The following is a 274845-nucleotide window of genomic DNA, read 5'->3' as shown; positions in this document are numbered from 1 at the left end:
CCCAAAATGGTCAAAAACGTCATAGTATAGTATGTCGTCCCAAAATGGTCAAAACGTCATAGTATAGTATATCGTCCCAAAATGGTCAAAAACGTCATAGTATAGTATGTCGTCCCAAAATGGTCAAAACGTCATAGTATAGTATGTCGTCCCAAAATGGTCAAAAACACCATAGTATAGTATGTCGTCCAAAAATTGTCAAAATTGGTCAAGAATGTCATAGTATAGTATGTCGTCCAAAAATGCTAATAATTGGTCAAAAACGTCATAGTATAGTATGTCGTCCAAAAATGGTCAAAATTGGTCAAGAATGTCATAGTATAGTATGTCGCCAAAAATGTTCAAAAAAAGTCATAGTATAGTATGTCGTCCAAAAATGGTCAAAAAAAGTCATAGTATAGTATGTCGTCCAAAAATGGTCAAAAAAAGTCATAGTATAGTATGTCATCCAAAAATGGTCATAATTGGTCAAAGTCGTCATAGTATAGTATGTCGTCCCAAAATGGTCAAAAACGTCATAGTATAGTATGTCGTCCCAAAATGGTCAAAACTTCATAGTATAGTATGTCGTCCCAAAATGGTCAAAAACGTCATAGCATAGTATGTCGTCCCAAAATGGTCAAAACGTCATAGTATAGTATGTCGTCCCAAAATGGTCAAAAACGTCATAGTATAGTATGTCGTCCCAAAATGATCAAAAACGACATAGTATAGTATGTCGTCCAAAAATGGTCAAAAACGTCATAGTATAGTATGTCGTCCCAAAATGGTCAATAACGTCATAATATAGTATGTCGTCCCAAAATGGTCAAAACGTCATAGTATAGTATGTCGTCCGGAAAATGATCAAAAACGTCATAGTATAGTATGTCATCCCAAAATGGTCAAAACGTCATAGTATAGTTTGTCGTCCAAAATGGTCAAAAACGTCATAGTATAGTATGTCGTCCCAAAATGGTCAAAACGTCATAGTATAGTATGTCGTCCCAAAATGGTCAAAAATGTCATAGTATAGTTTGTCGTCCCAAAATGATCAAAACGTCATAGTATAGTATGTCGTCCCAAAATGGTCAAAAACGTCATAGTATAGTATGTCGTCCCAAAATGGTCAAAAACGTCATAGTATAGTTTGTCGTCCCAAAATGATCAAAACGTCATAGTATAGTATGTCGTCCCAAAATGGTCAAAAACGTCATAGTATAGTATGTCGTCCCAAAATGGTCAAAACGTCATAGTATAGTATGTCGTCCCAAAATGGTCAAAAACGTCATAGTATAGTATGTCCTCCCAAAATGATCAAAAACGACATAGTATAGTATGTCGTCCAAAAATGGTCAAAATTGGTCAAGAATGTCATAGTATAGTATGTTGTCCCAAAATGGTCAAAACGTAATAGTATAGTATGTCGTCCCAAAATGGTCAAAAACGTCATAGTATAGTATGTCGTCCCAAAATGGTCAAAAACGTCATAGTATAGTATGTCGTCCCAAAATGGTCAAAAACGTCATAGTATAGTTTGTCGTCCCAAAATGATCAAAACGTAATAGTATAGTATGTCGTCCCAAAATGGTCAAAAATGTCATAGTATAGTTTGTCGTCCCAAAATGATCAAAACGTCATAGTATAGTATGTCGTCCCAAAATGGTCAAAAACGTCATAGTATAGTATGTCGTCCCAAAATGGTCAAAAACGTCATAGTATAGTTTGTCGTCCCAAAATGATCAAAACGTCATAGTATAGTATGTCGTCCCAAAATGGTCAAAAACGTCATAGTATAGTATGTCGTCCCAAAATGGTCAAAACGTCATAGTATAGTATGTCGTCCCAAAATGGTCAAAAACGTCATAGTATAGTATGTCCTCCCAAAATGATCAAAAACGACATAGTATAGTATGTCGTCCAAAAATGGTCAAAATTGGTCAAGAATGTCATAGTATAGTATGTTGTCCCAAAATGGTCAAAACGTAATAGTATAGTATGTCGTCCCAAAATGGTCAAAAACGTCATAGTATAGTATGTCGTCCCAAAATGGTCAAAAACGTCATAGTATAGTATGTCGTCCCAAAATGGTCAAAAACGTCATAGTATAGTTTGTCGTCCCAAAATGATCAAAACGTCATAGTATAGTATGTCGTCCCAAAATGGTCAAAAACGTCATAGTATAGTATGTCGTCCCAAAATGGTCAAAACGTCATAGTATAGTATGTTGTCCCAAAATGGTCAAAAACATCATAGTATAGTATGTCCTCCCAAAATGATCAAAAACGACATAGTATAGTATGTCGTCCAAAAATGGTCAAAATTGGTCAAGAATGTCATAGTATAGTATGTTGTCCCAAAATGGTCAAAACGTCCTAGTATAGTATGTCGTCCCAAAATGGTCAAAAACGTCATAGTATAGTATGTCGTCCCAAAATTGTCAAAACGTCATAGTATAGTATGTCGTCCCAAAATGGTCAAAAACGTCATAGTATAGTATGTCGTCCCAAAATGATCAAAAACGACATAGTATAGTATGTCGTCCAAAAATGGTCAAAAAAGTCATAGTATAGTATGTCGTCCCAAAATGGTCAAAACGTCATAGTATAGTATGTCGTCCCAAAATGGTCAAAAACGTCATAGTATAGTATGTCGTCCCAAAATGGTCAAAACGTCATAGTATAGTATGTCGTCCCAAAATGGTCAAAAACGTCATAGTATAGTATGTCGTCCCAAAATGGTCAAAACGTCATAGTATAGTATGTCGTCCCAAAATGGTCAAAAACGTCATAGTATAGTATGTCCTCCCAAAATGATCAAAAACGACATAGTATAGTATGTCGTCCAAAAATGGTCAAAATTGGTCAAGAATGTCATAGTATAGTATGTTGTCCCAAAATGGTCAAAACGTAATAGTATAGTATGTCGTCCCAAAATGGTCAAAAACGTCATAGTATAGTATGTCGTCCCAAAATGATCAAAACGTCATAGTATAGTATGTCGTCCCAAAATGGTCAAAAACGTCATAGTATAGTATGTCGTCCCAAAATGGTCAAAAACGTCATAGTATAGTATGTCGTCCCAAAATGGTCAAAAACGTCATAGTATAGTTTGTCGTCCCAAAATGATCAAAACGTCATAGTATAGTATGTCGTCCCAAAATGGTCAAAAACGTCATAGTATAGTATGTCGTCCCAAAATGGTCAAAACGTCATAGTATAGTATGTTGTCCCAAAATGGTCAAAAACATCATAGTATAGTATGTCCTCCCAAAATGATCAAAAACGACATAGTATAGTATGTCGTCCAAAAATGGTCAAAATTGGTCAAGAATGTCATAGTATAGTATGTTGTCCCAAAATGGTCAAAACGTCCTAGTATAGTATGTCGTCCCAAAATGGTCAAAAACGTCATAGTATAGTATGTCGTCCCAAAATTGTCAAAACGTCATAGTACAGTATGTCGTCCCAAAATGGTCAAAAACGTCATAGTATAGTATGTCGTCCCAAAATGATCAAAAACGACATAGTATAGTATGTCGTCCAAAAATGGTCAAAAAAGTCATAGTATAGTATGTCGTCCCAAAATGGTCAAAACGTCATAGTATAGTATGTCGTCCCAAAATGGTCAAAAACGTCATAGTATAGTATGTCGTCCCAAAATGGTCAAAACGTCATAGTATAGTATGTCGTCCCAAAATGGTCAAAAACGTCATAGTATAGTATGTCGTCCCAAAATGGTCAAAACGTCATAGTATAGTATGTCGTCCCAAAATGGTCAAAAACGTCATAGTATAGTATGTCCTCCCAAAATGATCAAAAACGACATAGTATAGTATGTCGTCCAAAAATGGTCAAAATTGGTCAAGAATGTCATAGTATAGTATGTCGTCCAAAAATGCAAATAATTAGTCAAAAACGTCATAGTATAGTATGTCGTCCAAAAATGGTCAAAACTGGTCAAGAATGTCATAGTATAGTATGTCGTCCAAAAATGCTAATAATTAGTCAAAAACGTCATAGTATAGTATGTCGTCCAAAAATGATCAAAAACGACATAGTATAGTATGTCGTCCAAAAATGGTCAAAAACGTCATCGTATAGTATGTCGTCCCAAAATGGTCAAAAACGTCATAGTATAGTATGTCGTCCAAAAAAGGTCAAAATTGGTCAAGAATGTCATAGTATAGTATGTCGCCAAAAATGGTCAAAAAAAGTCATAGTATAGTATGTCGTCCAAAAATGGTCAAAAAAAGTCATAGTATAGTATGTCGTCCAAAAATGGTCAAAAAAAGTCATAGTATAGTATGTCATCCAAAAATGGTCATAATTGGTCAAAATCGTCATAGTATAGTATGTCGTCCCAAAATGGTCAAAAACTACATAGTATAGTATGTCCTCCAAAAATGGTCAAAAACGTCATAGTATAGTATGTCGTCCCAAAATGGTCAAAACGTCATAGTATAGTATGTCGTCCCAAAATGGTCAAAAACGTCATAGTATAGTATGTCGTCCCAAGTTGGTCAAAACGTCGTCCCAAAATGGTCAAAAACGTCATAGTATAGTACGTCGTCCCAAAATGGTCAAAAACGTCATAGTATAGTACGTCGTCCCAAAATGGTCAAAAACGTCATAGTATAGTATGTCGTCCCAAAATGGTCAAAACATCATAGTATAGTATGTCGTCCCAAAATGGTCAAAACGTCATAGTATAGTATGTCGTCCCAAAATGGTCAAAAACGTCATAGTATAGTATGTCGTCCCAAAATGGTCAAAATTGGTCAAGAGTGTCATAGTATAGTATGTCACCAAAATGGTCAAAAACGACATAGTATAGTATTTCGTCCAAAAATGGTCAAAAAACATCATAGTATAGTATGTCGTCCAAAAATGGTCAAAAACGGCATAGTATAGTATGTCGTCCAAAAATGGTCAAAATTGGTCAAGAATGTCATAGTATAGTATGTCATCCAAAAATGGTCATAATTGGTCAAAATCGTCATAGTATAGTATGTAGTCCCAAAATGGTCAAAAAAACATAGTATAGTATGTCGTCCAAAAATGGTAAAAATTGGTCAAGAATGTCATAGTATAGTATGTCATCCAAAAATGGTCAAAATCGTCATAGTATAGTATGTCGTCCCAAAACGGTCAAAAACGACATAGTATAGTATGCCATCCAAACATGGTCAAAAACGACATAGTCCAGTATGTCTTCCAAAAATTGTCAAAAACGACATAGCATAGTATGTCGTCCAAAAATTGTCAAAAACGACATAGTATAGTATGTCCTCAAAAAATGGTCAAAATTGGTCAAGAATGTCATAGTATAGTATGTCGTCCAAAAATGGTCAAAAACGTCATTGTATAGTATGTCGTCCAAAAATGGTAAAAAACGACATAGTATAGTATGCCATCCAAAAATGGTCAAAAACGTCATAGTATAGTATGTCATCCAAAAATGGTCAAAAACGTCATAGTATAGTATGTCATCCAAAATATTTCATAATTGGTCAAAAACGTCATAGTATAGTATGTCGTCCGAAAATGGTCAAAAACGACATACATATGTGTGTTATAGCTTAGCATAGCAGCGGAGAAAACTTAACAAAAGCCCACAGCTAAGCCGAATTGCAAGTTCAACGATTTGTGGCTCCAATTTTCCTTCATGTCTTTTGTACTTTTTTGCCAGTGTAGATTTGAAATGGGTCTTAAATTGTTTTCATTATGGTCTTTAAAAAGTCTTAAAAAGTCTTAATTGGTCAAGAATGTCATAGTATAGTATGTCATCCAAAAATGGTCATAATTGGTCAAAATCGTCATAGTATAGTATGTCGTCCCAAAATGGTCAAAATGTCATAGTATAGTATGTCGTCCCAAAATGGTCAAAAACTACATAGTATAGTTTGTCTTCCCAAAATGGTCAAAAACAACATAGTATAATATGTCGTCCCAAAATGGTCAAAAACAACATTGTATAGTATGTCGCTAAAAATTTTAAAAAACGTCATAGTATAGTATGCCATCCAAAAATGGTCAAAAACGACATAGTCCAGTATGCTGTCCAAAAATGGTCAAAAACGACATAGCATAGTATGTCGTCCAAAATTGGTCAAAATAGATCAAGAATGTCATAGTATAGTATGTCGCCAAAAATGGTCAAAAACGTCATAGTATAGTATGTCGTCCAAAAATGGTCAAAAACTACCTAGTATAGTATGTCGTCCAAAAATCATCAAAAACGACATAGTATAGTATGTCGTCCAAAAATGGTCATAATTGGTCAAAATCGTCATAGTATAGCATGTCGTCCCAAAATGGTCAAAAACGACATAGCATAGTATGTCGTCCAAAAATGGTCAAAAACGACATAGCATAGTATGTCGTCCAAAAATGGTCAAAAACGACATAACATAGTATGTCGTCCAAAATTGGTCAAAATTGGTCAAGAATGTCATAGTATAGTATGTCGCCAAAAATGGTCAAAAACGTCATAGTATAGTATGTCGTCCAAAAATGGTCAAAATTGGTCAAGAATGTCATAGTATAGTATGTCGCCAAAAATGGTCAAAAACGTCATAGTATAGTATGTCGTCCAAAAATGGTCAAAAACTACCTAGTATAGTATGTCGTCCAAAAATCGTCAAAAACGACATAGTATAGTATGTCGTCCAAAAATGGTCATAATTGGTTAAATTGTCATAGTATAGTATGTCGTCCCAAAATGGTCAAAATTGGTCAAAAATGTCATAGTATAGTATGTTGTCCAAAAATGGTCAAAAACGTCATAGTATAGTATGCCATCCAAAAATTGTCAAAAACGACATAGTATAGTATGTCGTCTTAAAATGGTCAAAATTGGTCAAGAGTGTCATGGTATAGTATGTCTTCCAAAAATGGTCAAAAACGTCCTAGTATAGTATGTCGTCCAAAAATGGTTATAATTGGTCAAAAACGTCATAGTATAGTATGTCATCCAAAAATGGTAAAAAAAGACATAGTATAGTATGTCGTCAAAAATTATCATAATTGGTCAAAAATGTCATAGTATAGATAAGATAAGATAAGAAGTCCTTTATTCGTCCCGCAGTGGGGAAATTTACAGTGTTACAGCAGCAAGACAGTAAGGATAAGGATAATAAATAATAAACATGCATTACCAAAAAGAAATAGAATCTATAAAGTACAATATATAAAGATATTAACACTGACTATAAAAATAGGTTTAAAAATAGAATGTACATTACAACCGGTCTGCAGAATATACACAGTATGCACATGGTATTTATAGTGTACGGAAACAAGGCTGAGCTATTAAATAAGGATAATAAATAAGGATAAGGATATTGCACTGATGAGAAAACTACAGTATAAAAAATTTGACAGTATGAAAAATGACAATATATTGCACTTCAAAAAAAGTTTACATTATGAAAAAATATATACAGTATATTACACCAATGAGAATTAACAGTATATTGCACATGGAGAGAGGTGTGTGTGTGTGTGTGTGTGTGTGTGTGTGTGTGTGTGTGTGTGTGTGTGTGTGTGTGTGTGTGTGTGTGTGTGTGTGTGTGTGTGTGTGTGTGTGTGTGTGTGTGGGGTCTACTTAGAGCAGTACTTGTTGTACAGTCTAACAGCTGCAGGGAGGAACGACCTGCGATAACGCTCCTTCAGACATTTTGGATGTTTTAGTCTGTGACTGAAGGAGCTGCCCAGTGCTGCGATGGTGTTCTGCAGGGGGTGGGAGAGGTTGTCCATCAGAGATGATAGCTTGGTAGCCATTCTCCTCTCTCCCACCACCTCCACTGGTTCCAGGGGACATCCAAGGACAGAGCTGGCTTTCTTAATCAGCCTGTCCAGCCTCTTCCTGTCTGCAGCTGTGATGCCACTGCCCAGTGGCATCACAGTATGTCATCCAAAATGGTTCATAATTGGTCAAACTCGTCATAGTATAGTATGCCATCCAAAAATTGTCAAAAATGACATAGTATAGTATGTCGTCCAAAAATGGTCAAAAACGTCATAGTATAGTATGTCATCCAAAATAGTTCATAATTGGTCAAAAACGTCATAGTATAGTATGCCATCCAAAAATTGTCAAAAACGACATAGTATAGTATGTCGTCTTAAAATGGTCAAAATTGGTCAAGAGTGTCATAGTATAGTATGTCTTCCAAAAATGATCAAAAACGTCCTAGTATAGTATGTTGTCCAAAAATGGTTATAATTGGTCAAAAACGTCATAGTATAGTATGTCATCCAAAAATGGTAAAAAAAGACATAGTATAGTATGTCGTCAAAAATTATCATAATTGGTCAAAAATGTCATAGTATAGTATGTCATCCAAAATGGTTCATAATTGGTCAAACTCGTCATAGTATAGTATGCCATCCAAAAATTGTCAAAAATGACATAGTATAGTATGTCGTCCAAAAATGGTCAAAAACGTCATAGTATAGTATGTCATCCAAAATAGTTCATAATTGGTCAAAAACGTCATAGTATAGTATGCCATCCAAAAATTGTCAAAAACGACATAGTATAGTATGTCGTCTTAAAATGGTCAAAATTGGTCAAGAATGTCATAGTATAGTATGTCGTCCAAAAATGGTCAAAAACGTCATTGTATAGTATGTCGTCCAAAAATGGTAAAAAACGACATAGTATAGTATGCCATCCAAAAATGGTCAAAAACGTCATAGTATAGTATGTCATCCAAAAATGGTCAAAAACGTCATAGTATAGTATGTCGTCCAAAAATGGTCAAAAACGTCATAGTATAGTATGTCATCCAAAATAGTTCATAATTGGTCAAAAACGTCATAGTATAGTATGTCGTCTAAAAATGGTCAAAAACGTCATTGTATAGTATGTCGTCCAAAAATGGTAAAAAACGACATAGTATAGTATGCCATCCAAAAATGGTCAAAAACGTCATAGTATAGTATGTCGTCCAAAAATGGTCAAAAACGTCATAGTATAGTATGTCATCCAAAATAGTTCATAATTGGTCAAAATCGTCATAGTATAGTATGTCGTCCCAAAATGGTCAAAAACGTCATAGTATAGTATGTCTTCCCAAAATGGTCAAAAACGACATAGTATAGTATGTCGTCCCAAAATGGTCAAAATTGGTCAAAAATGTCATAGTATAGTATGTTGTCTAAAAATGGTCAAGAATGTCATAGTATAGTATGCCATCCAAAAATTGTCATAATTGGTCAAATCGTGATATTATAGTATGTTGTCCCAAAATCGTCAAAATCGTCATAGTATATTATGTCGTCCCAAAATGGTCAAAAACGACATAGTATAGTATGCCATCCAAAAATGGTCAAAAACGACATAGTCCAGTATGTCGTCCAAAAATTGTCAAAAACGACATAGCATAGTATGTCGTCCAAAAATTGTCAAAAACGACATAGCATAGTATGTCGTCCAAAATTGGTCAAAATTGGTCAAGAATGTCATAGTATAGTATGTCATCCATAAATGGTCATAATTGGTCAAAATCGTCATAGTATAGTATGTCGTCCCAAAATGGTCAAAATGTCATAGTATAGTATGTCGTCCCAAAATGGTCAAAAACGACATAGTATAGTATGTCACTAAAAATGGTCAAAAACGTCATAGTATAGTATGTCGTCCAAAAATGGTCAAAAACGAAATAGTCCAGTATGCCGTCCAAAAATGGTCAAAAACGACATAGCATAGTATGTCGTCCAAAATTGGTCAAAATTGGTCAAGAATGTCATCGTATAGTGTCTCGCCAAAAATGGTCAAAAACGACATAGCATAGTATGTCGTCCAAAAATGGTCAAAAACGACATAGCATAGTATGTCGTCCAAAATTGGTCAAAATTGGTCAAGGATGTCATAGTATAGTATGTCGCTAAAAATGGTCAAAAACGTCATAGTATAGTATGTCGCCCAAAAATGGTCAAAATTGGTCAAGAATGTCATAGTATAGTATGTCGCCAAAAATGGTCAAAAACGTCATAGTATAGTATGTCGTCCAAAAATGGTCAAAAACTACCTAGTATAGTATGTCGTCCAAAAATCGTCAAAAACGACATAGTATAGTATGTCGTCCAAAAATGGTCATAATTGGTCAAAATCGTCATAGTATAGTATGTCGTCCCAAAATGGTCAAAATTGGTCAAAAATGTCATAGTATAGTATGTTGTCCAAAAATGGTCAAAAACGTCATAGTATAGTATGCCATCCAAAAATTGTCAAAAACGACATAGTATAGTATGTCGTCTTAAAATGGTCAAAATTGGTCAAGAGTGTCATAGTATAGTATGTCTTCCAAAAATGGTCAAAAACGTCATAGTATAGTATGTCATCCAAAAATGGTAAAAAAAGACATAGTATAGTATGTCGTCAAAAATTATCATAATTGGTCAAAAATGTCATAGTATAGTATGTCATCCAAAATGGTTCATAATTGGTCAAACTCGTCATAGTATAGTATGCCATCCAAAAATTGTCAAAAATGACATAGTATAGTATGTCGTCCAAAAATGGTCAAAAACGTCATAGTATAGTATGTCATCCAAAATAGTTCATAATTGGTCAAAAACGTCATAGTATAGTATGCCATCCAAAAATTGTCAAAAACGACATAGTATAGTATGTCGTCTTAAAATGGTCAAAATTGGTCAAGAATGTCATAGTATAGTATGTCGTCAAAAAATGGTCAAAAACGTCATTGTATAGTATGTCGTCCAAAAATGGTAAAAAACGACATAGTATAGTATGCCATCCAAAAATGGTCAAAAACGTCATAGTATAGTATGTCGTCCCAAAACGGTCAAAAACGACATAGTATAGTATGCCATCCAAACATGGTCAAAAACGACATAGTCCAGTATGTCTTCCAAAAATTGTCAAAAACGACATAGTATAGTATGTCGTCCAAAAATTGTCAAAAACGACATAGTATAGTATGTCGTCAAAAAATGGTCAAAAACGTCATAGTATAGTATGTCGTCCCAAAATGGTCAAAACGTCATAGTATAGTATGTCGTCCCAAAATGGTCAAAACGTCATAGTATAGTATGTCGTCCCAAAATGATCAAAAACGACATAGTATAGTATGTCGTCCAAAAATGGTCAAAAACGTCATAGTATAGTATGTCCTCCAAAAATGGTCAAAAACGTCATAGTATAGTATGTCGTCCCAAAATGGTCAAAACGTCATAGTATAGTATGTCGTCCCAAAATGGTCAAAAACGTCATAGTATAGTATGTCGTCCCAAAATGGTCAAAACGTCATAGTATAGTATGTCGTCCCAAAATGGTCAAAAACGTCATAGTATAGTATGTCGTCCCAAAATGGTCAAAACGTCATAGTATAGCATGTCGTCCCAAAATGGTCAAGAATGTCATAGTATAGTATGTCGTCCAAAAATAGTCAAAAACGTCATAGTATAGTATGTCGTCCGGAAAATTGTCAAAAACGTCATAGTATAGTATGTCCTCCAAAAATGGTCAAAAACGTCATAGTATAGTATGTCGTCCCAAAATGGTCAAAACGTCATAGTATAGTATGTCGTCCCAAAATGGTCAAAAACGTCATAGTATAGTATGTCGTCCCAAAATGGTCAAAACGTCATAGTATAGTATGTCGTCCCAAAATGGTCAAAAACGTCATAGTATAGTATGTCGTCCCAAAATGGTAAAAACGTCATAGTATAGTATGTCGTCCCAAAATGGTCAAAACGTCATAGTATAGTATGTCGTCCGGAAAATTGTCAAAAACGTCATAGTATAGTATGTCCTCCAAAAATGGTCAAAAACGTCATAGTATAGTATGTCGTCCCAAAATGGTCAAAACGTCATAGTATAGTATGTCGTCCCAAAATGGTCAAAAACGTCATAGTATAGTATGTCGTCCCAAAATGGTCAAAACGTCATAGTATAGCATGTCGTCCCAAAATGGTCAAGAATGTCATAGTATAGTATGTCGTCCAAAAATGGTCAAAAACGTCATAGTATAGTATGTCGTCCCAAAATGATCAAAAACGACATAGTATAGTATGTCGTCCAAAAATGGTAAAAAACGTCATAGTATAGTATGTCGTCCCAAAATGGTCAAAATGTCATAGTATAGTATGTAGTCCCAAAATGGTCAAAAACGTCATAGTATAGTATGTCGTCCCAAAATGGTCAAAACGTCATAGTATAGTATGTCGTCCCAAAATGGTCAAAAACGTCATAGTACAGTATGTCGTCCAAAAATGGCCAAAATTGGTCAAGAATGTCATAGTATAGTATGTCGTCCAAAAATGCTAATAATTAGTCAGAAACGTCATAGTAAAGTATGTCGTCCCAAAATGGTCAAAAACGTCATAGTATAGTATGTCGTCCCAAAATGGTAAAAACGTCATAGTGTAGTATGTCTTCCCCAAAATGGTCAAAAACGTCATAGTATAGTATGTCGTCCCAAAATGGTCAAAACGTCATAGTATAGTATGTCGTCCCAAAATGGTCAAAAACGTCATAGTATAGTATGTCGTCCCAAAATGGTCAAAACGTCATAGTATAGTATGTCGTCCCAAAATGATCAAAAACGACATAGTATAGTATGTCGTCCAAAAATGGTCAAAAACGTCATAGTATAGTATGTCGTCCCAAAATGGTCAAAACGTCATAGTATAGTATGTCGTCCCAAAATGATCAAAAACGACATAGTATAGTATGTCGTCCAAAAATGGTCAAAAACGTCATAGTATAGTATGTCGTCCCAAAATGGTAAAAACGTCATAGTATAGTATGTCGTCCCAAAATGGTCAAAACGTCATAGTATAGTATGTCGTCCGGAAAATTGTCAAAAACGTCATAGTATAGTATGTCCTCCAAAAATGGTCAAAAACGTCATAGTATAGTATGTCGTCCCAAAATGGTCAAAACGTCATAGTATAGTATGTCGTCCCAAAATGGTCAAAAACGTCATAGTATAGTATGTCGTCCAAAAATGGTCAAAAACGTCATAGTATAGTATATCGTCCCAAAATGGTCAAAATGTCATAGTATAGTATGTCCTCCAAAAATGGTCATAATTGGTCAAAATCGTCATAGTATAGTATGTCGTCCCAAAATGGTAAAAACGTCATAGTATAGTATGTCGTCCCAAAATGGTCAAAAACGTCATAGTATAGTATGTTGTCCCAAAATGGTCAAAAACGTCATAGTATAGTATATCGTCCCAAAATGGTCAAAACGTCATAGTATAGTGTGTCCTCCAAAAATGGTCATAATTGGTCAAAATCGTCATAGTATAGTATGTCGTCCCAAAATGGTCAAAAACGACATAGTATAGTATGTCATCCAAAAATGGTCAAAAACGTCATAGCATAGTATGTCGTCCCAAAATGGTCAAAAACGTCATAGTATAGTATGTCGTCCCAAAATGGTCAAAACGTCATAGTATAGTATGTCGTCCCAAAATGGTCAAAAACGTCATAGCATAGTATGTTGTCCCAAAATGGTCAAAACGTCATAGTATAGTATGTCGTCCCAAAATGGTCAAAAACGTCATAGTATAGTATGTCGTCCCAAAATGGTCAAAACGTCATAGTATAGTATGTCGTCCGGAAAATTGTCAAAAACATCATAGTATAGTATGTCCTCCAAAAATGGTCAAAAACGTCATAGTATAGTATGTTGTCCCAAAATGGTCAAAACGTCATAGTATAGTATGTCGTCCCAAAATGGTCAAAAACGTCATAGTATAGTATGTCGTCCCAAAATGGTCAAAACGTCATAGTATAGCATGTCGTCCCAAAATGGTCAAGAATGTCATAGTATAGTATGTCGTCCAAAAATAGTCAAAAACGTCATAGTATAGTATGTCGTCCCAAAATGATCAAAAACGACATAGTATAGTATGTCGTCCAAAAATGGTAAAAAACGTCATAGTATAGTATGTCGTCCCATAATAGTCAAAATGTCATAGTATAGTATGTCGTCCCAAAATGGTCAAAAACGTCATAGTATAGTATGTCGTCCCAAAATGGTCAAAACGTCATAGTATAGTATGTCGTCCCAAAATGGTCAAAAACGTCATAGTACAGTATGTCGTCCAAAAATGGTCAAAATTGGTCAAGAATGTCATAGTATAGTATGTCGTCCAAAAATGCTAATAATTAGTCAGAAACGTCATAGTAAAGTATGTCGTCCCAAAATGGTCAAAAACGTCATAGTATAGTATGTCGTCCCAAAAATGGTAAAAACGTCATAGTATAGTATGTGGTCCCAAAATGATCAAAAACGACATAGTATAGTATGTCGTCCAAAAATGGTAAAAAACGTCATAGTATAGTTTGTCGCCCAAAATGGTAAAAATGCATAGTATAGTATGTCGTCCCAAAATGGTCAAAAACATCATAGTATAGTATATCGTCCCAAAATGGTCAAAACGTCATAGTATAGTATGTCCTCCAAAAATGGTCATAATTGGTCAAAATCGTCATAGTATAGTATGTCGTCCCAAAATGGTAAAAACGTCATAGTATAGTATGTTGTCCCAAAATGGTCAAAAACGTCATAGTATAGTATATCGTCCCAAAATGGTCAAAACGTCATAGTCTAGTGTGTCCTCCAAAAATGGTCATAATTGGTCAAAATCGTCATAGTATAGTATGTCGTCCCAAAATGGTCAAAAACGTCATAGTATAGTATGTCATCCAAAAATGGTCAAAAACGTCATAGCATAGTATGTCGTCCCAAAATGGTCAAAAACGTCATAGTATAGTATGTCGTCCCAAAATGGTCAAAAACGTCATAGTATAGAATGTCGTCCCAAAATGGTCAAAACGTCATAGTATAGTATGTCGTCCCAAAATGGTCAAAAACGTCATAGCATAGTATGTTGTCCCAAAATGGTCAAAACGTCATAGTATAGTATGTCGTCCCAAAATGATCAAAAACGACATAGTATAGTATGTCGTCCAAAAATGGTCAAAAACGTCATAGTATAGTATGTCGTCCCAAAATGGTCAAAACGTCATAGTATAGTATGTCGTCCCAAAATGGTCAAAAACGTCATAGTATAGTATGTCGTCCCAAAATGGTCAAAACGTCATAGTATAGTATGTCGTCCCAAAATGGTCAAAAACGTCATAGTATAGTATGTCGTCCCAAAATGGTCAAAACGTCATAGTATAGCATGTCGTCCCAAAATGGTCAAGAATGTCATAGTATAGTATGTCGTCCGGAAAATTGTCAAAAACGTCATAGTATAGTATGTCCTCCAAAAATGGTCAAAAACGTCATAGTATAGTATGTCGTCCCAAAATGGTCAAAACGTCATAGTATAGTATGTCGTCCCAAAATGGTCAAAAACGTCATAGTATAGTATGTCGTCCAAAAATGGTCAAAAACGTCATAGTATAGTATATCGTCCCAAAATGGTCAAAATGTCATAGTATAGTATGTCCTCCAAAAATGGTCATAATTGGTCAAAATCGTCATAGTATAGTATGTCGTCCCAAAATGGTAAAAACGTCATAGTATAGTATGTCGTCCCAAAATGGTCAAAAACGTCATAGTATAGTATGTTGTCCCAAAATGGTCAAAAACGTCATAGTATAGTATATCGTCCCAAAATGGTCAAAACGTCATAGTATAGTGTGTCCTCCAAAAATGGTCATAATTGGTCAAAATCGTCATAGTATAGTATGTCGTCCCAAAATGGTCAAAAACGACATAGTATAGTATGTCATCCAAAAATGGTCAAAAACGTCATAGCATAGTATGTCGTCCCAAAATGGTCAAAAACGTCATAGTATAGTATGTCGTCCCAAAATGGTCAAAAACGTCATAGTATAGTATGTCGTCCCAAAATGGTCAAAACGTCATAGTATAGTATGTCGTCCCAAAATGGTCAAAAACGTCATAGCATAGTATGTTGTCCCAAAATGGTCAAAACGTCATAGTATAGTATGTCGTCCCAAAATGGTCAAAAACGTCATAGTATAGTATGTCGTCCCAAAATGGTCAAAACGTCATAGTATAGTATGTCGTCCGGAAAATTGTCAAAAACATCATAGTATAGTATGTCCTCCAAAAATGGTCAAAAACGTCATAGTATAGTATGTTGTCCCAAAATGGTCAAAACGTCATAGTATAGTATGTCGTCCCAAAATGGTCAAAAACGTCATAGTATAGTATGTCGTCCCAAAATGGTCAAAACGTCATAGTATAGCATGTCGTCCCAAAATGGTCAAGAATGTCATAGTATAGTATGTCGTCCAAAAATAGTCAAAAACGTCATAGTATAGTATGTCGTCCCAAAATGATCAAAAACGACATAGTATAGTATGTCGTCCAAAAATGGTAAAAAACGTCATAGTATAGTATGTCGTCCCATAATAGTCAAAATGTCATAGTATAGTATGTCGTCCCAAAATGGTCAAAAACGTCATAGTATAGTATGTCGTCCCAAAATGGTCAAAACGTCATAGTATAGTATGTCGTCCCAAAATGGTCAAAAACGTCATAGTACAGTATGTCGTCCAAAAATGGTCAAAATTGGTCAAGAATGTCATAGTATAGTATGTCGTCCAAAAATGCTAATAATTAGTCAGAAACGTCATAGTAAAGTATGTCGTCCCAAAATGGTCAAAAACGTCATAGTATAGTATGTCGTCCCAAAAATGGTAAAAACGTCATAGTATAGTATGTGGTCCCAAAATGATCAAAAACGACATAGTATAGTATGTCGTCCAAAAATGGTAAAAAACGTCATAGTATAGTTTGTCGCCCAAAATGGTAAAAATGCATAGTATAGTATGTCGTCCCAAAATGGTCAAAAACATCATAGTATAGTATATCGTCCCAAAATGGTCAAAACGTCATAGTATAGTATGTCCTCCAAAAATGGTCATAATTGGTCAAAATCGTCATAGTATAGTATGTCGTCCCAAAATGGTAAAAACGTCATAGTATAGTATGTTGTCCCAAAATGGTCAAAAACGTCATAGTATAGTATATCGTCCCAAAATGGTCAAAACGTCATAGTCTAGTGTGTCCTCCAAAAATGGTCATAATTGGTCAAAATCGTCATAGTATAGTATGTCGTCCCAAAATGGTCAAAAACGACATAGTATAGTATGTCATCCAAAAATGGTCAAAAACGTCATAGCATAGTATGTCGTCCCAAAATGGTCAAAAACGTCATAGTATAGTATGTCGTCCCAAAATGGTCAAAAACGTCATAGTATAGAATGTCGTCCCAAAATGGTCAAAACGTCATAGTATAGTATGTCGTCCCAAAATGGTCAAAAACGTCATAGCATAGTATGTTGTCCCAAAATGGTCAAAACGTCATAGTATAGTATGTCGTCCCAAAATGATCAAAAACGACATAGTATAGTATGTCGTCCAAAAATGGTCAAAAACGTCATAGTATAGTATGTCGTCCCAAAATGGTCAAAACGTCATAGTATAGTATGTCGTCCCAAAATGGTCAAAAACGTCATAGTATAGTATGTCGTCCCAAAATGGTCAAAACGTCATAGTATAGTATGTCGTCCCAAAATGGTCAAAAACGTCATAGTATAGTATGTCGTCCCAAAATGGTCAAAACGTCATAGTATAGCATGTCGTCCCAAAATGGTCAAGAATGTCATAGTATAGTATGTCGTCCAAAAATGGTCAAAAACGTCATAGTATAGTATGTCGTCCCAAAATGATCAAAAACGACATAGTATAGTATGTCGTCCAAAAATGGTAAAAAACGTCATAGTATAGTATGTCGTCCCAAAATGGTCAAAATGTCATAGTATAGTATGTAGTCCCAAAATGGTCAAAAACGTCATAGTATAGTATGTCGTCCCAAAATGGTCAAAACGTCATAGTATAGTATGTCGTCCCAAAATGGTCAAAAACGTCATAGTACAGTATGTCGTCCAAAAATGGTCAAAATTGGTCAAGAATGTCATAGTATAGTATGTCGTCCAAAAATGCTAATAATTAGTCAGAAACGTCATAGTAAAGTATGTCGTCCCAAAATGGTCAAAAACGTCATAGTATAGTATGTCGTCCCAAAATGGTAAAAACGTCATAGTGTAGTATGTCTTCCCCAAAATGGTCAAAAACGTCATAGTATAGTATGTCGTCCCAAAATGGTCAAAACGTCATAGTATAGTATGTCGTCCCAAAATGGTCAAAAACGTCATAGTATAGTATGTCGTCCCAAAATGGTCAAAACGTCATAGTATAGTATGTCGTCCCAAAATGATCAAAAACGACATAGTATAGTATGTCGTCCAAAAATGGTCAAAAACGTCATAGTATAGTATGTCGTCCCAAAATGGTCAAAACGTCATAGTATAGTATGTCGTCCCAAAATGATCAAAAACGACATAGTATAGTATGTCGTCCAAAAATGGTCAAAAACGTCATAGTATAGTATGTCGTCCCAAAATGGTAAAAACGTCATAGTATAGTATGTCGTCCCAAAATGGTCAAAACGTCATAGTATAGTATGTCGTCCGGAAAATTGTCAAAAACGTCATAGTATAGTATGTCCTCCAAAAATGGTCAAAAACGTCATAGTATAGTATGTCGTCCCAAAATGGTCAAAACGTCATAGTATAGTATGTCGTCCCAAAATGGTCAAAAACGTCATAGTATAGTATGTCGTCCAAAAATGGTCAAAAACGTCATAGTATAGTATATCGTCCCAAAATGGTCAAAATGTCATAGTATAGTATGTCCTCCAAAAATGGTCATAATTGGTCAAAATCGTCATAGTATAGTATGTCGTCCCAAAATGGTAAAAACATCATAGTATAGTATGTCGTCCCAAAATGGTCAAAAACGTCATAGTATAGTATGTTGTCCCAAAATGGTCAAAAACGTCATAGTATAGTATATCGTCCCAAAATGGTCAAAACGTCATAGTATAGTGTGTCCTCCAAAAATGGTCATAATTGGTCAAAATCGTCATAGTATAGTATGTCGTCCCAAAATGGTCAAAAACGACATAGTATAGTATGTCATCCAAAAATGGTCAAAAACGTCATAGCATAGTATGTCGTCCCAAAATGGTCAAAAACGTCATAGTATAGTATGTCGTCCCAAAATGGTCAAAAACGTCATAGTATAGTATGTCGTCCCAAAATGGTCAAAACGTCATAGTATAGTATGTCGTCCCAAAATGGTCAAAAACGTCATAGCATAGTATGTTGTCCCAAAATGGTCAAAACGTCATAGTATAGTATGTCGTCCCAAAATGGTCAAAAACGTCATAGTATAGTATGTCGTCCCAAAATGGTCAAAACGTCATAGTATAGTATGTCGTCCGGAAAATTGTCAAAAACATCATAGTATAGTATGTCCTCCAAAAATGGTCAAAAACGTCATAGTATAGTATGTTGTCCCAAAATGGTCAAAACGTCATAGTATAGTATGTCGTCCCAAAATGGTCAAAAACGTCATAGTATAGTATGTCGTCCCAAAATGGTCAAAACGTCATAGTATAGCATGTCGTCCCAAAATGGTCAAGAATGTCATAGTATAGTATGTCGTCCAAAAATAGTCAAAAACGTCATAGTATAGTATGTCGTCCCAAAATGATCAAAAACGACATAGTATAGTATGTCGTCCAAAAATGGTAAAAAACGTCATAGTATAGTATGTCGTCCCATAATAGTCAAAATGTCATAGTATAGTATGTCGTCCCAAAATGGTCAAAAACGTCATAGTATAGTATGTCGTCCCAAAATGGTCAAAACGTCATAGTATAGTATGTCGTCCCAAAATGGTCAAAAACGTCATAGTACAGTATGTCGTCCAAAAATGGTCAAAATTGGTCAAGAATGTCATAGTATAGTATGTCGTCCAAAAATGCTAATAATTAGTCAGAAACGTCATAGTAAAGTATGTCGTCCCAAAATGGTCAAAAACGTCATAGTATAGTATGTCGTCCCAAAAATGGTAAAAACGTCATAGTATAGTATGTGGTCCCAAAATGATCAAAAACGACATAGTATAGTATGTCGTCCAAAAATGGTAAAAAATGTCATAGTATAGTTTGTCATCCCAAAATGGTAAAAATGCATAGTATAGTATGTCGTCCCAAAATGGTCAAAAACATCATAGTATAGTATATCGTCCCAAAATGGTCAAAACGTCATAGTATAGTATGTCCTCCAAAAATGGTCATAATTGGTCAAAATCGTCATAGTATAGTATGTCGTCCCAAAATGGTAAAAACGTCATAGTATAGTATGTTGTCCCAAAATGGTCAAAAACGTCATAGTATAGTATATCGTCCCAAAATGGTCAAAACGTCATAGTCTAGTGTGTCCTCCAAAAATGGTCATAATTGGTCAAAATCGTCATAGTATAGTATGTCGTCCCAAAATGGTCAAAAACGACATAGTATAGTATGTCATCCAAAAATGGTCAAAAACGTCATAGCATAGTATGTCGTCCCAAAATGGTCAAAAACGTCATAGTATAGTATGTCGTCCCAAAATGGTCAAAACGTCATAGTATAGAATGTCGTCCCAAAATGGTCAAAACGTCATAGTATAGTATGTCGTCCCAAAATGGTCAAAAACGTCATAGCATAGTATGTTGTCCCAAAATGGTCAAAACGTCATAGTATAGTATGTCGTCCCAAAATGATCAAAAACGACATAGTATAGTATGTCGTCCAAAAATGGTCAAAAACGTCATAGTATAGTATGTCGTCCCAAAATGGTCAAAACGTCATAGTATAGTATGTCGTCCCAAAATGGTCAAAAACGTCATAGTATAGTATGTCGTCCCAAAATGGTCAAAACGTCATAGTATAGTATGTCGTCCCAAAATGGTCAAAAACGTCATAGTATAGTATGTCGTCCCAAAATGGTCAAAACGTCATAGTATAGTATGTCGTCCCAAAATGGTCAAAAACGTCATAGTATAGTATGTCCTCCCAAAATGATCAAAAACGACATAGTATAGTATGTCGTCCAAAAATGGTCAAAACTGGTCAAGAATGTCATAGTATAGTATGTCGTCCAAAAATGCTAATAATTAGTCAAAAACGTCATAGTATAGTATGTCGTCCAAAAATGGTCAAAACTGGTCAAGAATGTCATAGTATATAGTATGTCGTCCCAAAATGGTCAAAAACGTCATAGTATAGTATGTCGTCCCAAAATGGTCAAAACGTCATAGTATAGTATGTCGTCCCAAAATGGTCAAAAAAACGTCATAGTATAGTATGTCGTACCAAAATGGTCAAAATGTCATAGTATAGTATGTCGTCCCAAAATGGTCAAAAACCACATAGTATAGTATGTCGTCCAAAAATGGTCAAAATCGTCATAGTATAGTATGTCGTCCCAAAATGGTCAAAAACGTCATAGTATAGTATGTCGTCCCAAAATGGTCAAAAACGTCATAGTATAGTATGTCGTCCCAAAATGGTCAAAACGTCATAGTATAGTATGTCGTCCCAAAATGGTCAAAACGTCATAGTATAGTATGTCGTCCCAAAATGGTCAAAAACGTCATAGTATAGTATGTCGTCCCAAAATGATCAAAAACGACATAGTATAGTATGTCTTCCAAAAATGGTCAAAATTGGTCAAGAATGTCATAGCATAGTATGTCGTCCAAAAATGCTAATAATTAGTCAAAAACGTCATAGTATAGTATGTCGTCCCAAAATGGTCAAAAACGTCATAGTATAGTATGTCGTCCCAAAATGGTCAAAACGTCATAGTATAGTATGTCGTCCCAAAATGGTCAAAAACGTCATAGTATAGTATGTCGTCCCAAAATGGTCAAAACGTCATAGTATAGTATGTCGTCCCAAAATGGTCAAAAACACCATAGTATAGTATGTCGTCCAAAAATTGTCAAAATTGGTCAAGAATGTCATAGTATAGTATGTCGTCCAAAAATGCTAATAATTGGTCAAAAACGTCATAGTATAGTATGTCGTCCAAAAATGGTCAAAAAAAGTCATAGTATAGTATGTCGTCCAAAAATGGTCAAAAAAAGTCATAGTATAGTATGTCATCCAAAAATGGTCATAATTGGTCAAAGTCGTCATAGTATAGTATGTCGTCCCAAAATGGTCAAAAACGTCATAGTATAGTATGTCGTCCCAAAATGGTCAAAACTTCATAGTATAGTATGTCGTCCCAAAATGGTCAAAAACGTCATAGCATAGTATGTCGTCCCAAAATGGTCAAAACGTCATAGTATAGTATGTCGTCCCAAAATGGTCAAAAACGTCATAGTATAGTATGTCGTCCCAAAATGATCAAAAACGACATAGTATAGTATGTCGTCCAAAAATGGTCAAAAACGTCATAGTATAGTATGTCGTCCCAAAATGGTCAATAACGTCATAATATAGTATGTCATCCCAAAATGGTCAAAACGTCATAGTATAGTTTGTCGTCCAAAATGGTCAAAAACGTCATAGTATAGTATGTCGTCCCAAAATGGTCAAAACGTCATAGTATAGTATGTCGTCCCAAAATGGTCAAAAACGTCATAGTATAGTATGTCGTCCCAAAATGGTCAAAACGTCATAGTATAGTATGTCGTCCCAAAATGGTCAAAAACGTCATAGTATAGTATGTCATCCATAAATGGTCATAATTGGTCAAAATCGTCATAGTATAGTATGTCGTCCCAAAATGGTCAAAATGTCATAGTATAGTATGTCGTCCCAAAATGGTCAAAAACGACATAGTATAGTATGTCACTAAAAATGGTCAAAAACGTCATAGTATAGTATGTCGTCCAAAAATGGTCAAAAACGAAATAGTCCAGTATGCCGTCCAAAAATGGTCAAAAACGACATAGCATAGTATGTCGTCCAAAATTGGTCAAAATTGGTCAAGAATGTCATCGTATAGTGTCTCGCCAAAAATGGTCAAAAACGACATAGCATAGTATGTCGTCCAAAAATGGTCAAAAACGACATAGCATAGTATGTCGTCCAAAATTGGTCAAAATTGGTCAAGGATGTCATAGTATAGTATGTCGCTAAAAATGGTCAAAAACGTCATAGTATAGTATGTCGCCCAAAAATGGTCAAAATTGGTCAAGAATGTCATAGTATAGTATGTCGCCAAAAATGGTCAAAAACGTCATAGTATAGTATGTCGTCCAAAAATGGTCAAAAACTACCTAGTATAGTATGTCGTCCAAAAATCGTCAAAAACGACATAGTATAGTATGTCGTCCAAAAATGGTCATAATTGGTCAAAATCGTCATAGTATAGTATGTCGTCCCAAAATGGTCAAAATTGGTCAAAAATGTCATAGTATAGTATGTTGTCCAAAAATGGTCAAAAACGTCATAGTATAGTATGCCATCCAAAAATTGTCAAAAACGACATAGTATAGTATGTCGTCTTAAAATGGTCAAAATTGGTCAAGAGTGTCATAGTATAGTATGTCTTCCAAAAATGGTCAAAAACGTCATAGTATAGTATGTCATCCAAAAATGGTAAAAAAAGACATAGTATAGTATGTCGTCAAAAATTATCATAATTGGTCAAAAATGTCATAGTATAGTATGTCATCCAAAATGGTTCATAATTGGTCAAACTCGTCATAGTATAGTATGCCATCCAAAAATTGTCAAAAATGACATAGTATAGTATGTCGTCCAAAAATGGTCAAAAACGTCATAGTATAGTATGTCATCCAAAATAGTTCATAATTGGTCAAAAACGTCATAGTATAGTATGCCATCCAAAAATTGTCAAAAACGACATAGTATAGTATGTCGTCTTAAAATGGTCAAAATTGGTCAAGAATGTCATAGTATAGTATGTCGTCAAAAAATGGTCAAAAACGTCATTGTATAGTATGTCGTCCAAAAATGGTAAAAAACGACATAGTATAGTATGCCATCCAAAAATGGTCAAAAACGTCATAGTATAGTATGTCGTCCCAAAACGGTCAAAAACGACATAGTATAGTATGCCATCCAAACATGGTCAAAAACGACATAGTCCAGTATGTCTTCCAAAAATTGTCAAAAACGACATAGTATAGTATGTCGTCCAAAAATTGTCAAAAACGACATAGTATAGTATGTCGTCAAAAAATGGTCAAAAACGTCATAGTATAGTATGTCGTCCCAAAATGGTCAAAACGTCATAGTATAGTATGTCGTCCCAAAATGGTCAAAACGTCATAGTATAGTATGTCGTCCCAAAATGATCAAAAACGACATAGTATAGTATGTCGTCCAAAAATGGTCAAAAACGTCATAGTATAGTATGTCCTCCAAAAATGGTCAAAAACGTCATAGTATAGTATGTCGTCCCAAAATGGTCAAAACGTCATAGTATAGTATGTCGTCCCAAAATGGTCAAAAACGTCATAGTATAGTATGTCGTCCCAAAATGGTCAAAACGTCATAGTATAGTATGTCGTCCCAAAATGGTCAAAAACGTCATAGTATAGTATGTCGTCCCAAAATGGTCAAAACGTCATAGTATAGCATGTCGTCCCAAAATGGTCAAGAATGTCATAGTATAGTATGTCGTCCAAAAATAGTCAAAAACGTCATAGTATAGTATGTCGTCCGGAAAATTGTCAAAAACGTCATAGTATAGTATGTCCTCCAAAAATGGTCAAAAACGTCATAGTATAGTATGTCGTCCCAAAATGGTCAAAACGTCATAGTATAGTATGTCGTCCCAAAATGGTCAAAAACGTCATAGTATAGTATGTCGTCCCAAAATGGTCAAAACGTCATAGTATAGTATGTCGTCCCAAAATGGTCAAAAACGTCATAGTATAGTATGTCGTCCCAAAATGGTAAAAACGTCATAGTATAGTATGTCGTCCCAAAATGGTCAAAACGTCATAGTATAGTATGTCGTCCGGAAAATTGTCAAAAACGTCATAGTATAGTATGTCCTCCAAAAATGGTCAAAAACGTCATAGTATAGTATGTCGTCCCAAAATGGTCAAAACGTCATAGTATAGTATGTCGTCCCAAAATGGTCAAAAACGTCATAGTATAGTATGTCGTCCCAAAATGGTCAAAACGTCATAGTATAGCATGTCGTCCCAAAATGGTCAAGAATGTCATAGTATAGTATGTCGTCCAAAAATGGTCAAAAACGTCATAGTATAGTATGTCGTCCCAAAATGATCAAAAACGACATAGTATAGTATGTCGTCCAAAAATGGTAAAAAACGTCATAGTATAGTATGTCGTCCCAAAATGGTCAAAATGTCATAGTATAGTATGTAGTCCCAAAATGGTCAAAAACGTCATAGTATAGTATGTCGTCCCAAAATGGTCAAAACGTCATAGTATAGTATGTCGTCCCAAAATGGTCAAAAACGTCATAGTACAGTATGTCGTCCAAAAATGGCCAAAATTGGTCAAGAATGTCATAGTATAGTATGTCGTCCAAAAATGCTAATAATTAGTCAGAAACGTCATAGTAAAGTATGTCGTCCCAAAATGGTCAAAAACGTCATAGTATAGTATGTCGTCCCAAAATGGTAAAAACGTCATAGTGTAGTATGTCTTCCCCAAAATGGTCAAAAACGTCATAGTATAGTATGTCGTCCCAAAATGGTCAAAACGTCATAGTATAGTATGTCGTCCCAAAATGGTCAAAAACGTCATAGTATAGTATGTCGTCCCAAAATGGTCAAAACGTCATAGTATAGTATGTCGTCCCAAAATGATCAAAAACGACATAGTATAGTATGTCGTCCAAAAATGGTCAAAAACGTCATAGTATAGTATGTCGTCCCAAAATGGTCAAAACGTCATAGTATAGTATGTCGTCCCAAAATGATCAAAAACGACATAGTATAGTATGTCGTCCAAAAATGGTCAAAAACGTCATAGTATAGTATGTCGTCCCAAAATGGTAAAAACGTCATAGTATAGTATGTCGTCCCAAAATGGTCAAAACGTCATAGTATAGTATGTCGTCCGGAAAATTGTCAAAAACGTCATAGTATAGTATGTCCTCCAAAAATGGTCAAAAACGTCATAGTATAGTATGTCGTCCCAAAATGGTCAAAACGTCATAGTATAGTATGTCGTCCCAAAATGGTCAAAAACGTCATAGTATAGTATGTCGTCCAAAAATGGTCAAAAACGTCATAGTATAGTATATCGTCCCAAAATGGTCAAAATGTCATAGTATAGTATGTCCTCCAAAAATGGTCATAATTGGTCAAAATCGTCATAGTATAGTATGTCGTCCCAAAATGGTAAAAACGTCATAGTATAGTATGTCGTCCCAAAATGGTCAAAAACGTCATAGTATAGTATGTTGTCCCAAAATGGTCAAAAACGTCATAGTATAGTATATCGTCCCAAAATGGTCAAAACGTCATAGTATAGTGTGTCCTCCAAAAATGGTCATAATTGGTCAAAATCGTCATAGTATAGTATGTCGTCCCAAAATGGTCAAAAACGACATAGTATAGTATGTCATCCAAAAATGGTCAAAAACGTCATAGCATAGTATGTCGTCCCAAAATGGTCAAAAACGTCATAGTATAGTATGTCGTCCCAAAATGGTCAAAACGTCATAGTATAGTATGTCGTCCCAAAATGGTCAAAAACGTCATAGCATAGTATGTTGTCCCAAAATGGTCAAAACGTCATAGTATAGTATGTCGTCCCAAAATGGTCAAAAACGTCATAGTATAGTATGTCGTCCCAAAATGGTCAAAACGTCATAGTATAGTATGTCGTCCGGAAAATTGTCAAAAACATCATAGTATAGTATGTCCTCCAAAAATGGTCAAAAACGTCATAGTATAGTATGTTGTCCCAAAATGGTCAAAACGTCATAGTATAGTATGTCGTCCCAAAATGGTCAAAAACGTCATAGTATAGTATGTCGTCCCAAAATGGTCAAAACGTCATAGTATAGCATGTCGTCCCAAAATGGTCAAGAATGTCATAGTATAGTATGTCGTCCAAAAATAGTCAAAAACGTCATAGTATAGTATGTCGTCCCAAAATGATCAAAAACGACATAGTATAGTATGTCGTCCAAAAATGGTAAAAAACGTCATAGTATAGTATGTCGTCCCATAATAGTCAAAATGTCATAGTATAGTATGTCGTCCCAAAATGGTCAAAAACGTCATAGTATAGTATGTCGTCCCAAAATGGTCAAAACGTCATAGTATAGTATGTCGTCCCAAAATGGTCAAAAACGTCATAGTACAGTATGTCGTCCAAAAATGGTCAAAATTGGTCAAGAATGTCATAGTATAGTATGTCGTCCAAAAATGCTAATAATTAGTCAGAAACGTCATAGTAAAGTATGTCGTCCCAAAATGGTCAAAAACGTCATAGTATAGTATGTCGTCCCAAAAATGGTAAAAACGTCATAGTATAGTATGTGGTCCCAAAATGATCAAAAACGACATAGTATAGTATGTCGTCCAAAAATGGTAAAAAACGTCATAGTATAGTTTGTCGCCCAAAATGGTAAAAATGCATAGTATAGTATGTCGTCCCAAAATGGTCAAAAACATCATAGTATAGTATATCGTCCCAAAATGGTCAAAACGTCATAGTATAGTATGTCCTCCAAAAATGGTCATAATTGGTCAAAATCGTCATAGTATAGTATGTCGTCCCAAAATGGTAAAAACGTCATAGTATAGTATGTTGTCCCAAAATGGTCAAAAACGTCATAGTATAGTATATCGTCCCAAAATGGTCAAAACGTCATAGTCTAGTGTGTCCTCCAAAAATGGTCATAATTGGTCAAAATCGTCATAGTATAGTATGTCGTCCCAAAATGGTCAAAAACGTCATAGTATAGTATGTCATCCAAAAATGGTCAAAAACGTCATAGCATAGTATGTCGTCCCAAAATGGTCAAAAACGTCATAGTATAGTATGTCGTCCCAAAATGGTCAAAAACGTCATAGTATAGAATGTCGTCCCAAAATGGTCAAAACGTCATAGTATAGTATGTCGTCCCAAAATGGTCAAAAACGTCATAGCATAGTATGTTGTCCCAAAATGGTCAAAACGTCATAGTATAGTATGTCGTCCCAAAATGATCAAAAACGACATAGTATAGTATGTCGTCCAAAAATGGTCAAAAACGTCATAGTATAGTATGTCGTCCCAAAATGGTCAAAACGTCATAGTATAGTATGTCGTCCCAAAATGGTCAAAAACGTCATAGTATAGTATGTCGTCCCAAAATGGTCAAAACGTCATAGTATAGTATGTCGTCCCAAAATGGTCAAAAACGTCATAGTATAGTATGTCGTCCCAAAATGGTCAAAACGTCATAGTATAGCATGTCGTCCCAAAATGGTCAAGAATGTCATAGTATAGTATGTCGTCCGGAAAATTGTCAAAAACGTCATAGTATAGTATGTCCTCCAAAAATGGTCAAAAACGTCATAGTATAGTATGTCGTCCCAAAATGGTCAAAACGTCATAGTATAGTATGTCGTCCCAAAATGGTCAAAAACGTCATAGTATAGTATGTCGTCCAAAAATGGTCAAAAACGTCATAGTATAGTATATCGTCCCAAAATGGTCAAAATGTCATAGTATAGTATGTCCTCCAAAAATGGTCATAATTGGTCAAAATCGTCATAGTATAGTATGTCGTCCCAAAATGGTAAAAACGTCATAGTATAGTATGTCGTCCCAAAATGGTCAAAAACGTCATAGTATAGTATGTTGTCCCAAAATGGTCAAAAACGTCATAGTATAGTATATCGTCCCAAAATGGTCAAAACGTCATAGTATAGTGTGTCCTCCAAAAATGGTCATAATTGGTCAAAATCGTCATAGTATAGTATGTCGTCCCAAAATGGTCAAAAACGACATAGTATAGTATGTCATCCAAAAATGGTCAAAAACGTCATAGCATAGTATGTCGTCCCAAAATGGTCAAAAACGTCATAGTATAGTATGTCGTCCCAAAATGGTCAAAAACGTCATAGTATAGTATGTCGTCCCAAAATGGTCAAAACGTCATAGTATAGTATGTCGTCCCAAAATGGTCAAAAACGTCATAGCATAGTATGTTGTCCCAAAATGGTCAAAACGTCATAGTATAGTATGTCGTCCCAAAATGGTCAAAAACGTCATAGTATAGTATGTCGTCCCAAAATGGTCAAAACGTCATAGTATAGTATGTCGTCCGGAAAATTGTCAAAAACATCATAGTATAGTATGTCCTCCAAAAATGGTCAAAAACGTCATAGTATAGTATGTTGTCCCAAAATGGTCAAAACGTCATAGTATAGTATGTCGTCCCAAAATGGTCAAAAACGTCATAGTATAGTATGTCGTCCCAAAATGGTCAAAACGTCATAGTATAGCATGTCGTCCCAAAATGGTCAAGAATGTCATAGTATAGTATGTCGTCCAAAAATAGTCAAAAACGTCATAGTATAGTATGTCGTCCCAAAATGATCAAAAACGACATAGTATAGTATGTCGTCCAAAAATGGTAAAAAACGTCATAGTATAGTATGTCGTCCCATAATAGTCAAAATGTCATAGTATAGTATGTCGTCCCAAAATGGTCAAAAACGTCATAGTATAGTATGTCGTCCCAAAATGGTCAAAACGTCATAGTATAGTATGTCGTCCCAAAATGGTCAAAAACGTCATAGTACAGTATGTCGTCCAAAAATGGTCAAAATTGGTCAAGAATGTCATAGTATAGTATGTCGTCCAAAAATGCTAATAATTAGTCAGAAACGTCATAGTAAAGTATGTCGTCCCAAAATGGTCAAAAACGTCATAGTATAGTATGTCGTCCCAAAAATGGTAAAAACGTCATAGTATAGTATGTGGTCCCAAAATGATCAAAAACGACATAGTATAGTATGTCGTCCAAAAATGGTAAAAAACGTCATAGTATAGTTTGTCGCCCAAAATGGTAAAAATGCATAGTATAGTATGTCGTCCCAAAATGGTCAAAAACATCATAGTATAGTATATCGTCCCAAAATGGTCAAAACGTCATAGTATAGTATGTCCTCCAAAAATGGTCATAATTGGTCAAAATCGTCATAGTATAGTATGTCGTCCCAAAATGGTAAAAACGTCATAGTATAGTATGTTGTCCCAAAATGGTCAAAAACGTCATAGTATAGTATATCGTCCCAAAATGGTCAAAACGTCATAGTCTAGTGTGTCCTCCAAAAATGGTCATAATTGGTCAAAATCGTCATAGTATAGTATGTCGTCCCAAAATGGTCAAAAACGACATAGTATAGTATGTCATCCAAAAATGGTCAAAAACGTCATAGCATAGTATGTCGTCCCAAAATGGTCAAAAACGTCATAGTATAGTATGTCGTCCCAAAATGGTCAAAAACGTCATAGTATAGAATGTCGTCCCAAAATGGTCAAAACGTCATAGTATAGTATGTCGTCCCAAAATGGTCAAAAACGTCATAGCATAGTATGTTGTCCCAAAATGGTCAAAACGTCATAGTATAGTATGTCGTCCCAAAATGATCAAAAACGACATAGTATAGTATGTCGTCCAAAAATGGTCAAAAACGTCATAGTATAGTATGTCGTCCCAAAATGGTCAAAACGTCATAGTATAGTATGTCGTCCCAAAATGGTCAAAAACGTCATAGTATAGTATGTCGTCCCAAAATGGTCAAAACGTCATAGTATAGTATGTCGTCCCAAAATGGTCAAAAACGTCATAGTATAGTATGTCGTCCCAAAATGGTCAAAACGTCATAGTATAGCATGTCGTCCCAAAATGGTCAAGAATGTCATAGTATAGTATGTCGTCCAAAAATGGTCAAAAACGTCATAGTATAGTATGTCGTCCCAAAATGATCAAAAACGACATAGTATAGTATGTCGTCCAAAAATGGTAAAAAACGTCATAGTATAGTATGTCGTCCCAAAATGGTCAAAATGTCATAGTATAGTATGTAGTCCCAAAATGGTCAAAAACGTCATAGTATAGTATGTCGTCCCAAAATGGTCAAAACGTCATAGTATAGTATGTCGTCCCAAAATGGTCAAAAACGTCATAGTACAGTATGTCGTCCAAAAATGGTCAAAATTGGTCAAGAATGTCATAGTATAGTATGTCGTCCAAAAATGCTAATAATTAGTCAGAAACGTCATAGTAAAGTATGTCGTCCCAAAATGGTCAAAAACGTCATAGTATAGTATGTCGTCCCAAAATGGTAAAAACGTCATAGTGTAGTATGTCTTCCCCAAAATGGTCAAAAACGTCATAGTATAGTATGTCGTCCCAAAATGGTCAAAACGTCATAGTATAGTATGTCGTCCCAAAATGGTCAAAAACGTCATAGTATAGTATGTCGTCCCAAAATGGTCAAAACGTCATAGTATAGTATGTCGTCCCAAAATGATCAAAAACGACATAGTATAGTATGTCGTCCAAAAATGGTCAAAAACGTCATAGTATAGTATGTCGTCCCAAAATGGTCAAAACGTCATAGTATAGTATGTCGTCCCAAAATGATCAAAAACGACATAGTATAGTATGTCGTCCAAAAATGGTCAAAAACGTCATAGTATAGTATGTCGTCCCAAAATGGTAAAAACGTCATAGTATAGTATGTCGTCCCAAAATGGTCAAAACGTCATAGTATAGTATGTCGTCCGGAAAATTGTCAAAAACGTCATAGTATAGTATGTCCTCCAAAAATGGTCAAAAACGTCATAGTATAGTATGTCGTCCCAAAATGGTCAAAACGTCATAGTATAGTATGTCGTCCCAAAATGGTCAAAAACGTCATAGTATAGTATGTCGTCCAAAAATGGTCAAAAACGTCATAGTATAGTATATCGTCCCAAAATGGTCAAAATGTCATAGTATAGTATGTCCTCCAAAAATGGTCATAATTGGTCAAAATCGTCATAGTATAGTATGTCGTCCCAAAATGGTAAAAACATCATAGTATAGTATGTCGTCCCAAAATGGTCAAAAACGTCATAGTATAGTATGTTGTCCCAAAATGGTCAAAAACGTCATAGTATAGTATATCGTCCCAAAATGGTCAAAACGTCATAGTATAGTGTGTCCTCCAAAAATGGTCATAATTGGTCAAAATCGTCATAGTATAGTATGTCGTCCCAAAATGGTCAAAAACGACATAGTATAGTATGTCATCCAAAAATGGTCAAAAACGTCATAGCATAGTATGTCGTCCCAAAATGGTCAAAAACGTCATAGTATAGTATGTCGTCCCAAAATGGTCAAAAACGTCATAGTATAGTATGTCGTCCCAAAATGGTCAAAACGTCATAGTATAGTATGTCGTCCCAAAATGGTCAAAAACGTCATAGCATAGTATGTTGTCCCAAAATGGTCAAAACGTCATAGTATAGTATGTCGTCCCAAAATGGTCAAAAACGTCATAGTATAGTATGTCGTCCCAAAATGGTCAAAACGTCATAGTATAGTATGTCGTCCGGAAAATTGTCAAAAACATCATAGTATAGTATGTCCTCCAAAAATGGTCAAAAACGTCATAGTATAGTATGTTGTCCCAAAATGGTCAAAACGTCATAGTATAGTATGTCGTCCCAAAATGGTCAAAAACGTCATAGTATAGTATGTCGTCCCAAAATGGTCAAAACGTCATAGTATAGCATGTCGTCCCAAAATGGTCAAGAATGTCATAGTATAGTATGTCGTCCAAAAATAGTCAAAAACGTCATAGTATAGTATGTCGTCCCAAAATGATCAAAAACGACATAGTATAGTATGTCGTCCAAAAATGGTAAAAAACGTCATAGTATAGTATGTCGTCCCATAATAGTCAAAATGTCATAGTATAGTATGTCGTCCCAAAATGGTCAAAAACGTCATAGTATAGTATGTCGTCCCAAAATGGTCAAAACGTCATAGTATAGTATGTCGTCCCAAAATGGTCAAAAACGTCATAGTACAGTATGTCGTCCAAAAATGGTCAAAATTGGTCAAGAATGTCATAGTATAGTATGTCGTCCAAAAATGCTAATAATTAGTCAGAAACGTCATAGTAAAGTATGTCGTCCCAAAATGGTCAAAAACGTCATAGTATAGTATGTCGTCCCAAAAATGGTAAAAACGTCATAGTATAGTATGTGGTCCCAAAATGATCAAAAACGACATAGTATAGTATGTCGTCCAAAAATGGTAAAAAATGTCATAGTATAGTTTGTCATCCCAAAATGGTAAAAATGCATAGTATAGTATGTCGTCCCAAAATGGTCAAAAACATCATAGTATAGTATATCGTCCCAAAATGGTCAAAACGTCATAGTATAGTATGTCCTCCAAAAATGGTCATAATTGGTCAAAATCGTCATAGTATAGTATGTCGTCCCAAAATGGTAAAAACGTCATAGTATAGTATGTTGTCCCAAAATGGTCAAAAACGTCATAGTATAGTATATCGTCCCAAAATGGTCAAAACGTCATAGTCTAGTGTGTCCTCCAAAAATGGTCATAATTGGTCAAAATCGTCATAGTATAGTATGTCGTCCCAAAATGGTCAAAAACGACATAGTATAGTATGTCATCCAAAAATGGTCAAAAACGTCATAGCATAGTATGTCGTCCCAAAATGGTCAAAAACGTCATAGTATAGTATGTCGTCCCAAAATGGTCAAAACGTCATAGTATAGAATGTCGTCCCAAAATGGTCAAAACGTCATAGTATAGTATGTCGTCCCAAAATGGTCAAAAACGTCATAGCATAGTATGTTGTCCCAAAATGGTCAAAACGTCATAGTATAGTATGTCGTCCCAAAATGATCAAAAACGACATAGTATAGTATGTCGTCCAAAAATGGTCAAAAACGTCATAGTATAGTATGTCGTCCCAAAATGGTCAAAACGTCATAGTATAGTATGTCGTCCCAAAATGGTCAAAAACGTCATAGTATAGTATGTCGTCCCAAAATGGTCAAAACGTCATAGTATAGTATGTCGTCCCAAAATGGTCAAAAACGTCATAGTATAGTATGTCGTCCCAAAATGGTCAAAACGTCATAGTATAGTATGTCGTCCCAAAATGGTCAAAAACGTCATAGTATAGTATGTCCTCCCAAAATGATCAAAAACGACATAGTATAGTATGTCGTCCAAAAATGGTCAAAACTGGTCAAGAATGTCATAGTATAGTATGTCGTCCAAAAATGCTAATAATTAGTCAAAAACGTCATAGTATAGTATGTCGTCCAAAAATGGTCAAAACTGGTCAAGAATGTCATAGTATATAGTATGTCGTCCCAAAATGGTCAAAAACGTCATAGTATAGTATGTCGTCCCAAAATGGTCAAAACGTCATAGTATAGTATGTCGTCCCAAAATGGTCAAAAAAACGTCATAGTATAGTATGTCGTACCAAAATGGTCAAAATGTCATAGTATAGTATGTCGTCCCAAAATGGTCAAAAACCACATAGTATAGTATGTCGTCCAAAAATGGTCAAAATCGTCATAGTATAGTATGTCGTCCCAAAATGGTCAAAAACGTCATAGTATAGTATGTCGTCCCAAAATGGTCAAAAACGTCATAGTATAGTATGTCGTCCCAAAATGGTCAAAACGTCATAGTATAGTATGTCGTCCCAAAATGGTCAAAACGTCATAGTATAGTATGTCGTCCCAAAATGGTCAAAAACGTCATAGTATAGTATGTCGTCCCAAAATGATCAAAAACGACATAGTATAGTATGTCTTCCAAAAATGGTCAAAATTGGTCAAGAATGTCATAGCATAGTATGTCGTCCAAAAATGCTAATAATTAGTCAAAAACGTCATAGTATAGTATGTCGTCCCAAAATGGTCAAAAACGTCATAGTATAGTATGTCGTCCCAAAATGGTCAAAACGTCATAGTATAGTATGTCGTCCCAAAATGGTCAAAAACGTCATAGTATAGTATGTCGTCCCAAAATGGTCAAAACGTCATAGTATAGTATGTCGTCCCAAAATGGTCAAAAACACCATAGTATAGTATGTCGTCCAAAAATTGTCAAAATTGGTCAAGAATGTCATAGTATAGTATGTCGTCCAAAAATGCTAATAATTGGTCAAAAACGTCATAGTATAGTATGTCGTCCAAAAATGGTCAAAAAAAGTCATAGTATAGTATGTCGTCCAAAAATGGTCAAAAAAAGTCATAGTATAGTATGTCATCCAAAAATGGTCATAATTGGTCAAAGTCGTCATAGTATAGTATGTCGTCCCAAAATGGTCAAAAACGTCATAGTATAGTATGTCGTCCCAAAATGGTCAAAACTTCATAGTATAGTATGTCGTCCCAAAATGGTCAAAAACGTCATAGCATAGTATGTCGTCCCAAAATGGTCAAAACGTCATAGTATAGTATGTCGTCCCAAAATGGTCAAAAACGTCATAGTATAGTATGTCGTCCCAAAATGATCAAAAACGACATAGTATAGTATGTCGTCCAAAAATGGTCAAAAACGTCATAGTATAGTATGTCGTCCCAAAATGGTCAATAACGTCATAATATAGTATGTCATCCCAAAATGGTCAAAACGTCATAGTATAGTTTGTCGTCCAAAATGGTCAAAAACGTCATAGTATAGTATGTCGTCCCAAAATGGTCAAAACGTCATAGTATAGTATGTCGTCCCAAAATGGTCAAAAACGTCATAGTATAGTATGTCGTCCCAAAATGGTCAAAACGTCATAGTATAGTATGTCGTCCCAAAATGGTCAAAAACGTCATAGTATAGTATGTCATCCCAAAATGGTCAAAACGTCATAGTATAGTTTGTCGTCCAAAATGGTCAAAAACGTCATAGTATAGTATGTCGTCCCAAAATGGTCAAAACGTCATAGTATAGTATGTCGTCCCAAAATGGTCAAAAATGTCATAGTATAGTTTGTCGTCCCAAAATGATCAAAAACGTCATAGTATAGTATGTCATCCCAAAATGGTCAAAACGTCATAGTATAGTTTGTCGTCCAAAATGGTCAAAAACGTCATAGTGTAGTATGTCGTCCCAAAATGGTCAATAACGTCATAATATAGTATGTCGTCCCAAAATGGTCAAAACGTCATAGTATAGTATGTCGTCCGGAAAATGATCAAAAACGTCATAGTATAGTATGTCATCCCAAAATGGTCAAAACGTCATAGTATAGTTTGTCGTCCAAAATGGTCAAAAACGTCATAGTATAGTATGTCGTCCAAAATGGTCAAAATCGTCATAGTATAGTATGTCGTCCCAAAATGGTCAAAAACGTCATAGTATAGTATGTCGTCCCAAAATGGTCAAAAACGTCATAGTATAGTATGTCGTCCCAAAATGGTCAAAACGTCATAGTATAGTATGTCGTCCCAAAATGGTCAAAAACGTCATAGTATAGTATGTCGTCCCAAAATGGTCAAAAACGTCATAGTATAGTATGTCGTCCCAAAATGGTCAAAACGTCATAGTATAGTATGTCGTCCCAAAATGGTCAAAAACGTCATAGTATAGTATGTCGTCCCAAAATGATCAAAAACGACATAGTATAGTATGTCTTCCAAAAATGGTCAAAATTGGTCAAGAATGTCATAGCATAGTATGTCGTCCAAAAATGCTAATAATTAGTCAAAAACGTCATAGTATAGTATGTCGTCCCAAAATGGTCAAAAACGTCATAGTATAGTATGTCGTCCCAAAATGGTCAAAACGTCATAGTATAGTATATCGTCCCAAAATGGTCAAAAACGTCATAGTATAGTATGTCGTCCCAAAATGGTCAAAACGTCATAGTATAGTATGTCGTCCCAAAATGGTCAAAAACACCATAGTATAGTATGTCGTCCAAAAATTGTCAAAATTGGTCAAGAATGTCATAGTATAGTATGTCGTCCAAAAATGCTAATAATTGGTCAAAAACGTCATAGTATAGTATGTCGTCCAAAAATGGTCAAAATTGGTCAAGAATGTCATAGTATAGTATGTCGCCAAAAATGTTCAAAAAAAGTCATAGTATAGTATGTCGTCCAAAAATGGTCAAAAAAAGTCATAGTATAGTATGTCGTCCAAAAATGGTCAAAAAAAGTCATAGTATAGTATGTCATCCAAAAATGGTCATAATTGGTCAAAGTCGTCATAGTATAGTATGTCGTCCCAAAATGGTCAAAAACGTCATAGTATAGTATGTCGTCCCAAAATGGTCAAAACTTCATAGTATAGTATGTCGTCCCAAAATGGTCAAAAACGTCATAGCATAGTATGTCGTCCCAAAATGGTCAAAACGTCATAGTATAGTATGTCGTCCCAAAATGGTCAAAAACGTCATAGTATAGTATGTCGTCCCAAAATGATCAAAAACGACATAGTATAGTATGTCGTCCAAAAATGGTCAAAAACGTCATAGTATAGTATGTCGTCCCAAAATGGTCAATAACGTCATAATATAGTATGTCGTCCCAAAATGGTCAAAACGTCATAGTATAGTATGTCGTCCGGAAAATGATCAAAAACGTCATAGTATAGTATGTCATCCCAAAATGGTCAAAACGTCATAGTATAGTTTGTCGTCCAAAATGGTCAAAAACGTCATAGTATAGTATGTCGTCCCAAAATGGTCAAAACGTCATAGTATAGTATGTCGTCCCAAAATGGTCAAAAATGTCATAGTATAGTTTGTCGTCCCAAAATGATCAAAACGTCATAGTATAGTATGTCGTCCCAAAATGGTCAAAAACGTCATAGTATAGTATGTCGTCCCAAAATGGTCAAAAACGTCATAGTATAGTTTGTCGTCCCAAAATGATCAAAACGTCATAGTATAGTATGTCGTCCCAAAATGGTCAAAAACGTCATAGTATAGTATGTCGTCCCAAAATGGTCAAAACGTCATAGTATAGTATGTCGTCCCAAAATGGTCAAAAACGTCATAGTATAGTATGTCCTCCCAAAATGATCAAAAACGACATAGTATAGTATGTCGTCCAAAAATGGTCAAAATTGGTCAAGAATGTCATAGTATAGTATGTTGTCCCAAAATGGTCAAAACGTAATAGTATAGTATGTCGTCCCAAAATGGTCAAAAACGTCATAGTATAGTATGTCGTCCCAAAATGGTCAAAAACGTCATAGTATAGTATGTCGTCCCAAAATGGTCAAAAACGTCATAGTATAGTTTGTCGTCCCAAAATGATCAAAACGTAATAGTATAGTATGTCGTCCCAAAATGGTCAAAAATGTCATAGTATAGTTTGTCGTCCCAAAATGATCAAAACGTCATAGTATAGTATGTCGTCCCAAAATGGTCAAAAACGTCATAGTATAGTATGTCGTCCCAAAATGGTCAAAAACGTCATAGTATAGTTTGTCGTCCCAAAATGATCAAAACGTCATAGTATAGTATGTCGTCCCAAAATGGTCAAAAACGTCATAGTATAGTATGTCGTCCCAAAATGGTCAAAACGTCATAGTATAGTATGTCGTCCCAAAATGGTCAAAAACGTCATAGTATAGTATGTCCTCCCAAAATGATCAAAAACGACATAGTATAGTATGTCGTCCAAAAATGGTCAAAATTGGTCAAGAATGTCATAGTATAGTATGTCGTCCCAAAATGGTCAAAACGTAATAGTATAGTATGTCGTCCCAAAATGGTCAAAAACGTCATAGTATAGTATGTCGTCCCAAAATGGTCAAAAACGTCATAGTATAGTATGTCGTCCCAAAATGGTCAAAAACGTCATAGTATAGTTTGTCGTCCCAAAATGATCAAAACGTCATAGTATAGTATGTCGTCCCAAAATGGTCAAAAACGTCATAGTATAGTATGTCGTCCCAAAATGGTCAAAACGTCATAGTATAGTATGTTGTCCCAAAATGGTCAAAAACATCATAGTATAGTATGTCCTCCCAAAATGATCAAAAACGACATAGTATAGTATGTCGTCCAAAAATGGTCAAAATTGGTCAAGAATGTCATAGTATAGTATGTTGTCCCAAAATGGTCAAAACGTCCTAGTATAGTATGTCGTCCCAAAATGGTCAAAAACGTCATAGTATAGTATGTCGTCCCAAAATTGTCAAAACGTCATAGTATAGTATGTCGTCCCAAAATGGTCAAAAATGTCATAGTATAGTATGTCGTCCCAAAATGATCAAAAACAACATAGTATAGTATGTCGTCCAAAAATGGTCAAAAAAGTCATAGTATAGTATGTCGTCCCAAAATGGTCAAAACGTCATAGTATAGTATGTCGTCCCAAAATGGTCAAAAACGTCATAGTATAGTATGTCGTCCCAAAATGGTCAAAACGTCATAGTATAGTATGTCGTCCCAAAATGGTCAAAAACGTCATAGTATAGTATGTCTTCCCAAAATGGTCAAAATGTCATAGTATAGTATGTCGTCCGGAAAATTGTCAAAAACGTCATAGTATAGTATGTCCTCCAAAAATGGTCAAAAACGTCATAGTATAGTATGTCGTCCCAAAATGGTCAAAACGTCATAGTATAGTATGTCGTCCCAAAATGGTCAAAAACGTCATAGTATAGTATGTCGTCCCAAAATGGTCAAAACGTCATAGTATAGTATGTCGTCCCAAAATGGTCAAGAATGTCATAGTATAGTATGTCGTCCAAAAATGGTCAAAAACGTCATAGTATAGTATGTCGTCCCAAAATGATCAAAAACGACATAGTATAGTATGTCGTCCAAAAATGGTAAAAAACGTCATAGTATAGTATGTCGTCCCAAAATGGTCAAAATGTCATAGTATAGTATGTAGTCCCAAAATGGTCAAAAACGTCATAGTATAGTATGTCGTCCCAAAATGGTCAAAACGTCATAGTATAGTATGTCGTCCCAAAATGGTCAAAAACGTCATAGTATAGTATGTCCTCCCAAAATGATCAAAAACGACATAGTATAGTATGTCATCCAAAAATGGTCAAAATTGGTCAAGAATGTCATAGTATAGTATGTTGTCCCAAAATGGTCAAAACGTAATAGTATAGTATGTCGTCCCAAAATGGTCAAAAACGTCATAGTATAGTATGTCGTCCCAAAATGATCAAAACGTCATAGTATAGTATGTCGTCCCAAAATGGTCAAAAACGTCATAGTATAGTATGTCGTCCCAAAATGGTCAAAAACGTCATAGTATAGTATGTCGTCCCAAAATGGTCAAAAACGTCATAGTATAGTTTGTCGTCCCAAAATGATCAAAACGTCATAGTATAGTATGTCGTCCCAAAATGGTCAAAAACGTCATAGTATAGTATGTCGTCCCAAAATGGTCAAAACGTCATAGTATAGTATGTTGTCCCAAAATGGTCAAAAACATCATAGTATAGTATGTCCTCCCAAAATGATCAAAAACGACATAGTATAGTATGTCGTCCAAAAATGGTCAAAATTGGTCAAGAATGTCATAGTATAGTATGTTGTCCCAAAATGGTCAAAACGTCCTAGTATAGTATGTCGTCCCAAAATGGTCAAAAACGTCATAGTATAGTATGTCGTCCCAAAATTGTCAAAACGTCATAGTATAGTATGTCGTCCCAAAATGGTCAAAAACGTCATAGTATAGTATGTCGTCCCAAAATGATCAAAAACGACATAGTATAGTATGTCGTCCAAAAATGGTCAAAAAAGTCATAGTATAGTATGTCGTCCAAAAATGGTCAAAACGTCATAGTATAGTATGTCGTCCCAAAATGGTCAAAAACGTCATAGTATAGTATGTCGTCCCAAAATGGTCAAAACGTCATAGTATAGTATGTCGTCCCAAAATGGTCAAAAACGTCATAGTATAGTATGTCGTCCCAAAATGGTCAAAACGTCATAGTATAGTATGTCGTCCCAAAATGGTCAAAAACGTCATAGTATAGTATGTCCTCCCAAAATGATCAAAAACGACATAGTATAGTATGTCGTCCAAAAATGGTCAAAATTGGTCAAGAATGTCATAGTATAGTATGTCGTCCAAAAATGCAAATAATTAGTCAAAAACGTCATAGTATAGTATGTCGTCCAAAAATGGTCAAAACTGGTCAAGAATGTCATAGTATAGTATGTCGTCCAAAAATGCTAATAATTAGTCAAAAACGTCATAGTATAGTATGTCGTCCAAAAATGATCAAAAACGACATAGTATAGTATGTCGTCCAAAAATGGTCAAAAACGTCATAGTATAGTATGTCGTCCCAAAATGGTAAAAACGTCATAGTATAGTATGTCGTCCCAAAATGGTCAAAACGTCATAGTATAGTATGTCGTCCCAAAATGATCAAAAACGACATAGTATAGTATGTCGTCCAAAAATGGTCAAAAACGTCATAGTATAGTATGTCGTCCCAAAATGGTCAAAACGTCATAGTATAGTATGTCGTCCCAAAATGGTCAAAAACGTCATAGTATAGTATGTCGTCCCAAAATGGTCAAAAACGTCATCGTATAGTATGTCGTCCCAAAATGGTCAAAAACGTCATAGTATAGTATGTCGTCCAAAAAAGGTCAAAATTGGTCAAGAATGTCATAGTATAGTATGTCGCCAAAAATGGTCAAAAAAAGTCATAGTATAGTATGTCGTCCAAAAATGGTCAAAAAAAGTCATAGTATAGTATGTCGTCCAAAAATGGTCAAAAAAAGTCATAGTATAGTATGTCATCCAAAAATGGTCATAATTGGTCAAAATCGTCATAGTATAGTATGTCGTCCCAAAATGGTCAAAAACTACATAGTATAGTATGTCCTCCAAAAATGGTCAAAAACGTCATAGTATAGTATGTCGTCCCAAAATGGTCAAAACGTCATAGTATAGTATGTCGTCCCAAAATGGTCAAAAACGTCATAGTATAGTATGTCGTCCCAAGTTGGTCAAAACGTCGTCCCAAAATGGTCAAAAACGTCATAGTATAGTACGTCGTCCCAAAATGGTCAAAAACGTCATAGTATAGTACGTCGTCCCAAAATGGTCAAAAACGTCATAGTATAGTATGTCGTCCCAAAATGGTCAAAACATCATAGTATAGTATGTCGTCCCAAAATGGTCAAAACGTCATAGTATAGTATGTCGTCCCAAAATGGTCAAAAACGTCATAGTATAGTATGTCGTCCCAAAATGGTCAAAATTGGTCAAGAGTGTCATAGTATAGTATGTCACCAAAATGGTCAAAAACGACATAGTATAGTATTTCGTCCAAAAATGGTCAAAAAACATCATAGTATAGTATGTCGTCCAAAAATGGTCAAAAACGGCATAGTATAGTATGTCGTCCAAAAATGGTCAAAATTGGTCAAGAATGTCATAGTATAGTATGTCATCCAAAAATGGTCATAATTGGTCAAAATCGTCATAGTATAGTATGTAGTCCCAAAATGGTCAAAAAAACATAGTATAGTATGTCGTCCAAAAATGGTAAAAATTGGTCAAGAATGTCATAGTATAGTATGTCATCCAAAAATGGTCAAAATCGTCATAGTATAGTATGTCGTCCCAAAACGGTCAAAAACGACATAGTATAGTATGCCATCCAAACATGGTCAAAAACGACATAGTCCAGTATGTCTTCCAAAAATTGTCAAAAACGACATAGCATAGTATGTCGTCCAAAAATTGTCAAAAACGACATAGTATAGTATGTCCTCAAAAAATGGTCAAAATTGGTCAAGAATGTCATAGTATAGTATGTCGTCCAAAAATGGTCAAAAACGTCATTGTATAGTATGTCGTCCAAAAATGGTAAAAAACGACATAGTATAGTATGCCATCCAAAAATGGTCAAAAACGTCATAGTATAGTATGTCATCCAAAAATGGTCAAAAACGTCATAGTATAGTATGTCATCCAAAATATTTCATAATTGGTCAAAAACGTCATAGTATAGTATGTCGTCCGAAAATGGTCAAAAACGACATACATATGTGTGTTATAGCTTAGCATAGCAGCGGAGAAAACTTAACAAAAGCCCACAGCTAAGCCGAATTGCAAGTTCAACGATTTGTGGCTCCAATTTTCCTTCATGTCTTTTGTACTTTTTTGCCAGTGTAGATTTGAAATGGGTCTTAAATTGTTTTCATTATGGTCTTTAAAAAGTCTTAAAAAGTCTTAATTGGTCAAGAATGTCATAGTATAGTATGTCATCCAAAAATGGTCATAATTGGTCAAAATCGTCATAGTATAGTATGTCGTCCCAAAATGGTCAAAATGTCATAGTATAGTATGTCGTCCCAAAATGGTCAAAAACTACATAGTATAGTTTGTCTTCCCAAAATGGTCAAAAACAACATAGTATAATATGTCGTCCCAAAATGGTCAAAAACAACATTGTATAGTATGTCGCTAAAAATTTTAAAAAACGTCATAGTATAGTATGCCATCCAAAAATGGTCAAAAACGACATAGTCCAGTATGCCGTCCAAAAATGGTCAAAAACGACATAGCATAGTATGTCGTCCAAAATTGGTCAAAATAGGTCAAGAATGTCATAGTATAGTATGTCGCCAAAAATGGTCAAAAACGTCATAGTATAGTATGTCGTCCAAAAATGGTCAAAAACGTCATAGTATAGTATGCCATCCAAAAATTGTCAAAAACGACATAGTATAGTATGTCGTCCAAAAATGGTCATAATTGGTCAAAATCGTCATAGTATAGCATGTCGTCCCAAAATGGTCAAAAACGACATAGCATAGTATGTCGTCCAAAAATGGTCAAAAACGACATAGCATAGTATGTCGTCCAAAAATGGTCAAAAACGACATAGCATAGTATGTCGTCCAAAATTGGTCAAAATTGGTCAAGAATGTCATAGTATAGTATGTCGCCAAAAATGGTCAAAAACGTCATAGTATAGTATGTCGTCCAAAAATGGTCAAAATTGGTCAAGAATGTCATAGTATAGTATGTCGCCAAAAATGGTCAAAAACGTCATAGTATAGTATGTCGTCCAAAAATGGTCAAAAACTACCTAGTATAGTATGTCGTCCAAAAATCGTCAAAAACGACATAGTATAGTATGTCGTCCAAAAATGGTCATAATTGGTTAAATTGTCATAGTATAGTATGTCGTCCCAAAATGGTCAAAATTGGTCAAAAATGTCATAGTATAGTATGTTGTCCAAAAATGGTCAAAAACGTCATAGTATAGTATGCCATCCAAAAATTGTCAAAAACGACATAGTATAGTATGTCGTCTTAAAATGGTCAAAATTGGTCAAGAGTGTCATGGTATAGTATGTCTTCCAAAAATGGTCAAAAACGTCCTAGTATAGTATGTCGTCCAAAAATGGTTATAATTGGTCAAAAACGTCATAGTATAGTATGTCATCCAAAAATGGTAAAAAAAGACATAGTATAGTATGTCGTCAAAAATTATCATAATTGGTCAAAAATGTCATAGTATAGTATGTCATCCAAAATGGTTCATAATTGGTCAAACTCGTCATAGTATAGTATGCCATCCAAAAATTGTCAAAAATGACAGTATAGTATGTCGTCCAAAAATGGTCAAAAACGTCATAGTATAGTATGTCATCCAAAATAGTTCATAATTGGTCAAAAACGTCATAGTATAGTATGCCATCCAAAAATTGTCAAAAACGACATAGTATAGTATGTCGTCTTAAAATGGTCAAAATTGGTCAAGAGTGTCATAGTATAGTATGTCTTCCAAAAATGGTCAAAAACGTCCTAGTATAGTATGTCGTCCAAAAATGGTTATAATTGGTCAAAAACGTCATAGTATAGTATGTCATCCAAAAATGGTAAAAAAAGACATAGTATAGTATGTCGTCAAAAATTATCATAATTGGTCAAAAATGTCATAGTATAGTATGTCATCCAAAATGGTTCATAATTGGTCAAACTCGTCATAGTATAGTATGTCGTCCAAAAATTGTCAAAAATGACATAGTATAGTATGTCGTCCAAAAATGGTCAAAAACGTCATAGTATAGTATGTCATCCAAAATAGTTCATAATTGGTCAAAAACGTCATAGTATAGTATGCCATCCAAAAATTGTCAAAAACGACATAGTATAGTATGTCGTCTTAAAATGGTCAAAATTGGTCAAGAATGTCATAGTATAGTATGTCGTCCAAAAATGGTCAAAAACGTCATTGTATAGTATGTCGTCCAAAAATGGTAAAAAACGACATAGTATAGTATGCCATCCAAAAATGGTCAAAAACGTCATAGTATAGTATGTCATCCAAAAATGGTCAAAAACGTCATAGTATACTATGTCGTCCAAAAATGGTCAAAAACGTCATAGTATAGTATGTCATCCAAAATAGTTCATAATTGGTCAAAAACGTCATAGTAAAGTATGTCGTCTAAAAATGGTCAAAAACGTCATTGTATAGTATGTCGTCCAAAAATGGTAAAAAACGACATAGTATAGTATGCCATCCAAAAATGGTCAAAAACGTCATAGTATAGTATGTCGTCCAAAAATGGTCAAAAACGTCATAGTATAGTATGTCATCCAAAATAGTTCATAATTGGTCAAAATCGTCATAGTATAGTATGTCGTCCCAAAATGGTCAAAAACGTCATAGTATAGTATGTCTTCCCAAAATGGTCAAAAACGACATAGTATAGTATGTCGTCCCAAAATGGTCAAAATTGGTCAAAAATGTCATAGTATAGTATGTTGTCTAAAAATGGTCAAGAATGTCATAGTATAGTATGCCATCCAAAAATTGTCATAATTGGTCAAATCGTGATATTATAGTATGTTGTCCCAAAATCGTCAAAATCGTCATAGTATATTATGTCGTCCCAAAATGGTCAAAAACGACATAGTATAGTATGCCATCCAAAAATGGTCAAAAACGACATAGTCCAGTATGTCGTCCAAAAATTGTCAAAAACGACATAGCATAGTATGTCGTCCAAAAATTGTCAAAAACGACATAGCATAGTATGTCGTCCAAAATTGGTCAAAATTGGTCAAGAATGTCATAGTATAGTATGTCATCCATAAATGGTCATAATTGGTCAAAATCGTCATAGTATAGTATGTCGTCCCAAAATGGTCAAAATGTCATAGTATAGTATGTCGTCCCAAAATGGTCAAAAACGACATAGTATAGTATGTCACTAAAAATGGTCAAAAACGTCATAGTATAGTATGTCGTCCAAAAATGGTCAAAAACGAAATAGTCCAGTATGCCGTCCAAAAATGGTCAAAAACGACATAGCATAGTATGTCGTCCAAAATTGGTCAAAATTGGTCAAGAATGTCATCGTATAGTGTCTCGCCAAAAATGGTCAAAAACGACATAGCATAGTATGTCGTCCAAAAATGGTCAAAAACGACATAGCATAGTATGTCGTTCAAAATTGGTCAAGGATGTCATAGTATAGTATGTCGCCAAAAATGGTCAAAAACGTCATAGTATAGTATGTCGCCCAAAAATGGTCAAAATTGGTCAAGAATGTCATAGTATAGTATGTCGCCAAAAATGGTCAAAAACGTCATAGTATAGTATGTCGTCCAAAAATGGTCAAAAACTACCTAGTATAGTATGTCGTCCAAAAATCGTCAAAAACGACATAGTATAGTATGTCGTCCAAAAATGGTCATAATTGGTCAAAATCGTCATAGTATAGTATGTCGTCCCAAAATGGTCAAAATTGGTCAAAAATGTCATAGTATAGTATGTTGTCCAAAAATGGTCAAAAACGTCATAGTATAGTATGCCATCCAAAAATTGTCAAAAACGACATAGTATAGTATGTCGTCTTAAAATGGTCAAAATTGGTCAAGAGTGTCATAGTATAGTATGTCTTCCAAAAATGGTCAAAAACGTCATAGTATAGTATGTCATCCAAAAATGGTAAAAAAAGACATAGTATAGTATGTCGTCAAAAATTATCATAATTGGTCAAAAATGTCATAGTATAGTATGTCATCCAAAATGGTTCATAATTGGTCAAACTCGTCATAGTATAGTATGCCATCCAAAAATTGTCAAAAATGACATAGTATAGTATGTCGTCCAAAAATGGTCAAAAACGTCATAGTATAGTATGTCATCCAAAATAGTTCATAATTGGTCAAAAACGTCATAGTATAGTATGCCATCCAAAAATTGTCAAAAACGACATAGTATAGTATGTCGTCTTAAAATGGTCAAAATTGGTCAAGAATGTCATAGTATAGTATGTCGTCAAAAAATGGTCAAAAACGTCATTGTATAGTATGTCGTCCAAAAATGGTAAAAAACGACATAGTATAGTATGCCATCCAAAAATGGTCAAAAACGTCATAGTATAGTATGTCGTCCCAAAACGGTCAAAAACGACATAGTATAGTATGCCATCCAAACATGGTCAAAAACGACATAGTCCAGTATGTCTTCCAAAAATTGTCAAAAACGACATAGCATAGTATGTCGTCCAAAAATTGTCAAAAACGACATAGTATAGTATGTCGTCAAAAAATGGTCAAAATTGGTCAAGAATGTCATAGTATAGTATGTCGTCCAAAAATGGTCAAAAACGTCATTGTATAGTATGTCGTCCAAAAATGGTAAAAAACGTCATAGTATAGTATGTCATCCAAAATAGTTCATAATTGGTCAAAAACGTCATAGTATAGTATGTCGTCCAAAAATGGTCAAAAACGACATACATATGTGTGTTATAGCTTAGCATAGCAGCGGAGAAAACTTAACAAAAGCCCACAGCTAAGCCGAATTGCAAGTTCAACGATTTGTGGCTCCAATTTTCCTTCATGTCTTTTGTACTTTTTTGCCAGTGTAGATTTGAAATGGGTCTTAAATTGTTTTCATTACGGTCTTTAAAAAGTCTTAAAAAGTCTTAAATTTGACTTGTTGAAACCTGCAGAGACTCTGTAATACCAACGGTGACCTATGGTATCCTAAGAACATGGTGAGGTCTTCATCTTAAACTGTTGACTTCAGTTGATCATCATGTTAACTGAAATCTGTAAACCACCCACTCTCCCACACCAGAGACACTGTTGATCCACATGAACCTCAGCGATTCAGAGTCACTGATGCTGTCCTTCTCAGAGCAGCCGGAGATCACTTCCTGTGACAAACAAACACTTTTCAAACCACTTCACACGTTAGTGTCATCTTTGTGACCTCATCAAGATCTGCACCAAACCACAACTTCCTGTCAGAGGGTTTCATATGGAGACATGACTCGGCACAAACCACCATCTAATTCACTCGCACAGATCTTGACTCAATATCAACTAATTTTTAATCCCTCTTTTCTGTCACATCAGTTTGAATCTTTACAAACACGGTCTTATCTTCTACGAATAACCTGAATCTTTTTACTGAACAGAACGCAAAGGGGCTACAATAATAAATTCATCAATGAATCACTTTGAGTACTTTTTTCCTAACATTTCAATCTAGTTCTCTGTGTTTTCACATCAATTTACCGTATAAAGAACAGTTCCTTTTTGTGAGAACAAACCATCAAAAACATTTTTTTTTTGTAAAAATACATTGACGTACCAGTTTCTGTTGAAGCTCAGCGTCCGCCTGCCGCAGCAGGAGGCAGAGCTTGTTGCCAATGACATGGACTTTCTCTTTAGCATCCATGCTGTCGCCACCCGTGACCTCCAGGAGGCGCTGTGACGAGATCTCCTGCAGCAACGACACCTAACGATGCCGACTTCACAGGTCACCCTGCAGCGTCAAACATAAGTGATTAATTTCACGTCACATGTACTAATTCTAGCGAAACAGTGAAATTCCAACATATACTCTTAGATAATCTGCTGACTCACCATTAGTGAGTCTCTGTGACTCAGCAAAACAGAGCGTGAGGCTGCATCGCTGACATTGACAACGTGGATCTTCCGCAGCAGCAGAGAGTAAAGACTCCCATGAAACTCCTGACCAAACAACAACAGGGTCAAAGGTCAGAGGTCACACTCACACTGACAGGCGAGACTCCTCCCCCTATTATTCTGGCTAACGTGACAACCTTCCATCCAACCACAATGTTTACGGGTGTTTCTCCAATTTGTCATTAACAATAACTACAATTTTTTTCTTTTTTCATAAAACAAACAAAAAAATAACACAACCTCAATCTTTAACCAACTGACTTTCCAGCTGCAAATATTAATTTCTAGTCAAGGGAATTCTGAGAATTTTCAACCTGGACTCATTGGTTAATCCAAATTGGTTCCTGTTGGGCAACCTGACGTTCTTCTTTATGTCCACTAAAAGTGCTCTTTTTCATCAAGAAATGATGACATTACTGAAGCAGACTCTCACCCAGAATGACATTGCAGGAAGATGAAGCGACCGTAATTATGGCTAAATATGTAGCTGCTATGTAGCAACAATGACTGACGGTACAGATGACAGCCATCCAAGTTTAGTGTGACCACTTCTAAACGTTGTTACTCATTCATTTGCACACAGGCTGAAAAATCCCCACTGACATCTAGAAAATGTGCTAGAAGACAAATGTACATGAATTAATAAGCACATTTTAACATAGCTACAACAGCAGTAGAAAGGTACACAGATGTAAACAAATGTGCGTCATTAGACCTACAATGTGGTACAATCAAATCTTCATTATTTCTCAAAACAAGGAACTAATTAACTAATTGTTGTGCTTGAATCACTCACAGAAACTCTACTGTGTACTAAGCCAACACACAACAGTGTTTGCTGACTCTAATGACATTAAACTATATTGCAGTTTTACCTAAACGAATGCAAGGAACATAACAACCAACAGCCTCAGCCTGAATAGTGCAGGTGTAAGGCTGGAGTACACATTTTCTCTGCAGGACAATCAAAACAATTACTTTATATAAAGTTACTTTAAACCTGCAATGTTTTGGCAGGTTTTTTTTTTGTACAATTTCAATATGCAATACTTTTGTACTGTGAGGACTCAAAGTGAAATCATTCCAATTAAAGTCTCTAATCGGCTTTAGCAAATGGGGTGATATTGTACATTAGGGAACTTGGTATATTAAACAACTGTATTTTAGATATATAATAATTACATTTTTGGCTCTTTTACTTGCCAGCTGTCATAAAAAGCTCCAACCACTACTGTGGACATGTTCACCTTCATCTGGACACACGGCTGCCATGTGGTCTGCCTTCAACCTATAGAGCAGCATCTGCAATAGTCCTTTCTCCTAGAGGACAAAGACACACACAAACACTGCCAAAATATTTCATTAGAACACAATCAACCACTTGAAATGAATAAATTGGCTTTTCAGATGACAGCTGCTGATTCTTTTTTTTTTTTAAGTGAAAGTGGGCCAAATAATACAGAAAAAGTACATTAAGTTATATTTCAAAAGTACCTTATAGCCATACATATAGTAAATCAAAATACAGTGATTTAGAGTGTTCTGTCTTTTTTTTTTTGCTTTTTCAAAGTATAATTGAAACAGGTTAGTTTAACACATTGGGATGGAGTGGATGAATTAGCGGCCCTCTTTACCTGACTTGTAAATGGTCCCAGTAATGGCCAAGTGTCATGGATATTTAACAGGTCCGTTCACGAGTGCATTCTCTCTGAGTGAGGTCCTTCCGTTAAGCACAGCCTGAAATCATATGTAAGAGGTTATGAAGGATTACACATGCTGCATCTCTCTATTCGAGAGGACAAGTGGTGATCAGCAGATATGCACACATATTACTGAGTCACATGCAAAGATGAAAATGGTGAAAGTAGCATTTTTAACCAGCTTGAAATGAATGAAATGTTGAAGCTCAAAGGAAACAAAACCCCTTTTTTAATGCACCGCATGCAGACATTCTCTGATTTCCTCTCTGCCACTGACACTTCTGTTGCTCTTTTGCATCATATTTCCATTTTGAAAGACACGAGTGAATCCTGCTCAGTGTAGGACCTTGTTCTGCTGTCTTGCGGTTTCTTGCAGGCCACGGTCAAACATGTTCGGTGATTGGATTAACGTTCTTACATCACCAATTGTCGCCGCTTGGCTTCTGGCTTCCATCAAAGAAGACGCCACCTATCTTTCCCCAAGAACAGCTCTGTGTTTTTCCTCCCGATGAAGAATAACCTTGGCACCTCCGTTCTATAATGAGGCAGTGAAGAAAAGGGGTGCAGATTAGAATAACAGCCTTAACTAATCCATAACAGACCAATGAGGTTCCATGTTTGGGGAAAACCGTGTCATTTCTCATTTTGCAGTGCCACGGCAAGACATCTCCTCTCTGTAAACCCCCCCACATACGAGACGAGCCCCGAGAATAGCTGCCGAGGCAAGCCGCCGGCACGAGGATGGAAATCAACAAACACAGCTTCTTCACTTCTCTCCTTTTTTTTCCCTCAGCTCCCACCAACAGTCTGAGGAGAACAGACAGGAAATCTATGTCTCTGTCTGTTGACTTTGGGAATCAAAGATGAATTTGAGGTCTGAGGAAACTACTGAGGACTCCAGCCCCATCTCAGGGACTGAGGACGTTCTGTCAGTGATTGTTATCGACAAGTTTTGTTCTTTGGTCATCGCCATTTTAGACTTGGTTTGCTGTTGGCTCCTTCTGGTCAAAAGACTTCACAACATTAGGTTGGAGGCAATGAGAAAGAAGCTATAATATTAATAATCATTAAAACACTATTTGCTTAAAGGTCACATAGAGTGGTCCTGTTGCACATATATGTGAGTTATGGAGGTCTACTAACATATATTAAGTTGTTTTTATGGTCAAAATCCTCCTAGTTGATGTAAATGAGCCGATTGAAATCTGTCCTTTTCGAAGCGCTTGTCAGTCGAGCTATTTTTAGCCATAAATCTCGCCCGAGAAGACAGAGTGTGTTGTGATTGGCCAGCCAGCGTAGAGCCTTCCCACCTGTGTTGTGATTGGCCAGGTATCTGGAAGTGACGTAATCTATCACGTCAGCTCTCAGAAGCGCAGCTCCCTCTCTGGAACGGTGGATGCACTGCTACTCATTATCAAAACATTGTTTTAACAGTGTTTAAAAATAGCTTCGTCACGACTCCCCGCCGCAGTCCCTTTATGACTTTAAACCGGAGTCAGACCCAGAGTCAGAAGACACTGTTGCTCGTGAAACACCTCCACAACGGACGTTATTCTTCTTCTGCGGTTCAATGTATGCAACCGGATGTGCCCGGACTACCGCCCGGAGCAGGACGATCGGTTGTTCAGGAGAACCGCTGCTTACGTAACGTTAACGGGATTTTCAGTGATCTCGTTGAGCCCCGAGATTACAATAAAACACAACGTTCTCAGCAATGGCTGAACTGTTTGTTTTGAACCGTCAGGCTTCATAAACAAGGTAATGACGCAGATACACACCAAAAAAAACAGCGATAATAGGAACTTCCGGTCTAGTTCCGCACTGCAGTCTAGATTTTTCTGGTCAACTGTTGCCCTCTCTTCATTCTCACAGACAAACACGTTGGTTTCTGTTCCCTGTGTTCCTGATTCCAGCAGCTTCATTAACTTACTCATCCCCAAAGTCTGCGCTGCTTTTGGGCGTTCATCATTTCAGCAACTCGCGACTATCGCACCTGCTTTTAACCGCTTTTATTCAACACGTAACTGTTACGAATGGTTTAATATCGTCTGTCGTTGATGTTTTTCTTCAATCTTGTTGTTTATGTGCCCCCTTGTTGTGCTGCCGCTTGCCCAGGTCAGAATTGTAAATGACAATTGGTTCTCGACTGACTTACCTGGTTAAATAAAGGTAAGATAAATCAAATGAATGTTTCTAAAACAGTAGATATCCCACTAATCTAATCTGCAGCGATGAAGTGGTAAACAATGTTTAACAAACAAAACATTATGCCTCCACCAAAGACACAAGGTTAACAAAAATGTAATTCCTAAGCAGTCAGTTCAATAATCAGGTTAACATAAGTAGTAAAATGAAAATATATGTTATTGCTATCACAGTTATAATATTATTGTTATCAAAACAGAAAAGGACCCAAAGTAGATCCCTGATGAAGTGCTTTGTGTGGGAGCAATTAAGTCTGACTCTGACATTTATATTCCAACATGTACTGATATTTATAGAGCAAAAGTGGACATAAATGATAATATAGCATTGATAATTGTGAAACAAAGACACTACAGGTGTCTGAAAATCAATATACAATCTGAAATGATTATGGGATTTTCTAGCGCGAACGTAGCCGAGGTGTTTATGATGATGTCATGTTAACATGTTTGCTCGGCTAAAGCCACGAGGTGTCGTTCGCCTGCGTCCGTTCTGCTGTGATAAAGACCTGATTCAAAGTTGACCACACTCTGCCCAGAATAGCGTCTCGTCCCTCATTTCCTCGCCAGCGGAGTGGAGATGAGATCTCTTCACAATATTTACCCAGAGAATAATGATGTTTGATCTGACTCACTTCGGGGTGTGTCACTGTGAGGACTATTTCGCCCACTCCTGCCAATGAGAGAGAAAACAGACGGAAGCTATGTCCACAGAAAAAAAAAAAGGAGCCTCAGATCATTGTTTATGGATGATACGAGGCTGGAGTATTTCTGTGCTTGGCCTTCACAATGAACAACTGCTGTGTGGCTCTGTTGCGTTTCACTTTGATGCTGCTTTGTGCTTAATTCATGCTAAATTGATGGGAAGAATAGTTCCCTTGTAAACATAAACATCTATTTTCATGTACCTTTGTAACTGTTTTGTGTCCTTATTGTCACTTTGTGGTCATGTCACATATCTTGCTGTCACTTTTAAACATTTGTATATAAACCAATTATTATAAGAACCACTACTGATCATGTACAAACATTGCTCTTAGAGGAAAAGATAAGGCAAAAAAAAAAGAGGGGGGGGGGTTGTGTTGAGACTAATTACAGATTCAAACACAGCACTTGATTGGAATTTATTACGTCTTCACACTGTTTTATCCTAAAGTAGGGCTTCAGAAATCCTCCAGGGCTGAGGGGTTGTATTCACAAACTATGAGTTTCTGACGTAGCTCCGCTCAAATGCTCCTGACATCACAGCAACAAAAACACAGTGTAATATTTACCTCATTACACTCTGCACTCTCTCTGAGGAGCAGCCATTTGCATGGCCATCTTTATATTGACAAAGATTTGCGCACATTTTAATCACGCCACATACAAAGTCGTTTGTGACCGCTCCGCCGCCGAGCGTTAGTCATGCGTCATTCAGCAGTGCACGTTAAAAAAGAATGCACTTTGTTCTGAGCGGCGATTGCAAATCACAGACATCGGAGAGGCAGGGGAAGAATGGATGACTGTGGTGGCAGTTTGAGTCGAACCAAAACGCATTTACATATATAAGGCGCGCAGCAGTGTGTGGAGCGGGGATCTGTTTGAATAGCACGCTTCAGCCCCGACTTCCTTCGGTGTAAGGAGTAGCAGGGGCCTTTGCCGCTGTGACTGCAGTACCGTAAATTTTAAGTTGTTTACGGATGCTGCCATCTTGCTACGCTCCGGGAGGGAAACTTGGAGCGGGGCCATTTACTGGCAGCTTGATGAGAGTGCAGTGAGGCGAGTTAATTAATACAACATCCCTGGGCCCACAGGCTAGGCTGCAAAGCTAAACCCAGGAGGGAGGAAGAGAAGATGAACATGGAGAGAGGGGACAGAGGGAATTACGGCACAGAGTGGATAAAATTGGCTACAGTATCTGCTAGCAAAACACAATGGGAGCACCTCCATCAAATCTTAAATTGATCAGCAGACTACTTCCTGGCAGCTGGGAATGACATCACTCAACAATCCAATCTCTTTGTTTTGAAGCCTGCAGATTTGTGACTTGACCAACGCCATGCTGAGGTTTTACAAATGGAAATTCACCTGCAACAGGCATCTGTTGGTCAAAACCAGCTGTCAATCACACTGACACATACTGTTTATAAGTATATCGTCTAATTACCTCTAAATGGAAACACATCAAGGAAGAGCTGAAACTAGAGAATGAGGCCATTAAGGCCTCAGAAAAATGTTTACCGTTAACCAGCGGTGTCGCCCCATGGTGGCTATTCAATCTATTCTTACTTCCAGGTTGGCCTCATCTGGCAAAGTGGCAGACTGTGTCCATATGGTTTATGTTAACTAAACTAAACTTTGAGATTTTGCCCTACATTAAATATGCACCTAGAGTGGGCATTATAGTTTTCTCTGGCTGGAGTGACTGGATACCAACAGTGAAGGTGGAGTGAGAAGGAACACTAGAGCAGACCTGGGCTCCTGTGGGAGAGGAAAAAACTACCTATACCAATATGAAGTAGAGACAAACTGATCCACTGGCCTCTGTAAGCTCCCAAACAAAGCAGAACCAGAGCAGCTTTGGTTTTCCTTCCCCTGCAACTGATTTTTGGTAAACTGTATGCTAAGATATTTACACCCGTAGCACCGCAGTTGCTGCTTCTCCTTTACTGCGGCCTCACTGAGAAAATTCTGTTGGGCTCCATCAAACAAGAGAAAAACTTGCCTGGAGATAGGAGTCCATAGGGAAGACCTCACCACCTCCTCTCACTCTTTCTCTCTCCTTCTGTATCCATTTATTGTAGTTGGCAAAAAAAAAGCTACTTTTAGGACCAAGGTTGTCCAACAACACTTTTTTTGTTTTGTTTCCCAGTTGAGTAGCAGACTATGAGGACAAAAGCTAACAATCTGCACACTCAGCTTTCCAAGACTATTCTTTATTGTAAATGCATGTAGAGTAGAGGATATGTTAAATAATAGCACAGGCTGACCCCTGCTCTACTCAAAATAGTCCTATCTTATTTTTGAAAGAATAAGCTCACTCATTCATTGACTTTATCACGTTTGCAAATCAGCCAAAGGACGGCAGCAAAATACAGTAAATAGCACGTCTGCCTGTAGACAAAAAAGAGATAGGGGCTATAAATACCCTGAATAAATCCTCCTAATCAGGAAGTGAAAGAAGCACGACTTGTGTTGATATAGGAAGCTGGTGGCTGAATCCCATTTTAAATGCTTTCGCCAGCTTTTTCTTTTGGTTAGTGTTTAGAATTCACTTGATAATTACCATATTAAAATGCATGTAGGAGTCTGTGCAGTTGTGGTGGGAAAAGATAAGACTGCGAGGGAAGGGAGGAGAAAAAAAAAAAAAAAGTCCACCGGAGGCCTATCAGTCAGTTCTGAATTGCTTTATAATTACCGAGATGCACAGACATAATTTCCTACTAAAAATAATGCAAAGTTTCATTTCCCTCCCCTGCTTTAATACTGTTGTGTGGGGGGAAAAAAATCTCTCTCTCCTTCTCCCGAATGCATTCACTTAACCTCTTCCTGTATTAGTCAGTGTGGTGCCATGTTTAAGCACAGTGTAGCCTAGTTTCTGCACAGCATGAATGCTGCAGCCTCCCAGTTTTGGGAGAAGAATCCAAATTCTGACACATTTGGGTTGGATTCATGAATATGACATACCGTCTCGCGAAAGGTTCTTTTAACTTGTCGCAGTTTTATTTGCATAGATTTCTCGTAAGTTTCAATCTTTGGTGTGAAACGACGCAATTTAGAAACAAAGTTTTCCATACTGAGAACTTGGATCCTTCCGTATTTATTTGGCCTTAATTAGACTGAACCTGGTGACATTTTAATCGGGTTTATGATGAAGGTTTGGCTGTTAAACTGTAAGTGATTTCTCTTTTCTTTTTTAGCCCCAGGGATAGATAGTAGTTCTGAGAATATGAACGTGGAACATTATTTGGTAACCCTTAATGGAGATAAATATGAAACAAAGACTGATATTTTCCCCCCAAGCAATTATTGTTGGGGTTAAAGGGTTGTTTCCAATGGGATAACACCTATTTCTCACATGACAATTAACATTACCTTAAAAAAATAGCAGTTGACCATGGAAAAAAACAACAACTTTCTAATTTATAATGTTTTTCCAATGCAGAAAAGAAACCTGGTGATTTCATAAGGAGACTACAGACTTGACACTGAAATGCTGAGTTACATGGACACGGCTCAAGGGCTTAATAAAGACTTTATGATGATGCATTTTGGGAAATAAAGAGTCTAAAAGACTTGCAGCTATGATATTGAAATTCTTTGATCATACAAGTGGTTGTCAGTGCTGAAATATCAATGACAGATTGTGATAATTCTTCATTTTCAGCGTTTGAGTGATTGTGGTTTTGGTGGTAAGTGCTAATTAGCAACAGCTAAGTGACTTCTGAAACTAGGTTTGCACTGATTGACCAGTTCCTTCAGGAAAACACAATTTATCTTACACAACAACACAGTCTAGGAAAGGACAGGACGAAAAAGAAAGAAGTGGAAAGGAAAGGTTTCAGGAGGGGGTGTGAGACGGCCAGCAGGTTCTCCTATGATGAAATATTGATGCTGCAGACTTTGATTCTGCAATGGGTACTTTTGATCCAGATCTGTCGCGGCAGATCCCCCCCCCCCCCCTTCACAGCTATTCTTCCCCAGGTGTATCTCTGGTCTTCTCACTTTGGAAAAATGCCATCCACCCTCCACCACCTTTGATCAAATGTGTAGACTTTCAACAAGAACTTATAGAGATCAATGACGCGTGTATACAGGCAGACGGATGCCGTAGATCTATAACTCAGTATGTTTCAGTGGGTGCTGAATGACTGCCAGTGACGGGGCTTTGCAGCTAGTCTGTTGTTGTCTTTTATTTATCACGACTGCCGCTGCTGTAATTGATGACTGAATCAACACAGCCTGGAGAAGTACCCGCTGACTTCTTTCCCCCTTTTTTTTTATTTGAGCTGAGCAATCGTGTCTCTTTCCCCCCCCCTCACAGCACTGATGTGAAATTTAAATCCAATTCTTCCAAAAGCCAGAAAAAGCAGGCTCTCCATTATTTAAAGAGACAGATTTCATTCATGAAATCTCAGGGCATTGTTCAAGCTACAAATCCGGAGACTCCTCTCGTCAGTGTGTTCACATCTATTGTTCAGCTCTCGGCAGATTTGTAGATCACCCAAATACATCCCTACGTGTTTTGTGCCTCTTTTATTCACTTAAAAAGCATCAAGTGCTCTGTTTGTGTAGAAGTAGTAGAGTATGTGCAGTGCTATGTCCCTGTACAATGGAGCCAAGAGCCGTCTGTCTGGCTAGTCATCCGTCAGCATCCTCAAATCCCCTATCACTATGTCTCACCTTCTAATGAAAAGCTAGCAGGTAGTGAGCTGCAGCCCTTAAAATGGATGACTCTCCTGCACGGTGTAAGCTGTTGTGCACCCTTACCCTCTCCATCACTCTTCTTTGTCTTCTCTCGTTCCTAACGCTCCCTGCAGCATACCAGCACTCCATTTTTTTTTTTTTTACTTTATTTGTCTGAGGGTCCAAATTGTTTGATCTAAATGTGATACTTGCTGCACAATGAGAAAATATTAGCGGCAACAAAAGCTGGAAAGGATGATCCACAGTCTCCGTTTGCCTAGTTTCAAAATGAAATTTCGAGCGTTGTTTTGAAAACTAAACTGTCTCTTTATTGTTTGCCTTATTGCTTAGAAGAATCCAGTTTTTTCCTCTCCCCTCTCCACTAACCTGTATTATGTAATGCAAACAAATAATGGCCGAGTCTATATAATCTATATCTTTGAGATGCAAAGCAGCAATGCAAACACTCATTAATAATTGCCATAATTGTATAAGTATGTGGAAACTGCTACACAAAATGGAGCAATGACTATTATCAAGTTGATAACCAATAATTACTTACAAACTCTGTGCTCATTAAGCAGCTCCTGTGGAGAAACTGAGCCCAATATAGCCCTCCAGAATCCCCTCCCCTCGCCCACCAGGATCCTGCTGCTCTCCGTCTCCCCCTCGTTATATCCCAGCAACTCTCCTCTTTCTTCATCCAGATTCTGCTTTTCATTCCATCTGTTATCCACTCTGTTCCGTTTCAATCACTTTCAATCACCTCACACAGGCTCTCCCACTTCTTTGTCCCCCCCTCTCTCTTTTCCCGGGCCTTCCATCCTCTTATCTATGAGTAGTGATCACCATAATCTTTCTCCCCTCTACACATTTTCCTGCTAAATCCCAACATCCTGTTTATTTATGTACAGGGCATTCTGCTCTTGTGCCCCCCCCCTCCCCCCTTCCCTCCTCTCTGGTCTTTCTCTCTGTGAAAGATTAACCATCCCCTCTGCATCTCGTCTCATCTATCATCCTAATGGTGGCTACAAGAGGGGAAAAACAACAATTTGCAGAGGGAGAAACAGCCACAGAAGAGCAAGGAAAGTGTTCGGATTGCCACCGTCAATCAAGTTTTCGGGTCTGTCACTGGTTGCATTTGCGCGCGTGGCGCATGTGTCACAGGACCGGAGCTCATCTACACAGCTGAAATTGTCATTCACATATACAAACTATCCACTTACAAGCACCTTCAGAATACTTTATACTCACCACATAGGCGCCCATTTTCTCAGCGTGGACTGATGGATGATGGATGAAAGTCTGAAAAAAAAAAAACGGATGTGGAAATGAATTAATAAATAAATAATCTGTTGCCTCAAACATGCAGAAAAATCACAAATAACGTTTCCGTGCTCAAACACACCTGATTCAAATGTTCAGCTTGTCAGTAAGCTCTGCTGAAGCCTGATAAAGAGACATTTATTTGAATCACGTGTGTTGGAGCCTCTTGTAGCCTTAGGTTAACGTAGGTTGTCGGCTTTTGGCACCACTTCATGGGATGATTTAATGTGGTGTTTAAACAAAACTCAACAGCGTCAGCAATATTATAACATAATTATGAAGGTTTCTGTCGCATAATTAGCTCCCGGTTTGTGATGTAATTTGTAGTTCTCTCAACTTTCTATCAACAGAAAGGTACTATGACCTCATATCTTGGCTAAAGTTGTAAATTGGAGCAGGAAAGGCAGCCACTTTGATTGCGTCTTTTTTGTCTTTGAACTTGCTAAATCCCTGTAGCAAACACTGCGACAAAAGGTACGACATTATTAGGTTTTATGCAAATTCGCAGCATTACCCAACACTGTTGATTTGCATCATATCCCTGCTGGTTAATTTCAGTTTGTAAGCAGTGTTCCCTTTTTTTTTTTTGTCACTGCACTTTGTTTGATACATGCTGTCATAACAGGAATTGTTCCCCTTGACATTTGAAACCATTTAAAGTAATCCACCTGCCCCTTGAACACAGATAATTTGGCCTATTTAGAGCTACAAGCCGACATTAAACCCGAAAATGACTTTCTGAGTGTTAGTATAATAGTATAATTGTCTATAATTGGATAATCCCTGTATATTACATTTTATATTTGGTGCGATTTAAAAGTGACCTTTTATACACTTGCTTCCCAGGCCTCGATCCTCGTCACAACCAGCCTCCTGCTCTGTAAGTGTGAGAAGGCGACTGCAGGAGGCCACTGGTAACCACATGCTATCACAGATCGGTCGTCCAGCCTCCAACCGCGACACGCTTACGCTCATCCGCTCCACAGGGGAAGTGTTGAGCCTCGCTTGCCGACGTGAGAGCACAAACAGAAACATTCACCCTCTACTTGGATAGGCAGTGCTGCTTCTACCAAGCCTGCCTCCCTCTCCCAGTTTCACTTTCCTCTCCCTTTCTCTCTGCTCCTCCCCTTGCTGTTCTCTACTCACTGACTTTGTCTCTCTCCTCCTCTCAAAGCGAGAGTTTTCCCTCAAGCGTCGGCCTGGTCTCTGTCATTTTTTTTGTCGCTGTTTATTCCTCTATTTTGCGTATCATTCTCTTCCTCCCCCTTCTCTTTCCCGTCCTGTCAATATTAGTCTTTGTTCATCTGAATCTCTAATCCTCTCACTCCTCTCTATTCGTATGATGTCTGCATGACGTCCTACTGAGAAAAGTGATACTACCTCGTCTCTGCAGTGCATCGAGTAGTGTCTTTACATGCTGTACATTTTTAGGTAATAGAATATGCTGTTATTACACTATTTACACAAAAATATGTTATGATAAAGAGATTCCTTTTCATTATCATCTGTTTTTGTTTGCTGTGTGTGTTTCTCATCTAACTCAAAGCTCTGAAAACCAAGGATATTCTCACTTTGCAGCACAGAGCAACTAGTTGGTAAACATAGCAAATAATCTAATCGAGTTAAAGAGTCAGTTATTTGGAGTTGATTTAGACTTAAACTCACCAGGTAACCAAAAACTATTGACTGAAAGTGAAACAAGTCTTTACTTTCCACACACCCCCACCCCACTCAAGGAAAAATTTTCATTTTTATGTTCTTAACCATAAGATAACTAATAAAGCAAATGGGTTCAAAGAAATACATAATGAACAACAAGGTTTGTAGATCTGAAACTGTGCAGTACTGTGCAAAAGTCTTCGGCAACCTGTTAGATTTGATGTTTTAGCAATGCTGTAATGACCATACAGTATAATTGTTCCCCCATCACTTATCTGAACACATCCAGAAAACACAGGAAACGTATGCAGTTTTAAAATGGCTAAAATAGCTATAGAAAATGCTATTGTTAAACTCCAACAATAGCACGATCCCGACTTTCTTGAAACTAAACTGTTATTGGTCCTATTATTTCATGTTGAGAAATATCTGATTTGAAAAAGGTCTATTACAGGTTTATTCAAGACACGATTGAGAATTTCATACACATGTATGAGTTAAACACAATGACAGCTTGCTAATACATATTAAAGTCACATCATTCCAATCTAAACGCCAAAGATCACAGAAACAACAAAACTGGTGGCGCCCTGAGACCTTTTGCACACTACTGTACAGTAACCATCGCCTTAAAAACCTAATACCACAGAAATAAGATCAAATAAAAATGCGTACTCAGCCGACTGTGAAACATTAGTATTGCGACTAAATGGAGTGGAGTGAGTGTTGAAGTGAGGGAGATGGATGCGACTGTCGCACGCAGACTCAGCACAAGTACCCCCCCCCCCCCCCTCAGGCCTGAGGGCATAACTGGCCTCCCTTTAAAGATGGAAGCTTAAAAACAATCTCCAAAAGAGTGAAAGCGGCAGTGGGATATGGTGGGCGTCAGTCAGCCAGTCAGTCAGTTAGTTGTCGAGGGCCTGGCTTTCTTCCACTTCGTGGAACAGGTGGCCTGAACTAGTTTCTACAAAGCTGAGTCGGAGATTTAATGCAATATAAAGCCTGTGGGCCCTTTTAGCAATTTGGAGTCAACACACAAATACGCCCACGCTCAACGTGAAAAAGACTTTCCTTCCGCTACCCCTTCATGTGCAAATGTGCTGAATGGAGGTGTGTAAGTATGTGCTAGTTTACGTCTGTGTGAGCTCAGCATGTGCTCAGCTTCCCCCACTGAACCCTTACCACAAGTCCCGCCTTCCCATTTTGGATCGGTAGCACAATATAGGTGGTCAGCCAGTTCAAAAACTCACCGTAGAGGCTGGAAATAACCGTCTATCTCTATTTATAAAGTGGAGCCTGCCAATGCTGAAGCACACAAGTAACTCAACACATTATGATCGATAAGTGAAGTCAGAGTTGTCAATATTGTACAGACGGTTGAATATCCTCCGTTGTGGGCACACGTTTCATCCAAGGGAAAGTTATTCATGAATCTCCATAACATGGCCACCATATAGCAATGATGCAATACTAATAGTTTTTTCTGCAATATTGGAAGAAGCGCTGCTTTTCACAGTGTCTGTGTGATTGGCAACATTTCCAGCTGCTGCTGCTGCTGCTACTGATTTAAGAGCAGGGCAAGCTTAGTGTTTTTTTATGCTGACATCAGCTTTGGCATCTGTTGCATATTCAAAATGCTGAATGAGGGAGAGATTAAAATACACAGCTAAAAAGTGTTGCTTCCTTGGGATGTTGGTGAATCAGAAAGGATTACATCCTTGGAAAAACTCTTTTTGTCTTGCCATTTTGGCTGATCGATTGGAGCGCGTCTTCTCAGTAGCTACATAAACAGGATCATTAGCCTGTGAGTTGTCAGATTGTGCTGTATAAACACATCTTTAAAACACGAGCAAAAAAATAAATAAAAAAGAACAGCACCAAGCATAGACTGTGCTGTTTGTGTTTAGTTTTAGCAGAAATGACTTTTGTCTGAATTGGTTGACACCTTCAGCAAAACACCATTATTTAGAAAAGCGAAGGTGAGAGTAAATAGTTTTGCCATGAAATAGAGTGTGTGTGTTTGGGAGCTGAAGCCAGATAAATAAAAAGCTGCAGTCCCTGGGCTACACAGCCTCAGGCTATTGCATTGCTAGCAGGCAAACAGACACACAGCTGCCCCGGCAGGGTAGGAATATATCAAGCAGCCTATTGGATACCTGACAACTGATTTAGCTCCTGCTTAATGAGCAGAGGGCTGTGCTGCAGAAAAACCCACTCTCTTACATTACATAACGACATCACGCATAACATGCACAGTGAGAGAAGCAGACTGTTTTTTTTTTTTGCGGGGGGGAATCGTGTGAAATCAAGAGATGTCACATTCAGTCAGCAGTGCATCACTAATAAGAACTGAAAGCATGAAAATACTTGGAAACTGTTGTGATTATATATTCATGTATCTGTAGGGTATGTTTAGGCATCATATGCATGTACAGACACATGAATACAAACATCAACACTATACTATACCCATATTCCTATGGCCCATGATACCTTGCGTGAATTATGGGCGTGACTTCAGGCGTGTCCTATAGCTGAAGCAGAAATGGTGCTTTAAATAGTAAAAAGTTAACACTGTCAGAGTCTTTCACCATGTATAAATACTACATTATTACAGTGCTATGTAACAGTGTCTGTATTTTCCCAAATAATAATACAATACAGAGGTGCATCGATAAACAGCAATATGGTCAGTTCCCGTCACTTCCTGTGTGCAGCATGAAAATGCCGTCGGGCGAAACAAGCTCTAAGTGGACGACAACAATTTTGAAGCATTTGCAGAAATGTCATTTTTATTTCTTTGACTATCTACATACAGTGGTATTGTCGTTAGGCCGTAAAGCTGCGGTAGGCAGGATGGGTAGAAAAATAATACATTTTTTGGGACTGCAGTTCTCTGTCATGAGCACGGACATACATGAAATACTGTATGACCCGAGGGAATCTCTCACCTCTGAAAAGCTCTGCTGATAGTGATGTCTTTTTATTGCATCTATTGTCAAACTCTTCTTTTTAGGCAGCTTTGCAGTGGAGGCAGATGTGAGCAACTTTTCCACTGAAGGGCAGTGTACAGACAGCTTCTTGGTAGAATAACTGAGCTGTGATTGGTCAATGTCTTCCAATGTTTCCCAAAGGCTTGGAACAGAGGATAGATGAGCTGCAAACGATTGTTTCAGATCCATCTATTTACATTATGCTGAAAGGTTAATACGGAATTATTGCTCAATAACACTAAAAACATGTTGCCTACCCCAGCTTTGAGGGCTGCAGGGAAAACGGTACGTAAAGGACAATGCTGAGCTTAATTTAATTTTTTTAACCTATATTTAAAAACAGATAAAAAAAACAAAAAAAAAACAAAACCAACAATGTATCTGTTTGTTTCTGTGACTGTGTAACATTCTTACTCGGTCTGTAGCACTGTGTAGTCCCAGGCCCACTGGTTCCAGCTCACGACGTAAACCTTTCAGGTCACAAATATGACATGTTACATTTTAAAATGGGGCCAAAAACAGCTGGATATTGTGGTTTTTGGCAAATGCTACTATTACTATTATCAGCTGTGGCTTTGTAATCATTTAATGTTGGTATTTACAGCTGCAGGGAGGGCACCACAGAAAACACAGCCCTGATGTTCATCATAATGAAAGAACAAGTAACTTAGTACAAGTATGGTTGTCATGTGTATTTACATAATAGATGATCAAATCATTGTTGGTTTTAGTTTTTCTTTCTTCATTGATTTATTGGCAATAGAAAAATACTGAATATCAACAGACTAGAGTAGCCGCTATAATAAAGTACAAGTCTGCAGTTCTTCCATTTGTGCTTATAAAAAACAGCAACTTGACACAGCAGTCACTTAAAGTGATAATGGCAGATTACAATGCAACCGATCCTTTACAGTTGGATTCTTTTTATTCAATAAATACGTCATAATTGTATCGTAATATTGCTGAGAATAAAACCCTTACTAACTCATGCAGCCTTTCAATACTAAGACATAGTAGAAATAAAGCTGCATTGTAACAATGAAAACTAAAGTGGAAGAACAGAGTTACTAAAAATCACATTCTGACCTTAGCAAGACTTTGTTGGAAGTATATGTTCTGGTAACAGATGTCAGAGCGGACCCTCAGGACCCTAGCCTGTCATCGCAGGGTAGACATTTGGGGAAGGGTTGGGGGCAGCTAGGTTAATCTAGGCTACGCCAGTTGAGGGAGGGGTCACAGTTCACTGTGTATGCCCCGTTGCTTTAGCACTGGCTGACAGGCCACAGGAGTCTGAAAGTCCATGATGTACTGGCATTTGCTGGGCTCCTTCACCGATTGCAAGGCTGTCTCTGTTCCGCATGTCAGTGTGACCTAGAAACGCACAAAGAGAGAAAAGTTGAGGTGGTGTGGGGAGAAGAGTGTTGTTAGGCTGTGTAAAGAGCCAAGGCAGAGCGGGGGGTTGATGGAAGACACTATCCTACCTCTTAAGACAGTATGTTTAGATTACTTATATAATAAAAAAAACTCACAGCACGCGACACACTATCAACTAACCACTAGTAAAACCTAAACTCACCAAATACTAATGAGCTGAAAGGGGAAAGATATCACCACTTAGCATAGCCGACGCAGACACACTTCATTCATTCGGGGTGCTGGTGTCGTGTCATCATCTCAGATGTAACTACTGTATCTGTTCCTCAAGTTGCCCAGTTATTCTCATGTCCTGCTCTCTAAAATAAGCCATCCGTTTGTGTATAAACTCTGGAGAAAGTTTGCAACGATGAAGTCTGCTAACTAGTCCGCTAGCTTAAATGCTAACACGTCTGCTCACAGCAGATCACTGAGATCAGCGGCGGCATGGCCAGAAGCCTCTGTCTTCGGTAAGAAGTACAGCCACAATTTAGTTCACCTGCGTATTTTCCTTTTCCATCTTCATTTAACGGTGAACACGCACAGCTTCTCGAAGCACAGGAGCAGTGAGGAACCTCGGCAGGTGCAGCTGCATATTCAGTAGCCATGTGTTTTCTCTGTGACCAGCAGCCGATTGGTCACCACACCCTAACTAGGAATCGATTAGCAGTGATCAAACAACCCCAGTTCAAATACAAAGTTTATGGTTTTAAGACCCACAATACTGTGTGATTTGAAGTGGCTTCTTCGAAACTTCAGCCTGCACGATTTAAAAAAAAAAAAAAATGAAAATCCCTGATTTTGAAAAAAAAAAAAAAAAAAAAAAAAAAGTTGGCAGCATTATGTACAGACTCAGTCTTTACACAGTGGAGTGGTCATTGCACACATATTCCGGTCTCTCCTCAAATAAATCACACAATACAGTTTCATTACTACCTTTTCTGCAATGAGAGCACAAGAACCAAAGTGTGGCTGTAACTGTGGGACATTATGGGACATCACTGTTGTTGACAACACGTGTGAACAGAACAGGGCAGAGGAGGATGTGATTACCACGCTCATGTCATTTAATCTGTAACTTTGACACCCTCTGTAAGAGACTGGAGAGGGAAAAACAACTTATTTTACTTCCAGGGGGTTTCCATAGCAACCCCTCACATCATACTGCACCCAGTACAGACAATCCCTCTGGCGAACAAAAGCACCTAGTTAGGGAGAGCGATGGAAACTTGACAGGTATTACTGTGCTGAGTCTGGTACAAGTGGTGATTTGGTTTTACTTTGATTAAAAATGGAGGCATGTCACATGATGAAACAAAGCATTCACTCATTTGTATGTTTATAATAATTGTTGATTCAACTTTGACTTAAAAATGATTTTGGTTAGGTCAAACCAAGTTAATGAAAGACACGACAGAGTTGCATCATGGGAAAGGTAGGATAAAGGTGTTAAGCACCAGATCTATAGTTAAAAAAAAAGGATTTCCTTTTTTAAATGTGTATGTCCAATTAACTCGTGGCATAACTCTGTCTTAGAATAAATAAGCACAAATAATGATTCTACTTACTTCTCCTTCTACGTACTCATCCGCCACAGCTACAGCTAAACTCACTGCTCACATGTAACAGCAACAGTCCAGCAGTTCGAATTCAATTAATAAATGAAACAGTTGAGTTCACTCTTCCCCCGTGGACTTGAGATACACTGCACACTGCTTGAATTTGGATTACCTTGATATCCACCAGTGAAACAATACATCACTGGTGCCACTAGTCAAGTATAAAGAGAGAAGTGTGTTTTAGAGCAGAAAGAGAGAGCACTACCCAAAGACGAGGTTCAGCATTTCAAATATAATGAGCGTTGACTTCTGACGAGACTTCATTTATGCCGACTGCACATGGTTAGAAGGTCGCATCAAAGGAATTCAGTTTAGTCTTTTCAGAGGGGGGCCTCTGGTTGGTATGAATACATTCGCCAACGACATTCACTGGACTCTGATATGAAGAGAGAGGGCCAGGCAAAGAAAATGAGATGATTAAATGCACTCCATTTTTTAACTGAGCAAATTCTAACATGAAAATTATAAATGACAGACACAGACACGGCTGAGGGAGGTGGCCAATCCTGAAGAAACAGAGCGAATGAGAGGGGGAAAGCTGCAGGAGAACGCAGCATTAACCATAAAGAACAAGAATAAGTTCTCATTTTGCTGTAAACTGGTTTCACTGGAAATCGTTCTGTTGAATAAGTTGTGCATTTGTAAACAGTTGACTGTGTTTTGTAGATAATCCAGAATATCTAGGAAACTGTTTCTGGAAAAACAAGGTGCTGTATTTTTTTACTGACAGTGAGCACCTCATATTAAACTGTAAACTATATCATTTTGGCAGCACAAACTCTCAGAGGGAATCGCTCAAAAGCTGCTCCTAGCACACCAAACTACCATAAATGATTATTTGTTACCTCAGATGAAACAGTATTTTATCAGTGAAGAGAATTAAATTATTTTTCATATAACTCAATTGATACAAACCTCATATATGACTGTTAGAAAAGTTACAAAGTCAGAATATTGTCCATTTCAGTAACACTGTCGGTTCAACAACAGCTTTTAGCTCAGAATAAAACCACAAATGAAGCTCGACACTTCAAAGAATTCTCACAATGGCTTGACAGTAGCTTTACATTTTGACATATTATAAGTGGCTGGAATTAATTATGTGTGAAACTCTTCTGTTAAATGATGATATGGAAATTATGCTAAAATTATATTATACATTTATCACAAAAACAGCAGTAGCCATCATTTAAATACAAGCTTTCAAGTTTAAAACCAGACCTGCAAGGCTATAGTGAAGTAGAAATAAAGAGAACATGTCAAAATGACAAACAATTATTATAAAAACATTTTGTTTTCAGACAATGTATGTCTTTATTTACTTTAATTGAACAGATTTTGACAGTGAAATTGAATTGCCTGTGACTGACTAGTGAATAAAAACTGGTTCAGGGACGTGAGAGGAGAGAAACGCAGCAAGATGACAACATAAATATAGAAGGCAATACGCTTAATACAGCATTTGTCATCACAGTAGGAAAACAATGAAAAAAGGAGCAGAACAAACAAAGGGAGGCATCTTTCGAAAAATATGATATTAAACAAGAAAAACTCTGCAGTTAAGAAGCGAATGACAAAAGATTGCGTTTGGCCTGTAATTTGGCTTGGGTATTTGATGGTTCCTTATTTATTTCTTTTCTAGAGTTTTAAAACAAGGATTGGGATGCAAAAGCCACAACACGAATACATGGCTTTTGCAGCTTTACTATTAGGAAGCAGAGGAACGGGCTGAATGGAAGACCAAGAAGCAGTGCTTGATGGGGGGGCAGCGGCACTGTCCGATACGCAGTACCGACACTTCTTAAGTTTACCGATTTGAGTATCGGCACTTCTCGCGAGATGACACTGCGGTAATTTGGATTTCTGTTGTCAAATCAGCCGCTCCTATATGTGAAGAGCGCTGATGTTCCTCCTCTATGCTACATTTATTGAAATGGTTCAAACCAAACAGTTCAATATTTTCTAAATTAAGTCTTATCAACACCAAACACATCGTACTGAAAAGAATACAGTCGCTCACCTTGTTTTTGTATTGTTCGTCTTGCACATTTTCTTTGCATATATACTTGGATTTCCTTTGCTTATTTCTATCTTTCTTCTCTGTCTAATTTGTTGTGATGTTTGCCTGCTGTAACAATGCACGTTTCCCCATATGGGGGAAGAATAAAGGAATATCTTGTCTTATTTTATGGTATTGAAAATAATTGACATTTTTACGAGTTAGTTTATGCTTTCAGTTTTATTGGACTTAACGCACAAGTAGTATGAAGTACCACAACTTGTATTAGTGGTTTATGGTTTCAATTTTATTGGACAAACTTTATATACTTCATGCATGAGTAGTATAAAGTACTTTTACTGTGTACATTAAGTGCCAGTACTCAGAATATTAAATTAAGAAGTGCCGGTACTGCGTAGTGGACAGTACCGGCATGTTCTGTGTGAGCGTGTTAATATATGTTTATATGCACGCACGCACACACGCACGCACACACGCGCGCACACGCGCACGCACACACGCACGCACACACGCACGCACACACGCACACACACACACGCACACACACACACAGTACTTACTGTGGCACTGCGTGATCCTCCTTGCCAGCAGGGTTCTCCATTTTCATAAACCATCTGACTGTACTGGCTCTTTGGTGCTCCTGCCCACATCCCCCACATCCTAAAAATGTAAGAAAAACAAATAATAAACAAAATATATAATACTATTTTTCTTGTAAATGACAAATTGCTTGCGTTATGTCTTTTTGTAAGGCCAAATAAAAATGTGTAATTTTCTTTTATAAACAATTGGGACAATTTGAGCAAAGAAACACCACTGGGCAGGTTTTTTTTGTTTTTTTTTATGAGAAGCACTCTCTTCCAGGAAAAACTAAAAAGTTGGCAAGATGGCCAGTTTGGCACTTCTCTCTTTTGGTTCGTGGCCTTCTTCTCTTCAACAATGGAGGGGAAATATTAATTACAGTTTTGTCAGAGTTAAAGCAGCAACACACAAGGGAACAGGAAGAGAAAAAAACAATGCCAGTGAAGAAGCCCATCTTCTGCCCAGTGCAAGCTCATTACGTTCTCACAGAATATTTCAAAGGGAATAAGGACAATCAAAGCAGTGCCAGTGGAAACTGTCCAGCACAGCACTGACAGATGTCATTTGATTAGACTTTCAGCAGCTTAATGTCCTCTGATCTTTTGTTGACCTTGAGCAGCCTCTTTGAGGTGGTGTACATAGTAAGGCTGCTAGGATCTTTGTAAAACATTGTAATCCTGTTGGAGAGGTGAATAACTTAGTGAAACATGTTTTTTCACCCTTAACTGGTTTGTCATGGCAATTAAATCCATCTTTTTATTTTAGAAACATGCAAAGTAAATAGAAAAACAACCCTGACAACATTTCATGGCCCTTTTCTTTTTATGAATGGCTTATCAATTATATGCTTATCATTCTAAATCAAGATCAACTAAAGGCTATGAATAAAACTTAACTTTTAATATGCCTAAGTGCTTTTCCTATCCACTGCACAAGCACAACACTTGATCAATGTCCTTGAACATCGACATTTCCAAAAAGGTTTAAAGTGGTAAGATCTCGTCTTGCCTCTGAGTACTACATAGTGTTAGTTACATAGTGTTGTCAAAGGACAACATATTAAAAAGTAGCCTTTCTGGCTGACCTACATGTTGTCAGAGACAACAATAAAGACAAACAAAATACATTCATTGTTGCATTAGTTAATTTGCCTGACTCTAGCATCGATTTAGATTGGTTGGTTATGGTCAACGGTATTTTGATTGTGGTGGTCAATTCACAACGTCCAGTTTTAGGATTAAAATAAATAAATAAATAAGGAAGCGTTTTGACACTGTAGGAAAGATCTATGCTCTTGTGTTTTCTCTACTTACATCTTTACGAGTCATGTTGAAGTTCAATTCTTGTGATAAGGTTTGTGCATTATCATGTTGCTTAACAACAAACCAGTTAGGCCATATTAATGAAGCACTCTAACAATAGATAAAATAGAAATAGAAAAAAACAACAACATTCTACTCGGTTGTGTTCTGGTAATATCAATAACAATGTACCTTGTTTGAAGGCATTTTTTTCCCCCTCATTTGACCTTCAATAGGGAAAACATGGAGATCTCATGGATTTTAAAAGCACTTTTATTGACACAGTCACAGGTCCCCCAGTGTGTTTTTTTCTGCTGTTCATGATGTGCACAGCTTATTTAAGATACCTAAATGGGTCACTCAGAGGTGAATTGCTCACACAAGTGGAAGCCGGCTGGGCCTGAGCGTCTCGCCTTTTCCCCCTTCCAGCTTGTTTGATTGGGTTTTAGCACTCTGTTAGCACCAGGAGGCCCTCAAATGGATTGCTGTCAGGGCCAGCAGAGATGGTAAGCAGAGACGTGACAGTGCTTTGGCTCTTGCTTCTACTTGACCAGCAAACCCTTGCACATCACCTCCTACGTTGCAAACCCCATCCCCAGACACACCTCATTCCCACACCTCACCTTCGTTCACTTGATTCTTTAATCTCTATTCACACTCCGTCAGCCCTCCTGAGCCCCAGGGGGCAGCGTCGGCCCTGTCAATTAGGCTCGAGTTATCACCGAGATGTGGCCAAGACACTCGAGTCATTTGGACACACAGGAATCACAAGATGGAATCTTGTATTGACAGATCATTCCATGCCATAATACTTTCTTGCACTATTGCACTTGCAGGTATTGGCTTATTACCAGAATAGATAGGTATTTACACCTACACAATGGACATTATTACTTAATTTTACAGCATTAACATGACTATATGGTATTCTGACTCTGTGACAGACGATATAGCACATCTCGAATGTGCAAAAATAGGCCCCCTGACACAATGACAACTTCATTTTCTCATCCAATTTATCATTGTTTGGTTTTAAGCTGCAGCCATGATACACATGATGCTCACTTGCAGCAGCAGGGCCAGTCTCCTTAAATTATCTGGGTTACTGTATATATTTTCTTCATGTTGACTGAACTGCAACACCTGCTTTCTGCAGCCAAGCTGGAAACATAGCTCGCTTGCCCAGCTCACACCCAACATTACTATTCAGTACACTGATTTCCAAGGGTAGAGGAAGGAAAGCAGACACATCTTAAATTCAGTGAAACACAAGAATGAAAGTGATTAAAATATGTAAAAAGATTATCATGGGCAGGGCAGAGTAAATCCCTTCTTAGCTTTTGTGGAAATACATTTCTGACCACATGGAGACAGATCAGAAACAGATTTCCTTTTAATTATTTATGGCGGGAGATATTAAACATGTGCTACTTTAAGACTTATAATGTTAAGAATTGTATTTACATATATCTGAGCTATGACTCATTCTTTGTCTGGCCTCCGATAATGCCATGAAATGCACTTTGCAGCGCAGATAAACCTGTAACAGCAGCATATCTTACCAGCTAAACCCATTATCCGTGCATTTACTTTGCATTGTGAATGAGATGGTGGACCTAGGCGATCTAAGCCTCTGACTGCGCACATTAAGGAGTCAATTCCATTTAATTTCTTGTCTGAACTTACAAAGGTGTGATACAGATGGAAGTGTGATTTAATTACATCAAGTAGCAACAACAATACCATTAAAATGCAGTTTTAGCTGCTTGAGACCTTTGGTGTTCTGCGAGTCTAAAGAGCAGGTAAAATGGTTCTGAAATATGGTCTCAGAATATTGTCTTTTTTTTTTTTTACCTAATCCTCATTAGGAATAATTAGTGTTAAAAAAGCTGATTAACTTCCTTTTCTTCGTGTGATAATGGCTTTAGCCGATATAAGCTCCTCTTATTTCTTTAAAAGGATGTGGTCGCCACTCGGCAGTGATTCTGTTTTAAACTTCACAGCAGCGCTAATCCTTATGCCTTGAGTGATAAATCCAGAAGATCCGCCCCTAATCTTGCTCAACACTGAGTGGAGAATTATCCCCTCTGATATAGTCACAAATCAACCTTTCATAAGTAATTATCATTTAGACAACTCGACTCTGGTGTTAAAACACGCTGCATGCACTGAGTGGGGGGAGCGATCTGGGCCAAGAAATGTGAATTTGTGTGATGCATGTCTCTGTGATTGTGAGTATGTTTTGAGACCCTGGGCCTTCACTGGAGACAAATTGGATGAACAAAACCACAGGCAGAAAAGAACACAGTAGTTACCCTGTGTCGTCTCTGTGTCTATAGCTTTCTCTAGCAAAGAAAACTGCCTTCAGCACTTTCTTTGTGACAATAGAAATGGCCAAAAAATTTACTCTATGTATAGGACTTATCTTATAACAAGTAAAGAAGCTCTAAAATATAATTACTTTATAAATTATGGACAATTATTTATGTCTTTTAAATCAAATTTGATATAACATAACATAAGCAAGTGGATAAATTAAAAAAAAAAGGTGCACTAGTAGTGAAATGATGAAAAATGATACATAGCCCTAAAGGCAAAAGGGGTGTAAGAAAATATTTATTATGCACTAAAATGTCACAATATTTCATGGTGTGATACTTAATTGTTTGAAAGCACTGTGTATCCATGTCAATATTCTTGTCAACAGTTTTCTGACAGTGGTTTTGTGTTGTACTAAAGGCTCCAAGCTCTAGTTGACAGCAGGATTTTTGGCCAATTCGCTCTCCCACTCCACTTCCACTTCCTGCTTTTAAGATAAAATGCTATTTTATTATGGGAGTTTTTCTTGAAACTGAATATTTTTGGGGGGTGAAATATTTTGTAGAATCCCAAAATATCGTATCGCAATATGTATCATATTGCCAAATGCTTGTCAATACACAGCCTTAACAGGCAGATCCTCTCACTCCCTTGTTAATAAAGAGAATTAAGCAAAGCCACTCATACACACACCAATTTGCAGCATCTGTCAAAGATCGGATAAGCCAGCACATGATTAGATTACATGTAAATACTTCTCTACCCATCAGCCTCTGAATCCTAACCTTGTGCATTACTAATGACATACAGTACCTGTGTTAAGATGGTGTAACGTCTGTACTTATTACTGTCACCTTCCCACCGTAGAATCCACTCATTAGCTGCCACTGCAATGAATTATAGCTCACAGCCAGGCTTTTTCACTGCTTTAACAAGGGGTCTGGAGCAGCAAGTTAGTCCCCTCACTATGCTGTTAACGTGCTAATCATTTACACCATGAGGCACGGCGCTGCACTGGCAGGTAGAGAGAGAGGGAGAGAGAGCAATTTGGAAGACCCTGCTTAATTTGGATTCTGTGAAGCAGCGCTACACACACACACACGCACACACACACACACACAGGCAGACACAGAAAAAGAGGCCCCATTCTTATAGCCAAGAAGGAGCAAGCATTGCTAACCTCTGCCACTCAAGTAAGGTCACCAATCAGAGAACGGCATTCTGAGATGAGCCCAGGCACTGTCATTACCGTGCCAGCCACTGGTGCTCCTACCACCCATTGTGCCCAGCGCCTTAATAAATAATTCATACGTGTTGGAACATGTGAAGGGCACACGCTCAGCCAGGACTTTGCTTTCACAGGCTGATATACAAAAAAAAAATATTTTATACTGTTTTATTCATTTCATGTATTTCTAGGGGTTGCCAGATAGTTGTGGAAAAAGGTTAAAAATCTTATTTATATGTATGTTTAAAGTAGGAAAGGTTTTTGCATTAAACTGCGTGTACCAGTGATGAAATCTGTTTTACGGCGAAGGTCGAATGTGTTCATGAACAAAATAAACAAAAAATTATAATTTTGCCATGACCATACAAAGCTTGCTGTCAGGCAAGATGGAGAGATGGCTTTTCAAAAAAGGAAGAAAAAAAAAGACGGAAAGAACAAAAGAAAAACAGTCTTCCAGCTCAAGAACAACAAGAATCAGATTGGCTGTCTCAAGATGTCTCTCCTCCTGATAATCCAACAGCAACAACATAATCTGGGAAACAAATGGCACCAGTACCAGCAGAGCCCAGAGCTCACACTGCACAGCACAAATGTCAAGCCGACTTTCTGCAATATGGATTTACATGCCTCGGGGAAGACTGGAACATGTGCACGACAAGTGTGACTCGGTTGAGCATCACAGACTTTAGCAGATACATAATATCAATAAATCTTTTGCATGTCAACTGCTGAAATGACAGTAAAATTCTGGCTTTTGTTTTGTAGGCCAGTTTTCTTGAATGCAGCACATGAACCCGAATTATTACTCCAACACTTTTGAGTATAACCTACATGGTGCTGCATTAACACTGAGACGATTTTTATGTGCGGTTATGGAAAAAAATTCAGGGTGCATATTTTATCAACAACTCCTGACACATATGAATCAAGGCTGATGTCAAACCCAAATCAGTATTCTGTTAACAGCTCACTTGTGCCTCATTAACGAGTGGGCTAGATGTTGCCATGGTTACCCAACAGAAAGGCCATCGGGGGTTCACAGTGTCAACTCCTCCCACCCTCCACTGCCGACTATTTTAACCCTCTCCTCAGACACACAAGATTGTCACAAAGTGTGGCAACATAAATATACATAAATAGACATGGCGTGTTCTATATTAGTGTGTTACATGACTTCCTGACTGACTGGACTGGTAAACCATGGTCTGCTCTCCTTGAGTGTTGGGCATTAAGCGTCTGCAATGTTCCCAGGTAAAGAGGGCCCCCTCTTTTTGCTAATGACACTCCAGCGAATGACCTTGACAGCTTGAAAATGAGCCCATTAAGTAGAACACTTAAATGTATAATTATGCACTTGTTCTGGTGGAACTGGTGTTACTTTGTGGGTTAAATTATTACGGCTCAGATAAGGTGGAAAAGCATAATAATAATAAAATAGATACATTTAAAAAACGGCTATCAAAACAATTAAGGGCCTCAACCGGCTTTGATATGAACAGATGAAAGGAAGCATCACTCAAAACTCATTCAGCAAAGCAGTGGAGAGTAAAGCAACAAGCAGCCATTAGTCTTTTTACTGAAAAATAATGTGTGTGCTTGTTATCATTGTGACAGTTTAATGAAAAATGTAATCAGGAGAGCAAGATAATCTAGATTATGTATGAAGAACTGGAGCACTGTGTTTAACTTTTATGGGCTGCTTGTACAATGAAAATGCACATAAATAATAAAACCTATAACATCTATAGAAAAGAAAAAGACGGTTCCGTCATGAATACATAGCAAGTATAGTACTGGATGGAGACATCACACATTCACTGCAATTCTTCATTATTTATTCGAATACCCAGTAGCTGCAACTTAGGCAGCCAATACTCACACAAAACAAGATATGTAATGTGTAACACACAGAAAAAACTATTTGTTACAAACTACTCAAACAAAGGTGTGTTTTTTTTTTTTTAATTTGCTTCTAAATCTAATCTAAATGACATGGAATGGGGCGGTGGATGTTGAAACATTACAGAACTAGTGTAGTTAGTTTAGTTTATAGTTATATGCATTAAAAGTAGTGCTGGGCCATAAACGCCGGTAACGCCATTAATGTTAGCATGACACGTGTCCATGACGACTGACTGGAAAAAGGCACGTGACATATTAACCTGACTCCCGATTGTGAAAATGAGTCTCTAAAGTAACCCAAATGTTCGTGCCGTGTCACCCGAGTCCAGGCACTGTTTACCAGTTAGCTCCGTCACCTGCGTTAGCTCCTTTAGCGCACCTACAGTGGAACTGGAGCGGTCTGTTTATTAAACGAAAAGAGCAGCGCTACAAATAACCAGCGCACTGGGTCAACGCGTGCCTTTTTCCGGTCAGTTGTCATGGAAACGTGCCATGTGTAAATGCCGTTAACGGCACAACCGGCCCAACACTAATTAAAAGTACAGCGTACAGTCCCTCTAATCACAAAAAGAACATAAATAGTCAATAAAGTAAAAATTAAATAAATAATCGATAAATAAATCCAAAGGAAATAGCAGTAGCTGTTTTTCAAATAACCTGTCAAACACTATGACATCGACTTTAGTAAGACAAGAGCATAGAGCACGTAACTTATCAAACCTTGAAGCAGGAGTACAGCAGTACAGGACCACATCGGGTGCAATGTCCATTTCTTAAGGTGTCTAATAAAGTGGATGTTAAAACTGCCTGGAAAATTTACTTAGCAGATTTTAGCCGGCGACTGCCCACCCCTAAGTCAGGCTATTCTGTCAAGAGGTGTTGAACTGTGTTATTTCCTGATTCAATCTCGGGTCGATTTTCAGTTTCTTTGTGCTCATTTGTAACCTGCTCGAGTCGGAGCAGTTTCACAGTAATAATCTTACAGCTCCCTTGTGATCGCTGTGCAATAAAATGGCCACCAATCGAGATAATTACCTACAGTAATTTTCTCCTGTTTATACATGCGCAGCCAGAGCAAAAAAACTGCAAGTGAGCAGTAATTAATCTTCGACGGAAAAAGGACATGATATATTTTCCATCAAACCATCACTCCTATTTATACCTTTAAAGATTTAAGTTAGCTTAATGACAAATTGACCGTTACTGATCATGTATACATATTTTTTATTTTACTATGTCTACAGAGCAGAGTCTGCATGCTTGCTAATTAATTTGCACAGCTGGATCAGTTGAGCTGAGGCCACTGAAAGGAGTTTGACAGCCTGGAGGCACCCACAGCTTTGCACCTCTTTCTCTCAGTAACTGAGGATTTTCTGTTACAGTACTGAGAAAAAGTCTTAGACCACCATTAGATTTGTGGTTATAGCAACGCTATAATGACCATAGTATAATTCTATTTCTTCATCACCTTACTGGAACACATCCAGACAATATGGAGAAAAAAACATCTTCTACAGGTGAAAGTGTCAAAACCTGTGTTTCTCCAACTATTTCATGTGGAGAAACATCTCCTGAAAGGTTAAACTCATGTACAGCTTGCATATAAGACCAGCTTTCAATCACATCATTCCAATCCAAATGCCAAAAATCATAGAATTTGACAGACATTAAAAACAAACAAAGCTGCTGGAGCCCTATGACTTGTTCACAGTACTGTACATTCTGGGGATCTTTTATTTAGAGCAATACGAAAACTGCATAGTGCAAAAAACAATATAGGGTCACAAGCCTGGCAGCCTGTGGGAGAAAGTGTTATCCTACATGTGTAGAAGGCTAAAAAAAAACAGTCAGATCTGTAAAAAGCATACGTATGTCTACAGTAAAAACGCTGCAAACAGCCAACCTATTTGTATTTTTCACGGTGGCCAGAACATCCCACTCTCTCTGGGGTTGCTCTTTACTGTCATTTTTTTTCCAACTGCCTGGCTCCATCGCAGTGGGCATATGCAGTCATTCACTGAGGTTTCAATGTTGCTAGGCTACCTTGCTTCTCCACTGTTTGCCGTTTGAAAATCTACTGTTCAATAAAGCAGTTCTAGGGAGACCTGTGGGTTTGAATACTGAGTAATGTGAACCTGCAGGAGTAACTGACAATACTAATTAGCTTTTTGTTTCTTTTAAGTTTCACAATACCCTTTTCTCTTTTTTCTCCCCCCTCCACTAAGTTTGTGCCTTCCTCTACAACCAATGTATTTCCGTCTATCAGAGGATCCATAAATTGAAAAATCAATAACCTACATTTTTTTCCTCTTCTTTTTTAAAGTGTACAGTCTGAGTCATAACCAGAGTGATGACAATCTTTCCTTTGTAGACCTTCCACCTGTTTTTTTAACAGTCTGTATATTTGTGTCTGCCCAGCAGTGTTGAGTTATTATTATTTCTGTTTTGTCTATCTCATTTCCAGCCTTGGATGCTTGGGCGTATTTCAAGTTTGGGCCGTCAAACACAGTGTGTTTCCAAGGTTGAAGGGTGACCACGCAAGCTGCCTACCGGGCTGTGTGCAATTTCAGCACTGCCTTTTACTCTCTCCTTGTGCGCCCTCGATGATGATGAGTGCAGAGCAGTTTGACCTCAGCACAATAGAAGGCCGAGCTCCTTGAACTTTGCAGGAAGACACGCGTCGACCCCCGTGACCCCAGCTGCGTTGCCACCTGATTTCCCAGGAGTCCCTAAACAAAACACATTGGATGACCCTTCAACTGATCCCTTCCTCCTCCACAGCTACATTTGTATCACTCCCACTCTCCTTTGTCTGGAGGAAGATGCATCATAGTAAAATAGTTGTCAGTGTTTTCAAATTTTGGTTTTGTCCAATCACATTTCTACAAACATGCTCCCGATTTTTCTCTTTGTCTACCTAATCTCGGCACCTTTTTTGTCCTAAATGACAAATGAAGTGTAAAATAAACATTTGTTCATATTTCAGTGACATATTTGAATGATTCTGAGTCCAAACCTCTCTGTGTCTCTTATATCTCTACAGCTGGAACCATTTCCATGTATTTATCCTAAACGAACTCTGAAAGCCACATGAATATTTCAAATGCACTCCTGCTCATGATGAAAGGTTATTATGGCCAAGCTCTGTTGTGAAAGCTTTTTTTTGTATGTTTTTTTTTTTGCAGTAAATGTTTTGTATAATAAGCTAATTACTTAATGCTGACAATGTACATCCTGGAGACTTTTAAAAACTTAAATGGATCACAGTGATAGTGAGCTGTGCTGCTGCATGTATTTAAGCTCATTTGAGAGAAATTAAAATGAGATGTTACTGTATATTTGGTGCTGGCTGCTCCAGGCACTCTCTGTTATATATTTGATTGTCCCCTTCAATGACAATCTGTTCACTTTGTTTTTAGTCAGATGCAGACTTTCCGTTTCTGCCCAGGAGAGACTGAAAGTACATTTTGCTTTGTTGTGTGCACCGTCATCATTTTTGCAGTGGTGATATAATGTCACTGCATTCACTTATTTTCCTGTGGTTTACCATTATGGTGTTACTGCTTCAGCAATAACAACATTCAAGTTTAATGTTGCTTTAGATTAAGGCTTACATTTTCTCTGCCTGGACAAAACACCCAACTCTTTCAATCAGCTGTAACCTGCATGAGATAAAATTAATACCACACATGAATGGTTGTAAAGAGCTGCATCAATCTGACTGCTTTAAAGGTCCAGTGTGTAAAATGTAGTTGAAATTGTGTTCACTTGGCAGAAATTGTGGCAAAAATAATGATATAATAAATCCAGATAAGTATACAATCATCTGATTGTATGGATTGTTTTTTTTTTTTCCATTAACCCAGAATGAGCAGTTCAGCTCTACAGGGGCAGCCATTTTGGACATTATGTTTTACAGTAGCCTACAATGGGCATACTCAATGTTTTGAGTTTTTTACGCAAACTGAAGGCTACATAGGTTTGTGCCTATGCGTACCCGTGTACTGTGTGTGCGTCTGTTTTCAAAGTTTACTGTTACTTTAGAGACTCGTTTTAACACATTTTAAACATGACGTCACACCTTATGACGTACATAATACTTCTGTATATGTATTTTACATCACTATCGTTATTATTAGCATAATTGGTATTACCATGTATTGCCTTCATAATGCTACACCAATCTTTACAATAATGCTGTATTTGTCTGCCACATTTTGTGGGCACTTATGCCTCACTGAGGTTCCACTAAATGCAACCTCGTCCAATCTTTGTGATAATGACTTGTGAGAATTTGAAGGGTGCTGCACTTTGGGAAAGTCCTTAGGCAGTGACTGATGAGGTAATATTCTTGGCCATCCTTCCTTGGCTTCATGAACACCCTGTAGGTACTAAGAACAGGGCATAGGCGTTGTTTGGTGTACAGATAAACTGTTTGTCAAGAATGAGTACAGGGTGAAAATTAGACTAAAGGAGTCTTTATATAAAGACTCAATGCACACAGTGTTGTTGAGTCACTGTATTTCATTAGTCATATCTTCACGTCAACAAACGGCAACATACAAAGAGGCTAAAGCTGGAACCTTGACTGCTAATGCATTAGATATATTATAGTACCATGTAATCAGTAGTTGGGAATAAACACACTCCGCAAACAGCAAGTACTGCAAACTTTAAAACACCATTCTTTACTACCACTATACATATGTATATATATGTATATGTATATATTATATGTACACACACAAACACACTTTGGCTGTGATAGTTGTAGAGAAACACATCAATACAACCAAGGCTGGTGGGAAATAAATGTGACATGCTGGTGACAAAGGGTGATCAATGTTCTGTTTAGTATATACTCTGCTCTGTGTGTGTGTTCTTCAGTCAATAGTTTCATATTATGTAAGCTCAGTTAATCACGAGGCGGTAGAGCTGCACTGACCGTATATGCTCCTGCACATTACTGATTGTGTACGTGTGCATTTGTTTGTCTTTTCGGATGGAGTGAATTTTTGTAAACACCATGTTTACTGTCCCGTCATTGTAGGCAGCATGCCTGGTGTGGGCGGGGGCGTGGACATTATGAAGATGGACGACGCTGTCACAGAGGGATGGGGTTTGTCGCAATGCAAGCATTTTCTTCTACTCTGTTATCATTATCGTTGCTGATGTTATTGTTACAATGGCCATTTCGAAAAGCGGTTGAGCTGCTGAGTCTGAAAGGCAGAAAAGCGAAATGGAAAACGGAGACATTGGAATTCGAGAGGTGAATAGGAGTTGTATAATATCTACATTTACAGATAATTGGGAGCATGCAGCATGACTGCTGTGCCTTATGAAATCTTTATGGCACTGTGTGTGGCCACAATATAAGAGCAAGCAGCTACAAAAGAATGTTCCCAGGTTGATTTATTGTTCCTTAAGAACATTTGTATAGTTAATGGTCTAATGCCAACTACGCTGCAAAACCAAGCATGAAGGAAGGTTGGGGCTCAAGGAACAATTGTAACTTTTATGAGCCTTGACGCACTTCACAAACTGAGTGCTGGCCATGAGCCATTATCAGAATCCAGCCGCAACACCATCAATTTAATGCGGAAACGGAACATAACTAATACAAATTGGTCGAAATGATGCAGGCAAGCATTAGCGGTGTCAGTGGCACAGTAGTCACAGCTGCAGCTTCACTTTCATTGGCAGGCCACACATGTTAATGTTGTTTCTCCCTCTCTTCCCCCTTTTTTTGCTCCCTTACGTGTTGGTTGTCCTTTAGGATGCTGGAGCAGGAGTGATAAATGCTGCCGTTTAAATCAAAGCACCCTCCTCTCCCCCCTCACCCCCTCTGGGGAGAAGGAGGATGCCTCCATGCAGATTGATATCAGAGGCCCAGCCATATCCTGCAAGCTCTGACTGATGGTCTGTCTGGATAAAAAATGAACTTTATTCCCAGTGTGCAAGCTATGATTCATGTATCTCCCCTACCCCTCCTTCCCCAAAACCATTTCACGTATACACTCTGGAAACAGTATATAGTACATCATGTAGTGGTGCACCGCCTGGCTACACCCAGAAAATACCAATCAGGTGTTTGTGCTAGGAAAAGATAAAACAAGTGTCAAACCAGCATTTCTCTAAAGTCAATTTGCTGTGGAAAATCAAACATCAAAAACTTCTAATCTTTCTGAGGGATACAGGAGGAGAAGATGATTTCTCTTATTAACATCAGTCATTTTATGTGCACATATTTGAAATCTTTCCCTTGGGTGTTATTTGGCAGCGATTTTGTTCCAAACAGAATTACTACACCATATGAGTCGGAGGCATGTTTTGACCACTGGTTGCATTTGGTCCCTTTGCCCTTCCATACATCCATGAGTGACAGGCAGGCAGAAGCTCTGGGGTCACATGACTCACAGTTAGCATTCTGTTCTTCCTTGTTATTGCTCTAAAAGACATGGTGAAGCATCGCACTTTCCGCTCTAAAAGTGAGTGGGTAGCGTGGGAGGTGGCGGTGCAAAAAAGACAACAGCCCTGTTCAAGAGATCCAATTAATTTGCCATCTAAAAAGCAAAACTATATGTCCAGAGATGGATAATTCCTATTAATTTATAGTTGTTGTCTTACTTCAACCACCAGATGATAAGTCAAGCCAAAAGGCATCGCATCGCAGGAGTCAAAATGTTTTGACACTGCTGAAAATTTCCCGTGGTCATTTAGGCCTTTATATTGTCTCTTCACAAAACAAGTCATTAGCTTATGTGCCTGCACCAAAAAGAACTGCAATCCAGTCCTCCTCTTTGGGAGGAGCTGCCACGAATCATAAAAGCTTTTTTTTCCCTAAAGGGTGTCAATGTCGATGGAATAGCGTTTGCATAATTGCACCCTATAAAAGTGTCGGGTGGCTGACGGTTAAGGCTAATGAGAGAGTGGAACAGGACAGTGAGGCGACATCCCACAATTATCACCTCAAATCTAAAATTCAAAGTGAAGAAGTACAAAACAGAGAAAACAGTGTGATATATAGATTGCTTTCCCTATAGCTGTATGACAGAAGTGTTTATGAAGATGAGAGAGTGGAAAAAGTTGGCGTAATATGTGATTATAGAAGTAAAGATGAGAACATTTTTTGTTTTGTAATTCAGTCAAGTCCATAAAAAACAAGATGACCTATTTGACCAAGAAAGTTACTGTTACAGTTCAGGTAGTGTTTTTGTTGCTTGTCAGTGTATGGACACAACAAATAATAAAAAAAAGCTTGTGAGATCTGAAGATGCATTTCTACAGACAATCAATGGCATCTCTGATAGTACCCAGGTGTTTCGATTCACACCAATGTCCATCAGTCAACACACTCAATCCCAAGAGGATGAAGAAAAAGAAAGCCAGAGCCTAAAGCCCAATTTATACTCCTGCGTAAAGTGCTCTGCGTAGCTACGCAGAGTCCTCTGCGTCGACGCAGAACCTGTCGAAGAGCCTCTGCGTCGTCTCCGGGTGCACGGAATATTTTTTAAGTGTCCGTCACTCCGTCAAGGGACTACGGAGACGGCAAGAGCTGCGATTGGTCCTCAGGACAGGCCGAGCTAAGCTGCTCTGTGCCGGCTCTCAGTGCGCTCCGGGCGTCCTGACAGAGGCGGAGCTGATCCCCGCCGATAACGCCGCTGCCGAACTATAAATACGTCATATCTATACACACACAGCACATGTTTAGACTCTAAATGGCCAATTTCTCGCCTCAAATTATCTTAAAACTGCGTTCCGTGACACAGAAAAGTGAGAAACGGCCACTTTTTCAACAACAACAGGCTTTCTCTCTCTTTCTTTCTCGGACGCCATTGCTCACTGTAGCCAGAAGCACAACAACCTTGCGCAGCGACCCCTACTGATCGGGCGGGAAATTGCAGCGAGTGTCCGTCACCACGACGCAGAAGTATAAATGCTCGAGGCGTCTCCGTGGTGACGCAGACGGATAACGCATACGCAGTCGGAGAAGTATAATGTGGCCTTAATCCTTGAGATGAAACTGAAACCATTTGATTCTGAGGAAATACAACAGCTGCAGTATATGAAACTTGCCCCGTTTGTCATTGATCAAAAGGTATTAAAACTATAATAGACATCTGTTAGCGATTGATCGAAGGTCATATGAAGCCGAACAGATAATGAATAACAATAATAATAAAAAAAAATCAATAGTGCAAATATTGGGTTTAGGATAACTTAAGCACCATAACATTGATTAAAAGAGCTTTCATAGGAGAGCAGTGGTGCTATTTGCTTCAGGTCAGTTCATGAAACTGAGAATTAAAATGTGTCTGTGCTACAAATAAGAATTGAAGATAACCTTTTCTGGCTTTATTGGATGATAGAAGACCAAGGACACCACCATGCATTTCGGATTACATAAAGGTGCCTTCAGAGGAAAAAAGAAGTCCAGCAATTTGCAGCTTTATAAATAAAGATGTGAATATGTTCTGCAACAGATGAAAGATCACACTAAACAGTGGTGAAAAGCACTTTGTGTAAAGCGTCCATCAAAAGTTATGTTGTCTACATCTTGTCCTGGATTATGTTTTTTTTTGTGCATTTCCATTGTACCTCACCTGCACTAACTGGTCACTGTGTGAGGCTTTATCTGTGGAGACAAAGGAGGAGGTGATTGAGGTACTTACCCTAATGAGACCTGTGTTCCTGCAGTGTTCTCTTGCGTGACTTGATTGAAGGGGCACAGGGTATAAGTGTACCTGCGGACGGGAAAAGCAGTTGTACGTCAGCAGTGGAAAAAGCAAACAAACAGTGAAGTGTGTTTTCTTGCCATTTTGCTTACGGTTAAAAAACACAAGCTGAACATTTGTGTATTTATTCTTTGGTAAAGCTGTTCTATGCAACATTTGAACATAAAAACAGAACAAATGTTTTGCAGAATTACAATGTCCCTCCGCTCTATGGGGTGCTTTAGCTGAATTCTGTTTGTTGTTTTGTACTTTTAATCCTCACTTCAACTTTATATTAAATCTCACTGCTCATATCAGGATCATTTACGATGAAAGAATCAAGACTGAAGAAGCCATCCCGCCTGCTCAGTAGCAGTTAGCAAGGTTATTAAAAGCTGTGGAAAGCAAATGCAGAGATTCTCCTCTTCACACATTACATATGTTAGAAAATAGTGGTAAAGGACATGTGGAATTTAATATTTAAAGACCAAAAACAGCTTCTGTTCTCAAACACTTTAACAATATAATTAATCTCAGCAGCAGGAGTAAAAGATCGTGGAGAGGTGATTGGCTCAAACATCTAGGGCTGGTTTGTCTTCTTCAGCAGAATCACCACCAACATTTCAGAGCACCTGAAAACCGGTGGACACTGGACACAGCAAATATGAGTCAATATTGGATTTAGATTTTGTAGGTGAACAGAGACATGTCTCCTTATGAATGGTAATGTTTCTCTGGATGTATTGGATGTATAAAGAATCAACAAATAGGTGGTGTGTTTTCGACTCCTCACAAAAAACACCAACATTCAAAAGCTGCACTTTAACTCAGGCCAATGAAAAACAGATAATTACATTAAATCGAGTAAAACTGGGAATAAAGACAGGTTTTTTTTAATTATGAGCAGAAATACTAAGCAGTGCGACTCTACGCTTAGTGGTTACCCATCGAATGGGAAGACTGACAAGGATCCACCCACAGATCCTCAACCAGGGCAAAGTGGAGGATGGGGAGTTAACAATTAGCATAGACCATCACTTATGCACTTGCCAGGGATAGTACTGAAGAAGAGGCACGATCACTAGCACCAGTAACAAACTGATCAAAGACCTTTGTGCTGAACCCGACAGGTGGAAAGGCAGTCAGGCTTTTTTCCTTGACATTGGAACCATTACACTGACTGCAATAAAAGAGCAGAGAATGCCCAGACAACCAAAACGAGAGAGGGAGAGAGAAAAGAGATAGAGAGAGTGAGAAAGTGCAGGGTGGAGCAAAACAAAAGGCTGTAGTGTAAGTCAGAGGAGGGATTAAAAAATGTATGAAAGAAACACAACATGAAAGAAAATGAACAGAAAAGAGGGTTATTGGGAAAGAACTAAGTGTCTGGCTGCTCAGTTCGTTTGCTCATGCCCTCGTTTGTGAATTGTACTAAATGCCTCTCATCTTAAATACTTTCATTTAGCCATTTATCCATCTGTATGTATGATTCAATGAATGCACCTTCCCTCTTCTGCCAGATACAAGGGCAAGAAGAAAAAAAAGAAAAAAGACATTACTTCTATTGTGACTGCAAAGTAAGCAGCAGCTCACATGACAAGGACTATTGGCATTTTTGGCATGACACACATTATGACTTCTACATGGAGAAAGTATAACTGATGAATGTGTATGGGTGTAAATTGTGCGTCTGCTGAAATCTGCTTAACAGAAAATTCAGCCACAAGTCATTCAATAATTTGTCAAAAAAATGTCTGCTGTGACAGAAGGCCATTTTTTTTGATTGTTTGTTGGATTCATTAAGTCTTAAACTAAAGATATTGAAGATAATATAATCACTGTTGGTGAGTGGCTCCACCACTCTAATCAAGACCAACATATCTCAGTGTTCATAGTGGATAGATTACAATAGGTTTTGGTGCAGGCAGTGATGCTCCCTTTGGAATAAACTGTAAATACATTAAAGATCCCATGACCTTTCATGTATCACCATTAGCACAGCAACACTGTGTCCACGTACAGCCTGACAGGGCCGCATGGCTGAAGTGCTAATCTAATTTATCTATTCAGGATAAAAGCAGACCTTAAGGGTTGGTCGATGCTCTCTTCACAGCTAGCCTTGACATTATTAAAGAGCTTCAACACCTGCAGTCAGCACCAGCACCATGACAATTTAGCAAGACACCCACACCTCAAGGACATGCAAGAACTTACAACTGCTGTATTGTCATTCTTTTTTGTGTCCAGATAACTATCTCGATACAAAAATCCCTAACCGCCAACATAATGTGATATTAACTTCACAGAACTCTTTAATACACTGAACAAAAATATAAATGCAACACTTGTTTTTGCTCCCATTTTTTCATGAGCTGAACTCAAAGATCTAAAACATATTCTATATACATGAAGAAATCTAATCCGTGTTAGTGAGCACATGGCATATCAAGATGCTGATTAGACAGCGTGAATATTGCACAGGAGCGCCACAGGCTGGCCACAATGAAAGACTTAGACTAATTTATTTAACAATGTTTGAGCGAAATGGTGATTTTTGTGTATATAGAAAATCCATCCATCCATCATCTACCGCTTTATCCTCCACCGGAGGGCCGCGAGGGGTGCTGTGCCTGTCTCAGCTGACATTGGGCAAGAGGCAGGTTACACCCTGCACAGTTCACCAGTCCATCGCAAGGCCAAATAGAGACAAACAACCATTCACCCACACTCTCACACCTACGGTCAATTTAGAGTGACTAATTCACCTAATCCCCATATGGCATGTTTTTGGACTGTGGGAGGAAGCCGGAGAAAACCCACGCACAACATGCAGAACATGCAAACTTGCAGAAAGGCCATTGTTCCGAAGTTGTTCAAACTGGGTCTCGAACCCAGGAACCCGGGTGTATAGAAAATGTTTTAGATATTTGAGTTCAGATCATGAAAAATGGGAACAAAAACAAAAGTGTTTATATTGTTGTTCAGTGTAAATGACAAATAAAATATATAAACTACAATTCCCTCTGGACACTCTGAACAGAATGGAGGCACAAAAACTGAGCAGAGGAAGGGGAGAGGAAAAAAGGCTTACACCCGTATGTCTGCCCTCTTACCCTCGGGGCAAAGACATCCATCCCTGCCCACTTTTGCTGACACTCCAGCGCTACATATACTGTATACACACAGAATTCAAGGCTATTTGTGTGCAGGGGAACTGCGGTCTGACCTTGGATTCTCACCTCCATGTGATAGCTTGTGAAAAAACAAAAGCAAAGAAGGCAACAACAAACAAAATGTTGCTGGTGGGAAAAAAAAGTTATGAGCAATATGGAGCTCAACATGTGAACGGAGGTGCAGGTTTATTAGCTGCCTGTCTTGGAGACAGACAATTAAGATTATCCCCCCCGCTTTACAGAAACGTAATGTAGCAGAAAGGTCAAACCCGTACATTTAGACCAGGTGTGCTTCTCAGCGGGAGCAAATGAGCACAGTGTGACATTAAAGAGGAAGTATGAGATGGACAGTTGGTGACAAAGATGTGGATGACAGTTGCAGTGACTGGAACATAAGGTACAGCCACGAAAAAAAAAAGAAAAAAAACAGAGTCAGAGGAAAGGGGGATGAAGGAAGAGTAATGCTGTGCATACGAATCATCAAGTGAACAGCGCACAACTGTCATGTGTGGAAACAAAGGATAAGATGGGGTCACTGATTAAACTTTTGGCAATAATTAGAAGGGTACATGGTGAGCGGACGTTCAACAATTTCCCATTTGGTTCCCATTTCTCAACTCTACTCTGCTCCTCTTCCTGTCTTCCACTTTCCATCTGTCACCATCTGACATGCAGCTCTGACATCAGCCATAATAGGGTGGTACCACCGTGTCAGTTTTTGGCAGGTGTTCTCAAGCTGGAAGGTACACACTTAAGAGAATAAATATCTTAGATGCATCCACTTAGACCCTCAGGCACTGTTTTACGCTTCACTGGATCTGGACTGCAGGCTCACTTACTTACTTAACTTGAACTTGTAACTGCTGATGTCTGGAGCAAAACCTGTCAGTTACTTTATCGAATTCTATTGAATTCAAAGATATGATATGCAATGAGCATTTCCGCATTAACTGTTCAATGTAAATGAGTGTCTGTGTCATTCAAACCATTGTCAAATGAGTTCACACAATGCTGATTAAGACGATCAGCTCCACACAACTCTTTCCATGTGCCTCAGTATAGCAGTGTTTTGTGATGCATTCCACAGCACAACTGACAGAGGGAAGCATAATTGCTTACAACAAGTCCCATGATCCCACGCTGCTTCCCGACGTCATCAAATTACATTTTCAGTTATTGTTTTGATTGAGACAAATCCCAGTGGCAGAAATTAAAAGCATTTCAAGCAAATAAGTAAAATACGACATCATTAAGTGGTGATGGAAACGACTGGGTCCGTCTGCGGCACCATCCAAAGAATGGAATACAGAAATGCACAACTAATTAGGTGAAAGAACATTTAGGTGACTATTAATGCATTTGCAAACCAAATTTAATTTTACAACAAAATTAATATGTATACCATACATTACAAGTTTCATTTTATGTTTAATACATAAAGGACAATTCTATATCTTGATGACATTGTCATATTCCCAATCAGTTATTACAGACACGGGGTGATTGACAACTCTATAAAAAGATAACATATACAACCATGAAGTAGAACTCTCCTTTAGAGATTTGTAGCTTATTACAGTTCTGATACGATCAATTAGTGTTCACCCTGGTTATGTGAGGAGGAAAATGTATTGAGTCAAGAGAAAGAAAGAGATAACAATTATGTTCTTTTCCCACTAGATTGTTATGTGATGGCGGGGGTGGAGTTCACTGTGGGTGACACTGCAAACTCCAGCATTGTCAACACGAGCTAATTGGTTTACAGGTAATACTAGGTTCACTCTTCTGACAGGTCAGCGGTCAAAGGTGGCTCAGAAATAAACAGTGACGCAGTTTAACCGTTTCGTCGCGAAACTTAAAAGAAAAGCAAACCGAGGGTCGCACGTCTATCAGCAGAATGTGTTTCAACAAAAACAAATGAGATTCTAGGAGTCTAATCTTGCGATTTTTTTATTTTATTTTAATCACCCATTAATTCAACTTAAGGTAAGTCCAACCTGTCATACTGAGATACGAGTTGTGTTGTAAACAATACATTGTTTTAATGAAAATCTAATTGCTTTAGCACCTTTTCGTGCGATGCACAAGATGTTTACACCTGAATGCCAATTCACAGTCGCATTCATAGTAAAGCAGGAAATTTTATCAGCAGAGGCGAAATGTGCAAATATATCATTTTAATTGAGAATAAATTAAATTCAGGCAGGTACTGATCACTAGGGGTTAGGATTATATTTCTGGCTCCTTTGTCTCTTCTCTGCTGGGAATCAACTAGTAAACAGAAAAAGCAATGCACTTTAACATATTAATGTCAATAAATCCTCTTAAAAGTCCAGTGTGGGACATTTAGGGGGATTACTTTCATCAAATTGAATAAACTACCCATATGTATGTTTGTACAAATGTATAATGGATGTTTGTGTATGATGGAAATTGCCTGAATGCATGTCGATGCCAGAGTTTACTGAAAGAAAGAAGAACTCCTCCCCCATAAACCCCCATAAAATGACTCACGGAAGTGAATCAGTCCAGTCCAGGGGCCTCATGTATAAACCGTGCGTATGCACAAAAAGATGGCGTACGCTTGCTTTCACGCACACGATGGCATTTATAAAAATGTACTTGGCGTGGAACCTAGCGGACCGCAGCGCAAACTCTCGAGCTGCCTGACTCTTGTCAGCTGGAGACGCTGCAATATTAAGCTCTGAAACTTGTCACAGTGTTTCAAAATAAGTGTCTACAGTGACAAACATGAATTATTCTGTGACAAACAACAATGATACACCACGTACGTTTGTACATGTGTGGATAAGATCAGAGGACACTGAAGACAAAACTGATCCCACGCGCAAATACACATACTTCAAACGTGTGCGCGCGCGCGCGTGTGTGTGTGGTGTGTGAGTGAGTGAGTCACACTTTTCTTTAAGTCTTACTTACTTACTGAAATTGATTTAACGCAAATTAATCTTTTCTTTATGTAAATAGACACAGCTGCTGACGTGAACGCATGAACACACGTCAGTCTACAATGTTTTAAACGCTCCAAAATAAAGTTACACACTAAGTTGTTGTAAGAGTAAGTTATTCCACCACCACTGTGCCTTTCATCAGAAGAGACAGCTGATGCAGGGACATCCGGACACACTGAGACACCTGCACACCTGAGACATCGGCACACTGGCATCCTCTTCCTCCCTGTTCCTCCCTCCCCAGCGTCCAAAACACAATCAGTGACAGTAATGAATCATTATACAGTAAGTCAATGAGCTCTATCTGCTTATTCTGTGCGTAATGCATGTGTATGTAACTGGATGATGACGCGTGACACTGACACATTTATAGATTGTTGAAATGATCTGTAAATTCAGCTCACATGGATAAGTCATGTCTTAACAAACATGTTACATCAGAAAAACAACACCCACAGGATCAACTATCAATGTACAGCCAGTTTTTTTTAAAACATTAATATTAGAACAGCCGCGGTGACCCTCACATTTAGTTCCTTCGTGTTTATGTATAATTCCAAATAAACAAACAAAAAATATTAATATATATATATTTTTTTTTTTCTACATCATAAATTGATGTGTTGATCGCACACTTTCCATCTTATTATTTTATTTCCCTCCTTCTTTGCTGCCGCATTTGTCATTGTTCTTCAGGAAGGAGGCGTCAGAGAGGGCGTTTTAGAGTCCTTTGTATATTAATGTGTGGGTGGAACGAGGGCGTGGTGTGTTACTCATTCACCTCTGCTCAGTTTCACGTTTGATGGGATGTATAAATAGAAGGTGCGCAGGACTCGACGTCGCACGGTTTTATAAATCTGAGAATTTCTTTGCATACGTACTTTTCAAATTTTGTGAGTACGCCCTCTTTCAGTGTGAAAGCTGCGCACTCTTTTATACATGAGGCCCCAGGTCTTTTGTTTCCATGCCACAACTATAAGATAACTGGCAGTGTCTCGAATTAAAGACACCAAACTGTCACCATGTTTATCTTTTCTTCTCTGCTAATCTATGTGTAAGGAAGATCTGCAGGAACTATTCTGAAGATCACCCATACTGCACAATGGATGTGTTAACTGTCAGTTCAAAAGAATAATTCTAATCCTCATTCAGACTGCAGAAAACTGAATATATCCAGGTCGAGTATAGCGAGGTGCAGGAGAGGACTTGCAGCACAGGAACCAGAGGCAGCACAAAATCATTAAATAACGTGTTTTAGTGTTGTTGGTGTAGTAAAAAGCTGAATCAGACATTGAGAGGGAGATTTGTTTGTGTTGGCATGGGGTGGAGGAGAAGTAACTGGAATTTATTCATTGTCAACACACAATAGCCCTGAAGTAGCTGGAAGCTTTTAATCAAATTATTGACTGTTAAGACAGAATCACACATTTTGTTAAGTCTGATATGTGCCCCCCCCCCCCCCCCCCCCAAAAAAAAACATGAATCATCTGGTCTTGTTCTAAAGACAGCAGGGTTTTCTAGCACCAGTATGTTTTTAAATCAGCAGATCCAGTGTGAACCTTTACATAGGGGTTGGTTACAGCTGGCCATGATACAACAGTGCACGGTTCTGTGTCTCATGCTGTGTTTAATCAAGGTAAGTACAGAAACAAACAGAAAACAAAAAGACCTATTTGGGATCACAGCCCCTCTAGAGAAAGCTGCATTGCACACAGTCACAGTGTACTTTCTTTTAACACAGCGGATAAGAATAAAATTGGCACCTGGAAAAGGACATTCCCTGGACGAAACTCGAATAAATGCTGATGAAGCAATTTTTTTCCCTGTGTTTCAGGCTAACAAAAATGCAGAGCTTGTAATGTTACAACACACTGTGCTTTATTGCACTTGTTTATGGCTTTTTTTTGCTATCGTTTTACCCGTTTAATGTTAGCCTGCAATGATGATTTCTTTTTAAAGTGTCAATATTACACCTGATGAACCAAAAGAGCATTTAAGTTTGTTTCCAATGTGGTTTTTTCAAGAGTGCGTCAGTAATACCGCAGTAAAGGCAGGTGGGTGTGAGGCACTTTTATTCATGACTTTGTGGTGAAAATATTCTGCAGTGTCGACGATAAAAGGAATAAAAGTACAATCGTGATGAGACTTTTGCTTTTTAGTGCTCATAAAAGCTGAATTGCCAACTCATCAGGCCACAAGTGCAGCTATGGAATCAAATTTTAAAAGTAAAACTAAGGAATGAAAACTCTTTAAAATTCTATCACGATGATTGTGAGGTTTGATCAATGCAATTCCTTTCAATTTTGCTGTTTAACTTTTAGCTGGCAGCCCACAGACCCAGGTCTCCAGTAAAGAAGACACACACAGAGTGGGCAGTTTTTCAGTTTACCTTCATTTTCCACATGGTAAACCACAAATTCAACTCTGAATAAAATGCTGCAGTGTGGTTTTACCATGAGTCTGATTGAAGTCTACTTTTGTGACTGCTCTTCATATGTTGGCCTTAAAATTCTCAATGCAAAGCTGAGAAGTCATATTTCTTTTCATTTTTCATCTCATCCATTTTTCTTCAGTGAAACAACAGGGAAAAAAAGCGGTAAAAAATAAAACACAAAAGCTTCTCTCACCCAAAAGATTCCTCCATTTATATGTAAAAATAGGAAACAAAACAAGGCAAATTCAAAGATGATTTAGTTTTTGAGTTTGCCATCGCTAAGGGCAAAAAACCTCTAGCAGATTTAAACATGCATTCTCCCTGCCATTCTCTCTTATATTATTATTGCTCCTATTCTCATCTTAAAGGTGATTGTTGAAAAATATGTAGAAGACATGATGGGAATCAGGTAAGAGCTGCTCTGTTTTAATCTTTAAACTTTCTGAACAATGTATTGAACTACACCGTAACAGCACTTCAAAGTTCGTTATGAGTTTAGAATCTGATGCCACAAAACAAGATTATGAGATGAGTTTTGATGCTTAAACTAAATCATACTAAGTCGTATTCTGACTTTACAATAACTGCAATAACTGCACATGCAATAAACCTTTCAGACTAATTTCACTGTGAATAATTTGAGTTTTTGAGGTTTTATTCTCTGATGCACATAAAAAGATGTTTGCCATAAAGCAATAAACAATAATACATAACAGACTATAAAAGTTGCTATGTAGGTGTAGAGCAAACTGGCTGAAAATCATTTTTTACACTTTTTCCAAGTCAAAGGTGTAAAAGAAAAATGGCTCCCAACACTAAAAAATGTGTTAGGGATTCTACTGCAAATCGGCATACAGAGGTGATAATTACAGTTCCTACATTACCCGACAAAAAAAAAAGGAGCGAACCAGCAATCAGACGTCAGTGTGAAACATCTGTTCCCAAGTTACTCCAGCTCACTGTAAAAGTAAACAAAAAGTGTATTGCACAGTAAGGACAACGTTTGAATGGCATACTAAAAAAAAAATCAATGAAGGCAAAAATAAGAATATTTTTATTTTCCCTGTTACTGAGAAATACTTATTCAGATTTTTCAAAAAATAATTTAGAATTTGCATTCTTTGTTGTCAAGATATTTGATAATATAATATATTGAAAAATGAGCTATCTCTAAGGGCCAAACTGAAATGAGTGTAGGATAGCATAGCAGAAGGAAGAAGCTTTTTTCCGTTTACTCGGTTTGTGTTGGGCCGACTTATTGCTGGGGTCACATATGCTAAATATGAAGTCCAAAAAATTGGATTGGTATCTCATTAGTAAGTGTGCATATCATCACAGATAAACATATGTGTAAAGCAAATTAGGTATTTTTTTTCCCTGAAGCTTCAATACATGTGCTTGTGATGAGATGACACCACTATGAATTCTATTTTCATCCCCCATATATGTATTAGGACAGGGATGTTCAAAGTCCAGCCCGGTGAGATGTTGTATGGCCTGCAGCTTCAGTCTTATAATTAATTATTTATGACCAGAAAGGGTCTTCGGCCTTGGTCACATTAGCTCACCTGGTTAGGAGTTGAACCTTGAAACCAGAGTCCTTGGTCTGAAACCCATCTCATATTATGTTTTATGATGTGAAAGAAAGGCAACTTATTTTTTTCATTTTTTCACTCTTGCACAAAAATCAAACAGGTGGAATTTCTAGTTCCTTCAGCTAACGTTTCTGATGACATTTAAAACTGACTGCATAACACAGTTTTCTCATGATGTATTATCTCATAGCTGCAGGTTTCCAAAAGTAAGAGAAAGCACTGCTATCTTTTGCATGCAGGTGGACTGCTATTGTGCCATTTGCTCACTTGAAATGCACAGTAACACCACACATGGTAATAATGGTAATAATAGGACATTATTACCATCCACAGCTCATTACATATTTTATTTGGTTAAAAGCCTAAGTATGATCATGTTTCGTCCATGCACATGCCTCGGTCAAACTGACCCAGGAACAAAAAACATTAATAGGCTCCAGAGTCAGCTGATGGTTTGCTTCCTTAAGAGGAAATGAAGCCTAATTGCGGCTCATGATTTGCTGGCTAGTTTTGGTGTTATGAAACATGTTGTATAACTTTGCAACGGCAAGAAAAATAACATGCATCTAGGAAGTTGGCACTGAATCACCTCATTTGAACTTTGACACAGGAGAAGTTGGTGTGCTACGACAAGCTGGAATAAACAAGACCTGCTCTTTAGACTGTTTCGGCACAAATAACACACAGATCCACAGCTCGCTGCCAGTTTCTCCTGCTATGAAGTTGGCTGGACGACAAAAACCGATAAGCTGTGGTGAATTTATGACCCCTATCACTGACACTCACTGTCAGTCCACCGGTCTTCTGGACCGACAGAAAATCCTGCTACGTCATATGGACTCCCCTGCTGTGGACTGGGCAGAAAATCTAGGAGTTTTTACAGGAAGGAAGCAGCATCCTGACAAAGTCAAAAATAAAATCAGGAGGGCAATGACTTTTCATAAGATAACTGAATACATGGAAATAATACTGTATATATCAGGCTTTACAAATATGTACTGGATTATAAAATGGTAAAGATGCATAGGACGTGTAAAAATACACAGTAGGGGCTTAGAATCCAAATATTGCTGAAGAAAACAAGCATTACAATATTATGTGGTAGTGTATCTGGTTTCAAAATGTAGCATTATGGAATTGCCCAGAAATCAACTAAATCTCCATATTGTACATAGAGAAGTTGCTTCTCTTTGGACAATTATTTTTGTCTTGTTTACAATCATGAACTTGCTAAAACACTGTTGTCTGTAGTTTAAAAGACACAAAATGGTACACTACTTCCTTAAAACAGTTCATTTTACAATGATGTTAAATTCTACATATGTATATATATATACATATGTGTGAAATGCAGTATTATCTGTGTAGTCAGAGCCTGATATAGCGTCTTCATCTGTGCCATCGATCTCGATTGTTGTCATGTTTATTTTAAAGTCTCGCTGCCATAAATATTCGCTGGCACATCCTATTCCCTGAGCAAAAACAAATGCTCTTCCCCAGCAAATACTCTATTTATTCCTGAATATGAATTTTATTGTACAGTACCCATTTAAAGATTAAAAAGCATGCAAGCTGTACATTATCATGTCTTCATTGTTCATCACTAAGCTTGGGACAAAAGGGCTATTAATGGGGAAGAGAAGTCGGAAAGTATTTGGAAATTGACTTTTCAGTACATTTGCTGTTAATCAGACTAAATATTAACTGTTTTGTGTATTAACACTCTCCGATTTTCCTTGACAACATGTTTTAAAGCAGATTAATGTTATCTTCCTGCCCCACTGTTATTGACAAATGACCAAACATGACCTTTTGAAGTTAATTAACTGCATGAGCAACTCATTAAGAGTAATGTTAAATTCCATGCTTTAATTTAACAGTGTCTTTGCCACATCCATCATAATTTGAACGCTACTGGCTGTGACAAAGCGCTCCGAGGCAAGGACCTGCATAAACAACACTTGTTTAGCAACATTCCAATTATGATTAACAGATCTTGTGCCATTTTGTCCCTTTGATAAACCACGGCAAACAAGGTTTCCTTTTCAATTGTGTGTATTTGTCTGTTATTAGCTATATGTTTACATCAATTTCCAATGGATTAACATTGAAAGCAAATTTCTTCTTTTAAAATCAGTTTCTCATTTCCTGGAAACACTGACACTGGCAGATGCTCTTACTTGGTTTATTATGAGCACAAGGTTCACTGAAAATGTTTCCATTTCTGACTAAACTTGCCATCCACAGGCAGCAATAAACTCCCCGTCTACAGACTCCAATCGTCCTGTCAACGCCTATTTGCAACTAGATATTATTCATGGCACAGCCGGAATCGACCACATATATGGCTCTTCATTTCCATGTTACTCTCACGGCAGTCAGCAGACACATCTAGGACTCCACGCCACCCGCCTACCCGTGGTTTATATCCAATTTGAAACAGGTCCCTCTAGGCTATCCTGATTGAGTCTTTCTTCCCTAGAAGAACCCGGTGCTCTGTTAAGGCCATGCGATGTTCTACTGACAGTTGGAAGTGTCACTTGTGCTGCGTAATCCGTCTCTCTTCTCTGTCAAAGCTGAACCACAGTGGCGGGCATGACTCACTGAAGTGCTGTACTTTCTAATGACAGAAGAGCAGAGGCTGAGTCAATCTGACCTGACAGTCTTGCATAAATCACGGCCCTTTCGATTTAAGTTGCTTTGAGGTCTGTCAACAAATCCACAGGAGAAATATTAGACTCTCCTGTAGGTAAGGACCCCGCCTCTGAGAACTCATTATAGGGTGTCTTCCTTCATGCTGTGCCAGGCTCTGTTGACTGAATTGCCAAGCTTATTTCTGATTCACTGGCAGAGGCCTGCGTTTTTAAATTCCCGACTCGTGATAAAAGCCCAGCAGCACCCTAAAGACCATTTCGGGGGAAATAGAAGGATATTAGATGGCTGCATTTTTTGGAAGCACAATTGCTACATTTAATGTTAAAAAAAAGGTTAAAAAAGTACCACTTAAGTGCCACTTAATGATAATGCACCAAATACAACCCTCTACTGAGCTTGTATTCATGTTTTTGTATGGTCTGTAGAGAAACTGAACCTGAAATCAATGTGGAGTCTTGACTCTAGATGTAAGGTAGAATACAGACATATACATAGGGCCCTATGAAATCCGTTTTATTTTTTTCCAAATTCCGTTTTATTTTTTCCCAAATTCCGTTTTTTCCGTTTTAATTTTTTAGAATTCCATTTTTTCCGTTTTATTTATTTTTTATTCTGTTTCTTTTTACCTTTTATACTTACTTTACCACCATAGAATGTGTGCTTTTTGTGTCAATGCAACTTTCTTCTTGAATCCACTGACTTCTCAATTGTTCAATTGTTTTGACTTAAGTTAAATCCTAATTAAGTAAATGCCAGTGAATCTTAAAACAAGCCATGCAATGCTGGTCACATTTAAAAGAAAAATAATAATAATAAACATAAATTAAAGCTGCGAGCAGCGATGGGCGGGTCCTCGTTTCCGCCGGCGCCACCGCCAGGCCAAAAGCCACCAGCAGGCCGGGTAAGTCCTGGACTCTGCACTCTGTGTTTTTCGAGTCAATCGGTCAATATATGGGCGAGTTACAGGGCACTTCCGGTTTCGGGTGACCTACTTCCTGTGTGCTCCCCCTCCCCCTCCTCCTTCTCTTACACACGCACACACACACCTGTCGTTAACTGTCGAAAACCCAGAAGAAACAGGGAAACTAGCACCTTTTAAACTTGTCATAATTCATGAACGGTAGATGATAGAGCTAAAATTTTCGGTTCGTGAGCGTCACAAGACGTTCAGCTGCGCCCACGTTGAATTTCGTGAGAAACGGGTGTGAATTGAGCGATTAATGACAGTTTTAAAATCTTTGTCGTCGTGAATTTTCCAAACTCCAAATCACAGTTTTTAACATGGGCGTGGATGAGAGCGCTGACCAGAACTCTCTGGGCAATTAGGTGATTTGAAGAAAAACCGCAAGTCGTATGCAAATAAAAACAACACACAGGGTTAGCCAACAACCATAGCAACGTTTTGATGTAAAAAATGTTTGTTTAAATTGGAAATTGTGGGCAGGAGAGAAGTTTGTTTGGATATTTGACTTAATATTTTTCTTAGAGTGAGAGAAGACCACGCCCACACAATTTCAGAGCTCTGAAAATGGGCAAAACGTAAATTGCGATTGTGGAAAATCCGTGATATGTATGGAAACGTCGACTTAGGTGAGAAAAGTCCCAAGTGTTGTGACCCGTTTAAAGTTTCAATGACGTTTCTAGGTCAAAGTATGACGACACTGCGAGGCTCCAAAGAGGGCTTGGTTTGTCTCATTTTCCCATTCGTGTGTATGTGAATCTGAAAAGGCAAAATTTTTGTTGTTTTTTGCGATTTGTGTCGCCATGGTAACTCGAAGCTCTTAGAAAAGTCATAGCCAGCATTTCACGAAGAAACCGCACGTTCTGATATAAGATATGTGAGGGTTTTCTCAAAACTGTAGGAGGAGATACATTTCAAAGTTTTGCGCGGGAGAAGAACGCATCCAAGATGGCCGACATCGCTTTTGCGAGAAATTTGCGTTCGTGGACATGTTCGGGGACGTTGTCTCGTGTCACCTGTGAAGTTTCATGCCGATCGGTCAATGTATGGCAAAGTAATAGCGCGTTTCGTGTTTGGTGGCGAGCCCTCGAAATTCGCCAAAGTTCCGATGGCTGCCGTTTGCGCGCCCTTTCAAATGTGGGAAATATTCTCCAAAGGTTTGATCATGGAAGGGTCTAGTACAGTTTGACGCGTTTTTCATCTTCCTAGGATAAACGGCCTCAGAGCGGCAAGCTCAGATACAAAACGTGCGAAAAGCCCAGGAAAACGCCAAATCCAAGATGGCGGACTTCCTGTTGAGTTGAGGTCATGGTGTCAAGAGGAATTTTTGTTCGCCTCGGGCCGGGCAATATATCCAACAATTTTCAAGTACTTTGGCGCAACTAAACTTTTTCCAGCTCCATAGGGCCCTGACCTGTGGAGGCGCTACTGAGCCATTTTGCATCGGTTTGTCACAAGTCCATTATTTTATCAAATTTTTCGCCAGTTCTGATGTGCGTGCAAATTTTCGTTCGTTTTGAAGCACGTTTAGGGGGTCAAATTCCAGTTTCCCTGGAGAGAAAAATAATAATAATTAAAGCTGCGAGCAGCGATGGGCGGGTCCTCGTTTTCGCCGGCGCCACCGCCAGGCCAAAAGCCACCAGCAGGCCGGGTAAGTCCTGGACTCTGCACTCTGTGTTTTTCGAGTCAATCGGTCAATATATGGGCGAGTTACAGGGCACTTCCTGTTTCGGGTGACCTACTTCCTGTGTGCTCCCCCTCCCCCCTCCCTCTCCTCCTTCTCTTACACACGCACACACACACCTGTCGTTAACTGTCGAAAACCCAGAAGAAACAGGGAAACTAGCACCTTTTAAACTTGTCATAATTCATGAACGGTAGATGATAGAGCAAAAATGTTCGGTTCGTGAGCGTCACAAGACGTTCAGCTGCGCCCACGTTGAATTTCGTGAGAAACGGGTGTGAATTGAGCGATTAATGACAGTTTTAAAATCTTTGTCGTCGTGAATTTTCCAAACTCCAAATCACAGTTTTTAACATGGGCGTGGATGAGAGCGCTGACTGGAACTCTCTGCGCAATTAGGTGATTTGAAGAAAAACCGCAAGTCGTATGCAAATAAAAACAACACACAGGGTTAGCCAACAACCATAGCAACGTTTTGATGTAAAAAATGTTTGTTTAAGTTGGAAATTGTGGGCAGGAGAGAAGTTTGTTTGGATATTTTACTTAATACTTTTCTTAGAGTGAGAGAAGACCACGCCCACACAATTTCAGAGCTCAGAAAATGGGCAAAACGTAAACTGCGATTGTGGAAAAATCGTGATATGTATGGAAACGTGGACTTAGGTGATAAAAGTCCCAAGTCTTGTGACCCGTTTAAAGTTTCAATGACGTTTCTACGTCAAAGTATGACGACACTGCGAGGCTCCAAAGAGGGCTTGGTTTGTCTCATTTTCCCATTTGTGTGTATGTGAAAATGAAAAGACAAAATTTTTGTTGTTTTTTGCGATTTGTGTCGCCATGGTAACTCGAAACTCTTAGAAAAGTCATAGCCGGCATTTCACGAAGAAACCGCACGTTCTGATATAAGATATGTCAGGGTTTTCTCAAAACTGTAGGAGGAGATACATTTCAAAGTTTTGCGTGGGAGAAGAACGCATCCAAAATGGCCGACATGGCTTTTGAGAGAAATTTGCGTTCGTGGACATGTTCGGAGACGTTGTCCCGTGTCACCTGTGAAGTTTCATGCCGATCGGTCAATGTATGGCAAAGTTATAGCGCGTTTCGTGTTTCCCGGCGAGCCCTCGAAATTCGCCAAAGTTCCGATGGCTGCCGTTTGCGCGCCCTTTCAAATCTGGGAAATATTCTCCAAAGGTTTGATCGTGGAAGGGTCTAGTACAGTTTGACGCGTTTTTCATCTTCCTAGGATAAACGGCCTCAGAGCGGCAAGCTCAGATACGAAACTTGCGAAAAGCCCAGGAAAACGCCAAATCCAAGATGGCGGACTTCCTGTTGAGTTGAGGTCATGGTGACAAGAGGAATTTTTGTTCGTCTCGGGCCGGGCAATATACCCACCGATTTTCAAGTACTTCGGCGCAACTAAACATTTTCCAGCTCCATAGGGACCTGACCTGTGGGGGCGCTACTGAGCCATTTTGCTTAGGTTTTTCACAAGTCCATTATTTTATTGAATTTTTCGGCAGTTCTGATGTGTGTGGCAATTTTCGTCCGAATTCACGCACGTTTAGGGGGTCAAATTCAAGATTTACCAGGGCTAAAAATAATAATAATTAAAGCTGCGAGCAGCGATGGGCGGGTCCTCGTTTCCGCCGGCACCACCGCCAGGCCAAAAGCCACCAGCAGGCCGGGTAAGTCCTGCACTCTGGACTCTGTGTTTTTCGAGTCAATCGGTCAATATATGGGCGAGTTACAGGGCACTTCCGGTTTCGGGTGACCTACTTCCTGTGTGCTCCCCCTCCCCCCTCCTCCTTCTCTTACACACGCACACACACACCTGTCGTTAACTGTCGAAAACCCAGAAGAAACAGGGAAACTAGCACCTTTTAAACTTGTCATAATTCATGAACGGTAGATGATAGAGCAAACATTTTTGGTTCGTGAGCGTCACAAGACGTTCAGCTGCGCCCACTTTGAATTTCGTGAGAAACGGGTGTGAATTGAGCGATTAATGACAGTTTTAAAATCTTTGTCGTCGTGAAATTTCCAAACTCCAAATCACAGTTTTTAACATGGGCGTGGATGAGAGCGCTGACCGGAACTCTCTGCGCAATTAGGTGATTTGAAGAAAAACCGCAAGTCGTATGCAAAAAAAAACAACACACAGGGTTAGCCAACAACCATAGCAACGTTTTGATGTAAAAAATGTTTGTTTAAGTTGGAAATTGTGGGCAGGAGAGAAGTTTGTTTGTATATTTTACTTAATACTTTTCTTAAGGTGAGAGAAGACCACGCCCACACAATTTCAGAGCTCAGAAAATGGGCAAAACGTAAACTGCGATTGTGGAAAAATCGTGATATGTATGGAAACGTCGACTTAGGTGATAAAAGTCCCAAGTCTTGTGACCCGTTTAAAGTTTCAATGACGTTGCTACGTGAAAGTATGACGACACTGCGAGGCTCCAAAGAGGGCTTGGTTTGTCTCATTTTCCCATTCGTGTGTATGTGAAACTGAAAAGGCAAATTTTTTGTTGTTTTTTGCGATTTGTGTCGCCATGGTAACTCGAAACTCTTAGAAAAGTCATAGCCAGCATTTCACGAAGAAACCGCACGTTCTGATATAAGATATGTGAGGGTTTTCTCAAAACTGTAGGAGGAGATACATTTCAAAGTTTTGCGCGGGAGAAGAACGCATCCAAGATGGCCGACATAGCTTTTGCGAAAAATTCGCGTTCGTGGACATGTTGGGGGACGTTGTCCCGTGTCACCTGTGAAGTTCCATGCCGATCGGGCAATGTATGGCAAAGTTATAGCGCGTTTCGTGTTTGGCGGCGAGCCCTCGAAATTCGCCAAAGTTCTGATGGCTGCCGTTTGCGCGCCCTTTCAATTATGGGAAATATTCTCCAAAGGTTTGATCGTGGAAGGGTCTAGTACAGTTTGACGCGTTTTTCATCTTCCTAGGATAAACGGCCTCAGAGTGGCAAGCTCAGATACGAAACTTGCGAAAAGCCCGGGAAAACGCCAAATCCAAGATGGCGGACTTCCTGTTGAGTTGAGGTCATGGTGTCAAGAGGAATTTTTGTTCGTCTCGGGCCGGGCAATATATCCACCAATTTTCAAGTACTTTGGCGCAACTTAACTTTTTCCAGCTCCATAGGGACCTGACCTGTGGGGGCGCTACTGAGCCATTATGCATTGGTTTGTCACAAGTCCATTATTTTATCAAATTTTTTGCGAGTTCTGATGTGCGTGCAAATTTTCGTTCGTTTTGAAGCACGTTTAGGGGGTCAAATTTGAGTTCTTTGACGGAGAATAAGAATAATAATAATAATCTGTAGAATTTCAATTTAAATCTATGCTCTTCATCATCACTATGCTCCTCTTCATCACTATGCTCCTCTTCATCACTGGGCTCCTCATCACTGTTGTGTACGCGGTCTTGTGTACGCGTTTGTACAATTACAATAGGTTCCTCGTCACGAGTGTAACGAGGACCCTAATAATAATAATCTTTACAATTTCAATTTAAACTTATGCTCTTCATCATCACTGGGCTCTTCTTCACTGTTGTGTACGAGGTCCCTACCCTCATCACTGTTGTGTACGTGTTCTTGTGTGCGCGTTTGTACAATTACAATAGGTTCCTCGTCACTGTAGTGTAACGAGGACCCTAATAAATAAGTGGTAGTGCCCCCTCATCTGGTGCAGACGGATTTCTGCGCACCGCCCCTGCGCTGTACTGTTCTCCCTCTCCTGCGCCGTGCGCTTCTCCGTATCCGACTGGATCGTTTCTCAACACGCAATATTACCTCTACAACGCTGTAATTAAGGGAATAACAGATGCATCAGATGAGCTGATGTCTTTAGTTAACTGTTCAAAGAGAGAGAATGTTCTCTGCTGTTAAGTGAAAGTCGCGGGGAGTTCATAAGTTTCACTTTTGCGCAGATACTTTCCAGCATTTAACAGGCGATGTTCCACAGTTTACTCGCCGTGGTTCGGCCGCCGAATTATCGGTGCATTCCTAAATACAACATCTTTATTGACAATAACAATATAACCGTAATAATGGCGTATTTGATGGTGTGACTTGGGTTTCAATCGGCACCTGGACAAGGAGACGCTCGCCGGTTACATGCGAGCGCAGCGCACTTGTTCCGCGGTTTAGAAAAAAAAAGTGTATATAAAGTAAATAAACAAGCAACACGCACTGGGGGAGACCCTGACCGGGTGAGTGTTTGTGGGGAGATACACGGGTGGTGCCACGAATGAGCGTTCCCCGGAACATTTCTCCAGACAAACGTTCTTTCTCCTCACGATGACAGCATTTCAGTCACATTATGTCAATTTCCGCGATATTCCGCGTTTAACATTAGATTCCGTTTTTATTGGCCAATTCCGCGATTCCGTCCGCGATTCCGTTAACACGGAAATCATAGGGCCCTATATACAGGACAGAATGAATGTGTTTTTAAATAAAAAATGTAGTAATATGTACATAGCCTTGTCCTATTACATAACTACTGTGTAAAGTAATTACACATTTCCCTGGACAAACAAGAAAAGACTTCAAGCTTCAAATCTCAGAAGGGATTCATATCGTCATGAGGCAAGGAAGTAACTCTAAAAGACACAGTGAAGAGGATCCTCCTCAAAGACAAAAAGAAAAATCTCAGCTGACACTTCTGGCTAGAAATGAATAAGTTTGGCCTGCAGTATATAAGAGTAAACAGGACAAACACAATGTTCCTGTGCAGCTCCTGAAAAGCAATCAGCTATTTCTATTTCCTTGCACCATTAAGGTCGTCTAATATACCATGCTGCTCTACACTTGTCAGTCTCACCAAATGATCCTCAACTGATTTAATGTGGAATCTTTTTTTTTTCCTGCCAGGCCCCACACCAGCACCAGCTGAATTTCATTCATTTGAATAATGCACAGCTATTAGTTATATTGAGGATAGGTGAGCGTTTCAGCTCGGGAAACTTCTATGGCTCCAGGCATTTCTTTCCGATATTGGCTGACAGAATATAGAGGGAGCAATTTAATCAAACATGAGAGATCTTAGCAGGGTAGGGTAGATGTAAGATGGTTTCAACTGATGAAGAAGCCGGAGAGAAAGGCATGTGCTTCTTTTCCATTACTGCTGAGGAACTGTAAGCTCTGCTGGTTTGCTACTTGAGGGCATGGAAGGGAGTGCTACGGAAAACCGCTGGTTTATGTGTCTGTCAGTGTCATGTCTTCTCAGGATCATGGTTCAAGGCGAACACGAAAATAAAAAGGGGGAAGGGGGAACTGGTACATTACTGAGAGGGTGCTGGTAGGTCAAAGGACCTTCAACTGGGCTGACATTAGAGGATATTGTATTCTTCACTGATTTGAAGGATGAAAAATAACATGAAGTGTGTGATGCCAAGAGGCCAAGAATGAAAAGCTAACAGAGCACAGTTTGGTTTTCAGTGCAAAAGGCTGAGGGAGTGAGAGCGAGGGAAATAGAATAACTTGACACAGTATTCAAGAACAGGATTAACAAACAATTTTATATATACTATTACAGTCTGCACTACATACTATACTATACTATAATTTATGGTGCCTCACGGAACCCCCTACAGGATCTTTATGTGGACACTGGAGACGCATGTTGTTGTTATTATGACATGTGCTGCTGATCTCCTGGCAAGGTCACCCTTGGAAAAGAGAATTTGATCTCAATGTTTTTTTGTTTGTTTTGTTTCTTAACCTGGTTAAATGAAGGTTAAAAACGTTAATACCAGGTGTAAATTCAGGTGGTGAAGAGCTATCTGATCACAGAAAACGCATTATAATGCCAGATTTAAAGGGGGACATAGAGGCAACAGCAGAGTAGTGAGAAGAATTAATCTTTCAGAATCTAACGGTTCAAGTCTCTGATTCAAAATCAATACATGATTCAGTATACTGAGCTGCTAATTTGAGGGTCTACTCTGCTGAGAAGTTTTTCATCAAATCAGAGTAAGTATTTGCAAGATTAGATGGCTTTTATATTTGGAAAAAGGCAATGTAAACACAGGCAAATCCAGAAAAAAATGATTGATAATTTAAGCTAAACTTGAAAAAGTAACCTGGATATAACCAGAAAAAGTTATGTGAGGGTATGACATACTATGTTGTAATGGCCCAGGTGACAGGTCTTTTGAAATTAAACTGGGTAGTGTCGATTTTTGGACATTTAAATTGATTTACAATTGGGATAAGAATCAGAATTTTTACAAGAATCTATATATTCTACACTTCCACTATCCACTTGTGTCTTTAGAACAGTAACATCAACAGAGACGTCCTTCATTACACAGTAAAAAGACAGATTTTTCCCCAGTTTTAATTGCAAGAGCTGCAGATCTCCCATTCAATTCTGCCTCCTAAATGACAAACTATGCAAATAAATCACACTGGTGTGTAAGGGCATGGGAAAACCACAGATTCCAGATTCAAAAATGTATTTGCAGTGCAGATCTCAGATAATATTCTTTCAAAACTGCAACCACCCACGGGCTTCAAAAGCTCCAGCTGGCAACCAATCCTAAAGAGAACAGATTCTACCCCAGCAGGGGCCATAGGGATGCAATGAGAGAGAGCAAAAGAAGCTCATTCTCTTGATTAAATTTAGTTGATTTAGCTGCTTGGCTTCTCCAGGGTGACTTGCAGCTCACAAATGATCAACTTTAAATGGTGGCTCTTTACTGAGGTGGTTCACATTTAATGCAGATAACAGTCGTTTTAGTACAGTGGCTCAAAATAAGATGGATTCCAGGCTCTAGTTAACATATTGATTTTCTGATCTCTAAAACTGTTTTATTTTTCTATCCAGTAACTTTTATGGCTACCTGCAGAGCAAGGGTAGCGGGCATGTAATTGCCTTCTGCGATTTCCATTATTGAAAGAACACAGGACTACAAAAAGCTTCAACATTGCACCGTTAAAAAACAAAACAAAAAACAACATGAAAATGTATTTTTCCATCTGTGTGTGTTTTTCGTTTTGATCAAATGCCACAGCATGTTTCAGAGCTATCTCCATATTAATGCAAACTTTCAACCATAAAAATCAAAAGTTAGTACTTACTCATATACTTTCAGCTTGTAACACTGGCTGTTCAAAAACAGAAACTCCCAGTCTGTTCCGTAGTCTATGGCCAGCTTGTTCTGCAGATCACTGGGGAAACAGTTATCAATACATTAGATATGGAAATGAAGATTTTTGTTTTGTTTTTCTGATTAATGACACCACACAAGATTTTAGATGTTGTTGGGAAACCTGACCCTGCCTGATGTACTATACTTGTGTTATTAAATGTGTTATTTGAGCCCTACAATATATCTATGTAATTTCCTTAACACAAAATCAGCAGAACAATAACACAAGTGCACTTTTTTTTGTGAATGAGAATTGTTTTTGAATGTGCTGGATCTGGAACAGTTATTGTGAGTCACTGACAAGCAGCTCGAACAACCCCTGGATGACTCCTAAACTGTGCTGACGATGTAGCTTTATTTTCCTTAATACATTCAGGGATCCGACTTTTTGGGTGTAGTGTTGATGAGGTGGCCCTTTAAAGCTCATTTCTATTCAGTGTCTCCAATTATCTGGGCTGGTGACGGCTGCTTTTCTTCACTAATCACAAATAAGGAAACGGAGCCCCGTCTCTGACGGTGCATGAGGCCTTATTTCCATATTCATAACACCAAACTGCTAATGGGGTTAACAAATGTTTAGGAAGGGTGATTGTATCGCTTGAGGTTGATAAGGTAGGGCAGCGTGGGAGGAGGATTCGGGGTCAGAAATTAAATGCAGGTTGCCTAACTGTGTGCAAATGGTTCTCAGATAGAGCAGGGATCATGACATTTGCAGAGAACGTCATTTTTTTTCCCCTCTGCAGCACAAAATATATATAAATAAAAAGGAATGGACTTCAATTTCTTGTTGAATTTATAAGATATGAAAACATAATTCCACATGCACACTACTATCTACATACTGATGAAGGACGTAGCCTGAAGAGAGCAAGAGGGAAGACAACACATAACATATCTTGTCCTCCAACTCATATGAGTAAAAGTGAGTAATTTGACCAGGAGCTATCTAGGAAAGGTGGACAAAGAAGAAATAGAGCAACTGAAGTCATGCCAGATCATTTTCCCTCTTTTCTCCCTCATGCTGACATTTGTTGAGGGAAAATCGTGACCTTTTGGTAACTGCCATCTCTATGGTCGCCTCTCCTCTCTCCCTACTGTAATGAACAGTTTGCAGGCCTGAGGGCCACAGTAGCTACTTATCAGCTATTGCTGGCTGGCTCAGAGCGCTGTGAATTTGAGAAGGACAGAAGACATGTATCAGGGATTTACAGCCAAACCTGCTCAGACCTTTTCCACCCTTTTAGCTGCTGTAAGCATGTTGGAGTGTGACAGCAATGTTGGGGCCTGGTCATACTCGTACATATACCGCATTCTGCAGCAGCAGAGAGCTGCTTCGCATTTCCACATGTGCACACATGCCCACGGTAAGGGTGCACGGCAGTGACAAAGTGTTCCACACATCAGTACTCAATCTTCCTTTTCCTAGTTGCGATTTCTCAGCATACATTTGAGTTTCCTTCTTATTAGAGTTGTACAAGCAAGTTACCGTCTTTTTCATTGTCTCTTTTGACCACAAGAATGTGCATCAAACTGGAGGTTTTGCGCAGATTTGTCGATTTCGTGTCTAATCCTGAAATGGGCGGCTAAACAATAGATTCAACATACAGGCCATCGTAGACCTCTGCACACACAAGGACGCAAAGTATGACCCTGCTCACACAATATCAAAACGCAACATACAGTATAACCAATTAAAAAGTATTATATTTTCTGGACGCATACACAAACATGTAGCTCCATTGTTTGACCATTTTTCCATACAAACTAATTTATGCTTGCTGAACTAATTCATGCCATATCTGTGTTCATAAGTTTAACGTGTGTGAATGGTTCACAGGCAGACGAGCAAGTCGCATCTTGTTCAAGAAAAGTTAACAGTCTTAACCACCAGAGCACAGAAGGCAATCAATTGCATTTGTTTTCCTCAGTTAAAATTAGCCTTATGTACCACAGTGTGAATTCATTACTGTGCAGCTTTCCTCTCGACATTAGCACAGACGGATGGAGTCTATTTTAAGGCCTGATTACATACCATGCCATCCTGCTTACAACAACGCGAGTAAGAAACACAGTCACCAAAAAGTAAAACATTGAGGTTTTATCCACAGTTATAGCTAACCTGTGCTTCTATATCTATTTCTCTGTTATCGTCCCCTTACCTTATTTCCATGTTGACTGTATCGTAGGCTTCTTCTACTTTCTTCAGATTGGTAGCCTCCCACTTTGCAGCTAGACAAAACAAAAGGTCAGACAAATTAACAATACAGCATTGCAGCATCTCAGAATCTGCGTGTTGCCAAACAGTGGGCTCTTAAAATAGGCATTTATGTGTAATGTGTGCGAGAGGAGTTTGCATGTAAACAGAAAATTGGTAACATTCAAAACGAACCCACAGCCTTTTTCATCTCTTAATACTGATAATTGCTTTAACCGATACAGGGAGGGGAAAGACTTCAGAGGGAGCACAGATGACCACAGTGATGATTTGTCATAGACGTGTGTTCATGATGTCATTTCTTCTTAAGTGGAAACCTTTAAATTTCTTTTGGGTAAAAAGAACTATGACAAAAAGGAAAGTTTCATTATTGATTATGATGTATGTATATTTTGTTCCCTAGTGACTCAAAAATGTATTAGGATGAAATAATAATAAAAAAGGTGAGCGGTATCTTAAATTGTAAAAAGGTACAGTTCACTAAAAACATTATTGACTAATGGTAATGTTAACTGCTGGAACGTGCGCCTTAGTGTTGTGAAGAAAATTATGCCAGGAGTGGCATCGCTGCCAAAAATGAAACAGATGAAGGACAAATTAGCGTGCACATTAGGATCTTGTGTTTCTAATCATGTTGATCGGACTGAAAACTGATTAAATCCTACAAGCATTGCAGAGTCATTTGACACAAGAGTGAATTACGACCAAATGCATCCCAAATGGTCAAAAATCCAAATTAAACCTGGCTTAGAGAGTTTTTTGACCTGTGGGAATGGGGTGCCATTATCAGTTGTGGTCATATTTTAAAAAAAAAAAAGTGGCTGAAACCACAGTAGAATTAAACCTGAAAAAAGGAATCAGAGACATGGAGGCAGAGGTGGGTAGTAACGCGCTACATTTACTTGTTACAAATACTAAAGTAACTTTTTGGATAAATTGTAATTTTAGGAGCAGTTTTAAAACTGCCACGCTGCTGCAACATACCTTTACTTGAGTATATCTTTGAAGAAAGAACGGTACTTTTACACCAATAAAAACATAACGTTGACGATGGCCGACAAAATCTTGCCAATCAAATGCAGCCAGTTGATTCACACTGTTAGCCACCCAGTTGTTAGCCACCCAGTTGTTAGCCACCCAGTTGTTAGCCGCCCAGCTGTTCCACGCATTGAGCGTGACAACGGTTTTCAGTCTTTTGTCACGCACACTCGCCACACATAGTATTTTTCACGCTGAAAAAAAATTATAATATACATTTATTCGGCGCCCCGCTATCGCTATGGAACCGTGAGGAAACTGTTCTCATACACACGTGCTTGCCTTGTTTACAACTGAGCAGTGCTCACTTTAGTGGATACTCCACCTTGTGACCAAAAGGTGAAACGACACCTCTCTGTATGTGCTGCATCACAGAAACTGGTGCACAGATACATACTATTTTGTGAGCTACACTGCTACAAAGAACAATACAATACATAAACTGTAATATAAGCTCTTAAAATTTGAAAAGAAATAACTTGAAAAATATATAGGAAAGGGGGGTGGGTCTATTATGTTATATGTTCTTGTCCTTACATTAGTTTAGTCGTATTTCCATCATCTGTTTTTGTTGTTTCTTTTCTTTTTGAAATAACAGTATGCAGAGCAGTTTCATCGTTGCATAGTGCATTTTAGTCAAGATGCTACTTTTAGTTGTGATATTTCATTTTTTGATTTTATATCCTGGCCATGCATACATCATTGCATTTGTCTGAAACTTAGTACTTGTACTCTTGAGTACTTGAGTAGTCTTTTCACTGCATACTTTTTTACTTACTCGAGTAATTATTTCCATGATGACTTTTACTTCTACTTGAGTAAATTTTCTGACTACTCTTCACACCTCTGCCTGGAGGTAAAATGATGGCAGCAAACAGAGGAATTGAGAGGATGAAAAGACTTTCACCGTTTCACTGTCTAAGGCAGATGGACCTAGGGATTTATTGGGTTTTCGAGCAGTTAACAGGTTTGTCTCCGTCGTTGAGGAAATTCTCGCCGGGGCCTGCCACCGTGGCAACAGAGAGGACTGCGTATGCGGTAAGGACTGTGTGGGAAGCTGTCATAGCCCTGGCCTGAATACCAATTAGCCTGTTCTTTGCATGTGGTCTCAGCTGGTTGCCCATAAAGATACCCCCCACACACACAATTCCCTCAGCACCTATTTCTTGCCGAACCTAGTACAGATGTGGTGTGTCCGAGAGGCAAGCTGTGATTTTCCATGCTGTAATGGCTATTTTTATAGCAGAAAGATGGGAAGATCTGTCCCCAACCCACCTCTAATTCTTTCTCACTCCCTCAGAAAAATTGCACGCAACAATATCCTCTCCTGCCCTCTCTTGCATACCATCAGATTCCCTCTCATGCCCTATTTCTCCATCTCTCGCTCTTTCACACAGACACACACCATCAGGCTCGCCAATGACAAAAGGAGACATGGAATCCCAAGTGGGTGACATTTGACCCCCTGCAGCAGCCTGGTCAGATATGGAGAGAGCGGTGATGGTGAGGAGGGAGCTTGAGGAAGGAAGGAAGGGAGGAAGACTTGTGTAGAGCAGCCATGCGTACAGAAGTACCCAGAACAGTGAGCACAGGGCGAGCAAAGCCTCCTGGATGGTCTCTGCAGCACCAGTCATGCCGAGATAACCTGAGGCTGACGTACAGTGTGCCAAAAAAGACCTCATGCTTATGGTCTAATGACTGGCTGTACGGTCAATGGCTGTCATGACTTCACAATCGGAACAAGGATACATTAATTGTGAGAGCCTGTTTTGTATATGCTATGTGTGTGTGTGTGTGGAAGTTAAAACCAAATAGCATCATGGATCACTTCAATAATTAGCCAGAATGAAATGACTGTCTCTGCATTTTGGGGGCATTCATGGGGAAAAAGTAGGGCAAAGCAGAGCTGACCAGGGGACGACATTGCTGTACTGTATTTCCCTTTTAGCACTACATGTTATCAAGAGGTTTGTTAAATCACAGAGGCAACGGACAAAAATAGAAAGGGAAGAATGTACAGTATAGCACTGTATGTGCCACACTTTGGTTGAAAATCTCCTGTGCATACACATACCTTAAACTGGAGAGCACAGATGCCCTGTTTATGTGCAAATGGATCAATAGGAAATGTAATTTCTCGGCAGCTCTAAGAAAAGAAGCCTGGCTGTCAGTGCAGCAGCCATGCTTAACAAAACAAAGGCAACACAGTGAGGACACCCTTGAACCTCACTCTCTCATAAGCCACACACACACACCTTCAGTATGATTATGTCAAACTACCAGGCACATGTAGGAGTTTGCTTTGTTGCCTGCAAAAGACTGCGTTATGAAATAAAGATCGACAGAGTGTTTAAGCTTCCATGTTCTATTCACGCTCACTCTTAACTTCTTTTATTCACGCCATCCATCATCCCCTTCTCTCTTTTTTATTTTGACTTTAACGTTCTCCTCGCCTTCAGTTTGTTCAGCATGAGCTCCTCAGAGTCTTCCTGTCACCCCAACCCCGCTCTCACTGCTTGCATTTTCTCCTTTTTTAATCCTTGTTGACTGACAAACTTGATGTTACTGCAGAGCAGAGAGTGGGGAGGGCTAAAATATAGGTTGAGGGATTCTGTAATGAAATGTTTATGGTAGGCTATAACAGTGAACAAGACGCCTTTCAGATAGTGTCAACAAGGTTGGCGATAGCATTAACAGCCACCTGCTGTCACCAAACACTGCAGCCTGGAGGTGCAAATTACGTCTCTTTCTAAAATAAGCTATTTTATGAAAGATAAACTTAACAAAGGTAATAAAGACATTAAAAGGTTGCATTTGAATCGTAAAAGCCATGTTTTCAAATGCCAAAAGTGGAAGTTAAACATTTCTTTTTCCTCATGTTTCTCTCTAGATCTGTTAAATCTCACAGAAGACTCCGAGTCTATAGCAAAAGCTAGTGGGAGTTGAGAAGAGGTCAATCTTGCCCCCTGCATAATCGCTGTGTTGGAGTGTCTGATTGTATTAGAGGTGAGTGAATAACAGTAGCTGGCAGAAATAGCATCATGTTTTGAACTATCAGTGCAATTCATAGCCGTGTGACTGACTCAGTTTGTATTTATTCTCCCACACTCTTCTTTTATCTACTGTGGTTGAAGGACAAGCGCGTCAACTCATTTAGCAGAGACTGGATTTAGTAATAGGTCCATTCACTGCACTGCTATTATATCATTATATAAGCCAATGCTGCACATGGCATGACAAGGACCACACACCATGTTACATGATCTTCAGAATTATCAAAAGGTTCCAGTTTTAGTGTTTTAGAGGCTGAGAAAAAAAAACAACATACACACACACAACATATACTATAATCCTGTTGCAGTAGTTTGATTGAGAAGATCAATAAATCAGGCTTCACTGTTCACTGCAAATCCCATGCAAGACTGTTGGTTTTGTCACTGGAACAAATATATAATCAATGAAATCTTTGAGATGTCAACTTGGAGTCTGCACAGACTGTGATGGGCGACTTACACAATCATAAATGCTTAATTAGTTGAAAAAGTAAGAAATGGATCAATTACACTGGTTCTAATATTTAGGACTTGCAGGAAAAATATTGCAATATTCAGTATCATTATTTGTTTGATACTGGTCCAAATTTCTAGATTTGATATTGGCGAAAGACAAACTGAAAATCCAATATGTTGACTTATTTTGAGTCAAAAGATAACAGAAGCAAAAAAGATTAGTCTAATTTTGAAAGAATAAATAAATATCAGACTGCTACTGGATTTGCAGATAGTCAACATTATCATATTAGGTTTGGAAATGAAAAAGACCATTCTCATACTGAAACTACAAAGGCAGCCAAATAGCTTATCTAAACATAAAGACTGCAAAAAACAAAATAGTTAGCCTGGATCTCATACAAATACTGCAGATCACAGTGACTGGTGTAACAAAATGACATTTGCGATGACAGTTACACTAGTTGTACAATAAACAAAGACGATCCTTGCTTCAGGGTATGTGACGGAACCTCAGTAACGTGCTAAAATTACATTAACCTCTTTTTCCGGGAGTATCAAACCCCACTGAAGCACACCACCTCTAATACAAGTAGATTATTCTAATTTTAACCCAAATCTAAGAGGAAAAATATCACATTTTGGTTGGGTGTCATGTGCTGGATAATTAATGGGGCTGGAGCAGTAACTTCTTGGGAGTCTTGTCGTCATTTCAGAGTAGCCAGGGAACCGGTTGTGTTACTGCTCCCACTGTGACACATAAGACCTTTTTCTACTCCTTATGCTTCATACAATATGCCTTCCAACCAACCAAAATATCTTCTCTTATCTTCTCATTTTATATGACATTTTTTATGTGTAATCTAAAAAAAACAAAAACATATGACTTATTTATTTGCAAGGTGTTAATGTGATAATAGTATTCATGTTCATGTAATAGAGTTAAAACACATGGAAATGCAGCAGCCAAAGCCAACTGCTCACATTACCGTGATAATGCTTAATCACAACTTAACATTTAAAAGGAGATGGGGGCACAATGAGCAAAACACACACTCTGTGAATGTGGTGCGAGTGCACTCGGCAACAACTGGGTGCTGTTTATGAATATGTATGATGCAACAAAAGCCTTGGAGCTGACCTACTTCTGCTCATGACTTGGTCCCCTTCCGGGGTTACTCTGTCATTTTGCAACCTACTGTAATAGCAGGCAGCGTGCAACTCTCATGTACAAATCAACATGCTTTGCAACTGACAATCACCTTTGCTGAGGGAAGGAGCTCAGTAGGTGCGGCAGCTTGTAGGAACAGCCAGGGTCTGGTAACGACAGGTTATTTATCCATTACATGCATAAAGACATGAACATTTTGACAACTTTATATATATATTCTTACTTTTGCTTCCCTAACTGTCGACGTCAAGATCCCGACTGTCAAAATTCAGTCTGAGTCGTGATAAAAGAATAAACATCTAATGTTTGTACTCAAGTCATGTGAAATAAATGCAAGGAATTAGAGTAAATGTATGATGGACAAGTACAAACAGACAAAAGTGAGCTCTCGACATAACTGGGGCTGCACACTGGAGAGCACTCGTCTGCACCATCTCATGAAATATCTTTATCTGGGATCATCTTGGTACGTTGCCAAACATGGTTAGCTTCAGGAGCTGGGAAAGGAAAAAAAAAATCTATTTCAGACAACACAAGAGACAGACGCTGGCAGTTACTCAAACCACACTTCCAACATGAGTGAAAATGGGCCGATTTGGTGTATCTCTTGAATTGGTGCAATCCAATACAACCCTCCTGTGGCTATCAAAATGCACAAATAAGGTTGAGAGAGGGTGAGAGGCAAATGGTTTCAACCTCTCAACAGCTTACTGTAAGAAGAAGGAAAATGTAGACATTCTATAGCAAAAGAAAGCTCCAGACGCTTTCATCCGGCTCTCCCTCTCGACTCTGCCTTTGCTTGCTCCATCGAACTAGCACTTGAGGTGAGCACAATTATGTCTCAAGGACACATTACCCTCAGCCGGGGTCAGGGGTCTCGCTGCGCACTGCGTTAATGGCCAAACCCATCCTGCTTAACATTTCACATCTAATTTTGAAAGTGCTGAACAGAGCCTTTAATTAACATCGGCCCTTGCCAAGGTTTTGCAAAACCTGCCAGAGCACCAATCCCTGTGCTCTCTTACACACTGAAGCTCCGCTGCCAAACATGCCAATTCATTTGTTGAGTGCTGAGATGCATTGGCTTAGAAAAGCTCCCTGGTCACCCCAATGTGAACTGAGGGACACATTGAAGTCTCTGTATGTGGGAGTTAGAGGTGTAGGAGTGTAATTTTTGTAGAGAGGCTCCATTTCCAAGACAAGACGATTGTTAAATAAGCAACTAGTTTAAGTTCAGCAAAAGGACGCGACACAGAGTATTACAATTATTATTATTACAGAGTGATTATCACCATTTACTGTGCGTGTAGTGATGTGATTGCATTAGATGAACAAAAGGAAGAAAAACGAAGTATTACGCTACCTACACTCTCTATGGCGATCAAGTCCATGCAACTTTATTAGCTTTATAAATGCATTAAAAGCTAAACAAGTTAAATTAATTAACACATTTTAATCATTTATATTTATTAAATGTTTAAATTGATTGAAAACACTTTCTTTTACCTTAGCTGTTTGGTGTGAGGCGAGTGCTGGGGTTTGTACAGATCCATGACTGAATTGATGATGGAAGTCGTTAGGTTCCATGTTTAACTAAATATGGAGGTAATATGTGTTGTAATATGTAATATGAGTGCTACAGTTAACTAAAGTTAGGAAAGACACTCAGCTTCCTTTGTTTTCAAGTAAAAGAGCCCCAAAGGGAGTAGGGACTTATTTATGGTTCCAGGGCAGACCAAGTGGGGAGATAGTAGAGGAGAATTGTGGTAGATGGATATGATTTTTTTTTTTTTTTATCTTAATGGTGATTGTGTAAAGTAATATAAAAAAAAATTGTAAAAACAGTTAAAAATAAATGTGTTTGTTTATAGAAATTATATTGTTGGGTCCCCTGCTAATGGCAGTACCAGAGCTGACAATCAGGGACACGGTGCCATGTTGCTGGTCAGAAGTGAAGAGGTCAGTCTAACACTCACAACATCAGATCAAAATGGACAAAGCCAATGTGTTTATACTAGTGATGGGCCATTAATGGCATTAACGCATGACATGTTTCCATGAAGACTGACCAGGAAAAGATGAGTGTGACGTCATGTTTACGTGACTCACGATTATTAAAATGAGTCTCCAAAGTAACGCTAAACTTTAAAAACAGAGGCACACATACGCAGTACACAGGTACACTGGTTATTTGTAGAGCTGCTAGTTTAATAAACAGACCGCTCCAGTTTGACTATAGGCGCACTAACAGGGCTAAAGGAGCTAACGCAGCTAACAGAGCTAACTGGGAAACGGTGTACAGTTTAACAGCTTGAATCTACAGAAAAGACACTCTCGAGGTCATGGCTTTTGAAAACACTTTGCATTAGGTTTTTCCAGCACTGTCTCAAAACAGAGATGGACAACAGTCATAACAAAGACAACCACAGGAACATTTCATGAGGTGGACATGTCAAACCTGTAAAAATCAGTTTTAACTGCAACATTAAAATATAGAGGTGGTACCTGGCTAGAGGTGAAAAGGAAAAGCTATTCATCAAAGAATATTGTGTGACTTCAGAAAAAGTTTTCACTGCACCTCCACCACTAAATTACTAAATTACAAAATGAGGAAAAAAAACCTCACTGTGCCTGCATGAAGCTACATCTAATAAGCTCATGTGATGACAAATCTAGTTCCGGATACACATTAAACTAGCAGGATATGAGCAGGGCTTGAAAAAAGGTTGCTCCTAGGGATTGTGAGAATGGATCCAGAGTAGCAGTTAACAGTTTTAAAATCTGTGGCAGACATTGGCTCGGGTTGCACTAAGTGGTTACTGGGCAGCTCAACCTGCATCATGGCCCAAACCAGCAGCGTTAGCACTGCGGATGGCACGCGCTCTGCTAAAAACAGATGAGGCAGCACAAAGGACAGAGCCGACAACAGCAAATGGAGTCGAGCTGTAGCTCAGCAGGCACCAACTGAAATAGGACCTGTGATGATAGCACCACGGACAGCACCAGTTTACCCCATCTAAGTCAGCACCATGGAGAGCGCTTGCTGAGCAGGCACCAAAGAAACTAGAGCACACAGAAAAGGCTGGGATAATAGCTGCAACTACCCTAACACTCTGCTGTGCAGTTCAGACACACAGTGCGTTTCCATGAACAGTTGAGTCGAGATGCAGTTGTAACTCAGCTACGACATTTAATTAAACCATTGTCCTTGTCCCAGTATACGAGTACTCGAGGGGAATCAATTTATTGAATGAAGTCTGCCTCCAATTCACTAGGTGGCGAAATATTCCCTTTTAGCTTCTCAGCATTAAACATTTTCCAGCTGACCTATTACGTCACACACCTGAACAACTTCAGCTGGTGGTGAGTTGGTAGCATGTCAAGCGCAATTCCATGAACTTTAAAATGTGAACTTCTTTGAGCTGACAGAGCATAACTTCAGTCTCCTTGTCAGCCCAAAAATGTACTGGATTTTTTGGGATGTCTTCTTCTTCTGTGAAATGGCTTTTTCTTTTATTTCTGTTTCAACCAGAGCACCGGGGCCAGTTTGGGTTCGATTGGACATACTACTTCTTCACATTGTCTGGGTGTGTTGCTCTGACTTTGAGGAAATTTGATTTAGTACAATTTCAGATGAATGTTTTCATCAAGTTTTAGTGAGAATAACACTATTAGTTTCTAACATCCTAAAAACATAATGATGATTCAAGGCACTTTGCTTCGAGTTTGCTTCTCCATTGTGCACCACATCTGACTAAATTAATCCCAACTGTTTTGATAATCGATTAATCGGTTTTAGAGGGTTTTTTTCTTTAAAAAAAACAATAAATACAAGGCCATTTTTTCCAAGCAATTGTGGAAAAAAGGGAGGCTTTTCATGACATGTCAGACCAATTACAGAACTAAAAGGTGAAAGGGAAAGACAAACATGCACAAACACACAAACGTGGACATGTTGACACATAGACACAACTGTGCAGTGAGATAACAACAAAGGAAGCATATGAGTGCAGCAGAGAGTGAGGGGGAAGGGTGAGGGTGTATGTGTGTATGTGAGTGCACAGAGAGGCATTATGAAGCCTGGAAGACGTTTGTTTTTTTTTCTGGAAAGTGGCTGGTTTGGAGAGGCAGCACCTGTTGTTGGACTAAACTGAACATCACTGACTGAGCAGCGCCACTATGAGCCCAGTGAGGACGCTGCTGAGCAGCAGTGACTTCCGCCAGCTTCAATGCCCCTGAAGGAGGGGGGTTAGTAGAGACAATGTGCCTTGTAGACAGTATATATACATACATATTGACAGGGTATGCGTGTGGTCCTGACATGCATTTCCTCGCTGCATCAGTTTAATCGCAGGGGTGGGGTGGTGGGGGGGGTTTGCAGAGGAGAGAATGACAAGTGAGAGTCAAGTTGTCACGCTACGGCTTCATGGCGGCGCACTGTGGGATAGCTCTCACTGGCCCTGGAGCAAAGCTCTTTATAGCAGCATGCTTGGTGCTGACACTCACTCACAAACACACATCATGAGAGGACGACGGCACTGCACCTGCATGCACTACAACCTGACACACAAGTCTCCAAAACACAACAAGCTGAGCTGGATATTTTATGGGATGCACATGCTTCTGTATACTGCGTTCGTGACCACTTTCTACATCAATGATGCATAACTTTGGGCCATGCTTTACTAAGTTGTGCCTTTCAGTGAGAATACTAAACTGTGTAACACTGTAACTCTTGCCTCATGATATTTATAATGTATGGACAGTTGTTTTCAAATTACACAAGTGCTTCCAATTAACTGGTTTCTTTTAATTACTTAAAGGAGCATCTCTTGCTTTTTCATACTGCATCTCTAGACAGTTCCATCTGCCTCATTTACTTTTACAACCATGCTCAATCCCCACTGGGACGAGCATGTTACCTCCTTCTCTCCTGGCAGTGTCACAATTATGATCAAAAGCTGCCTGTGAGTGTGTGCAGCTTGTGTTTGTTAGCGTGAGTGTGTGTGTGTGTGTCAGGAACAAGTGTGGACAAAACAAAAGGCAAAGCCAACACCAATCCCTCTTGTGTCAGTTAATTATTTCCAGCGCTCAAGACGTTGTTACTGACTGAAGACGCAGCTTAAGACTTCACTGAGGACACTGCTTTGTGAAGGCGCATCGGCCCTTTATATAATTGTAGAACGAGATGCAAGCGATGGGGCTCTGGCTACCAACACTGATACAGCAGACGCAGCCTGATGGCAATTATTTAGACATCCACTTGCTAATTATAATAGAGGATGACAGGTGCCCAAAACAATTTGAGAGCAAACTGCCTGTGAGCTTCTGCGTGTGGTTGTCTCTGCTTATGGTTGTAGATAAAGATAGCCAGAGCAATGTCTCATCAGACGAACATCTCTCTTAGTTTTCAACTGGACATCGACGCTCCCGATGCTATCTGATGAGTGTGTTGTTACCGAGACGCTATGCGTTGGTTTCGCCAGTTACCTGAAGCTACAGATCTAGGAAGGTATGAATCTAATTATGACGGTGATTCACACACTTAACCAAAAGGGTTAATGAGCATTCAATGTTATTTTGACTCTTGATTGAGAAAATAACAGCTTTGTGGAATCACATGATTCAGGAATCTTTTTTGATGATCTGATAGGGGGAATGGTGCCTCTTTTATTGCAACTACACAATCTGAACCTCAGTCCACAATGAGATGGTGGGAACACTGTGAAAAGTGTGCCACTTAATTATAGTCACAGACTCAAACTGCAACAATCAGTCAATCAGTTAAAACATCAAATATCTGCCTTCATCTCAATCTCATCTTTCATCTATTTTGGTGGCCTGTTCGCTGTTACAACAGTGTGTCCAGCAAAGTCACACAATGTTCCCTGAAACCGAATAACGTGCAGGCTGCAGGGAGAAATTAGAAGAACCTTCCCTTTTTTTTTTTTTTTTAACAGACTAGAGGTATCTGCAAATGTTTGAATTAAAAAATATACAACCTAAAAATGCACTTTTAGGCCCTAAAAGCACATTAGACCATCTGAAGTAATTACCATGTCGTCCACTGGAAACACTGACATTGGAAAAATAATATATATCTCTATATGTATATGTATATATGTATATATATATATACATATATATATATGTATATATGTATATGTATATATGTTTATATATATATATATATATATATATATATATATATATATATATATATATATATATATATAAATATATATATGTGTATATATATATATATATATATATATATATATATATATATATATATATATATAAATACAATTTAAACTATTGCAGCAGAGCCATACAGTTTCCTTGTCAAAATTCAGTTCCTCCTTGAGTGGCAGTTGACAGTTTAGTTAGAGTCAGATGCATGATGCTACTACCTGCTCGCCTCAAGCCACTGACCAGAGGACGAGAGATGAGTGAACTACAGAGGCCAGCAATAGAAATAAGAAATAAGCATTTATACAACAATATACCTCTAACAAAAGGTAAAACGGAAGATTTAAAATATATTTCCCACTACAACGAGTGAGTCTCGCACATCTCAAACCTCAATCCTTTCTGTGTTTTTCCATGCCTCCGTCTTTTTCCTTTTAAGTCGTGATCAAACCGTGTAATCTAATATGTGCCATCGACTCATATCTTTACAGCTTTGTCACTGCAACACGCGCATTTAATATACATAAAAGAGACACATGCATACACACTTAGGCACACACACATACAGTTATCCTCTAGATGAGGGGAGACACTGAAAACTCCCATGGGACTGAGTAGACGAGGGGAGGAGCCAGTAGAAGGTAGAGGGTACATCCAATCACTGAAATCAAGACAGTTGACTGGTGAATAATGAATATAAATTGAATGCTGGCTTCCGATGTGTGTGGCTGTGGTGAGGAGGAGAGCGGGCTAACGCATAGCTGATGATGTGAAGGGGTGATTGTAGGGTGTGTTTGCACACTTAAGGCAGGACTATATTACCGTCTGACTGTCATTTTGTCGGCTTCTCGTCTGTACAGTCTGCGTGTGCTTCTGCGCGTCTGTGAATGAGGCCTATTGACATCCTCCACTCTGACCCTCTGACTCCTGACAGCTCCAATCAATGGGATGAGTGAGCGGCAACGACGGAGGGGGGTGTAAGTCCACAGAGAAGGGTTATGATGAGGGTGTGTTTGTGTGTCAATGAGGGGGTCTTACATGTGTGTGTGTGTGTGTGAGAGAGAGAGAGAGCGAAAGAGACAAGGAAGGAGACAAGAAATGGTTCAATGCATGCAATTCCACATATGAGAGCAGGACAGCCTTTATGCATTATTTTCACATGACATACAGTAGAGGTCAGAACTGCAGGGTAACTCAGGATAAGATACGAGAGAAGTGCCGTTTTATCAATATCAGAGTACAGCCATTCTGTGACGTATGACAAGAGAGTGATGGAGCAGTGCACCATGATATCGGTCTAATTTGAGAAGACAGAATACTGCAGGATCATTATCCTGCTGTCAAATTCTTCTGTTACTTTCCGCTCAAAGCCGCAGCTTATCCATAATCACATCTCAGTCAGGACTGTGATATATATGCATAAATACATTGTATCTAATAATATATAATATCTAATAAATGTCTATGTGAATGTTTTTAAATACATAAACATGTAAGCTATATCAAACACTGAGACAGAGAGACTTCCTGCATCAATCTCACACCTCGTTTACTGCTTCAATGTAACTTGAATTGGATATGTGAGATATGAAAAACACATGTAAATAAAATAAACTCACAGGGATAGGGATTCACCCTATCTATTCTAATGTAACCACTATATGCTGTTTACTTGCTGTGTATCAACATCAGGCTTTTAGCCAGCAGGGCGTCCGGGCGTCCTGGGGACTGAAAATAATAAGAAATTAGACGCCCTACTTTCCGGAGGGCAAGGGGGGGGGACACACCCTATAAAAACAATCCTAGCTAAAAGCCTGATCAACATAATTTTCTTAGTTTCTGTGTGCGTCGCCCTGTGTTTCAGAACATGTCGACACGCCATACACAACCGATGATTAACACCTCTGTGGCTGTTTGTAGAGTGTGTGCGTGAGTATAAACAACTCTAATGTGAAAAAGGAAAAAAAAAAAGTGGTACGTATTTTCAACACAATTTAGCATTTACATATAAAGCCACTGGCTCTGAGTGCAACATCATGCAACATGTCACCTCCCATTAAGCTGAGAATTATCTATTAGCACCATTGCCTGCACTGTGGATTGGGAGAGTCACATGCCAAACAGTCCGACCTGCCATTTTCTATTAACAAGATCCAGATTTAGAATCCACATTAGTCCCTACATGATGCCAGGCGCCTGTGTGAATGAGAGAGAGGAAAACCGTTGCACTGTGCTTAACACAAACACATTCCCAGATGGTTTTCTTCTCCACTCAAGAGGAGAGCAAACCCGCTGCCATTCGCGCACACGTATGTGTGATTTTTAACACACAGCCAAAAAGGAGGAGGGTGGGACTGTTTTCTGTCGGCCTCCTTCAGCCAGTTAAGCCACTCTGAGAATTCAGGCTCCCATTACAGTCATCCTGCCTTCGAGTTATGTAGACGGCAGATCTGGCTACAAAGAATGTCTAAACACTTCTTTTTCTTTCGACCTGTTTGATGTACAAGTGGTAAAGAAGTTGGATGAACAATGTAAACACTCACAGAGCTGTATATATTTACAAAACACTATGTTTCGATGGTCAGGGAACACAGCCATTCACACACCTTAGGAGTAATACGGCAGCAATACTAGCTGCTATGAGGCTGTAGTTTTATCCAAAATACTAAACATTAGCACACAAATGAATACTCAAAATTGTATTATCACTTTTTAGCATGATAACCCTTGCTTATTGGCAATAAACAAAATACGCTGCTAAAGCAATAGAGGAACAATTGAAGTGTTTGGGATTCATTGCCTGGAAACATTGAATATCTGCAACAAAAAAAAAACGTAGTATTCCACTGGATCAGTAAATACTATGATGTGGCACTAAATAAAAGTCAGGTGTTTTAGACATTAATTAGGGCCTCTTTAATTATGGTCTCTTTGATATCATTTGATAGCAATTCATCAAATGGCTGTTGAGACACCACACAAAAGATTCAAAATCCACCTTGCGGTGTCCGTAGGATTACATTTCTGAGGATGATACCGGCCTATAAAATGACAATATAATAGTGGAAAGAATGGACAACCTAAACATATTTAAGATAACTTTAACCTGGTTGCCTGTAAATGACGTCTTTTTTGAGACAGATCTTCGTTTTTGAGATAATGTTCAGGAAGGAAATATTTGATACTGCTAACTAACCAGTGTGTTGTCTTCTTTTTTTCCCATTTTATTGTGTATGATAATAATGGATCATCACTCATTGATGTTAGGTTTGTGTGTTCTGCTGCCAAAGCTCTCCCAGCAAAGCACGAATGCACAGGTGAACCAAATGAGACAACAACTCCCATGATCCCACGGTACATCTCGATGTCATCAAAGTCAGGCTTTTGTTATTGTTTTTTTCGAGAAACCTATCGCAGCAAGAGTAACGTACTGTGCGTTTAAAGAGCCATGAAAAACTTCATGTTGCTTCACATTTTCTTTTTTTTCTGTCTCTCTCTCTCTCCTTTTCAACACCATAAAAATAAATCGTGTTAACGTGCTTGCTGACCAGGCAGCCAATTCAAGTAAAGATTGAAAGGGCAAAACATGAAGGAGTGTGATTTATGTCTAATCACGGCACTCACACTTTCATGACGCTATAGCTGCACTTTCATTTCAGAGGGTAGTTTGTTACTCCTAAAGAGCCCTGTAAAGGTCTCATGCTTCATGCAATGATATAGTAAAGGTACGTGGGAGTCGTGATGCAGCGTCGCTCTGCAGGTGGACCAGCTTCCCTTTTTCTATGCGGGTGAAACTGAAGTGTGTTCCATTCCATGAGCAGTTTAATATATGTTTCAGCTGCATGACATATCAGCCAATAATAGGCTTTCTGTTGTTTACAACTGCACACAATTTTGTTCCCTGCCAAAACTAGCAGGCTTACAGGCTCTCTTTCGTAGGAACCTTAAAAAAGCGTCACATTATAAATTCCCTGGTCCATTATTACCTTTGCTGTAATGTCACATCCCACACAGCCAGTGCCAAAGAACTCCAACTGGAAACAGGCCCAATGCACTACGATACACCTTGCTAACCGCATTGTAGTGATTGAAAGCTGAAAACCAAGTGCAAGACCTCGTTTTTCTTTCGCTCTGTAAGCCACACTCACCGTGTCCTGGTTATGCTCATTCACCCACGTGCCAGAGCTCCATCTTTCGCTCTTTAACACTTGTTGGCTTGTCAAGCGCGGCCTTCACTGTAATAAATTATACACTTCAAGACAGGATTCTAATGAATATGATTCTTTTTGAAGAATGACATTTAAAAAAACAACAACAACAACGTAGTTTTGCCCTTACTTTGCATCACATCCAGGCGATTTTAAATAAAATTGACAGATCTAACCAAACCGCGCACATCATTTTACATATCATTAAAAAGCTGCATAATTTGTGGCATGCTACTACACAGTGTTACAGAATTTGTTATTCCCCTACCTCTCATACACCACCTAGTCCAGCCTGCATTAATGTCTCATTCATATGTATGTACTATCATGTTTTGAAATATCATATCAGCATGGTGCAGTTTCCCCATCAGTGCAAGCAGCCACAGTAAAATGGTAAGTCTCAGCTCTGTGCATGAGAGGATATGTAGCCCTCCCTCAATACACACCGGTATAAGACAACAGCATAAACTGCACAAATATGATTGACTTGTCTAATCCAATTATATTAAGACACCGTTGTTCATTTAAGATGTACATTAAGCTCCAATTTGAAGACTATTTTTTGATTAGCACACAGCAACAGACTGATTCTTGTGTCTGTAGATTTGTGCTGCATAACGTGATTCACGCGCCGTCAATCAAGCTCGACTTGGAGGACGGCGGCACAGTCGCTGTCGCTACAACCCCAACATGCAAATCGCACGGAGCCCACATCGTCACGTACATTGGTGTGGAGTTTGCACATCAGTACATTGAGCTCGCTTACATTTTGTTTATCCATAGTTGTATTTAACAGCCCTGACATTTACCAAAATTGATTTCCTTCACAGCCTTGCATTTGTTTGAACATACAACGGCGATGACTCTGTAATCCCATTTTAATTAGAAAGATGTAGTGAGCACGCTAAGCTCACGCGCTCTATTCCCCGCAGCGATGCCACACTGGCAAGGAATCAATCACCAAGGCGCCGGTTGCCAGGGCAACGAACAGGGGGCTTCTGCACTGCTGTCTATGTGGTAAATGATTGTCGGTGTAACTCATTGGCGGATGTGAGTGAGTTTTTATCCATCGCTCTCTCTCATTCTCTCTTCTTTCACCCCCAACCCTCCAATCCTCACATATCCAGAGAGTTAATTAAAAGCAGACGACATGAAATAAATCTAAATCTGAGTAGAAATGAAACATACAGTACAAATTGAATTCCCACGTCAAGGGGGTTTGAGGATGGGCGGATAGGTGTGTGTGTGTGTGGGGGGGGGGGGGGGGGGGCTTGGGGGGTGGCAGAAAGGCAATAGTAGTGAAAAATGAATATGCAGAGTGGGAGAGGTGTGAAATGGAGAAAAACATACACAGGGAAAGGCTGGTGAATGGAGGGGGAGGTGTGCAGAGGCAGGTGAGACAGATTTCAACTTGGACACCCTTTTTTGCAAAGCCTTGCATCAGGCCTCTGCCTAAAAACCTAAAATCTACTGTACTTCACTATTGGTTTCACCACTAATATTATTTTAGTTACTCGTCAGGCTGATGTTAATTGAAGTTTGCTGTACAACGCCATTTTTTTAACATATTGCCTGAATTTCAGCTTTATTTTTGTACAGTGGGAGGAAGCGAAAACATTTCAACTAAGCCTTTTCCCAGCAAGTTATTGTGGGGTACGTTTTCGTGAAGACTTAAAAAAATAATAAAAATGTGCAAGGTCATTCAACAAACTATCAAGCAGCTGAATTAGAAAATATCCCAACATCACAAGCTTGTAGTGCACAAAACAAGAATGACTGAGCGGGCAAAACACACACAAGGTCGACACTGTGATTCACAAGTGTGGTTTTTCCTAAAGAAAACAACACCTCACCACCACAGAGGGAGCAGTGACACTTTCAGTTGTATTGAAGCAACAAGTGACCATTCCTGAGTAAAAATAAAAGCCCTGAAGGAATCCTTTAATAGCCTCATATCAGATGACCTGCATATACGAACTACACTCTACCTGCGAAGATTAAGTTCTGTTGCTCTCCAAAAGGCAATGTTTGTGAAATACTGGGGAGTAGCTGGGAAAAGTTGATAAAATACAACTCGGCACAACACAGTAGCCCCACAAAGAATTTGTCACTTCAACATTTTTTTTTTTTTTGTAGGAGCTTGTGCACAGCATAATGCTTTTTGCATTGTGACTGAATAAAATAGAAGACAGGAACTGCATCTGTTTGTATTCAGTTTAACAATGAAGGGAGCTTTGTGGAGAAAATCTACCACTGAATGTTTCAACGGACAAACAGCAAATCTGTCCCAAATTCTCTCTCCGTGTGTTTCAAATCTCAATTGCGGTCCAATTGCTGCAACATTTTGTTGAGTCGTGACACTAAATGTTTATATAAACATCTCTGCATGAAGCTAATGTAACCATGGGCATCTTTTTTCTTTGTATTTTGCGAGATCATACAACGACGATTGCTGATGTAGTCGTCGTCCCAAAATATCCAGCGTAAGCTCTTACAATGCATCACACTGGAAACAGAAAACAAGCCTAGCCCCATTAAAATGGCTTTATATAGCTTTAGTTTATTTATTCCCAAAGGAAAGCTGCTGGATGGGCTAACAATGTATGGTTGGCAGAAATGCTATATGTACACACCACCAGTGCACAATAAAGCCAAAAAATACAATTATAAAGTCAGGAAGATATCCAGAAGTTTAAGGACTTCCCTTATTGAAAAGATTAAGATCATGAATGTAAGGACCAAAACTTGGAGTTATCGTAACAGTTATCTATAAGTGTTGGAGTAAATTCTAAAAACATTTTATCCAACTACAAGTGCACATTTCCCAGTAATCTCTGCACAGGTGTAACATAACTGAGCATTATGACTGAACTGCAATTAATAAGACTGTCACTCATGTACAATAGCTGCTAATGTAACGTGATAAAATTAGACGTTATTGGATTTGGAATCGGCAAGTGCCATCAGCATTACTGTGATCGTAAAACAACTGCAATAAACGTGCAAGAATATATGAAACTGATGAATGAATTGACATTTGAAATGTGATTTGATGGTGAAAAGAATTTTGGATTTCTGAGTGACGAGCCAAAAACATCACTATAAAACTAATTTCAAATAAGCCGATACTGATCATTACCACGTCAAAATTTCAGATATTTACAGATGCGTGCTTGGTCCTGAAGGAATGAAGAAAGAAAAACAGATAATTGTGGTTTCTTAATAGAAAGACAAAAACAGACAAATCTGAGGCAAAACACTGATAGCAATTATGCATTGCATCTCAGTGTGTTTGCACAGTGCATATAATAAAGATATATAGTGAACATGTTTTGTAACATTGGGTTAGGGTGAAAATTACAACACGATATATATTGTTTTTGACTTCTGACATTTAGATAATCCAGTAATCTGGTAACCCAGAGTCATTACCAATTACAACCAGTTAACATTGATCTGTCAATACCAGGATCCACTATGTTATAGCTCATGTCAACTTGTGTGCGAGATGATCACCAGAAGTTTACAGAAATGGAAAATGTCTGTTGCCAAACCCCCCCCCCCCCCAGTGGAAAGTCTAAGGTTTGGCCCCCGTCTAATTCTGTGTTGTGAAAATAGCACCGTTTTCCAGCACTCGAGAATTCTTGACCCAAACTACATCTCCCCAACCCCTTTCTAAGTAGAACACACATCATACTGGCCTGAGAATGAAGAAGTGTGCACTCCAGCAGACTCAGGTTGTCCATCTGGCAGCAGGCACTGCCTGTCTATCCACTGGGATCATTCCGTCCTACTCTTCTGCCTCCCACCACTGTCTCTCCAATTAAAAGTTACACATCAGCCTCGAGTCTGAGCCAGACTTCCAGATGGTTGGAATGATATAGCAAGCTTTTCTTCTGTTGCATTGTCAGTGGAGAAATCAGTTACCTGTGAGTCTATTTTCCAAAAGTGCTGTGCAGTTGGGTGGTTGGCGGATGCTTTGGGAATTGAGCCGAGTTCTTGAGCGTAGTTAACTCCCCAAACACAGCTCTGTACTTTTAGACACAGCATTGGAACTGAGCGAAGACCTGCAGATTTCTAATGTTAATGTGAAGCTACGATTTCTTTTAAAGACTTTACAGGAGACTCAGCAATTTTCAGTATATATCTCTTATCATCATCACTTAAGACTCTCAGAATTAAGTGAAATTTAAAGAAAATGTAATTCCCAAGACATCATTTAAACTGTATTCCTTCCATACTGTAAAGAAAAAGGCGGCATGTGGAGAGAAACTGAGGGCTTCAAAACGCAGACAACCACTGAAGCATCTTTTAACACACATTTATTTTCTGCCTAGCTCTGAGGCGTTAACATACATGAAGCCACGGTGACCGCAGATCACAGGGAAAGCATGTCAGCCTTTATTTTACCATCACAGCGACGAGTACATGTTATCCCACACGCTTAAGTGCAGTTGACAGGTAAATCCCATGGCTGAGCATTTCCACTGCTCTCACGCTTCCCCCGTGAAAGTCTTTCCGTGTAGGAGCGACCATCGCGTCTCTCGAGGCCGCCTGCACTGCAGTTATTACAGAATATAGAATCAAACTTAAACAACCGAGAACATAATCTTGGAAATCATAGGACGAGCAAAGACGGTAGCACGGCCAGCATCTTCTCAGTGTAACCACAGCAAAGCCTTCAGAAATGAAATGCATTAGCTCCAGAATTACCCTGCAGTTAACATCAATCAAATGTGGGAGACAACTTATGTTTTTTAAGTATCATTATAAAGCTGGCAACAAGCTGTCTCTAACACGAATATGGTGGACGTTTTTTTATTTTTATTATTATTATTATTCCAGTTCCAAAAAACTCTGACAGGCACATTTAAAGATAATTGTATCTGCCAGTAGACCCGCTTTTCAAAGCAACACAGGAATTCAGTAGAATGTAATCCAACATCTTTCTTGAACTACCTTTCAGTCGCCTGCTGCCAGGATGGATTGTAACAGAACGTGCCAGCCTCGAATGGTCAGACTGAATATCGCTGTGGTGGATATTACAAGAAAGCCAAGAGATGAGACTCAAACGGAAGATTCTTCAAGCAGAGGCTTTAAATTCTATCAAGGTCAGAACAGAAGCCTGTTTGAGATATCAAATATGGTGAATTTCCAGGAAAACAAAATAATTGGTTAGTTTGACTATGATCCAACTGAATAAGTGTACAGTAATAACACTTATTACTGCACCAATTGGTTGAGAAATTACACATTTTCATCTTCTCAATGGAAGATATAGGAATGTATTTTCCTTCACACGTGTTTACAAGTTAAGCCTCAAAATAAGATGGCTCAAGGTGGCATTTACAGTATTAACTCACTGTTGGGTATCGATGTTTTTTTAGATTATACTGTGACATATTGAGGAATGAATTCCCACATTATGTCCATTACGTTGACCCTCTTTGAAACACTTTTTTTTGTCACAAATCAATACAAACTTAGGGCCACCTCTTAATGATCTCAGGCAGGCAATGTGTCAATGGTCATCTCCTCTGTCAAGATCATTACCTGCCAGATGTGGACTAAAGGTGAACTGTGTTGCTAAGCTTCAAGTTATGTCCCCATAATAGTTGCTAAAGCGGCATGGTGAGCAGTGAGGGGAGAATTCATGGCAATAACTGAGTGCATAATGGTCACTTACACCCTCTGTGTTAAACATACTGTAGGTGGGCACATCCAGGGAGTCTACAGAGGGGATGCAAAAATAAAAAACTCTTTGCAAGGATTACATTTACCACACTAGATGACCAACACTAATAGCAACCTGCAGGGCTAGTACACTAAGCAGCAAAACAGATTAAATGCCCCTGTGGCAAGAACCCCAGGTGGCTGATAAAGGCTTTGGTTTGAGTGTGTCATTTGTATTGTGGCCATTTGTTTCAATGCAAAGAATAATCGTTTGCAAATGTGCAACTCTAGGGCTTGACATTATATTAAATTATAAATGACCTTCGGGCAGCTGCTGTTTTCATTATTTAGATTTAAAAGTTACATAGTGTCCACATCTGTGGGAAGGGTTAGACATTTCATGATTTTTCCTTGACCTGTTTATACGTACTTAAAGGGGACATATTATGCTATATCAACTTTTTAAATCATTTTACTACTTATATGTGGGACTCTGGAGGCCCTATGAGTAGACAAAGTGAGAAAATAGATGACTCAGTCATGTTTTTGTGGTCCGCCTCAATCTAAGTACAGGAGATAAAACACGTGATGTTGACTTCTGTGTCATTGCTCCGTACAAAGACATTCCTGGAATTGTTGTCTCGCGGAGCTCCTTTGTCCCTGAAAAGTGCAGGTGAGGGCAATAGTATCTGGAAGAGTGGAAGTACGCAAAGTGTTCTATTCTTGGCTGCACAGTGCAGCACAGAGTTCTACACAAACTTTCAGCCTCAGAGGATTTACGTGTCCAGTGGATACATTTTATATTTGACGGCAATGTGCCGGCTAGAGTCTGCAAATGATTGCTTTTCCAAATGCTAACTGCTGTTAGCGTATTTTCCTGTGTCTCATTTGCATTTAAAGAGACAGACGCTCAAAACCGAGCATTCTGAACAGGGCTGTTTTGGCAGGGGGATTGAACTGCTATGGTGCTTCATCCTCAACCAAAGCATGTCACAGACATGTTCATTCGGACACCAGGGAACGAGGTTAACTTGAAGAAATAGGGTATAATATGTCTCCTTTAAGTCAAGGACCTTCATCTGCACATTTTCTACAGCAGCCTGAGAGGACAAACCAATCAGAGTCACATGGATCACAACCAAATACTGAAACACAACACAGCAAAAGAGACAAACAAATAAAAAGCCGAAACAGCCAGATAAGAGATAATGACCGGAACCAAACTAAATCACTTCATACCGCAGATGACCAACCATTTTAAAAAGTCAAAGCTATTTACCATCTCCTGGAATAGAAAAATGGTCTTTGTTGTGCCAGTGAGAAATGGAGGTCAAAGCAAAGTTATTTATCTCCGTTGAGTTGGAAATTAACTTCTGCCTGCTAGCAGTTTGACCCACTAAGAACTCTGCTACTCTGCTGACCACTCAGGCAACATGTGTGGCAAAAAATAGCATATACCCTACACTAACAGGGTATATGACTGGAGCAGATTAGCATCATTGTTGATGTGACACATTTCCCAGAAAAAAAAGAGTGTCATTAAGCCAACAGGATAAGAGATAAAAAAAAGAAAAGAACAGGTTATTCATATGACAAACAAGAGCAAGAATGTGCCAAAATTGTATATATTTAAACCCTAAGTAAATGCATCAGTCAATGTGATCCATTTTACAAGTAATAATGATTCCTGTATGCTTACTATTCAGCACAGGGAATTCTGTTGCAGTGATTCGCATATACAGAATTCATTCGGGCAGTCTGTCCAAATAGATTTGCTCCAACCATGTTCTGTTTTAAAACAGCAAAAATACAGCAAAAATCACAAACCGATGTGTAGTCATTAGTTGAATTATGTTTTGAACGATTTCACGACTTACAAACGCAAATAAATCTTGAAGGTACGAGAAACTGTTTGTGTATGAAGGCACATAAAATCCTCTGTTCCAATAAGCATTTCAAAAACCGTTAGCTGACAAGCTCTGACACATAAGACCAGCAAGTTCTTTTATATTTGTCATAAAGTATATTACTAAGCAGCCATTTATCAGGTTGGAATTGGTGTCGGGGACAATATTTTGAGGTGTAAGATCGCAGATCAACTCTTGATAAACATGTTAAATGTAAAATAAAAAAAAGAGGGCCTGGGGTGTCACACTCATTGTAAGTCATGCGTCACATACATAGCCTGTAGAAGTCACTAAAATCTGGATTGTGCAAAATGATGTCGATACCAAATGTCGACATGGATGATTCTTATGTTTTTCTCTGACATTGTGCTAGCTAAGTCAGTCGGGCCCATTTCAACTCCAGTGTAATATCTGTCAAACTTTTTGCAGTATGTTCTGACCGTATCATGCGGCTCTACCTCAGAGACTTTATGAGAGGGGATAATTGTTGATGTTCATACACTCACACAAGCAGCAAGATGAGACTCACCTGGAAAAGCACAGAGAAATCAATACAACGGGGCTAATTGGGCTCAAAGCAGGGAGTCAGGAAATGGCTGCAATTCATACCGATTTCTGCAACCCAAAGATGATGAAGAGCACAAATCGAAAAATGACAGGCCCAGAATATGCATCTCTTCGTTAGCAACGGCGGAGAAGCAAATCTGTAAAGCTACGATGTATCTGCTTCTCATCGTTTTTTAAGATCAAATGATTTGGATGGTCACAGTCAGTATAATTAATATAGATTTAACAACTACAGTTTATTTTTTTATTTTTACCACGTTCGGTTTTATATATGTATGAATTCAGGTCTTGTTTAGTCACAATTATATTTTAATCACTTTTCTTTTTCAGTGGTTTGTCTGATGGAGCAGAAAAACACCACTGATTCATACACGTCAGTCAAACTATCATTAGATGTCCTCCTGAAGCCTTTAAATGTGGAAGTAGTTATCAGCCAACACCAACTAGGATTTGTCATTGATGTAAAACAAGTATCAAAAAGTTCACGCCATTTTAACACTGTTTAATCCTTAAAAAATAATTAAAATAATGTTCTCAAACACTGTCTGTGTAGTTTAAAATTGGCACGGTAGAAGACTATAACGCCAAGTACAATACTTTGTTTTCAAGATTCTGCCCTACATACACATTTTGGGTTTTCCATTGTTGACTGGCGGAGTAAAAGCTGTACAACTGCATGCGTTTCACCCTAAACACATGCTTTGTAGGCAGTTTTATATGAGGATAAGGAGATAATATAAGCACACAAGCAGTCTGTCTGTTACACAAAAATATTCTGCCCCACAAAAATGAATCTAAAGCTTTGCGAATCTGTGAAACAAGCAAGAAATTGCCTGACACCCTTCATTACCTGATTCTAAGGAGAAACACTGATGTGGATGTTGGTGTTTTTATGCATACAGTGTATGTCAGTATCTGTTGTGGGGATTCTGTCCCTCTTTCTCGCTCAGACTCTGAATCAGCAGGTCCCTTCAGTAAACAAGGCTGAGTGATTGTTGGATTTGCATATTCCTGAATAAATTATATTGCATTTCTGCGATAAGCAGTAGACTACTGTTTAGTCGCTTTTTCCTCCTCCTCTTCTGCTCCCGTGCTTCTTCTCTACACTATTCAGCACATGCTGCCACGAATTAACCCTGATCATGAGGGACCACGGCGAGTGAGAAAGTGCTGCTCAAAATTCATGTTTTCAGTGGTAGGAAAAACGATGCCACTGGCCCAGACTGCGTGGATGGTTAATCAGGCCTGATGATGCATGCCTATGTCCGCCACCAAGGACAAGATGGTAGTGACGCTCAGCAGTGTGAGATGGGCGGCAGAAAGCCTGGGAGGAGAGGGGGTGGAGATGAAGGAGACTCGAGCGATGAAAAATTAAGGCAGTTAAAGAGATGAAGGTGATGAGGAGAAGGGGAGCTACAAATAATCCATTCCCAAAGGTCAAAAAACACTTCCTTTACTATCAACGTAACAAAGGTTCAGAATTAATTGGTTTTAATGTTTATGCACAGTCTTTGAGACACAATAATAGCTTTTAAATGTTTGTTGTTGTCAGTCAACAAAGAAGTTTACTGTGGGCCAAAATACAATTTTCAATTATTCAACATTTTGTTGGGAATAATTATCAATATCGACTTCACGCTCGTGTGTAACGACTTAATAGTGCGCACTCTGCTCTGATCAGCATCCATGGGTAAACATGCAACATGTCTTCTTTGCCCACTTAATTTTTGACAGCGATGCTAATTCCGGCATCATTTTCAGCGCAACACTAAGTGCATTCACCTTCAGGCTATTAGCATAGCCATTAGATATGGCTGTTGTTTTAGTGCCTTAATATTGTTCACTTGCCATTTAGGGACCAAAGTGAAAGACACAAAAATGTAACAACAATAATATTGATGGTGTTCTTCTTCCTCTGGCACGTTAGGTTTAACATGAACTGTGACATCGCAAAGGTGATAAAAAAAAATCCACAGGGCAGAATAACTCCTGCCAATGGGAATGGTGTTAATCACCTTTTATTTTTAGAGCATGCCCAAACACTTGATACTTTTAATGTGAAAGAGGCTAAAATGAGTATATGAAGGACAAGAAGTTGGATACACTGGATGGGGGTTATTTCTTGTGGGTACAAATGCATGTGTGTGTTCATGTGTGCAGCCAGCCAGGCAGGCATATGGACATGTGTGCATATTCACATCACAGTCTCTAATGAAGCAGGGGGTTGTGGTTCTTAATATGAGAACATCTACAGATTGTGGCCCCATTTTAATTACAGCCGTGACGTGCTAAAGAAGCAAACCAGAAGAAAAAAAAAATCCTCCATTAAATCCGCATGTAGGCCTCAGCCTTTTCCCCATCAGATCAGCTGATGACTGCTTTTTTTTTTCCTTCTCCCCCTCACTTCCTTCGGAGAATTGGGCTGGTGGTATTTTGGCTGTAAAAAGGAAACCATCGGACGGCAGGGGCATGAATATTCCAAATGACTAATGTTGCACATGCTTATTTTTGACATATCTGGCTTCCGCAGGGAAATAAAACACTTCTAATGCAGGGGGACCATCTGTTATCTGTTGCTGGTGTTTCAGAGCAGGCGGGCTCAGTGAGCACACACACACACACTCAACACTGAAATACACACACAGGCGTGCGGGCACACGCATGTGCGCGCAGGCAGACAGGTCGACGCATCCTCACACAGCGTGGGGCGTACATAGACAGCGAGGCACACGTGCACACACGTACAAACAGCACAGTCCACTTGGGAGCATGCACAACAGACAGGCTCTAAACTCCTTTACAAATTGAACACTCCATTTTCTTTTTAATATAATTTAGTATGTTTGTCAAAAGTGCTGTAAATCTCAAGCTGTAGGGTGACGGGGAACGCTCACACTTTTTTTTTTTATGCTAGCCATAAATACCTGGACCTGTCTCGCTGCTGCAGCTGGAGCACAATAATATGCTGGTGGTGTGAAAGGGGAATAAACTAGCTGCATCACCTTGAAAACAAAACAGGAGACAAACAAACAGCCCCCTGCATCAGCCACTCATCTACACTAAGTGCATTCACACTTAGATTTGTTTAGAACAACAGCCGAAAGAAAAAGGTGCAGGAGGAAAGGTAAACATAGCTCTCTTACACGTGGATAATCTGTTTGTTATTTTCGAACAAGAGCTCATAGGTTCACCGGGATAGCTCTCTGTTCAATAGAATATTTTGGATAGCTAAATTTGCTACACAATTCCCTCTAAACTCCTGTGTCTCAACATTTCAAAGGCATTGTTATCAAACATCCATGTGACGTCAGTCTGTCTGTATTTGTCTTGTAAACAAACCTATTTTTAGATACTTTTTCTCTCATTAAAACACAATGTGTGTATCCTAGAGGCCTAATAACTGTAGAGCGATCTTTACTAAAGAGAAAAGGGATTTCATTTATTGTCTATTTTTGATCAACAGTGACTCCAACCGTATTAGTTGCATAATCAAACAGGCCAACCAACAGGGTAATATAATAATAGGTCAAACAGAAAATGCCTAACCCTATGCTAACAAGCTGAAAATGGGGCACACCGCCACCTAGCATCGTGGAGGCAGACATATTTCATTCAATAAGTTGACTCCTGCTAGTGCTTGTGTACTGGCACAAGAAAAGTAGTCCAATTACCGTGTGCATGGAAATATACTGAGTTTACACACATTACTGTCAATCCACTGTGGGTGACCTTCATGAAGTAAGATACAAACTCTTGAAATGAACACAATGAAACTTGAGTTAGAGTACATTACTTCATAGGATAAAATAGTAGAATAGCAGTAGTTGTGTAGGCAGTAAGGTTTAATAACTTACCTCTGTCAGCAGCCTTTAAATGAGAATCTTCCCCCACAGTACTATCTTCTGAGCCATGTGTGTCTTTGATCTAAAAGCACATGACGACAACAGAGAGGGAGGGAGAACAAGGTCAAAGATCTATACACATAGAAAACCATAGCTCCATTAATGTATACAATGACAAAAATATCCTGTGTGCGTGTGTGTGTAAGAAAGAGAGGAAAAAGTCATTTTAAAGGATCATTGCAGCACAATCCTTGACTCTAATATGCACCTCCCAGCAGACACTGTGCACTTGGAAGTTGCAAAATACAAGGTTCCTTTCTGAGCTCGAGGATCCTCCCAGGAGGCTTTGAAAGACAGTTTAATGATGAAAGACAACATGCATGGATGCTAGTGTTCTGTTTTAGGCCACGTGGGAAAAACCTCCAGAGCCCAAAAACAATTTAAGTTCTTTCATTTTCTTTTTTAATGTGCCACATTCATTTAGAAAGATCCAAATCACATTGAGGATGTTCACCTTGTGGAAGCCATTAGAGACGGGGGGGGGGGAAGTAAATATTGGTGAACGCTACACTGGAGCAATAACATATTAATATACCAAATATATAAATATTGACATTTATCAGTGGGAATCCACCTGAGGTTAGGCCATATTCTGCTGTTGATTCCCATAGGTATTCACCTGTTAAACAACGTGCAAAGACATCTATTCGTTCTGTCGCTTTTATGTTGCAGCGGAGGACTAAATGTGACCAAATACGGGGCAGAGAAAATATGGGTCTGATTTGATGACTTGTCACATGCCGTCATCTTTTCCCACAAAGGAAACCAGACTGTAAACTCGACTGTGGAAGTGAGAGGTGTTGGTGAATGCGTCGTGTGACTCACCACCTCAGAGGAGAAAAAAAAAAAAAAAAAAAACCTGCTGAAGATCACTGTGACATTGCATGCAGCCACAAAGCAACTCAGGAAGACTGGATGGAATACAAATGTGAAAAGCTGTCATGTGCAAAGGAAAACCCTAAATGCTCCGATGTACAACTCTATTCAGATACTTTCAAGTTGAAATGTTTTATAGAAAACATCTTAAAGTGCTTGTAACAATTAGAGAAGGCCTAATTCTGAGGTGGGAGATCAAGACTGTCAATCTATAAAATTAAATTAACAAAATATAATAAGGTCTCTGGTTTCCTCACATAATACACGTCCATTTTCTATATCTGAGAGAAAAAATAGAAGTTATGTTAATGTTATACGATACATTACACTACTTTAATGTATGTATAAATCATTTATTTTGTACTGTTGTGTTTACTTTCCTCTGGTGTGCAATGATGAACAAAATGCCATATTCAATAATTGATCAAAATAAAGAGGAAAGATAAAGCTCTCTTGTGCTTGAGGCCATCAGTTCACAGTGATTTAAATGGTATCAGCACTTGACAACGGTCTGTGTACATGTAACAAGTTTTCATAATTTCAGATGATTATCTAATCGCAAATACATCACTGGAATTAACCGATTTCCACAAAATGCCAATTGAATACTGGTTATAACTGTTGGCTGAATTATTATAAGGTACTATATCTTCTGTACAGATTCAGTAACATGACATTGACCATCAGAAAATCAAAATTATTATGATGGATCAAAAAGGTATAGAAATTAGGTTCTTCATCCACTGCATTTGGCTTCTCCCTTCCGGGGTCGCCACAGAACTGAGGTATGGATAATATCCATTACTCACTTAGCCACAATAGCCTCAACAAGAGACGCCTCCTGCATATATTGATGCACTGTGAGAGGCAGGAATAATGGAGGCATCACTTCAAGCTCAGTCCTCACAGTCTACCTCCTGTATCATCATCGTTCTTCTGTTCTTGTTTGTATCTGAGGACGAGACACCAGCGGAGTAAAGCCTTCGAGCTGCCGCCTCATACGCTGTTCCCAGGAATCAGGCAGCAAACAAAAACAGGCCCGCTCTTGAAAACTGTCTGCCTTTGAACGATCTTTATTCTCCATCCCCCAGCTGCTGGAGATGTGTGTAACTGCTTAGGCACACAATGGGTGCACTGCAGGTATTTGTCCACGGAGGGACGAGTCTAGTGAATGAAAGAGGGACACACACGAGCCCAGGAAGAGCCTAATTAATCGACAAGCAGATATTTCTGAATTTATAATCATCAAACAGACTTCATGTTGTTCCTGTACCACCATTCTTCGCCAGCCAATCTTCCCAGGCGACTTACTTAAGAGACTTATCTTATAACTACAGCCCTAATCAGAATAAATGACTAAAAGCTCCAAGGGAGTTGAAGGCTATACACATTTACATCAGAGGAACTGATGCAATTTAAATAGCCACCTGTGCAAAGACTTATGGTTCAAACCACAGAGAATTCGAACTTATGCTTTCAATTTATCCTTTCTTTTTTGTCAGTCCTATATTCATGATAGCCAAGTAAGAGAAGCATGGCCTCCTTCTATGAGTGTTGAGTTGATTTCCCTCAGCAGTGTGCATAGTTGGTGATCATGTCATATTACAGAATATTCTTTTTAGTCTTTAAAGGGGACATATTATGCAAAATCAACTTTCAATCATTTTACTTACTTATATTTAGCACTCTGGAGGCCCGTATGCAAAGTGTGAAAAAAGATGACTCGTGTTTTTGTGGTCTGCCTCAGTCTAAGTACAGGAGACAAAACACGCAATGTTGACTTCCACACACAATGTGACGTCAAATTCCTGGAATTGTTGTCTCGCAGAGCTCCGCTTTGTCCCTAAAAAACGCATGAGTGCAGGTGAGGGCAATAGCATCTGGAAGAGCGGAAGTCAGTGAAGTGTTCTATTCTTGGCTGCACAGTGCAGCACAGAGTTCTACACAAACGTCCAGTCCAGTGGATACATACAGTATATGACAGCAATGTGGCGGCTAGAGTCAGCAAATGATCGCTTTTCCAAATGCTAACTGCTGTTAGCTGCCTGAGCCTCAGTGACATCAGTGTCTCTTCTCTATAGTCTTGAAATGCTTTTCACATGGCAGTCGATAAAAAGTTTTGTAATAAAAGCCAGTGTTGTAATGCTTGCTAGCTAGTAAGTCAACCAGTTTTAGCCAGTCAGAAAGATGGATAGTCAAAATGTGTAAGTTTTGATGACTGCCACAAAGCCCATTACAACAGATGGCGCAGACTGTGAAGCCACAACTCTCTTGTGTAAAAAAAAAAAAAAGAGTCTAACAGCTCTCTGTAAATCAAAAGAGACACCAGTGCAGCAATTTTAAACAGGCTTTAAAGTCAAATTTAGGCTTAATGTGGAGACTTCAGTGTTCACGTCATGACTGGTATTTCTGCAGAGGCACGGAGTTTAATAGTTAAGGTGGCAGGAGGTTCAGTGAGACTCGTGACGGAGTTGCTAATGCAAACCGAACCTGGCTGTGACATTTGTGGAAACCTTTGCAGAGTTTAACTCCTGCAAGAGAGTGCAGGGCTAATGCAGTCCCTGGGTAGACATTCAGTGAAATTCAACATTCAAAACATCGTCATGATACCTTAATGGTAAAAGGACTGTTGAGATCAACAACAAAAAAAGAAAAAAAAAGATATAAGTTACCTTCAGATTTAAAAAATGTAGCCTTATGAGCACAAAACTACTTTGGCTCAACAAATGAACCACAGATCAGAGCAATTCCTTGAAAAATAACACATTTTAGTCAATTATAATTGGGAATGACTAACAGTGTGCTAAAAATACATAACACACATAACCTGGATGTTAGAGCTCATTGTCAAGCTGGGGGGCAAATTTTCAAGTGACCAGATGGCCGACGCAACAGAAAGCTTTATGTCGAGGCTGTAGAACATTTAATAATAAAGTTTCTACAAGCGCACGTCCACTCGTTCTGCATTCAGTTTAATTTTGACATATTTGAGAATCTGTGCTGGAAGCATTTAGAAGTAGATCAAAGCAGCACAAAGACAATTGTGTGTGGGTGTAGGTGAGCATGTGAGAGACAGCATGTGTGCTCTGTGAGAAGTAAAATAATGACAGACGAGAAAGGATGGCTGGTGATGCGGTGACAAGGAAAGCGACACATATTTTTGGGCCTCAGGCTGGGCAGCTGTGAGGAACTTCTTCCCTCTTATCCCCCCCGTCCCCCCCTCCCTCTGCTCTGTGCCACTGTTCAAACAGAGGACAAAAACGCCCTGAGTGATTTTCCTTTTCCGATGCCACATATGGCTGCCGGCGCTTTCCGCGTCTCCAGCTCGCAGCAAGGAGACTGACGGAGTGAGTCATGGTGGTTTTAACGAGTGAACCTTCTGATTAATTCTAATGGCACTTCAAACCAAAATAGTGTCCCAGCAAGAGATTTTCTCAACTACTGATACATGTTTTCATGTTTAACTTTCACACAAACTGAGACGAGGTTTAATGCTGTGAAAGATTACAGTGCACATGCTGCCTCCTTTTCTATACGAGTCATTTGTGGAAACCATGTTACAGGCAGACGCTGTTCATAAAAACATGTCCTCTAGGTGCAGCAAGTGAATTATCTTGAATGGCCATCAGGGGTGACTCCAGGATAGTCAAGATCATTGGTTTCAGGTCCTCTTCAATGCAGCATGACATCGGCCGTTTCTCAATACACAAGTATGCAAGGACGTAATTGCATACTTCGGAAGTACGTATTTGGGAAGTACGACTGGAGAACACAAGTACGATTATTGCAATTGGAACAGCAGCGCACTTCCTTGTTCTACTGTTTGAATGACGGGTGGCACCAAGTGCTTAAGCCTCATTGATAAATTAAGTGAAATACTTTTAATAAATGCTTTTATATGTATAGTTATTATTTAAGGTAACACTTGGACTGAGGAGGACAACGTTTCACAGGTATGGGAGTACAGAGTATAAAGTACAGAGATATTGAGAAATTACCATCCATTTTGAGTCAAATAATCACCAAGTACCAAGTAGGAACACTCTTAGCAATAATGGTTCCAAAAGGGTCCTTCTACAAGGGCTGAGGTTCTACCCGGAACCATTTGCTTCTGAAACACCCTTTCCTGAAGAAAGGGTTTTTCAAGAGTTCTTGGTAACACTAATGGTTCCAGTAAGAACCATTTTGATCCCTTTAAAACCCCTTTCCCGAATGAAGGGTTTTAAAAGGGTTCTCCTATGAGGACAAGCCGAAGAACCTTATGTGGTTCTACATAGCACTTTTATTTCTAAGAGTGTAGTACCATTCAATAGGTGCATGGTTGTGAGTCACACCCATACCCATTCTTCCAAATATGGTTTTTAAAAAACCAAGATGGTTCCTGCAAAAATATTAAACTAGTTGTTCACGAAGCAATGAGTGACATCGCAGTATGTTGCCACTTATCTGCGAAGTGTGTGTTAAAATGGGATCTTAAGCAGCATGCTTTAAAGTGAAATGCACAGTCAGCACTAAATTCACAGACATGCCGCATAATTATATGTGACATACTGTAGCTTGAATAAAACCAACAGCCTTATGGAAATGAAGGATACACATGCTCAACCACACAGCATCTTTCATATGTGACTGACACCCTCGACTGGATCCTGGGACACCAGTTCAGACAAGAGCGAGAGCCAATTAAAGTAGTTTAATCTTGCAATCCTACGTACTGGATGGAGAGAAAGATGGCAGCTTGCGTGTTGCCGTCACACTTTCAGGTCGTGCCAGTTGGCTTCCCCCAACGCGTGACAGCAGCAAGATCCATACAGAGCAAGGAACAAGAAAGTAAAGAGCAGAAGGGGAGAACATGGCAGCCGAGGATTACCGCCGCTACATCAAACGAATATTGTCACAACAGAGCAACGGAGCCACTCCTGTTAACTGTGACACCATACAGCTGCTCGTCACACTGAGCAAGGCAAGGCGGAAACCTACTGTAAGTCAAGCAAGCACGTCGTTTATTAAATAAGAGCAGAAGAGTGGCAAGAGGCTGGTGATGCAGCGGCAGCAGCAAAGCAAGCACACTGTAATGGCGTCAAATCTTTCATCCTTCCATGAAATTGAATGTTGGGGAGGGGAAATGAAGTGTGCCTCTCAATTACAGTATAGGCAATCACTGAAGCTTGCACTTGAGAAATATGATACTGAGTGTTGGTGGTGGCATTTGGGTAGCACTCAAAAAAAACACACAACCGACATGATTATTTTGTAAGATTATTTTATGGTTGATACGGCACATTTATGTAATGTGCCGCTAAATAAAAGAAGGCAAGCTGAAAAGGTAAACTGAAAATGAATCTAATAAAATATACAGTGTTAACAAAGAAGTTGGTGTTCGCAAAAGTAGTACAATTACTACTAACCATGCAACATTCACATAGAGCGCAGGGAATGTTGAAACAGATTTGTTTCCATATGTTGGTATTTTAACTCAGAGGATCAGCAGAAGTTCTGTAGTCATACTAAAATTTAAAGAAACTAAATAAAATCATCAGCAGCCAGACTCTCAGCTGAAAGGTCTGTTCAGGAAAACAGGAGGGGGGGAAAAAAGAAGTGAGGACAGGACAACAGACCAAAAGGAGATGCTGTCTCCTAGCAGATGCTGGCGTATGGTCCTGTCAGTCGTCATCCGGTGCAACTCTCCCTCCTCGACAGAGTGAAACTGAGGCAATATACAACATGAAATATTCACAAAAGTTGTCTTTGCTTAAAAAGGATTGGAGAGAGGTGGGAGGGGAGAAAAAAATCTGGGATAGACAGACAGAGAGTCCCCAAAATGCTTTACTCAGGCTTCTCCTTTGGGTGTGGGGTAGCACACACTGAAACAGAGGCAATGTACCACAATGAAATATTCACCAAAACAGTCTTTGCCTAAAAAGGAATGAGCAGAGATGATAGAGCAAAACAGAGCTGTGGCAGAGATGGGGAGAGTCCCCCCAAAAAAGCTCTTGATGTCAAGTTTGCTTCAGCTTCTGTACATGGCAGTGAGGGAGCCCAGCAGGGGTTCCATTAAATGTTCACACAAATGTTCCCTGAACAGCACATCAGTCTCCATGGCAAAAGCCCCCAGTTCCCAAAAATACTCGGTGAGTAAACCGCATGTACTCACTCAAATACCCACGGCTACTGTTGACAGCCCAGGAAACATGTAATGTAAAGACAATATCTTCATTCTGACTGGTTGGCATTTAGTGTGAATGTATCGAACCCTAACCCATTGGAATTACAGGAGACCAGTGTTAATTATGTTGAAGAAAACTATGATGCCAATGACCAATTTTTCATAAAATTTAAAGTAAAATAAAAATGTTGTAAATAAAAATACAGTTTACATGAAAAAGACGATGACGTAATCTATTGACACTTTGAGTCTAACCTCTTTGCGAGGTACAAAGGTTAGGTTGATCTACCTTTAGGACACAGTAGGGAAGCGGCAGAAATACATATTAGGAAGAAAGAGAGGAGAGACTGCATTATGGTCGAATTTCACTTACGAAATTCGGAAATTAAGGAAGACAAAATAACTCTTAACTTTGTAAACTATGTGGAGCCAAAAGGAAAAACCACAAAGGTTCAGTAAAGAGCACACTATCAGCTCAGCTGTTCTGCTGTCGCTAAACTTAAAAAAAGTAGTTCAGACTTAAAAACCAACAGCGCTGCTAATTTGGGATTTTAAATAAAAACATAAATTGACATGCTGAAGATAAAATAGAAATGTTATTTAGACATAATAGATTATTTTTGTGCTCTTGCCACCATTGCAGATAAATCATTTCTTTCAAACAAACCACACTTTCACATTTACTGCCATCACGACAGTCAGCTGTGTGGACTTGTATTAAGCTAACTGTAGGAAAAAAGCAAAATGGCAAACAAACTTCAACTGAGTCATGTTGTGGACCATTTATTTCTTTATGGGAGTAAAATATTGGTGACAAATGCATCAGCCCAACTGTGTTCTCATAGGTTAGATATTTGAAGTTTTGTTTTTATTAAAAAGACAGTATTGGACTGATTTCAGCAATTACGTCATGATTCAAACCCCATAAATTTAAATAATTTTACACAAATATGGGGCAAAATACATTTGCTGTATAAGGTTGCATCAGGCAACATGAATCCGTATCTCTTCAGATGTTATCTAGTCAAACAGAGGACAAAGCAATGGAAGGCAGATTAAAGTCGTATTAAAATTAGAGGAAAAAGACTGAATAATTAACTCCTAATTAGGTTTATTAGAGATGTGCCGATTCATTAGCAGCCATTTTATCAGTGATGCTCTGTGTTGCCAGGATATGTGTTATGAAAGGAACGCAAGCACGGTGTGGAGTGTGGACTGCAAACACGCCATTAGCCGCCGCAATGACAGCGCGAGGCTTCAACGCGACAAAATTAAACCCAGTCCTTTTGAATCTGTGTGAAAAGGTCACATCTGTCACCAGTCTAATACACAGTAATACATTCTGCACATGCACTGATCAGGAGCGTTGATGCACGCGTGTCAAAAAATGTGCACAAACAGTGTCACATGTGAAGTGAATGGCACAATCGACTGGAGTGTAATGGATGGGCTTTAATCATGCAGTGAAGAGCAAGAAACCGAGAGGTGTGGAAACTCAAACGCTTACGGGTGGCTTATGAATCCTCGAGGATGTTAGACGTCATGTTTAAGGACCATACAGAAACTCACAGCTTCCTGCAGCAATACAAGCAAATCTTGTGATTGCTGGATAAAAAGAAAATGCTTATTTTGATGACTAGATTGACTCACAGTTTAAAAAAATCTTGGTCTTCAAAATAGCAAAAGAATTGATGAGCACAATAAACAATAGAAAAGGTAACAACGGCAGTAAGAAGTGGGGGCACGAGGTACTTGAGCTCTAAGATTTCTCAGTACTCTCATCAACAACCAGCCTGTTTTCATACATAAAAAAATCGGATTTGTGTGTCACAGATGGTCAAACAAGCCTTTAAGCACCTATTTGCTCCATAGCGAAGGCCGTAAATAAATAAATAAAAGGACTAGAGTACTAAAACTTTATCTTTATGGCCCTTTGTGTTTAGTCAAAGTCTAAATCAATTGTCATCTTAAAAGATATAGAAGGCTTTTTAGAAAAAGCTTATCTGTGAGCTCTCAGGTTATTTTGAAAACTTAAAAAAAAGAAGCCAATTTTTTACCTAAATTACCTAAATACTAACATCTACATGACTATAATTCAAATATGATTGTGCCATGTACAGATTATGTTTTGTTCCTGTTTCACGTACAATATAGTGATCTTTAACGTCTCCAAATGGGTGTCACTGTCAGGTTAGTCCTGACCCGGAGCTGAACATGAAAGTGTATAAGGGTTGGAAACATATCCGTTTAAAGCATTTCATGGAAACTGTATTTCCTGATCCAAAGCAGGTTCCTACCTTTCTTTATAAAAAAGTATTTTATTTTACATTCATGGAAACAAATAGATTTATTTATCATTGTATATATAAGGTATTAAAAATATATTTTATTTAGCTTTGCTCTGCAACCGTAGATTTGGCGATACTTGCAGGCATCATAACGCAGAGTGGTGCAAACAATAAAGTGCAAATAAAATCCATATGTATTTCTGTTGTGTTTTCTTGGAAAGACAGAGGACATGAGTTTGCCTTATAATCTTCATCCTATGATGAAGCAACACCAAGATAAGCCAGGAGAATTGTGAAATCTAATCTGAATCCCAGTGTTTTTTTTGTCTATGGAAATGGCTAGTGTCTTATCAGCGGAGTGGGTTATTTGAGCAGATTCATGCTGTGGCTTAGTGAAGGGACTCAATCACTGTGACCCAGCGATAGGCCTCACTGTCGTCCTCTCCGTCTCCCATCTTTTTATCTGGAGGAGCGGAAATGAAAGGATGGTATCTCTCGCACACTCTCCGCATCTTCGGGTTCAGGAGATGGAGAGAGGCGCGGACATTTTCTTCTTGGCTGTAGCCGACAGATGAAAACGCGGTTTATAAATCTGTGCTCGGAATGAAATACGCCCGGCAGTTTAGGGACTCTAAATTAACACAACCTCAAGAAAGGTATGATGCTGTAATTTTGTGCTGAGGGTGTCACGGTAGGATACAAAACTGAGATAAATCTAATTACACTCCGGTAAATGAAGAAGCTTCGCAAATCACCAGCAGCAATATTTACAGCTAGAGAGTTTCAGAAACACAGCTTGTGGTTTTAGTTATGGATGTAGTCGATTACTTTGATTAACATGCAACAGAATGGCAATTTTTGTTTGCATTCACTCAGAGGTAAAATGTATGCACAGTGCTTCAACATTGGTACAGTTTGAGGTATAGATTTACACCATCAACCAACCACAGGCTTGTCCAAACTATTATTGCAACCAATTCGAGCTAAAATCCTGCTTTTTCACCATCACAAGTGAAAACACCTCAGCTTCCCTGATCTATACAGAGGGCGTTATGGATAACTATAGGTTAAAGAACAAAGCAAACACATCCACCTCCCATTGCTCAAAGACTAAGAGCTCACAACAGCTCTTTAAAGCTACATTAGGAACACACTTTAAGATATCTGACCCCTCAAGATGGCTTTGGACACGTTTTTTTGAAATTATATTGCGGTTTGGGTAGTAAATTAAGCTAATGGCTCTCCTGTCTACGTTGAATGCTCCCTGTTCGGTGCTACATCATGATAATTACATGGCAATGCCTTAACATAACACTTTAGCTATTTGTTGCAATTCCAGAGCAAATGCAGGTCACATTAGCCAAGGTGCGCTCTTATACGGGTACATTAATGTTACACAATGTTCGCATTCTGACATTTCATAACTAGTGTTCAACAGAAAGTGCAGAGAATCATTTAACTGGTCTTGCAGGTATGCGGTTATGAACCAAAACGTAATTGTCAACTTTTTTTTGTAGCTACGGGAAATGTCAGGTTATTACCATATTAATTACATTATATTTTGTGAGGACCGTGGACACCACATTTGATGGAAAATCATCCAAAAGTTAAGATATTTCAGAAAGGACTTATCATTAGTGATGCAGCAGTAGACATACTGACCTCGTACTGGTTAGCATTAATAAAAATGACTAAAAGTAACTGTGACAAATTCCAGGAAAAGCCCATTCCAACAATTCTAGGATCCACAAATAGTCACGACTCTATGTCACCAAGGTTCCAACAGAAAGTGAATAATTTGTGGTAAGCGAGGCAATGAATTTTGCTTTGCCGGTTTCTGGAGTAAGTGGGACATAATCCAAGGAATAAAGGTTTGGGGCATATGAATTTAAAATATAATAAGTTGGAAAAGATGGAAAAAGCAGAGACAGGGAGCAAGGAGAATAATGGAGCTCACCTTGACACTGTCTCCTTTTGTCAGGATGTCCCAAAGTGTGTGTCGAAAGTTTGTGAGATCCATCTGATGGGTTCCTCCCAACAAAGCCTGGGGAAATGAAGAGAAGTCATTTTTAAACTACTTTTGCAATTACTCAGTCAAATGGCATTTAAATGCAACCTAACACACAACCTGCACCGCAAGTATTCAAGTCTCCTCTACATTGCGACTCATATATGCATCTCAAGATGCTTACATCTTGCATCTTTTGTCGAGTGCCCGCTGGCCCCACAGGTGTGGACTTATAAAAAGTGTATTATATAACTGATAATGAACAGTGTATCATCCATCTCACATTCAGCTCACCTCCCAACAATCTCTGCTGCCATATCTGCTTATCCAGTCAAGTCACTCTTTCATTAAATCAGACTTTACAGCCCAACAGACGAAGTTTACTGCCTTTAGAACTCAAATACCATTCATCACAGAGACGGCTGTGCTTATATGGATATACTGCGTGTTTTAATTCACTGGTGGACAAACATATCATTCATCCTAACCGAATAAACAGACTATTGCAAGAAAAAAAAAAGGCGAGTGACAACATGGAGTGAAGAGCAAATGTGCTGCTTCTGCCAGCTGAAATTGAAGTCAGTGAGGCGGTGTGCACCAGTGGATGCCCATCAGTCACAAGTGCTTGTGCGACGCCAGAAAAAGCTGAATGTGACGCTCCTGCACATTGGGAGGTACAGAACGAGGACAGAGGGGTGGAAGATGGTGCAGTTTTCAGTGTTTATTCATCTGAATCTGTGTCCCCTGGAAGCCTTTTTTTGGCAGCGATGCATCGCAGCGGGCGATGACCTTTAGATACTATGCACAATTAAGCTAATAAACACAACTGTGTACCTGGACACTTGGACTGGAAGGCAGGTGCTGTGAATCACCTTGGACGTGAGTGAGATCTTTTGTGCTTAGGTGGTCTTTTCGAACCCCAACTGAAATGCATTTGGTTGAAACAAAAGGGGGGGGGGGCCATCAAGGAGGAAATGAGCTGAATGGGAGTTTTGTTTGCTGCTGAAGTTTATTCGACCTTTGAGAAGTCAGTAGCCAAAGTTTGGTCAGATACTGTGGTATAGCTGAAATGTTTTTTTTTTTAAATCACTCATTCATTTTTAAGTTATTAAAAAGCCAAAAAAAATTGATTACTGACTCTACTTCCTATTTTTTTTAAATTTGCTTGCACAAATCCATTCATTTCAAGATGTTCACTGGGGCTGTCAGGGGTGGTGATATTATGGCATGGTGGTATTTTGAGATTCAAACAACTATGCTCATAATGCTACCATAGGTTCAAAAAACATAGAAACATTTCCTGTTTTACCAATATCTGAAGAAAAACCTATTAGTATATTAGTCATAGATATTTTTTATAGATCCATACAAAGTAAAATTATAAAAAATAAATAAATTCAGACAAAAATGAAATTAAAAAAAAGAGAATAAAGGAATACATTTCTAAACTAAAGAAATACTGTGACTGAACTTCACACATGCATTACTTTAATACTCTTTATGTATCATAACAGTTCATCTGTACACTCTCGCTGAACTGCAATTTATTAGATTAGTCTCCTCGTCGTGAAAATTCTCCAACAGTTCTGACAAATAAGCTCTACATTTGATTTAGTCAACCTAACACGGGCAGTGATATAACTGTATGCAAAGATATTGCTTTACAGGGAGATAGAGAAGAGAAGATGGATCAAATAACATGGTTGCATACTGTGCTATGTTATTTGATCGTTCCAGCTTGTTCCAGAAGCACAGTCGTTCTACAAATACCACTTATATCCACCTGGCAAGACAATATTGGGTTCCCTGTCGCAGTTATGAAATGTATCACCTTGCGAATATATGAAAACAGCACAAACAAAAAAAGATGAGACAGCTATTATAATGAAGTTGCACAAATGGAAAATATTGCATCACCCACACAGTATTTAAGTGTGTGCACATGCTGTATGTATAAGCAGGGAGTCGCATACACATAATAACGCTGTCAGCCACTTATATCGATTTGCCTCATTTAAGCATCTCTGTCAACTCAGTTTGGGCATTTATCCTTCACTCAGTTGGGTACTAAGAAACAAACACAGCAGAGCAGCATGTTGTTCAGAGGGAAAAGTACTCACTAGTGATCTCCTTTCAGGTCCTATAACAGAGAAGGATGGGAACTCTTGACCAAAATAAAATAACTATTTGCTGGTACTCAATAAGACATACTCAACAATCACCTTTAAGTCCAACAGTCCAATTTTAAGCCCAGGTGGGTTTCAGTGAAACGTTCACTGGTAACTTCAGATAAGAACAAGTTTAATTTGAAGAGAGATTATTAATGCAAACCTGAAATGACTGCCTTCGCAAGGCTCCGTGGAATCACTATATTCGTCTACCTCGACAGTAATTGTATCTCCCCTTTTTGAGAAGTGACATTAGTCAAGTGGAAGACAAAGGGTACGACTGCTGCATTTTTGCTATTAAAATCAAGAAAGAAAAGACATCCTCTACGTGTTGCCTTTGAGTTCCTGAGAGGAGAAGTGGAAACAGGGGAGAATGATACCAGATAAGTGAGGGAAGAGATGACAAGCTATTTGCTGACATCTCATTAAAATGTAACCAACGCAGGGGAGCTTTTTTTTTACAAACTAAACACATGTTTACAGTAATTGTGACTTAAGCATCAATTGAAGCGTCCCTGAAGCTGATAATAATCTTGTAATGTAGTGGGCTGGTTAGACCACCTGAAGCAAAGTAATTAAGCAAAACAAAATCAAAAGTTCATCTACAGACAGACTGTCAGCCAATACTACCCAGCTGAAGCAGTGTTTGAGTGGATACAGTGGCAGTGCAGGGACATGTGGGGGCAAGAAGCATTTACCCTATATAGCAACTGAATGTCTGGGGGGGTTTTGAGCAGAAGAATATCCTTTTTGTGGGCAGTTCTTTGTGTTTTGTGTCATAATCCAACCTATTTGCAGCCAGTTCTGCTTTAATCATGCAATGTTGACGCCATCTCCATTTGTCTCGACATAAAATGAATAATTTCCTATTAGCAGTGCAGGAATGTCACTGGATCTAAACAACTGTACATTGAGAAACACAGATAGTCATGTGAAGCTGCCTTTTAAATGAAAGGTAACTTGGAGCTGCATGGGGAAGGAAACAGCAGCAGCTGTGATTATACAGCATATACAGCAGGCACGTAATAAGGCAGCTATTCAGAGAATGTTTGATTGCGGTTAACGGAGCAAACAATTTTAATATCACATGATCACATTCAGGAGAAGCCAAACTCATGATCATGATTACACCGCTGCACAGAGAGCGAGGGTCACACAAAGGGTTGGGTGCCCCTGAGCAGGGCACCAAATCCCCCATTGCTCCCCAGGAGCAGGAAAGTGCTGCCCACTGCTCCTGTACCTCACTACTGGTGTGTAATAAGGATGGGTTAATTCCAGAGGGGGAAAAAATCACTATAACTAATTGGTGTGTGCGCAAAGATGACTAATTATAATTAGCAATGATTTTAATGAATGGACAGGTTATGCACTACAGCTTTAAAAGTTTCACAACACATTATATATATATATATCACTCCAAATGTAATAAATCAGCTCTACTTCCATTTGCAAAGCTCACATATGAGCACCAGACAGGTTTCAAGCAAGCGTTTCAGCCCGTATTGGTGTAAACATCAGGTGTTGTTGTAAGCTTCTTAAACCATGCTAATGAATAGCTCCCCCTTCTCTTAATATAAACGCGATGGATCGATATGTAGCATTGCATCAGTCTATATTCTGCTCAGTATCTGGACCCAGGGAACATTTCATAAAGGCCATAGGTTTGGCTTATCACGGAGCTAAATGCCAATGTAATTATTAGCGTCTGAAGATAGTGGAAAGGGAAGCACATCCTGCGGCAGTACACCATATTTAATTAATAAATGTCACTCTGTAGAGGGAGTGAGGGGAGTGCATGAGAAAAGAAAAGGAAAAGAAGCAGAGAGAGGAGGGGGAGGGAAGGAGGGAGGGCATCAGAGTGACAACAATACTGATCTGGACTTCAGTGCAGACACACAAGTACAACCAGTATATGTAGAAATGAACAAACAGGAGGCAGAGACAAGCATGAGAACACTGTATACAATCAGATTATATTTTTATTTGTTGTAAAACATACAACAGTAGGGAAACAATTAGATGACCCATTCTTGCACAACATACTTTTTTAGATTTGATTTTCCACTGTAATGCAACTTGGAAAACAAATTAGTCTTCCATACAAATGTTGTTTAATTCATGAGGGACAATGTAGGAAAGTTTACTATGGAATTCTGCTCTCCTGTGTGGTACGTTTGATGTGTGATTGACAGATTCATTACATAGCTAGTTGAGATTTGAAAAAAAACATAGTGAAATAATAGCAATGAGCCATGTAGGAAATATTGCATTAGAACAATGTCATTTTGCAAATTTCTTAAATCATGCAGCAAGCAATTAATGAGTGGCATCAAAACCAAATGGACTTGAAAACAAGAAGTAATACAGGACTGTTGGTTTACACAAAAACATACTGAAGTTAAAGGGGTTCCCAAACATTATGGGGCGAGAGATACAGGACCATCATTATCGCAAAGATGTTAAACATGTCACACAAAATAGCGCCGTGCTGCCATGAATTGACCTGCTACAACTGTTGAGGTCTATAATTCATAATCACCTTAGAAGTCTTGTAGGGTCAAAGACAAACGGATAAATACATTTATTTCAAATTTCCTTCAACCTTGTTAATATTTTGTGAGAATGTAACTATCTGGCTATTCAGGATATTTTTTTGACACAATTTGTATGATTCTGATCAATGAGCTCCGTCTGTAAAACAAAGGTATATGAATTTGAAGAAAGAAAATCAACCCCATGCTACTAGCATTAGCTATGTTAACAGTCATCAGTCATCTTCAGAGCATGTCGCCAGTGTTTAGTGAAGCATTTAGGCCATATTTAGGGTGAAGTTATCATGTTGGATTTTACCTTTTCCTTTTTTTCGATATCCTATCCAGTCATTTTGGACTGAGTATCGTATCAGCTCAACCGTAGTTTCCAGTCAACAAACAACAATTAAGGCCGTGGACACAAGTTACTAGGTCATTAATTTGATTCAGCTTTGCATAGTTGCTTGTGGGCATCCCATAATCAGGGATTTTGAATTTGAAAAGAGTGTTGCAGACAACAAATGTATTACAATAGTATTCTGGCCTTTTCGGTCAATACATTTCTTGAATTGTCTCAGTTCTACCACTTTACTAAAATAAACGCTGAGAGGAAAGGTGCACATTCATGTCACTGGTGTTCAGTAGTGGAAGTCTGAGTCCTTTCTCACTTTGGTGGAGGTCAGAAGGGTCAGGTGTGCTGTCACTTTGCTTTTCCTGCTTTCAGGTAGCATTCACACGACAGGCCGCTCGTCATAGAGGACACAAGCTCCCATGATGCCCCCATGCTTCCCTTTCACTCCTTGCCCCAACCCCCAATCATACCCACCTATTTTTGAGTGCTACTTGAGTCATGACTACACCTGGGATCCTCTCGCCTTGGTGCCATTTTTGTCATCGGATCAGCTGCTGACTCCAGCCCTATATATCCTGCCTTTTGTTCTCTGCCCACGTATTAACTGTGAACTGCATGAAAAACAGAAAAGGAGTTGAGGCGGCTTTGAAAAAGGAAAATAGATTAGGGCCCTGGAAAGCTGAGAAAGAGAGAGAAAAAAAGACATCTCTTAATGTTTCTTATGCAACAATTTCTATCCCTCTCTCTCATTTCTTCTGAAGGCGACACTTCTCGGCACACAGAAGTGGGTATTCTTGTTTGGAAACAATGGCAGGCGTGCTTCTGAGGCAACTGTTAAGCTACTGCAAAGCAGATGCTTTTTTCTCTCGCCAATCAATTTAACACCTACACCTCCCCTCTCCTCCTTCATGCTGGCTTTGGCTCATCAGTTTTAAATGGCACAAGACATTCTCACATTGTTCTTTTGACTCACTCAGAGGACAAGAAACGTCTAGGAAACAGTCCTATCAAGGCTTAATCACCAACAGGTTGGGTCAGCACAGACGAAAGATAAAACACAGCACGACAGCATATTACCGAAACACAATGCCGCAGTATGTGAAGGCTCCAGTCTGTAGAGGAAATTATATTTGAGGGTCTGTAAAAAACAGGATGACAATTTGGAAACATTCCCCATCGTTCTGAATCTTGTGCTAGACTGAATTGCAAGGGAAAAGCCATCTGTGTCTGACTCTTATCCCTGGCTTCTCCAGAGCCTGGATGAGCCTGAGCCAGCAAATGTCAGTCGGATAAAGACCAAGCCTGACAGACAGACACAGGAGTTTTGTCATTTCATGTGTCATCCCTTTGATAGCAAGACCAATCTGCACTGGTCTCAAAGGCCCAAGGATGATGGGGGGAGGAAACATTCTCAGGGTGCACGTCAGGTTGTGTAACTCCTCCAAGTGCCACGGTAGCTGAAACGTTGAGGACACGTACTGTTGTGATGCCCCTGCGGCCTTTGAGAGCTTTCATTATTGTCTTATGTGCTGTGCGGCGGGGTCACCATGGAAACACAAAACACATCAAGCATTTCCCAACAAAGGACATAAGGTTCTTCAACAAGATGTTCTTCGAAGAGAAGCTGGTGTGGGTCACAGGATATTTGATGTGACTTGATATTTAAAAGAAATTGGTTTCTGCAGTTTATCTGCAGAAAAATGATATTTCAATTATTATCTGCATGGTGGAGACGCCTCAGACAAAATAAAAACTCAGTTGGTACTGTAGGGCTGGGCAATACTGTTTAAGTGAAAATGAACTAGTAATAATAACATGATATTGCTGTCTAAAAAAAAGCTGTTCAAGTTGAATGATGTCACGCAAAGCAATCAATTGCTCTGAACATAAACCCCCTATGTTTTCGAAAATGGGATTTGTACATTTCCTACAGTGATATTCATCAAAATATAGAAGAGGTCTCTGTTTTTCTCATGAGTAAAGTCTATATATGATTATGTCTCACAAATACCTTTATAGTTACAGTAGGTCCAGCTGTTAATCCAGATTATTACTTCTATATTTACCTATGTTTATACCTATGAGATGGTATATGTAAATTTGTAAAGCTTGCACCAATATATTGTTCTGTAAGTTATTAAGAAAGTTTGTATGATCACGTCTAAGAACAGCAGAAACTGTGATATGGAAAAACAATTTTTAATCATTAACACTTACACTGACCATTTTTCACAAGAGCCATGAAACTGTATATACTATGTTATGTAATTAGATCCTTTTTTCTACTGTTAGCTGTGGAGAAAATGGTTTTCCTGTGCATTAGGAATTCACAGGAAACAAGGTCTGCATATGCAGTATGTTTCTGGTACATCAGTTTCACTTTTCACAGTCCAATACTATACAATCAGAGCTGCATTGAGTTCAGAACAGCACACTGCTACACAGGTATTTTCTGGAACCAATGCCACAACAACCCAAACAGAAACAACATCTATGCTTCATAAACATAAACAGAATTTGCAGACTGTAAATAAAAACTAAAATACAAAACTGTTTGTCAAAAAACCCCAAGACACTTTCACACAAAGAATACACAAGCCCAACTCCTTGCAGGTTAGACTACTACTGTTACCGATACAGAGTCTGTGAGAAACTAATATTTCTAATTGACTTAACATTTAAAAAATGAATTCAGTCGCACAGTTGCTCCTGCTATATTTCAAAGTGAGATCTGAAAGAAAATAAAACCTATTTGTTGAGTGAATGTCGCCAAACAAACCAGGACGAGAAAGGAATATAAGGATTGTGTTTTCATTGTAATGCTGACTTAACTGCATCATCCATGCCAGCTAAGCTTTAAATTTAAATACATTACTGTACTGTGTGAAAGTCATAGGCTACCATTAGATTTGTTGTTTTAGCAATGCTATAGTTATTTCTGGACCACATTATTGGAACACATCCAGGAAATACAGGAAACATGTAAAAGAAACATTTTCAGAATAAGTAGCATTTTAGAATTAGTGTGACCTAACACTAAATCTCTTAAACCTGGAGTGGAACCCTATTATACCAGGTTTATTCAAAACATGCTTGAGCATTACATGTATGACTTACGGTCATTGAAAGTTCACTAATATAGAAGACCAAATTTCAGTCACACCATTCCAGTCTAAATACCAATGATCACATAAATTGAAAAAAACAACAAAGCTGGTGGTGCCCTGAGACTTTTCCCACAGTAGTATACATTAAAAACCTAATTTGTATCACTGAGGAATAATGCCTCTAAAATGTGTCTGAAATGTTGAGAGGGATATAGTTAGAGACCACAGCTACAACATGCTTTGTGTTCTTGTGATACACTGTAAGATCACAGATCAATGCATTCACTTGGGAAGCACTGACAGATCGTCCCACTGCACAGTGTGTACCCTGTTCTCAGGAGCTGCAGTTACACAGGTGCAACATCAATAGTGTTTGTCGAGTGGTTAAAACTGATAAGAAAGCAAATGATTGCCTTAAGCTCGCTTTCAGGCTTCTTCTTTTTTGTCAGTACAGCTTGTAAGACAGAATTTCCAGCAATGAAGTCAAAGAGACACAAACACAGTTATGCCATTCAACTTAATAGAGAGTTACACTGCTGGTTTTTATATGAAGAGCACATTATTTTTGTTGCCAGAGTTAGTGCCATTACCAAAGACTCCACCCACCCTGCGCACCACCATCTGTTGCCCTTTGGCAGATGCTGCAGATCCATTAAAACTTGCACCACAGCATTTAGTAACAATATAATAGTAACTTTCTCTGGGCCTTAAGGCAAGCAAACACTAACTAACGACGCATTATTCTGTATAAAATTCCAGCATACCTGACAATGAAATGATAAATGAAATATGCAAACCTGTTCTATTATTAGGGGCGTAGCTTTAATCAATTTTAAATAGTCTCTTAAAAGTGGCATGTGAAAGTGAGTTGTAGATCATATGGGAAAATAACCAAAACATCTGCTGACTCACCTGTCAATTCAGTGGTAGTAGATTGGAGGAGGGGCCAACAAATATGTTTAAGACACAGGATATATTATTTCATATTGGTTTCATGTTTATTCAATACTCATTTCATTCTATAGAACCTCCCTTGGTAGCTGGCAGGATTTTGTTGTGCTTGTTGAATATCGACCATTTCTAATGCATGTTTTAAAATAATGCCCCGACCAGGATAGCACTGTATTATCTTGTATTTCCTACAAAGTCAATAAAGCTTTCTATTATACTCACATGTATAATATTTTTATTGTTACACTGTCTTGAGAAAGAATGTGACAAATAGATGCTGTTTATAAACAGCGAGTCATCGAGACAGATCAATAAGACAGCTCTTGATATATGACACCTCTGTCAGGACTTGTTGGACCAGCAAAAAACAATCCCCCCTCACTCAGCTCCTTCCCTCTTTTGCCTTTGACCTGCCACTGGTTCCATTACCTGTGCCACCCGTGCGACCTCAAGCGCATCCAATCTCAGCGGTTACATAACAAAAGGAGGAGTACAGGGAAGATTAGAGGTGCAGAGGAAGAGGGCAAAGCAAGAGATTGACGAGTGGCAGGTGTGCAGCCCGAAACAAATAAAAGTCTTTTACAGTTACCACCCAAATCATTCCATGTGGGCCCAGACCCCCACCACCTCCCCTCACCTTCCTCTTGCCTCAAAAGAACATGACATATTACAGCATTTTTTAGCAGGTCTGTTTTCCTCCATCTCCGCTCTACAAACCGCAAATCACTCCAGCGCTGGTTTCAGCCTGTCATTTTCCATTATATAACTTGAAAGTGCTCTAGTCATGAAGAAAAAACATGACATGTGATGGGAGGTGGTGATGAACTGAGGAAGGCCGGAAAACCTCTTTTACCATCAGCCCTGCTACCCTCATGTACCCAGATGGCTTTTAACAGAACACCATAATCTTGCTAGAGTATGCAAACTCTGTTTATGACTACCATGATTCATGACTCTAGCATTAGCTGGTGAAGTGTAAACTGTGGTTGGGTTACATCAACTACTGTATAACCCACAAGCAAACACAGCAAGAAACAGGAAGTCCATGCATAAGCTATAAAAGAAACATCATGGCCTACATCCATACAGTCAGTTAAAAAAAGAGTGGAATCCTAAGTACAGCTTAGGTCTGCAGATATTAAACTTCTACAGTACTCTCGGTGACGCAAGAACATGCATTGCTCCAAAAAAGACATTTCAGAAAGTTAAATATAGCTTTAAAAAAAATCTGCTTATGCAGACCCATAAAAGCCTCACTCATTAAATCCTAGAATCACTGTAAGATTATGAAGCCTCCCAACAAATGCATGAACAAGGAAATTCTTGGCAGCAGAAGAGAACTGTTCATTTTTGAGGAGGGAGCTCTCCCTCTCTTTTGAGAGAGTGAGGCAGGAAAACGGCTCCAAAGGCCCTACCCATAAAAAACAAAGAGATTAAATGACCTGTGAATGTGACTTTCCATTTTTTACCATTACATTCAACTAGGGGGCCTGCTGCCCCCTTCTGGTTGCTGGCAAGTAGAAACTCATTGTACTGTATCTACAGCAACATTTGAGAAAATTCCCACTGATTCAATGTGTATTAGTCCATCCTATCCTGCATTTCCATTCAACATTAAAAAAATAAATAAAAATAAAAAACCTATCATCTACTCTCGTCCTACAAAAACAGAACGCAAACATGCCAGGTCCCCCTCTGAGGTGAGCTTCCACTGTTGGAAAGGGCCAAATGTCTACCAGCTCAAACAGATGGTGTGAAGCGGCGAGTCAAGTTGCTGACCTTGGCAGGCAATGACTACGGTGGGAGTGCTGGTGTTTGTTTTCAGTGTATGGATGTTCTGTGGAGGTCATGAACATGAAGAGAGCTCAGTGCAGTTGCAAAGACACAAAGGTGAAGTCGATGCTGCTCGGTTTGCTCTCATTTTCTGCGGGATAGTGTTGAAAGCATTTTTTTTTTTTTACATCAAGACAAACAGACCCAACAGCAACATTGTGCTAATAAAGCAGGACGACTACAAACAGGTTGGAGCATGACTGAAAACTAAAAGAAGCACCCAAGTTTCAGAATTGAATTTTCACTCACTCACATTCTACCACTTTATCTTCCATATGAGGGTCACAGGGGACCCTGGTGCCATCCCAGCCCACATAGGCAAAAAGGCAGGGTACACCATGAGACAAACAACCATTCACTCTCACACCTATGATCAATCAGAAATTCCAGTTTGTTAAATCACTAAATCTGGATGTTTTTATATTGTGGGAGGAAACCAGAGAACCAGGAGAAAACCCCCACACGGGGAGAAAAGGCAAACTCTTGTTCCGACTGAGTTGCTAACCCGGGACTTCTTACTGCAAAGGTAAGAGTGCTAAGTGAAATCCAGGTTGCTCAGCACTTTGACGGAAGAAAGACTTATTTCCCTGCCCGCACCTTCCCTGCCTGTGTATATACACAAACACTCCTTCAGTCAGGTCAAATAGTTTTGCTTGACAGGTCATTTCTGCATGAAGAACGCAGCACACAAATAATATCACACCGTTTCTGTTCACAAAAACCCAAAAGAGGTAGAATAACAATCATCAAATGCATTTGATGGAAGTTATAGGATGAGTTCATTATAATGACTTCTTTAAGGTTCTGTTTTTCCTTTTGTCCACGCACCACTACCTCCAAACTCTACTATAGTAGCTACACTGTCTTCATTTCTCCCTTGTTACCAAATAATGTCAGCTCATTTACTGCGTATAAGAACCCTGGGGTATAGCCAATAGAAAACTGTGAAACAAGCAAGATTTCCATACCCACTCGAAAACAATCATTGGGAATTCCCAACCTATTGTGCACCTACCTATGTTGTTCGCCTACACTTCAAAGTGTCTCTCCTCTGTCCAAGTGTTGATAAGAGGAGATTTTGTCGCCTTTTTAATCAGTGGATTTATTTTATCCTCTTGAGAAAAAGAAGAAGAAAAAACATTCTATGCTCAATCTCTTTTTGTTTCTGGTAGACCGAGTTAGGGGCTTTGAAGGGATGTGCGTGGGTAGTTGATGGATAAGTGAAATTCACCTCCGCACAAATGCCCATTTCTTGAGAAAAGGCAATTTCCTGGGGTTCTGTTCATAGGTACAGTCCCAGCTTGGTCACACATCAGTGCTTTTGAGAATTTATTGTTCTATGGCTATTGCCAAGAGAATGGCAGCACACTCTTCGCAAGATGCTGATCGTGTTCAGTGTTTCCGTTTGTGTATTAAAAGCACATGTATCCACGTGTATGATATGTTAAACATGCTGAAAAAAGGGTTGAGACAGCCTGACTAGAGTGATGGCCCTTTTTTTGACAACGAAAAGATATTCCTCTTGGATACCGACGATTATCTCCTAAATGCGAGTGAACTTGACTCTGCATTAACAGCGGTTTCTCCAGAAATGGAGGGCTATAACATAATGATAGAATTCTGAGGGAGCGGCACTTCAGAATATCCATTTTCCCTCCCAAGTGGAGTGCCTCCTTTGATCATCAAATTGTTCTCCTGAAAATCCTCTCTGTTCTTGAATTATCTGGGCCGCTGGAGTGGAAACTGAGTTTTCTGTGGAGGCTAAAGCTTCTAAGGGGAAAGAAAAAGAAGGGGGGGGGGCTAACGAAAAGGTGCAACACAAATTGAATAAATGTGCTAAAAAATATGCATATTCTTCATAAACATAAGTATACCTTTATGAGCAAGACAGAAGAAAAGTAATCAAGTCTCTTTCTGTCTGCAGACATGAGAAAACAACAAGGACCTGCAGTACGTTTTAAAATTCATCAAGCTGAGAGGATCTACACTTATTTGGCACATGTAACAGAGCTATAGCAACAGCACTATGATGATAAAGTTGACAGAACATGTACTTGTCTGATAGAAATGCTGAAGGAGGCATCAAGCAAAATCTCTTGGACTTTGACACTGTACATGCAGTTGCTTGTCAGTTTCAATGCAAATAGCCCGTTAACTACAGTCATTGGGATTAAACTACGGTTTAATTTCCCCAGCTTGATCACCGTTTGTTGTGGTTGCAGTTAAGTCTATATTTTCATATTCATACTGATTCGTCGTCTAGATGTAGTTGAATTCATTAGCAATGCCTCACCGTTTTGAGCACAGAAATAACAAATCAGCACTGACCCCCCCCCCCACCTCTCTCATGTTGGTTACAGCCACAGCTTTGGTGCTGCTCAAGTTTGTCTGTTTTCTATAACAGCCTCCACAACAATTTCTCATATTGGACATTTTACATGTGTAAAAATTAAAGTCAATGCAAAACGCACTTTCACACCAAAAAGTGGAGGTCAGTTTTAATTGAGAACAGTGTCTTTTCAATGTTTTAAAGAGTGTGCATACTAATTGCTAGAAAAAAAAAGAATACGGAGAGGGAGAAGAGGAAAAACTAGGCTGAAGCTTTTTTGTTTACAGCCAGCTATTTTGATATCTGTTGCCTGAGAAGAAGGAGGCTCAACAAGTCTTAAGTGAAAACAAACAGCTTCATTCTCCCAACAATCCTGCTTGAGGGGAAATCACTGTTGGGAAATTGTGCTTGTCCTCCTCGGAATTTAAATGAATATGGAAGGGACCCTTGTTGTGTGAGAAAAAAACGACTAGGCACTCAATCCAAAAAAGGTGCAAAAATCAGAGAGTAGGCAAGGGTAATGTAGATGTATTTGATCAGCTTGAAAAATGTGAAAAGAACAGAAGCGCAAGATTTGAGCATACAGCTAATACAGTGTATGTTTCAGCTATAGGATAACTAAAATATTGAATAATATTGACATTAGCTTCCAAGTATATGTTCCAGTGCCATAATACAGGTGTTTGAGTTGCACATCAGCTGTCGCTAAGCCAGGTGAGAGTATGGTAACAGCTTTTATTTTATAGCTTGATGAGACTCAGGAAGTTGGAAATAGAATAGAAGAACGAAATCACTGTATATTTTAGACTTAAATTGAAGAACTGACAATAGAATTAGAAAAATAAGCCATCCTATCTTAGGTGGAAAATATTGGGGAATCAGGGACACATTTTATATGAACTGTGGGGGCTAATGTATTACATCATCTCATTCAATATGAAGCAAAATAGAATACTGCAATTAAATTGTACAATTAATAGACTTTAACACCCTTTCATCACCACGCCCACAGCCCTGTGGTATGAAATGTATGAGGAAAACACAACTTACCACTGCTTCATCCTCAGAGAGAAGCCGCCCCTCATCATGAATGACTGTCACTTTTGCCTGAAGTTCATCCACCGTTATTCTGTTGTATTTTAAGGGAAGGGAAAAAACATGTAGAAGACAACAGCAAGAGTTAGAACAGGACCTCTCTCAACAGCTTGTACAATTACACCTAAAATATGAGATGAATGGATAACAGTGGTGAAGTCGGACTGATGTCTACGCATAAGAGAAAGCCAGCATGGCAGACGAGGTCAATACTGTGCCACACCTTTAATTTGGTATTGCCGGCATGCCATGGAAGGAAAAATATAGAAAGAAATCACAGGCAGGTTAAAAGTCACACTGGTTTTGTTTGGTTCAGTGGTGTGAAGAAGCACAGTCAGTATAATAGAGCAATAGCAGGGTATCTGTGTAAAAATGGTCAGAGTGTGTGTTTGTTGATTTTCACACAGTAAATCACATCATTCCTGATTTCATCGTAATGCATACGTTAACACCTTCACCACTACAGCTGACACCAATAATGAGGTGTGTGTATACCATAGCACTTAAAAGGCTCCCAACACATCACCACCTACTCGCTGTAAGGACCTTTCAGGTTTCCTTATTGGGGAAAACCCTGAAGATGGCAACATACACATTGCAGCTGCAAATAATATTCTTGAGGCTTTCACAAAAACAGATTTTGGTACACATTTTGTGTACCAGCTTGTGCTTCCATCTTTCTGAGCAGATCAACTTTACTGGAATTCCACTTGAGAGTAAATTGATTTTCATTTTGGGATTAGCTCATTTTGACCAGATTGGCCTTGTTCAGGATTACATTGATTCAGGTTCTCTGTGCTTTTAGCCCATCAAACCCTAAGTGCTGCACAACAACACTGCGCACAGTGCAATAACGGAAGCCATCTCTTATCCTAGAAAACCTGGATCTTTTCTTCAGCCATTCTTCCCTGCTGGTGTCTTTCTCGCAAAGGTTCCACGTAAACTAACACTACTGAGCTGAGATAATGACTGCATAGCTGAGATCAATCCCGGGAGTCCATCAGAAGCGGAAGTGCAGGCAAACATACAAAGCGAATAGCTTGTTCCACTAAAGAGGATCAATGCTTAGGGTAAGTGCTGGAAAAAAGCAGTGTCTCCCTCCATTGTGAGTCAGCACAGAGAAGCAGCTCAAAAAAAAGGGTGAAGAAACATGGCTTTGGCCCCAATTAGAAAAGGCATTTACACACATACTGTATAGACTACTGCAGCATAAGAGCAGGTGTTTTGCAATGCACAACTATAGTAAGTTACACCAAGAGAGTGATAAAAATCCCGGGAACTCACTCTCACATACACTGATAAATCTGGACAGAGGGGAGGGGATGAAAAGCACAACCTGTTCGTGGGCCTTTGGGAGGCTCCATCATGGTTCATTTCCTGAAGCAGTTGGTAGACTCTATTTATAGGCCAGCATACTGGTACCAGTTAATCCTACACTGGGCTGCCAACTGCCTGCCAGCTGGCACAGTGGGCCGCACTTGTGTGTGGCTCTTGGGAAGGTTCAGGATGAAATAACTGCGAGGAAGTTACCTTAATGACCAATCTATAAGGGAAAATCTTTATCCTATCACAAAAAGTCACAAGAGGGACACTCACAACACATTATATTTAGTTTCAGTGTGTTGACATTTCAGATCGTTTATTGGCAGAAATGTATTATAATACCAATATATTATATTTGTATGGGAAAGAGTTGTGTTTTTATGGGGATAGCCATCCTGCCCCACCATAAATCCATAGCAGCCTGAAAGCCTGAAAGAATAAACCAGCCAGAGTGTTTTGTGTTAGTGGAAACGTACTAATGGTGCTTTTCCACTACACAGTTCCAGCATGACTCAGCTTGGCATAGCTCGACTCTACTCATTTTTTTTTGCTTTTCCATTAGGGATAGTACCTGGTGCCTGTTTGGTACCTGCTATGGTGAGCCGACACTAGAACGTGACATCAACAGAATTGTCAGCCACTGATTGGCAGAGAGTGTTGGCACTGGATAATTCACGAGTGCAACGTCCGACACAGAAAACAAACCAAAGACTGCCGAACTGTAGATGACTTAAACATTTTGAAAACATGCATCAATCTCCAATATTTAGCAAGGAAATGTCTAAAAACTAGGGATGCACCGATTAATCGGCCAGTGATCGGAATCGGTCAGTCAGAATATTCCGATTTTAATAAGCCGATCAAATGCACCCGCATCGCGCAGCATCAGCAACACACGTGCACGCGGCTACACGCACATGTAGTAGAGTGTAGAGCTGGGCAGTATACTGGTTCACACCTAATACTGTTTTTATTCCGTTAGGATATGAATTTTTAATATACGGCCGAACCGGTGTATTTGATTACACAACATCCGCGCACCCGCAGCGCTGTGGCGGTGCTGCGCCGCTGTTGTCTGCTTTGCGAGTGAGCGCTCTGCATGTAAACGTTTCATTAATGTTTATATATTTGTTTCAATCCCTGAACGAAGCCTGTCATATTTGGGACAAGAGTCAGAATCTTAAATCACTTGCACAAAACTTTTGATCAGCACTCAGCATTTGTTTGTTTGTCATTTAAACCTGTGCGCGCAGGTTCAAAAAGTCACACTTTAAGTTATTATGTTCCATGGTAGCATGTTCAAATGTATCATGACAATTGTTTTTGTATTTTTATATATACTTCTATTTTATAGTGATTCGTTTTGTATTTTTAGTTGGATATCGGATGTGAACTGATTGTATTTCTATGTTAAAATGTTCTATTAAAGAGAAAAGATGCAAAAATATGTATATTTCTGTATGCTGAAAAGTGGTTTAAAAAATTGAAATCGGAATCGGCTAAAATCGGTATCGGCAGGTCAAACTTCTTGAAAAATCGGTACTCGGAATCGGCCCCAAAAATGGCAATCGGTGCATCCCTACTAAAAACTTAATACATCACAACCCCTTCTGCCATATTTCAGTTCAGACATGCAGGAAGTACTGAACTGATCCTAATGATTCAGTCCACTGAAAACAACTCACTAGTTTGTGTGTGTGGCGTATAAAAAGGAGGTTGCGTCATTTGCGCGTAGCCGTGGTACGACTCGGCTCACGTTGAGGCGGTACAATAGTAAAGGAAAATGACCCAATTAAGTAGAGTGGAGCCGTGCTGAGGTACAACTGTATTGTGGAAAGAGCAAACAAACAACAACTGCATCCTTTCTGTTGTGGCGAGGCACAACATAGTTCTCTGACACACATAGGAAAGAGTTGAGTGAATAGAGGAATCCATCTTTGTTACAATCTGGAGTTTCACCATTGGATCTTTGAAATATGCTGTGTTTGAAATTAACCATCTAAAGCAGGGTTTCTCACTCCTGGTCCTGAGGAGCCACTGTCCTGCATGTTTTAGATGTTTCCCTGCTCTAACACACCTGATTCATCAGTAAGCTCTGCTGAAGCCTGATAATGACCCATTTATTTGAATCAGGTGTGTTGGAGCAGGAAAACATCTAAAACATGCAGGACAGCGGCCCCCCCATGACCAGGAGTGAGAAACCCTTATCTAAAGTCAATATACTGCTGAATATTAACCTCAGTAGATTAAAAACTACTTTCCTTCGTATATGAAAAAATAAAGATAAAAAGTGTCTGTGAATCTGCATGAATGTTACTTAACAATTCATATTAAGCAGATAAAAGTTGGAAGTGTTTTGCTAAGTGTCAGTAGGGACAAAGCCATTACAGTGTCTTTAATGTACATGCTAATCCAACTCAAAGTCAGCAAATGTGCTGGCATTTGCAGACAACATGTATACTGGTGACTTTCCACTATGCATTTATCATAACAGCAACTAAATCGAGCTTGACACCTGTGTGTATAAGCTGTGAAGCCTTACAGAAAAAAGTGGTGATGTAGCATACGTACAAAAAAAAAAAACACTACTGCTTCATTCAAAAGTGCATCAATACACTGCTCCTTCTTCAAGATAACCAGCTCACCAAATCCCACTGACTGTCAGACTGAAACAATAGCTGTGTAGAAATGCGCAGTACTTGCAGATATTTCAGCTTAGTAATGCGTTTGTTTAAGAACAGAGAGACACCATTTGGGATGGAAGGGATAGAGTGGATGATGGAGGCAGAGCAGGGCAGAGAAGGGGAAGGGATTGGGGGGCAGAAGGGCTGAATAATGGTACACATCTAGAAGCAGGAATGCATAAGTGGGCACACAGCGCTGTCCGGAAATGTGCTGCACAAGCACTTTGTCCTCAATGCAGCCATATGTTTTATAGCACTTTCAGTTTACTATACCCAGCCCCACTTCCTTTCCAGGAGAATACACCCAGTTAGCTTAAGAAGTATTGATTTTGTTTTGTTTTTTCAGGGGTGTGATGTGAAGGTGAGCAACGGGTGGATGGCAGTGGAGAAAAAGCACGGAGGACGGGATCAGTGAATATTACGTGCTCCGTTTCTCTGCAAGTCACCAGCAAATTTACACATCTTGCTCTAAAGCAAAACGGATGCTTATGTTTTAAATAAAGAGGCAACAGTAGTCAAACGATGCTCAAGAGCGCGAGGTCAGCGGCCGAGGTGGCAGCGGAGAAGCTAAGAGAACAAGTAGGCGTAGGAGGAGATGTGTGCACTCAGCTCAGACTGATGAGACTTGACTGCATCAGATATCAAGGTGGAACTAATAAATGTATACATATACATACTGATTATTACTTAAACACCAGTTAATATCAGAGTATGAACAAATGGAAGAAATATAAAAAGAAAACTATAATTTTTTCAGTGTCAAGGATCTTCTTTAGTTTACTCTTCTGCTGTGTTCTTACACTCTTCTGTTGAGGCAAACATTCTCTCTTTAACTTTGAGAATGTCACATTAGTTAATCCAGGTTTGGTCAAAGCGTTGCCCTATATCGCCTTAAAAATTATTTTGTGCAAAATGCAACATAATTATTTCTTAAGGTTTTACATCAACATAGTTATGTTTCCATGTCCTATGTTGTCTGCCCTACAGAACAGTATGACTTTTTGTGTCATTTTAAATAGCAAGGGCTAAATAGATAGCCATAAAAACGTTAAGTGTAAACCACTCAGTTGTCATAAACAAGTTTTAAGAATTCCATTAGAATGAGATTTCATTGCGATCTGTTAAAAATACAACATTGACAGACTTAAAAATTATTTCACAAATCCCTTTCATCTATAAACCTTTTCCAGCACCGTTTCTAATTGAACGTAGCTTCTAGTATAATGGAACATTTCAGTTTCAAAAGATGACGGACATGCATGGGCTTTGGAAGTATCAGTTTCATTTAAAAAAAATAAATTAAAAAAAATACTTTGGCTAACGGAATGAGTAACATGTTTGCATGTTAATTACCTGGCATCTTTATTGCTGTCCAGTAACTGGAACATGCTGGTTACAGTGTTGTTGTGATGTCTGAGACCTAAAAAAGAAAAAGAAAAGATTTGACATCTGAATTCATGAAAGAAAAAAAACACCTAATAATTGAAAGAAACAGAATTCAAGCAGTTCATGTTGTTAACACAATACTATTATTTTTCCTAACAAAAACAAGTAGGATGTTCTCTTTAAAGGGTGACTAAACCGACTCTTCAGCGAGCCTTGCGGTAATTAGATAAGAGTGTGACCAAACAGTGTACCAGTGAGTGGGCAAAGAAAGCCAGTGGCAAAATTTGAATGCAGTAGCTGGTGTTTGACCAGAGAGGATGTAGATACGCTGGTACAACTTTGATACTTTATACTGAATTGTGAAGATTACCACCTGGATCAATACAAAACATTACTAGATACCCATATATATATGAAAAATATGGTTTAGAATTTAGTTGCACTTTAATTACAACTCGGCACAATAAATGCTAATGCCTCTGAATGCAAAGGCATGGGTATGTGAAAAGACGGGAGCTGTTGGATTTTTAAACATGGGGAGGAGAGGGGGGAGGATGGAGGTTCTTAGGCAATCATGCAATGAGTCAGTCACGCTGTGCAAGAACATTTGGTTTCCCTGTAGGAAAAAAAAAAAGGCACGTCAGAGTCCAGAATGCAATCAGGAGGCTTTGTGCTGTAACGGCTGGTACAACAGCGATTTCCCTCTTCTCCATTCATATTCACAGGCAGATGAAAAGGAGACGCACAAACTTCTTCAACCCCCACTGCAGAGAGCATGCGACTCTAGCCGATTCATTTCTTGTGAATTGCTTTCATTGGAGTGGTAGGGAGAGGAAGTTCTCTTATGCTCGACATCTTCCCATCATCAGCAGAAGGGAGAATGTAAAGGGGTAAACTGATTGGCCCCTAAGTCTGGGGAAAAGCACTTTACATAATGCTAATTGCGCATCCGCCGCAATTACCTTTTCGTACTAATTGCAGAAAAAGCTAAGAGTGAAATTAGCATTTTATTCCCCCCAGTGTACAGTAGAGAGCCTGTATAGAGTGTGCGCTGAATGGGCATAAAAAAGAAGGAGAAATGAATAAAACCCAGTTCATGAAATCAATCTTGTCTAAATTAACCATAAAAATATCTATAAAGACATGGATTAGGATTTAAGTTTATGCAAAATTCTACATTGCATCTATTCAGCCACAACATGACTGAAAGCAACAAATGTCCGTGAAGAAGTCAGACTGCTCGGCCCCATTTGTTGACTCTACCGAGGGGCAAAATATGGTTTGCTAATATTCCTCTGCAATACACACAACATCTGTCATATTAGCGGCCTATTCTTTTGTTTGAACAGCGGTCTATTCCCAACCTAATGCTTGACATTCTCAACCCATCCTCTAGTCGCTGTCTCGCAAAAATGAGCGCCCGGCGGAGGAAGAGAAATGGGCTCATCCCTCCCTCCACTGCAGAGCTGTAGCTATGAAAAACAACTATAAGGAGGATAGATGGAGACGAGAGGAGAGGAAGGCAGAGAAAGAAAAAGATGAAGTGGGGGTCGGTGGGAGGTGATAAGAGGAAGAGTGGGGAAGAAAATAAGTGAGGAGAGAGTGGGAGGGTGGAAAAAAAAAAAAGAGAGAAAGGAGGTTCAAGACATTGGCTCTTTAGGCCGATGGCACATATAGGGGTCTATGTTTACTAATGGACACCATCACTCATCCACCCATGTTGCCTTGGCGATAGCACAGCACACTCGTAAAGTAAAGACGGACACAAAGAGAAGAGAGAAAATGGAACATATCAGCAGGAGACTGCAGATCTTTGCCTCGGCTGCAGACCATGTATTCACATAAAACGTTCACGGTTATTGTAGAAGCTGCACTCCAAGACTAACAAAACACACATTTTGCTTTCTTTCCTTTTTTTTTTTTTTTTACACTACAAGCAATATTTCCAGGCAGGAAATTACTTCAGGAAAAAAAAATGCCTCGAGTTGGAAATGGATCAAGGAGATGCAGGTGCTGCATTCAAAGTTTCTTAACGGAAAAGAGGAGATGGAGTAAGCCCAAAGATAGAATCTATGAATAAGTGGTTTAACCTAAATCCTGCATCTGATCCATGATGTGCTCATTGTAATATATTCATCAGGATTGTGATTATACAGCCATGTACCTTTATAGTCCCCCGGTTGTGATTTTTCTTTGGAATGTGCAGTACAACAACCGAGGGTTGAGAGTCAATTGCCAATCAACATGCTTTGCATCATAAGAAGCCAAAGAATTCACCTCAATCTTTCCACAGTGTTTGCAGTTGCAAATATATCCTTGCAGGTTAGATTGCTTTCTAGACTTACTGTTCACACCACTCAGAAAATTCACTATTTAAAATCTCATGCACTTGCATATTAGCACAGATTTTTCTAACACAATGCTTTGTCTTTACTGTAAAGCTGCTTGTCTTTCAGCTAACGTTTGGCTCCTCCTCCCTCACCTCATGAACATTTTAGTTGAGGGGGTGGGACATGTCATTCACCAGCAATCAGATTAACCGAGCAAAAAGTTAGAGTTCAGACACCTGAGACCGAGTGCCATAGTGACGGGAGCATTGAGCCATTTTACGTGTTTTAACTTGAGTATTTCACTGAAACAACTTTATAAAATATTAAAGAGACTATAATATAGTCTCTTTAATATTTTAAATAAATATTTTTAATAAATATCCTTCTACTTTCATATCCTACATAATATGTAGGATATGAAAGTAGAACGACCTACAATTAAACCCCTTTTCCACAACACAAATGTGCACGCTGAAAATTAAAATATTAAATTGTGAAAATACTGGCTGCGCCATTGTTGTCAGTAAAGCCAGTATCTCAGTTTGACATGGTTCCTTAATCTCTGATGACATGGTCATTTTATGATGTAATAAAACAAATGTCTTTCATACTGCTCTTTTAACAAAAAATAAGGCTTCAGGGTGTTTATCTGGGTATAAATAGCATTGTCCAGTGGCCAGACATTTATTGATATTTCTTATCAAGTATTAAGATACAGATAAAAATTACTTTATCCAAGTTGGAATATCTTATTTTAGACGGTCTGCTTTTGTGGCATTCTAAGTTAATCTGCATGACGTACAGAAAGTAATAGAAAACCCAGCAAGGTAAGAACCAGCATCTGTGTTTAATTCAAATTAAAATATACATTGTGACGGTCTATGATTATCGCCCAAACTGGGAGAGATGTAATTATATCAAAGCTGCCACAAAATGAAATGTCTGGCAGTGGACACACTGAACCCAGATTATCTTCAAGGGACATTGAAATCCTGTCTGGAAGACAAATATTTGGTTTCTTCATTACATATAATTTTTTTTTAATATCAACACAGCCTTATGCAAAAGATATCTTCAATGATGAAATATATTAAACGTGCTAATGGTATTAATTTCAGCTTTGCCATATAAATGGACCCATGTACAGATGCCTGTTTGGACAAAGTAAATATATTGCCTTCATGAACTCTTGAGACATTTTTTTACGGGTTTAAATGTACAAGGATTCCAAATTGTAGCTGCCCAAGTTTATTGAGACATTTACACAATTTGGAGTATGAGATTCCTCATTGAAAATTGACTATGCATTTGACAGCACGTTGCATTTAAAATTACAACAAAAAAAAATTCACCAAATTAATGTTCCTAGCTGTGTTTAAAGAGCGGATAGAAGCAAAGCTCAAAAAGGTCACCTTTTAAAGACAAGATAAACAGACAGTCAATAAAAGTCACCAAATAAACCAATGACTAAATTATTAATTATTTCCATGTTTGACAAACCGGCATAATAACGAATTCGATAGCTAAAATTGCCAAGGCTATTAGAATTTTTTTTGCAAACTTAACATGGCTGGTTTGACAGATGAACCATCCTGCCTTCTCCTTAATTTATGCTGTATGCTGTCTACAACTGCCCTCGTGTGCCTTTGTAAAACTGTGAGTAGCAGGAAAGAGGTTTGCAAGACAGTCAACTGGAGAATTCAGGTCAACTGCTGGATTAGCAATGAACTTGCAGAAATCCCCTCAAACTGTGGGTGAACTCCGAGAGCGTGTAGCTTTGCATACTGGGGTGAACTATTAGAGATGGTAGCCAGACATTCGATACAGTATGATTATGTGACAACACAACACATATAATTTGCTGAAAAAAGATGCAACCTTCATCTGAACTTGAGGCTTATCAAGGATGGCATTAAGATTTTTTCCAAAAACAAGCTCACATGATCAGTGTCTTCTTTCGAAGACCCAGGAATGTCATGTTCTTTGTTATTCATTGAGAATATACTCAAGCTCTCTCAGCATGCTTGTATATACGTACGAATACCATGAAGCTAACACAAAAGGAGCACTTGGCTATACATTATCCTATTAACCAAGCCTGACCAAATATTCTTCACTCAGTACATATACATGACATTCAAATTGAATAATGTTTGACTCACAGAACTTATAATGTTGCTATAATGTTATAATGATGCTCATAGAATAACATGATTGGAAGTTAATGTATGGTAGAAAAACTTGTGAAAACGGTGCTCAAAAGGCCAACAAAGAGAAAATGACAGGGATAAATGGTCGCTTTTCTAGTCTTAAAGACCACTCAAAGTTCTTTACACTACAGTTTTGCCATTCACCCATTCACTCATCTTTCATAGCAAGTGTCTTGCCCAAGGACACACTCTACATTCGTCTAGTTCGAATAGCTGTACCACTGAGCTAGCTTCGCCCCCAGGATGAGGATAGTAGTCTGTTTGGTTATATTATACTTGGCAGACATTAAAGATAAAAAAAATGTTATGCTTAGTGTACGATCACCTAATTGTATGAATGATTGTTTTTCATTACCCCAGAATGAGCCTTTTACATTTATATCAGGAGCTGGGTCAGCTATACAGAGACTACCATTTTGGATGTTTTTACAACATCCAACAATGGACAAGTGAAACATCTTTTGAGTTTTGACGATGATTGAAAGCTGTACAACTTTTCCAACACACTTTTTTTGCTTTTCCATTAGGAATAGAACCTGGTGCCTTTTTAGTACCTACTCTAGCAAGGTTCCAAGCGAGCTGAGCCGATGCTAAATTGTGACGTGAATGAAGAGTGTCTTCACTGGAAGTGTGACATACGACACAGGAATCAAACCGAACAATGCCGAACTGCAGATTAGTTTAAAGATTTAAAAATCCTGAAAACATGCATTCATCTCCAACATTTAGCAAGGACATTTGTAAAACCTCAACATTTAACAGAGGACTCCAATGTATTCAGCAACAGCACTGCTGCAAGCCGGCGATCGTATTTTAGTTCAGTGACTGTGTCAGAAGGCGTACGGGAAGTACTGAACTAATCTTTTGAATAAACTGATTCCAATGATTCCATGTGTTGCATATAAAACAACGTAACTGCAGTTTCACGCAGCCGTACTGTGACAACTCTGCCAACAATGAGGAGGTACTATGGAGTAATGGATAAAAACGTGCCTGGTACCAAAACCGTGCCAAGCTGAGCCATGCTAGAACTAGTGGAAACGTGCCATAGTGACTGTGGCACACATTGTAACATAAGAATCTAATTTTCTTTGAGAGTACAAATAACCTGGCCCCTTTAAACTTCTCAATAACCGAGCATTAAGCCCTGGAGACGCATTTGAGCGACAGCCGCAGTAAAGTGAAGGACTGTTAAGTTTTGCTTTGCAGGCTCAGCTAGCTGTTCTTCTGGTTTTTCATCCTTATTTTGACAAGGACTATTGACAGGTCATAAAAGGAAAGACATGACGGTCATGAAAAAAAAAAACATTGTGATGTTCCTTTATTTAATTGAGGCAACTCAACCATCCATCCTCATGGGTCTCGTATAGTTTAAGTCCCTTTTAAAGAAAAACGTTTTTATGGGTTCATCTTATAAAGTGCTTTGCAATCAAAATGTATAGGTTAGGAAGCAGGTATACAAGGTGTACATGTATTAGTCAGAGGTGAAAATGGCTTACAGCTAACATAACAGAGGACATTTATTTAATGATTTAGAGGCACTTTGTAGTAATACAAGAAACCTTTTAGACCTGATTTAAGGAATGCACATTGGTTTAGACAAGTGTGAGACCTTACTGCATAACATGTAAAGCTATAAAATGTGGTTGGTAGGAAACAACAACATATAAAGTGCCAGATATTCTGAAATACTGGCGAGCACTTAATCAAAAAATAACTACTGTAAACATTTTTTTTACAAAGCTCAGACACAAAGTGAGAAAAATGCTTCCTTGCTTACAGCACCAAGACAATACAATAACAGTAGCAAATATCATCAAGGAGTTGTAACCTGTATGCTTATCATTCACTACACACAAGTATTAATAAACATTTAATGTCACAGACTGCAGGCAGTGAAAGGAAAAAGGTTTAATAATTAGCCTTTAAGTCTTTGAATCTTCATCTTCAATACACTGAAACTGCCACATCCACACAAAGTGTCATTAGAAGTGCATAATAAAAGCCTGGATGGATGGCCAACACGGACAAGACATGCCAACGTGACCACGGAAATGAAAATTGATGGGTTGCGTCACCCCGAAGATGAGCAGTAATGGAAGAAAGGGATGACAGGCTCAAGAACGCAGGGGACCACGGACATCTGACAAAGGTCAGCTGGCACAGCAGGGAACATGATGGATGCATGCTTCCAGGAACCACCAAAGTCAAATGACCTTTATTGCAATCAAAACTTTCACTTGAGGGGCAGTTTGACGCGAGATTATTTCCAACAATTTACGACAACAGAGACGAATGTGAGAAGCCAGCGAGAAGAGTATTAAAAAGAAGACAACTGCCATTACTCTGCTTCTCATCGACTACATTTGAATTCAAAGAGAATTTAGTTTAAAGCTGCAGTGCATAACTTTTGGTGATTTTGTTAATGCTATTATTCTGTCTAAACAACAGAGCCATGTGTAGCTGACAGACGTAATCAGTATCGAGTGAACTCATTTGACAGCTGTATTAATGCAACACACATTTGTTTATATACAACAGTGTTTTTTAACTATTTAACTATTTGGAGTGTACACCACTTTCCTATATTTTGTGTAATATATATATATGTTTTACGAATTACAATGTAAAGCTATGCAAGAAAAATCGGAGCTCATTTAACTCCAGTCTCTATCCTCACAGCTTCCTCAACACACACACCCCCACACACACACACGTACGTAATGATTCTAAATCCTTAAAGACTTCAGTGCAAAAAATGATTGAGTTCATTTCTCATCCAGCCCCACAAATTTCTGTACATCCACACATGCAAGTTGGAGTGTCACTTAAATGCAGAGCCAGCTTGTGCTCGAAGTGATAAGGGAATTTTCCGGTGAGTCATAAGTAACTTCTCTCTGATGGGTTGAGGAATGTAAAAGGAGAGCTGTGCGACTGTAATATGCTGCTGCTCAGCACTCCTATATGCGGCCATTTATTTCAATGGCGCAGGCATTGGTATTTAACCTTCCAGCTATTTCCCAAGGTCTAACATTTGCCATCTTGAGCGTTTGGCCTGAGGTTCTAAGGTCAATTTACTTTTGTTCAACGTGAGGCCAAACTGAAATGAAAGTGAAGCTGCCCTGTGGCATCTGTGGCAATGACCTTATTGTCGGTAAACTGAGGCAATAGTGCGGATTGGCCAAATTGCTTGGAACAAAGTCGAAGCAAATCATGGCAGGTTATAGCCGTCCTGACACTTACCACTGTCGCCCGCTTCCAGCGCCTTTAATGTTTGCTCTGCCTCGTTTTTCCTCCGCCTGTGTTCCTCAAGTTTGATCTGGAGGTCCTCGGCTGCCTGCTGAAGCTCTCTGAGCTGGGCCTGAAGAGAAACAAAAGAGACATTTTAGGATTACATAGCAGACATTACAATTGGTGGACACTTTCAGGTCTGTAAGTTACAATGATGAGTGCACACAGTAATTACTGATACAATCATATTTCGTGTATTTTATCCTCACCTTACCCCTTGTTTGTGGCACATATCTAAAGTTCCATTTACGTGCGTTATTGTTTCAAATGGTCAGCTCATCATCAAGCTCTGCAAAAGCCTGATAACGACCCATTCATTTGAATTGTTTTGGAGCAGGGCAACATCTAAAACATGGGCAGTGGTGCCCGTCCACCCTGATCTGTTATAGACACACAGCAGGACACGGTGGGACTGAGCTACAAGCTTATACATTGGGACTCATTTTCTTCAATTTCCACAGAGTTATGAATGTTTTGAACCAAGTCATCATCATCTGCATCACATTTTACCCATCAAAATAAAGACTGAACGAATGTCACAGAGTCCCACTATTCTGCAGAAAGACATAGCCACATCCTTTTCCCACTGTGACTTATTATTTTCAGTGGTAGCTACAGAATTGGAGGATAAACTCTAGTTTTGAAACTGTGCCCCCTCTAGAGACGGCATCTTTTAGTTTGCCATCAGTATCATCATTTGTAACAAAAAACAACATTACATTTAGGACAAAATCTATCGCCAGTACAATTTTCAGCGGAACATATTTTTTGCTCGAGCTCACTGAAAGATAAAACGGCTTCATTCTTAACAATCTGGCCTCATATTTAGCTGTAACTGCATATTATTAAAGATAAAAGAATTGTCCTATCATGGGAAATAATGGCAAAACCAATTAATTGATTTTGCAACGCGTCTGAATTGATTTAGCCAAAATGACACAAGATGTGAATCCATAATGTTACTGTTGTTGAATTACACAGAAGCTGAATATACTAAATATACCTACACAAGTTAAGTCAAAGGTCTTGTCTCCTCTTCTTTCTTCATACCACACCCGTGTACTTACAATAACCTGTACGACAGCACTTGGGTCTTGACAATGGCCTTGTCTTAAATCACATGAGCCAGGAATTGTTGCCCTCACAACAAAAAAACGACAGCATTTTGACAACCAAGCATAACCTATCATCGCTCTGTGTAATGGACCAATTAATACAAAAGAGCCACAGCTCCTTGTTTGTGCCGACCAATCTCTCCTCGGAGACTCTCATAATGCAGTGATGGATTCTGCCTCGGTTCAGATAGGGATGACTTCGTTTCTAGGCCACGCTGCCTACTTAGCCACCTCCAGTTTGCTGCAGTGATTTATAGGCTCCATTTTGAGCGTACGATAACATATTTGCTTGTGCATTACAACTGTAATATGTAGAGCATTGTTGGAAAAACACCATACAATGCGGGGATTTAATGCACACACAAGATATATTATTTATAGATTTGTGTTACTATAAATAAGGATTTAAGAATATATTGAAGTATGAGATTAAAAAAAAGTGTGGAGGTGTTCTAATTTTTGTCTGTTCACATACTGTATGTTCCTTTTGCTGGCAAACCACTGCGACCCAATTAACAATATAAATCAAGACCAGAGCAAAGTAGTGCTAAATATGCCATTTCTGAAACAACAACTATTTTAGTACACAAGTAAACACATACCAGTAAATTTATTCCTCAAATTTACTTGGCAACCCAAACAGAATTTTCTGCAACCAAACAAGGCTCCACAATTGCGATTAAGCTGGTGCCATGTAGACGTTTTGCAAACATAAGCTCAACCTGGCTCCTTTTGGATCATACCAGTTGTCAGCCACACTAGTGTCCAATCATGCATGTCTCACTTTATCTCTATATTCCAATAACTGGGAACGTAATTCACAATTTACGTTTTGAAAATTTGATTCCAATTTGATTAAAACGTTTTCTAGTGTGCCATTTCTTTAACAGCAGATTCTGTTTTAACCCTTGAACCGTAGGAAGAGTTCACTTTTGTGTCAATGTGTAAGGTTTTCAAGACGAGGCACCTGAGGTAACCCTGCCATATCAACAGAGACGCAGTAGGAGAAGAGAGCTGGGTGACACTTCAGCCTCGATCTGCCAATCAGCCGCCAAAGAAAAGAACATGGAGGGGGAGTCCAACTACACACGCACGGACCATCAGCTGGCAAATCAGACACAATTGTGTGCGCGTTTGTGACAAAAAGTGGCCTTCAGGCAAAGAAGTTGTCCATTTACCTAGATAATGTAAAAATACATGACTGACACAAATGCTCCTGTAAAGTGCTTTAAACTCATTTCTGTACAAACAAACACAAGGACCCTGACTGGACTGGCTGCTGATGATGAGCCCTTTCAAATCCCAACTAAAATACTTTTTAAAATAACCAATATATTGTTTTTTTTCCAAAATTTCAATTACTTATGTTCTACCAAAAGAAAATGTAATTGCTGTTTGTGAGCCAGCTCTGACCATCCATCAGTGGTGGGAGGGCAACTTGTATTTCCTAAAGCACAATAATGCATTAAGTAATGAGACCAGTGAACCAGTAAATATAACTTACAAACATCTAAAGAGACCCTCGGCTGCCAAATTTACCAATTTAATTTGCACCGAACTCCAGGGCTCCAGTTTCTAATTTTGCCTAGTGCTTGTTGAACGTAATGGAGAGCAGAGAAAAAAAACTGAAGTACTTTCTACTTGTCTTGAAGGTCTGTAAAGAAAACATTGATTTAAAATGGGCTTGATCGGCCAGGTTCTTGTCTATTGTGCTGACTTACCACAGCCATTTACTGCTTCCAAGTGAGTGCAAATAAAGCATCACACTTCTCAACATACAAGCTAATGCAAAGCTGATGGTGAGCGGAAAATATGATGACGTTTATGGATGAAAGTACAAACTAGGATTGTTTGGACAGCAGGTGTAATACATTTTTAACTAATCATCATAATATACAGATACATTTGCTACGCTAAAATGGCATAAATTGATTACAACACAGCAATAATGGCTGGAAAAGTGCTTTTTGACAGCTGATGTACCTAGAAAATGCTAAACTGATCATGTTGACAGGACTGATTGCACAGCAGGCTAAGGTTGGTGCAGAAAACTGCACAACAGATGCCTGTAGCAGCAGGTGCCATAAACATGTTTGGTCACAACAATATCATAGAGCACAAGCTGCTCATTTAGACCAGGAATTCTCAGAGCACAACACATCTAAAAGCAAATTAACCTCAACGTCCCCATCAATCAAGTGTGTTAGCTGCGTGTTAGCTAGCAAGCCCCATACTGACTGGCAGCGCATAACGTCAGGGTGAAAAGTAAATTGAATACAAAGAATAAAGGAAACAATATCACCATAAAACCACTACACAGAAGCACATTGGGGCATTTTTATGAAAGCATTAAGGGCAGCCTTCCATTATTTGGTTGCTGACCACACAAATAAATACAACAGATGTAAACAACAAGAAAAAGTAGTGACATATAAAACTAAACATTAGACTATAGAAAAACAAGCTCATACTTAAGTTCAGTCCACACATAGGCAACTTTTTTGGTAAAGTTTTTTTTAGCTTAAATTGGGGTTAACATGGATCTAGGCGCTCCATTATTCAAACCATACAACAGAGGATCACATCTATTTAAAAGGTTTTACACACAATACCACAGTAAAGGACTGATTCTGATAATTCAAGGCAGATGGGTGAGTTTTCAGTAATCTATTACTGATTTACAGACAACAGGGTTCAAACGAGCGCTGTTATTTCTCCATTGTGGAAAAAAGCTGATAGAGTGAAATTAGTAATAACACTCTTATATTATATCATGTTTCCAATCAATTTATAGTTCCCTTTTAGCCAATTCAAAAGAATCAATCTTATTTTGTAAAGGTCAAACGCGAGCATTAATTTATGCAAATTGCTCAAACTTTAGTTCTCGAAGAAAGCTTTTGGGGGGGGAAACCCAGATGAATTTCCTGCCACATGCTAGTAGCATTGTACCTGCTTCTCCCTCCAGAGCAGCACTCCTTCCTCAATCAGTTGCTGCTTGAGTTGCAAACCCTCGTCCAAGGTCCTCATCTGGCCCTCCACGTTCGCTCTCTCTCTCTGTCCCAGATTCCTGGAGGGGAGTAAGAGAGCGGACGCACAGACATCATTACTGAGAAAACATCGGCCACCCCTGCTTCAGTCATTGAGATGGCGCAATCCAATTTTTTAGGACTCACAGTACAGCAGGAATCCAAATGGGAAAATAGAAAAGTAAATAAGATGGAGGCTGATACTGTGTGGCTGAACTAAATTGTTTTTGAAGTCCAGCAAACACAATAAGCGTGTGCACCTTGTGAAAACATAATGAGATATACTCTGCTTATATACGGCTTTGAGGCGAATGGCAGTGAATTAAATTATAGAGGACAGCAAACAAAAGAAGGGGGTTACTGTATTAGAAGTTACATTTACACACCAGGCTACATTTCTGCATCATAGCTTTAGAAAATGAGTATGACCTGGCAGGAGTCGGCGTTCTTATGTATGTTTTTTTTATTCACAGCACACACTGTGTGTAGTTTATCATTTTAAATCCAAAAACTAGTTTCTGCATCAAAATCAGCTATGGGTCCTATGGTGACTGAATGTACAATTCATAACAAGGAAAGTATTTCCCATGGATGATCAATATTGTGATCCATTTACAGTAGATCACAGGAGTCGGTGTCAACAACTTCAAGTTTTTAAATCCTAGTGACACTATGCCCCCTGGTGGCACAGCGAACGAAACATGGGTGCAGCAAATGAGAAGTCAGTCACACTGGTGGTAAAATAAATAGCCTGACATTAAAGAAAAAACGTTTTTTTAAATCAAATTGCACAAATATAGCTCCAAACATTTCCAAAACTGAATGGACTAATTGAATATTTCTCTTCTACATCTGTGTTGATGAGACCACGTAATGAGTCAAAAAATGTTCATGTTATCTTGTGAATCTACTGACCAGCAAGTGTTCTGGCAGTGAATATGGCTGTTGTATTCATCTGAGGCATCGCAGCAATCTGTAAGTGAAAATAAAAAAAACACAGAAAAAAATCTAATACACAGTCGAGGGAACATAGGAGAATTCAACTTGTCAACAAGCAGAGGTTAGCAATGTGTCTTTATTACCAGCTGCTACAGGCTGGTATTGTTTTCAATGTGTGTGTGCGTGTGTGTGTGTGCGCGCACACTTGTGTTTGTTACCTCTTTAGGACCTTTCCTGGCAGGGTTTCTCACGCCTGTGTTTTAGGTGTTTCCCTGCTCCAACACACATGATTCAAATAAATGGGTCACTATCAGGCTTCAGCAGAGCTAACTGACGAGCTGACCATTTGAATCAGGTGTGTTTAGGCAAGAGTGAGAAACCCTGGTTGAGGCTGTCCAAATGAACACAGGTCAATGCAGGGTCCTATTAAAAATAGCAATACAAACAACCGACGACTACTGGTTGAAAACATGCTGACATTGACAATAACATGAATTAATAACAAAAATACATTGAGAACTATTTTAGGTATTTCAGAGGCAAATTTACATCTAAAAAAAATATTTTGAATTACAGTGCTAAAAACTGTTGGAACTATTACATAATTCCCCAACTGTGTAACAAATACTGTTCCCCCAAAAGGAAGAAATAAGCTTTTTTTTCTTTTCAATTCATTTCAACAGTTTGACACGTTAACACTTCTTGCCCCCACACACCCATGTGCTGTATAAACACAAACACTCCCTTAGTCAGGTCTGATAGTTATTTATTTATTATTTGACAACGCGGTTGCAGCCCACAAATAAAGTCACACTGTTTCAGTTTCCTGCACCAACTCCCAATACTAACCAACAACTGGAATATGTTCCAGACTGATGTGAATTACCATAACTTAAAGAGGACCGAGACAGGAAGTTCCAATTAACGCTGTTTTAAGTGTGTATCTGCTTCATTACCTTGTTTAAGAAGCACTGAAAGTTCTAAACAAACAGTTCAGCCACTGCTGAGAACGCTGTGTTGTATTTTAATCTCGGGCTCAGCGAGATCTGAGAGCGGGTGTGCTGAATATGTCACTTCCGGGTATTGGCCAATCACAAGACAGTTGGGAAGCCTCTACGCTGGCTGGCCAATCACAACACAGTCTGTCTTCTGGGAGTGAGAGTTGAGTCTGAAATATCGCGGCTGGGGAACAGCGTCAGAAAAGAGGATTTCTATCGGCTCGTTTACAGCATCTAGGAGATTTTTTACCATAAAAACAAGTTACTGTATGTAAGTAGACCTCCATAACTAACATATATGTGCAACAGGACCACTCTATGTGAGCTTTAATAAAACTGTATTCTCTTCAGTGGAGATAATGATGTTCTATCCAGTCACTTTTCATCCTTTAAATGCAGAGATTTGATCTTTGTGTCTGCCCGATATCTCTCCATCTTGCGCACTCTCTCTTGAGATCAGTCAGTTATAAGATCAGCTGCATGGCATTTTGTTAGTGCTCAGATCTGCCTTTTTCTCAAATGTTTTAACCCAAAAGAGTGGGCACAGTGTGACGCTCCTCAATTACCCAGAACACCATTGGTGACCATAAGAACGAGAGCATTACAGCCCAGAAAAGGACACCTATGAAAGCCTCTCAACAACCCATTGATGAAGAAAAGCAACATCATGTTGGCTACTAAGTGACTCTGCACAGGGCAGGGGAGGTATAAGGAGACAAGTGGGAGTAAAATAAAATGCAGGGAAAGAAAGAAGTAGCTTTGAGAAAAATTCCCTTACTGTTCTTATATTTTCTTTACCCTATATGGTCGTTCATGCCGTCTAATGTTGCTGAGAACACTGGTGACAGGGCGGCAATGTCGACAATGGAATGTATTGATTTTATCTAAAGTGGAGAGCCACTGCAGAACAAAAGTGGAGGAGAAGAGTGGCTGAAAAACTACCTGATTAAGCACAGATATGTGGTCGATTTTACAGGAAAGAATGATGAAAAGCCTTGAAGATTAGAACAGGGTGTTTTTCAAGAACTGCAGAGTGAGGAAAACAAGTACTGCATCTACACATCCCATTTCACAATATTAGTGTGTTTTTAAATGAAGACAAACCCACTCATAGACAGTGACCGACTCCTTTCTTACAAACATGTTGGACCATAGCACGACAGTTACTTTTGTTATATTTTCCTCTGTCTCTTCATGCTCAATGCAATTCTTGAGTTCCTACTAATGCTGATCAAAATAGAAAGTGATAAAAGCCTGTATGTATAGAATGCAGTATTTAACCCAGGGGAAATGCCCATATAACACATTCCCACTGGTTAAAAACCCATTTAAACCTGGCTTCAAACTGTTTTTATGAGTAGGAATGGGGTATATGATTGCTGTGCCTACTTCATTTGTTTGTTTGTTGTATGATGTTTCCTTCATGAAGAATAAGAATCCCTGCCCATGTTAGTAAAACGACACAGAATGAAAAAATGCTTTACAAAATAAGTAGTACAATCTACCGTGTAACTACCCACCAGTTATTTTGAACAAATAAGAGGATCCAAATTCTCCAAGTATAATCTGTTTATCAATACAGCTCTCTACACCATCTGTTGTCCTTGAATAATGCAGCAGCAGAGAACAGTATTAATCCATTGCCTTACTTGAAAAGGTTTATATAACATCACCTCTTGGGAATGTACTTTCTCTATCTGCCATGATAAAATCTCTGAAGCACTTACCACAGATGCCATCATTGACTCGAGATGACGGTATGTAGTGTGGTCGGAAACCCAGATTGGTGCAGTAGAATCGTCCACGAGGACAGGCTGATGTTCCTACATGGGGTCAGGAGTCCAGGTTAGCATTGCATAGTTTAACAACATCCAAACACCAATAAAAAAAATATTCATAATTCATACACAAGACAACAGCAGACTATAAACCTGTACTGTCATGTGAAACCCCTTGGCATTGATACTATAACAGCTGCTGCTAAGGTTGGACCTCTAATGTCTGGCAAACCCTCAAATATTATAATACAAAAGGTCACTGTAAGATTGTAAAACAGACAACGACAGACAGTAATTATCTCCTAAGTACATGTGTTGCTGGAGTACATGTGAAAAGCAGTATTAACAAAAGTATATTTACTATATCACTTCACACAAAAAAATGTAAACGCTACTTTAAAAAGACAGGATATTCATTTTAAAAAAAAAACACAAAACAGTGCAATATTAGGAGAAGAACATGTATAAGATTACATTTAACAACCGAGTTTTGCAAGCAGTAGAATTCACTTCTGGAACTTACAAGCAAAGGGTTGCTGAGAAACTCCCAGAAAGTCATGTGGAGCTGATGGGCTAAATCGACTTTGTGCGAACTCATTTGACAATAGTTTGAATGTAACATATATTTGTTGTTTTTAAGTTATGCACTACAACTTTCGACTGATATATTCTTTAAACAGTAAAAGAAACTGTGTGTAGCAGCTGATATTGAGAGCTTTATTACAGTATTTATTTAGTATGTATAGTATGCATTTACTTATTTTATCTGCACTTATACTTTATTATAAATGAAGTAGCATACTAGCCATTTATTAGTAAATATTAAGCACATATCAACATCTTATGTAGTTAATTCATGTCATAATAAAGGTAGAATAAGGTTATGTAGAATAAGTATTCAAGCTAGTCATGTATGTCAGTAAGCACCTAGTTAATGATGAATATGTGTTCCCTAATCTAAAGGGTTGCCCAACTTTCTTGTTGACATTCTGCTCAAGGTCTACTTGTCCATTTTACATCATTCTTCTTCTGTTAACAGTGCATGTTCCACTGATATGTCTGCTTCATAACCCCTTGAATTTCCCCACTGGGGACAAATTACGTTTATGGAATGTAATCGAATCGGATTCATAACAGGTGAAAGTTTTACCTGGTTCATCTGAGCCATCTTCACAGTCGCAGTAGTCATCGTTCACCTGCTCAAACGGGATGATTTTGGAGCCATCGATACACAGGAAGGATTTCCTCTCTCTGTAGAAGCGTTTGTCTGTTACAGAACAAGAACATTACTGACTGATGCGTTTTGTTGATATTACAACACAGCTGGCAAACTAACCAACTGAGTGGAGAACAGCCCTTGCATCAGGAGGTCAACGGTAATGTCGATTCCGTTTCGTCCACTAACAATAATCAGTGTGGTGTTATTTGGTGTCACCACAACGTGCACGCCTTTTAAACTGCGTGCCACTGTAAAATGAGCATTTGTTTCAGTAACGACACGGTGCATGGTGCGGAGTTTTCAACATATTTGCCAGGGTTAGCATTAAGCTAGGTGATAGAGGACGGTGAACTTACACGACGAGGATATCCCTCTTATTTTCCGCGAGGCTGCGAACCCACAACAAAACACAGCTGCGATGAAAATGGGGAAACGCATGTCAGTTGGCAGAATTGTCAACTTTCTCCCGCTTGCCTCGTTAACAAAAACCCGCTCAAACCTGTTTAAATTTCATGACATGCGACGGACATTTAAACGGGATACATCCATGACTTCCTGAAATGGGCGGTCACGTGACGTACTCCGGGCGTGTAGTTGGTCGAGTCTATTATTTCCGACGACCAATCACAGGTGAGAAAGGCTTCCAGGGCAAAAAAAAACAAAAAACACACAGAATATCACTGTTTATTCTTTAAAGATGTTTCTGGTTAGAAATAAAAGTCACAACATGACAGAATATCTAGAAAAAAGCGTTTAGTGTGAACTTCATCAATGTGAATGTGCCACACATTCATATGAGTGTGATCTCTCAATTCCCTTTCTTTTGCCAAAGGTCTTTAATACTATATTGTATAATTATATTAATACACTACATTGTAACAGTGTTGTATGTTACTATGTGTAACATACTATAGATAAAATAATGATGAGAATTGTGGATACATGACCCTAACTTTGGCTGTGCACATATTATTTAGGTGTGATGCTGGTTTACTGAAATATGTGTAGAAATAGCTTTATGTTTTAATTCTCAGGCATTCCAGACATAGAGAATATACGCAATATAGATAGATAATGAACACAAATGAAAACAAATATGACTTTATTTCATCTTTTATTATCAATAAACACGATTTACAATATGTACAGTACATAAAACCCATAGAAATGCAATGTAAAAAGGTAAACCTACAAAGACAATATAGAAAATAACTTTTTTTTCACGTGTTGATTTTTTCATCCTGTCATTTCTCACTGCTCAGCCTTGTGTACAGGCCTGCTGCTGTGCTGTAGAGTGACTCTTTGCTCTGAAGGTAAGACAGGTCACGTATCATGCCTGGGAACGAATATGTGTCCAAAGGTGGACGCAGTGGAAACACTGGCATCAGTCCGGATGTCATGTATGGTGACATAAAACCTGCCAAACTGCCGTTTGAGGATGAATATGCCAAGCGCAAAGGACTGACACCGAGGCGAGGACTGAGACCGTACAGACTCTCTCCTCCTGCAGCTGTCGGTGGCATGTGGAGCGGAGAAAAGGCTGATTTGCTCCCCAGTGCACCGAGCGCACTGAGCGCACCGGGCAACCCGACAGAAGGCCTGAGCGCGCTCTGGTGATTGGAGCTTTCAGAATCAAATTTGTTCTCTTTGGAGCTCAACACCAGTTCGATGGATTTGACAATGTCCCCTTTGCACGTTCTCACCATAGACTCTAGTGTGTCCCGTTTCTGATGGGGGAAAATCTTGGCCATGATGTCGGTGGGGTCGCGCTCCAGACTCGGGTAGTCATTGCTGGGTTTGTCTGTCTCACTCCCTGACTCCGGGTCGGAGGAGGAGATCGACCTGTGTGGGCTCTCTGTGTGGTCAGAGCGCTGGTCGAACACCGGGGAGGAACTTGCACTGTGATGAATGAATGAACTCGTGTTGTCCTTGTTTGGAGACGTCTCCTTGTTGCCATTTGGAGACGGCAGCCGCGTGGCGTGGGGTGCAAAGAGGGGTCGGCCCATGAACCCGTTGTAAATGTTGTACTTAGTCAATTTGTCATCTGAAACATGGATGACAAAAAAGCATGTTAACAAATGTTTTGTCAAGTTAAAATATCATCCAAACCATGCGTAAAATGCGCACAACTGGTAAAATCAATTGATATCAGGATATATATATTTTTTTACATTTTTATATTTTTACATATCAATTTCATTTCAACTTACCATCTTTTGGGTTTTCCACTCCAAAAACGTCAAAACTTGGAGCTGCTGGAGTGCCACTGGTGATCGCAGCCCCTCCTGGGCCCACAGGTGATCCCTGAGGGATTCCTGCCTCTCCACCGATGCCTGAACCGGAGTACAGCAGTCGCAGCTCCCGGGCCTCGCTCTCCTCCTGAGCCTGCTGCCTCCTCAGTGCCACCTGCGCCGCCATCACGCGCTGTCGCTCGGCTATGAGCGTGCACTTTGCGCACACGCAGTCTCTCCAGCGACAAAAGCGCTTGTGGCCTTTCAGCGCGGACACCACACCGTGGTTCCTGCATCTGGCGCACTTCGGGGTGCGCGGGTATCCCCTCTCCAACGGGGGGTTACAAGCCCGGAGGAAGAGAGGTGGAGGGCGCAGGAGGGAAGGAGGCACCTGCAAACCACCTATGGGGTTGGCGGAGTGCGCGGCCAGGCCAAGGGGTCTAATTCTGCTGTCCATCTTCTGAGAGGGACTGAGTGCAAAGTCTTCGTATGGTCCAATAAAGTAATTCAAGTGTAGACATTCACCCTCTGTGGGTGAGCGGAGTCTGTAGTGCCACTGGTAGCGTGAACCAGCGCCTTAAGTGTCTCCTCTCCAGGTGGTTTGACATGAAATACAACACCCTCGTCACACCCCTTTCCGCCCCTGCCTCCCTGTTTATTTGCATCCTGGATGAACTGTGGTCTAATCTGATGCAACTGAACCTACACTGTTAAATATGATAGTCCCATTATGCTTTGTGAAATAATGTATTAACTTTAAAAGATGCACTGTGTGACTTCTGTTGTAGGGGGTTCTGTGAAACAATACTATCAGACCTGACCGAGGGAACATTTGTGTGTATGCAGTGGAACAGCAGTATACTGAAAACATTTTAGGGCAGCAGGTGAACTTCTGTTTATTCCAGTGCATTTGCAGATGCACTATGGGACAAAGATATCGTCTTTAGTTCTGCCAGATAAAGAGCAGACTTCATTTGATTTATGTTAAATCAGTGCTGTAGTCTACATGATACACAGGTTTACACAGTAAAGTTTTTGACAGGAGCTGCAATTTGTTTTTGCAAATAAAAAGAATGTACTTTAACCATGCTCATTTAAAAAAACGAAGTAAATATTTTTAAAATTCACCGTGTGCACTCTTTATTTGTAGGTAATTACAGTAATTAGTATATTCGCTGCAGTACACCACACTACACTGCATTGAATTCCACTCTTACAGTTGCTAAATGGTGGCTGCAAAATTGTGGATTTTGTTGAATTAACAAAGGAAGAAGGTCAAGAAAAGGAAAATCATGTTGCCTCAGGTCAGTGACATACAATGCCCCCCCTGCACTGAACAATGAATATTCACTATAAGGATGTTTTTAACAAAACAATGGCCCCCAACAACAGCCGTAAAAGCAACAGGTAATTATCTACCTGGTTATTCTGTTGAGCAAATTACCTTGACAAAGGAGCCATCTGTCAACAAACACCCAGCAAGATTGGCGGATAACTAATCACACCTTGTCACATGTTTCATTCACTTCTCTGCATTCAAACAGGATCCAGTTACAAGCGGCAGATTGCCTCACCGTTATTACACAGAGAATAACTTGAGCATAATGGGACAAACACAGCAGCAATCACCCAGGGAAATGCAACTGAACCACTGTCAGCCAAGCATTTGTGTCTCATCAAGCATATTTAGATGATAATACAAATAGTGCATTTGTTCAATCAAGCCCTGCAATAAATACCACACATTTGACAAAACTACAAGAATAAGTTACATTTTAGTCCATGAGTGAGTGTGTATTGCACATTTCTGCGCCTCAAGTGCTTGGAGATCCCTCATTGTTAAATAAAATATCAATAATGGAAGTATCCGTAGCGATCAGACATCCCCTGATCATCTTCCAATGTGAGAGCGAGAAATCAGTGGCTTCCCTTAGTCTCCCCTCAGCTCTGTTTCCACCAGACTCCCTCTGAATAATGGATGTGGGTTAAAGAGGTTGTGTGTGGAAGCACTCGACCCCCTTGTGGCGGTTTTACTGAGATAATGATCCTCTGAAGGGCGACTCTGAAGAAAATATGCCACCGCACAAGTCAGAAAATGACGCTGAGGGTACAATACACTGTGATTTGATGCATATATAGCTGTTATTAGTTATTAGTGTTAGAATTTAGACTGCTAGGTGTTTTCACTTTGCTGATAAAAGATGATTACAGTCCTTACAACTTCAACCTTATGAGCGACTGCGGTGCATATGCCTGCCCTTAAGTGATGGCTCTTATCAGCAGAATGCCATCACCCCTTCCTTTGCGACGTGAGGAAAAGAAAACGCACACCTGCACTCATACGATCATGCACCTATGAAAAATACAAAAGCATATTGTGCAAAAACAACGCCGTCATGTGGTATTGGTCGTAAGCATCCTGATAATGACTCCAGTGAATGAGAAGCGAGTCTGCTATTTGCAGAAAGATGTGCCAGAATTGATGGGCCTTGATAGATAGGGGTTGGGTACAGACTCACTCCAGCTGTGCAGGACATGACAATAATCTGCAAAAGCATCCATCAACACAAGAGCGCATAATATATGGTATAAAAAAAAACAACATAAATAAATGCCTGTGATGCAGATGCTATGTGGACGCACATGCAGCTATTTTTTTTTTTTTTTTTATCATATCATCCACTGTGAAGTGGAATTTGAGGTTTAGATTTGTGGCTGGCAAGTTTATCCAGGCACATTAAGGTGCTCTCACCTGGCTTTCTTTTTTTAATACAGACTTGTACCAGTTGCAGCTTTATCTTGCACAGAGAGTGGCTGTGTTTTTCGCTGCATATTCAGCTCTTTTAAAGGCTTGAATTTAGACAAATTTTGTAATAACACAGAACAGAAACAGGGGAACAAAAACAGCTCTTTTGGAGAAGCCTTGATAAAGTGGATTATTGATTGATTGACTGTTTACACGAGATCATAGGATTACAGGTTAAACAGGCACTTAACAGTTGTTTTATGTGCCTTCACATTGTATCGGTTTCTTGACATTGAGACAATGGCATTTTTCAACTAGTTTGTGCCAGATCATAATCTAATAAACAGGAAAACAAGTGCACACACGCCATGTGCTGTTGTTATCCGTGCTTTTTTAGAAAACCTCCAATTCCATGGTTTACATGGATGAAGTATTTTAAGCCATGTTTTTCTTTTTTCAGCCTCACCCTAACACAGAACACAGGGGATTATCAGGGAAAAGAGCAGTTAGAGTAGATATGGCCAGACAGTGTCTTAATTGTGTTCTTAACAGATCTGTTCATGTCAGATATGGTGTTTCATCACAGCCATGTGCCTCCCAGGACAGGGCTTTATCGGCGCAGCTCCTTATCTGACGCAAGGTGGCTGCTAATCTACTCACAAATCTCACAAAACCTGATTATGTCTCCCACTGTCAGAGGATGGTGGGAGGGAGGGAGGGAAGGGGGGGAAGAGGTGAGAAGGTAAAAGCTGAGCGGAAGAGAGGCTCGTCATTATAAAGTAAATCATGGTATCTGGACTCAGGTGTCCTAGAAAGACCAGCCTGGTCTTTGGTTGCGATTTAGATCAGTTGAAGAAAGCAAATCTTCCTTCTAATTTTTTTGTTCTTTAATTTCTGTTATTATGATTAGATTGAAGCATCACCTTTGTGCATCCATTCATCCTAAAACATAATGAAAAACAAAGACAAATACACTTTTTCTCTTTGCTTCTGCTGTTAATTATAATAAGTGTTTGAATAATTACATTATGTTATTCGTGTTGTTTACTCATTACAAACGGAGCTGCTATGACAAAATGAGGCAGAATAAAAAGTATTTATCCATCTATCTTACATTTCCGCAGCTGTTCATGTCATACCAACATTTTGCAAAATTCAGTGGTGGTGTAAAACAAAGTGAGCAAAAGCAAGACATTTGCCAAGCAGCAGACCACAGATAAGATGTAACATTATTTGTAATGCTGCTGTAATGATTTAGTGGCGTGGACCCGAAAGCAGACGGAGACGGAAAGCTATTTCAAAACAATATAAATTTATTTACAAAAATGTGTAACATAAAACGACTTCCCAAAAGTAGGAAGCGATAGGGGATAGATAGAGGAATAGGAGGAAAATTGTCCTTGCAGCTACTGCGGGGGTGACTCGGCAGGTCGGCGGAAATCCAGAGTGGAAACAACTCACGAACGTGGCACAGGAGATCCCAGGAGAATAGGGAGACCGGAACAGCCAAGGAGTTGAAGACCAGCAGGAGACGTGACGACCTGGAGCGGAGACGAACGGGTAAGTAACTTTGTAAGGTAAGTACAACGAGAGAGCTAGCAGCATGTCTTTACCCATGTAAGTTTGAAAACGATCTGACACCGGTGAGGAGAAATGGCTCCGCCTTTAAGCCCCGCTGATTACACATCTGGTGCAGGTGAGGAGGAGCCGCGCAGGTGCAAGTGATCACCGGTGTCTGGGAACTGGGTCAGCCACGCCCCCTGCAGAGTCAGAGGAGAGGGGAAAGAGCAGCAGCCACAAAAACAACACTAACAATAAAATTGAGGAGAAGGTGCAGGTGGAATCGTAACAGTACCTCCCCCTCAAAGAGCGCCTCCTGGCGCTAGGCCAGGCTTATCCGGATGGGACCGATGGAAGTCCCTCAGCAAATCTTTGTCCAGGATGAAATGGCGTGGTACCCAAGATCTCTCCTCCGGGCCGTACCCCTTCCAGTCGACGAGGTACTGGTGACCCCGGCCCCTGCGTCGGCTGTCCAGGATACGCCTGGCTGTGTAGGCCTCCCCCCCGTCGATAAACCTGGGTGGAGGAGGAGGGTTGGAGGGTGGGACCAGGTCCGACTCCTCCACTGGTTTAAGAAGTGAGACGTGGAAGGTCGGGTGGACTCGTAGAGCTCTAGGAAGCTTCAGGCGGGCGGCGGACTTGTTGACCATCCGCTCGATGATGAACGGCCCAATGAACCGCGGCGCCAACTTCCGGGACTCGACCTGTAGGGGAAGGTCTTTAGAGGACAGCCATACCTTTTGTCCCGGGCGATAGTCTGGAGCCGGGATGCGGTGGCGATTGGCCTGCCTCTGGCTCTGGATGGAAGATCGTTGAAGGGATGACCGGACCTGTCTCCACACCGCGTGGCACCGGCGAAGGTAGGTCTGGACAGAAGGAACGGCGACCTCCTCCTCCTGGAAGTCGAAGAGGGGTGGTTGGTAGCCCAGGGTCGCCATGAATGGAGAGATGCCGGTAGATGCGGAGACCAGAGAATTGTGCGCGTATTCCACCCATGGAAGCATGGAACTCCAGGAGGCGGGGTGGCGGGCGGCGACACAACGAAGGGCACTCTCCATGCTCTGGTTGGCCCGTTCTGTTTGGCCGTTGGACTGGGGGTGATAGCCCGACGTGAGGCTGGTGGACGCCCCCAGCGCCGAGCAGAACGCCTTCCAGACCTGGGAGGTGAACTGAGGCCCTCTGTCCGAGACGATGTCCTGCGGGAACCCGTGGAGTCTGAAGACGTGTTCGACTAGTAGGTCCCCCGTCTCGATGGCAGTTGGGAGCTTGGTGAGCGGTATATAGTGGACGGACTTCGAAAACCGGTCCACCACCGTCAGGACCGTGGTGTTTAGGCGAGACGGTGGTAGACCGGTAACGAAGTCCACCGCAATGTGGGACCAGGGACGACGTGGGATGGAGAGTGGCTGCAGGAGACCAGCTGGAGGGCGGTTCGAGGTCTTCCCTCGGGCACAGACGGGACAGGCTCGGACGAACTCGGCAGTGTCCTGAGGCATGGAGGACCACCAAAATCGCTGGCGGAGGAACCGGAGAGTGCGATTGAGGCCGGGATGACATGTGAGCTTAGAGCCATGTGCCCACTGTAACACCTCCGAACGTGCCGCGCCCGGGACGAAGAGCCGATTGGGAGGACCGTCCCCTGGGTCTGGTTCCTCTCTTTGGGCCAGACGAACCCTCTCCTCCACCGGCCAGGAAGCGGCTCCCACGATGCAAGCTGGGGGAATGATCGGCTCGGGAGACAGAGAAGGTGGATCAGGTGAGAATAGTCGTGATAGTGCGTCCGGTTTAACGTTCCTTGACCCAGGTCGGAAGGTAAGGGTAAAAACAAATCTCCCCAGGAACAGGGCCCAACGTGCCTGCCTGGAGTTGAGACGTTTAGCGTCTCGTAAATAAGATAAGTTTTTATGGTCTGTCCAAACGATAAAAGGAAAAGACGCACCTTCCAACCAATGTCGCCACTCTTGGAGTGCCAGCACGACCGCCAACAGCTCCCTGTTCCCCACGTCATAGTTCGCCTCGGCCGGGGAAAGGCGTCGGCTGAAGAAAGCGCATGGGTGCAGCTTTTGGTCGGCAGGCGAGCGTTGCGAGAGGACGGCCCCAACTCCAGTGTCGGAGGCGTCGACCTCGACAACAAACTGTAGGGAAGGGTCAGGGTGGGAGAGGATAGGTGCAGATGTGAACAGTACCTTGAGTCTCTGGAAGGAATTCTCGGCGTCATCGGACCAGCAGAATGGTTGCAGCGGAGAGGTGAGTCGAGTGAGGGGTCCAGCCACCTTGCTGTAGTCCCGGATGAATCGCCGGTAGAAGTTCGCGAATCCAAGGAATCGCTGCAGCTGCTTTCGGTTGGAGGGGGTCGGCCAGTCCCTCACCGCGCTGATCTTGGCCGGATCTGGAGACAGCTTACCCTGGTCGATAATGAAGCCAAGGAAAGGAACTGATGAAGCGTGGAAGACGCACTTCTCTGCCTTGGCATACAGCTTGTTCTCCAGCAGTCTTTGCAGCACCATGCGGACATGCTGGACGTGTTCCTGCTCGGACTCCGAGAAGATGAGGATGTCATCCAAATACACGAACAGGAATTTGTCCAGCATGTCACGCAGAATGTCGTTGACTAGGTGCTGAAAGACTGCTGGAGCGTTCGTTAATCCAAAAGGCATGACGAGGTATTCAAAATGTCCCATTGGCGTGTTGAAGGCGGTCTTCCATTCATCGCCCTCTCTGATGCGAACCAGATGGTACGCGTTGCGAAGGTCGAGTTTGGAGAATACTTTAGCCTTGCACAGAGGGCTGAAGGCAGCGTCCATGAGCGGCAGCGCGTATTTGTTATGGACCGTGATCTCATTGAGACCACGATAGTCGATACAAGGGCGCAGAGTACCATCCTTCTTCTGCACAAAGAAAAAACCGGCTCCGACAGGGGATGAAGAGGGACGAATGAGACCAGCGGCCAGAGACTGGTTGACATATTCTTCCATGCATGAGCGTTCGGTCTGGGAGAGATTATACAGCCGTCGGGAAGGTAATGTGGACCCCGGAAGCAGGTCAATGCCGCAGTCGTATGGTCGATGGGGAGGGAGAGAGAGAGCCAGGTCCTTGGAGAACACCTCCCCGAGGTCGTGGTACGCCGCCGGAATCGTGGAAAGATCTGGTGGCTTGGGAACCGGAACCGGAGTGGTCGAAGGAGCGGGCAGTGCTGAGCGGAGGCAGCGGGAGTGACATGGAACGCTCCAGCTGGAGAGTTGCCCAGACGACCAGTCGAACCGAGGATTGTGGAGCGCCAACCAGGGCAGACCCAGCACGATCGGGGAGGAAGACGACGGAATCAGGAACAATTGAAGCAGCTCATGGTGGTTGCCGGACAGGACCAGGGCGATGGGTCTGGTGCGATGAGTGACTGTGGCCAGGATCTTGCCGTCGAGGTCGTGGATCTCCTTCGGAGTCTCGAGCGGGATCGTGGGGATCCCGGCCTGGAGGGCAGTGTCCAAGTCCAGGAAACAGTCGTCTGCGCCAGAATCGACCAGACAGGGGAGCGTGATCGACTTCTGATCCCACCGGAGTTGACCTGGGAGGATCACACGTCTCTTTGTGGCACGGGAAACGGCACCGCCTGCCAACACTCCTGCGTGTGTTGGAGGGCTTAGTCCTTTTGGGCGTACTGGACAGTTTGCCCGTTGATGGCCCAGTTCGCCGCAGTAGAGACAGGTCCCGCTTCTCACCCTCACCATCCGCTCCGCGGAGGTGAGTCGAGTACGCCCCAGCTGCATCGGTTCAGGTGAACCAGGAAAGGTAGGAAAAGGAGGCAGAGAAATGGGAGCCGGATTGAGGGGACGTGAGTGGCTAGTGACACGCCGGCTACTCGCCGTTCTCTCTCGATCCCTCTCCCGGATGCGATTATCGAGCATGATACACAAGGCAATAAGTGAATCTAAATCGTGGGCGTCGTTCCGTGTTGCTAGTTCATCGCGTATTTCTCTATTCAGATTTCTAACGAACATAGCGCGCAGCGCCGCGTCGTTCCACGAACTCTCCGCAGCGTGAATGCGGAACTGAATAGAAAAATCAGCCACCGATGAATTACCCTGTCTGGTGTTGATTAGTTTTGAGGAAATATCGGACTCCTGAAGAGAGTGATCGAAAACTTTGCACAACTGGCTGGTGAACGACGAGTAACTAACTGAAGCGGGGGCTGCGTTGGATAGCGTGGCCGTTGCCCACTGAGCGGCTCGCCCCGACAATAGGTTTACCACGAAGGCAATTCTGGCGTCGTCATCGGGGTAGGTGCGTGGTTGTAAGCTAAAAACTAGCGAACATTGAAAAAGGAAGCTTGTGCATTTACCAATCTCCCCGGAGAATCGTTCGGGGATGGGAACAAAAGGTTCCCGCGGCGAACTAGTGGAAGTGGATAAGCTAGCGCTACTAGCCGCAACTACCCGCTCCGCGCTAGCGGACACGGAAGTGGCGGAGGCTACGGGAGGGTTAGCCGACCTAGCAGCATTAGCCATGAGTTCGCGGAGTGAAAGGGAGACCTTCGAAAGCATCTGACTATGGCGCCCGATGAGTACGCCCTGGGCGGAAATAGCCTGCTTACACGCGTCAAAGTCCGCCGGGTCCATGTTGGTCAGATCGTTATGTAATGATTTAGTGGCGTGGACCCGAAAGCAGACGGAGACGGAAAGCTATTTCAAAACAATATAAATTTATTTACAAAAATGTGTAACATAAAACGACTTCCCAAAAGTAGGAAGCGATAGGGGATAGATAGAGGAATAGGAGGAAAATTGTCCTTGCAGCTACTGCGGGGGTGACTCGGCAGGTCGGCGGAAATCCAGAGTGGAAACAACTCACGAACGTGGCACAGGAGATCCCAGGAGAATAGGGAGACCGGAACAGCCAAGGAGTTGAAGACCAGCAGGAGACGTGACGACCTGGAGCGGAGACGAACGGGTAAGTAACTTTGTAAGGTAAGTACAACGAGAGAGCTAGCAGCATGTCTTTACCCATGTAAGTTTGAAAACGATCTGACACCGGTGAGGAGAAATGGCTCCGCCTTTAAGCCCCGCTGATTACACATCTGGTGCAGGTGAGGAGGAGCCGCGCAGGTGCAAGTGATCACCGGTGTCTGGGAACTGGGTCAGCCACGCCCCCTGCAGAGTCAGAGGAGAGGGGAAAGAGCAGCAGCCACAAAAACAACACTAACAATAAAATTGAGGAGAAGGTGCAGGTGGAATCGTAACAGCTGCATCCTTCATCAGAAAACAGGCTCTGTCAAGCAATACTATCATACCTGACTGAGGGAGAGTTTGTGTGTATACACAGTGGCGGCACAGGTGGGGGCAAGTGGTGTGTACTTTCTTTGTGTTTTCAGTCATATTCCAACCCGTTTGCAGCCGTGTCACTATACTAGCACAATGTTGCCGTTGCCTCCGTCTGTCTTTACGTGAAACAAATAACTTGCTGTTTACAGCATGGGGAAAAGTTACTGAGTGACTTGGAGTTTGATATCCTACTTTGCTTTTAGGATTTTGCAGCCCCAGGTTTCCTGAGTCAGGTCACGTCAGGCACAACTTGCCGAGGTTTGAGCGCACATCAAGAAAATCGATTGATTGTACATCTGACTCTGCCTCCGTAGGTGGTGCTGTATCTCTCTATAAGCTAGTGCGTATTGAATCAATTCTGTTGACCTTTATGTCACAGAAAAACAAACAGGGAGATGGATCGTGCTGTGGTTCTGTATGTTTCGTACCTGCAATACATGTTAATTGTGATTATGAATCGCATTATGCAGGTTGGTTTGTCCAACTAAAACTAGCTCGATAATAGTCGGACTAACGTGTCTTTTAACATGCATGTAAACGCACTGATTTTCAATAACCTTGGACCCAGATGTTACAGAAATCCACACGTGTGACTACTTTGATGCATGTCAGTGCACTGACATTGCAACCAGTTCCTCTGTCCTCCAGTATGTGGAGGGCTCTGACCTTTGTGTGTTTACTTTGTCATCTGTCACTTCACACCCTTGTCTTTCAAGTGCCACACAGTAGCCTCCACTTCACTGCTGACATAAGGTTGGATGGCCACCAGTGATGGCTGTCAGGTTGCTCAGGTTAGCGTGATTCAAATGCAAAAACACATACTTACTTGAGTGTAACTTTCTCTCCGCCTTAATGTCGGTGACAGTTGAGTTCAAACTCTGGGGGGACAAAATAAAAACAGAGTGAACTGACGCGTGTTCTTTGCCATGTGTGTGGTCTCAGTGGAGTTCAGCGAGCAACTTTGCTTTTAGTGGAGCTTCTTTTTCCTGTGTTTATTTTATAATTCTGCCGAGGGATGTTGACTGTCGCTGTGCCGTTGGACTTGGTTTCACTGTTGACGACGCCTGGGGCATCAGTGACGCCTTCGCCAGCATTCTACGGAAACATCCTCACACAAGTTTCTGGAGAATAGACACGGAAGCTGCGTTTGAGGTGTAAACTACAGTCATAGTGAAAAATCTAGAATTTTCCTCCAATATAAAACCATTGAGGCATTTAACAAAAAGTAACATTTAGTCTTAAACAGCTACAGAGCTAACTAAAGTTAAAGTAATAGTCTGACTATTCAGAATTTTAACTGTAACACATTTCTCAAGTACTGGATTTAAATTTAGTTTAAATCATCAGAACCAATCTGCTATCATTAGGTGACATATTAGTCTCTGGTAATGGTCAATATTTCTGTAGTCTAAGCATGAGATACCATCTAAATATGATCTATGATACTCATCTCATCTGCTACTATAATGCAAAAATTACAACTTAATGATTTGTGATTTGCTAATTGTGTTGTCAAGTCTGACCAACACAATGAAACACGAGAATTTTAACTTGCAATTTTTTAAAGTGAAAAAAAGAGCACCAAACCTGCACTAAAAATAATTTCTGCTGCCTGCAAATCTACAAACTCACATGCAGAATTCTTATTAAAGTCACTAAAGTTACATTCTTAACATATGAAACAATGAAGCAAATTTAACTCAACAATATGGCAAACTCATTATCCTATTTTCAATCCCCTTAACAGAACACAGTGTCTTAATTTTACCTTTGAAATCCATTTTGTATTGTTTTATTTAGTTCTGATTTCTCTGTCTGCATTTAACTGCTTTGGTTTGCTTTTTATTGTGTTTTGAAATGCACTATATAAATTGAGGTGATGATAAAATGATTAATAATGTTATAATCACTATTACAGCACCATCACAACCAGCTCGAACATGCATCAAACTATGTCAAATTACTGCTATACTATTAAAAGTGGTGGTCAGGTGTAGGCAGTTTTCACATTGTGCAAAAGCCAGTTTTTCTTTCTGTACAGGGAGGAAAATTCAGGTACCGGCTGTGCCGCAGCAAACATCCATTTTGTGGAGTTCTTCTATTTTGTAAAAAAACAAACTTATTTCATAGCTCATGCAGAGCTGTTACACATAAACACACACACCAGTGCATTTCAATAAATTGGACAATAGATTATTTTTCCCCTCTCCCTCTCCATTTGGATTCTGTACTCTGCAATCTTCTGCCATCTTCCTAGTCCCCTATTCAATATTCCTCCATTTACTCTGTGTCTCCTCCTCTCAAACCTTTATTGGTGGTCTGAGTCTGGTAGGTATCCATCAGGGCCCCTCACTTAGCCTGGTAATGCCTCAGCGCCAGGGAACAATGGCGGACCAAAGACAGCCAAGTTTGCTCATGAGCACTGTGTGTGGATGAGTTTTGTGTGTGTGTTTGGGAGTACGTGTGTGTGTGTGTGTGAGAGAGAGTGGGAGTGGGTGGGTGGCTTGTGTGTGTGCACCCATGTGTGTATCAGTTTTAATCATGCATATTACATCTGCATCAACATCGTACATATATAAGGAAATGCTGGTTCATTTTTACATACCAGGCCGCTGTGAGCTTGTGTGTGCATGCATGTGTGTGTGTGTGTGTGTGTGTGTGTGTGCGTGTGGGTGTGTGTGTGCGTGTGTGTGTGTGTGTGTGTGTGTGTAACATTAGTACCCTGAAAGGTTCTGGTCAGGTGCCAGTGAATGCAACGTTCACTGTCTAAACAGGTTAAGATTGAACCCTGAGAGTTCCTCATTCTAGTCTGGCTGTGGCTACACTCTTGTTTGTTTTCTGTCAATGACACTTCTTTACTCAGCAATACACTTACAAAGAGAGCTTTGCAGCTCAACAATGCATAACTCAGTGGCAGATGAGCACAGCCCTCTGTCAGGATTTAAAGAATCAGGTTCCTAAGGTGCGTATTTTTTTTCATAAAAAATGTGACACTTGATGGCGAGCATCGAGAAACAAAATGTGGTAATGACAGACAAATCGTGGGAAAGAATCCCCTGTTGGTACTATCCAAATGCCATGTCTTGACAGAGTTTGTGCAATAATTACACTTAATTTTGGAAATGTTTTGTTGTTGGTAATGTTATTGCTCTGCCTCTGTTGGTGTTTGTGAACAGAAATTATGTTCACATAATTTTAAGATGTGTCCTTCATCTGAAAACAGGCTATGTCAAGCAAAACTATCAGACAGGACTATGGGAGCATTGAGAGTATACAGTGGCGGCGCAGATGCAGGCAGGGACAATCAGAATCAGAATACTTTTATTATCCCAGTGGATATTGTTTAAAGCATTTCTGATAAAAAAAAAAAAAAGATATAATTGATAAAAGCATTTATCCCATAAAAGTGGTGAAAGGTTTTTTAGAGCAGCAGAATTCACCTCAACTTTTCGCTTCTTTGTCTTTTCAGTCAATGTTGCCGTCTGTCTTGAGTGAAGAAATCACTTCCTGTGGGCAGAACAGGAATGTAGTCAGGCTACACAAGATCCAAAGACTGTCTAACTGACAAATGCAGAGAGTAGTGTGCAAATTACTTAATTACTTTTTAAGGCTTCCTTTTACAGTTACACATATTCGAAATGGACTAAGCAGATTAAGCAGAGTCTGATGTCACCTGTGGTAAAAAAAATACATGCATGGAAACATCTAAAAACACAGAAATGGTCCAGCCTCATTCTTAAATACAAATAGGCAAACACTTAGACCTCCAAAGCACTGTTTGCTCAGTCTTGAAGCAAAGGATCCGTCATCATCCTAACGGGAAGCTAATTTCTGTTTGCTGAAGAGATCTTTGTCAGATGCGAGGGTCTTTGCAATCAGATTAAAGGACTAGAACTCCTGGCAGTACACTAAATCTGACAATAACCTCTGAGGAAGTTATATAATGTCATCAATAATATTGATGTCAATGAAACAATAGTTAAGCTTTTTAACTCTATTTTAGTCCCACCATCTCCTCAGAATCCTGCCTCAAGCTGCAGGACATTGATTTTTTCATCTTATTGTTTTTTTATTTTGGTTATGTATAATAAGGAACTATTTGTTTGTATACATTTGTATCTTTTTGTTTACACCAATCCAATATGTAAGCCCAAGGCTTTTTTTGCTACTAGACAGAGAAAAATAAGAAAACCAAACAAATATGATTAAAATGAGCTAGAAGACACAAAAATACTCCACAGAATGAATAGTTTATAGTTAAATTAAACATATTGATTACAGCAGCTTATATGGAATGTATATGCAAACTTAAATGTATACTGCATGTGCTAAATGTGTTGTTGTTGTGGCCTTACCCTCACTAAAGATGCACTGTTGCAACACTAGGTCACAGAAAGTCCAACATGGATCAAGGCCACATTGCATTAACAGTAATAAAAGATCAGGACATCGGTGAGAACAAAATGAGAAACAAGGGATTGGAGGGAAGTGAAGAATAAAGAGGTGAGTGTACTATCAGATGAGCACGGTGAGCACAGGGAGAGACATCAGCGCTGTACATCTGTGACAGCGTGTTATGGGAAAATCTTCCAGGCTTTCAGTTACAGACAATAACAGCTTAGAAATTGTTAAACATTGTCTCTGATAGCAACTGGCATCTGCAAACAGATCAGATGAGAGTCACTGCTGAGATTAGAGGAAATGTGAAACCGCCAGAGAAGCTGAGGCATTTTGCAGTGGGTCTGTTAGCCAAGAATATGTATATTATTTTAGGATAAAAAGTATGCAACAGTTCATGCATTAAGTGTAAATGCAAATTCTGTCATTCTATGCATGTAAGTAAAATAAAATTTTTACAAGTTAACAGGTTTTCAGCACGGTGAATTTCCAATACGTGACAGAACCAACTGCTCTAACAAATACTGACCAAGTCTGCTCTGCAGGCTTCACCCTGCAGCAACTGTCAGTCCATATTTCACATGAACTCCGTTCACTTCTCACTTAGGGAACCACTGAGACGTGATAAACCTGTTACAGCTGAGCAGAAAGATCACAACACCTTTGTTATTTTTATCTTTATTCCAAGGTACACGACCTTCCCTGGCATTGAGTCAGACGGCGGCGCACAGAAGCACAAATGCTGGCATTTAAAATGTCACACTTTGTTGTGTTTGATTAAACAAAGAAGCTGTCACAGATTGCAACGAGACATGCACTCAAAGAAATTTATGTAACGGTCACTGATGGAAGGAAACGTATAAATGATTACAGCAACAACTGAAAAGACTCCAGGGCATGTCCTCAGTATGTTTTAACCTAGTAGTTTGGTTGAATGCATGTGTGAAAAAACATTAAGAAATGACTCATCTAACTTCAAGATTGAGTGTATTTGTATGCAACTATGAGCCAAAATGTACTTTTACCAAATAATATTACAGGATTAAATGTACAAAAACATACCTCAACTCTGAAATAAATCAAACAATGTTGAAGGCAAGTGAGAATATAGATTGTCAACATACATAACAAACATTTAAAAATATGAATTACTTTCCTGAAATGTTAAATATAATAAGATTATAGTCAAACAAACAGGTTTATACCGTCACTGCCAAAAACCTGCAGTAATTGTGATGAGAAAACTGCATTTCATTTTCTTTTCTCAATTTTGTACTCTGTAAATTGTTGCAGCATGTGGTAAAGGTAGTGGGTGATGACAAATATGGTGTTTGAAAATAAGATCTGTTGCCTTGATTTTTTGTTCTGTTGGCTCCAAACCATAGCAACATGCATCTACATGGACTGACACCTGGACATGGTTCAAAACAGCCGAGGAACCGCAGCCAGTCATCTACAGAGACAGAGGCGCAGATAACAGCACACACTGCAGTCTATTCAGAAGTGAGGACTGCAAAATGCTGGCTGCATGCAGATTCATCTCAGATAAAGAATAAATACAAAATAAAGTGCTGACCACAGGTGTGAACAAAGCACCATTTTTCAAAAACATCTCCAAATGGGGGAACTGTGTGGATCTTTGGGGGAAGTTTTTGAAGATCTTACTCCTTCTCATCTACAAACACAAAGATAAATGGGATCTTTTATCACGTTAGATGTTGTATAATTGTACAACTGGAGTCCCAACATCAGTGCGGGCTTCAAATTCTAAGAACTGCAACCTTGAGCGCACAGGTTTGGGGAATCATTTATCTGATTATTTTGCACTGAAAACGCAAACGCAGCTTATCATCACCATCATTCACATTTTGGTTAAGATCTTCCTCGTGAAGCTTTAGAGAGTGTGAGAAAGTTCCCGGACCTATTTGAACTCATAGAACTGTTTACAAACTTTAAAATCGTTGATAAAAAAGGCACTTTTATTGGATCGTATGTCTGATGTGTGAGCTCAGTCACACACAGAACTAACGTGTAATTCTTCCCACTCAACACTGAACCAGCACCGGCACAAATGTGTCATCACTGTGGGTATGAAGTTTTAGAGAATCTTCAGTGTCTAACGGCATGGATTACTGGTGTTTCCTGTCGAACAGGCCTCTGGTATGTATCAGGGTTTTGTGTTCCAGCTACTGAACAGTTTGTATCATCATTTTGACCCGTAACATGACTCTTCTTAGGGTTTTTTTGGTGTTAAATTGAAGGTGCAGGACTACTTGCCAGGTTTCAAGTGAACTCATTTTCTGACATTATGCAAGAAATCAACAGAAATGCGTATCCTGGAACATTTGGCCTTAAAATTATACTTGCAGAACTAAATTTTAAGGCCTAAAATCTGCATATATTATATGCAGATTTTGTAAACATGGATTCTGGAAATTTCCCATTGGCTATTTTTGTGACATCACGTCATGAATGCACCAAGTCTACCAGGGATAATGCGACCGTGGTTCTTTCACTTCGGTCCTTTCAATTTTGGATTGCGGATGCACTGCGAACTATCACAACGTAATAGTCAGGGTGTCATGTTTCCATCACTCACAGTTATTAGACCCGCAGTGAGTCTCGACTGTATCCACGGACACAGAAATCCGGTTGTAAATCTTGATCGTCAAATTAGATTTGTGTCTATAGTTCTAGAACATATATATATGATATGAGGCCATGTGACATGAGTGCGAATGGTCAGACAGAGTTGTCCTTTAGACATTCTCTGGAGTCACATTTCACCCACAAATTCAGTTACTTATCTCAAATTTGAACAATGTGGCTGATGATCTGAAAGTAGCAGTAGCACATGGACTGGATCAGAAGTCACCAGTGAAGCCACAGTAACCAAGAAATCGATATCAGAGCTGCAAAAAAAATATATTTCACAAAATGATGGAGTAGCATTAATAACATAACAGGCAATTCAGCAGTGTCTCTTCCCTTTATGCTCCAGGTCACGATGCGGTCAGATGCAGTGTTTAGAGGAGCTTCTAATTTTGGGATCAGGGCTTAATGAGAGGACGAGAAAACAACCTGCTGGTGAGAACGAGGGGGACGGCCCCGGAGACAAAGCGTAGAGGGAAGGGATACAAAGGACAGCTTAGAGGACCTCTGATGTCACCCCAGCACCGGCAGAGTGGCTCTTTGACACACAACTGCCTTCACTGTGTTGCTTTTGTCTGCTTCTTGTCAAGCACGTCCCTCTCCTATAATAATGAGTCCTTTGACAAGTGATTAACTTCATTGTGGCTTTTATTTTTTTTTATTTTCATACAAGTGTTTGTATTAACAGCAGGTCTCGATTGAACTGCTATTGTTCTCCATGCGAGCCTGGTCATCGAGGAAAAAGCTGTGAAAAACATGAAGGGATTCTTCTAGTTGAGTTAAAAAGATCTAAAACTCAGTCCACTTATTTGTTTTAGTACCTACACTTTTCCCCAAATTCCCCTTAGTGGATTGAGATTTGACCCGTGAAAAATACAATAAAAAAAACGAATTATCTTAAAGCATAACTTTTAACATTTATCCCTTATCCTCAATGCTGATTAAGCCTATCCCTTAGATCTTTTGTCCCCGTGTTGACATTCTGACACTGCACACAGGAAGTGATTCATTTATGGCAATACAGACGAAGGCACCAGCAACACTGTGGCAGTAAAGCGAGGCCACTGCACACAGGTTGGTGACGAAGCGCTCACAAAACAGTTCCAGAAGAGACTTCTACTACTCAAATTAAAAAAAAAAAAACAGCTCATCCAGGTGTCCGATGTCCCTGCACACCCCTGCACTGTCACTGTGTCCATAAAAATAGTCCCTCAATCAGGTCTGATATTATTGCAGCACACAAATACTGCTATAATAATAATAATGTCTGTTCACAAAGACCAAACAGAGGCGGAAAAATCAACAACAATTAATAGCACAGCATATTTAAATTTCACGTTTTAATCATGTCATCCTACATAATTTAATACATTTTTTCATCCAATTAATTTCATTTAAATGATTGAATACCAAAGAGAATTAGAGTAATTAGTCTTTAGCCTGTTAAGCTTATAAGTTAATGCATGTTTTCTCTTTCTGCTCCGGATAGGATTTAGTTTTCATCCTGATATTTGACAAATTTGTGTTTCCCTTCACGTGGCTTTGATCCCCTCTGGTAGGCGGGGGGGAGTGCAGGAGTTTCCAAAGGGATGACCGCCCCCTGATGGGAGAATTGTTTTTACCCCAGCTGTGATTTGCTTCTGCTGCAACATCTAATTCCTAATGCTATTTTGTCAAATCAGTGCGTGGACTTTGTCTTATTAAGGCCAACCTGGTTTCCTATAGCAAGCAGGGTGCTTTAACCCCCCAATGAGGGCGGCAAGCTGAGGCTGCCCCTCACAACAAAACAACACACCACTCCACAGCAGCATGACACTTCCTCGACCAGCAAATGAGATGAAAGCCTTAAGACCGCGAAAAATAGTGGTTTCGGAAAAAGGGCTTCTAAAGCCACGCTACCCTGCCAGCACAGAATAAAGACGGGGCCATGCACCTGCAACAAAAGCCCCACACAACAGGGACAAACATCAAAGTGTGATTTCACCACAGAGAAAACGGCTATTTGTTCATGACAGAGCCCACTGAGAGAAAGGCAGGTGAATTTTCAGGTAATAGCATATTGCTGTTAAACACCACAGTGTATTTGTGTTTCTAACTTTTCCATACTATGACACCTTTCATTAGAGAGTGCTGAGCAAACTTTCACCCCAGCAGTGTCTGCTTTTTTAGCATTTGTTTCAGCGAGGAGATATTGGGCCACAAAAACCACAGATTGTGTAGATTAAATTTTGACAGGAACTAAATGGAAAAAAAACCAACTTTATTTATATTGTTTTTATTTTTCTCTTACTTTGCACTGGGTTATTGCATTTCTGCACTGAGAGGTAAAAAAGTTCAAATTTTCAATAAAATTAGAATAAACATGACAGAGAATGCACATTTACAGGAGGATTGTTTAAAATTTAGAATACATTTGATCCATGAGAGTACATTTGACTGTTTTGTCAGCGCGCAGCTCAGTATTGAAATCTGACCATCTGTGTTTCAGCCTCGAAATGTGCAGCTGTGAACGCAGTGATTTTTTGACAACAGCAGAGCTTTTGTTCTCCGTCCTCGTGTGGATTTACCTGGCTCTGTGCAATATGATCGCACTTTGATCTGAGGGGGAAACTACAAGGAACAAGCTGAAGGTTAATAAGGTGTGAAATTCCTTCAACAAGGAGCTTTTTGTGACACTTTGAATAAACACTTATCCCTGAATAAACTGCCGTTGTGTCTTTGGAAGTCAACGTGAATGGACCAAACTTGAATCGAGGTCAATTGAATGTCAATAACAATGCAGAATTCTTTTAGACCGGAATTTAATTTATAATAATAATAATTTAATACTTGTAGTTTTTTTTAATGAAGATATTGACAAAAATATATTCAAATGGATTAAAAATATTGAATTAAATCAAATATAAGGTTTACAAGCTTCACTTTTTATTAACTATTACAACATGTGTGCACATATACAGATGATGTGATTAAGTAAAGAGGTGTTTTTAAACACGCATAGCAAATATGTGTTGGGTACCATATAAAGGAATTCCAAAATGCCAGGTTCATGATCTCACTGTGAAATTCGAAAGGTTAGGGAATAAATCAGATCGGGTAATCAGATTTTGCCATGCACGTGGATGTTTATTAGATGGGCTGCAGTGAACTGTGGGAGTCAGAATGCAGCACATTCCCCAGTTTAAATAGAGTATAGGCATGTCAGCATTGAGGCATGTGCTAACAACAATCAAACAATGATAATCTCAATTAGAAATCACTTAAATTGTCTTAATTTATGCAACCCTGTGCACAGAACTGTAAATGCTATCGGCACCAGTCATTTTCTGAACACTGATGAACAGCAAACATAGTCATTTCAATATGTGCAATATTATCTAAGTGCACAAAAGTGTGGCGCTTCCTGGGGTTTTTGCAGGCGACACATGCTCAAAATATCCAAATCTCATGAATAATTTACAGCCACGGGAAAAATGATGGCAAATAAAAGATGTTTGTGTGAGTAATTGCATGAGGAAACTCATCAGCATTAGGAGAGTGTTTGTTGTAATTCTCATCATTCAAATCAGATTCACTCTCTGGATTTTTGGACATTTTTGTTGTTTTTATTGTTTTTGTTCTTATTGTATTGTTTTATTACGCTTTTTATCGACACTTTACGTCTCTCTGGGTGCACTTGTGTGGTTGTGTATCCTGCTATGTGTTGAATTAGTCTCCACCATGCTGCTCTTCACCAATTGTCCCTAGTGGAGACGAATGAAGTTGTTTGAATTAAATTGAATTGAATAATTTTCTCCATCAAAATGTGTGATGCAGCTACACAATGAAAATTTAACAAGGAAATCACTCACACTTTTCTTTTGCCTACATTTCTAAGCAACAACTGACAACAACTGACTAAGCTCGACAGCTTCTCTGGAACGTGAGAAAGGTTGTTCCTCATTTTTTCTTCTTTATCCACGGGCAAGTTATAATTCAGACGCTCAACTCCCAGCATGCCTGTATTCCTTCCACCTGACTGTGCCCTTTGGACGCCTCTGAGTGTCTAAGTGACCTTATACTAGTTCGGGCAGCCTCTCAGGGCCTCTATTTTCTAGGTGATTGACTCTGAAAAACAAACATCGTAATCCCCAAATGTTTCCCCTGTGTTTGAGGAAGGGTTGCTGAGACCCGGGGAGTCCTGCTCGGCTGTATGCATGTCATGCTGGGCAATAACAGCAGTGGGAGGAGCAGGATTTTAACAGGTGGAGCGATACCTCAGGAGCAGGATGGTTCAGACCTGCCAGAGCTAGTCCAAGAACTCTGTTTGGGATAACTCTCAACAATAGTTTCCTCCAAAGTCTAACAATTTAATTTAGATTTAGGTTGTTGGGTGGTATAAGTATGTTATGGTCATTCGCATCTGAAATTGAGCTTTTTCTGGATTTAACCATCTAATACCCCTTCTATTCCTTTTCCTGTATCTCAGCTATTTGGTCTTTTAATCTTTGATATGTTACAATTCAGGCTGCATTGTATAATTTACTATGTACTTTTGTTAGAAGAACCATGTGCCAATGACGCACTTATTATTTCCCACTGGTGGTTTCATCATCATTCTCTGGAAGAGAACAATATGATAAACTTAATAATACCTATACTCCCCTGATTTATTTGTTCAACACTTCAGTAATCGTATGACTTTCAGTAGAATTTTCACTAGTCTGTTATGCCAAAGCATCTTGTAAATGTGGAATATATATCGTAATGACTGTATAGGATTCAGAAAATGCAATGTTCTTCACTCAACTTTTAGTTTTTTACACAAACTGAAAATGAGATCAACTGGGAATGACAAAATGAAAAAGTTAGGGAATCTTTAAATGTCTGTACCAAATTTCAAGGTAATCTGTCCAAAAGATGTTGAGAGATATGACGTCATATCCAAGTATAATGCTATGAATGTATAGAATTAATGTATGTATCAAATTGCAGCCATTGCACTTATTTTTCTAAAATTTAAACTATGTCTATATGGCGTCCCCAAACTTTAAAGGATAAGCTGTATAAATAGTAAAGCTGCTACACTACCATCCACTAAAAATACATGAATGTTATTTTTCCAGGCAGAGTTACTATTAGTTTATCTTAGGCTCTTAAAAGCATCACTTGCTATGCAGGCAACATGACTCAGACAGATAGAAACATTTATAGACCATAAGTCACCGCTGCTTCTGTTCTGTCAACAAGTCTATAGTGACAGATGAATGCTACACTTTTCCCGAAAAACAAGTCCGTTTGTCTCTGTCAGTCAGCAGCTTAGATAAACTGCAAGATCCGTGATTAGTCAACTCGACGAGTCAGTCCAATGCATTTTTTTACATGAGGTTTTTCTTAATGAACGACAGAATTGCATATAGATGCACTATCATGTGGGAGTGAATAGAGATTATTCCTCAGTGCTTACATTAGTTTTAGCAATTTATGCAAATAAATGAATCTCATTAATGGGCTCCTCTTTCTTAATCATATTGAATCAGAAGAAGTGAGCGATGCTATGAACAGCGGCAGCGATTCCGTCACGCTTCATTGAGACAGGCTACAAGATAAGGACAACCACCCACATTAGCACGCAGGTAATTATTTGGATTTCTGGGAGCAGTTGGTGAGAGTCCGTGATCAGACTCCAGAGCATCTCCAGATAAACATCAGGGACTCAGAGACACACTGACACCAGCCCCTGCAACATTCAGCAGGAGCCCCCATATCTCCTCACAACCACACTGTCGTTGCTCACTGCATGTTCATGTACAGAACTGGGATTCCTACAGTCTGTAGTCCTCCTCATAATGGGAACCATAATTTAAATAATGAAGATGTTTTATTGAAGAGGAACTGAAACTAACAATTCAGACATTAACTCCTCAGAAACATATTTACTGACATAATTTATCAAATGAGAAGTAGCCTCATTTTCCCATTAACTTTCATTCAAATGGAGTTCTTTATGCAAGCAGCAGTATTACCCCTGGTGGCTATTCAATAAATTGTTACTTCCTGTGTGAGATGGGGGTGAAAGTGTCCCTTTAAACAATATCTACCAACATCACTTGCATTTCTTATCCAAACAATGTCGCAATTGCCACCGTCATCAGCTAGAGTAATATATATGACACTGTTAACACATGACGGTTAAAACACTCCTAACTATACTAACATAAAAATGAATAACGATACAAAGTTTACAAGTTTAAATGAATTACTTTAGCCAAGGTTATGTACTCAAGGACAGAGAAAGATTAGACGTGGTGTATTAATGACAGAAAACTGATTTGATGAATTAATCGTCTAATTTGCCATTGTGTTAAGAATAAAGCGATAACTCATTGTACAAGTAGATCACGGATGTGTCATTTCAGGCTCCTGAAAGAATTATGTTGAAAACTGTTGAACAGAAAGTGCATTTAATTTTCCTTTGCAAAATAAATCAATGGATTATTTTGAAATACAACATTTATATGCACACACTTGCTTTATAGATATTACTTTGACTGTCAAAAAGTGATAAAATACTGCAATCATTTTTTTATGACAGTGCCTGATTAAAGAGCTCGAGACAATGTTGCCGTGGTTTGTTGTTGGCAGACACTGCACATACGTGACGAAAACCAACTCCACCTTAATCTGCTCATCGCTTCTCCCTCGCTCTATCTCTCTCCTTTTGTACGGAGGTTTCAAGTCATCGCAGATAAGGAACATTTTTCACACAGTTAATCAGATCGTCCTGATGATCTGCTCCCCTGAAACATCCATAGATTGGCATGGTTGTGTTCCTATGAGACATTCACCTCAGATCTAATCCCCACTGAGCTCCACACTCTGTTGGGAGCTGGCAGGCAGCTGTGGATGAGTTACTATGGAGAGATTATGATTGTGTCATGCAGCGTTGGAGGAAATGGCTGCGGTCAGAGGTGCCTACCGGTAAAAATGTACAAGGAAACTTTATTGAAAGAAATGTAATAAACTGTCCATAAGTGACTTTGTTTGCATGTATAGTGGCTTTGAATTAAATTACAAAACATTTGGATTGTGTTGCCTTTTACCTGTTACTGTAGGCAAGGGCCTTCCTTTACAGGGGTCGCCATTTTGTGCCGCCATGTTTCTACAGCTGCTCGAACAAACGTGCATTTTGTGTTTTGAAGAGGAAGCTTACCGTGCAGATGAAGAATGGATTTGTCCACATTACGAACACCAACAAATATGTAGTAGGGAGTGGAGCAGTCCTTTGGTTGTTGCACTGTCGTCTCACCACGAGATTTCACTAAAAGACAGATAGTAGTAAAGTGAGATGACTGCAAACAGCTTGTAAGAAGTTTCAGTAATTCATTTTTCTGCTCAAAACAGTTCATTCAGCAATTTGAGGAATAAATGCTTCTTTCCCCTGCACTGCTGCTGCTGTATACAAACATACACTACCTCAGTTAGGTCTGATAGTATTGCTTGACAGAGCAAATGCCTGTTTTCAAATGAATGACACAGCCTACACATACTCTTGAATTGTCTTTGTTCACATAGAATAAAAAGTGGTAGAATAATAACATCGCCAACAACAATAATCATCAAGAGTTGAACACTTGTGTTTGCTTTATTCTTTTGGCCTGCTTCATATTCATGCATTTGTACATTGCAGGATCAGCACTTTGCTTAAAGGCACAGTTTCGACTACAGGGACAATGACATCACCTAAAACCAAAAGACCTCTGCTGACATAAAATGTTTTAAGTTACACTGAAATGTTACCGACTGAGACAAAAGAGAGAAAAGCAAAACAACATTCTGTAAATAGTAGACCCGTTTTGTCTTTATGGCAAAAAAAGGCATCTTCAATTACCCAGGGATGCATGAAAATGGCTCCTTCAGGGCACCAGTCCTCCATTTTGCCAGCAGTCATTAATTAGATCTAATCAACACCGCAGGGAAAAGTTACCGTCAAGACTAATTAGCCAAAATGGAGCTTCTGTAATGGGAAACAAATGAACAACAATAGTTAACTGTAGCTCCACGCTTTATGACTCATTCAGCCTCAGTGGGGGAGATTTTTTGGAAGAGCAGAATTATATTAGTGCTTGATCACTGTTTGGTCTGAGCATAAGGTGCTTTAATAGGACTAGAATGACAAAATGATACTGAAGGACCTTTACTGTGTTTGAATTTATTTAAGGTTTTACATACGTAGCTGTGTTCATACAGTTCAGCAGTTCATACATTCACACAAACTATTTTTATGTGTATATTATTAATAAAGTAAATTAATTAATTCTGGCTTTCATGTCGCGTTAATTTCATTTTATGGTTTTACAATTTTACAGCAATGTAATAAACTTTTATCTATCAAATCTATTTATCTTGTATTTTATTTAACTGCATTTCATTTTATTGAATTTTTACTATTAATATTTTCATTTAGAGTCTGAGCACATACAGTTTGAGGACCCTATTGTAATTCTGTTTATTACTGTGGATTGGTCTTTTGTATATTGGTGTTGAAGATTTTAAGTAATTATAGTCAGCTACATTGGTCCAAAACACAGCTATTTTTATTTAATTTAATTAAAATATCCTACAGCATGTTTGTTTAAACACTGCCATGCTCCAGCGGCAGAAGATGAGTGACTGAGTGAAAAACTGCCACATAAATAAAGTTTGATTGCCTATTGTGGAGTGCCATGCAGGCCTCCCCTCCAACCCCAGGCCTCAGAGGTCATGAGAAATGTTGACTTAATCTTTCTCTTCGTCCCCACTCTACTTCTGAGAGTCAAGGCACTGAGTAAAAAAAGGAACCTTTGTTTCTCCCACAGTGCTGCAAACAAAAGAGGTTGGGATTGGGGAAAGAGTACACACACACCACCACCTGCAATTAAGAGCTTAGAGTTTGTCCTCTTAGCACAAAACCCCTCTGCGACTGAGGAGGAGAAGAGAGGAAACGTCAAGATTAGGTGGGAATTACTACAAGGGTATTAGAAAAGCTGTGAGAATGAAGACGTTTGTCACAGAATATTACTTACAGGAAGCCTGAGGACAGTCACCTTATACCCCGAGGAAGAGTAATTGTGAAGGATTTTGATAACTACTGGCTATTGATGACAATTAAGCACTTTAACGACTTGGGTCGGAGGTTTGCACCACGGTCACACACCCATACATGATGAACTGGCCTCTGTTTGGCTGCCCATATGTTGCAGTGATAATTAATACATGGACATCTGCTGAGGACGAGGAGGCGTTAAGTTGTCATGAGAAGCAGTGATGACATTTCGGGAGAAAACACAGAGCTGCACTGAAAGTTTAAACAGTCGGTGTAAAATAGAGCGAAATAGTCTAAAGTCTAAAGTGTCAGAACTGCCCAAAACTCTGCAGAAACAGTTCACTCGAGTGAACTTTGCTGAAAATGCCAACTTCATTAAAAAAAAAAAAATGGGTCAAATACATTGAGAACAAATTAAAATCAACCAAAGTAGATGAGATGATTGTAATTAACATCTCTTCAATCAAGCAAGAGTGTGGGAATTTCACCTTCATGTTTTACTGCTGAACTGGTACTGTGAGACTTGTGCTGCCATTTTAAATGCAGATTTAGAATCATTGGTCAGCCTTACAGCTGCAGATGTTATTGTTATTATTCTGCCTCTGTTTGGTCTGGTTGTGAATAGAAACAATGTAATATTATTTATATGCCGCACCCTTCATCTGAAAACAGGCTCTGTATACACAAGCAATACTATGTGTACAGCAACAGCACATGGGCGGGTGGGGGTAATAAGTAGCATTTATCCTGTCACCATGCCATGTCACCAAGGACCAGTTTTTTTTGAGCAGCAGAATTCCATTCAGAAACTTGCAGACATGTCACTTTACTAGCGCAATGTTGTTGTTGCCTCGTCTGTCTTGACATAAAGGCAAGGCAAGGTTATTTACACAGCACCATTCACCATCCATTCATGCAATTCAAAGTTCTTTACAGAGGATATATTACAAATACATCTGTATTTAAAGGTCCCATATTATACCCTATTTCTCCAAGTTAGCAAGTTCCCTGGTGTCCTAATGAACATGTATGTGACATGCTTTGGTCAAAATACCATAAGTATGAAGCACCACAGCAGTTCAGTCACACTCCCAAAACAGCCCGCTCAGAGCGCTCTGTTTAGTAATATCTCAGCCTGGGAGCTAACAGTAGTTAGCATTTGGAAAAGTGATCATTTGCAGGTTCGAGCAGGCAAATTGCCGTCATATAACATGTATCCACTGGACAGATAAATCCTCTGAGCCTGGAAGTTTGTGTAGGACTCTGTGCTGCACTGTGGAGCCAAGAATAGAACTTTTCGTGGACTTCCGGCTTTCGGATACCGGTGCCCTCGCCAGCATTTCACGTTTTTTAGGGACAAAGCGGAGCTCTGCGAGACAACAATTCCAGGAATTTAACGCATTGTGACGTCCCAGTGAGCGCGGAAGTCAACATCGCATGCTTTATCTCCTGTACTTAGACTGAGGAGGACCACAAAAACATTAGTGAGTCATCTTTTTTCACACGTTGCCGATTGATAGGACCTCCAGAGTCCCAAACATAAGGATTTACATGATTAGAAAGTTGATTTTGCATAATATGGGACCTTTAAACATTACTTTACAAGCATTGGAAGTCAAATTACTAACAGTAAAAGCGTGATTTAAAAAGAATAAAAACAAGCAGGCAAAATAGGATTTTATGGGAACTGACGGGAAAGCTGCAGTAAACAACAAAGTTTTCAGCTCTGATAAATCAAGTCACTTCCTATCACTTCCTGTCACTGGATGACATGACATTCAAACACTGCTACACTGAACTCACTTGACACAGTGGTTCAAATCTACCAAACATTTGTTGATATACACTGCAGTTTTAAACTTACATAAACTCTTCCCATTTTAACCACATTTCCATATATATAAATAGGTGATCATTTATGTTAATTGTCATTTTATACAAATTTGAAAGAGGGGAAAAAAGGGAATAATCATCTGAATGAGTGATGGTTTGTGCGTGTGCAGATGGGGATTCACGAGCACATTGAGACATTTCCTACACTAACCTTGATTTTCATGTTTTAGACAAAGCAGCACACGCTTAAGAGAACGCCTGTTTCTAATGGCGAAATAACTCAGTCAGAGATTTTAGCAGTGTGTTTATGTAAACACCCTGTAGTCATCAACAACCGAGGCTTGGCTTTATGTACAGAAACAGAAGCCGTTTGCCTCTGAGCAGCTGCAGGAGGGTGATGTTGAAGCAGTTTCCCCCCTCTGTTCTGAATTATCTGGGTTTCATTTATAGACACACACTGCTGCCTCCATACTTAGAGCCATAGATTGTCTCAGCATTATTACTGGAGATAATTACAAAACTCACCACAGCATCTTAGAAGATAAGGTCAGCTGAGCCTCCTGCAGCGAGAGATTTAATAGCCAGGAATATTTACTGTGTTTATCTATAAAGTCCATGCTTGAAAATAAATGAAGCTCTTATATCGCAAAACTCACTATAATAATTGTAGTGTGGGCAAGGGGGGAAACCTCAGAAACTACAAGACTAGCCAGACTTGGCATTTTGAAGCAGCAGCTTCCAACACAGGCAAAGATATGTGAAGGTTACCGTGGTTCTGACACGTGTGGTTAAGCTAGGCGTGAATGGCAAGCAGGGGGAAACTCTGCTGGTTGCAAAGAGAAGGCAATTGGAAAGGAAGGGTGGACACTCTAAATTGACTGTAGGTGTGAGTGGGAGTGTGGATGATTGTTTGTTGCTATATATGGCCCTGTTATGGACTGGTGACCTGTGCAGGGTTTACCCCAGTTTTTTTAGCACAGCACCCTAAAGCGGTAGAAGATGGACGGATGTTCCCATTTTGAGGAAATTATACAGTAAATCGTGGCACATATGAGTGGACACCAGTGTGATGGACAGCTGGTATTGTTCAATAGGAGCCTGGATGCAGTAAATGTCTGTGACTTTCTGGTTTCAAAGACTGACATAGTGTCGGGCCAAAAGGCAAACCTTGACGTTTCAAAATGGGAGTCTGGTTTGCAACTGGACGGCTATGACAATTTTTATATATATTCTTTAAGATTCTGATGAAGGTCGCTACACTGCACAACTCTCACACACTCTGCTACTACCTGTCACCATAAGCAACACCACTGTCTATAACTGTTTCCCAGTCAATTTCAGACAAGGATTAGTAGCTTAGCATGTCATGCATATACTGAATAGTAGCATGAAGGATACGGCTACTGTATATCTGTTTAAGGGTTTGTGCTGCTGCCATCCACCTCCAGAAGTACATGTTAAAGGGTTCTGCTCATGGGGTGGTATTACATGGCGCCTGGTCCCGGGTCATTTATGAACCCACACCCGGGCCATGCAGGTAGCCCTGGAGCAGCCGGCGTCCTGTGGTGGGTGGCAGCAGAGGCTGTAGGATGTAGATCAAGCCAGGCGTGTAATTCCTCTCTCAGAGCTGCAACGCACCGTCGCTGCAGCAATATAAATATGGAAGGGTGAACCACTGGATAGGGGAGATGAGGGAGGGTGAAGCTATTACCAAGAAGAGAGCCATGCAGAAATGAAGATGAGGATTTGTTTTTAACATAGTTCATGAATTTCAGGGCTACAGCTTTTATTACAGGGCTTGGGAGAGATTTACATATATAAAAAAATGCAGTAACTTTTCTGTACAACACACAACCATGAAACAACAGAGAGAGGAATATAATAAATAACCTCATGCTGAATTTAAATCACTTCCTTCTTGTTTTGTGGTGATCACCCAAAAACCAAACCTCCCTCATCTGACTGCATAAATTAATATATTTATACAAGACTGTGAGTTCCTACTTCACTTGAGAGGGTGAATTTACACCACTCTCACTGGCACTCACTGAATGCTTTGCATCACTCTTTCCTAATTTGGAACAATTATCCCATTTCCCCTGTGTGAAACACTGATTCTCATTCAGCTGAATCGACTGGCTATTTGTCACCACCGCTGTGCCATGTGCTCACCTCTTCCCTATTCATGTACACTCTTGTCAGTGAGACTGAATGCCTGCTTTCTCGACTGTCTGAGGCTCATTTGAAATTCAAATATTGCCTCATTGCTGAACCTCAATAATATTGACTTTCACGTTACTCTCTAGAGGCTGCGGGTATATATTTAGGACGGGACTGTGTTTTTTTTCTTACAGTGTGCACGCATCTGCTGCCTTTCTGGACTGAAGTCAGTGGAAATCACCAAACAAAGCCTGACACACATTTTCAATTTAGTTGCTGTCACTGGAATCCCACGAGGCTGCTTGTACATGTGTAATATTTGAGACTCCAAATTCTCCAAACACTCCTGAGTGGCTGCAAAAAAATATACTGAGCTAAAGGAACAGTGCGACTGTGAAATGGTTTTACTTGTATCTGAATCCAAATATATGTAGCACAGTGTGAACAACAACAGGTCTGGCATCAATGTCAGCTTACCAAAGAAGGACGTACACACAGCATCTCCAGTAGTTGACCACAAGATGGCAGACTACAACAGTGAAGTTTCTGGTCACAGCAGAGACACTTAGGATCATAGAAAGTTGATTTATTAATGACAGGGTATTAAAGTGTGGCATCACACAGTATTTTTTTCTTCCAATTTTGTTATTAAGATATCTCTTTCGTCATTCTGAGATTTCACAAACGTTTATAAACGTGTGGGAACTGCATATAATTAATTTAAATCCCCATGTGAGCTATACAAAATTCATACTGTCATAATTGCAGTCACACTTTCACTAGTTTCACTAATTTAAATCTTAAATCTACCAGCTACTGTCTTTGTTCATTGTCAAATGCTTTGGTCCACAAGAAAGAAATTATGATATGCCAAAGCAAAAGTGAGTGCCTATAAAATTACATGTTCTTTGTAACAAACAACCCTAAAAACACATTTGCATTAAATATTTCACCAAGATATGCACATATTCCATTTGTTGAACCAGTGTAGAAAAATGTTTTTGTCTTTACTATTTTTAAAACTGCTTTGAAGTAGGCTTTTCTCAGTGGGAAAAACATGTAATATCAAAACATTCATGCGCACCAAACAATGATTTAGCAACATTGGAAGTAAAATGTGAATAAGTTTATGGTTCATTTTGTCACGTTATCAGGCCACACTCAAATCCAATCAACCCACCTTCCCGATAAAGTGGATAATCTGATCATTAATCAGTTTAGATTATTCTGTTTAATGAAACCATCTTTGATGGAAGAAGACAAACAAATGTGCAAGGGATTCACAGCTAATTACCAGTTACTGCAATAATTAGAAAAGTGGACAGATATTGCATTCATATATTTATTTTATTGTAAATTATTGTGTTGGGACCAGGTTCTGTGTTAACATAATGTATGAGTAATTGAGACCACTGGGGAGCACAGTATGGAAAAATGATAATTGAAATAATTGCATGTTGTTAGTGAGATTATCCATTAGTGTATGACAAAGTGTAAGATCAGCCCCAGAGACACAGGGATGAACCTCTACAGGCTGCGTTTGTAACAACACAGAAAAGGTGAAGGTGGAGGAGGAGAAGAGCTGAAATCTGTTTGTGGACAAAACAGTAACATGTGCATATACGAGTTAAAATAAGACTGGGTTTTGCCACGTTAAACTTGGATAAAGCCAACAGTCTATAGTGCACAGTGGATCAGGTGAGGCGAATAAACAGTCAAAGTACAAACTGTCTTTATTGATAGCAATAAAGTGGATTATGAGAGGAGACAGGCTGCAATCAGACACTAATTCTCAATACTATCATTACTTTTCTACAACATTTACTCTCACTGAGACTGATTGTAAAACATTACACCATTTTTATAGCTAATGTGTTATCCAACTGTAAATATGCTGCAACTTTATGATAAGCACCTCTGGGGGTTAGCACCAAGATTTAGTTGCAGTCCTCTCTATCGTTAAATTCAAAGCAGACTTTTAAGGACAATCTTACTCAACTATGTCAGTGTTTACCCATCCATATTGTAATGACACTGGAAACAGGACAGATATTACTTTCTACTGCATATTTAAAAGTCATTCTCAGATAGATTAGACCCAGAAATGAAACCCCCCCTGTTGATTTACCCTGTTACGTTTTATAAACAACATCCCTAATGTGGCATCAGACAAGCTACTCAATCTGGTTTGATCCCTAATGTATTTTTATTCTGCAGCCCCAGTGAATAGTAATGATGATGTAAAATATGATCCGTGCCGTCACCGTCTATAACACTATAGATCCCTCTCTGTTTCGCCAACATATTAGATTTACCTGCCTCATTCACAAACTGCTCCTCAGCTAATGCTGTTACATTAAATGGAAGTGACACATCACAGTGACTGGGAGCCTCTTGAGGCGTAAACAATGCATTCAATATTCTTCACAAAGTCCATAATGTCACATATCAGCCACAGCTTTTCTCTCAAGAAAGCAGCTATAGTACTCATAGGACTGGAGATAAATACTACTGCCACTTCCATTCCAGCGCGTTTTCCCTTTCTTTCCCTTTTAAAAAAAATAGATTTCAACCATTTTCCTGTCTTTTACTATGAATAAGCTGCTGTTCTTTATTTTAAAACTAAAGTAACTATAAGTCTACTGGATCTGTGCAAGAAATAACCCGACATAACCCACTGGAGTCTATGGCAAGCGTCCACAATTTCGTAATCACAAGTCATAATTTAAGTTCAAGATAATGAAGTTGTAGATATCTCGAAATTAAATTATGACTCGTCATAATGACATTGTAGATATCTTAAACTGGAATCAGAGATATCTACAATATCCATAACTTACTTGTAGATTACTATAATAACAAACCCCACTCACATGAATGGCAAAAGTGAGGTCATTCTGACTAGTAGAAACTGAATTGCAGATATTTGAAACTGTAGTTTTGACTAGTAAGAATGACATCACAGATTATACAAATACAATACCATCACAATCGAAAAATACAAGTAGTCAAAAGGACATCACAGATATCTGTCATGATAATTCCAGATAGTCAAACTCAGTGAATTAAATGTTAAAAAAGGGTTGCCATAAGAGTCATTAGTTGTACTGTTTACTTAATAAAGTTAGTGAGCATTTAAGGAGCAGGTAACAGAATTTCTTTACCTATTTGTAGTGCGTAGCAAGCTGTTTTTGTGTTTGCAGTCTTTGTGCCAAGCTAAGCTAAGCTAATCAACTGCTGAGTCTTTATACACGCACTGACCACTTAATTAGCTGCACATGTTTAACTGATACACATTGAATCAACTGAAAGAACAACAAATAAAGTTAGTGAGCATTAATGGAACTGGTAACAGAATTGTCTAACCTATTTGTTGTTTTTTGTGTTTGCAGTGTTTATGCTAGGCTAAGTTAAGTTAAGCTAATCACCTGCTGAGTCTACCTTTAGTCACTGGCCACCTAATTAGATACACCTGTTAAACTGCTATGCATTAAGTCACTGAAAGGGGAATAATAAAGCTTGTGAACATTTAAGGAGCTGCTAGCAAAATGTTACATACAATATCACAAAGCCAAGCCAGCTTTTTTGTGGATACAGAGTTCCCCCCGCTAGGCTAAGCGTCGCTTGTTTATTTATTTGAAATAATTTATTTTTGTTTAATACACCGGAAACAGTGATATCAAGGACTGTAGCGCTTTCAACCGTATCACCAAGCGCAATGGCGACATCTTATGGTCAATACGTGAACACATTGGGGGTGTGAGGTCAGGTGTATTTTTCATTACCTGAACCCGTCAAAAACCTGCCTGTGAGCCGAGCCGCGGATGATGAGGCACACAGAGCCAGTGCGAGCTAGCGCGTTTGTTAGCACGGATGTTATCACGTCGTCAGAGAGACGGTAAACATCGTTCGGTTAGTTGACCCTAACCGCAACCACACTTGACATTAGCTGTATGCTAATAATGAAACATGTTGTAAAATAAAAAATGTTACTGTCACAGAACTCAAGGCTTTTCTATAGTATTGTCCAAGAAAATAATGACAACATAAAGTACTTTTATGATGATTAAAAACAATTCCATTTAATATTAACCATGAATAGGATTTTTTTTTTGTCTCATTGCTTTATATGCTTTGCTATTTTATGCTTTTTTGGTTTACATTTCAAAGGTCAAATTTGTAACTGTTTTTGTAGAGGTGGTCTTCAAATAAAGCTAACTTATCATTATAATTACTATTCTGGTTAATATAATAATCCTAAAATATTAAAAAAGAAAGTCAGGCCAGAAAACCTGCAGACTCTAACGTGATCGTATTATTAGGAACAATAACAACAAAAAGTAGTTTTATAACTTTTTTATAACTCTTTCAGCATAATGGTTACCCTCAAAGGGCCAGGTGTAACTGTCATACAGAATAAATGTAACTAAATGTAACCAAATTGAATGTAAAATAAAGGTAACTACTCCGTAACATATTGCCAAAATATTTTCTTTATTTATTACTTATTCAATTTCACTCGTCGCATGATGCATATACAATGATACACTGCAATACTAGTGGCCGTGCCATCACTTCGTTGGTAATGCAATCGCCATGCATTGTGGTAAATGTAGTTTATGGTCAACACACGCCTTAAAGCAGCATAGACCAATTAATCACTCGTGGGCCACATAAAATTACGTGGCGGGCCACATCTGGCCCCCAGGCCTTGAGTTTGATACATGGGATGTAAATAATACACTCATGGGCCAGATTATTAGGTACGCATGACACCAAATTAAGTGGCAGGAGTGTGGCACCCAGTGTGTAAAGCAGACAGGAGAAGAACATAATCGTGTAACTATCAGACTGATTTAGAAACTCCTGGCTTGAAAACATAAGCAATGTTTTGTCGAAAATGGTGAACCATTACTGGACAGAATCCTAAAAATAAAAATAGATATGGCATAAAATAATAATAATTGACCTCTGTTTAGTGGTGAGGACAATGTGAGGTAGTTGAAAAAGCTCCAGATGAAGCTGAGGAGCAGACCTTAGAGTGGAAAATAAAATCCTGCTGTCCTGAGGTGTTGGCATCTGCCAAGTGAGTCAGTGTAATCTAATGTAATTGGATACATCAGAATGTGCTTGACCTACATTGTCTTGCAATGACACAATAAGACCATTGTCCAAAAATGAATACAATCTGTGATGCAATACTCTTCAGGGGTACGTACACCAGGCTCCCATGCTGCATGTTTCAAAGAATGCATAGTATAACAGTGATTAAACTTGATAAACAATGGCACGGCCTTTTAACTCCGTACAAACACATTTTCTTCTGGGTCACTACTCTTGTCAGTGTCGCGCAGAAATTCCTGTCCAACTCATTTCCATGCAAGGCACAAACTAGGTGACAAAGAAAGGATTGAGGAACAGAGAGGGGCTCAGCTGAGAGATTGCCATGGCAGCCATGTGAACAGCCCAGTCTTTTATTTATCTTTTTCTCTGCCCCTGCACAACAGTCCCACAGTGTTCGTCTGTGCCAGATTCACCGAAAGAGGGAGTCGCCCTCTGGTTTTTATAGGAGCGTATTATCCTGGAGGTTGCGCAGCCATCATCACCCTACATTTGACACAGTCTGTAAAAGGCCGCATCAGCAGACAGATAATCAACGAGATAAAGACGAGCACCTTCCATGTCAGCTCGGGGGTGGGAGTGACCAGTGTGATTGGGAGAGGGGAGGGGTGCATACCCATATATATATATGTGTGTGTGTGTGGGCCTGTGGTCATTCACAATCCCACGATCTGCAAGTACCGCATCATCATCAGCATCATCAACCCAACGAGCCTGCAGCCATGGCCTTCGATGGAACCTGGAAAGTAGACCGCAATGACAACTATGACAAGTTCATGGAGCAAATGGGTGAGTGTGTGTGTGTGTGTGAGGAGGAGAATGAGAGTATGGTTCACAGTTAAGTGTCCTGTTGTCTGGCTTTGTGATCTACAGCAGTGGCTTCTCAAACTTTTTTAATACCAAGTACCACCTGAGAAAAATATTGAGCTCTCGAAAGTAACACCATCATCACCAACATTAAAATACAGTGGTGTAAATAGGCCGAGCAAAGTCAGCTACAGACTTTTCACAGGGGGCAAGTTTATTCCAAATGAGATACACTACCATTCAAAAGTTTGGGGTCACTTAGAAATGTCCTTATATTTGAAGGAAAAACAATATCAATGAATATAACATTAAATTAATCAGAAACACACTCTATACATTGTTAATGTGGTAAACGACTATTCTAGCTGCAAACGTCTGGTATTTAATGGAATATGTACAAAGGTGTATAGAGGCCCATTTCCAGTGTTCTAATGGTACATTGTGTTTGCTAATCGCGTTAGAAGGCTATTGGATGATTAGAAAACCTTTGTGCAAAATGATTATTTCGAATAAAACTCATTATTTCTAATCTTGTCAATGTCTTGGCTATATTTTCTATTCATTTTGCAACTCTTTTGATGAATTAAAGTGTGACTTTTAATGGAAAACACCAAAAAATTGTGTAGGTGATCCCAAACTTTTGAACGGTAGCGTAATTTGCTTATCAGTGTTTCAGTGTAAACCTAAATAAATCGCAACTTCATTTTCAACAATTCTGCAAATGTATGTGCCCGCCCTAAAAAAAGAAAAAAGAAAATCCTCCCACAACCCATCCCCCTCCTGAGTGATCTACGGTATTTTAGGGGAACAATGAACATTGAAAAAAAGTGCACTGTCGTGTAATGAGGTCTTGATAAGATCAAGCTGATTGTTTTATAGCTAAATTTAGATCCATCCTTTGGACTCTGACACTTCTGATGGTGCAGACAGCAAGAAAAATCAAGTCTTGCTTATTTATTGCAGCCTATAACAGCACATATACAACTTAACATATTGTTTTTCCTATTTAACAAGGTATTAATGTCGTGAAGCGCAAGATGGCCGAACACGACAACCTGAAAATCACCATTGAGCAGAACGGGGACAAGTTCCACATCAAAGAGTCCAGCACTTTTCGCACCAAGGACATTGACTTCACCCTGGGCGTCTCTTTTGACTACAGCCTGGCCGACGGCACTGAAGTCTCAGTGAGTTTCCCCCTTTCTTAAACCAGTGGCAGCCGATCCAGATGCTGCTTTTCTAATGTTAACGTGACCAGCAATGCTTTCAGAATATCTGGAATATTTGTCATAGTGACACATGAGAAAAGAGGAATATGAAGCCAGTTTTGGAGCTCATGCTGAAAGCAGCGGGGGGGGGGAAAGCTCCAGTGAATAATCATTGCACTCTGCAGTGGGTATAGTAGCTGGCATGAATACAACTCCAAAGAGTTGCCAGCAAAACTTTGGCAAATACGGCTAAATGAAACATGACGTAAGAAGAGCGTGTAATAACCCAGTGTGTATTTATATCCAGGGTACATGGGAGATGGAGGGGGACATGCTGAAGGGGAAATTCACCAGAAAAGACAACAACAAGGTCCTGACAACTACAAGAACCCTGGTGGGAGGAGAGCTGGTACAGGTCTGTATAGTTCCACATCCATCTTTATACACAGTACCAGTGAAAAATATGTTAAATACTGCAGCTAAATAACGCAATAACTCTGTCTCTGTCTCCTCACAGAGCTACAACTACGAGGGAGTGGATGCTAAGAGGATTTTCAAGAAGCAGTAACCCTGGAGTCTGCAGTTTTATATATATTTTTTTTTATATTGATGGCATGATATAGATTTGAATTGTTTCTTTTTTTGTCCCAGAGTCACAAAAGTCAAATGTATTCTCATGGGCTTCCACTGCAAAAACACCTAAATGCCTTTAAAGTTTTGGTCAATTAATTTTGGTCCAGTGATCTGCAGGATGATCTCTGGAAATACTACACACTACACACTGTTGAATAATGTGTTACATCCAAATTAAAAAAACTATATTTGTCAATTTGACTGTGGAAAAAGCATATATATGCAATACACATGCACATTTTGAAATTTCTATTACAATAAAGATTGGTCAAAATAATCCACAGGATGTGTTGGAATTGTAAAATGCAGCATATTTGTGGATTATCCAAATAAATTGGTGTATCGCATATTTGTTTTGTTTTTTTGTTTTTTTAGACGTTTTTCATAAAACTCTCATTTTCATGAAGCATTTTAAAGAAGAGATGGATCACCGCTCGTTTTAATCTGACTGCACATTAGCAGCATTTAGTCCCTTCATCACTGTGAGGCAAGCAGCACAATAACAATCCCACACAATATGAAAACATATTTGTGCCTTTAACCTGTTGGGAAACATGCTGTTTTGCACTAATGGGTCTTAGACTGTAACAATAAAGTGATTTTAATGAGTCGCGTGAGTCTAATACTAGTGTTGATTTTGACATAGAGAATATGAGTGAATCTTGAATAACTGAGTAATTGTATTATGAACATCTTTAAATTGTCATCTTTCATTTTAATGAAGAGAGAGGTTTTAAGGAGATAAAACATCACAGCAGCAGCGTCTCAGACTCTGCTCTGATCACATGATGACATCAGGGTCCGTCATGTTCTGGCCTTCAGGTGAAATCGTCAGCATCGAGAGCGAAAAACACATGATGGAAACGAGGCTTTCCTCACATGACAGGGTCATGAACTTCAGTTACCAAAGAGCAAGGAGTACATAAGCAATGAGGCTATTTGGCCACAGGAGGGCGACATCAGTCTACTTTTACAGACTAGAAAGACTGGTGTGGATTGGTGTGACAATTTATATGAATATGCCCAAGAATCATTAATGCTTTTGTATTTGGGTTGGGAAATATTATGGAAACTAATTTCTGGTATTAAAAAAAAAAAGCCTGTAGAACATTAATTTAGTACTTAAATTATTTCAATGTGGGGATTCATTATGAAGTCATTTTGATGAACATACTGTGTCCAACAAATCCATTTTATTTTCAATACAAACTAGAGAATTTACCCGAGCAGTAGATTTAAACATGTTTTATTGGCACAAGTGCTTTATTCAATGAATGTAATTGATGACATTAATTATGATTTATGTTGTTGTTGTTTGTTTTACATTTATACTTTGACTTTTTGACAATTTCATTCTGTGGCACTTCCTTTAAGGGCTTTAAAAGATTATTGTTAGTTCTACCCAGCAACCTTATTGTTTATAATCTTGTCAAAAGTTATTTTATATATATATATATATATATATATATTATATATACATATACATATACATATACATATACATATATATACACACATACATATATATATATATACACATACATATATATATACACACACATACATATATATATACACATATATATATACATATACATTATACATATATATATACACATAAATATATACATATACATCTGGTGGGTGTAGGCTGCGGTGCCTCTCCATGGCCACTGAGTGTCGCTGTGGAGCTCTATGTCCTCTGAGAGAAAGGGCCTCAGTTATTGTATGATATCATCCTCAGTCAGGTTATCATATGACACAGAACCCCATGCAACTGGTAACTGGATCTCAAGTCAAAGTATTAAAATAATATCGCATGTGTGCTCGTCTGGAATCAAAGAGCGGATTGTACAAGGATGAGATGACTTCAGTGAGAAACAGTGCAGTAGTGGGAGAGTTATAGCCCCCAGTGTTTTAATCGGGTGCAGGGGCCCAGTCAAGTGAGGGGAGGGGGGGGGGAAGCTGCACATGAGAGAGGAGGATGAGGAGGAAGAAAGAGAGAGAGAGAGCAGTGCTGGAAGGAAAAACCCACCTACCCCCCCATGCTGTGAAATCAAACTCACTTCCCTCACTCTGAAGTCGTCAGCTTATCTAAAAGTAAAATAACCACAAAAGACGCCAAACAGTGTGGGTGGGGAGTGTCAGGGCTTTTTGGTTGGGTAATGTTTCCAAGAACCCCCCCATACACACACACACACACACACACACGGGCCGATCCCTGTTCACACAATGACTGTGCAGACTTCTGCAGACAGTGTGCAGGCTGCTGGATGATGAGTCACTGGTTAGTCAGTGCCCAGTACTGTATCTGTATCTGAGCCCTTTCAGATGCCCCGACAGTCGGGGGATTATTGGGGACTCATGCCACTGGACAAGCTCAGCTAAATTTAAACATAATGAAATATCTTGAATGGGTCACGGTGCATTTTGGTGCCACTGCTTCTTCCCATTGAAGGATGACTGGGAGCCCATTATTTATTTTAGATGCTGTGACATTTGAAAAACTATAAGAAAACTTACCCTCCAACTTTCTATTCTCCCCTATTTTTTTTTCTCTAAGGCCAGGGACAGTTGGTCGGAAGTGCCAGTTATCTGCTGGTTTTGAAATGAACATTTGAATTTCTGATCAGTCAACATTCTCCTAAGGAGTCACTTAGTCACTAGTTGTAGTTCTTCTTCTATAGCATGTGATGTTTTGTGAATTATGTTCTGATTTAGAGGAAAATTGACCAAGTGATTTTACCTTGGTTAGGACGTTTCCAGGGCGGGGTTTGACATCTCATCTCATCCGTCCAGCGATCAGTTGTTTTCCAGCCCTTTAAAAGAAAAGAAAAGCTGCAGAAATACAAGATACAAGCCAACAACTTGCAAACAAGAGCACACACTTAGGGCTTACATATAATAAAAAATTAAATGATATGTATATGTATACATCTACCTTTGGACATTTGCCATAAAATGGCTATCAGGAGCAAGTATTTTGGTTTCCCTTTTCTAATGACAAAAACACACTCCTGCCATCTGCTTGTAAGACGAGTAATTTCCTCTTAAGCAGGCGTAGAACATCTGTGCTGGTTTACTGTAAAAACTGTGCAAAGCTTGGGAAACATCACCCCAAAGGTTGACTGATGTCAACGAACAATGACGCTGCTTCTGTTGTGTCGGGGAAAAAAGTTAGACTTGATTCCAGCTTACTTCTGTTCAATTGTTGTTGGGTTTTTTTGCCTCATTGTGTGAACTCAGATCTCAACTTTACTTTGCTAAATACAATTATTAAAATAGAATTACTTGAATGAATTCACAGAGTTACTAGCTAAAAGTGACCCAATACACAGTGTTACTAGCTAAAAGTGACCCAATACACAGTGTTACTAGTTAAAAGTGACCCAATACAATGTTACTAGTTAAAAGTTAACAAATACAGCGTTAGTAGTTAAAAGTGATTCAGTAGTGTTACTAGCTAAAAGTGATCCAATACACAGTGTTACTAGCTCAATGTGACCCAATACACGGTGTTACTAGTTACAAGTGACCCAATACACACCTTTGATAGTTAAAATTGACCCAATACACATTGTTACTAGTTAAAAGTAACCCAATACACAGTGTTACTAGTTAAAAGTAACCCAATACACAGTGTTACTAGCTAAAAGTGACCCAATACACAGTGTTACTAGTTAAAAGTGACCCAATACACAGTGTTACTAGCTAAAAGTGACCCAATACGGGGTCGTACCTATGTTCCCCGGGTCCTATGTTCCCCGTTTTTCCAAAAAAGGTCCTATGTTCCCCACTTTGTATGTGACAGGGGAACATAGGACCTTTTTTTGAAAATGGGTAGGGTTAGGGTTAGGTTTAGAGAAAGGGTCCTATGTTCCCCGGTCACATACAAATCGGGGAACATAGGACCTGGGGAACATAGGACCCGGGGAACATAGGTACGGTCCAATACACAGTGTTACTAGTTAAAAGTGACCCAATACACAGTGCTACTAGCTAAAAGTAACCCAATACACAGTGTTACTAGCTAAAAGTGACCCAATACACAGTGCTACTAGTTAAAAGTGACCCAATACACAGTGTTACTAGCTAAAAGTGACCCAATACACAGTGATACTAGCTAAAAGTAACCCAATACACAGTGTTACTAGTTAAAAGTGACCCAATACACAGTGTTACTTGCTAAAAGTGACACAATACAATGTTACTAGCTAAAAGTTAACAAATACAGCGTTAGTAGTTAAAAGTGATCCAGTAGTGTTACTAGCTAAAAGTGATCCAATACACAGTGTTACTAGTTAAAAGTGACCCAATACACAGTGTTACTAGTTAAAAGTGATACAATACGCAGTGTTACTAGCTAAAAGTGACCCAATTCAGTGTTGCTCGTTAAAAGTAAACAATACACAATGTCACTTTACTTTGCTAAATATAATTATAAAAATAGAATTATGTGAATGATGTATGCCATGGTTCAAAACGGGACCGTACCTATGTTCCCCGCTTTGTATGTGACTGGGGAACATAGGACCCTTTCTCTAACCCTAATCCTAACCCTACCCTTTTTCAAAAAAAGGGTTCTATGTTCCCCTGTCACATACAAAATGGGGAACATAGGACCCGGGGAACATAGGTACGACCCAGTTCAAAACGATACAGAATTCAATTTAAAGTGAAATGTTAAGACCTTACGATTACTTTAAGTTTTCCTTTTCAAACCTGTTCTTTAAACCTCCATTTTTCTGTTCTCCATTTTGTTTCTTCTCTCTCTCTCTCACTCGCAACAACCCGCATTGATCCCTGGCCCATAATCCACCAGGAATCGTCTGATGAGCCGCTCTGGGCCTGTGTCCCACACTAGAGTAATTTAATACATGTTTTTACTCACTTTCCTTTTCTCCACATGATGAATTTTAAGGTTCTGGTGATCTGACAATAATGTCTGGTTCATGGCCCATTACCGACAACATTTCAAACACTCCCCCCCCGATTCTGTTCTACCAAAACATTGGCATGCTATACTAAACTAGTAGTTGAGAATTATAGTTTTAAAGTGATAATAGGCACTCTCTTGATTGAGAATTTGGACACTGTTATTGTTGTTACAGTTACAGTGAGCAGTGGTCAGTGCTTTTTACAAGCCAAGCAAAGCAATTGATTGGGCAATGACCAAAAATGAACAAAATACACTGGCTGTAATGGACACACAGTGTTACTCGTTAAAAGTAACCCAATACACAGTGTTACTAGCTAAAAGTGACCCAATACACAGTGTTACTAGTTAAAAGTTACCCAATACACACTGTGACTAGTTAAAATTGACCCAATACACAGTGTTACGAGCTAAAAAGTAACCAAATACAGCGTTAGTAGTAAAAGTGACCCAATACAGGGTTACTAGCTAAAAGTGATCAAATATACAGTGTTTCTAGTTAAATGTAGTACAGAATGCCAATGTTTTACAGTGTTACTAGCTCAATGTGACCCAATACACAGTGTTACTAGCTGAAAGTGGGACCGTATCTATGTTCCCCACTTTGTATGTGACCGGGGAACATAGGACCCTCTCTGTAACCCTAATCCTAACCCTACCCTTTTTGAAAAAAAGGGTCCTATGTTCCCCTGTCGCATACAAAGTGGACCTTTTTTGGGAAAAACGGGGAACATAGGACCCGGGGAACATAGGTACGACCCCACTGAAAGTGACCCAATTCACAGTGTTACTCGTTAAAAGTAACCAATACACAATGTCACTAGCTAAAAGTGATCCAATACTCAGTGTTACTAGTTAAAAGTGACCAAATACACCTGTGTTACTAGTTAAAAGTGACCCAATACACAGTGTTACTAGCTAAAAGGAATCCAACACAGTGTTAGCTAAAAGTAACCGAATACACAGTGTTAGCTAAAAGTAACCGAATACACAGTGTTACTAGCTAAAAGTGACCCAATACAGTGTTACTAGTTAAGTGATCCAATACATAGTGTTACTAGTTAAAAGTGACCCAATACAAAGTGTTACAGGTTGGGTGTGAAAGTGCACACATTAATGTCTGTCCCCTAGCGTGCACATATGAACACAAAAACACTTTTACTCCCCACTTTTCTCTATTCTGACACCGTGTGTGAAAACCCTCAAAGCATGGATGAGTGAGTGTCATGTGGAATGACAAGCTGACAGAGAGCAGTGGAGACAGTGAAGTGAGAGACTAAATTGGCTGCGGCCTGCGTCTCAGGAGTAGCCGGCCCCTGCGTTCGGAGGGCTATTCTTACAGAGGGCAGTGAGAGGTCTCCAGTTCCCCTGGTGCACGAAACCACTTTGTAAGAAACACACATCGTGTTTTTGACGGCCTTCTGGGATTGTGGAGGAAGTGCTACCCAATGACAAGTGTGTGAGAGAGCAAGAGGATATTTTAACCTTTTTACAGGTGGATGTTGAGTTCGAATGTGGAGCATCAAACCTGTCAAAAAAGATATCAAAAAGATATACCGTATACACTCACAATAACATTTAGAAAATATGCAATAACGACAACAAGGATGATGTCAATTTTTAATGACCGATTGCCCGAAATGTCTTCATTTAACATTTTCATAAAAAAAATTCTCATTTTGATCACTTTTCTTTTTTTTTTTTTGGTTTCAAACAAACACACCTCTGCAATTCACTGAAATACAGTTTCTCCTTATGAGGCTAAAGTACATAAATATCAACAGTACTGTATGCATTAAGGGAAAAGAAAAGAACACACACATGCCGTGAACATGCACAGAACACACAGGTATTCACACGGTATACTGAAAACAAGGAAGGGAGTATTTTTCATGGACAAAAAGAGGGATCATATTAATTTCCCGGGAACTTCTGTACCGTACTGCTGACAAAACACCAAAATATCCATTCGTTCAAAGCATGTTTTTCTATGGATTTCACAGTGAAGATAAACAGTATTCATATTTAAACATACAGTATGTTCCAATCAGGAGGCTGCAAACACAAAATGAAGCTCTAGAGGGGGAAAAAAAACTACCAAAAATGAATATACAATTAAACTTACAATAATACTTACAATGAATTATATGATGGGCATCGTCTATGAAATTCAAAAACATAACACCCATAAAAAACACACACGCACACACGCACACACACACACACACACCTTATAAATACTTATAAATTTGGTGCCACACTTGGCTTAAAAAGGTCTGTAAAAGCAAAAACTGCTTCAAATCAGTCAATATGATGTGCGTGCATATCATCATCAATATTATTATTAATATTATTAATAATTACAAACACTGAGTATATGATTCTTGTCTGATTGTACACATCTGGGCTAAATATGAACAGGAAGGAGTATTGTTTTCTTGTTGTTTGACTGTCACATTCCGTAAAATATGCGACTTGGCCTCATCATGAAAAGATGCAGTTTGTTTTTGTACGCGACATGAATGAGAATTTTGGCGTCAAAGTTGTCACAGAAACATCATCGCGCGACGACATGTCATACAGTAGAGGCGTTATTGCAGGCCCAGAATACACACGATTACAAAAAAAGTTATGGTTTTTTTTTTCATCTCACAGATTCCAATCTTTTGTATGCAAATTCTTGACTTAACAAAGAGAAGGTTGAATCACATTGGCTTCCTAAAAATAGGCAAGAGAGACAAAATGCTTAAAGTGAACATCCTTTCAGATTGGCTCTTTGGAGTGACACCAAAGGAGACATGCAGCAAAAAAATAATGTCATACTTCATAAGAAATCAGATCGAGGACTACAAAGCAGTCAGAAATGGAATAACTCCACTAGCCTAGATAGCTCTCCAGTGTAAAAAAAAACATGCCTTTGGTCTTTTATTCCTCTGTACTGTGCTGCCGTCCTGCTGCTAGACAATGAAGAGGCATATTCCTAATTATAGCAGGACTCAAGTCTGCCATGTATTGCAGTCTCTGAGGTCAAACTACCTTCATCACAGTGGCTAATTCCTGTCGAAATACCTACAAAACTGAAAAACTACGAGCCGGATCAGGTTGTTTTTGTCGACTGCTCAGGTGAAGCACATTGGTACAGACGCCACACAAAGACACACGCGGGCAAATCTAATTCCACACAGTTATGTAGAACAGACAGGAGCAGGAGCTGCTTGGGTAGAGCAGGATGACTCGTCATTTTATAATGACACACAAAAAGAGAGGGCAAAAAAAAAGAAAGAAAAAAAAAGGTTCCTCACACTTAAACACATTAATCAATCAAACTGAACCATTTCAAACATCTGGATTACAAAAATACCTTTTTGTATTTCTTTAAAATATCTAAAAATGTACAGCATTGTTTTTTGTTTTTTTCGTTGTTTTTTTTTTGCAAAGTCATGCTTCAACATGTATTTAATAATCATAACATTAATATGAATGATATACAGAATAGTAATAATTATAGTAATATAATAACATTATTAAGCAGTGCTTTGGCCACACGTCCACACAAACGTACATGCACTGCTTTGGCATGGCTGTCTTTACAGTTGCATTTATATCGTCAGCCTGTCTGTTAATCACGTAACTGTAACTGGTGTTTGGATAAAAAAGCAACAGACACATCATTAAATGAGCCACGGCAAATGACGAATAAAGGAACAGCTGGGGCAAAGACTTTTCTTTCCAAGTGACGAGGTGAAACTGGTACTCGTGTTAGCGATTCATTACAACCGACAGTTTACGCTGACGCACTGTGTGCTCTTCATTAAATGGGTCACATGATAAAGAGCATCAGGGAAAAATGCATCATGACTTAATGAGGGAGCAAACACGAGCACCTGCGTCATCATTTCCAAGGCCTGCGTTTCCGCCCGACTTAAAATGCAACCCCAGAGTTTAGAAACGAAAACAACGTTTCCAAAACTCCTGAGTGGACTGGACGGCAGGTGTTAAATGTATGTGATGGCAAAACTAGCGTGGATGTAGTCCGTCAACTGCCGTGTGTGTGTGTGCCTTTTTGTCGTGCATACCCGCTACCTTTCGTGGCGCTGTGAGAGGAGGTGGAGCCAAAGCACTGCCAGTTAATCTTGAGTATGTAACAGTATAAAAAAAACTTGGAGTTGGAGGGATTTTGGGGGACTCGATGTGTGATGGAGGCTGGGGTCTAGTATGTCCTGAGGCCCAGAGGCTGCTGCTGTCTGAGAGAGAGAAAGAAAGAGAAAGAGAGAGGGGATACAAAGAAAAGGGTGAGGGTTGTCATGGCCACCGCACACAAACTCTGTGCCCTAATGAAAACACAAGGGATCAAGCGGGACTGGTGCAAAACATGAGCACGTTTACACGGCCCATAATGACACACAAACACATATCTATGTACGGACAAAAGATAGATATTGTAAGGAAGGTACATGCTAAATGCACATGTAATTTCTCACAATTGCCTCTTGTTTTGCCAAGCGCCTTATTTGATAAATCACAAATATTGATGAAATGATGACAATATGTCAGTAAGGCTTGGTGTGGTGGGTCATGTCTCGATAATGAAACACATTTTACAGCTTTTTCCCCACAAATCCACACCAAGTTTTACACCTTTGCCCGCCGACAAAGCTCTTACCGACGGTACGCTGCTCCAGGAGCTGAAGTCAGGTCAGTCGTCCTGGTTTCTAATTGGACAATGAGAAACAATTGGCAACGCCCGTCACAGCCGGCCACGGCCACCATCACACATCAGGAACCTGAGGACACACAGGAGACAGAGTTTTTGAGACGGGAGTGGTCAAGATGCTGAATGCTTAAGGCTAATTAAAGGCTGTAGTTTGAGACAGACATTTTGATTTTATTACTGTACACACACAGTGCAGAACCCATTATTTATATCGCCAATACAGTATTTTTGGGGCTTCCTGTTTAGACAGTCAATATTTTGACAAGCCTTCCATTGTCTGATTGCCATTTAATGTCTTAAATAGATTTAATAGATGATAAGGGATGCGTTTTGGTCAATGTGTTCCACCTCAGCTCTCCACATGGGTTGCTGGGAAGCAAAACCTGCTTAAATATGATTGGTCAAGCTAGAAACAGACACCATATCTTCTCCCTCCACTATAACCTCCTCCGTTGATTTAGGATTGCAAAGGAAAGGGTCATTATGTATCTGTGTATTTATTAAATGGTTAGTTTCACTCTCATATACTAAATGAGCAAACACAGATATGCTATATCAGAGTCTAAAAACACCACTTCCCAAAATGCAATTCACAGCATCCTTTATTAGATGCTCTCTGTGCGTTGAACACCCACGCGTTTACAACTTCACACCGCCGGGCTTTCAGTTAAAGCCCACGCTGAGATTACTTACAGTAAGTGATGTCTTCGCAGATATTTTCACAGACTCATAGCTCCTCCATATGCCTCACAGCTGGTTTCTCAGTATGTGAAGAACTCCCTTTTTCTCAACCAAACTCAATTTCACACCTGAAATGATCACCATGTCATATTTTAACGGGACAAACACACCAAATATATTCAGACCTCAAACAGTCCAGCTGAGACAAACAGGATGTCAGTTTCAGACTAACAACCATATCTCCCACGATAGCCCCCCGCCCATGTCCTCCCACCACCAGCAGACCGAAGAGAAGAGGTCAACCCTCCGACCCTCACATCCACCCACAGATGTATCACCAGAAATAGACTTCTCTTGGGGGCCGTGGTAAATCGGGTTCAGGGGAGAGGAACTCTTTGGAACAATAAACAATTAGTAAACCAAACATGACCTTGCGAGAAGAGAAATGAGAGACACTGTTGCAGGCAAGGAAGGGAGTCAAGCTGGGAACTGTTCATCGTCCAGAGTTTTTTTTTTTTCTTCTTTGTGAAGAGGTACGGCTGGCCTCGCTCATGCCCTGTTGCGCGCTCAATCAAGGGTGAAGGAATCGATGTGTTATTGAGCTGCATGGCTAAGCTAACGCGACACATACTTCCAGACCGTACGATTTGTTCGAGCCGAGACACCGAGGTTAAAGATTGGGTTGATCATTGAACACGTCTGTGTGGATTAGGCAAAGGTTTAGTGATTCGTGGGCTTAATGTGTTACATCCAATAACTCAGCCGTGGTGCGTGATGTGAGAGAGGTAAACACGGAGTGTTAGAGAATGTGGGAGGTGACGGAGCTTCTCATGAATGTGTGCAGTGTTTTTGTTTTTATCTCAGAGAGACTTCGTGTAGCAAACATTCCTCCCCTTGTTATCTGTGCTCATTGATTTTGTGCTTAAAATGAAGAGAAAAGAAGACTTGTTCAATGACACAATACACCTTTATTTACTACACGTATTAGCCCTCTCGACCAACTTCAACTGTCAATATTTTGTAAAAAGTCATGTCAAAATAGACACTAAAAATGCTGTAGCAGATATATAACCGACTAATTTCCCTTTATTGCCAGATATCTATCAACAGCAATAAGGTAAGGACACAAAATAAAGATTAAAAACATGTAATAGTCCCTGAAACAAGAATCAGTGAATCAAATAACTGTGAAATGTCCCTTTAAAGGTAGGCAGTAGAGGCAGGATCACTAGAAACTGTTGAAGTCTGATGACGTTAATTATTTCATAAATAATTACATTAAAAGTTATAAATTATATATTTTTAGTTAATGGCTTTTTAAAAAATGTAGTTTTGTGGACATAATGGCTGAAAACCTGGCTGCACAAATCAAACCAAGCTGCAAACTTCATCACCATGTGTTCAATGTTCACGGTGACATTTGACACTCACTGTAGGCATTAAAGATACACTATGCAACATTTCCGTATTAAAATATCTAGAATTGATGGGATAAGTGCTACACATGTTGTTGAGTAGTGTATATACATTTGCCAAAAACATTTCCAAACACTCTTTTAAATCCCTATTTCCATTAAAGGTGGAGGACCATTTCATTTCAGTTGCCACTTTACTGTCTTCTGCTATAACGTCAGGGATAAACCACTGTAGAACATGGGGTGAGGAAGGAAACATTTGGTACTACTAGTAAGTCACTGTGTTTTCTAATGTGTCACTGATGAAGCGCTACACATAAAGCATACGTGAACCAAAGTTAACAAATCTCCTCTGACTTTATCAAACTGGCTCTTTTGTTATTGTTTTTGAGAGACCCCTAGTGTCTAGAGTTTTAGTCGAGGAGCTGACAGTCAGTGTGGTCTTTTCAGACCTCTACCTGTACAGCGCAGCCATGAAAAAGAGACCCCCCCGTCTGAAGCCCCTTTAATCCGGAGAAAAGCCTTTAGGCCATGGCTGTGTTTCTCACATAGCAGTGATCGCTGCTGGTGCAGGGCGGTGATGAGCGCAGCTGCTGACATGCATCTCGCTCATGAAACCCAGTGCAAGGACGAGGCCACAGCAATGCCGTACGCCTATGAGTGTGATGTGTGTGTGCATATTGTATGTGCGTGTTATGCATCAGTAGTGGGTGATAGAATAAAGTCCCCACTTCCTTATTAGAAGGGGCCCCAGCTGGTCCTCAGCTCTCCTGTGGGAGTTAGTCCAATATTGCACAGGAACCATTGGTTTTGTCGGGCAATTGGCCAAAAAGGTCCTCAGGGCAGGCAGTCAGAATACACACACACATAATTGACTCTCACACACACACACACACACTGCACCCCCCCCCCCCCGCCATGTCTCGTCAGATGGAAAATCCGGATTACCTTTCCCTCCAGTTCACTAGGCATTAATGTCCACTATTAGGTTGTCTTTGGAAGCGACTCTGGACCAGAGTCTGAATGTCAAATGTAATTCAGCTCCACAAACATGCAGATGAATGACTGGCTTAAGCCCCCCACGGGTATTACAACAACAAAAGCTCACACTACAGTACGCTGTAAAATAAAAGTCAATCACAGGCAGCCTTCTCTTTCATGAAGTAGCACTGCTGAAAATACAGTTGTCTAAATGATGATTCCTGTGACAGGCAGGATGCCAGGTGATTAGGACAGGTCATTACCAGCCATGACTAAAGACTCCTGACAACACCCCCCCCCCCCCCCAAAAAAGTCCATATATTCTAACAATGAGTGGTCCCTGTCCGTCAGATGCCAAGACAACCGCTAACCAACCCCAAGCCTCCAGAATTCCCAGTGCTGTCACTAATAGCCTTTGGTGTGAGCAACGGTTCACAAATGCAGGGCTTTTTGTTTGAGAGTTCACCATCTTTCGCAGATGGTGGAGCGACTGCAGGCGGCTTCTCGCTGCAGTCTCAGTTCAAGTTTATTCTTGTAGTCTGGCTGCTAAAATGGTTTCACAAGCGATTTGGTTCTTGTTTGCATTGCACAAATAAGTAACACCCTCGCTCACAGCTGAGCTCAAATCAAGTAGCTGTGTTTTCCTGTAACATGACAGACGAGCCAAGACCTGGTATGTTTACACATAATACATTATGGAGATGACGTAGGTCTCCACATCAATTTAATTAATGCCAATAAACATATATAAAGTGTCTGGCACCTATTCAATATTTATGTCACTATATCTATGAAGGGAATGACCAGTATTCTTCTTTTAAATCACAAGAGATAAACAGTGAACCATAAACTCTACTAACAGCAAACCCTTGTACACAGACATTTTTTTTTTATCCTACATGATGCTGCTGCCATCTTCTGAGTATTTACCTTATTTAGAAGCTGTTATGAAGACATATAACACATGGTTTAAGAGTGCGTTTCCTTGGCATATGTCTACGTTTCTACTTTAAGAAGGCTAATTTATTGTTCACCAGCTGTTCCACCCACGTAATGATGGCACTGCTGCATTTTTTTTCTTGGACATAATCAAAGATCTATGTGCTTTACTGCCGTTTCCCGTTTCAAACACAACTTCTAAACGTCCCACGATGGCAGACTGAGTGTTAGTCATAGGTTTAGAGGAATACGTTTGGCTATTTAGATATTTTCAAAAAAACATTTGGGCCATGTTTAAAACATTCAAAGGCTGAAACTATTTTCACAACGTCTTTCGGAATGCGTGGGAAAATGCTCACAGCGAGGTTTTGAGGTTTTCCACAGTAACGGAGGAACTGTTTTAATGAAACGATGCCTGCAGAAGTCAGATTATTATTATTATCAACAGGCTTGCTATTTGTAGCATTACATTACATTACATAAACTATATAATCTAAGTATGTGTTGCATGTGTGTGCGTATACACTATATCGGCTGCACTAGCCCATAATTATCACAATATTCTTGTTGGAGGTCTCAACTTCACTTCACCCTCCCGGATATGGGGATGATGTTGTTCCAGTGTGGGGCTAATATCCACTGGGGCAGCCTGGCCGACCAAATGACTTCCTTCTGGTTTGATAGAGTAGTAATTATTTCCTCCAAGCCCCTCCCTTCCTCTTAGCCCCCACCCCTCAAATAGAGACAAAATCCCAACAACATCAAATTAATCCAGCAGCTTTTTCTCATGCAGTACGTTCAAATGGCTGGAAATAGATGCAGGGTTAGATAGAGAGGCAGCAGAGGACTAGCATCAATCAACAGCTTGGTGAATGTTAGCTTCCACGCCACTGCCACCTCCCACCTACTCTCTGCCGACTCCCTAAGGGGTCAGGAGAACATGTCTCTTCCTGTCCCAAGACGTTGAAGGGAGGCTGCTGGTGACAGCGAGACTGGCGCCGTGCGCTCAAACACACATGCATGGAGTCAGTCAACACAGAGACACAGACTAGCAGGGGATTTGTTGTGCTTTGTGGTTTTGTTTTTACTGCAATGTTCAATTGGTCTGAACCACAGAGTGGGACACGCATACATGCTGCGTAGCTCGGTGAGCAGCTATGGCGAACTCACAGACTTATCGAAGCATTTATAAGACACCAACTGCTTTGTGGACTCGCTGCGGCTCTACTAAAATTATTTCATCTGTAATTTACTTTAAACAGAGCCCCACGTTAATCAATTTTTAATAAAGATTAATTAAAGTGGCCCTTCCCAGGTACCTCAGCAGTTCATGGAGCATATTCCACATTTACGACCTTTAAGAGCATCACATTCTCCGTCTCTTTCCGTAGCGCCTTCTTTATAATCCTCCACTGTGTACTTAGTTATAATACAGAAAAGCGGAAAAAAAACACTTTAAAATTAAAACATGTATTTCATTCTGCCAGGGTTTGACAAAATGACAAACACACCCCAATATCTGCTGCAATGTACCAACACAAATAGAGGAGAATATTCTGTGTTTATTGTGGTGCAATAAAAAAAAAATTCCATCATATAAAATAACAATAAATACAAGACATCTTTCCAGTATGAAGATCTGAGGACCTTGTAACATCTTATCCTGCCCCAAAACAACTCAATATGGGCAATAAAATGATTCGGAATATTACAATTAGATCAGTAAGAATAATTCTGTTTATTCGTGTGATGATAGAAAGTTAATCAGTAAGCGCGACTAGTCATGATCATATTTAAAACATACAAAAGTGAACAATGTTTCTTCTCCAATGGCGTAGTCTCTACCTAATTTGTGGTGCATCTATTACCACAAGGTGGCAGTAACAGCAAGTGTTTGGTTAGTGGAGTGTATGTCCGTTTGCAAAATTCCTTGAATGCATTTCATAGCTGTTCCTCTAAACTCAACAAAATTGCACTATTACAAGACTGCAGGTTTCACCTCCACTAGATCTAAAAGAGTCAATGTGTGGAATATCTGCCTTGAAACCAACATCTAGTACATATACCATGGGATTGGGGGGGATTTGGAGTTCAGATAATCCTCTCTGACTGTCAATGTATATGTATGGTGTGACAGAGGATGCTCAAATTTGCAAAGGCATCATACTTCTAGTACTTGAGTAAACATACTCTGATAGGAGATGTTTAGCAGTGTTATAAGTCACTCAAAGTACTTTATTTTATCATATCACCTCATATTTGCTGAGCTCTACCATTCCGTTTCATTAAAACATCGGCATTGGCGCTGGTTTTACATTCTGTTTGACTCGCTGCCTTTGATGTTTAAGATCAAGCATCACTTCAGTGCGGAAAAGTCGAGCATCAGAACCCTGTGACCTGAGAGGGGAAAATAATGGAGCTCCCCCTCTAAATTGCCTCTTTTATCTCTTATGATGCTGCTGCAGTTTAATTGACCGGCTGGATTTAACATGTCCACATTAACTTCTCTCACAGGCTAACTTGTTTTGTGTTATTGAACAGTATGTACTCAGTGGCAGCTGAAATGTGACTAATTAGATGATTTGTTTTTGGTTGTTGGCAAAATGGAGCCTTTACATGTGAGATCTGAGGGCATAAAGAGGCCGCTTGCTTTGACGCAACCACACCACGTGCATGGAGTAACTTCATGCGTGATTCTCGACATGTTTAAGGAATACATCTGCGCCTGTTTCAACGAAGTGTCATAACATTTACTGAAGGATTTTCACAACGCACCGCAATATACATTTCTATGTCATCACAGGGGAGGGAGCTTAGTTTGTGTTCATGTGTTTAAGTTGTTACTCACACATACTTCAGCAGAACTGCCTGGACTTCCATCCCTGAGGAGTTCCATCTGCAGGTGGGAGCCAGCGAATCTAATCAAACAAAAACATGTGCATTAACACACACACATGCACATCCAAACAAGGTTTGACAGGGCATCATACAATATACCGTATATTTAATCATACAAACTTTAACGTGATGTGAAATATGCCCAGCAGTTTACAATACGGTCAGTGGCTCTCTGCACATGACTGTCATTCATCCCGTAATCTGAATAAAAACACATACTCTGCCCAGATGATTTCATATGTTAAATGAAATGTAATGATGTGTAAATAAATGTTTGGGCTCTTTATTTCTTCTTTTTGGGAGAACAATATTTGTTCCACAGTTGGAGAATTATGCGCTGTTACCAGCTACATAGTTGATAAATGGTCTAAAATTATTGTATCGGACTAATATCGATAGATACTCAATACTTTGGGATATCATTATCGATATATTAAGGATGGTATCGTCCCATCCATTATTATTACATGAAAAAAAAAAAACATGTTCACTTTGTTGTCCAGACTGAGAACATTAATGCCACTCTAATCCCAAATCTAACAACAAGTTAGCTTAGCTTAAACATGGACATAAGGAAACAGGAAACAATATATTTTAAGTTTAAATACATAGCTACATCTAACAACAAGTCAGTTTAGCTTAACGATAGAAAAAGGGAAACAGGAAACAATATCTTCTCAGGTTAAATACAAAGATACATCTAACAAAAGATTAGCTACATTTAAAGATGGACATAAGGAAACAGAAAACAATATATTCTATGGTATAAAAAAAGTTTTAGAACCACTGCTCTACCTTATTAGCAATTTTAACAAGTTGACATGCTGTTTGCTCCACATCTTCACAGCTTTTACTAATCATCCAAAATGACTGTGCTCTCAATGGAAATGATGCCAGCAGTTGGATGAGCCAGAGAGCTGAGCTCATGTTAGCATCACTTTGATGTGCTCACTTGTTTATATGCACATTTCATATCTTCTATCAGCATATAGTCAAGGTCAGAAGAGAATGATGATGACATTGACCACACTCTTATTTAAATCACAAGGCCAGATTTTCTTTGTGTCAGCATGTGTGGGTGTGTGTGTGTGTGTTCATAGCCAATGCATGTAGAAAAAAAGTCCAGCTAGGCAGATTCACTAATTTAAAATTCTTACATCATCTAAGATTCAGCTTTACTGTCTTTACTAGGGGCACTCATATTTAAATAACCTTATATAGAACATGGAAATATACTTCGAACTACTGAGAAATCAATGCAAACAATTGCAAAAGAAATATCTAATAAGAATATCTAAGAATATCTAATACTGAGATCTTATCGGGGTCAGCCGGTACCAAACATTCATGAGAAGAATTTCATGGGATCAATATGGAATTATGATGTGAACTCACAGTGGAGCTGGGCAGCTTAAAAGACCTTGATCATTTGGATCAAGTTTGGTGGAAAAGGAATGTTTTAATTAATGAAGCAGCTGATGATCAAATGATGACGCACACCTTTTTGAAAGAGCCAAAACTTTCGGTAATGTGTGTGACTGTGTGTGTGTGAGAGAGAGAGTAATTGAGTTGATTAAAGTGACATGTCATCAGCATTTATTGATTCATTTAAGCCCTAAGCTGTGTAATCTTGGACATAATAAAATGTGAAATACCACTCAAGAAGATGCTTTAACTTTATTGCCATACTGGCTTTTTAAATGCCCCAAAAATTATATTAATACTTTCAGTAAATTGATTATATAGTTAGTTTTTTTTTAAATTATTATTTCAAGACATAATCAGCCTTGAAGACTTGAATTGTGTCGTGTCAGATACCAAATTTATTTCTCGACCACTATTTTGGAAATGGTAGTCTGAAGCCATGGTGTCAGTTTTGCTATTCTACTCAGTAGTTTGTGCGAAAATAAGCCCAGCAGGATTTATTTCCTTGACTTCAAAACAATATTTCATCCCGGTATTGACGTATTTGACTTTGACGGTGCTTCTACGCCGACTGTGCTTTGCAGCAAATAACTTCTTTGTAACTTTAAAAAAAGAGAGAATGATTTGGGATGTATTTCAAGGTGCACACATCCATAGAGCAGACCAATGATCTGGCAGCGGCAGCTGTGTGTACAGTGTGGTCAGGAGGAGGTGAAGGGCCAGTGGTGGTGATGGTGAGGGAGGAAAGGGTTGGGTCTGCAGGTTACCTGAGCATGGAGCGAGGAAGGGTAGGTGAAAGCGGGTGGGAGGGCCGGCGACAGCTCCGCCGGGTAGAGTGGGTATGACGCCCACACATCTGGGCTGCTGGGATATAGAGCAGGCACTGTGAGCTCATCTGTGGAAAGAAGAAGAGGAGGAGTGGAGTGAGGCGAGTGGCCAGTGGATGGGTGGGTGGGTGGACAGGTGGAGGTGGAGGTGGAGGCTGTGGTGATGGTCAAAGTGTGGTGCACTACAGTTGAGCATCAATTATCCAAAGTCGTTTCCTCTCCTTTCTTTTCTCTTAATGATTTGACAGTTGCATCATAGCTCACTAATGTTCACTGCCACACTACATTTCATCACCGTGGAGTGTAGCAATGTAAATGCTGTGTTTTTATTGGTAATACTTTGAATTGGAGCACAGTGAGGTTATGATAACTGTATGTTAACAACTGCTGCCTATATTAAGCACTTGGTAATAACAATGGAAAATGTGTGCAGGACATAAATGAGGATGAATTTCAACTTAATATAATAGTAATTATTCATTTTTATTTTAAAACAATTTTCATATGAAGGTATTAGACTGACGGAAGTCTGTAGTAATTTTCATCAACAGGCTATTAACTGGATATTACTTTGGAAATAATTGTATTACTGTCAAATTATCTCCTTATAACTACACTTGCATTAGGAATAAAATGGGATCACAAAAACATTACTTCCCCTTCACCATCTTGACTTTTAAAATATGATTTGATGGTGCAAAATATCAATATTTTTTATTTAATTGATAACATTTACACATACAAATCCAGCAACTCCTAGAATGTACTTGAACGTAGGATATATTTAATCGTAATAACCATTTTAAAATGTAATTTAGTGAGCTAAAAGTGCAGCATCTGTCATTTTGGTTTGTGGTATGTGATTTTCACTTCCATCTAACGGCAATTACCTATTCTTTTAACAAAACAAGGAAGTTTTGGTGCTAAAACTGCCACATTTACCACTGTGCACAAGCTTTAAAAGCATAGCAACAGCAGCTGCAAGATCAGTAAATTATATTCCTCATGATCTCACCAGAGCTGCCTTATTTCAGGAGAAAATGAGAGGAAACCATCTCAGATACGATGATTTACTCACCGAGTTGAGTGTAACGTGGCGGTGGGGGGGTGGGGAGGGGAGCATAGTGCATGAGTGAAGAGATAGGTGATAGTGCAGAGTGGTACAGAGTGGGTGAAGACTTGGAACAGCCACTCACTGGAGAAACATCAGATAACTGTATAATTCAAGGAGCTTTGCTTTCTGTATCCTGGTAAATGTTTATCAAAGCATGATCAGGAAAAAAAAGAGAGGCTGATTTAAACATCTCTTATCAGGAAATGACAGCAATTTCATCTCCCTGCGATTACGTCATGGTTTCATTAATCGTTTCCTTCCATTTTCCACTCGAGCCTCACAGTACACACCCTCACTTTGGCACTAACTACAACAAAAAAATTCAAAAAAAAACACACACACACACACACACGTCCAAGATAAGAGCAGTTTGGTAATTCAGGAAGAATGCACAACCACAGCTGGCCTTACATCAACTGTCAATCACTAATTCTCGCTGAATCCTTAAACCCTTTTGAAAAACATTTACTTAAAGCGAGAGAAGGACAAGCTGCATTAGCTGATGTCAGATTCAAGCAACTGTGAACATATACTGTTTATTTAACATGTACTATTATTTTGACCCATTATAAAGTGCACAAAATCTGGACATCTCTGGTAAGAGATTACTAGGAAATGTGTGCACAGAATGACAATGTTTCACTTCAGAACAAACACCATTAAAAGACACTTTTCTAGAGATTAGAAGCCAAGCCGACACCCTAGCACTCCTCTAATGATATACAAAACAAGATCCTAAAAGGAAGCAGCTGTCCAGTTACCTCAAACAAGAAAAGCTAATGGCCAAAGGAAGCAGCAGCAGCAGGAGCAACACAGATGAGCAGAAAAGTGAGACGAGCTCAGGGACAGAGGACTCACATGGGTCTCTGCTGATGAACTGTGGCCCGGGGCTCTGCTGAGATGGAAGAGGGTTGGGAGTGCCGACCAGCTTGTTCTTGGCCATCTTGGTGTTGGCCTTGGCAAACTCCAGCCGCAGGGTCTGGGGGATTTCCGGATCAAACCTGACCCCCTGAGTTTAAGCGGAAAAGATGAATCAGCTTATTATGCACTCTTGAAATAAAGCAGTCACCAACAAAGCTGCATGATTTAACCGAAATGACACATACACATTTAAGGTCCGAAACAAGATTACATTCCAACTCTAAATAATAAGAATTTCATTAAAATAGCACATTTCAGATCATTTCAAGCTAAAATGAAGTCAATGACAATAAAACAAATCACGTAAAAATATGCACTAAAGAGGATACTGCCATAAAAGATAAGTAATCATAAGAATGAACTCTTAAAACTTAAACAAATCGTGTTTAAAAATGATTTAAAACCATCACAAAAATACACTAAAATGATGTGGTAAAAGTAACATTAAATGAAAGTCTGCTTATCAAAGATGGCTTCCATATTTCATCACAGTAATGTGGAATATTCCTGGTTATTAAAGTACCGTTTCATGTTAACTGATGTTTCTTGATTTTGCCGGTTTCAACACTTTATCTGTGACAAATAATAACCGTGAAGAGCATGTGAAGTACTCCACACTCATTTTGTTGTCCTGCATGAGGCTTCATCCTGGATTAAAACGTGTGGCCACCACATGTGCAGCGGTAACGTGAAACTTTGGTGGCAAGAAATCAAAACAGACATGATGATTATTGTTATTTCCTTTCTTAATTTAGCATTTTTCTATTGTTTTATTCACACGGACTAAACTTGCGAACATTCAGAACATAGCTGCCCATGTCTCTGCAGACAAGATGTTTACAAAGCTCTTTAGATGTTGCTTGATTTCCAGGAAGTCCACGCCTCTGGAGGTGTTTTTGTTTATCGAGATTCAGGTTTGTGATGCTACACGTTAGAGCGATCGTACTTTGCTGTAGTAACCGTACCTGAACATAGGTTGATGATTGACAGATTTGCTGTCTGAGGCTTTAACATAGTGATGAGGAAGACTCATTTAGAGTTAGTCACGTTCTTTTGCATTCTCTGCCTTGTTGTGTGGTGTTAAATGTCCGATGGGACCTATCTAGAATTGTCACTTAGTATATTTTTCATCTTCATTTCCCAATTATTTCCCTGCCAATGTCTTGGCAGCAACTTGGACTCTAAAGCTCGCTGTCAATGGCTCACTGTGGATTACAGTATTATTCAGGTGGTGATGGATGACGCCTACATCTAAAATAAATAAATAAATCACAGCCCGATGACACAGTCCTGGCTAGCGCATGATGTCATTTATACCGTGGGCAGACGCCATGTAATGCAATATCATGACAACAAACGAGCATCACTAGTTAAAGTGAGCCAAATATTTCAGACGCTGATGTTAAAAGCCTTCTGACATACTATGAGTGATCGTGACGAGCCACACGGATCATTTCTCTCCCTGATCTACATCAACATAACTCCACATGTGCACAAGCCCAACTCATTTTTTTCTTAATTACTTTCCGCCGAAGGAAAAACAAGAAATGTGACTTTAACAAAGGTCTTCTTCATCGAAAACCCCCCACCCCCCAAAAAAAACAAAGCTGCTACTTGTTTGCTTTCCTTGAAAACAACATACGAGGAAGAACTTTAGCAGCCATTCTAAACACTGTTTCATTAACCTTGTTTGATTAAGACCTAAATAAGAACCAGCAGAAAAAAACAAACACAAAGGTCAGATCAAATGGAGGAGAAGATGTGTGGATGGGATTCTCCACTCGTTCCCTGCAGGCTCCGGGCAAAGCTGAGCCGAAACAAGCGAGGGATGACTCTTCTCATAAAAGAGATGGAATTAAGTAGGATTGGCTTGGCTCAGTGCACTCATAGCTTCTGCCTGTCCAGGCTGTGAGGGTATAATAAGGTGCGTGAATATAATGAGGCCTGAGTGCATCGCAGTTTGAACTGTTGAATTTGTTTTAACATCTCCTTTAGACTTCTGCGTATCGGCTTGGTTAAGATTACGATTGTTGTGCTGGTGCTATAGCGAGAATGGAGGCATATTTGTCCACAGTTTTCAGGGCGTATAAGAGAGCTAATAAAGCAAGAAACAAATGACCCTTGTCTGACAGTTTCTCTTGTTTCCATAATTCAACATGTAGATAGATGTTTGCAAACTCTGGCTTATCTCCATATGACCCCCGGGATGTAGCTTTCCCCCTGAAAAACAAGAGCACTGTTCAACTCTCTGCACCACTGAGTGATTCTATGGAAACAATCTGACTATTGTTGTCTCCTAATAAGATGATAATTTTTGTCCTTTTTTCAACTCTCTACTCCGCTTTTGATATCTCCACATCTGAGGGCTTGACAGATATTCTGCTCACATTGTCACAGCTTCCTCTTCTTTTTTTTTTTCTTTTAGTGACAAAACTGGTCTCTTTCTGTTTCAACAAGATCTTAAGATGCAAAATAGACAAGGGCGTTGTGTATATATAGAAAATAATGTGGTGTAAAAGCTGGTGTTCATTACAGTCTATCCATCTGTGCTTTGTTCTATAGAGCTGAATAAACACTGTGAGGACGAGACTCTGTTTTAAACTTGAACCTGCTTCATCAAGGCTTTCTACCGAGCTTCATTCTGAAACAAGTGAGATTAAAATTAAACCCTAGATCAATATGTTCTTGAACAAGAGCTAATTTCCTCCTGACCTTGCAGGATCAATGGCAAAGCTTCAGGAAGAATGCTTCATTTACTTAAGCAGAAGTGTTCAGACATACAGAATATGTAGAGTACCCATAAAACGCTTCTATTTGCTTTTAGTTTGGCGACTATAAAGCCAAAATAATCTGGGTTTCCCCCCAATATGAGCGTGGATGCATTTGCACAGAAAGAACGATCCCGTTTCCAAGTCATCACAATAAAAACAAGCGCTGAGCTGGTTGCCGGTGCTGGAGCAGAGCGCGGCGGGGGCATGACACTTACGTTCAAGGCATTCTTAGCAGCCTCTGCCTCTGATCGACTGTCAAAGCTGACAAAGCCCACTGGCTGGGGAGACAAGAGGAGAGAACAAAAGGAGTGAGAAACACGGTTAAAGGCAGAAAACTGAGTCTGCATTTCTGTCAGATTGACATAGACATGTTCTTTTTTTAAATACATTATTTTTCATTCCTCCTCATATCCAAACCCCCCTCCTCCTCCTCCTCTTCTGCCTCTCTCTCTTTCCATCTTTCTTACGGTGTTTACAAAACCTTGGTGAGATAGAGAGAAGGAGGCTGGATGCTTACTTTGTACAAGGAGAGTTCATCCTTCAGCTCCCCTATGCCCAAATACGGGCAAAGTGAGAGCCCGAAAGTGCATGTGAGAGGCAGAGTGAGGGGGGAAAGCTGAAAAAGGAGAAGACACAGAGACAGAGAAAGGAAGAACATGAAGGGGAGGGGTCATGAGAATTTGAATTTAGAGGTTAAAGTTGAGGGAAAAAAAGAAAAGTGAGGTGAGACATATAGATTCTGAGAAACCATGCAGCGTGTTCTTGTTCACATCGACTCCAGCACTGCTTGCTTTGTATTCAGGTGGCAAAAAGAGACAAGGATGTCTGTTTGGTTGTCAGATTTCTAACAGATGCCGCAGATGTGAACAAAGACTAGACATTTTTTTTTTGCAGGGCTTTGAGTGTGAGGATGGGGACGAGGAGGAGAGTGAAGTGAAATCTCTAAACACTGTTGCTCCCACGAGACTGCACTGCTGCGTGTGATCTGGAAAAGCAGTCTAGGGTTATGGGAATTTTGAACAAGTAATGTGAAGAGGAGGAGGAGGAGAAGGAGGGGAAGAAAGAAAAGAAGAAACACACACTACACACACAGAGAGAAAAAAAAAAAGAAAGTCGGACTAAGTGAAGACGTCAGGCAGAGGAAGAATAACAGTAATATAAATAGAAAGGGCCTGAGATCTGGCTCTTGCTATATAAGGAGACGGCAGCGTGTTCTCTCACTGGAGAGGGAGATCGATTGATTTACGCCGACATTGTCGCTGCCGTTAGCTCCGTGGAGAGACACTCAAACAAAGCCAGAGGAATGTTGTCCAGCACTTTGTGCAGGAGCCAACTGAGTGGAAGCATCAGCTGACATTTGTCATGCAGAAGATGGTAATTATGAAACTAAGGGGGAGAGGTGGACTGCAGTGAGTGAGAGGCTAAAGTGCATGAAACAGTCACTGATTGTCTGACTTATTTATTAAACAGGTAGAACCAGGAGAGCAACAGCAGGTTATGTGAAGGTCAATGACACCTTCCCGCACTCACAACTACACCTGCAGTGATTGGCCTCATATTTTATTGATCGATCGACACTAAATAAATCAACATATTACATTATATATTATTACAGGAGTAACTTCAAGCTACAGCGTGTTTTGGCATTTGTTTTGTTTCATTCTGCCTCCGTTTGGTCTTCATGAACAGTAAATTGACTGTGTCATGAAATACTATCAGACCTGACCAAGGGAGTGTGCAGGAGTGGCTGAATTTATCCCGTCAAACTGTTAAACAACCAGGTTTTTCTGAGCAGAAGAATTTAAACTTTTGGTGGGTGTTACTTTGTGGTTTCAGTCATACTCCAACCTGCATGCAGCCGTCTCTCTTTACTAGCATGGCGTTGCCTCCATCTGTGAACTCATTTAACAATAATTATGAATCTAAGAGACATTCGTTTAAATTTAAAACTTCTTCACTGCACGAGGATGAAGAGCAATATTGTAATTTTACTCCTTAGAGGAACATTTAACCTGCGTGACTTCTGTTCGGGGGGCGCCGCTCAGAGCCGGTGTGATTTAGAGCCAATTCATAATTAGAGAAGGGATTTCTTTTATTAGACCAACAACGAGGTGAAACTGAAACTAAGTCTTTACAGATTTTTTTCTCTCACGGCTGACAGTTGTGTCATGGCTGATAAGGGCTCTGTCAGGAAGTGAATTTGGATACCTGCAACATGATTTCATCCACAGTTTGTGCCCATTCAGAGTGACAAGCAGTTTTCAAAATAAAATGCATCCAGCAGTGTTGCAAAACTGCTGGGAATGGGATGAGTTAATAAGACTTGCTTTAATGGAATTTTTTAAATCACTTCTAAAACCCATTTTACAGACTTTGCCTTTGTAACTTATTATTATTATTTTATTTGCCCTCATTAGCTTTTACTTTTCATTTGCTTTTATTCTATTTGACCTTTGGTGTTATGAATTACTTTGCTTTCACATTTCTCTTGTTTTTGTAAATGTATATGTTATATTGTAGATAAAGGCCAAATGAACTATGACATGAAACGGGTGAAATCTCAAACCATACACCAGGAATTTTCACTACTGGAAAAAAAACTTCCCTTCCCCGTTAATTCCCCGAGGCATTACACTCGGCACATTCACTCTAAATTGCCCTAAACCGTCCTAATGAGCATGTCATGTGTTTATGGGAAACAGTGTGATGTGTTAATAAATACAGTGACATGTAGCTAAATTGCTTAAATCTGGATGTGGACACCTGCCAGCTAAGCTCATTTTCAGTCCCGAGCCCCCAGAGGCAAAACTCCACCGTCAGAACCTGTTTGGTGAAAACGTTTGCTTTGACACCTCAAAATTCTTTTCCCATATCCGTTCCCATCCATGCACATCCCACCGGAGTTGAGTGACTGCGACTACAAGCGCACTTCCAAAAGGCAAGCTGGTGCAACACCTTTTTTTCCACCTTCCCTGACAGAGAGTACTAATCAATCTGTCATTGTCAACAAGCTGATATTGTGAGGTAAGACGAGGGGGGAAAAAGACAGGACAGCGAAGCGATGAAATAATTGATGGTGGTGATGAGTTAGAGTATGAGCATGATGAGGCGCTCCGATAGTGTTTTTGTATAGAAACAGTGTGTCATGTAGCTGTACCTGTTTAGAAGTGAGTTTTATCAAGGAACCTTCATAGCCCTGGAACAAAAAAAGACAGACACCATTATTTTTTGTACAAAAATGACATTTCAGGCATTTTTTAGTGCATATTAAATTAAAGCCAAATTGTTTTTAGGGTGAAGGTGCTCCAATGACAACCATATTGACTTGAGTGCCTTCCACGGTCATGTTATTATGCTCACTATTATAGCATACCATGAGAATTATCTAAGAGAGAGATTAGATGCGTAAGCAATTGTTCACTTTAACTAAGCTGCTGGTATTGTCCCATTAAAGTGCATTATTCCATTATTCCAACAGCCCAAACAGGCTCCGTCATACACTTTGTTATTTACCTGAGCTAAACTCTTGAGGCGGTGACAGCTTAGTTTTCAGTAGCAGGCAGTGAGGGCATTTTTCCATGAGACACACACACAGACACATAAATGTGAGCCTCTCATGGATCATGGTGTGATTGAAACTGGGCCTTAGGAACATGGAGAGACACTTGAACCTTGTCGGAGAGTTTCCATTGCCATTTATTTCATCACCATTAATGGAGGTCCCATTGACTGCTGGAAAGAAAGTTGCCAAGAATAGCTGCAGCCCATCCATTCAAAAACATACAAACATACCTTAAATGGTCTGAACAGGAGGTAGAGCTCCCGCGGCTTAATATCCAACGGTAGTCCACTGACGAATAGCGTTCGGACCTGAGGAAGACAAGAAAGAGATCATGTATTTTTCATTAACCTCCACCAGTTATAAATAGCCACCTTGCATAGCTGACAGTAAAAGATGAGGTTATGAAGAAGAGGACACTGAGCACAAGTTAAATGACTCCCTGGTTTGGTTTGACAGTAAAAGATATGACTTTCCAGTCACTTATAGGGATGTACCTCAGTGCCTGAGCTCAGCAAACACTCGCACATGCCACAACAACATTTCTGCACGATATGCTCTCCTGTGTGATCTACAGCCAACTCTGTTTTATGGCGATCCTCCCTCTGAGCTCTTACCTCTGTTTTACATTTGAACTTCTCAACTCGGAACTTGAGCTGACATTGCTGGGAAATATAACATGTTTTCACCTAGAAAAACTACAGTACAGAAACATCTTACTGTTGTAGTTGGTACAGAATGAGAGTTGGGAAGAAAACCACAGGGGGGGAGAAATTACTTCAAATGTACTTTTGGGTAAGGAATTGTTTATTCCATTATAATGCGTGTAGACAAAAAAGTCAAATGAATGCAGTGTGATAGTGCTGGGTTTACTGCAGGTAAAGTTTAGGTGTCCCAAAAGGAAATGTCTATTTTTAAAACAGTCTACAGCCAGAATTTTAAACTGCATAATCTTGCCTTAGCATCAATTCGGAAAGATGGAAAAAAAATATGGTATGACATTAGCGGGTAACGCATCTAAAATACTGTATGTGCTGAAAAAAACTGATAAAATGTAATATATTACTGTGCATTAAAAACATGGTTGTACAGACAAATCGATTATTGATTGATATATTAAATTTAATGATAATCGATTAAATGGTTCAGTGGATTTTTAGCATCATCGCCTTTTAGCGCCGGTTAGCGTGCCTACAGTCGAACTGGAGCGGTCTGTTCATTAAATGAAAAGAGCAGCGTTACAAATAATCAGCGTACCAGTGTACTGCGTATGTGTGCCTCTGTTTTTAAAGTTGAGTGTTACTGTAGAGACTCATTTTAACAATCCGGAGTCACGTAACGATGACGTCACGCGTGTCTTTATCCAGTCAGTCTTCATGGAAACGCATAATGCGCCCAGCACTAAATTAAAATAATTCTCATAAATGTGAATATCTTAAGGCAACAAAGAACTCATTAGAAATAACAAAACAAGACATTTTCTAACATTGTATGGCCCGAACAACTAATAACACAGTTGCAGCCCGACTTAAAAGAGCAACAAAGGGAGGCTAAACAGATAACTCAACATTTTCACATCGACATTTTCATAAACCAGGAAATAATGTTAAAAAATCAGACATACTTATGTTGTTGAAATGAGTCTGTACATTTGATATTAATCATTAAATAAATAGTTTTTCTATTGTAAAATGTAGACTGATGTCCAGGAATGATGTTTGGCCTTGGTGGCCAAGAGCCTCATTCAGTGAATCACCACATAATAAAACTAATGATGAAAGGCAGACAAAATAACAGCTTATTGCTTATGCTGAGTGCAAGATAAGAGTTGATACTGTTTCTAGATCTGTTCTGTATGAAAAAATAATAATCCAGTAGTGGCTGAGCTTAATTTAGTTAAGCACACAAAGGGAGAAACCTCAAGTCTGGCTGTGTCTGAATAAAAAGAAAAATCACTTACAAAAGAACAGATAAAGCTCACTAATTAACATGTTATATTTAATCAGTTTGTCTGTACAACAATGTAAATGTAACACTGCCAAACACAATGAGCTGACCGTGGGAGTTAATGTGATGTGTGTGTATGCATGTGCACTTTGATTTTATGCTAACCTAATTCAACCAGCTGCCGGCTCCATCTTCATACTTAATGCACTTTGTAAGAGTGCTATCGATCCCCTTTTGTGTAACTCCCAGACATCATGGCAAATCGCTTTTCTGACATGTCTTCAGTAAAAAGGCAAATTCTTGCAGTGTCACTCCTTAAATGATAGGACGAGCACACACACCCGTCTGGCGAGCATATGAGCGCACACGAGTAGCACTAACGCCGACGTTTGGTAGCCGCGCTGCGATACAGACCGAGGTGCGGAGGGGCTGTTCACACTTTGGAGGTGATGAAACGTGGAAATTCTATTTGCTACATGTAATTGTGGACGTCTGTGCTTAATAAAGGGCCAATCCAGGAAAGAGTTGTTAACGCAGGTATTTATAACTGTAAACTACAACATGTGCCTCCAATTAACACAGCAGTTTGATTTTCACAAGTAGCCCGCTCAGCTTTACAAAAGGATTTAAGGACAAATAGGCAGATTTATCATATGGTTAGATACGTTTCTATTCTATACAGGCACTTATTAGAGCGCCTACCTAAAATGATCAGCCCTAATTAAAGTTGGCTTCGTGCAGGAAAATAATTGCTTTAACTCACAGGAGATATCAAGTCAAACAATAGACTGTGCATCAAGCCGACTTCCACCATCTCCACCCTGTGCACACAAACATCAATACCGTGAAAGTGGATATGATTTAGTAATTTAATTATTCATTCAATAATTTGATTCTATTTTGGGGCGAATTTGGAACAGAAGTGTCAGTATGCAGTTACACGGAGTAGATCCAAAGATTCATTAGATAAAGGATTCACAACTCAGGGGACAAAGGAAGTGCTGATCTAACACTACACCTCATTCCCACATGTAACCTGATCCGCACCACTGATGCCAAAGGCAGCGCACCACACAAACAAAGGAGCTTAGCAACTGGGGGAGCAATAGCTGGTTAGTGCCAAACCATCCAGCCAAAAGGGAAAAAAAACCAAAAAACTCATGTCCTCAACTTTCTCACCTTCACTCTTTATCTTATCTTATCAGAGCTGAACCCTGCAGCGGCCATCACTGGCCTCTCTCTGGCAGATCTGATTAAGCTCTGTTGAGGACCTCCTTATATGGAGCTTCATTGGAACAAAGAGTCACAACAGGAGGGTATCAATCAGACACGAGTGAGGCCATGCACTGACAGCTGTTGATGTTGATAAAACTGAAAGTGGTGGTTGAATAATAACAATTAAAAAAAAAAAAAAGAAGAATGGACTTGTTGCGTCGCATTATCAAACTTTTGAATCAAGTGTACTGGTCCTCACTTGTCATGGATATATTTCAATGAGAAAACAAGTCTACTCAAAGTTCTTCCCTGACATAATTTCTCCAACACTACATAAACATGCCATTGGCACAGATGTTAAGAAAACCTCAGTCATCTATCCTTCCCTTGCCAGGCTCTTATCTTGACTCATGAGCTGGATATGTTGCGCACACACACACACACACAAACACACCAATGAGCCCTCCGCACACTCCGAACAATGGAACATTCTTAGCTGTGTCGGACCTCATTCCTGAGACTTCCTGACGTCAGCTGTTGTGATATATGATCATTTCACAGTGTCCGGTGGGGAGCCGACTACACTCGCTGGATACGAGATGATTCACAGGCAAATGTGTCAACAGTTCTTCTCCTGCAGACATCTGCTTTTAATCACAGAATCAGGCTTTATTTATGTTACTTTGAGATGTGCTTGAAAAAGAGTTAAAAGAGAGCATGCAGCCGCCAGGTAAAGTGAGACACCCAGATGTCATGCGGTAGTAAATAAGGTAAGGGTCAGGCCATGGGCTGAGAAGATGTCTGCCGATTTGTAAAAAAGCAAAGATCAAATCTCTGCCAGTTTTATAGAGTTTTAGAGACACTGCTTTATTAGTTTCTCGTGAGGCACATACCTACATTTCCATAGTGCTGAGTGGCCTACAACAGACCTTTGAATCATTGACCATTTATGGCGTACTCACACACCAACATACACGCAGACCCCCGATCAAAAACAGCCGTTCCTACCTACCAGAACCCAGCTGAGTACCTCACAACTGGCGTACCAGTGCAGTTCCCTGGCAACGCCTGAGTGGAGCACAGCAGAGTGTGGAGCCCCGGGGCCAAAAAACATCAGATCCTATTAAAGCCACTTCTGCAGCAAGTCCCAGGGGATCAATGCACCTCTAATCAGAGGTCCTTGACTCCACAAGCTCTGGATGAGGTCATCACCCCATTGATACTCTATTATTGCACCTCGCAGGTTCTCCGGTGCCTCTCTAAGTTTAAAGAAAGCAGGGGTGATGGGTGTGTGCTCACAGCACAGCTCAGTAGCTCAGGTGTTAAGGTGTTATCTTGAAAGATAAGTCTGATTTATCACAGCTTATATCTTATTTTAGTCAAGCTTGTTGAGCACTGGTGAGACAGTGTGCCAAATGCAATAAAATATTTTGGAAAAAGGCATCAACCAACAGTCATTCGTTTCCCTAATTAATCTATAAAGTACAGATCGGGAATGTGTGTTCATCATCAGCGTTATGCTATATGCTTCAATGCGTTAAAAACCCTTTGCGATAATGACTCTCACTATTGCTAAATAACTGAAAGGATAAAAGATTAAAACTCATGACTGACAGGCTCAGGTGGGGTAGCACCCTCTACTTAACAAGTAGATGAGGTTAAAGTTGAACCAGGCAAGTTGATTTGGATGTGAACAATGGACAATTTGATTTAAATTGTACAGCTGGTCTATGTTATCTTTGTCAGCTTCTGTTTCTTTATTTGTCATTATCATAATAGAGCGAAAACATCTGGTGTTTGAATAAATAAATAAGATACAGAATGTTGTTTGTTGTCGCTTTGCGACTTCAGACTCGCAAAATTTGACTTTGGCTCCGAAAAAACATGGGAGCCCGACCTTCCACCACACAGCTGTTTCACTTTCAAATGCCATGAAGCTCGAATTAACGGAGTCATAACTGAAAGCTGGAACGACACTTGACTGGAAACACCATTCAACACAGGCATTAAAATATTTAACATTTCCTGCAGCTGCAATTTGTCAGCCATTATGATGAGGCAGCTTTGTTTTTATTAAATGACCTCGCAACTTATTCATGTGTCATTTCTATTCAGTTTGCGATCTGGGGTTATGAATTTGTTACACCGATTGCCTAAAATTCCTCATGTCCGTTGGCCCGAGTTCTTTTTTTGACCATACGCTCTGGCTGAAATGAGGGGACATGACCTTGGCCATGTGAGACAATTACTATGTGTTTCTTTCTCCCTGTGTGTGTGTGTGGGATTGTTTGACAGCCAATTAATAGATACATGTCCTTTAGTCCAGATGTTTCAGGTCACAGATCTAACCTTGAAGCAGCGATAGAGAGTTTAATGTGTTGTTAGTGTGCACAACAATGTTGCAAAGTATTTGAAATCAAATAAAGCTAAAAAAAAATCTCTGGCTGCCCACACACAAACACGCACATGAGTTGCTTTTAAGTCGACTAACACGCGCACACGCATAGATCTCTGTGCGCTGTGATCGAGCTAAAATCAAAGGCTTTGCATAAGCCTGACTGAGCCCAGTTTCCTTGCATCAGTTAAGTGCTATGTTATTAAACAACAGCCTAACCGACACTCCTTTGCTATCCGAGTTGTCGTCGCTCTGTGTTGCCATCGCCGCCCTATGCCTTCTTCCTTCATCTTCCTCGTCAGAGAATGTGAAGAGTGAGACACTGCAGGCCCGAGAGGTGTCAAACAACCATAAATGGATGACTCCGTTTGTCTGTTAACTACCAGGGTTCAATGGGTCAAGTTTCACATTTATGGTCAGAGTTCACAGGTTAGGCCCCGGTTATTGTGTGGGTCAGAGGGTTAACTGTGAGGTTGAGCACACTCCGAACGTAACAATGGGGCAGCAGCAGGGCTGAGTTTCTTTGCCCCCCCCCCCCACCTCTCTCTTACTCCTACAAGTGCTTTTGAGCAACAAATAAAGCTCTAAGGGTCTGTAAATGTTCCAACAGGTTAACCTTTAAAGGACATTTAAAACAAATGACCTAGGAAAAAGAACAAATTGCCCACTCTTTTTCCTTCTTGTGCTCAGTGAATATTCTTCCTCCTGTCCGTCATCATCGACTTCATGACACGTACACTCATTCTCGTCAAAAGTTTCTGACCACAAAAAAAGAGCATAAAAATGTGATCAGGATGACATGTGGAAGACGAGCAGCCCTTCACCGACTGTTAACAACACAACAGCTGGACTCCTTGGCTGTCAATTCAAGAGTTCATCAACATGTGTCACGCCTGTTTGCTCTCTTCTTCCTTTCTCTCATCTGATAAGTCTGGGAGAATGGACTTAACATTCCACAGCATTCATTAGCGCAAACTAATCAGCTAATTCCATGTCAGCGCTCTTTGTTGCTGCTTCCCCTAGTGCACACCTTATACTGTTTGGTTTTGAGGCTGGGTGGACAAAAGTTGGGCAAGAAAACATCAGTGTGTTCAACCTCACTGTTATTTTCTTTGTAAGTGATAGCACTTGAAGACGTTATATTTGAGTTTGCCAACACAAATCTTCATTATTATCAGTATATCTATACACTGTACGTAAGATTGTCACTTTAATGCTTGACGCAGACATTACCAGAGCAGTGTCTGCCATGGCCGATTTTGTGCCAAGAGTTTCCGTTGATGCTTCAGCAATGGCGTTGCGATGTTCACGGTGTAGTTTGGTGCACTCGTTGGCCACTGGGTGAACTGACTTGTCCAAGAGCTTAGTTTGGACAGAGAACAGTCGGAGCATAAATACTTAAACATAATATGATTGGCTAGCACCTGTGCTGGAATACTTAGAGTAATTTAATTGGCTGGTGCGTGCACTCTCGCTTGCATGGATAGTTGCTCAACGTCTACTGCGCGGAGCAACGCGAAGCAATAAATCTACAAAGACGTTCAGCAACATGTGCCATTACCCCATTCAAAATTAATGAGACTGTTAAAGCAGCACAAGGCCCATCCGTCCAGTTTATTCTTTCAGGGACATAGAGGGCGCTATAGAGCCAATCCCAGCCCACACTGCGTGATAGGCGTAACCCATTGAGGACTATGTACGAACTTAAGTTTCGAGTTTGGTCCCACATTTTCAAACTAATCTTGAGTCTGTTCCAGCTTGTTGCTATTCTTCCTGGCCCGCTTCTTGAGGCCGTTGTGTTCAGAGATCTCGGGGTCATACTTTTAACATAAAAACCAATAACGGATGAGGAAGAGCGTGTGCTTGGACTAAAATGAGACACAGAGCAGGGTGAAAAAGAGGGGAGGGGTAGGAAATAGTAAGAAGAGACGCAAATTATAAACAGTACACGGGTGGGGGAGAGAAAAGAGGGGAGGAAATGGCAGGAGAGCAAGATAAAGGGCAGGACATAGGAAAGGAATGGAGGGGGAAACAGAGGGGAAAGGAGATTAAGGTGGAGAGAGGGAACAAGAGAGGAGAGGATTACTGCTGAAGGAAAATAAAATGAGATGAATTTGGAAATTATCGATTGAAAATAAAGGAGTAGAGCGCAATTGAAGTGTAAAGGAAGGTGTAAAAAAAGAGACAGATGATGTGCGAGTAAGTTGGTCAAATTGACCAGACAAGCACATAAACACAGTATGACTAAGCAGGACAAGATGGCCGACACTGTCTCAGCGCACGCTCACACTTCCTTCACTCATTAATTACAGAGCAACTGACAACTGAGGCCTTTTAAGGAAAGGGTCGTCATCCTGACTCCTGATCATTTTTGATTGTTTTTATGTCTCCAGAAATATCTCTTTAAATCTTTAGTACAATTCTTAAAGACTGTCTTTTTTTCCGTTTCTTCTCACATCAGTTTAGCCGTCTATGTTTGCCAGCCGCTCCTGACGCTAAGCCTTGTTGTTGTCTTTTCAAATACCTCTTGTCGCACAGCTGACAAATGGCCAAGATAAGATGACAATTCCCCTGACGCTTTTATAAATAAACTCCAACCTATCAGATGGGCGGTTGGGACAGGGTTTTACCATTAGTGAGGGCCTAAAAAGGGGATTTGCATTGTCCATAATCATGGTTTATCTGATTTTTTGTTGTGAATTTACCCTTATCTACATTAAATCAACATGTTGACGACCTTTAACAAGCTGTTATTCTTTCCCCTTCTGTCCCATCATAGCCACTTTACCTTCTAAACCCCCTCGATAACATTTCGTGTCACAGAGCGTTAATTTATCTGCGTGCCCTTTTCATAGATACGTACACACTAACGGACCACACACACACGCCCAACGCCGACGCACTACAGACTGCCCCGACCTCCCTCCGCTTTACAGTGTCTCTCCAGCAGTGGAGCCCCTCCACCACCACCTATGTCTCTTAATGGAAAAGGTCAGACTGGCCACATGACCTGTTATTTGAAGAGGACCTGGTGGATGGATCCCCAAACCAGGCCAAGCGCAGTCCAAATACACCCCGGGGAGACACGCCGCATTTGCTGAACCCTGCTTAAGTGGTGTTCTGTTTCTCTTTGGGCGCTCGTAAATATCCACTTACGCGTTTATGATCAGCCAAGAACTAGAATCAACAGATGTCTGACAAGCTTCAAACTCCCGCTGCGTGTTACTGTGGACAATGTTTTTTTTCAAGTTAAGACGAGGAAACAATTAAAGCATCTCTGTAATAACTTGCTTGTCAAAAATCAGGTGCAATTTGACAGTGGACCTCTAGTGTTGGGGGAAGGCTGGACAGGTCTGGACTAAAAAAAAAAAAAAACACAAGTTAGCTTGAAGTAAACTGGCAGCTACGAGGGAAAAGGTCAAGCTCAGTCGGGTGACTTGGTTAGCCACGATGCATTCTTCTTACTCACAACCTGATGTCCTCATGCTCCACCATCATTCCTTTACTGTTCATGACCCCAAAACAAACTCTGCATTACAACAATAAAATAAGCTATTATCCATGCCTATTAAACTACTTCTCTGTCTGCCTTTGTTTTGTCTGACCTTCAGTACACACAAATACATTAAATTCACAGTGGCATATAAAAAGAAGAGGAACTCAGTAAATCCTTACATCTGAGAATCTCACATGATAAATGACTAAACGGATTAATTAAATGACTTAAGATTAATTTAATCAAATTTGTTCTGCAACTGATGATTAATCTGCTAATGATGATCTTGATTAATTGTGTGCTCTCTAAAATTAGCCTTAAGCCATGATGATGTATTTCACATGATTTGGCTTACAGCCGAGTTGTTGATGGAAACAAAGACTTTTATTATGAAGAAATTAAATTTCTATTAGCTAATCTGATTCATCAAACTAAACATTTTGGAGCTCAAAGAAGCAAATAAAATTGTGATATTATTTAGGTTTACTCGCTTTGTTCCTGCAATGCACGCACTCTGTCATGATGCGTTACCCTCTTGATAACACAAACATGGCTGGAATTTGTCACCTCACCTCAGCCTTTACGACTCACATCACATCACAATCTCGACAGTTAACAATGGACAAAACATTGAATTCCTGGACTAATTCCTCTACTTTTTACCAAATCAAATAAACTCTCTTGGTCTTCTTTTTCCATACAAGGTCTGGAATCCACAGCTGGTCAAAGTATATCTTTGGCATCCACCACGTCAACTGCACAGTGTCACCTCTGCTACATCAGTGGCCGTTGAGTGCCACAGTACGTGAAAGCATCCAGAACACCCGATAATAAAGCTTATCAAACTAGCTCAGGAGATTAGATGCTATGAAACTTGCATACCTCTCCAGCAACAAGACCATGTTTGGTGAGCAGTGAACCACAGAAGATAAACATTAAGCATCGTCGAGCTTTGGCGTACACTGATGATGGCGTGTGAGGTTGAGCAGTGAAGCAGGCATGAGAAGTCGAGCTTGCTACGGCGCTTTACTGGTGCGAATCAGTGATCCATTGAGTTGCATACTTCACTGGGAGGGGGGGATAATGCTGTTGTTCAGCATGTGAGAGTCACACCAGCAAGGCTGTTAAACTTTGGCTCTCATAAGATCATCGTTTATGGTTACATTTACTGTTGTTAAGCACAGAGCTGTTGGAGGTAACAAGGGGAACTTTGTCAACATTCCAGCACAGAAGTCAAATTGTTTAAGATGCAAACATTGTCCAATTAGTCACTTTGTCACCAATAAAGCAGCTACATATATTAAAGCTGTTGGAAAGGCGTTTTAATATAAACAAAAGTCTCCTTATTCATATCACTATCACATTAGTTCACACAGTGGTGATTAAGGCTCCCTGCTCCCAACAACACAGAAGTGAATTCTGCTGCTCAAAAAACCTGGTCTTCGATGGGATTAACACTTGTTATGTCCGCCTGCCCACCCCCGGGTGCCGCTGTAAATTGTAAACGCTCCCTTTGTCAGGTTTGGTAGTATTGCTTGACAGAGCTCATTTTCAGATGAAAGAAAGATGGTGAATACAAATAATGCTGCAGTGTTTCTGTTCATGAAAACCAAACAGAGGTGGAATAATAACATCATCAACAAGTCATACTCAGAAATAATCGCTCACAGTCAGAAACGATTATTTGTCTCGTGTTTTCTGTGTGAATTTCCACACTAGTCTGCAGAAGAGCGTGTGCATGATTGCACCTATAAACGCCTGCTTGACTACGAGAGTGTGAATGCGAGTGTGTGTCTCTGCTCTTTTGCATACAACGCAAACCATTATACCGGAAAGATAAAACGGTGCCGTCTCACCTCATGTTAATTTACCTGAGTAAATTCAAGTTTCCTGCCAGTGTGGATGGCTTCCAAACATTTTCCACGACCATTAGATTGGCGCGTTCATTACTCTCTGTGTTTTCAAGTCAGTTTTTTTTTTTTACACACAACGTCATGCAAATGTCGAGTCCTGCTGCTAGTGGACATAAAATCGTCTTCTATTGAATTCATTTCACAAGAAATAAAAACTACACATTGACCAAACGTTATTCTACTTTGGGACGAAGCTGCTTGTTATGGTTAAGTAAATAAATGACTAGCTTGGTATTTTAAATGTTTGGACAAAGAGTCACAGTTTCCCCAAAGTCTACAACGATGCCTTTAGTTTGTGTATTCTGTCTGACAACTCATCCATAAAGTGAGAATACCCAGCTCAGTGATAAGAGAAATATTTTTTAAAAAGCACAAATATTCTCACATTTGAGGAGCTGAATTCACCAAATGTCGAGCGAACAATAAATGACTCAAAACATATTTTAAAACCAACTATTTGATAAATTGATTGATTAATCATTTGACCTCATACAAACAAAAACTTAGTAGATGCTGTGTCCAGTGATCTATTAGCTGCTGATGATTAACCAATTGACAGGAAACATTCTCTAATCTTAAAAAAAAGCACATTTGCTTGAGATTGTGGGTGATTTTTTCATCTCCTATATTTATATCCTTATATGATTTGATTATTTGGGGTTCAGAGCTGACGAGCCTATTATTCATTTATAGTGCTCATCAATACTCTTTTGAACGTTCATATTTCAGTGAGGTCAGTGCTTCTTCTGTGTGGCTTTAGAGTGACTGCTTGCACCCATAGTAACCTCAGCATTGGACCAAATATGGTATTACAACAGACTGTGTATGTTTGGCTATTTGGTTCCAAAATGATGAACAGTAATCAGCTGAGCCTTTATCAAACTGCTCCAAGACAAATATCTGATATGTATACCTTTCTTACATCACTTGGCCACAGATGTGCCGATCTCTGAAAACAACAAGCCTCTTGCTTGGACAGACGTGTTTCCATGCCTACAAAAATCACAGCATGCAAAAGAGCCCCACTGCAAACTTTTTTCCTCCAAGAATGCGATATGATGGATCAAAGATTGTGCAATGTTTACAGTGGAGACGAGGAAGAAACTGAGCCCTTATCTAACACGTCATGGAGGAATTTTCACCAGAAACTAAATGTGGGTTACCTCATTTTTTTTTTTTTGGACAAACAATAAGAGTGTTAAGATGTAATTGAGTTACATGCGTAGAGAGGCTCGACTGTAATGTAGTGCATCTGGGTTTAAAAGGCTTATTGCCAACATGTTGCAGCAGCAGTTGTTGAACTTCAATTGCTCCCTCAGCTTCAGTGAAAACTAATTTGCCCTGGCTCAGAATTCCCTTCACCACTGTATCTTAGCGTGGTGTGGAGTCTGACTTTATGGTACAGTGAGCCAGAGCTGGCAACACTTAGGCCTGTTGTCTAGTAATGCAGACTTGGTTTAAGACTTTCTCAGCAAATACGTGCAAGTGGTTTATCATTTCAGGTCCTTCCTTGATCCTTACTTTATACTGTACCTTGTTGTAAACAATTTTAAAAAGTCTTTAATCTGGGTTTACAGCATGACGTGGTAGGGACACACTGATTTATTAGCCGTCAAATTACTGACTGTTATCAGCCAATCGGACACCGCCGACACAGACGGCAATGTTTATCTGAGCCACGAGTACTAAAATCAAATAAAAAAAACTAACTTAAAATGTTATTTTCCTTAATCAAATATAGCATCAATTGCTCAGTTATTCTTTTAGAAAGATGAGATACTACCAGAATATCAACTATTCTAACTAGTCTAACACAAGGATGATAAATGCAAGAAATTAATTGTGTCTTGCGTGCATGCTTGGATTTTTAAATCGACACAGAATACAGGACAATAGAGAAGTAAGTAATAAAATGTAATTGTCGCCTTTCTCAATTTGCATTGTATCATGTTTTAGGCTAGATGTCAGGACAGTGAAGGTAAAACGGATGCGCATGTTAATGAAAGCAGACAAACTGCCATGAGGAAAAACTTGTGGTTAATTTGAATGCAGTCGCGCAATAGTACAACATAAGAAATATAATTTTTACAAGCTTTAGAATAAATAGTTAAATAAGATAAAAACATGTTATTCTTTAGTGATTGGTGGTAGTGTTAAAAGTTATTTTATGATTTTCTTTTAAATTTGTAATTATTCAAATACAGTGACAGAATGAAGGTATGAAAGATTTAAAGACTGTTCAGTTGTTGTTGTTTTCTGGATTTTCTTTGTTCGACTCTCACAAAAGAACAACACAAAAACAAAATCACTGTAAATTAAAACACATTACTGGCTATATATTAGGGCTCTAACTAATGCTTATTGTCATAAATCTGTTGATTATTCTCTCAATTAATCAAACTGTTGTTTGATTGATCGAAAACATTTGTCAGTTTATATCTTTGTTATATGGAGCAAAGAAACCAGAAAATGTCCACATTTAAGAGGCTGTAAAATCTGACAGCTTGCTCTAATTATATATAAATATGGTTAGCCAAATAGCATAGTTGCCCAAGTCATATTTGAACGTTTTCAGATAACAAGAAAATACTAAAAATAAATTAGCAAGCATGTTGGTAAAGTTAGGCAGATATCACATTTAACAAAAAAAAATGACATAGGCAATTATGCTAGTAGGCTAACTAATATGTAAAAAATAGTAGAGTTGCCTTCGGAGGAAAAAACAAAAAAAAATTTGAATGTCACCACGCAGTTGGGCAGCTAACTTTTTCGAGCTAAATGTGCTATGGTACAAAAAATGTTTTAGGTGCTATATAAGTATATTAATGTGACATTGACACAGCAGGAGACTCACTGAGGGTCAAGGTTGAACCCGTGAACGTGAAACAAGCTTCGGACAGAAAGACAGACAGACAGACAGACAGACAGCAGGTAGGTGTGGATACTCACCTCGTCTTCTTGGTTGGTGAATTCGCTCGGCTCGTTTTCTTTCTCGCTCTTGTTGTTATTCATCCTGACCCGGACTCTGTCACTTTCACTCGGACTGTCTTCTTTCTTCTTCTTCCTCTTGTTCTCTTGCCGTCTTCCGCGTCGTTCTTCTTCTTCTTCTTCTTCTTCTTCTTCTCCAGGACCAGAGCTGTTAAAAGGAGGACACCACGGTCTCCGACAGCGCGCGGACGCTGTCCCACTGACCCGAGCTTCCTTCACTACTTCGGCGACCTCAATAATGACTCCAGATATTGTTTTTTCATTAAAACAGACGGCGAGTCGACAGTGAGAGAGCTGTTACTGAGCTGTGGGATATTCCTCCTCAGCACTCCCTGGGAAAAGCTTCACCGCGGGCTCTTGTTGCTGTTCCACCTAATGAAATCACGGTAAATGTGGAGTGGACCGCGCGCCGCCGGCAAACTTCTTCTCTCTCCCCATCTCCGCATGAGGGAGGGCGGGGTGGAGGAGAGGAGGAGAGAGGGGAGGAGGGAGGGGTTTAGGGTGGGGTTAAAGGGCTGGATGCACCGTCTGCTGGGCTTCATCAAGGCTTCTGCAAGAAGATACAAGAAAATCAGTGCCGGTCACTTTCATGGAACAGCTGGACTGAGATCACATCAGGGCCGAACCTAGGTTTTCAAAGGGCCAAGTTCCCCTTATTACCTCCTTTCTGAAGAAGAAAAAAGCCATATTACACATCAATTATATACATTCACCTATTGTATTTTTTTCCATATTAGGCCCAATTTAGGGCCTGTTTACATGCAGCTTAAATAATGCCTTAAAAGTGGGTTGCACTCCACTTTTTTGCAACCTGTAATTAGGAATTAGGCACCCTTTGAGCTGTCACTCAAACTGGTGTCCATTCATATGCTGTGCTCTATGGGGACATCATTTACAAACTTAGAGTTTTTTCCCCCTGGCGTTCAGTCCCAGCTAGGCGATAATCCTTGGCTTCCTACTTTTTATATATTTTATTTTTTACTTTTTATTTGTGTTTATTCTACTTTTAGTTTTTTTGTTTTAAATTGAGCTCTCACTATTCCTTTATTGTTTTTATTTATTATTATATTGTGTGTGATTATATTGTATTTTAATAACTGTGCAGCACTTTGGTTCAACTTTGGTTGTTTTTAAATGTGCTTTATAAATAATCTTGACTTGACCAGTAGTTGAGACCATTAACTCCTCAGGAAATAGTTTAGTAGTAAGTCTATGGGTGTCTAAGTCTATGGAGTCGCCCCCTGGTGGCTATTCAGTTGAACTGCAAAATTACGCCCATATTTTATATACAGTATATTTGTCTATGTGTCTGTTAAGCAACCAAAACCTGTAGGCTGTATTGTTGTAATCCTCACATAATTAAATAATATCCTATCGCAAATTCAACAAAGGCTACTTTCACTTAGCTCAGTAGCAAATGGTGGGCTGAAAGAGAAACATATTTAAAAACAAAGAGTCCCAGTTGACGCTTCCACCACATACACAAACATTAAACATTAAACATTTTCAAATGCATTAAAGTTCATTCTGCTTTAATGAGTCAAATAAGCTGCAACTGTAGTTGAATGTTCAGAGCAGCCTCCAGTTAGCCTTTAGCTTATTGTTTTATACTGGAAACAGGAAACAGCTCAACATGATGATAACAGAACTCCAGGAAGTTAATCGTCTTGGCCAAGAATTAATCAAGCATATTAGTTTCCCAGAAAAACCAACTGTCGTATGCACAGTACACGTCACTTTTTTTGTGGTTAGCTATTGAGCGCTAAATATGCTAGTGTAGTTTTATTTGGTGCTGGTTTCCTGTCTCTATGCAAAGCTGACTGCTGCTTCCAGCTGAACATGAGAGCTAACTTAGCTCATGTTCAGATAACTTGGAGGTGCCTTTCAGGAAAAGTTATTTTTTGTATGTATTTTTGTTTACATGACACCATATCGATTAAGTTTTATTGTATTTATACAATACATTGCCATGCTAAGCAGAATAAATGAGCACTGAGAGGCCTAATGCAGGTTGAGACCGATTTATTTAAGTGTATCTCAACAACCGTCATTATCTGATGTACTTTGAAAATTGTGTTTAAATTGCATTCATATGGGCCTGATTTGACGTAGTTCAATAATGTTGAATTGTGTGTACCTTGATCACCAACAGGTTATACGCAGGTTGATGATATAATGTATTTCACTGGAAACTTGATTTATATCAGTTTTCTATAAGTTTAACTATTAACCAATCCGCACATACCATTCGTTTCCATCATAAATCTTGCAGTCACAAGATGTTACCCAACAAACCACGCACACTCAGGACTATTTCCCTTTTCTTTCCTTGTCTCAACACCTTAAAATGTAGCACTCAGCATGTATAGATGCCCGGTACAGGAGACACAGATAATTATCAACCAAGCTGTGTAATAAATTTCACATGGTTGTTTCGCAACATCACTGGCAAATAGCGAGACTCAGGTGCAGAAACAATCAAAACAAGATTTCTCAAAAATGTCCACGGTCCTGCACAGATATGAAGTCTGATGTGTGCGAGAAAAAACAAGTTACTAACCAAAATAAAAACCACGGGGGCAGACCCAAGGAAAACAACATGCACACAAAAGGCAGTCTGGCAGAGAACAAAGAAACACAGAGAGGGGAGTATATGAGGAGCTTTAACTAACAGGAAATAAGTGGGTGGAGAACAGGTGAGTATGAGGAAACACAGGAGGACAGGACCTACACCGTCCGACACAGGAAGTAAGCTCGTAAGTAAGCACAACAAAATAAAACAGGACTCAGACACTGAAAAGGTGACTACTACTGATATTGCATTTCAATCCTTCCAATGCCTTTTGTTGTTATGTCATTTTTCAGATGTATAATGAGCAAAGTGGGATGTGCATGTAAAGACCTATTGGAGACAACAGCTGACATTGCTCAAGATTGGAATTTGATAACAAGTTGCATTGATCCACTATGAGCTCACCTAAGACTGTTGGATTTATGACCTTTAAGTAGCGGAAACGGGCAGACCCTGGAGCTGTGGTGTCTCAACAACAGCAGAGATGAGCAAACACTAAAAACTTTACTGGCACACCTTGTACTGTCTACAGAGCAGGATGCAAAAACAGCCTCATAAGCAGCGATCAGGTGACAAGCCAGCCTTGAACACTCCCCGCCGTTTTGAAACATTTATTTTGAGCAACTGCTTCACTTTTGTGTTTGGCGATGAAACATTCGGGAGCTGACAGTAGCTCAGCAGTGGGGACTTTGACTATACAGTATTGCATGACATTTATTGCAGGGGACAGACTTGCATGGTGTGACAGCCAGTGTAGAAAACAAAGTGAGTCATTTTTGCTGAACCTGCACCCCAGTAGCAAGAAAAGAAGGAAAAACAGTCATTATGGATAGGTCTTAAAGATTTGTGCTCTTTTCCCTCCCTGATCATGTCTATATGAATTACACCGCATCTGAAGCATGCGCGTTGAGGAAGGGACATGGCAGACTCTTTTTTTTTATGCTGATGAGAGGCAGTTCAGCATGAAGGGAGAGGGAGGAGGTACTTCGAAGCAGATAAAAATGGAAATGTTACCCTTGCTGCTCAACACCCCAGTATCAAAGCCTCCTGTTGGAGTCGAGGGAGCAAGGAGGGGGAGGAGAGTCGGGAAGAAGGAGGAGAGGAGAGGGGGAGATGTCCCAGCTGTGCTTGACAGGTCTCCGGGCTGAGCTGTGTGGTCTGATGCTCAGAGAGGGACACACACACACACACACACACTAGGGGTCCAAAACAGAGGAGACAGTCTGGTCATGATGTCCCGGGCAACATGTCAGCAAGCTTTGACATGGTCCAGCCTCACTTCAAGATAGCTCTATGTTATCTGGAGGCCTGCGAGTTTAAAATAAAATGAAGTAATGTTTACTAAACTGGTCGGAGAAGCTTTGGAGACAGAAGCATGCATGTTCATTTTGTATTCTGGTTATAGTTTGATAATGTTGTGCCTTTTCGCTGTGTTTCCAAGAGTTAGACGAGAAGAATGATACCCCACAAAGCTATGGTTATCAGATGGCTAGGTTAGCCTAGCTTAGCATCAAATTATACTAGTTGTGTTTTGTACAAAAAATGTAACCAATAAGCTACACAAGGCTCACCAAACACTTTGTAATATCCTTTAATATAATATCAATATTCCTGTCAATACGACAGAAATGAAACCAGTCATGCCTCAATTAATCATCCCTGAAAGATGAAATACTTGAATTTAAGCGAAACATGAATCACATCACAGCCTATATGTTATGTAGAACATTGTTTTGCAGTTCCTCCGTCTCTGCTCAGAATTAATCTCTGTAGAAGTCAGCATGTTGAGAATGTATTGGAAAACCATCGTTAAGATGAAGTTACGGCGATGAAACACATTTCAACTTTCTCTCATCATAAATTGAAATACTCCAAAACAGATGTGTAGCAGGACTGACCATCTAAGAGACTAGCAAGGCTCACAAACAACCCATAATGCAACACATTCTGCTCTAGTGGTAACATTAATGTCTATCACTATTACATAATCTGACCTTGACTTCTCTAAAGGCTTTTAAAAACAACATTCATATTTTCCCCAATATGGTCCTTTTGTCCAGTGCAAGCTTTTTGTGCAAAATTAATCCAATGCGTCATAACTTTTTATGAACTCTAAAGGTGGTTGCAAGCACGCTTTAGTCATGCATTGACACAAACTATTTCAAATCTTTATGCTTAGCAAGCTAGTAAATAAGTAGCTACACATTGTCATAAAAAAAGAAACTAACTGAGTGCCAGAGATCTTTTGTTTCATTGCGAGAACACACTCATGATTGAAAATTGAGACACATGCACACACACACACACACACACACACACACACTGGGTGATCAATATCATCTTCTGGATCAGTGACTCATAGCTAAAAAGCCAGCTTGATATGAGCACAAACACATGAATCTGTCATGACACAATGCCAATGTATTGACCAGCGGCGAGTCCCACTAGGGGTGATTCCTGTGGTTCCTTCAGTTGCTCAGACGGCAGTTGAACGACTCGAGCGCTTGAGCAGTGAACAAAATGGACAGCGATGTTGCAACCCGTTTCGAGGTCACCTGCGAAAAAAGTAGGCCTTCGTGTAGACCTGAGAGCAGCTCTGTGTTTGGCAGAGCAACACACTTCACCCCTTTGAGTGATGTGGGGTAAGTGGCTCTTTAGGCTCCGAGCCAAGCCATTCCATTCCTTTGACTTACTGATACGCACCATTCCTCCCTCATGCACTGTGCCCTTTGAGCTTCCTCTAAGATCACTAATGAGCAATTTGTGGTCAGATTGACCTGCTCTAATTGGCCCTAAGAGGCTTGGTACTTTGTTTTGTTTAGCCCAGTCCTTTACAATGCTTCTTTGCATTGGGGATAAGCAGCCCCCCTTTGTTCAACCCAAAGATCACGTAACGTGACAATACTGTGGCTTTGGCAAAAACGGACCCCATTGAACTTGAGTGTTATACTGTAGAGCCCCCAGCTGGTTTTGACCATAGACTGTATAAAGCCTTTCGGTTCGAAAAGTGAAGTCTTGGAAGTAGGATCAAATTAGCATTTAGCCACAAGGGGGCTACAGAAACCTGTTTGAATGGAAAAATCTACCCAATTCTGTCATGATTTACAAAATGAGTAAACATTTTTCCAAAGCAGTTAATGTTCTCAATCACTAGTTTCAGACTATGTCCATTTTGGTTTGGACCAAATTCCAACTATTCAATCAAGAAGACTGAGTCAACAGTGTAGACAATAATAAAAGAAAGGTTGTGTATCTTTGTGAAGCTGCTGTTTTTACACACTGTTTTTATCACAATGTTTTTTTCAGGCCAATGTTTCAGTCACAATACTGAAATATGACTAGATGAATTGTTTTGAAACCATTATTATGCTGTCAGGAACAGGGTGAATTAAAGATATTCAGACCTGCGCCAGCAAATAATTCCCTGAAGAAAAAAAACTTGTCACCTTACAAACTGAAGTGCCCTTTTTAGTTTGAGAGATAAATCGCATTCATAATGAGTTCCTGTTGTTCATTATGTTTCCTTTGTTGGACAAACTGGATGAAAGAGAAGGCAAGTGCTCTTGTGGTAAAGTAGGCTGCATTGTTGAGTAGTGAGGTAGAACATGGACGGAGTCTCTCTGAACAGCTGGGATTTAAAAAAAAAAAAAAAGGTCATATGACACGAAAGAGATGCCTACTCTGTAGAAAATAAAGTTACCTTTCCAGTCTGTCATACATGGGAAAGAAATACAGGGACACATGAAAGAGACAAGTCTGTGTCAGTAGACTGTAGGATACACTTTCGTGGTTCAATGGGCAGAGGAAGGGCTGTCAAGAGCAGAGGCCACTCTAAAGTGTGTCTCCTTGGCTTGAATACCCAAATGTTGACACAAGTCTACATAATGGACTATAATGTTCCCTCTGAGTGAGCCTAAAATGCCTTAAAGCCGGTCAAAGGGAAGTATGTTAAGTTGTAACTTCTCCTTTGTTGGGCATGCAGAGCCAATAAAAGGTTAAACTAAAACCCAGCTCCTGGCTGAGGTCGTCGTCTTTTACCCTGGCGTTTAATCTTTATTGAACAAAAAATAAAAACAAGGTTTATATGCTCTGTGCAGTTTGAGGTGAGCTGCAGAACTCTGTACCCTGACCTCTCTACTTGCTGTGAAATAAAATCACTTTTCTTATCGTGCATTATCGCCAAATTATTGTGGTTAACATTTATTTAGTTATTGGTGTTTGAACGGCTAAAAACAATAATCACCGTCTAAATTGCTTTTATAAATGAATTTGAATGAATTCGTTTCAGGGTTAGACCTTCACCAAGCAAAAACAAAATTACTTATTACTTATTTTGCAAAAAACAAAAAAACTATTTGACTAATTTCCAAAAGCAACATGTCTATGAATGCAAAAACTAAACACTAAACCAACGCCAACATTTAGCAGTTAACCATTGTCATTATCCTAGCCTAGCATGGTTGCTGCATATAATTAAGTACAGCCAAATCTAGTCATATATAAACAAATTATTTAAGTATTGATTATACTCCGTTTCTGGATATTGCATATAACACTTTTTTTTAGGAACTTTTTGTTCTTTAACTATTTTATCACCATGTCTTAAACCTTTTATTATTATTATGATTATTATTCTTTCTAATTAATTGTCTGTCTTTTAAATAGATTTAATTTGTGAAGCACTTTGCAACATTGTTTTGAGAAGTGTTACATATAGATTATACAAATTGAAAAAAAGTATGACACCAATGGTGGAGAATTGCACCAAAATTGTACCAATTTTCAAAGGAATGCACTCTTAGAAAGTAAGGGTTCCAAAAGGGTCGTTCTACAAGGGCTGAGGTTCTAACTGGAACCATTTGACTCTGAAAAACCCTTTCCCAAAGAAAGGGTTTTTCAATGGTTCTTGGTAACACCAATGGTTCCAAGTAAGAACCATTTTGATTCAGAGAACCCTTTAAAACCCCTTTCCCGAAATAAAGGGTTTTAAAAGGGTTCTTGGTGGAACCTTTATAAAAAGGTTCTACCTGGAGATAAAAAGGGTTCTCCTATGAGGACAAGCCGAAGAAACACACATATATATATATATAAATATATATATATATACAGTATATGTCTCGAGCTGCAGACAGGTGAACCAGACTTCACTGATATCCACAAACCGCTTCTGATGACTAAAAAGCTGCGGCTTCTGGGTCCCTGTTGTGTTGAAATTAATTATTTCTGTGGGGACTGCTATG

At 39.5% G+C, this 274845-nt stretch overlaps 4 protein-coding genes across 4 annotated transcripts; 1 reads left to right on the top strand and 3 right to left on the bottom strand.

Moving 5' to 3' along the window:
• Positions 1-65281: 65281 nt before the first annotated feature.
• Positions 65282-186608, bottom strand: LOC310938249 (glucosidase 2 subunit beta-like; the record flags this gene model as incomplete). Its single annotated transcript, XM_083902738.1, has 15 exons — positions 65282-65419; positions 69661-69760; positions 85105-85176; positions 107715-107804; positions 109945-110014; positions 138120-138189; positions 149455-149541; positions 163827-163905; positions 169232-169298; positions 177048-177165; positions 181160-181277; positions 182152-182209; positions 184901-184996; positions 186102-186218; positions 186527-186608. 15 exons carry the CDS (start codon positions 186606-186608, stop codon positions 65282-65284), a joined length of 1362 nt encoding a protein of 453 aa, XP_083758864.1.
• An 806-nt stretch (positions 186609-187414) lies between these two features.
• Positions 187415-188858, bottom strand: LOC310924243 (doublesex- and mab-3-related transcription factor A1-like; the record flags this gene model as incomplete). The annotated part of the gene is made up of 2 exons (XM_083885906.1): positions 187415-188214; positions 188381-188858. The coding sequence occupies 2 exons, from the start codon at positions 188856-188858 to the stop codon at positions 187415-187417; spliced, it is 1278 nt and encodes a 425-aa protein (XP_083742032.1).
• A 35072-nt stretch (positions 188859-223930) lies between these two features.
• LOC310944821 (fatty acid-binding protein, intestinal-like) lies at positions 223931-226108 on the top strand. The gene is made up of 4 exons (XM_083910658.1): positions 223931-224039; positions 225072-225244; positions 225573-225680; positions 225783-226108. The coding sequence occupies exons 1-4, from the start codon at positions 223973-223975 to the stop codon at positions 225831-225833; spliced, it is 399 nt and encodes a 132-aa protein (XP_083766784.1). The 5' UTR covers positions 223931-223972; the 3' UTR covers positions 225834-226108.
• Positions 226109-234922: 8814 nt separating this feature from the next.
• Positions 234923-267376, bottom strand: rbpms (RNA binding protein, mRNA processing factor). The gene is made up of 9 exons (XM_083909356.1): positions 266995-267376; positions 253313-253390; positions 252678-252716; positions 249736-249798; positions 246687-246837; positions 244655-244782; positions 242413-242482; positions 235498-235618; positions 234923-235078 (listed from the first exon to the last, which is right to left on the bottom strand). Exons 1-7 carry the CDS (start codon positions 267055-267057, stop codon positions 242420-242422), a joined length of 585 nt encoding a protein of 194 aa, XP_083765482.1. The 5' UTR covers positions 267058-267376; the 3' UTR covers positions 234923-235078; positions 235498-235618; positions 242413-242419.
• Between the last annotated feature and the right edge of the window lie 7469 nt (positions 267377-274845).

The sequence above is a fragment of the Microchirus variegatus genome, assembly GCF_963457635.1.
Source record: "Microchirus variegatus genome assembly, chromosome: 2".
NCBI lineage: Eukaryota > Metazoa > Chordata > Actinopteri > Pleuronectiformes > Soleidae > Microchirus > Microchirus variegatus.
The sequence above is the reverse complement of the archived record's forward strand: the minus strand, read 5'-3'. Positions and strand labels throughout refer to the sequence as shown.

Bases quoted from the DNA above. Each gene is read 5' to 3' on its own strand.
- rbpms (XM_083909356.1), bottom strand. From the start codon at position 267,057: ATGAATAACAACAAGAGCGAGAAAGAAAACGAGCCGAGCGAATTCACC. The intron at 253,391-266,994 runs GTGAGTATCCAC...TGTCTTCCTCAG, and splicing joins TCACCAACCAAGAAGACGAG to GTCCGAACGCTATTCGTCAG. The intron at 242,483-244,654 runs GTAACCTGCAGA...TTGTTTGATTAG, and splicing joins CTTCCTCGCTCCATGCTCAG to ATTCGCTGGCTCCCACCTGC.
- LOC310944821 (XM_083910658.1), top strand. From the start codon at position 223,973: ATGGCCTTCGATGGAACCTGGAAAGTAGACCGCAATGACAACTATGAC. The intron at 224,040-225,071 runs GTGAGTGTGTGT...CTATTTAACAAG, and splicing joins CAAGTTCATGGAGCAAATGG to GTATTAATGTCGTGAAGCGC. The intron at 225,681-225,782 runs GTCTGTATAGTT...GTCTCCTCACAG, and splicing joins TGGGAGGAGAGCTGGTACAG to AGCTACAACTACGAGGGAGT.